This window comes from Sylvia atricapilla, chromosome 3 (assembly GCF_009819655.1).
Source record: "Sylvia atricapilla isolate bSylAtr1 chromosome 3, bSylAtr1.pri, whole genome shotgun sequence".
NCBI lineage: Eukaryota > Metazoa > Chordata > Aves > Passeriformes > Sylviidae > Sylvia > Sylvia atricapilla.
Window position 1 is genome coordinate 102,470,230 of NC_089142.1, and position 278,081 is coordinate 102,748,310.

The 278,081-nt window shown below is 42.8% G+C and overlaps 6 protein-coding genes and 2 long non-coding RNA genes across 18 annotated transcripts in view; 5 read left to right on the forward strand and 3 right to left on the reverse strand.

Moving 5' to 3' along the window:
• Positions 1-9,974, forward strand: part of EHBP1 (EH domain binding protein 1) — a 204,946-nt gene extending 194,972 nt beyond the window's left edge. For all 9 annotated transcript variants that reach the window (XM_066316442.1, XM_066316436.1, XM_066316438.1 and 6 more), the window contains 4 exons: positions 951-1,050; positions 2,152-2,225; positions 8,700-8,814; positions 8,972-9,974. In XM_066316442.1, coding sequence (XP_066172539.1) covers positions 951-1,050; positions 2,152-2,225; positions 8,700-8,814; positions 8,972-9,062 — 380 coding nt within the window. In that variant the 3' untranslated portion in view covers positions 9,063-9,974. The remainder of the gene's footprint in view (positions 1-950; positions 1,051-2,151; positions 2,226-8,699; positions 8,815-8,971) is intronic.
• A 2,593-nt stretch (positions 9,975-12,567) lies between these two features.
• On the forward strand, positions 12,568-16,450 carry OTX1 (orthodenticle homeobox 1). The gene is made up of 4 exons (XM_066314388.1): positions 12,568-12,612; positions 13,785-14,266; positions 14,800-14,951; positions 15,564-16,450. The coding sequence occupies exons 2-4, from the start codon at positions 14,170-14,172 to the stop codon at positions 16,320-16,322; spliced, it is 1,008 nt and encodes a 335-aa protein (XP_066170485.1). The 5' UTR covers positions 12,568-12,612; positions 13,785-14,169; the 3' UTR covers positions 16,323-16,450.
• A 5,857-nt stretch (positions 16,451-22,307) lies between these two features.
• WDPCP (WD repeat containing planar cell polarity effector) lies at positions 22,308-125,919 on the reverse strand. Its single transcript, XM_066316460.1, has 16 exons — positions 125,840-125,919; positions 123,969-124,013; positions 121,173-121,243; positions 120,861-120,920; positions 112,551-112,665; positions 109,139-109,272; positions 104,637-104,828; positions 94,981-95,590; positions 90,515-90,703; positions 87,890-88,013; positions 67,729-67,792; positions 61,730-61,832; positions 36,486-36,621; positions 29,894-29,988; positions 28,467-28,495; positions 22,308-22,403 (listed from the first exon to the last, which is right to left on the reverse strand). Exons 1-16 carry the CDS (start codon positions 125,898-125,900, stop codon positions 22,353-22,355), a joined length of 2,079 nt encoding a protein of 692 aa, XP_066172557.1. The 5' UTR covers positions 125,901-125,919; the 3' UTR covers positions 22,308-22,352.
• On the forward strand, positions 41,911-45,756 carry LOC136358500 (uncharacterized). Its single transcript, XR_010743126.1, has 2 exons — positions 41,911-41,967; positions 45,637-45,756. It is a non-coding gene; the product is annotated as an uncharacterized lncRNA (long non-coding RNA).
• A 44,840-nt stretch (positions 125,920-170,759) lies between the features above and the next one.
• Positions 170,760-182,008, forward strand: MDH1 (malate dehydrogenase 1). Its single transcript, XM_066316456.1, has 9 exons — positions 170,760-170,864; positions 176,214-176,312; positions 176,573-176,669; positions 177,579-177,754; positions 179,090-179,212; positions 179,350-179,526; positions 180,622-180,735; positions 180,940-181,029; positions 181,368-182,008. Exons 1-9 carry the CDS (start codon positions 170,862-170,864, stop codon positions 181,491-181,493), a joined length of 1,005 nt encoding a protein of 334 aa, XP_066172553.1. The 5' UTR covers positions 170,760-170,861; the 3' UTR covers positions 181,494-182,008.
• Positions 182,009-205,874: 23,866 nt separating this feature from the next.
• On the reverse strand, positions 205,875-210,692 carry LOC136358501 (uncharacterized). 2 transcript variants are annotated; one of them, XR_010743128.1, is made up of 3 exons: positions 210,469-210,692; positions 208,226-208,361; positions 205,875-205,934 (listed from the first exon to the last, which is right to left on the reverse strand). It is a non-coding gene; the product is annotated as an uncharacterized lncRNA (long non-coding RNA). The 2 variants fall into 2 exon arrangements; XR_010743127.1 differs by lacking the exon at positions 205,875-205,934 and having other exon boundaries at positions 208,184-208,361.
• A 141-nt stretch (positions 210,693-210,833) lies between these two features.
• Positions 210,834-231,273, forward strand: UGP2 (UDP-glucose pyrophosphorylase 2). 2 transcript variants are annotated; one of them, XM_066316459.1, is made up of 10 exons: positions 210,834-210,877; positions 216,961-217,088; positions 217,621-217,728; positions 224,614-224,799; positions 226,204-226,337; positions 226,957-227,254; positions 228,230-228,427; positions 228,613-228,855; positions 229,243-229,347; positions 230,183-231,273. In XM_066316459.1, exons 2-10 carry the CDS (start codon positions 216,975-216,977, stop codon positions 230,288-230,290), a joined length of 1,494 nt encoding a protein of 497 aa, XP_066172556.1. In that variant the 5' UTR covers positions 210,834-210,877; positions 216,961-216,974; the 3' UTR covers positions 230,291-231,273. The 2 variants fall into 2 exon arrangements, with proteins under 2 accessions (XP_066172556.1, XP_066172555.1); XM_066316458.1 differs by lacking the exon at positions 210,834-210,877 and adding an exon at positions 211,203-211,442.
• VPS54 (VPS54 subunit of GARP complex) lies at positions 231,272-275,381 on the reverse strand. The gene is made up of 24 exons (XM_066316457.1): positions 275,298-275,381; positions 274,919-275,002; positions 266,757-266,918; positions 265,133-265,374; positions 263,618-263,696; positions 261,028-261,062; positions 259,627-259,758; positions 256,830-257,215; positions 252,887-253,013; positions 251,785-251,892; positions 249,588-249,643; positions 247,979-248,075; positions 247,210-247,529; positions 245,272-245,401; positions 244,706-244,887; positions 243,875-243,987; positions 242,582-242,645; positions 241,018-241,123; positions 237,685-237,772; positions 236,707-236,828; positions 236,521-236,601; positions 234,781-234,888; positions 233,966-234,060; positions 231,272-232,385 (listed from the first exon to the last, which is right to left on the reverse strand). The coding sequence occupies exons 3-24, from the start codon at positions 266,890-266,892 to the stop codon at positions 232,280-232,282; spliced, it is 2,913 nt and encodes a 970-aa protein (XP_066172554.1). The 5' UTR covers positions 266,893-266,918; positions 274,919-275,002; positions 275,298-275,381; the 3' UTR covers positions 231,272-232,279.
• Positions 275,382-278,081: the final 2,700 nt, after the last annotated feature.

Below are 278,081 nucleotides of genomic sequence, written 5' to 3' on the forward strand. Positions count from 1 at the left end.
ATTTAACCCTATGGAATGTGTGAGTTTCATAATTCAGTGAGGACCATACAGCCTTTGCTCATCACCTCACCTTGAGGGATGAGAGGTTTCCACAGAAAAAGGACTTTCCCAGAGTCCCTGAGCTCAGAGAGGGTGGAAATTGGCTCAGCAGCCCTGTGTGTGGAAAGCACAGTCAGGAGCCTTCTGGACACTCATCTGCCTTTCATTCATGGTGCAGGGGTGGTGACAGAGTCTTAGAGAGTCTGGCAGAGCTTAGCACTGCCTGCAGGTCCTGATCCTGATCCTGATCCTGCCTGGGATGGGTGGGGGCTAGAGGGACAGTCCATGCATACACACATGGGACCCTGGGGTACCTGGATCCCAAGATTCTTTGTGTTTGTGCAGATGCTCCCTTTGGTTGCAGATTGAGGAGAGGAGCAGCTCTTTCCAGCTCATCTGGAAGAGTGGCCATGAACACAGAAGCTGAGCAGGTGCCCACACCTTAGCCAAGAGTTCAGGATTAGCATCTCCTCTGCAGCTACTTTGATCCTTGCCACATCATCCTTGCTGTGCTGGGTTTGCATGGGTGGAGTGGATCTTGCCTACAGGAATTGTTTTTGTGTTTGGTGATGACCAGACATCTTTTAGCAGTCAGGGTTTTTCACTGGAAGCATTGCAATTATATAGTTCATTTGGGAGAATTTAAAGCACACGGTCGTTTTAAAAGGTATTTATGTAGGTCAGGGCATCAGCATGATAAAGAGCACTAAAATGTATCCTGGAGGATGGCTGCTTTCAAAGATTTATTTATAAAGCAGGCAGGACCTGCAGTCATATGATATTTTTACCATTTGAGAATATGCCTTGTCATGCTCAGTGATACTGGCAACTGACAGTCCAAAACCTGAAGTGAAAATATGTAGCTCCATTTGTGAAATGCCACCTAAGTAATGAAGTTCTTTTGATTGCAGGAAGAAACACAGAAGAAGAAGAAGCTATGATGCAGGAGTGGTTCATGCTGGTTAATAAGAAGAATGCCTTAATAAGACGAATGAACCAGCTTTCTCTTCTGTAAGTACAGATGAGCACAGATATTTACAGAAGGATGATTTACTCTTCAGATAGATGCAAAACTTTTTTTTACTCTCAAAAAAAGAGAACCCTCAAAAGCGAGTGGTGTGGATGTGTTACACATTGAGTAACTTGTTTTTCTCATATTTCAGACTTGAAAATGAGAAGCCTGCAATGACACAGGATTAGCCAGAGCTGTGAAAAAAGAAATAAAAGAAATATTAAGCACTGTTACATTATTTAAAGCCCAACAGTAGAATAAAATTTTAGAAAAAGATTGGGATTGTGCCTCAGATGAGACAGGTGAAGCCTATTCAGAGAGAGAGCCAAATTTGAGTCACTACCTGCTTTGTAGAAAATCCTCAGTCCCATCTCTGCTGAGGGGATGTCAGTAAATCACTCACAGTGCAGTGACACTACTGAAACTGCAAAGGAAGGACAAATGAACCTTTTCTCACTGGCAGTGTTGGGGAAGGGAGAAGGTGCTGCTCGTTTTGAGAGGCATTCTGCCCCGAGTGCTTCTCTTCCGGCTTCTTTCAGTTTGATATTTCTTTCCATAATGCCACCTAGTGTAGATGCCTGCATACTTCCCTGGGAAGAGCCTCTGCTCACCTATCTCCTGCTGGGTCTGAACTTGACAGAGGATTTTACCTGCAAAATATTGAGCTTTCTAATCCCTTGTCTAATATTTATTGTTGATCAGGGCAGAATGCATGTAGAATAACACTTCCAGTGTCACATTATCTTGGTGAGTAGGTTGATGCTGGAATTTGCTCATTAGGTCTAGGGGAATATTTTATTATTTGGACATTCCACAACAGCCTTTCCAGAGATGAATATGAAATAATTGCATCCTGTAGTGCAGTGGAGTTAAACTGACAGAATTAAAGCCGACCTTACATGAAATTTTCATTTCAGGCCCTGGTTCCTGAATCGGCCACCTGAGCCAGATTTTAAGTTTGTGTATCATTTGTTTGGAGTAGCTTAAAGTTAAAGAGAAAAGTCAGTCGCGAGTCCTAAAATCAATGTAAGTTAAAGGTGCTTTTAAGTGTTTAATGATTTAGTAATTAACATATTGATGAACATTTGCAACTTGCCTAGGGAAAAAGAACACGACCTGGAAAGGCGCTACGAGCTGCTGAACCGGGAGCTCAGAGCAATGCTGGCCATTGAAGGTAAGAGCAGTGCTGGGGGCTCCAGGGGGGGAAAAGTGCTCACTGCAGGACAGGTTTAACACCTGGAAGTGCCAAACCTTGAGGTTTCTCTGAAGCTCCATTAGTAATGCTGATATTTACATCACTTCAAGTGATAGCACACGGCAGGCGTGCTGAGGCTGCAATCCCGTTGTTAAGTTTTCTTAAAAAAAAAAAAAAAAAAAGTAAAAAAAAAAACTAAGATACGGGACAAAGAAGTGTGGTCTCGTTGCAATAAACTTGGAAAAGAAAGTGGTGAGGAGGTAGAGGATGTGTCTGGGGTTGACAGTTTTTTGTTGCAGTGGTGCTCTCTTGATTTTCCTGTTGCGTCGTGCTGCTTTTGGTGCTGCAGAAAAAGGAAGGGGTGACCCACAGAAGAGAACTTCTTCCTTTTAATGTTTCAGGCCTGTTCTACAACAGTAACTCGCTGGTGGGGAGGGAAAAGAGGTCTTTTTGGTTTTGGTGGTAAAACTCTACGTTTGTCGAGTAAATATTTCCTCAGGAGCAGCACCAGCAGGATTAGTGCACAGAGTTTCTCCCTTCCCAGTTTAGTCACCTCACCTGAATGGATTGACACAGGATAAATGAAACAATTCCACCCTTTCCATAGGGCTTTCCAGTGAATTGTACAATAATCCTTGGGATGATTCATAATAAAAAAATAAACATCCAGATAGCTTAAACCATTGCTTGCATTATTTTCTTATTCAAATATCTTAAGTGTTTTCTAATGCTGCACCACTTATACCTCTCAGTCACAAATGCTGCCTTACAGTTCAAAGATGTTTGCTTTAAAGTTAATCCTTTGGGCTCTGTAAAATGGACCTTTTGTCTAATCAATGCAAATTGATTTTGCTATTCTGTATTGACCTCTCAACCCTTTGACTGTCCATGGTAATTTCTTTCTTCACCTGATAAGGTACCTGATCCATAATAAATCAATTCTAATTAGTTTGGAGACTTCACTGGGAGCATAAGTTTGTTGGAAAAAAGTGGCAGGTTTCAGGTAGCTTTTTCATATCTCTCCATCTATAGTTACATTTTTTGCATAGGACTGTCTTCACTATATTTTTTGATAATCTTGAGTCATAAATACATAAATTGCTTTCTGCAGAGACAAGCCAGATTAATTTGGAATCATACTGATTAAATATTTGAAACGTAAAATAATCTAAAACTAGAGAGGAGGTAGGAAATCCTGGATTTAAATCTAAACTTTGGACGTTTAATTGCCTCAGATATATATAGATATGTATATATATATATATATATATATATACACTGCCATGGAATGTCCTAGCAGCAGCCTTTGAATGTCTAGCAGCTTGTGCAATTTACACGTTGTCTGGAACAAAAATGTATTTTTCAATTTCTTTTTGTAAGTTTAGAGGGAGATGCCCATACTCAAGGAAATAATTTATTTTTTTTTTCCTTCATTTTTTGAATATGCTACTGGTGATATGGTAAACAGAGGTTTAGGAAGCAAGCATGAGTGGCTGGAGAATTTTGGTTATTTTGGGGGATTTTTTAATTTATGCAACAAAGTCCTCATTTAGCACTTTAACTCTCAATGAGGTTATTGGTCTTCTAGAACTTTTAACAGTTATCTGCTTTTACCCAACGAACATATTAAAGGAGAAACACTCCCAGGAAAACACCTGTGAAAACTCAAAATACGCCTTTGTGACATCTCGCCTCTCGGTGGGCACATCGGTGTTTTCTGTGTTCGGAAGGTGCCAAGATGCACTTTTTGGGAAGCACTGCTAAACCCACACCATTCCCAGTGGGATTTCTCTGAAGAAGCCGGGACAGCCCAGCGCTGTCGGCTCCGAGGCCATTTAGCCGGTTGTTAATGAGTGCTTGGGCTCCCTGAAAGAGTTGAAAGACAGATCTCACTTCTACCAGTTCCAAACCCGAAGTATATGGGCAGGAAAAAAAAATACACACACACACATATATATATATATGTAACAGGATGGGAGCGGTTTATTTGTCTAAAAGAAAGGCAGAACACACCAACCCAAACTTTAAAACTTTAAAAAAGTCTTTGAAAGGTGGCAATTACTGTTTTGGTAAATCGCTCTAACTCTTCCACGCGTGACTATGCCGTTTAAGGGGGGAAAAAAAAAATAATCTGTCAACCAATTTACTGGTTGATGACAGGGGGAAGAAAAAAAAAATAAAAAATAAAAAAAAGGAGATAAAAAGAGCTTTGCAGAAGGTGTGAGCTGCCTGCTGATGGCAGCTAAAGGCGGTGCTGGCCGTGCCTGCCCGGGCAGCGCTGGCGGCCCGAGGTGCTGCTGCCCCGTTCGGATGTTCAGTGATGTGGAGACAGCGGCTCCTTCCCGGCCGCTCCTCCGCGGGCAGCGGCAGCTGAATGGCCTCTTGGAGGGTTACGGCACTTCACCGGGAGCCACATGAATGACCCAGGGTGGTAAAAAAAAAAAAAAAAAAAAAAAAAAGGCACATTCCCCCCCTCCTTTCCCCCCACGGAGCCGTAGAGATAAGAAAGGGAGAGTTAACGCGCTGCCTGCTTCCAGATAGAAAGTGTTCCTCTTGGACCCTTCCGACCGAGAAAGGCCTCACTAACAGGCCAGAGAAAATGCAGGTAAACGGGCTCCGTTTTCACCTCTGCACCTCCCCGGGCATCCTGCCCGGCTCTCAGGAGCCAGCTGTACACGAGGTGCTGCGTTTCAGAGCCTGGCGTCTCCTGCAGCTGCACCCGGCTGCCGGGATGCCTCACTCTCAGCTACCTTTCCTCTCGCTCCTTTCTTTTATTTATTTTTTTTTTCAGTCGAGTTTTAATGCCTCCTTAGAAAAGATAAGTTCATTTTTGCACACCTTGGGGTGGTGTGTTCATTTTCTGCCCAAGAAATGGATCTTCTTTCGGATTTTGTACATCTTGATTTATTCTTGGCTTATAGTTTGAAGTGGGTGCTCTTCTAAAAGGATTTATGCATAGGTTCACTATTTTTGTAGTTATGGTTTATATGATAAGCTTTTTATATTTAAAATCAATATGTAATCCTGTGGAGGAGCTTATCCTCTAAAACCCCATTTGTAAATCTATTTTAGCTTTGTTACACCGCGCAGCCACAGTATTCCATAGATTGATTAGGTTCAGCAGCAGAATCCTATCAAATGGCCTGCTCTGATGATGATGCAAACTCTTTCAGGATTGCTAGTTGACTGGAACTAAAGATAAGACCTGACTGCAATCCCCCAATGTGCTCTTTACAAAACTAGTGTTAATTTTCATCAAAGTGCCAGGCTTATTTGTTATAGTGGCAAGGTTGAAGGTTTGACTACGAGAACTTTCGACCATTTCTATTAAAGTATTTCTGTGGGAGCTGGACGTCTGTTTGCTCAAAGTAATTATCAGTTTAAGCAGTGGGAGGGGGGAAAAAAGACAATATGAAGTCAATGAAGATGAATAATTGAAAACATTTCTACTTCAATGTGAATTTAGCAAACTCTGTCATTTTAAACTGCCTGTCGCGAGTGGTGGCACGGGGGCTTTAGCTTTCAACACTTTTAGCTCATATACAGCCTCAGAGCTTAATCCTATTTTTGTCCAGAGTGTAGCTTTTATAACAGTATTATTCTGAAATCTTCAAATTAATCACAGCCCATATTGTAGCTTCCCAGAGCTGCAGTCAGCCTGGGTAACTGTATGTGACAGGTGTTACAGGTAATCCTGGCTTAAAAGGCACAACAGGTAGGAATCAAACTTGAACACAGTTGCTTTTTTAAACATAGGGATGCTTCCCCGAACTGCTGCCCAGCAGTATTTTGTTGGATAAAACAAAATTGCAAGCTAGTCACCTATAAAATGTCATTTAAATAGTTAGAGTCAGTTGCCCTTTTAACCAATTGCTGCTTGACTCTTTGTTTATTTTGGGGGGAGGAAAGGCAGACTCCCTTTCTAGAGATAGAAGTAAAATTGCAAGGGAATATTTCAGGTAGCAGGTTTTCCCATGGCGTGTTTCAAAGATTAATAATAAGCAAACGCAGAAAAAAACAAACCAACAAAAACCAAAACAAATACACAGTTTCATTCCATGAAATCCTAAGAGGACATTATTTACTTCGCAGGGATAGAAGATGAAGCAACAAAACCTGTAGCACTTAGGAAGGGACTTAACAGAGAAAAACAGTGAGGGACTGGGCAAAACATATACTGAAATATTCTGACTTGTTTGCTCTTTCAAAAACTAAAGTTGCTGCTGTAACTGGAGAACAGGGGCTGAACAAACAAAAGCTTTAAAATAACAAGTGGAGACCATCGAAATTGCAAAAAAAATTATATAAAGTCCAGGTAGAGACAAGGGATTTCAAATCCCTTTTCATCCAGAGGTTCGTGTTCCCAGATGTGCTGAGTCCCCAGCACAATTCCCAGATGAAGCCGAGGGAAAAGTTCACCTGAAAGTTGGGGACCATGTCAGAGGGGAGCAAACCCCGCTGAAATCCTCTGCCGTGGCTCTCTCTCCCCTGTTCTGTCTGGCTGGCTGCCGTGGCCCTTTTCAGGGCGGTGTTGTCATGCTGAGATCTCATTGCCTGCGAGGGGCTTTATCTGTGGGGCAAAACGCTCCGGTCTGGGGCAGCTCTGGCTGGCAGAGTGGCAGGGCTGCGCGTTTGAAATGGGTTGGAGTGAAGGAGCTCTGCCCAAATCGGAGCAGAACGGGAAGCAGCAGTGAAAAATCGAGAGACTGCTCCAAGGAGCAGCACCTAAAAGGCCGCTACCCAAATCAAAGCAGCTCCGTGGCAGGAAAAAATGGCTTTGGATCACCAGTGATTTTGGCTGCTAACTCCACTTCTAATCGGGGTACACCTGAGAAATTATTTCCTTAGCAACGGTGGAGGAGAAAGGACACATTTTTTTAAAAAAAATGTGAAATGAGAAAGGAAAAGAAGGGGAAAAGAAGGAGACAAGTGAGGAAAATGGAAAGTTTGGGCAGTGCCCTGCCAGGCCGGCGCTGCGGGAAGGCTCCGGCGCCACCGCTCCGGCTCTGCCTGCGGGACGCGGCCGTGTGTGCTCTCTGCTCACACGTGTGCCGTGGGTTTTCCTGCGTGTGCCCCGGGTTTTCCTGCCTGCTGCTTTTCCTGCGGCTCGCTCGTGGGCCCGTGTGCCCGGGCAGACGGCGAGGAGGGCGCGATAAAAGCGGTTACACATTCCTGCCTTTCTGCCGCTCTTCCAAACCTTCGTTGCATGATGATGCATCTAATTTTTAATTTGTAAATACAAGGCTGAATTCCCTCTAGCACCACTTGCTTTCATAAAGCTTCTGAGCAGTTTGCTGTCTTGAATAAATTTGGCTTTGGAGGGGGGTCAGGGGGATTTGAACCACCGCATTCTTGCGGGGTTTGTGAAGATTCACATGGTAACCGGTGGGGAGCATTGTTCGGCTTATCTGAATAAGCACCAGCCATGTGAGTTTTAACATGATCGCCCAGGGCAATGGAGAGCGCGGGTGGGTGGGGGAGAAAGCCAAAAGCGCTGCACCCTCCTCTCCCCTTCGCCTTCGGGAAGCGCGGCCGGGGAGGACGGGGACACGGCCGGGCCGGTGGCGATGGCTTCTCCCGGTGCTTGGGGTTTTTTGGTTTTGTTTTAGTGGGTTTTTGGGGGGTTTGTTTTGGAGCTGGTGTCCTCTTTCCCTCCCGCTCCTCAATTGTCCTGCTATCTCCCTCATAATCTACTGCTCCTGCTTTTCATTGTTTACCTTCTTAATGAGGGAGGCGGGGAAGGCTGGGGCTTGACTGACAACGACAAGCCCTCACGGTCTGGCTGGAGAGCCCCAAGGCTGCGGGCGGCCCCGAGGGGCTCCGCCGGGCCAGGGCACAGGGACGGATCCCTTTGGGAACAGCGAGCTGCCCGCCCGCCTCTGCCTGCCAGCTCCGGGGCTGGAGAGAGGCCGCCGCGATATTCTGTAGCAAGTGTATTTTTACTTCAAAGTGGGAAATGCTAATTAAGCGCTACCTGCCTTTAAAGTTAACTGCGCGGCATATGGTCGCGCTGTGTGAGATTCCCCCGGCCGCTGAGAGGAGCCGGGCTGCGGGGAAGCGGGCATTCATTCCTCCGGGAGGGCAAACCCCGGCGGCGGCCAGACACGGGCGTGGGGGAAAACAAAACTAATTTTACACTAGAAAAGAATGAAAAAATCCACACACACCCCCCCCCCCAAAAAAAAAAAAAAAAAAAAAAAAAAAAAAAAAAAAAAAAAAAAGGGAAGGAATGAAACCCCCAGCCAAAGCACCCCAAAATCGCTGCTGAGCTCCCCCAAGCCAAAGTGGGCGAAACGACTCCGAGCTGCGCTTGTCCCCGCGGGGGAGAGGCCGGGGCCGGGCTGTGCCAGGCTGGGCCGGGCTGTACCGGGCCGAGCTGTGCCAGGCCGGGCCGGGCCGGGCCGGGTTGGCGGTGCCCCTCTCACCGCTGCTCTTGTTGTGCTTCTCCCGCAGACTGGCAGAAGACCGAAGCGCAGAAGAGGCGAGAGCAGCTCTTGCTGGACGAACTCGTTATTCTCGTTAACAAACGGGACGCGCTGGTCAGGGACCTGGACGCCCAGGAGAAGCAGTGAGTCGGGCAGAGGGAGGGCAGGAGGTCCCCGCCGAGCCGCCACGGTCCCCGCGGAAAGTTTGGCCCAAGTCCGCCGGGGCCGTGGGGGAACTCGGCGCGGCCGCGGAGGCGAGCGGGGCCGGCGCCCATCCTCTCACCGCGCCTCTTCCCGCAGGGCCGAGGAAGAGGACGAGCATTTGGAGAGGACCCTCGAGCAAAACAAAGGCAAGATGGCCAAGAAGGAAGAGAAGTGCGTTCTCCAGTGAGCGGCCTTCCCGCGGCGGCAGCGAAATCGCAGCGCGGCTTTCTTACATTCTGAAAACGCCGACATGAGACTGGGGAAAAAAAAAAAAAAGAAAAAAAAAGATGTTTTGAAAAAAAAATTAAACTCTTTTCCATTTTCTTAGGCCAGATCTAGGCTACGCCGGGCCCCACTCCGTTGTTTTTCTGTTTTCCATTCAAGCGAACTCGCGTTGTCCCATGATTTCCGTGTGGCCTCAGCTCTCCTGCCGAAAGCATTGGAAATGGAATCGCCGAGACCCCTGGCGTGCGGGCGATGCCGGAGATGGGCGGAAGGAGGAGAAGAAATAGTTTGTCCTGGTTTCTGTAGCTGGAGGAGGGCTGAGTTTTGAAATAAAAATGTTTTTGTCGTAATAGGATTAGAGAGGGTGATATAGGAAAAAAAAATCATTGGGAATGGTTTCATCTAGTCCTGCCATATGTAATACTTAATAAGCTACCTACATTTTATAGTTAGGTCAGATCCACCCCAGTTATTATTAAAAATGTGCTGTATTTACCAGTGGTTTATTACATCAGTTTTGCATTTCCCCGGGAGTAGAGCCGAGCTGCTCTGGTTTACTCGGGGGGCTTCTCCCCCAGAGCTGGCACAAAACCCTGGGAGCGGCTGCGAGCGGAGTGGGGCAGCCCGGGACAGAGCCGGGCCCGGCCCGGGACAGCCGCGTTCCCCCGCGGGCCGGACCGGACCGGACCGCGCCGCCCGCTCCGCGTTATTTATTGCGCCCGGCCGCGTTCCCCACCGCCCCCCGCCCCGTCCGTGTGCCCCCAAGCGTGTCCCGCGCTCGCATCGTCCCTTCGTGGAGCTCGTCTCTTTTATTTATTACAACACCGAGTCATATATAAAATTTTCAATAAAACCCGAATCTTTCTTACCGTAACTGCCGCTTTTCCTCCTTACCTGGGGAACTCCCTTCAGCCCTCCCGCCTTGGGCCGGCCCGGGAGGGGGCTCGGGGGGCGGGAAGGGACCGATCCCGGCGGGGGGGACACCGGAGCTCCGCGCCCCGGGCCGCCCCGGCCGCCGCCGCTTGGCCAACGCAACGAACCCCACCGGCCGGCAAAGTTTTTCGTTTGATTTTTAATAAAATGCGACTCGGGGAAGGGGAGTAGTAAAACTTTTTCCCCGCGGGGGCCGATGCCGCCCGCCAGCGGCGTGGGGGATGCGCGGCCCAAGGCGCGGAACGCTCCCGCGGGCCGAAGGAGCCCGAACGCTGCGGGGTCGCGGCTGCCGCTCCGCCCGGGCACCGCGACAGCGCCGGCGGCTCCAGGTGCGGCTGCGGCCCGCTCCGCGCTGCGCCAAAAACAGTCCCCCGTGGAGGAGGGAAAGTGCCCGGTTTGGTGCGAGCGGCCGCCGGCGCCGCGGGATGTAGGGGCCGGGGAAACTGGGAGCTGCCCCGGGGCCCGCAGGTGGATTTGGCCCCACGAGAAGTTTGGGAAGATGCGCAGAACACTCCGGCGCCGGGGGTGGGGGTGCCGGGGCAGCGGGCTCCGCCGTGCTCTTGTGCCCTCCCGTAAAACTGCAGGGGCTGGGGACGGCAGGGAACACGCTCCGGGGGCTCCGCGGCCGCGGAGGCTCGGGAGGGGAGCGGCGGCAAAGCCCGCGGCGCCGGCCGGGCACCGGGAACTGCTGAGCCCCGAAGCGAGGGGCTGCCCCTGGGGCGAGGGGGGCCGCGGGCGGGCATCGTCTCCTCCTGGGGGAGCCGGCGTTTACCTGGCTTTTAAAGCGAAAAAAGTAACTCAGTCGCTGGGCTGAGGGAAAAATAAGTGTGTGTGTCCCCCGTGTTTCGCCCCCAGGCCCGCAAACCGGCCGCGGGAGGCCCCCGCCCCGCCGGGCCGATCTGCCCCTGCCCTTCGGCGGGGCCGGGGTCGCGCAGCCCGGCCCCCCCTGCCCGCCCGCAGCTCCCGCCCTGCCGCCGACCTTACCTGGGCGCAGCGGGGAGGGCGCCGGCTCCGTCCGGCGGAGGGAACGGGGGGATCCGAGTGGCCGGGACCGTCGCCTCGGGGGGGTGGCGAGCCCCGCGCCCGCCCTGCCCGCAGCCCCCGGCCGAGCCGGCGGGGAGGCGTCCGCAGTTGAGGATTGGGTAACCGCGGGAGCCGCGGGAGGCTTGGGGGGGCATGGGTACCCCCCGGTGGGTGTGTGGGGCGGGGGGAAAAGCCTCGGGGGGGCTGCAGCCCGCAGGGACCGGAGCTGCCCCGGCGGGGAGAAGTGATGGGAGAAGGCGGCGGGGGCGGGGGAAGCGCAGCCCGAGCCAGGAACTGCCCCGGCAGGAGCGGGGCAAAACGGTGGAGAGGGGCTGGAAGGGGGGAGAACTGCCCCCGCAAACTCTTCCTCCTCCCTCCTCCTGCCTTTGCTTTTTTTTGTGAATGGGCCGCGGCGCCTTTCTTACGGGGAGAAGTGCCCGTGTCGCTGACTTCTGCGGGAGAGCGGAGGAGCTTGCTAACCTCCTTCGCTCTACTACTCATCGGCTCCCTCCCGCCCGGCTTAGACGGTTCCCTCTTCGCACAGGGAAAAGATTTGAAAAGAAGGGGGGGAAAAAAACCCCAAAAAAACTCCGACAACAACAAAATAAAATCGGGGAGAAAGTCCTCCCCCCGGGAGACCGCGCTGCGATCGGGGCCGGCGGGCAGCGCCTTTGAACATTAGCTCGCTTTCAGCTCCACTGCAATTAGAGGGAGTTGATTTGGGGAGACCAACAAAAGCCGCGCATCGGAGCCTCTTCAGAGGTCCGGGGCCGCTCCGCCGCCTGCTCGGCCGCCGCGCCCCGACCCCGCGGCCCCGAGCGAGCAGCGGAGCCCCGCGGAGCGGCGCGGAGGGCCCGGCGTCACCTCGCCCCTGTCCCCGGCGCGCCCGGGCGGGCCCCGCCCGCTCGCCCCCCGCGGCGCCCGGCAGCCCCGAAATTGAGGGCACGCGGGGAAAGGTGCGGTCGCTGTAGTTTAATTGGGATTTTAAAGCACAAAGTTTGGGAGAGCCCGCGGGCGGCGGGACGGGGGGGCCGCGACACCGCCTCCCCTCCCCAGGAGCGCCCTCCGTGCCGGCCAAGGCGGCCGCCGAAACTTTTTCCGCCGTCTCCCCGGGCGCCGGGGACGCGGAGGGCGGCGCGGAGCGGCCCGGGGGGCATCCCGAGGGAGGGGCAGAGCTGCGCGGGCGCGGAGCGGGCCCCCCCCGTCCCCCCTTCCGCACTTCTCCGACAACTCCCAGCGCCCGCCCTCTCCGCGGAGGTGGCGCGGGGCTCCGCACGCCCGTCCCCCGCACCCCCGGCTCCGCCGGCCGGCTCTCCGCGGCGCCGGGCTCGGTGCGCGGGGGAGCGCGGAGCGGCGCGGGGCGGTGCGGAGGAGCCGTCGCCCCGCGCTGCCATTGCCCGGGCGGCTGTCAGTCAGGCGGGGAGCGGCCGGGGATTGGCGCCGGGCTGGTTACGCAGTTGCTTTGCGCGCACATACAAGGGTAGGGCCGGGGGTAGGTGATCAATCCTCATCAGGGCCGCGGCTCCATCGCCCCGACAGCGCGGGCCGCCGGCAAGGTAACGCGGGGCGCCCCGACAAGTCGGGGGTGCGCGGCTCGGCTCCGGGCGGCGCCCCCCCGGCCCCCCTCCCCAGCCCGCCTCTCACCTGCCGGCCCCCCTCGCTCCCTCCCCCCGCCGCGCCCCCTCCGCGCCCCCCGCCCGCTCCGCCCCGCGCTGCCCCGCGCAGCCCCCGCCGCCGCCGTCGGGCGGGCGCTCAGTCGCTCCGCAGGTGGCCGCGCAGGTGAGGCGGGCGGGGGCGGCGGGCACCGCGCTCACCGACGGGGCGGGCGCCGGGACGGAGCGTAGCGGGCCCGCGGCGCGGCGGGCGAGGGGTGGTGAGCGCGGCCGGGCCGGGGCTGCTTCAGGATTTTCTTCTTCGCTCTCTTCTCTTTTACACTTTTATTTCCCCGTTCTCTTCCCCGTTCTCTCCTCCCGGGACGGGCCCGCTCCGCCGCGTCCCCGACAAAGTTATGCAACGCCGGGTCCCGGCGCTGCCGCCCGACCTGCGCCCGGCCCCGGCCTGCGGGGGCACCGCCGAGCCCGCCCGGCATCCCCCGCCCCGCGGGCCGGCTGCCCCGTTCCCCGGCCGGGGGGGGGGTTTGTCTCAGCCTCGGCAGCGGGGGCTGCCCCCGGGGCTGGACGGGGCCGCCGGGGGTCTCTCGGCTCCTTCCTCCCCTCCGCCTTTATCTGCGGCAGTTTGCCCCCGAGCCCGGGCGCCGCCGGGTCTCTCGGTGTCGTGTCCCCCCGCGGGCGCAGTCGGAGTCCCCCGGACGGGCCCCGCCGCCGGCCGGGCCCCGCCGCCGGCCCGGCCCGGCCGCCCCGCGCTGTCGGCTGCCGGCGCGTTCTTTCCTTTTTTTTTTTTTTTTTTTTCCTTTTCCCCTTTTTAACTCTTATCCATTTCTAATTAAAACGTCCCCGTCTGCTCGCTTTTAAATTAATTATACTTCCCTCCTCTGATACCTCCTTTTGATTCCTAATCCAATTATCTTTTTAAATAATTGCTTTATCTCTCCCGATCGCCGGGCACTGTTGCCGCTCGGCACTCGCGCGCGACTCGCCTTCGTTTAAAATAAAATAATAATAAAATTCGCGGTCGGAAGGCGCGGAGCCCCCGCGCCGGGTGGGCGCAGCCCCGCGGGAGCCTCTCGGGCGGCCGGAGCCTCACCCGCTTCTCTCCGCTCTCTCCCCAGGCGCTCCGGCCTCGCCTCCGAGCGGGGAAAGAAATCCGCCTGCTTCTCGATCCTCGTTGTTATTTTGATTTTTTAATTTTTATTATTATTCCTTCGTTTTTGTTTTTTCTCTCACTTTACCTACGATCCCTCGAGGACCTCGTGGCGGTGACGGCGGGACGGAACGAAAAAAACTCCTTTCACGCCGACTTTGTGCTCCGTTTTTTAATTGTCGTTGGCTTTCAATTTTTTTTTTTCCTCTTGTTTGGGGATTTTTTCGGGGGTTCTTTTTGTCAGGTTTTTTTTTTTCCTTATCATTTCCCCCTTCCCCGCTCCATACATTCGATTAGATTTTGATTTTTTTTTTTCCTGCGGGACTTTGGAAGAAAACTGTCCGGCTTCTAGCATGATGTCTTACCTCAAACAGCCTCCTTACGGCATGAACGGGCTGGGGCTGACGGGCCCGGCCATGGACCTGCTGCATCCCTCCGTGGGGTACCCGGGTGAGTGCCCCGCACCGCGGCCCCCCGAGCCCCCCGTGCTCCAGCAGACAGAGGGGAGACACTTCCATCCCTGCGGGTTTGGAGGAGCTGGTGGGGTCGTACGGTTTGTGGTGGGCTGTGGGCTGGTTCTCTGCCTGCACCCCTGCCTGGGGAGGACATCGGGATCTAGCTGAATTTCCCCCCCTGTTCCTGGCGTGTCTTCGTTTTCCCTGGGATTTTTAAAGATAAAGAACTTTCAGATTGAACAACCAACCACCAAAAAAAAAAAAAAATTAATTTCGATACAACGAAATCTCCCCGTAGCTCCTGCCGGAGCCAGGCCTGACCCTTCCCCAGCCCTGTTCCCCTCGTCCTGCCCGCAGCGGGACGGGCTCCAGCCGCCGGGGGTGTGCGGGGACACTGCCGCTCTTTGGGCTGCCCCCCAGGGCCCTGTCCCGGGGCCACCGGGGCTCCCCCCGTGCCGGGGCGTGCGGGAGGTGCTGGGGACCCGTGGTGACCATGGTGACCGGCGTGTGGTGCTGCTCATCCCGCAGCCACCCCGCGGAAGCAGCGGCGGGAGCGCACCACCTTCACCCGCTCGCAGCTGGACGTGCTGGAGGCGCTCTTTGCCAAGACCCGCTACCCCGACATCTTCATGCGGGAGGAGGTCGCCCTCAAGATCAACCTGCCCGAATCCCGAGTCCAGGTACCGCATCTGCGCGGGGGAATCCCGCACGGCTGTGGGATGGGGGAGGCAGGACCACCCCAGCCCAGCTGGCGCTGCTCAGACCGGCTGCTCCATCCACACTCATCCCTGCTTCCTTGGGACAGGGATGAGTGTGGGCTCCCACCTGCTCGTCTGTCACACTGTGGGGACGTGCGGCCAAAGAGGGAGCGCTTATCTTTATCTTTTAATTCTCTTGTGCTAATTTTATTTTTATTAATATTTTTCTGTCACCCTCCACCTGCTCCAGGGCATAGCAGGTGCTGTGCTCTGCTTCCCAGAGCCATTCTCTTTGGTCAGTGGATATTCAGGGCGGTGGGATATGCAGGCAGCAGATCTGTGCCCCAAATCCGTGTTTTGTCACTGTGCCAGGGGTATGCAGGAGCTGGGACAGCCCAGCCCTTGGCCCTGGCCGTCCTTGCCGGCGGCAGGCTCTGGGGTGCCGGGTTTCCAGGCGGGGGTGGGATTGGGGTGCGCAGTGTCGGTGGGAGAGCTGGCGCCAGGCTGAGGGCGCTCGCAGGGTGCGGAGCCCCTTCTGGAGCTGTCCGAGCCCCCCACGCCCCTCGCTCCCCTGCGCCTCGTCCTCTCCCCCAGGTCTGGTTCAAGAACCGCCGCGCCAAGTGCCGGCAGCAGCAGCAGAGCGGCGGCGGGGCCAAGAGCCGCCCGGCCAAGAAGAAATCGTCGCCCGCTCGGGAGAGCTCGGGATCGGAGAGCAGCGGGCAGTTCACGCCGCCGGCAGCGGCCTCCAGCTCCGCCTCGTCTTCCTCCTCCAGCTCGGCCTCCTCGGCGCCCGTGGGCGCCCCGGCCTCTCTCAGCACCCCGGCCTCGTCCATCTGGAGCCCGGCGTCCATCTCTCCCGGCGCGGCGCCCGCGGGGGTGACGGTGCCCGAGCCGCTGCCGCCCGCCGCCGCCTCCTGCATGCAGCGGGCCGGCCCCGCCGCCTCGGCCGCCTCCGCCTCCTACCCCGTGTCCTACAGCCAGGGCGGCGGCTACGGCCAGGGCTACCCCGCGCCGCCCTCCTCGTCCTACTTCGGCGGCGTGGATTGCGGCTCCTACCTGGCGCCCATGCACTCGCACCACCATCCGCACCAGCTGAGCCCCATGGGGCCCTCCTCGGTGCCGGGCCACCACCACCACCACCCGCTGAGCCAGAGCTCGGGCCACCACCACCATCACCACCACCACCACCACCACCAAGGCTACGGCGGCGCGGGGCTGCCCTTCAACTCCTCCGACTGCCTGGACTACAAGGAGCCCGCCGCTGCCGCCGCCGCCTCCTGGAAGCTCAACTTCAACTCCCCCGACTGCCTTGACTACAAGGACCAGGCGTCCTGGCGCTTCCAGGTCTTGTGAGAGACCGGTCACCGTCCCCTCGAGCTGCCGCTGACTCCCCAGCGCCTCCTGGGCAGGACTCTGGCTCTTCATCCTCCTCCTCCTCCCTCTCGGTTAGCAGTGGCGATGCCCTGGGGAGCTCCTGCCGCCCCCCGTCTCTACTGACTGATATTTATTTGCTTCCTGCACCACTCCGCCAGGTTTATTATAATTATTATTTTTTTAAACGCGACAGAAGAGGAGTTTAAAAACAAAACAAAACAAACAAAAAAGAAAATTAAAAAGCCTAGCGTGTCCCCTGCTGCCCCCCCAGCCTGGGCAGAGGTGCAGGCTGGCTCCTGCCCTGCCAGTGCCCCCCCGGCTTTGTGGGGGACCCTCAGCCCCTGCGGGTGTGGAAGTCCCGGCTCTGTGCAGCCTCTTGCCGCGGGGAGCAGCGGGAATGGTGTAAATACTCGGTCCGTTCCAGTGACCACGATTATTTTTAGTTGATGCTGTTGGGTTGGCATTTATCTTAGAGTCTAACATGGAACAGAACGTTAAAAAAAAAAAAACCAAGAAAACAAACAAACAAACAAAATCTTCTTCTTTTTTTTTTTTTTTTCCTTTTAATTTCCATTTTCTTGAACCCTGCCAAAATGATATTTTCCTGGTCTCGTCCTCCGTCCATCCTCGAGGGCTCTGTCCTGGGGCTGAGGGTGAGGGGGGAGGCAGCAGCCGTGGGAGGTGCCCAGAAAGGAGGCAAAAGGGGGAGGGAAAGGCTGCCCAGCTGATCCGCAATCTGCAGACCCAAAAAACCCAAAACTTTCGGGAAAAAAAAAAAATAAGAGGAAAGAAAAACAAAAAAAGCTTCAGAAAAAAAAAAAGTTTTGGTTAATTTTTTGGGGGGAGCGTTGCAGAGATAAGCAGCTCTGGTTTGGGGCTGGGGAGGGGGGAGCGCACGGCTTTCCGGAGTGTGTTTTTTCGGTTCGGTTTTCGTTTTGGTTGTTTGGAGCCCGTTGTGTCGGTGGGTGCGTTGTGGCGGGGTCGGGGCTGCAGCCCCGCGTTCCTGCTTCCCCCGCCCGGGGCTGGCGCTCCCCGGCGCCTTCGCCCCGCAGCGGGGACAGGGACACTTGTACGTGTGACTTTTGACGCCGTAAAACCCCTTCGACTGTAAGGCAACCCCCCCTTCCCCCTCCTTTCTTCCCGCCCGCCCCAATAAAATCTAAACTAATAAATGTAGTGGTGTCGTGTCCTCCTTCCTCCCTCCCGCCTGCTCTTCCTCATCAAACTTCCCTGGGGGGAGTGAGGAGCAGGGAAATATTTCCTTTTTGGGGGGAGGGTCCCACGAGGATGGGGATGTGTATGATAAGTTTGCGAGTGCTCTGGAGGAGCACCCACCGCCACTTCTGCAGCTGCGGGCTGGGGACCCGCTCTTGCGTTAATTGGCGCTTAATTGGTTACGGATTGATTGGTGCCCCGCGGTGCCGATGGGGCTCACGGAATTGCCCGAAAATGCGATTTTCCCCCCAGGATCGGTGGCGCAGCTCCCCAAATTCGGGACCCACGGGCGGGTTTGGGTGCCGGTGGCGGGGAGCGAGGGTCGTTCGGACATGCAGGAGGACCTCTGTCCGTCTGTCCCTCTGTCCTTCTGTCCCTCTGTGCGGGTTCAGCCCCTGCGCTTCCAGCCCCGGCTCCCGCCCGTGCCCTCCTCAGCCGCTGCCAAGGAAGACAAGGAGATGAATTTTTTTCCTCGTGACAATCTCCCCCTCTTTTTTTCCCCCGCTCCGGACCTTCCCTTCAGTTTTTGGGAGCTGCCCCTTGGTGCTGGGGCTGTTCCTGCTTGCACAGCACCGGGGATGGGCGGACCCGCGGCTCCCCTGCTTGGGCCATGGATGAGCTGCTCGGGAGCATCCCCAAATTCCCGTCCTCCTCCCTGCGGCCCTGCAGCAGTGCCCGCTGCGTCTGGGAGCTCCGGGGCTGTGTCCCCAGCCCGGGTGTCCCCAGGCGGCCTCGGGCAGTGGCGGGACCGCGGTGGGGTGAGAGGTTCCGATGCTCTCCGGGGCTGCTTTGGGGAAGGTTTCACATCCCCGTTCCCGCACCGCCTGATCTCTCTTTCCCTCTCCAGCATCCCGGCGGGCACAGAACGGGGCTGGCACGGCGATGCTGCGGTGGGAAAAGAGCGGGATCAGCCCCGGGAACCACCCGTGCAGCCTCGCAGGGTCGTGGCCACGGCAGAGCCCAGAGGCGGGGGTGGCCCCCGCACCCTTGGGTGCAACATGGAGCTGTGGGAGGGGACGAGAGACTGAGTCAGTGTTAGGGGACTTTCCTTTAAATGGTTCTTTTCCTTGTTGTCTCCTTCTGTGCATATGTAGAGAGAAAAGATATGTAAGTATTTTTTCAAAAATTTATCTATAGCTGTACTATAAAATAATTGTTCTCTTCTGCTATCACCGAAGTGTGGCTGTACAGGCAGTTGGAGTGAAGGCCACGTGTGCTGGCTCCAGGTGCATCAGTCTGTGCGTCCCCAAGCCCTTCCTTTAAAGGGGAAAAAGTTATCACAGCTCTCCTGGGGCTGGGAAAAAAATAAAAATCTGTGCTGGGCACAAAAAGAACCGGAGTTGCCCTCCCAGCTTTAGTGAGCACAAGAGAGATATGATCCAGCAGGTGTATAGCTCACAATCCTCCAGACACACACCTTTTGTCTTTGAACAAAAATGATGCACACTTCATCATCCTTATAAATTCTGTTCCACTATAACTCAGTATATAATTCACTGTAACTCCATTATAACTCAGTAAATCAGTGATGCTGAGAGACACAGCCAAGAGGGGAGCCTGAATTTTGGTTTTGGTGATGTGCTCCTAAACCTCTTCATCCAGTGCCCCACAGTGGGGCTGGCTGTGCCAGGGCTCTACTTTGGAGTGTTGGACCCCAAGGGCTGTTTGTGTTCCCCCTTTTTTCCCCTCCTGATTTAGGCACCAGAGACAGCAGGTGAAACACTGATCAGTGGTTTATCCAGCCACTCCCACACTGCACTTTGGGCATTTTCCTGTCCCACTCACACAGACCTGGAGCACGGTGCTGAAGGTGGCTGTGGGTGGCTTTGGAGGCACAGAGGAGACTTGGTCCAGATCACACCAAATCACGGCTGTGCCCTCAATGCTCGGCTCCATTTCCTTCAATTTTTTTTTCCACTCAGTGCCAGCAGAGTGGGCAAAACTTGACTTCCTGGGAAGGGCCATGGCTGGGTTTTGGGGGGCTCAGCACGCTCCCTGTTTTGCAAACTTCTCCCACTGTGGGCTTCCTCAGGGCTGGCACAGGCGCTGCCACCCTGAGCATGAGTCAGGGCAGGTAAGGTGGCACGGTGCCCGGCTCCAGGGGCAGGCACCAGCAGGATTGCCAAGCTTTTTAGGGCAACCCGGTTCTGAGAGAGCTTGGCTCGTGCCTCACCTCTCCAGCAAGAAGGCTGCTGGGTGCACGTCTAAATGTTAGTTATTTTATTTTTATTAAAATGGCACTTGCAGCTGGAGCACGAAGCTGCTGGGGCCCTGCTCCTGCCTGGGCGCTGCAGCTGCCTCTGCACAGGAGTTCCTGCTCCAAAGGCACCCGGGGCTTTCCTGCTGGGAACAGAAAGGCCAGGATTTGGAGGGACACAGGGGAGAACATTCCCCAGCTTGGGCTGCCCTGAGCTTTTTAACGCTGCTGCTTCACGGACCTGGAATAATCCATGACCCGTTTGCTGTTACTGGAGCTTTTGCTCTGTGTCCCTCCTTTGCTGTTGACCCCCCGTGTGTGGCAGGCAGCTGGGCCGGGTGGTGATGGGAACACCCTTAGTGGGCCGTGCAGAGGTGGGCAGAGGCTGGACAGGGTTGCTGCTGGCTGGGGTGACCAACTCCTCCTTTGGGTGCTTTGGGAACTCAAATCATTACATCCGAGCATGACTTAAATGATGAAAGAATCATAACTAAAAGTTCTGTTGTAAGTTTCAGAAGCTGTGCCCACTAACATGGCTTATTACAGTTCTTTTGCAGGCAGCCTCCCTGGCAGGGAGCAGAGAAAACAGGTGATTACAGCTGAATAAGGAACCACTGGTTTGTGGTTTTCCCTGTGCTGACCTCTGTGTTAGCCAGTCGCTGCTAATTCGTGCACTTTGAGCAGCAATTAATGCACATAAAATCCCGTGTTGGTTCCAAACCTGTTTTGATTTTTTGTCAGTGAAAAGTCTGCAGGTGAACCTCCCAGCTGAGGAAGCTGCTGTACTGGAGAGCTCTCCTTTCATGTCTCACTGCCAAATACAAAATGCTGTGGAGAAGGAGGAGGGTGGAAATGGTCACAGGGCTGAAGGCTAAAGGGAAATATCTGCCTGTTTCCAGTTAAATCCCTATTCAACAATTTCTTCTCTTATTTTTTTTTCTCTGGACTGACAGGACTTTTCCAAGAAAACCACGTGAAGATTTTTTTTTTCTATGAAAAACTACAATTTTAGGAAACACCACTCTGGACCTTATGTACATTTCTAGTATCACTTCCTGTATATTTTTAAGCTGAAATCCTCTTAGCATGCAAAGTAAATAGATTATGATATACTGAAGGATTAAGAATCACTGTCTGGTGTCAGATTAATCCCTCATATAGACCATCACTTGTACTGACAGAAATATGGCTGCAATTCAGCAGAATAGCTGCGTGGCACGGTGATGTGTGGCAGCCTCTTAGGCAGAACAAGCCCCCGTCACTGAAGTCCAGCACCCTGCCCTGTGTTTCCCAGAAATTCATTTTCAATCCCGGAGACGTTAAAGGCACGCTCCTCTACCAGCTCAGTGTGGGGAGGTGAGGCAGCAGCTGCTCTGTTTCAAAGCTCTCTTTATTTGTTTTTCCCTGTTGGGTGGCCAAAACCTGACAGGCTGCGACCCCTTGGCTCCCTTCAAACCCCAAACCAAAGTCTCTCTTTGGAATACACGCGTGGAAATGTGTGGATTGGGATGGAGTGCCGAAACAATGCAACCAAAATCACCCATCAGGCAGCAGGATTTTGACTCATAGGGGGAAACGGACTGTAAATATTTTATTTGGGTAAAAAGCAGAATTTTTGTTAATGAAATAATTCTAACGTCTTGTGAGTTTTGTTTTGTTTTTACACTGTGCTTTCATTTTCAGTCCGTGGTACGGATTTGTTCACAGCATAAAACCAACTTCAAGAAACTCGTTGGCTTTGGGTTTCAACCAGCCAAAACTCAAGATTAACCCACACATGTGCCTATGACAGAGCACAAACTATCCGTGTCTGCGCACTTTGTGCTCCATCAGGTGGTGGGAGGAAAGACCCACGATGATGCTCTCCCCTCTTCACTGCCAGAACAAAATCGAGAGGGCTGGCACAGGTTCCCTTCTCAGTGCATTTTCCCTTTGTGGTTAGAGGAGGCAGATTAAAATCTGGACTCCAATGGAATGATGCTTAAGAGGCTCCACATCCTTTTTTTTTTTTTTTTTTTTTTTTCCAAGGCAAAATAATGGTTATTCGACTAAGATGATATATCTAGATATGAAAATTGAGAGCATTCTTTGAAAAACGCTGCTGACTGTGAAAGGCTGCTCTTTCACAGAGGTATCCTGAGTGAAGATCTTATCCGCTGGTATCTCAATAGGAGGGTTTTCAGAGCCTTAAGTGGAAATTCAAATCTGCTTCCAAGTGAAGATTGTAAAAACATATAATGCATGGAGAATTACAGACTTTCTCCTGAAAAGCTTATAAATCCATCCAAGAAAGCCCACCAAATTTTTCACCATTGAGTTTGTACAGTAAACAGGGAACAGCAATTACTCTCTTTTTTGACATCTTTGATGAAAATGCCCCCAAGTTTCCCTCCACAAGCAAACACAGGACACTTTGTGCATGGACCTATGAGTGTGAACTCAGGAATAATTTGGAGGTCTAAGAACAGGGTATTTTCTAAGCCTGGTGTTTGTTTTGTCATCTGCCAGATCCAGGGCTGGCTGGAATTTCGCTGAAGGACTTCTCCTGAAATTCACCCCCTCGGTGAGGTTTCCTCTTCTCTGCTCTGGCAGCTCAGTCACACCAGCCCAAAGTGCACAATTTGGAGAGACCCGCTGTCTCCAGGCTCCTGTGGGGGGAAAGACAGGCAGGAAAGGATCAGGCAGGCTGCAAGGGAGAGGCACTGGGGGATGGAAACACAAAACACCACCCCAACCCAGGGAGAAGAGACAATTCCCTGCCCCACTTTGGCTTGGGAATGAAGGATGTAGCTCCAAAACGGTGAAGGCTGGCTTATCATTCAAGGAAAGGCATTTCTCATCTGGTTTTAAGCCCCTTCACACGCGCCCTGCCCCTGCTGGTCCTGGGAAAACCAGCACGGTGTTCCCTGGGATGCGAGGGGCTGGCAGCCAAGGCTCCACTTGCCTTTGAGACCCCTCACCTGGTGCTTGGAAGCTTATTGGCAAAAGAGAAACTTTGGGGAGGGATTTGTTACCTTTTAATTAGGCTGGGTTAAGGCCAGCCAGGTTTTGAAGCGGGGGATGGCACTTAGTGCTCCTTAAACGATGCGAATTGGTGATTTAAGCACAAATCCCCGTCCTGCACTCTGTGCCTGTGCAGGGTGGAAGGCTGAGCCCTCCGGTTGTGCCCAGGACACGGTGACGGGGAGAAATGTGTGCCACCAGCAGAGGTGATTTCACAACCAAGCCGGGCTAGCGTGCCTGCGAAATGCATGAAATGCTTTGCCTTGGAAAGCGATGGAGTCTAGTGAGTCATTGCTTTCTTTTGAATTACGGATGTGTAGCCAGCCCTTCGTGATGCAAAGAAAAAAGAAATCAAAAAAAATCAAACCTAGGTGTGGGGCTGGAAACAAAGGGAAATGTGTGTTTGTCCTGTCTCGGAGGGCAGGACACTCAGGCTGGCGTGGGAAGAGAGGGTGGGCTTGGCCCAAGGAGGTGGCTCTCAGGGCTGTGCCAGGCTGTGGGAGCACTGGTGAGGGTGGACACAACTCATGTGAGTGACTCCCTACCTCCTTGACTTCAGAAAAGATGGGAAAAAAAAAATCTCCTAACTCTTGGAGCTTCCCGAGGAACCTTTACCAGAGCAGCAGCTCCATCTCATGGCTTGTGCACTTCACCACAGAGATAGAGATCTCCCTCCAAAACAGCAATTCCCTCCAGGACTTCTCTACCTCAGCACAGAGGGAGCAGTAAAAATGCAAGTGCTCCAAACAAAGCTCTGTATGGACATGGAGCTTCCAGCCCTGGGCTTGGTCTCCCCTTGCAGGGAGATGGTGAGAGACAAAACACAACCTCACAAAATCCTCAGAGGGACTTTGAAGCCGATATCCAAGTGTCCCTGGTGTCCACCCGAACCAGTGTTTGCATCCCAGACCCCACCAGGTTATTCCAGTGTGGAAACATGAAGCCCAGCTTCACCACTGAGACTTCTCTCTCTTCAAGGAGCTTTTGAGGTGCTTTCCTTGGTAGCAGCCCTCATGGTGGGGCTGTGTGGATGTGCCTTGGGCTTTGGCTGGCTTCAGGCTTTCTGGGGGCTCTCCTTGCTCTCCGAATGACACTTGCTGGAGGTTTCAAAAAAGATGATTCTTTTTTCCCCAGTAGAGCCCAGAAGAGCATCAGTGGCTGAAGGTAAGGAAAGGGTGGCTCATTTGTCCCTAGAGCTGTGTCAGGGCCTTATTCAGAGGGGTTTCTGCTGGTGATTGCTCTGAGGATCAAGAGTGAATGGGCACATGAATGCAGGCTGGAAAAAGACTCCACACCATGTTTGACCACGGAAGAGTTCAAGGCTGTTTGGGCAGGTCCCTGTTGCTCAAGGTGCAGAATCTGGAGTGCATCAGGTGGGTGTCTGACCCGGGTTTGTGATTTGTGCCTCTGTCTGGGGAGACTTGAGCAAGAATCCAGCCCTGTAGACCTACCTGCTTGCTTGTTTAAAAAATACCTTTAAAAAAATCCTATTTGCAAACCTCTCTGGTCACACTAAAGCAGACTGGCGGTGTCGTGTGGGAAGCTGTGATGTGGCATGAAGCATGTGGAGGTATTTCATGTTAATCAAAGGCTGAAGAGTGGTAAGGACAGGAATCCTCCCCTGATACCTGCTGAAGAATGGCAATGGCTGGAATCCTCCTCTGATAACTGCATCTTTCCTGCTGTAGCACCCCGGCAATAAAAGGTGGCGTAATAATTTGATAAAAGTTGATTTTCACCGTGCAGGAAGAGGGCTCTCCAGGAACGGTGGCAGCCAGCACTGCAGTGCTGCTCCCCGTGGTAATGAGCTGCTAGTCCTCCAGAAAAGGAAAAACATGAATATCCTGACAGCAGAGCATCTACTCATGCCCTGGAGAGTTCAGATCGTGGGGCTTTTCATGGTAATGATGTGGTCCCGCTCGGCAGGCGAAGGGAGGAGCGGGAGGGGAAGGCACACCCTGTAATTGAAAAGCCACTAACTCATCTGGGACCTGCAGGGATAGCAGGATGGAGGCAGTGGTTTGTGCTCTGTCTCCACAGGTCTGAGGCACAACAGAGGATCCTTCTGCTCTCCTGGAGTGGGAAATGCAGGGAAACCTCTTCTCTGCGCCGCCGTGTTGCTCCTCCCAGGAGGCTACGCTTTTTCTCCTGGGATTATTCTCAAGGGCATGATGAAAGTGGGAAAGGACAAGAGTGGGAGAGAGGAGAATAAATGAAGGAGCCCCAGGAAATTATTTTAAACACTTGTTTTATTCAGATGGAGACTGCCTGGTTCCAGGCTGCAGGAACGACTGGGTGGGAGGACGTGCCTGTTGCTGGGATCCATAGGTACCACTCCTTTTCACTGGGAATGCCTTGTTTCCCCTGAACAGCAGAATACAAAACCATTCTGCTGATAGCTGAGTGTAGTAAAATCATCACCTGGTAGCCCTAAGGAGCCATTGGCCTCAGTGTCTTAAATTTTCTGGTAGAAGATCAGTCCCTGGTCCAGGAACAAGAGAGCAGCTGAGATTAACATTTCCCAAAGGGTCTTGTTTGTACCCAAGGAGGTGACCAAGGTGTTTGGAGCCTTGATTTCACTGATCCAGGACTGGGTGCTGCTACATGGAAACCCTGAACTAACCTACACAGTTGTTCAAGATCATCAAATCCCAGAATAACAGGGACCAGGAGGGAACTCTGGGACCACCCTGCTCAGAGCAGCAAGGCTGGGCTGGGTCCCACCTTAACTTCACCTCCAGGATGGAACATCAACACCAAATCCTGGCCACTCCAAAAATCCAAATAGTGTGGATGGGATTTGCTTCAGCCCTGTTGCCTGAGGAGCCATACCCAGGCAAGCCACGCACAGGGCAAGGAAAGCTGCAGCTTTTCCTTGTTCCTCCACCATCTGTCTTCATCCCCACCTTTGTGCTCAGTGGTGAGATCCTCTGGCAAAGCCCCACGGACTGTACCTGTCCTACTGCCAGCTGAGAACACCTCAGCAGCCCCTGCCCACCATCACTCACACCACAGGGCTGCAGGCAGGACACAGGTGACCTGTGCTGGTGCTGGAGGGACACAGGTGACACCCATGTGGCAGCACAGCCTTGCCTCTGAGCCACTTCTACTGCTTTCCTGCAGAAAACAAATCTTGTTGAACAGCTTGAGCACGGCTTGGCTGTGTGACAGCCAGCTGCTCTGGCAGGTCACTGGGAACAGTCTGTTGCACGATCTCTGCAGTTTCAGGGAGGAGAAGCTTCCTCATAGCTGAGAGCAGCAGCGAGTGAGGAGGTCAGGGGCTGGGATGCACCTACAGAGGACAGAGCCAGGTCAGATCCATCCCTGCTGAGGCCTCAGTGGCCATTTGGGCTGGGAATGGGCCACCTCTGGCTCCAGCCTTTCCCCAGAGAACCGGCAAAGGAGGGCAAAGCAAATCCTCCAGCTGCCAGCTGCAGGGATCTCCCTGCAGGATTGCCTGTGCAAGAAGGGCCGGGTTTTGGGTGTGCTCCCCTTGGGTGGCACCAAGCCCAGTATTGTGTGAGCTCCTGCTGAAGCAACGTGTGGGAAGTGGTGTCAGGGGGATGCCAGCCTGGGGAAGCAGGGGGGTGACGGTGGCACCTCAGGAATGGGCTGTCCATCATGCAACAGGCTGCTGGCGGTGTCCAGGGGAAGAGGTTGGATTTGGGATGGGTTGAACTAAAAGCCACACATCAGTCCAGCTGGAAGGATCTGGGAGAGAGCTGGGGTTGTTTAGCCTGGAGAAAAGGAGATTCAGGGGTGACCTTGTCACACTCTACAACTTCCTAAAAGGTGGCTGTGCTCAGGTGGGGTTGGTCTCTTTTTCTAGGCAGCACTGACAGAAGGAGAGGACACAGCCTCAAGCTGTGCCAAGGGAAATACAGGTTGGATATTAGGGAAAAGCTTTTCATGGAAAGAGTGATAAAATATTGGAATGGCCTGCCTGAGGTGGTGGAGTCACCATCCCTGGATGTGTTTAAAAAAGACTGGATGTGGCACTTGGTGTCATGGTTTAGTTAAAGTCTTGGGACATGGGTTGGACTCGATGATCTTGAAGGGCTCTTCCAATCCAGTGATTCTGTGAATTCTGTGAATCTGCTCTGATTTGCTGCGTGCTGGTTCCTGTGCTGGTACCCAGCTGCTGCAAGACTTCTGAATTTCCACATGCCATTAAAAGTCAGGACAAAACATTGATGGAAATGTTTTCTCCATAAAGTTAGTGTTACATGGATGGCTGTTCTTCTCCCAAAACCCTGGTGTGCACTACAGGCTCCCCTTACCCTGCCAGCCATCTTCCCCTGCAGCCTTCCTTCCCAGAGCAGCTCAGGTGGAAGTGCCCCATTTTCCTGGGCACAAGCAGCTCTGTGATGTGTGCTGAAATCAAACTCCCAGGTCACAGAGGTCACACTTTGACCCACCAGCTTTTAGCAACGGTGACCATTCAGTTGCAGTAACTTTTTGGAACCAGAGAATGCTTTAACCACTCCCTTGGGTAAGTCCTTAAGGACGTGATGGCAAAGCTTTCTTCTCCTCACACAGAACGCATGTTTGGTTTTGAGGATTTCATTGTTATAGCCCAGAGATTTTAAAATTACCTTCTCAGTTTATCAATCCAACTGCTCATGTGAAGGCAAGGAGATCTTCCACAGAGCTCGGGGAAGGAACAGCTGGCTAACCCAGCTGCAAACCCAGGGGTCCCACCAAGGTCTGCAGACCATCACTGCTGCTGTGCTTTACCTCACCCTGTGTCCTAAGGCCACCAAGCCACCCAAAGGCCAAAGGAGAGGTGCTGTGAGATGAGGATTTCCCTTTGGTGTGACCCTGGCGTGGTGAACTCTGGTCCCCAGCCCGTGCCCATCCTCCACCCAGTGCAAATGCACAGGGGCCTGCAGGAAGCTGCAGAGGTGGGGCTGCTGTGTGTTCTTCCTCAGTGCTTCAGGACTGGTAGAACAGCTCTTAGAGCACAATTTTACTTGGCACGGGCTGGTTTTGTAATGAAAGAAATAAATAAGTGCCATCCTGCTCCGCTGGGAGGTTGAAGTGTTTCCTTTCTTTTTTTTTTTTTTTCATGATCTGTTTGCACTGAGGCCAAACACTGAATACTTTGGCCTCAAAAACAAAAGTTTAAACAGGAATTGCAATTGGAAGGAGGCTAAAACACAGGCAATCTCATGCCTTCATCCGTGCTGCCACGGGATTTATTTTACAATTTGTTATATTTTATTTCAGTTTTTTCCTTTTAAAGTAGAACTGAGTTTGTGCTGCGTGCTGCTGACTCATCAGCTCCGGAGAGAGGCTCGCCCTATATCTGTGCTCTGTGTGCAACCCCACTGGCTCCCAACCACCTGGAATCCCAAACCACACCAGGAGGGAATGTCCCCGTGGCAGTGAAGGACATGGAGCAGGGTAGGGTAGCATCTCATTCCTTTTCCCTGCAATCTTCCTCTTGGAAGTGCCAATCCAAGCTCTGGTTAGCTCATGTGAGATAAATGTGGATGGGAGGGTGAGACTTTTACGTGCTGTGCTCAGCACAGAGCAGCAGGTGAAGCCCTACTCTAGCAGAACTGTACAGGAGCATTTCTACCAATTCCAGCAAGAGCCCTGCAGGCAGACAGCTTGCAGGGACAGGCTTGGGGAGTTTCAGGAAGCTTCGAAATAGAGTAAATAATAATAGGCAGAAATAAAATAATAAATCAGAAATGGGTTACCTGCTCTGAAGGAATGGCTCTCATATTTCCTTCAAAAAGAAAAAAATCAACAAAAATGCACCATGTTATTTACAGTCCATTTAACTCACTGAAAAACCCAAACAAACAGAGGTATTAGGAGGCAACTTCTACTTTTTTTTTTTTTTTTGATAAAACAAAGCTATTTTATATCATGTTATTCAATGGGTGAATTCAAATACTTAACATATTGCTTACACAAGTCTATACACGCAGGATAGGTATATTCCCTCAAACACCACAACAAGTTAAAGCAACCATTTATTTTTGTGGATGAGGCAGTGTGGAGATGCAAAATCAGGGATCCCATGTAGTCCCAGCTCGGTGGAGAGCTGTTGCAGGACTGGGATGGGCAGTCTGGGACAGTGGTGGCTGCAGGATCTCCTGTCTTGGGAGGGCTGGGAGCTGCCAGCTTGCTGCAGGAGCTGCTTCAGGATGAGGCTTCATGTTACAGCTTGAGCCAAACTAACAGCTGCCAACATCAAAAAGGAGTCCTGCTGCAGGCTGTGTCCTTCTGCCCCACACAGGGCAGCTTGGTCCATGGGATGGACAAAAGCCCACGGGAAAGGAAATTAGCAGCTCTTTTGGGTTGGGGAAAGGCAAATGGGGTTTTTTGGGAGGTTGGGTTAATGTGCTGTCAGCTCCCTGCATGGAGGCTGTGGGTGGAAGAAGATGGTGAAGGGGCAGCAGGGCTGTCCCATTGTGGCTGCTGGCTCAGCTTCACTGCAAGGTGGAAATGTATCGGTAAGTGGTTTGTGTGAAAGGATCCCTTTCAGCCGTGGCTGTAGGAAGCAGCCTGGAGATTGGCTCTGTTCCTACCTGCCTGTCATACAGCCACGGGACACCCGGACAGGGCAGGAGATAGAAATCCCTGTCTCGCCCCTTGTGCAAACACTCTGACCTATCCCTGCCCGGCTGTCTTCATGGGACAGCTCTTCAATCCCGCGCTGGGCAGCTCCTCTGCCGCACTGCTGCCCTCCCCGGGCTCTGCTGTGATGGGAATGATGCCTCCCAACAGAGGCAGCAGCCTTGTCTTCCTCCAGAGCCCGCAGGAACCGCGGGCGCTGCCGCTTCCCAAGGCATGGAAGCGGGGAGGTTCTCCTGCTGCTGGCTCCTGCACAGAGCCACAACAGCTGGAGTAACAAACCCTGCCTGTTCGTGTTAAATCAGGGGTACTGCTGCAAGATAAGGAGATTCAGGTGATTGGTTGACTTATTCCACTTGCCATGAGCCAGCAGCTGAGTCCTCCTGCCTTTCCCTGCTAGGAATACACAAACCAAGTTCACGCTGCAGCGCCTTGTTTGTTTTTTTTTTTTTTTTTCTCCTGGACCCAAACGAATTTTCAAGCTATGGATTACCAATATTCCTAGCTTCCCCTGGGCATGTTTGAAAGAGATTTGTTCACTTACCTTCCTGGCTGCTGGAGAAGGTCTTCTTGATCAGGGAGGCGGTGTGGCCATCCGCTCCAGGCTCAGTGTCCTCTGCCTGTCGGCGGCTGGTGGGTCTTGGAAAACAAAACAGAAGTGGTAGAAGGGGAGGGAGCAGTGACTGCAGAGCTGGGGAGACGCTGCAGAGCAGAGCAAAGCTGCTATATTTGTTTTCTATCTTTTCAAGTACCCAGCAGCCGGTGTAATTTCCTGGTTGCAGAGTGCAGCTCTTTTCTGTCAGATGCCAGTAGGCTTGTTGACTGAGCATCACTAGGATCACTCATTTGGCCATGCAGTCACTCCAGCACTGTCCTGTCATTCACAAATGAGGTCTAAAGCCACTGGTTTTTTTGAGTAATTACAGTTTTGCTAAGCAGGACAGGCTGGGGATGTGCAGTGCACATAGCAGGCACCAGGCACTGCTGGCAGCCCTGCACAGAGGAAGTTGGGCAGATTGCCCAGGAGAGGAGGATATCAGACCCAAAATGCAGCACTGATTTTCTCACAGTTTTGTCCGTACACCACTTTAATCACTGAAATCCAAGTTGTGAAGGAGGTGCAGGGAGGAAAGCATCAGCTATGTGTTACGGAAAACGCAGATGGAATTTTACTTTTTTTGTTGTTGTTGTTTTTCTAGTCTTGATTTCTTCAGTCATCATTAATCTCTGCTTACACAGGCATGTGGAAAAGGCAATCCATTCCCAGTGCTGTTGAACTGGAAACCTGGAGGCCACATTGTGCCATCTTGGCTTGCTGACTCGCCACTCGTCCTTCCATCCACAACCTGCCAAGCGCTCAGTGAAGTCCAAGGCAGCACCGCTTTCATCACGAATGAGTCAAGTAGAGAAAATAAACTAAACATCCCATGCCAGGCCAGCCGGGAACTCTTTGGGAAGGATTCTCATCATCTGGGCAGCTTTTTCTCCTCTGTGGATGTAGTTATGTTTGACTCAAGGAGTGTTTTACTCAAGGGTGGCTTTCAGGTATGACACTGGTGTAGCCGTGAGAATAAAAATGTGAAGACTTTTGTGCGGCACCCAATTTCTTCTCTGCCACAGTGCAAAAGCTCACCCAGCTTTGATAATACAAATAATACATCCCAGGGATAAAAAGCCCTTTATTACTGATGAGAACATAAATAATTATAGAAAAAGCTGAGATTTTTCCCTGTGCCATTGTCTGCCCACCACCAGCTGGAAGACAGCTATGCCAGCAGCTGGGCACATGTAAAGCAACTAAAAGCACCTCTCCTCATCAGCTTTCCTGAGACACTTTTAAGCTGCAGTAATGCAACTCCCCCATCACACTAAGCTTTATTGGTTCAGTGTAAGAAACTAAGAAACTTCATTGGAGACCAGATTATGCCGGTTGCAAAAGCAGAGGGGGGAATTCTTCTGCTCTTCAACCCCATTATCTCCTCTGCAGTGTCTTGATCAGCTTTCTTACACACAGCCTCGGATTCTGCCGAGACCCACAAATTGCTTTTTTGGCTGCCAAATTGCCATAACCCTTCTATTTTTATGTTTTAAAAGAGCTTAAAACCCTCCATCCTCTTTGGATGTGTCTTTAAAATTGACCAGTACTGGGAGGATTTCATGTATATCCGAAGGCTTAGAAGAAGATGTTACCTCTACTGAGCTTCTAGTTTTACAGTCAACAGACATGAAAAGCCCAGCGGGGATAAAAGGAACTTAACCAGTTCAGTCTAATGCATATAAATCTACCTAAGAGCTCAAGGCACTGGAAGTACTCAATGCACTACATTTATCTGAGTCTAAGATACAGAAATGGGTCTTCAGCCCACATGCCACATGTCCCATTTTGATGCCAAGTTAATATGAATTAAGAGACTGAGATGAATAAACAAGGTCAGTCTGGGCTGGGCCAAGTTGAATCAATGTAAAATAATTGTCAGTATTTTCTGTCAGCAACGCTGGTTTATCTTGGCTCAGGATTCTCGGTGCTATAGATTATAAAATGTTTTCAGTGGAACAGTTGGCAGACATTTTATTGATTTTTCTTTGTTTTGTGAATGCTGGAAAAATTTCCATTAAGTATACACGCCATTCATGTGATGAAGCCAAATTGCTTTTTCAAACTTTTCTTTCTTCAAGTGTGCTAATGCGTTAATACATTAGCAATCTAATTTGATCAAGAGGACCTTTGTCTGGAATCAAGAGCCCATGGAGCACACCTTGATGCATCTTGAGCACTTACGGGCTAAGAAGAGTTAATTCTGTATTTTCAAAGTTTAACTGACTGATTTATTTGCCCCTCTGAATTTGGCAATGTATTATCTCAGTTCTCCAGATGTAGAAATTGAGAGTGCAACTTTGCACAAAGCCATCTACATCTCTTTGTTGTTGCACTCTTGAGGGACATGAAGCTCCTGGGCTGAGCAGTGGTGAAGGATGAGAAGGAAGAGAAGGAAGAGAAGGAAGAGAAGGAAAGAGAGGGAAGGCTGCAGCAACCAGGCAGGAACAGCACTGGACCCAGCTGAGCTGCTGGATCCCACTTCTGACATGAATTTCCTCCACCACTTTGCCACATCCCTGCATCACATCCACTAATAGAGTTAATTTGGAACTGAAAACTGCTCAGGCAGATAGAAGAGCTGGCAGGATTACACCTGGACCTGGCAGATGTTATTCCTCAACCTATATTCCTGCTATTTTAAGGCTGGGTTTGTTTCCTGGTTAAAGAGGACTTTTGAAAAAGGTAGAAGCCATAATGGTGATGAATGTTTATTTTAACTGCACAGAACAGTCAAGTTGGAGTAAGAAATCTATTTAATGTCGTTTTTTATGTGACACACAAAAGGGGATGCTGTGGGACAACTCTTAATTCCTTCTCTCTATGCTGGTTTAATAACCAACACACAGATCTGAAAGATGCTGTTAGAACTTTCTAAGGTTTGGTCAGTGATGCTACAGATTCAAAATATACAGACATGCTCATGAGCTTAAATAAGAACTTCATTGAGAAGTAGGAATGTGCATATTTTTAAATACAAAATCAACAAGGAAGTTTTATGATAAAAATCACTGTGATGATAAACACTTTTGCCTTCTATCCCAATCACTTGTATTGAAATAATAGATAGCCTAATTAAAAGGGGAGTAGTTCTGGCTTGGGGAACGGGGACTAGGTAGATGGATAATGGGCTAAAAACCCCTCCAACCCAGCTTCACACACATCCTGACACTGCCAACAAATGGAAGATATTTAAGATATTGGGAGATTAAGCCCACAGAACATTATGGCAAGGAAAGAGAACGACACACTGATGGGAAGGAAACCCACAGTGCGCTTACCAAGGCCAGAGGCAGGGCAGTGAGTGCACTCACAGCTCTGTGTGACTCTGGTGCCAGACTCTGACATGGTCACAGGCACTCACTGGTTGACTCATCCAGAAATAATCAATCAGTCAATCAGCTCCTTTTGTGTGGCTGAGAGGATCAGCATTGCTACCTTGGTCCTCTGAACAACAGCACCCAAAATGTTCTCCTCAAGTACAGGCTTCTGCTGCAGGGTTATGCTGATCAAAACGTTTTCATAGGCAGATAACAAGAATAATGGGAGGACAAGAACTTCCAGGCTAAAATGGCTGACACTTGGAAGGAGAGAAGGCAATGGTCAATGCCAAATGTAAGCCAGAGGTGAGATCTTGATCTTATAAAATTGTTCCCTGGGCTGTGCATTGTTGATGATTTTTAACTGTCCTTTTTAATGTCAGAGTGAAAGAAATCAGGTAGCAAATGAAATGCTGCTTTCTGGAATGTTGGCCTGCAATCTTTACTGCCCATAACTTTGTGTGTGGCTCAGAAAGCTGACTACAGCTCTCCTCTGGCAGCAACACCACTGCTGCTTCCATAAAACACTATGGAGTTAATCCAAGAAGAAGTTCTTAAAGAAATAAACCCTTGAGATTGTTTTATGAATGATTATTTTGTTTCCAGTCTTTTCTGTCCATTTTCTGTCCCTGTCTTCATCTTCAATTCTTCACAATTCTTTGATCAAGAATTCTCTACAAATCCATTTCCCACAATCCAAGATGATGACTTTCCTGGAGATGACGACCTGAAGAGTTAGTTGAAGTGACCTTTTAATCACACAGCCTGAAAACTGGGCTTCAGTTACACAAGTTATGTGCAGATGTCAAACTCCCTAAAGGGCATCAGGAACAAGGTTTATCAGGCAAGTGAAACCTAAGTGTCTTCTGCTAGTCCTCACAGGGCCCTTGCTGGTGACTTCTGCCTGGATTTAACCCATGAGATATGCCTCAGCTGTCCCAAGAGCTGAGACACAAGGAAGAAAGAAATATGTGCTGGAGATGAGCTCCCAGAAAGCTGAGTGAAATGCAGATTTGGGACAGCACCTGGGACTGACAGGTTGTGTTAGAAATGCAGTAAGGCAGTAATTATTGTGTGACTAGCTGGTACAAAGATGTAAAGCCAAGGCAGATATCAATAGAAGAAAGAAAGAAGAAAGGACAGCCATTGGATACTCCTGCTGAAGAACTGTGAAGTCCTGGTGTGCTCTCTTACAGGAACTTAAAGAACCACTGCTATCCAGGAGAAGCCAGTTACAAACCCAGAAGTCTCTGGTAATGCTGGAGTATCTGGGACAGAGAGATGAATGCAATGACTGCAGAACAGAGAACAGCCCTATTTATGTAGGGCCCCAACGCTAAAACTTCCTTGCTTCACAGAGATTTCTTCACATGAAGAAGTCTGATGCAGACTAGGCAGCAGATGAGCAGTAGAAGAGCAACTCTGTGAAACTGGAGGCAAACCAAGCCACAGCTGGGTGCTCGTAACCATCTGCGGCTTTCTTTACACACAGGGAAGAGTCACCTGTGCCTCAGCAGGTGACCTTCCCAGCAGGCTGGTGTGTTGTCACAGGGAGTGCCTTCGAAACCTAAATTCTTGTTGGCAGGCTTCAAGCAGCTGTGGCCAGCCAGGAGAGCCGTGAGAAGTTTTTTTCCACAGCATTGTAAGTGGTCACCAAAACCTCTGGCCTCTCCCAGCGGAGGTCAGCGGCATCTCCAGGTGTCCACAGGCAGAGGAGCTGGAGCTTGGGTGGGAACTTGCTTCATGCTCTCCATTGGGAAATCCCAGCCATTTTTGCAGCTCTGGTGATTGCAAGGAATGGCTCCTGAGGCTGAGCAGTCCATGGTGACCCACCTGGGTTGGTGCAGGCAAAGGTGGGGAGCCCAGGAGTCGGGGCAGGGTTGAGCTCTCAGCCTCTCTCCCGAGACGCCTGACAAAGGCAGAGGTGGGACTGCCAGAGGTGTGTGAGTCACAGCAACCTCTGAAAGGGAAAAGGTGAGCAGCAGGGAGGGAGGATGGCGTGTTTATACCTTGGGATCAGAGGCGTGTTGGGATCAGTCTCGGCTCTGGTGCGCTGCTGAAGGAGCTCCTTTTATTGGAGCACTTGGAGAGCCCTCTGGAGACAGCGCAGCCTCCAGCATGGAGACTGTCTCTATAATTTGCCCACTACTTCATCCCAAAAGTTAAGAAGAAATAACTGTGCACTTTGTTTTTAAAGTCAGGCCCACCTCCAAACCCATTAGATAGCTCTGAAAGCTTTAGAGCATGTCCCATATCCCAAAAGTTGTAGGCAATGCATAAAAAAAATACTTCACTCGTGCTGTGCAGATTGTAAAATGAATTTAACACCAAATACTGAAAAAGCTCAATGTCCCCATGTGAAGGGAGACAGAAAACTGGTTAATTCACAGACTTCCAGAAAGAGAAGGAAATGTGTGTTTTGCCCACGTGAACTGTGTGTTCAGCACAGTTGCGTACAAATGGCTGGGATGAATGCAATGTGGAACTTCAATGCCATACACCAGATTTACTAAAACCATTCCTACAGACAGTAGGCACAGAAAATAAAAATAAGTCTATATAGTTCACATTTATAGACTCACTGGGAACAAATAACTGCTTTTTTTCTTTTCTATCAAGAATGCACAAAGAAAAATAAGAGAAACAAATGCTTTTTGAATCTTTGCAGAAGAGCTGTTTCTTTTTAATTTCCCATCCCTTGCAAGGTGGTCTGCAGGTTCACTAGCAACAAAAGCGTTGGAAAAAAATCCCAGTTATGAGAACTGTTGCTTCTCTCCTAGCTAAGTTCAAGGTTTTAATCAGCTTCAGAAGAAGGGCATTCTCAAAAGATCTTCCCAGGGATTTTGATTACAGGTGATGTGCTTATAGAAATCTGTAAAGATCATGTCAGGTTTTTTAAAGTTCTGTTCACCATCTTCAACCTTTTATTTGCTGCATTTCCATTGCTGTATTTCTCTTTCCTCCACATTCAACAAGCAAGGCTGCCTTTGCCCAGATGATTTAATTTGAAAATGGTTGTCTTAAAAGCTTGTAAACTCACTATGTTTCTGGAGATTTCTTTGTGTCTATGCCTGAATTTCCATGTTTTTCTCAGTTCTTAGTGTGTTAATATTTTATTGTACTTACAGTCATGATGCAGGCAACAACTGCAGTTGTCAGGAAGTCAACTGTTTGATATTTCAGACTATCAAATACATGTTTTGAAGCAGCTCACAACTCACCTGTGGGAGCAGCTCTGCACTGGTGGTCTGTCAGCAGGGCCAGGGACGGGCGGGTTGCATCCTCCTCCTTGCTCTGGAGATTGGTCAGGGAAAGCTTCACAAGATGGGTCATCTTCTTCTGGCTGCCCTAGAAGTTCTGTTAACATCAATCAAGACATGGTATCACCATTACTTCATCTGAAAGTCCCAACCAAGCTGCCAACCATTTGCCTTGCAGGCCCATAAGGACAAGGGTGTCCTCTCTTGCAAGGGATCAAACTGAAATGAGACCCATGTGCTTCCCCCTTGGCTTTTCCCTTGGAAAGGAGGCCAAGTACCCAATGGCCAGCCACAAGAAACAGGTCCTAGAGTTTTTGAAAGGCAGAGACTGAGTGTGTATTGGTTGAAGTCAGTAAGGAGGAAATGCCTTCTCTAAATTGTCACCTACGGAAGGTCCAGCTGGCTGCCAAAGGCTGCTGCATGAGCATTTCCCTGTTGCCATAGGGATCAAAGTCTTATCTATTGGACAAGTTCCCCAGAGGGGTATGTGTAACTCCTTCTTTTAGAAATAAAGATTTCCCTTAGCTTTGTTTTAAAATATTTTGGTTCATAATCAAGACCTGAAGTCTCCAGTAGGTGAAGCATGGACATCCAATTCACAAGTTCCACTCTGAGCCCCATGGTAAAGGAAATTGTTTAAAAATATTTGAACCACTTAAAAATATAGAGGAAGAATTGCATATTCTAGGTCTGAGACTTAAACTAAATAAAAAAAGATTAATCAAACCACAGGCTAGCAGACATTGGATTAGGGAAAAAAATATCCTGTTAGAGATAAAGACTTTAAAATATTTTTCTCAAAATCTTAAGACCCTTCTGCATTTTTTTCCTCTCCAAATCTTGTTCTTGTCTCCTTGTCCTCTGCCTTCTTGGATCCTGTATAAGCTGATCTGCATGATCCCCATGGTGGCACCATGGGCAGTGGGGAGGAGGTAACACCCTGGCGACTGCTGCCACGCTGCTGGATTTTCCATTTCACCTGGAGACCCAAAACATTCACTGGCTTAGGAGGGCAAATCTTCTTGTAAGAGTTTCTGAACCTCCAAGCCCTAAAAATCCAGTGGGATTGCTGTGAATTATTCCTACTCTTCATGCCACCTAAATATTACTGGTGGGTGAGGGAGGGTGAAGTGTGGCCAGGTCTGGCTTTCCCAGGTAGCTGATGTTGTCTGTCTGTGCTGCTGATTCCCACATACAATGTGGGAAATGTTTCAAAGTGGCCAGCTGGGTTGAAGGCACCACACCTCAAGCATGCATGCCACACTACAATAAATAAAGGTGCTAAATAAACCAGCACTGGTGCAATTTCTCCTTCCTCTCAAATAAAAAAAAAAAAAAAAGTCAAAGAAGAAATAAAAGCAGTATGGGCAATGCTTTATGTCTCAGAAACTCAAATCCAGGGCAAGGAAGGGAGGTTTCTCTGGAGGTCTCCTCTTGGAGCACTGCAGAATGAGAAGCCAAGGGAAGGAGAGGAACAGTATTAAGAACTTATAAAGGTTCATGAGAAGCTGCTTTTCATATCCATGAAGAGCTCTGGGAAAGGGCTTGAACAAAATTCCTGTTGATGGGGAAAAAAATAATTAGGTGAAATCCACCGCAGGTCCTGTGGCACAAACTTTGACAGTCTCTGCTTTGGAACACAGCTCTCACTGCTGTGCTCCCACCTGGAACTGAGTCTTTGGTCCTGGAGGGCCTCTCTCCTCACTTGGCCAGAGTTTGTTAAGAAACAGAGTGTTAAACCTTCGAATTTGCAAAATGTCAAAGCTCAGATGTACAGTGTGAGTCAAGCATCTGTAATTAATTTTTCCTTTCTCTTTTTTTTCCTTTTTCCACTTACTCAGCAACATCTAAGGCCTACATAACTTACTTTCACCAATATATGATGTCCCTGACTTCTCCTGAGCCACCACTCCTGAGGCTGACCCAGCTCCAAGGAGCAGTGACATTTCAGAACATAAAACCCTGAGAGATGCTGAAAGAGGAGTGTGGGTATTGAGAAAAGAAAAGAAACAATTTAGAATTGGGTCAACTTTTTCTTGCTCTTTTTCCATCACATTACTGATCTTGTCCCTGCTGAGAGCCAGCACTGAGTAACTCCCAGTCCTCACATCAACCACTTCAGTGTAACTCATTTCTGTGTTCCTGGGGGCACCCAGCAGCTTTTTAACGTGGAGTGGGCTAAAATTCAGATGTATAGTGTCCTTGTGTGCCACACTTCTAATATATGAATGCTATGAGCAATTAATTATAGCACAGCCAGTGACTGATATTTTGTGCTGTGGATGTAGCACAGCTACACCTTGTCAAATAATGCTACTGGATCCATGGGAACCTCAGGGAAAACAAGAGCAGTCTGTCACCTGCAAGCACAAAACCAGGGGGAGAGCAGCCTTCTTACCCACAGGAGTGCAAACAGATTTCTCTGCACTTTCATATCTAAAATAAATATCTGGAACTGACCTCAAGTTATGAACATTGAACCTATTGTGGTCTGGGGATACAGCTGCAGTGTGGAGCAGCAGATGCCAGGAGTGGTTCAAAGCCACAAAACCATCAGATAAGAGCTACAGAGTAAAGAAATAAATATTTTTGTTGTGGGACGTGGACTCTGCTCCCTGTGAGATGTGCTAAAGCAGGGAAAACAAATGCACAAGGAACACTGTTTAAACAACACTGCCCTTCCCAAACTAGAGGCAACACATCCCACTTTTAATTAGTAAGGGAAGGCTTTTGGCAACAATGCCACAGAGCTGGGAGAGGCTGGTGGTCCTCACACCTAGACAAGGGCTCTGGCTGTGGTTTGGTGCTTGACAGAGACCTGGCTTTGTGCTAGCACTGGACACACCATAAGTGTCACCTCAGATTTTGTATTTAGGCAAGATATTACTTTGCCTTATTGCATGATAAACTCTTGCTGTTTAAATTCTAAGCTACTATTTGCTTAACAGGTCAAGATCTGGGGATTTCAACCTGAGTTTGAATTTCCAAACCTTTGAGAGTTGCTGTTGTGCTAATGTTGTGGTTTCATCATTAAAGTAATTTATCAGATGCAATAATACGAATATTTTGTGCTAAAAATGAATGAATGATTCAATAATATGAATAGTATTTAGAGGCGATAATATGAATCTTTTGTGCTAAAAATATTTTTAAAAATCCCAGTTGTCATGATCAATATTGGGTTAGTGCTGTGTACACCCAACCACACAATGACACAATGCATATCCTACATTCCCAAAATTCGGTGGTAATTGCTGTTGCTCCATCTCATACCTGTCTGAAAGAGCCAAATATCTTTCTTTACAAGTCCGCTGAAAGTTCTCCTATGCTGTAATGAGCAGGATGCTCTCTAGGTAATGCATGCAGGTGATGAGATATCACACCTTGCCTGCTCACCCATCTGTCATTATTTAACAGTATCTATTCTCCTTTGAATCTGTGTCTGCAAATCAGAAGCTGTTTCCATTCTCCAGGATCCTGCCCAGGACTTGCAGGGATAAAAATGCATTTCCAAACGTGCAAATCCGTGGTAAAATGAAAATCTCCTTTTAATATTGTTTGCGAAATTGACAGCTCTACTTAACAGCAGCCATTAAATTATTTACAAAGTAGCAGCTGCTCTTGTGGCAGCCTTTTTTTTAGGGGCGTGAAAAATAAACTAGTTGATAAGTGAGAGATAAGGCATTTGACTTCCTCTTTGTGTGCCTGGCATGGTGCTCAGAGCCAATTCTGCACAATCTGATGTTTACAGAGCAATCCTCGTGTACCACCTCCTTAGGCAACAGGGACACAAGGAGCCTTTAAAACGCTGAAGCAAGCATTTAATCAGAACTCTTCATGCTGATCTCTGAAAAAAAATTCAATAAGTTCAAAAAATGTAACTCCTTCTAAAGATAAAATTTTTTTTTCTTCTTCTATTTTTTTTTTTTTTTCGTTCAGGAATTGCAAATGTATCCCAATGGAGTCCCGGTGAACCACACAGACTTCAGCCACATTGCTGTTTTACTAAAAAACAAAAGAGGTAAAATAGCTTTTTTTCCAAGAGAAACAAATTAAGGGCCTCAAGAACTACAAATAGTTAAATCAAGTGAGTGCTGTAAAACACTAGTTTACTAACAATTACACTTTTTTTTTTTCGTTTAGGCATTTAAACAAATGCTTTTATTTTTTTTTTAGTTGAATAGCTAATTCTATGTAAATAAGGTCATATCTCCTCTTATTATGCAATAACTTAATTTTTAAAATCAAAGTGGTTATTTTTACCTGTTGAATTTGTGCTCTCATTATTTTATAAGGTTTTGGGGATTTTTATTTTAAAGGCAATGAACTGCTGCAGAAGGCATGAGATTGAGCGTGATTTCACACATTATCAAGTTGTGGTAACTTAATTCTATCCCAGGTTTTCTCAAACTACATGAAGCTATTTTTAAAGCCACTGCATCAAATTCTTCTGGTATCAAAATCAGTGGGAACTTCCCTTGCTGATTTGAGCGTGGTCAGCTCTTTTTTCTGTCTACAATTTTTCTCCCAAAAACATCTTTCTAAATAAACATATTCTAATAAAATAATTTAGTTTCAACAAATTCCTGCGGGGAAACCACAGAGCTTTGTTTGTGAGTGTGGAAAAAATGTAATTCTAAACTTCTTTGCTTCTTCTGGGTTCGTTTTCCATGGATTTTTATTTTTAGATTATTTTTGTGTTGCTTTGTTAATTCCCAAGGCTGACATGTTTGCATTTGACAAATACAAATTGGTCAAAATATTGGTCTTGTAGTACTTCTAAAACTCATGAAGAACAGCTGTTACCACTTAGAGAGCTGAATAAGATTATTCCTGAAATTAAATCTGAATATCTCCCAGCTCTGTTGTTGAACAATGTGATGCCTGAGAAGATAAAGCACTTCAATCACTTCCTAGTAGAATCAATCCTTAAAAGCAGCATAACATGCCATTATTTCACTACTTGGGCAGTTGGGGTATTAGCAGCAGCAAAACTGTTTTAGTGGGTGTGCCAGGGAATTTAAGAATTAATAGAAAAGTTGTGCGATAAAAGTAAAGAAGTAGCTAACATTTACAAACAACGGGTTTGGTTTTGTGTTTTTTTTTGTAGTGTAGACAGTTTTACTTAGCAGTTTTCTGCAGCTTGCTGTGAAACCTGGCTTCAAAACCTTCTGCAAATGGAAATGCCGAGTCTTTACCACCATTGGCTGAGATTTCCAGCTCCATTACTCATTTGCTCTGCTAAATTCACACGCAAAATTAAGCTAACCACTATACAGCCTGAATAGTTAATTTTATATCTCCCCGGAGCCTAAGGGATCAGGTTCCTTAGGAACTACCCCAGCAGTGCCAATATTAATTAATTAAAGGAAGAAGAAGCAGAAGAAAGAAGAAGAAGAAGAAGAAGAAGAAGAAGAAGAAGAAGAGGAAGAAGAAGAAGGAGGTGTGTGTCTTACAGGGTGATCCAGATGTGGTAGCACCAAGCTGTGGTGAGTCTCCAGCTGGAAGAGACTGAACGACCAAGGATTTGCTTCAATTGCAGCTTGTCTCACTTCAAAGGCTTGACAATAGAGATGCTGCACCTCTAGATGTTATCAACTTTCCCAGCCCGTGTGAAGTTTGCCAGGCAATGCTGGCAGTGGGAGAGCACTTCTCCTCTCCCCGAGGATCCCCATGAAGCAGCTGTAGTGCCAGGATGAGCAACTAGGGCTGCTACTGCTCAGCAACTCCAGCAGGCACTGGGGGGAGGATGGTCCTGGTGACCAGACAATGTTTTTGTTTGGTGAGTGATGCTTTAGGCACAGTCTTTATTTTTCTTTTTTGGTGTTTTTTTGAATTATTATTATTATTATTTTGGGATTTTTTTTCTTTTTTCCCCCTCTTTTAGGTGATTCTAGAAAGAGCTGCTCCAAAACAAATCTGTGAAGAAGCTGCTGGCCAGCAGAAGACATTCCCATTGTTTGGCGTGAAGGCTGCAGCAGTGGAAACATGGGCGCGCGTGCTCCCGAGCATCCCAGCAAAAGAAAAAAAATAAAAATAAAAAAAGCATTCAGGGGAAGATCTCATTATTCATAAGTGATGCTCCAGAGACTCCAGAGAGGCAAAAAGTGCCTCTGGCATTGCAAGCCCCAACCCACAACGGGCAGAGCCGGCGCTGCCGAACCTGCGTGTTCCTTCAGCTGCTCTCCGTGCATGGGGCACACCCTCAGCTTGGCACTTCCAGCTCAGGGACCCAGCTCCTCCACTCCTGCCTCCTGCCCTTCAGGCAATCCAGAGCAGGGAGAAGTGCTGGCCAGACCGGAGGCAGGTAGGCTCCAGGGAGGAGAAAACCCCATTCCAAGGGGTTAATTGAAAAGAGACAAATCTGCAAACACGAGATGCGGAACGGGAGCCTTGAACGAAGGAACGCGCTGCCAGCTGGAGGCTGGCCAAACTGATAAAAGCAGAAAAGAAATTGAGGGTTAAATGTTTTGGATGCTGAAGGCTTGGAGTTCAAAGAGGAGCTCAAGGAAACTCCCAGCCACTAAGTCCATACAAAGAGGCTCTAGGCAAACACAAGCCTTCTGCCGGACAGCTTTATCCTAAACAATTTCCAGAAGGCAGTGGTTCAAATGAATGCTGAAGGGATCTCTTCCAGCATCTGGCAGCTCTTTTACAAGGAAAGATGATGCCCACAGGTGAGCTATGGCTGAGGGGCAAAAGGAGTTGCTTTCCACAGAGAAATGAGAAGTGCACCTGCCCACATTGCATTGGAAGAACAATGTGTAATTGTGGAGGTATTTTCATTGCTTGGTGGAAAAGGCAGAAGGGAGCCGGTCCTGCAGGCCATGAGGTGAGGGCAAGGCTGGAGGTCACTCTGCCCTCCCAGGAGCACCAGCTCCTGTCCACATCAGGAGTGGAGTGCTGATGGCAACCCATTTTCCACCAGTTACATAAAGACTGAAGGATTGAAATAGAAATTTTTTCCTAAATCCCAGGGCTGAAACATCTCGGATTTTTTTTTTTTTAAATTTTCAAAAAACATCTGGTTTAGGTCTGAATGTGCTACTCTTTTCTCTGTGGTGGATTTGGAGCAGGAAAGCCACTTTCTTCCACTGGATCAGGAAGCTGGACTCAAAACAGAGGATGGGACAACTGGAGATGTGTTTCTCTGATAGAACACTCTCTGTGCCCCTTTGCTCATGGTTTGGTGACAAGGGCCCTGCGTTTCCCATATTGTCCCTCCTCTCTGCAACCAGCCCCCTTTGCACCTCAGAAAGCCTTTTTAAAAAAAAAATCAGATTGTATTTATGGATGGGAAAGTAGTATCCACACTTTTTGAGCAGGTGCATAACTACGCCACAGCATTGGAGCAAGGCTAGAGTTCAAGAGTTAGGTAATTGTATCTCTCTCAAAAAGGAATTGCCTCAGACCAGTTAATTTGTCAAGATAACGAATTGCAGCAATTCCCCTCATTTGGAGCTGGGCCACTAACACTGATCTGAACTGTATTTAAACTCTTGATGACAGAGACTGAAAAAGATATTGCAATACTGGAGGTACAGGTTCCTAAAGCAAAACTGCATGTACAGCTGGGGCTGAGAGGCAGCAAGGGCATGCGAGTACACATCCTGCATATCCCTTAGATATGAAGAAATTCCCTGGGGCACCAACTCTGGTGCCTGGGCAGGCAGAGTTCATCTTGAATCTCTGGGAGTGATTGAGGTCCTAAAAGGATACTGTAGTAGCCACCAAGTCTCAGTTTCTGCAGTAGGTGAAAACAAAAGGAGAATTTTTAGCTCCCCCATTTCAAATAAAGAAAAGTAGCCCCAAAAATACTCCCTTGAAGTTATTTTATTGCTGGTAGGAGCAATAAGATGGCCTTTGAAGGCCTGATACTGATTCCCATGGCATTGCTTTCTGTCATCTATATCAAGTATGGTTGCTGCCATATCTTTCTTTTCTGTGCCACAGCAGGCATGAACAAGTTTGGAGGAGAAGAAAAGCAGAAGGGAGCTCCAGTGAAAATGCAGGCTTAGGCCAGTGACTGTCCTATTCCTGATGAAAGTGAAGCAGACAGCATCAGGTAAAATAAAATGATGTGTGTTCTCGTGCCAGATCTTCTCCTCTGGCTGCCAGGCATTCCTTCCTCCACAGGAGAGACAAGGACCAGAATAAATCCTGTACGTTGACTCAGGGGAACTGAAAGGAATCTCTGACTCCTGCCTCGCACTGGCATGCCCTCTCCAAGAAAACAATGGATTGAAAACAAAATTGGCTGTTAACTCTGGGACTTTTTCTGTGCCTTAAAAAGCATCAACATGAGAAATTAGACAGACAGATTATTTCAGAATATTTCTGCTCAATGGCCTACTTGGGAATGAATTTACTTTCTTTTTTTAATGTTATTCAGCATAACCATTCTCTACCTGTAAGTGCACTTAATTTAGAAAAGCAAAGTGGCTTTTATTTTGGAATAAGTGCATCCACAGGCAGAGTTCTTTCCAAACAGCTAATCTGGTCATTGCCACATGTAAACAATTTATGTAAACATAAATTGATGAGGATGGTAAAGAACTCAGGCAGGTATGGCCTGGGACTCCTTACTCAATTTGCAAGCACTTACTTAGACCTATCATCCTCAGGGCTATTATGGTGATCAACAGACCTTACAGAGAGCTGGGCTCAATTTAAACAACACAGTCAAATGTTTGAAAAAGAAATGAGCTTTCGAAAACCGCTGCCCCCCCTCCCCAAGTTCCAAGTCTATTTTACTTCGGTTGATCCTCACTTTTAAATATCTGTCAAGTGGTAATCTAGGATTTCATAGATCTCAGAATTGCTGATTGCCCATAGGGTTGGGTCTAAGGCTGGTGGAGGTGAAGTGTGTGCAGCCTCTTCCAGAGCAGTGAGTGGCTGGTGAAGGTTGACTTTACATGGCCTGCAGCTGCTCTCTTGGCTTTGGCTAAAGCCAAAGAAAGAAAATGTGCAGGACTGCAAAGAGAGGCTTAAATGCTAAGGTAGAAAATCGTGGGAAGATCTTTGTGAGGAACATCTTTTCATCTTTGTGCATCGTGTTGGGTGCTCATCTCTCTTTCATCCCAAGAAGAAGAAAAAGAAGAATAAGAATAAGAATAAGAATAAGAATAAGAAGAAGAAGAAGAAGAAGAAGAAGAAGAAGAAGAAGAAGAAGAAGAAGAAGAAGAAGAAGAAGAAGAAGAAGAAAAATAAGAAGAACAAGGAGGAGGAGGAGGAGGAGGAGGAGGAGGAGGAGAAGGAGGAGAAGGAGAATTATTCTTCTCTTACTGCTGCTCAAGTGCTCCTGGGAGGGAAAGGGCCACCTCAGACTGGAAAACTGGGCTAAGGCTGCTCTGTGTTTGCCATGGCTTAGTGCATGTGTCCACACGGCGTGGCAGCAGCCAGAGCTATGTGGGAGATGCAAAGTGACCTAGATCAGCATTCCAAATTCCTGCAGCCGTGCTACCTGTCCTGTGCAAGTGATGTGAAATAAATATCAGTCACGTTAGGGACTGACCTTGTTTTCTTGGAGAAACCCGTGTAAAAATGGATATAACAACACTCTTGACACTTACCTCACAGGATGTTGTGAAGCTTAATTAAATGTGTGCAAAAGCATTTGGAGATCCTTAGATGAAAGAAGTTTTTATAAATGCAAATTATAATAATTACGGCTAGTAACCACCATCAACTACTGAAACAATTAATTCAGGTTGCCACAGGCCATCACAACAACGTGTGCAAAGAGGAATCAGCCATTTAATGACATATAACTTGCGTGAGAACTCAAAGCCTTAAAAATACTGGCAACAAAGAGGAAAAAACCTGGACACTCAGGGCTGGCCTCTGAGGGTGCCATCGGTGGAAGTTTCCTCGATTGTTTCCATCACCTCCGTGTTTGCATTTGTGATTTGTCCCCAAAAAGAGCCCACTTCAGAGATTGCACTGCTGGGATCATTTTATGTCCCTACAATTTTGACATTTAGCATCACAAGGAAACTGAGAATGACTGCAAACACCTCGGCTCGCAAAAATTTGGAAATACATGAATATAACTTTGGTTTTGGTTAAATTCCCTTTACCCGGTTCTCCCCTCCCCACACACACACTCCCCCTACCCCGAATCCCCAGCCCAGCCCACTTGCAGCATCACAGAATGGACTTTGGCTACAGGGCATTATCCAGCTGACTTTCCAAGGGTGAAAACAAAAGCCAAGCAATCAAGATGTGTCTGGCCAAATACTTAAAGGCCCAGTGCACACATTTAGTTGACAACTGAAATCTGAACCATTTTGCTCAGCCTTTCTTGCTGCTTCAAAACTGTTTTGGGCTTAAACCAGCTAACACCTACAGGTGTTTAAATGCTCTCCCTTGTCATCAGAACATTCTCATCAGATATGGTCTGAGGATGCAGTCAGACTGGAAGAGATATCCAAAGACCCCACAGGTGAATCCCAAAGAGCAGTCTAGCCCACCTGTGGCCCTCAGGCTTATTTTGCTGGCCTTTAAAGATGAAAATTCAGAGAAGTAGGAGTTACTAAGCACCCAACTTACCAAAGCAATTAGGCTAAATGCACTGCAGCTAGAAATTTAAGCAATGCACCAAATTTAATTTGAGAATTCATGGATGTAAAACTGAAACCTTTAACATTTTAACCTCGCAGCAAATTAAATCAGCTTTCTGACCAAGTGAAAAATTCTATGCTATTGAAGTTTGAAAAGTGTGAAGCATATTTAAAGGAGCTTTTTTTTTTCTTTTTCTTTTTCTTTTCTTTTTCTTTTTCTTTTTCTTTTTCTTTTTCTTTTTCTTTTTCTTTTTCTTTTTCTTTTTCTTTTAATAAAGAAAAACTTGGGACCAGTTTGTTGCCTAATCCAAATAAAGAAAAAATGGGAATACTACCTGTTAATAAAACCCAAATTTAAAACAGCATTGCTTTCTAACTTCTGCCAGACTAATGTAGGAAGTTTCACAGAAAAAAAAAAAAAGTTACTCATGCTGGAAGGTTGTATGGATTAAACTTACTCTGATATGAACAAGCTTGATATGTACCAAAACTGAAAATTCTTACACTGTTTTTTTCTTCCATCACTTTAAAAGTACTGACTTTAGGATCCTAAGTTGGTAATGTCTCAGGTAAGGTTTCTCATTAAATGAGAGCCAAGTTTTTATGGGGTCTGCGTGTGTCTCTGCAAAGAAAATCAGCCACACTGATGCAATGCTGCTGAAAACAGGCTGCACAGCTGGTACCAACACGTTGTTTTAAACCTGCAAACCCTCAGACTTTATTGGGATGTGTGTACATGCAAACTCTGTGCTCACACACACACACACACACATATATATACACACATAGAGGATATGCATTAGAGTTTCCTGGAATCACAGAATATCCTGCTGTTCAACTCTCTTAATGACACTTTTACATTGCTCTGCTCAATGTCTCTTGGCTAAATCCTCTAATCTAAAGCAAAACTTGGATGCATTTGCTGAATGCACCTCAAGGCACTGGGACATAAAAGGAGTTGGAGCTCGAGCACGCCTTGTTTTACCCATCTCCAGGGCGCCCTGACCGACATTTTACAATTTACCAGGAAGGTGTGGCTGAAAAAGGCACCGAAGCAGATACAGGGCCAGGTCCTCCCTGATATTTGCATCCTGTCACTCACTTGCTGCAGTGCTTTGCTGCACAGACTTGCTGATAACCACCAGGGCATTCTGTGGTTGGGGTGCCCAAAGGCTTTAGGAGCTGATGTGACCTGTCAGCACCAAAAACCCCTGACTGATGGGTTGATACTTTTCTTTCCATCCCTTCCCACTAGAAGAGATTGATTTAGAGGAAAACAGCTTTGGAAAGGGGACACACTACACACCATGAAATTTTGTAGGAACAGTGGGTTTTTCATTCCCAAGCTGCTTCTTCCACTCTCTGGGAAGATCTTCACCTGATTGATATCCCCCAATTACAGAGTGGCAGGAATACCAGAGTGGTTTTTTTTCCTTTTAAAAGCCTCACAGAGGTAGTTTACACTATACACTGCCTCCTGCAAACACCAGTGCTTTTTCCTTGCCTATTTAAATAAACTGTGTCAGCAGGAGCAGGAGCTGTGGACACCACTTGGGAAGCTCAAAGCCCTGGAGGGAGCTGTGGGCAGTTCTTGGCATTGCTTGAGCTTCTGAAGGCAACCAAAGAGGAAAGTCCATGGGAAGGAATGTAAAAAACTTTCCCCTCGATGTCAGGGGAAAAAAAAGTTATCCTGTCTCCTGCTGGTATCTCCTCACCACCCCATTTCAACCCTTTCTGGCTCCTCTTTTCATTGAAGCAAACAGGAGTTTGGAGATTAGCTTCTGTCTCAAAACAGATGCTCACCTCTTTGGAAAAATAGAAATCTTTTTAAGGGAAGGTAATTAACCTACAATGCATTCTCTGATATCTGTTAAATGCAGCATTGCTTCTCAGCCACTCCTTTTATCACTTAATGTGCATTTTGTATCTGTGGAAAGCAATTAATGTTCAATGGGGGAAATTTGCCCTTACAAAGGAATCTTTCCACTTTCCTGCCCGGCAGCAGTGATCTTTTTCCTTCCTTCCATGTCACCAGCAGTCCTTCTCACAAAGATGATGTTTACTTCCACCTGGCCATTCCTGTGCCCTTGTAGTCCTTCCTTACAGCCTGACTCTGCTCCCTGTGCCTCTTCTCTGACTTCAGGTGGAAACCCTTCCTCATGGTTTCTGGCACGTTTTTGGACTGGTTTAGGCTGCAGCTGGAAACTCAGCCCATTGCAGGGAGGATCCTGCCACCAGGATATTTTCTGATCTGTGAAGAGTTGCTTGAAGCAACACCCTCTCTATAGGAACAGTGCTCAGAAGTCTTACAGCTCTTTCAGCTCTATTTGAGTCATGATTTTTCTTCAAAACCAGCAAAATTACCTTTGGGCTCACCTAAACCAGCCTGAGGCAGAGTGCCATGTGAGCAGCTTGTTCCTGGCCTTTGAGGTTCTTCTGCCTCCCCTGGGACCCCAATGGAGCAGGGGTACAAGCAGCCAGGGGTACAAGTGGCCAGTGCTGGGTTTTTTTAAACTGCCTGCCTAGCTGGCTTTTCATCTGCTCCCTTTGTACCACAAACAAGAAGAAGAACCTGATCTGAAAGCACATGTGAAAAGAAGGACGTCTTCAATTTATATTACTGAAATCAAAAGGGATGTGTTACACAGGAGGGGCTTTCAAGCCCCCCCAGCAGCTCTGATATAAAGATTTAATCACTGCTACTTAAAATAATACAAAGCAAAAGGATGGCAGGGAACTAGAGCAGAGGAGACAGCTTTCTAGGCAAGCTGAGTGGCATAAGCAGTGGGAGAACATCATCGTGGCAACTCTTAATATGAAAATGGTCAAGGATTACTTCACAGTCTTGCAATAGCAGATGGCTGGAGCCATTTAATCAGGCATCTTTTCTGTTCCTAAAGCCTATAATTATCTGTTATAAGGATAACATCAAACTGGCACAGAGACGTTTTCATTTCCCATCCCCAAACTGAACAGGGGCATGGCTACCAAATTTTGGAAGGCTTTGCTGTCATGAAGAGACCTGCAAGTGCCCAACTTGGGGAATTGTAGCAGAGATGGTACCTGAGGATTCTTGTCCTGGCTAGGATTACCCTGGGCTGTGCAGTGCCTGCTCAGGACTAACCACTCCTGTGTCACGGAGTTACTAGAAATCTAGAAGGAGGTAATAAAAGAAAAGCCAGCTTGCTCAGATGCTTATCACAGCAGCATGGTGCTACTCGAGATTTAATCTATCAGTATAAAGGAAAACAACACCAAATTTAAGCCGTGCTCGAGACCTGCTCCCTTTCAAAGCAGGAAAAGTGAAGGCAAAGCTGAATCTCAACAATCTTCTGGCACAACAGATTCCCTGATCCTGGTGAAGGCCAAGCTGGTTTAACCATCGTGTTGACCTGATCAAAATCTGATTAAAGGTGAAAACATTTGCATTTCCAAATGTAAGGCAAAAACCCGAGTATCCTACTAGTATTTCATGTGTTCTGAACACTGCTACTGGAGACTGTTTCATTAACTCATCTTCTTCTAAAAATACTTTCCTCTGCCAAACCCTAATTTTTTATTTTAAAAGGTTTAAAACTCCCATGCCACCAAAAACAGTTTGCTACATTTTGGGAAGTGCCTGAAGCTTTGTTTTAAAAAAAAATTCAACTTCTTAATATACGTCATGTATTTTGCTATTTCTACATCATTCCCACCAAAGAACAGGCACAATTTCTGACAAAAAAAAAAAAAAAAAAAAAAAGAAAGTCCTTTAAAACTAGTTTTTAAAAAAAATTCCTTTAAAACTACTTTTTAAGCTTTTTGTTCTTCTCTTTGGAATGAGTGGGCTTCAAGTTGTAATTTCTGATACAGCCTTTTAAACAACTTGTGAAGGACTGGTATATAAGCACCAATATCGTCAGGCTTCAACTCACACAAGTAATTTAACATTTGCACTGGGCAAAGCAGTTTACCTCCTGCTGACTGCAAATTACTGATAATATTGACTGTTTCTTTTTACCCCAAAATAGGGTGAGACCAGTGTGTGTGTGCAGAAACTCTTCTCCTGGTTTTGTAAATATTAACCTTCTTTGACAACCGCAGCGCCGGGAACCTGAGGCACACTGAATGAAATGCAAACAGGCTGATGTGTTAGTAAATAATTTCGATTAGATGACGGAAAAACACCCGGAAATAAAATGTTTATTGCCTTCTTGGGCCTCTCCTTGGTTTCACACTGTGTTTTCCCCGAGTGGGCGAGGAGAAGTTTAGGATGGGAGTGGGATCCCCGCACACCCCAGCGTGGCTTTTGTGTACAATGGTTGTTGTCACACTGACACCTAATGGCAAACACGAACCGGAGGATTACAGCTGATTTCCCAGGGGTGTGCTTTCACCCTGTGGGGCAAAAATTACAGGAAAACGAGCGAGTCTAGGAAAGGGAATTCACCTAGCTGGGTGGTGACAGCCAGGGGTCCTGCCATGGGATGGTGCTGAAAGGATGGGCAGCTTGCCACAGAGAGGTCACACAGTCCCCAAAAGGACAACCAAACCATCCAAAGCTAAAATGAGGAGGCCAGAGTCACCCAGTGGGTTGTAAAAGTCCAATGACATCCAGTTCTTTACCTGCTGTCTTGTTTCTACTCCCAACGAGTGGACAGCCAAAGTCTCAAACACACACAGGAATAGGTTGGGGCAGTACATCTGATAATAACACATGAAAATAAGGCGCTGACTAAAGCCTGAAGCTTCCTGCATGACTGTTTGAGGAAACCAGGAATTTTTCCAGGATGCTTTGCTGTTAAAATTCTGTTTATTACAGTGATCAGTGTGGTGCTAACTGTTCCCTGACATATCTGAGGCAATGGCAGCAGTGAACAGAGTGATCTGGGCTCACAGAGGGTGCCCACACAGGCTCCACATTTGCCTTCATGAACTAAACATTTTGACTTTTGGTGGCAAAAAGCAAGGGTCTAAGGGAAGCACTTAGTAGCTCTTTTCTTTAGCTATTGCAATAAAAGAAATAATTAGTTGTAGGCATCATCTTGCATCTGGTTGATAAGAGTTTGGATTATTTCAGCAGAGGTGTGATGAAATTTAGCTGGGAACTTCAAAGATGGTTTAGGTTTGGGTTCCAAACGCTTCAGTCGGAGGGTGAGCTTATGTAAGGCTCCTGATGGTTCAGCAGCACCTACCAAATAATGTAAAAACACATCCTGGGATTGTTCTGCAAGGTTGGCCCCAGAACCTCCTCTTCATCTGGTGTACTTTAGGTGTATTTGGAGATCTCCAGGGGAGATAGCAGCAGTAAGGATATTAGCAAGAGAAAGGACTAAATTCAGCAGAGGTTAATGAGCAGCAAGATGTAGCAGAGGCTTCATTGAGCAAAAAAATACGACCTAGTTGTTGTGAAACAATGATGAATTTTTGAAAAAAAAAAAAAAAAAAAAAAAGCCAAAGAAGACATGCTTAGGTTTTTAACACAAGGCTACAGGAAAGAATATTGACTTCCACGTTCCTTTACAGGGAAAATTTTCAAACTATGAGTTAAGTGGTTAATCCATGGAATCTAATTTATGTGAGAGCCCTACCCTGACTTTTTTACTGATGTTGTGGTGTCCCTGGGCTGGGAGGGCAGGAGGCAGGAATCAAGTGGCTGTTGCAGCTTTGATTATCATGAAGATGAAAAGGTGGGACACTGGCACCGTGACTGCAGTAAGTGACTAATTAAAGTGAACACCATACATGCTTATAAGCTGTCATTAATGATATCTTCCCATCGTATTAAAATATTTTGCCATTTCATAATATCAACCTTGCAGAGATAACCAACTGCCTCACAATCTGTTTTTAAGACTGAATTTCTAGTTTGAAATCTACTATGATTCAGGACTTTTGGTGTCATGAATGCTGTGAAAAGTGTTATTGAATGGCAGGTATTATCCATGCATGAGTTGGGGAGCTGCAGAAGTTTAATGGCACTGAGATTTAAAGTAAAAAGAAATGGCAGTGCAGACTGACAGGAAGGATATTTAGAGAAAAATAATTCAAATAGCTGAAATTAAACACACAGTGTATGTTGAGGAAAGAAAAAAGTCATTAATTCTGGATGTTCTTAATCACTTTCTCACCAGTGGTTTTTCTTAAACAACTCCCTTCATTTCATCTTCTGGCCAAGTCTGACACTTTGGAAAGTGCTTGACTGAGGAGAGCAGTGGATGCAAGGATGCAAAGCTCACCCTTGGGCCTCACTGAGCTCTTCCCTATGGCCTTTACCAGCCATGTCCTGGTCAGAATATCCCAGTCCTGAGATGGGATTTGAACAGGGAATGCAGTTTTGTTAGGCTGGAAGCACTCAACAAGAACCACCATCAGGTTATCACACTCTCACACCCGTGGTGGGAATTTTTCAGGGGTGAACTGTCAAGCAGCCTCTTGTGTAGGAGTCTTTGGAGGAAAACAGCCTCAACCTCTGTTTTTGCCGTGGGCAATTCCACAGTATTCCCACATAAGGACCTGTGGTGTGCCTGGGGAGAGCAGTGAAAGAGGAGGAAATAAATAAATAGCCCTTCAGTGTTCTTGTTTGTTTGACCTAACACCACGTGTGCAAGGGTTCTCATCTTTACAAGTCATTCCTTCTGAGCACAGGGATCTTCAGCTTTCTCCTGACTCCGCCTGATCACTGCTTCTCAAACTCACCTGCACTTGGAGATAATTCTTCGGTAGCTCATTCTAAAAACGAGAACACTGAGAGACTCCAACCCAACATTAAGCTGCCAGCTCTCATCAGCCCACCACTGCTGCTCTCCTCCAGCCCCTGCCGCTGTCATGCAGCTGATGTGATGAATTACAGCCTGTCACATCACGTTACGTTACGCAGGGCAAACAGGACACAACACATACCAAACTGCCATGCAAATATGTGTTTGCCAACGCTTTTCAGGGTGCAGAAATGCAGCCAGGGAGCTCCGCCGGAGGAAAGTGAGAGGTTGAGGGACGGCTCCAGGGTGTGGGAGACAAACATGCCCCTGACACACTGTGAGCACACAGATCCACAGCTCCCAGCCAGCTGCAGCACTTATGAAAGCACCTCCTGCTCGTGATTATCTTTTTTTTTTTTTGCTGTTTTATTAAAAAAAAAAAAAACCAAACCCCCCCCCACAAAAAAACCCACACCAAAAAAAACCTCCCAAAAAACCCAACCAAAAAACCCCCACAAAACCAAACCAAAACCAAACCAAACAAAAAAATCCCCCACAACCCCTCCCAAAAAAAACAAAACCAAACCCAACAAATAAGCAAAAAAACCCCCACAAAACAAAACAAAACCCCAAAAAATCCCAAACAAAAACCCAAACAAAAAAAACCCAAACAAACCCAAAAAACCCAAAACAAAACAAAAAACCAAACCAACAAACAAAAAAAGAAACACCGCAGCAACAGCTTCTGTGATGTCATGAAGCAAAACAACAAATACGTAAGAATTCCTCTGGCTTGTGTTCAGATTTGGAGCTGTTTTCATGACTGGCCAGATTTTGGCTGTGTATGTGTAAATACAACACCCACTTACGTACACACACACACATGCACACGTGCACACTGTGAGATGTGTGAATACATATTACATATATATTATGTGGCTTTTAACTGCAGTCTTTTAGACCACATGTGGGCCTTTTGAAGCTAATGGGAGATTTACCAGGGGCTTTTTCACAGAGCTGTAGGCAAGAGTGGAATCCAGAGCATATGAATATTATACTATTATGATAGAGTGTAAATCATCTAGTTTGACCTACAGTGAATTAGAGGCTATTAAATTTCATCCAGATATCCTACACCGAGCCAGAAAAACATGTGTTTGATTAATGCATAAATTGTATTTGGCTAAGACCTATTTCCCAGAGAGGCATTCATTCGGTCCTCATGCAAAGACACTTTCCATGCATCAATTTCTTTGATAGTTTGTTTCAACAGTTATTTTAACTATGTATGCTTTCTATTTAAATTTACTGCAGTCTGTGGACTGAAGTCAGTGATGAGAAGCCAAATTCCTGCTTAAATTCCTAGCTACAATGTCAACAGCTTGAGTAGTGTCTTGCTTCTCTTCACTTCAATGCCATGCCATGGGCATCCCTCCGAGATCTTTTATTCTTTATCATGGTACATCCTCCCCCAAGGTGTAGCTCTGTGAATTCCTTTCACTTTTAAAACTTCCTTCTTGATCTGTTGCCACCAAAAATATGTTGTTTATTTGGTAATTAGTGTCATCCATTCCCTGTTGTCTGTGTGCATCAGCTTGGCTGGGGGGTTTCAAGGATGAGATGGAATTATACCGAAGAGATTTGGGATGAGTGACTTCACATGCCTTGCAACATCCTAATTGTTAGTAGAATAACACCATATCAGATATGGACAAGTCCTTTCAATTTTCACAACTTGGAAATACTGTATTTTTTTTTTTTTTTTTTTTTTTTTTTTCAAAACCCGTCACAGTATGTGACTCTAGGTAAAAAAAAAAAAAAAAAAAAAAAAAAAGGGAGTCCCTAAAACTGGCAAAACCCAATTAATCTATGACTTCTGGTAAGATTTTTTCATAATCAATAGGATAGAATTTTACTGCTGAAGATATGAGGATTATTAAAATTAAAATATGAAGGAGAAGGTGTCTTCATTTTGGGCATGTCTTTGTGCTTTTAAAATCAGTTCTGTAGTGGCAAGAATATGTCACTGTAAAGATGGGGGTAAAAAATGAAAGGCCATGATAATTCCAAAGGCTGACACAAAACTATAAATCTCTTTCAAGTGAAGATACACAGATCTTTGTGGAGACCTCTGCAGCTAAGCAAACCAAACTAGCCTTTGATGTACTCATAATTATTAGGGGCTGAGGATTATGTCTTTAGGCAAAGCTGTCTAGCAGTGGGCAGGTATAGATCAAAACTGACATCATGACACAGGCAAGAGGAGAGGTGTGATGAGGTGCAGCCAAAACCAGCTTGGCATTGCTGTCAACTTCAAGTAAAACAAACAACCCCACTCCTTGAAAAGAACACAGGGAGGGGAGCAGCAAGTGCCTGTGACCCTCAAGAGAGTCAAATCCCCGGTACCAGGTGGAAATTTAAAATAGGATGCAATGCCATGAGGGTTTGAAGCCACTCCACACCAAGCAGAGTCCTACCAAACCAGGAGAAGAAGTCCTTGCCATACCAGGCCTACCCATGAGCCCCTTGCTTGCTAAAATCCCCATCCAAAGTCCCCTGGAGATGGCAGAAATCCTTTCTGTGTTTAGTGGGCTCTGTGTCAAGTGCTGTGTGTGGCTTGATATGTTCAAGAGAGTGTTTATAGGAGCACAGTTAAATAATTTCAAATTACTATGGATCTTCAAAGACACTCGTCTTGGGTGGCACAAAATTAAAAAGGTGCTTGTGGAAACTAATTTCTTGCCATAGGTGAACTGCCAATCATACTTAGAAAGCATTTTTCATTAAAAATGTTTTTCTGGCTCTCGGGGGAAAATGTCACATTATTAGAAAAATAAAAGCAAAGGGTTTTGATTCCAGAGGTTTTGATTGACTTAAACTGAAAATAGAAATAAATAAACAGGAGATCTAACACTGAATGGGGTAGGCTCCAAAAAACTGTAGCACGAATAGGTGTCCCCTGAGCCTTCCCAGATCACAGTTCACCTGTGTCTGGGACAATACCTTTGAAATACATTATACAGTAAAACAAAAGTCATTAGATAAAGGCCAAGATTCTCAGTTAACTTGAAACTTGATAGATGATAAGAGAAAGCTGCACGTGCCAAGGAAGAGCAGGAAATGAAGAAGGTTTTGCCATCAGTGTCAGAGAGGGTGTGTGAGGGTGAGGAAGAATTTGGCTTGAGAGATGAAAGGAGTCATTATGGATCAGAGGAGAAGAAAATGTGACCAGCTAGGCTAATGCAAGGACAGAGAAGGTTACAGACACACGGGGACAATTCTAAACATGGTCTGGAAATGCAAGCAGGCTCCTCAGGACTGTCAGGAAGAGGGGGAAGATCTCAGTAAATGATAAGTGATTAGGAGGGAGCAGACTGTAATGCAAGACCAGACTGGCATCTCAGACAAAACACCGTAGGATGTGTCATTATTAATTATCACAAAGAACGTGTAAGCCACTCAATATAAAACACTACCACAGAACTAAGATAAAATGAATTAATTCTCCACTTAGGGTTCAAACTGGTGTGATGTTCCTTGCCAGCAAGGTGAAACATCTGGGGTCTCTACATTTTAAATGTCATTTTACAAACACTGTGGGAAATTAGACTTCAGTCTCTGTGAGAACTGATAAGATTCCCTATCTTGAAAACAGTATGGAATGCTTCCAGAAATATTTTTAAATTCCATTTTAAATGGAAAAACCTCAAGCACTATCATGAGACATTAGTGAACCACCAAAATGTTAGTCAGCCCCATCTAGCATTTCGGAACAATGCAATTATCTGAACATCAGTGTTTTTGTTAAGATACCTCTGTCAGAAATGTTGCCTAAACATATTAGTTCCTAATATTCGGAAACTCTAAGTAGAAATACGAGGTTTCCCAATTTGCCTTTCAACTATGCAGCAGGTATCTGCCTTGTCACAACATGAATTCCCTTTTGGGTGAAAGCTGTTGGTTTGAAGGCTAAAATCACCTTGCTAGGCCCTAATGTAATTTGTTGGAAGTTGGCCTTGGGAAACTTTCTGACATTGCCTACATGTGCTCTTCGTTGGATATTCATTGAGCAATGATGTCTGAAGGGCTGAGTTCTTCACCTCCATGATCATTATTAGCTATGGCATTCCTTAACAGGCTCTGCCATGTCGGTTCTTTGCAGCTCAGGTTTTACATTAGCAGCCCACACTTTGCAGCACCAAACAGACTCACTCTCCCACCACAGACAATGCTGTTCCAGGAGAGTATGTGCCAGGTTACACTCATAAACAGGGTTTATTAGTAACCTACACCTATGCCAATATTGAATAAATTATTTATTCTCTCTTTTCATCAAGTGAAATGAGGTGCACAGCATACATTTTAGGCACGGCTAAATGAGGACTCCCTGACCTCATTAAGGAACTTGTGGATCTACTAGAGAAATAATTCAACAGAAAAACCTTTGGAAGGAGGAACCACAGGATCCCCAGCCAGTGGTCTGCTGATAAAAGAAGAGTGGGGAAAGACGAGACAGCTAATGTCATTTCTGAGATGTGCAGCACCATCACTTCAATCTTCTCATCCCTCAAGGTGCATTTTCACAGGCCATCAAACATAAAACCATATGAGAATGCTTCTTCTCAGAAGGTTTTTATCAGATGAACAAAACACATGATTCTGCCAAAACCATAGTTCACCTGACACTTCACCTTGCTCAGCAATATTCTCACCAAACTAATGTGCTCTGGAGGTCTACAGGTGGTTTTTTAGCAGATGCCCAGAGACATCCTTCGCTTTGAAGGTGGCTTCTTCAAAACAGTGTCCAGCAAACTGAGAAGAAGCCAAAATTAAAAAAAAATCTTTAAAATAATCTTAAAATGATCAACCTATTTTTAGTTTTCTCTTCACACAAATATTGGTATAATATATGTGAGGAATCTACCCATACAGAACTCTGGATGACGTCTATAAATCTTAGATGAAATTATATTGTCATTCTACATTATTTCTAGGAGCTTGAAACTTTTCCTGGAAGTCTGAGTTTGAAATACATTATGCTTGAAGTGCGCCATGTACACAGAAATATCTTGACAAATTAAATATATCTGGGGCAAGATGGAGCACTCTCAAAGGCTTGGGAATCAGCCAGAAGCACTGACTCATTTTCAGTGCTGAACTGAGGTTTGGGGATGGGCTAGCTCAGGAAATTTCAGCAGATGTTGACATATTACAGTCGTTCCTTTTACATATATATATATATATATATACATATACATATATACATGCACACACACATATATATATTACATTTTACACACATACACACACACCCCCACACCCACATATATATATATATATATATTTTTTTTTTTTTAATAAGAAATAGGCTCCAGAGATGTCCAGTATAAGCTCAGCAGCACTGGTTGCACCTTGCTGCCTCTCTTTGCTTTAGGTTTCTGTCTTCTTGCAAAAGCCTGAAGTGGATGTTCAAGAAGTTTGGGGAGAAATGTGACCATTGGTGAACTGAGAGGCTGCAAGCTCCAGAGACCAGGGACCAGATAAGGAGGACTGGGTTTGGGAAGGGGTCAGGGGACACAGATTTGTTTGAAACTGCATTTTAAAATTTTTGTCTCTGGCATGATTTTTTTTTTCTCCCCCTCTCAAAGTATTAGAAAAATACAGCAATTTACACATAAAGCACTAATCATTTGTTTTAATTTGGTCCACAAAGTTCCTGCCTCATGTCAACTTTTTTACCAACAACAGTTTATGAAATAGAAACATCATTAGAAGGGACGTTGGAATAAAGTAAAACAAAACCAAACCTGTGGCTGAGATTTCACATGTTTAAGGTGAGATCGAATCTGCAGTGAAACAAACTCATGGGAGATTTCTGTTTATTTTCATACAAAATGAATTGGATGCAAATTCATTACTGTTTAGAGAATGAATCTCAGTGACAGTTTGTCCCCGGGGGCATTGAAAAGTATTTTAAATCATCCTGATAGTTAATTATTCAGCAGAAGTCTTTATCATATAAAATGACTTTAATAATTTATGCTAATGAGGCATTGCAGACGTAACTGTAGGACTGGTCTGGAGGAGGGGAAGACTGTGTTCCTGCACATTTGTAACTGAATTGAAGTGTAACTATTACACCTCTATGGCATTTGATATGCAAGGAAGGCATCTATGATCACTTCAGTTCTTTTCCCTACCCCTCTCCCTACAATACTACAAAAAGCTCTCCCTAAATTTATAAATAGCCCTACTTCAAAAATCTAGTAATGGTGGTAGTTTGCAAGGAATTAAATGAAGATACAGATTAGAGTTTAAAATTCTCTGAATTAAGTGTCAGAGAATATAGAAAGACCAGATGCAAGCCCTGGGTATCTCAGTTGTATTTGGTGCAGCATGTAAATACCAAAAGAGGAGAGGAGAGGAGAGGAGAGGAGAGGAGAGGAGAGGAGAGGAGAGGAGAGGAGAGGAGAGGAGAGGAGAGGAGAGGAGAGGAGAGGAGAGGAGAGGAGAGGAGAGGAGAGGAGAGGAGAGGAGAGGAGAGGAGAGGAGGAGGAGAGGAGAGGAGAGGAGAGGAGAGGAGAGGAGAGGAGAGGAGAGGAGAGGAGAGGAGAGGAGAGGAGAGGAGAGGAGAGGAGAGGAGAGGAGAGGTAGCTGCACACTTTAAAGTGCCCATTAAGAGACCACCTAAACAGGTGTCCTTTTTATTTTGAACTCTAGTGGTGAAAGGACTTCCCAAAAGCCCAGTTATGGTGGAAAAAATAGCTTTAAGCATTTGAGCATGAAAATGAAAGATCCTGAAGAGAAGAGTTCAGGAGAGGAACTGCTTGATCCCTACTCTGCTGGAGAGGGAAGGAGGTGCTACTGTACTGCAGTAGCCCTGAAAGTCATGGATTTATACGATCTATAGATACAGCCACATAAATGCATACTTGGCCTCTCTGCATTTCTAGGGACTGGAGTGGCATTCTCTTGTATGCTCTGGGTAAACAGGGAGATGTACAGTTCTAAAAGAATCCCATCTTACCCAAGATCTCAAAGGTTTTGTGACTCTGACTCACAAAAAAACCTTCCTAGTTTTAATCCTCTTCTACTTCTTGGCATGGGATAAAGATTCACTCAGTGATTTCCTCTAATATTCAATGATGCAGTAGAGTAAGGAAAAACAGAACTGTGCAAATTTTATGCAAACATTTTTAGGCTTTCTGGGTTTTCTTCTCTTTGTCTCCAGTGGAGGTCAGGTCCCCAGACAGGGACACCTTCTGCTTGGTTCATGCTATAAGGCATGAAAAAATAATACAATCAGAATAATGGTCTCGTGTGCTTGCATACATCCCTTCATGGCAATTCAGAAGAAACACAAGGAGAGAGTGAATGAGTTGTGAGTTCCCCTGCATGAAAAGTCATCTGTGCTTTAGCTGTTAGCCTCACACTGCAACTTTAGCATGGATATTCCCTATGGAATGGCAAGGATCCCACTGCAGGCAAAGCTGCTGCTTTAAAGCCAGAACGTGAAGCTGTGCTCACACTAGTAAATGTTCCATCCCAGTGCTGCCAAAGTATGCATGCTGCATGTGTCTCCAGTGTGCACCAGCAAATATTTAGAGGTGAGTGAAATTTCTATGCCTGGCCTTTAATGTTGATATGAACAATGACTTCCAAATTCAGTCCTTTACCTCTTGCACTCAGTTCAGTTTGTTCAGCCTGAACTTTTCTATATAGCCACAGCATAAATCTTTTTGCTTCATAGCTGTCCTCACACGGCTACTCTGTGATTTTTATAAGCCCCCTTGCATAGTTGCAAAGAAAAACACTGTTCTTTAGTCACAAATAAAATTCCAGTCTCACTTTCAAAGAAAACAATACAATCAAAACAATAACCCCTCTACAAATGTAACAACATGTTCTACAGGACAAGTATTGATTAAAACAAAAGGGATTTTTAAACACCATTAATTCTTACCAATTCCAGTGGTTATTGATTCTGCATCAATGTCATTAGCCTTTCTCTTTGCCACTTCAGCTAGTGCCAATTCACCCTTATCTAGAGCAAGGTAATGGATGTCCTTTGGAAATAAAGAAGAAAAAAGATTAATCTAAAATGAATCTCAAAGGAGCAACAAAAGGGATTTTGAAAGAAAGAGGTTCTTTTATTATTTAGATCACAAACACAGATGGAACTGATGAACCTACCACTACATTTTAATTCCCTCCAACGCAAATATATTTCCTTACTTGTGCTGCTGAATGCAGCAATGAATAAAACACTGACCAATCATGCCCTGATAAAAGCAAAGCTATTGACTCAGTGTATGAAAGAAACCAATCTGCCTACTTTTAACATAACTTCTGCTGAATTTCAAGAATGCTGATTGGAGGTGGCTCTGTGTAAACCAGATCTGAAGTGCTGGACCTCTCCTGGCAATGCAGATGTGCTGCTTAGAGACATGGTCTAGTGGTAGACCTGTCAGTAATGGGACTCAATGACCTTAGAGGCCTTTTCCAGCCTTAATGATTTCATGATTTGAAGGTTTCCATCTTTCAGGCACTCATTTTTGTTTGAGTGTTTTCATACGCTCACTGTTGAAGGCTGTTACCCTCACTGTCCTGTGGGTAAGAACACTGGTGATGATGCTCCTCCCTGTGCTGATATTGGAGGTAATAGGAGCAACAGTGGCCTCTCAGTGATTTTTAACATCCACAGGGTTGGCACAACTCCTGAGTCACTCCTGAACAACAAGGGGTTTTCCAAAAATGTTGTCCAGCACAAATAGTTGCTAATACTCTGGATCTAGTCTTTTATCCAGAGTCAAAAATCAGAGGGCTGTAGCAAGGGTGTATTGTTAGAGAGAATTATAGAATGGCTTGGGTTGGAAGGGACCTTAGAGAGCAACTTGTTCCAATTCCCTGCCCTGGGCAGGGACAACCTGCCCTTCCACTAGTCCAGGGTGCTCCAAGACTCACTCAACCTGGCCTTGAGCACTTCCAGGGATGGGGCAGCCACACCTTCTCTGGGTGACTTCTGTCCCGGGGCCTCACCACCCTCACAGGAAGGAATTTCTTCCAAATATCCAACCTAAACCTACCCTCTGCCAGTTTAGAGCCGTTCCCCCTTGTCTCTTATCAAAAGTCAAGTCTTTTTATTGCATATTAATATTTGATGTGAAAACCACTTGTACTGCATACACAACTCTTTGTGGGAAAATATGTTCCTGCAGACAATCTCACTGCTCCTAGTTTTGGTCCTCAAAAAGTTAAAATTCATTCTTGGCCATTAATCAAGAGACAATTAGTCTCCTTCTCATCTGGCATCACAGGCACATGCTTCTCTGTGCATGTACTGTGACATAGAAAATTAGGGGAATCCAAGGAGAATTGGCAACATTTTTCCCCCTCTACTTTGTTGAAGATGCCATTTGACATCTGAAGATTTGAGTCATTCTTTAGTTTTGCAAGCCACCTGCTTGCAGGAATTTAATGGGAAAAAGGAGTGTTTGCTGGAAATATTGATCTCTGCATTCCATAAAAGCAACTATATTCTCCCTAATGTGGAAGATTTCAGGTGAAACCATCCTTCCCGAAATGAGTTTACTGCCACCTGCATCAATATGACAAAAACTCTTACAGGAAAAGTCACTTTGCTCCAGAAAAAGACATTTAGATGAAAAAAGTGAGAGCAACAGTGTTAGGAGAAAGACATGCTGCTTTCAGTAACCCCTCATTAAACAACAACAATAACACCAACTTGAAAACAAAACTGAAAATCTTAGAGAAATTGAGATGATGATGCACGATGGCCTGGAACTGACTTGCAGGATCTGCAGAGAGAGACAGCAGTGTCTTCTCATCACAAACACAGGTGTGACTTAAAAATATGTGCAAACGTCTTGGAGCAGAGTAATGGGTTATGAACTCGTGGCGACCTCTCTATTTCCTCTCTTTGTAGGTCTGACTTGGTTGTCAGGAGCAAAGGGCCTGAGCAGCAAGGTATGATTTCTATGAAGATTAAACAGCAGATACTGTCGCCTTATTTAGACAACAATAGAAAACCCAAGGGCTCTTGGACAAGTCTGAACTTACAGAGATTTGGATACACAGGTAGACTTATTTAAAATGCATCCTGACAATGTTTAATGATTGTCTGTTTGCAGCTTAAACTATGAGAAGTATTGTGTACCCCCCATGCAATTTCAAATAGTGAGCTTGAGGATAGGGTGGAAACAAGTGCAGAAAACGATGAAGTTTTGTCAGTTTTGTGCACTCTGTGTATCAAAGCAGCTGTTATTTCAGGTCTTGGGTTTGCTCATTCTCTGGTTTGAGTGAAAAACATGTAAAGGTGTTACATACCCATCATTAACTAACAGGGGCCTTGTAATAAATAAGGGTTAGCAGTAGGTTGGTAAGCAGCTCTCTTTGCTGTTCCTCAAGTTGCTGGTCATGAAGAACAATAAAAAAAGTAGTGTTTGCCTCATCTCTAAATCAGCTTTAGAAAGAAAAGATTACAGCTATGAAATCTCTTAATTAGACCATTTCAGATCAAGTCTGGTGTTTCTCATTCAAATAAACCAGCAAAAGTGGACTTTTCTAAGAATTTGTAACTCTCTGAGTAGAATTAAATTGGAAAATTAAAAAACAGAAGGAAGAAGCCCCAGATTACAGGGTGCTTTTGAAGAACGACACACAAAAAAGAATTAAATCATCTGAATATTCATGACGGATTTTTTTTTTCCCAGGCAGTTACCTCAGAATTTATAAGTCCAAAGATCATCTCTCTCTCAACCACAATGGTGACAACAAAAACAATTTCCAGCTGCTTATCAGGACCCTGCTGAAAGAGCTCTGTGTTATCATTTAGCAGTTTGCTTACTTTTTGGACTTCTTCCCTTTCCCCCTCACCTTTGTGACTCACAGAGCTGGCCGTTGGCGAGCAGAAGTCATTTGAAACATTTGTCTATAGGATATTTCTGGGCAGCACTCCAACATTTCTTCGAAGCATGCACTTTCCTCATCAGTGTATCACCCAAGATCTGACAGTTTTATTAAAGTGTCTTTTCCTTGCTTTTCTTTCTTTTTTTTTTTTTTTTTTTTTTTTTTTTTTTTTTTTTTTTTTTGTATGTACCTTTGCTACACGGGATGGCCTTTTGAATTCTCAGCAGCTGAGAGCTGGAACGTGCTATAAAAGCATTTCAAGCTAACAACCTTTCCACTGCTTGATCTTTTCTGTCACAGATTGGATCAGTCACTGTCCAATAAATGGAGCTGTTATTCCTGATATTATGTCCTTTTCCAGTTTTATTTTTTTTAATTGAACTTTGTAGGAGATGATATTAATTGATGGACTTGGAGGTGACGTGAGGGTAAAGCTCAGGGAGAGACCCAACAGTGTGTATCTTGCTATGGCATCATCTATGATGCTTAGCTTTAAGCCTTGGTTTTTTCTTTTTCATTTCTTTGAAAGAAATTAGCCCTCAGATAGCATCCTCTCAAATTTCTTTGCAGTCTCAAAACAAATAATGGGAATGGTATAGAGTCCTCTTTGGTGAAACTGCTGCTCAGGGTAAATTCTCTAAGAGAGAGGACATTTTCTTACCCAGGAGATGGGTACTCAATGTCTGCATCCTCAACCTCTGTTATATCTATTCCTCTCTATCCTTTCCTTTTTCTGCCCTTTAAGAAACAGATCTTTTTCTGTCTCATTTTGCTTATGTCATCAGGTATCTTAATTTAGAATACTATTTCTTCGTGAAATCCCATTAAATTAATTGGGAATGAGGTGATGCAACTCCTAGAGCTATCTGAGGTTTCAAAAATGGACAAAACTGCTTTAAATACACATGCAAAATCAAATTGTATATTAGTAGTTGTGTTTTGCCCTACATAAACAACATATAGGAATCACTGAGTATTAAGCAGAAGTGAGGAATGCACATCCCTAGCTTAGAAGTAGCATTGCTATACTAATACCCATAAGGACTGTAAGGTTTCGGGGAACAGGTTATCTAATTTTCACACAGTATTAAGCACAATGAAGCCAAATTCCCTAGAAATTACCATGGCACAAGTAAATACTCTTAATGACCTATGCATGTTCAAACTTCTTGAGTCCTGTACTTAGTGGACTTGCTGCAGCACCACTGTTAGCTTATTGTAAAATTTGTTCATTAGTGACTGGCTTAGATGATGAATTAGCAAAAGGACATTTACCCAGAGGAGGCAGGGATGTGTGCTGCTTGTAGCATAATTTAAGGGAAATTATGAGGAATTTCAAAGGTAATGCAAGCAGAAGGAGGACATTAAAGAACTGGTTTTGATCTCACAATGGCATAAGCCAGGAGGAACTCCTCGGAAATACACGTGTTTAAGGGCATTGGTAGGATGGGAAATGAAGAGTAGGTGTTGAGGGAGGAAAGGAAAAGCAAAGAGCAGGAAAGGATGGAGTTAATTACTTTGTGAACATTGAAACTCCTCCTGGAGAAAGTTGGAGAGACTTTTTGGTGAGAGCAGAAGGTGCCAGGTACTGACAGTCCCTCCCTCTTGCTAGCAGCAGCTGTGCACCCATCTCAACACCCAACACTGGTGCTCCACCCCTGGCACAGAGGTGCTCCCTCAGTCCTGCTGTCAGCAGTGGGACGTTTATTCTGTCAGAATGGCTAAAATTAGGGAGTATTTATTATCTGTACACTGAGAGAGCCCTTGACAAAAAGCTTTAATCTGCTCCAGACATACTATAGTCTGAATCTTGTATGTGGCTGCAGCAGTGCTTAGCATGATTAGGTAAAAAAATTGTATTGGAGAGGTTACACTCAGTAAAAAGAGAAAAGGAAAGAGATGATCTAAAAAGACAGAAAACTGAGGGGAGTAAACATAGAACATGTAATGAATTTCCTAAAAGTCTGACATTTCCATCACATTCTTTTGATGCATACTTAGGAAAGTTTATCGCAGTATTCACATCTTTCTAATTAGATGGAACAAGCCAGATGATTAGAGCCGTGAAAAAAACATCAAAAGGTTCACACAACTTTTTATATAATTAGAAGGGAATTTTCATAACCCCTAAAAGCAGGATTTAATTGTGTAATTTAACATACAATTTAAATATCAAGATCAAACTAGCAGGGCAAGTGACTTAATGGGATAAATGATATTAACATCTAGTGTCAAAGCTTAATTTAAACAACAGAATGTCTTCATTATGCAAAAGAGTCAAGCAAACGAATCGTTCAAAGGGCCTTTTTTTCAATGAGCCCTTTCCTATTGTTTCTTTGAAAACAATGAAATCAGCTGTGGAGCAGCAACATGCTGAGAGACTGGGAGAGCACGACTGGCTTTGTCCATCTGACCTCACTGTGACATTGTGGTGCAAGATCTTATAAAACAAGAACCTCCTGCAGTGCTCACACAGAAGACCTTTTAAGAGCTGGTTAATTTTACTTTTGTAGCTAATTAAATGGGAGGGGGCAGAGAGTGCATGAAATGTTAAAACCCTTGTGTTGATGCTGCTGAGCTTTGTTGTTTTAAAAGCACCAGCAGAAGCGTTCATAATTTGTCACTTTTCACAAAACCCCAAGAGACAAACTAAGAACATTCAGGATCCCCAGGACATGGACAGCTCTTGTGTCCAGGACTTAGCAGTTGGACTTAAAGGAACAGATTAGAAATGTATAAGCTCATTAGAGTGACAGATGACATTCACCCACATCAGGGCAGATGAAGAAAGGGAAAGTTTAAAAACATATTCAATAACTCCTGGAAAATTAAGAATAGCCTGCAGGCCATGCTGGGGAAAATGTCAGTGACTCTGAAGACACTCAGTTCCTACTGATGAGTTTCATGATGGCAATGGTAGAACAGTTCTGTCTTCAGTGTGTGTCCAAGACTGTCCACTTGGAACTGTTTTAATGTGTGCAAAAGCTGACAAATAATGTCCTCCAACAGCATCTGCCTCCAGAAACAACTCACCATAAACAGGTCCCGAGCACCGATGTCAACAGCAAGCAGAAATGCCTTTTCAAACCTCTGATACCTGAAAGAAAAAGGAAACACGTGGTTTGCTGAGGGTAATTTAAGAGCTGCATCGAATTTTGCTCATGTACAATATCCTTCAATGTCACCAAAAGTGATGCCAAAGCTTTACTGGGGAAACTTGACAGGCTCATCCTCAGATTGCAGGACTGTGAGGTAGGACAGTGACTACCCTTAACTTTCTTCATTGCTCAAAATCTTCACCAAGAGGTTCAGAGTTGAGTCCCATCAGACCTGGTGGAACCTGAAGGGAGCTGAAGATCCTAACAAATCCATCCTTTACAAAGATAGCAACCACATCACAGATAAACAGTACTCCCAGCAATGCTGGTAGGAACCTCAAAATCCTCTACAGAAAATACTAATACCAAAATTCACATTACTTCAGAGGTCCCTGCAGAAGTTTGCACTGAGTTTTGTCCTTGCAGACCCCTTGATAGAGCTCTCTGAAGAGGCTAATCCAGTTGAGTCATGAATCCTCAGGGACTAAAAGAGGTAGGGGGTGATACTGTTGCGTCTCATAACTACCTTTAGCCCAGTATTATCACAGATTCCTGAGAGTTTTCTGAGGTCCCACAGTGAAAAAGATTGCATCTGTGATGTAAAATAAGGGGAGAAAGAGCAAAATCACAAGCAAACATCACCTCTAGATGTGCTCTGAAGGCACAACCTGAGCATCACCCAGAGATGCAGCAGAGCAGGAAGCGGGGAGCTCTGAATGTGAACGTGGAACTTCACCCTTAAGGACCATTCCTCTGGTGAGCTGAGACCTTGCTGAGCAGCAGCTCCTTCCATTTGTGGTGACCCCTTCATCCCACCCATCTCCTGGAAGGTGAGTTGATCCCTGGACTGATGGATCAACCCTGGACTGATGGATTGATTCCTGGACTGGCTTTGCCAAGCCAGGCTTATCAGAGAAACTTGAGGACTGGCTTCCCTGGATTGGCGACACGCCACTTAAACCTCTTCAGAAAATTGATACACTTAGGACTTACATCATCCAGAGACTGGTATACCTGGCTGACCACACCGAGGTAAAGTCTGGGCTCCTTGAATCCCTTGATTATTGATCAGAAATTCAGTCATGGGGTGGCTTCACCTTCCACCACGTACAAGTGATGCCATCTTGCATTCAAGTTGTAAAGATGGTGGGTTAGGTCTCATTAAATCAGCAGTGCTTATTCAGAGTATACAAGCATTAGCTCAATCTTCAGATGAGGCTCTGGTAAATTTACTAAGAGGAGAACATCTGGAGGTGTTATATGACAAATTATGGGTGGTGAGAAAGAGTCCATCCTGACAATTTGGGAGCCCATTCCAGTGGTTGAAGGTTCTGATGGTGGGGATGAAGGTGTATCAGAATGGGAGGCCTCTGTTCCAAAAATCTGAGACCTTGTTACTGGTGGAAAGTTGAGTTTAATAGATGGAAACACCTGCATGCCCAGTGCCATGGTATTGGGAATTTTGAGAATGGTAACATCAGAAATGGATGGTTAATACCGCACTGGAAGCTGAACAGCACACACCAGCTCCTGGGAGTTACAGCAAATACCCACATGGGATGGACAGACTGGGCAAGGGTGAGTTTATCCTCCTGTGTGCAATCCTTGGGAATTCCACAGATGCAGGAGGACACGAGCCATCCATCAGATGCTTTGTGAGGATGTATACAACATTGCACTGGCAAAGGCCAATCCCAATGGAAAATTCTGCACTGGGCTAATGTCTCTCTTATACTAGGCACGGATAACCATCATGCCACATTGTATTATGAGAGAGTGATTCCAGCTGTACACATTTTCATCTATTGCCCATATTTAACTGCTTAAAATTAGCTACAAAAATATATTTGGTGATTGTTTTCAGAAATACAAATACCTCAATTTTATTTCAGTTGGGAGGTAAAAGATTGATTCCATATAGAATGATTTGTATCTGTCCCATTACAAAACTACGAAATTTTCCACCAGTTTAACAATTTCAACAATGGATCAGTTGTAGACACTCGAGGTTTGGAAGGAGATAACATCTTAGCCTCAGTGGGGAAAAAACAGCACTGTGATTTCTCGGGGTCAGAAAGGTGTAGGCTGTGCTTGTCAAATGAATATTGTCAGACAGCACCACATGGATGCCAGAATTTGCACAGCTCTGTACCTCGGTGATGTCATAGGAAACAGAGGGGAGGTGCTGCAGTTCCTCAGGTGTGAACGAGAGGAAAGGTGGGAATCCTCCTGTGCCTGGGTGGGTAAAGTAATCCCACAGGATGCACCACACCGGGATTCCTGTTCACGGCCAAAGCCTCAGCGGTTTCCTGGCTCCCTCCTGTCACAGCCTTATCGCCCTCCTCTCTTCCACCACACACTTGGAATGATTCATCAGATTGCAAGATAGAAGCAGGGAGGACTTTTCCTCAAGGAATAACATTCGTGACAAGAAGGCATAATGTGTTAGCTTAAGTAGAAAAGGAAATGCACTCTCCAGGTGAGGTTCCTAAGAGGTGGAGTGGGGAGCCCTTCCCTCCCTAAAGCTAATCTCCTTGCTGTGCCTTCCAAGTACTAATTTGCAGCCCTCCTCACAGAACCAGTTTAAGGGAGGGGAAGAGATAAATTAAAGTTAACCTCTTGATCACCAGGGAACAGGCAGTGCACCCCCACTTTTTCATGCCTCTCTGTGTATCTGAGCTTTTTAACACGATTCCTGTGATGGATTTTCCAGCAAAATACATTGTTTTGCAATGATGCTTTTGAAGCTGTGCTTTGATGAAGAAAAATAAGTACGTGTTAAAATATGTGTGTCTTGAACAGCTATCATGTTTATATTTTTTTCCTGGCATATTTTTCTTTTCCATTATGGATTAAATGTATTAAATGTACACATTCTTAGTAGTTAGAGGGGAAATTGGAAATTGAACAGAAACCAGCTATGTGACTGGCTAAAAAGAATGTCTGTATCATTATTTTGTATTTCCAAAGTTATCACTAGATAGACTATTTGAATGACATTTGCTTGAGCCAAGGAAAAAATGCCTGCAACCAAAAAATATAAAATAACTTTCTCATTTGATTGACTTGCAGAATGGAATCATGGCCTTAAGCTGTAATTTCTTTGCAGTTTCACAAAGATTTCAATTATTCTTCCTTTAATCAACATACATACTTCAGTCTCATTATGGCCCCTATTCATAAAAATATGACATTAACCCATTATTTTCCGACCTGTACTAAGGAAAAAAAAAAGGGGGGGGAAACCAGCTATCTAAGAAATGCTCTTCACAAGCCAAGTGTTGCAAATAACAATCACAGATACTTCATAATTTATTATAAATTGAATTGCTCTAAAAGAGGGCAGATGTTACAAAGAAGAGTGACAAGTTTGATTTACTTAGGCCAACAGTATTAAATCAGTCAGGAATATCCAGCATTTTTTAACCTAACTTTACTGTTATTCTGAAACCTTTTGTTATGGAAGTTTTGTTGGTTTTAATGTACAGAAACCATTAGAGAGAGGTTTATATAGCATGAGACCAACCTCAAGCTAATAATATCTGTTTTATAAGCATGTTTTATCCTAGAAAGACCTCTTACTGTTGTCAGCACACTCACTTAAGAGTTTATCAGCTCCTCAAACAAAAACACCCTCCAAATAAAACACTCCCCCTTTTGTTCTGGTGCTACAGTCACCAGGCACAGTATTTTTGCTCTCTAAAATGGAATGTCCAAGGCCCTGGAGTTGAACAGAGTCCTCCCACCCCTTCCTCCACCCTGGCCCTCATTGCTTGTTCACAATAACTCCAGCAATCAAGACTTGCACACCTCTTGAAAAAGAGAGATAAGGAAATCCACCTGCAAACCATGAAGTTCAGCCACTTGTTTGGTCAAAGTGACAGGCAACAGAAATATGACCTTCAAGATCAGAACTCTGAAACTGCAATTAACTCTGTGGGACACACAGGAAAACATTTCCCTGCTAGCCAATCAGTAAATACAACATTAACTTCAAATTCTTATATAACAAAAGAATACTGTTATTATTTGCACTTATGTGTGCATTCTAAAACAGTGTAAAAAAAAAATTTCTGTTAGTATGGGCAAGGAAATCAAGGGAAAATGTGAATAATGTAACAACAGGTGTGTAGGTCAAAAATAGTCAAGGCAGAGAGGAATCCAGACTTGTCTTCCACGGTGAAGTGACAAATGTGCTGTCTGCCTGTACTTTGGGAATTTGACTTCACTAAAAAGATGCCAGGAAATAATTTTATTTTAAAATAAAATATATAAGTAATAAAAAATTATAATGTTATCTGCAACTTCAGAAAGGCTATTCTGTTCAGTGGCACAAATAATAAGAGAATCAAATGCCTGGGATTTCCTTCTGTTGGACGTTCAGAAATAAAGTAATTTGAAATACTGATCAAAAAAATGTGTATGGATTGCAGCCTGCAGTGAGTGAAGGGAAAAGAGGTATCTTTGGTTTTTAGAAAATGTTCCACAAATATATAAAAAAGGCAAATTTTTTTTCATCTGTATTCCATAACTCCTAAATCGAACAAGGTCACTTATAGGCAGAGATACATTTTTCACACTGAAAATGGTCAGCTTGAAAACACTTGTAATATTTAGCCATAATATTAAAGTGTCTCGTAAGACCTCCAAGAACCAGGGAAATAAAATAAAAAAAAATCATGTGGAGGGAGGAGGAAGGGAAGGGAGAAGGAGCTCATGCAGGCAAGCAGTACAGTGCAGAAAAGGTGGAAACATTTCTTTAGGGACTAGTTACAACCAACAAGCCTTCTTAGACATGCTCATCGACCATGTAAGCATATTCCTTGTGCTGGGCTGATAAAGGAGGGCTGCAGCAGTTTTTTTCCTTGTCTTCAATAAGAGTACACAACATTTAGAAAATAATCTGCAGGGGGAAGAGCCGTGGCACAAATAATATTTATAAGGCAATCCTTTTTTAATGGAAGAAATTTCAGAGTCCTGCTCATCTCACAGTCCAATCAAGAGTGATATGCATTCAAAAAGTGGATATTAAATATGCACTGAGCAAACAGAACAGGAAAAAAATGAATATTGAAATAATTTACATGTAATCAAACTACACTGAAATTAAGTTTTAATTGTTCAGTATTCCATGATGCATATGCAGATTTTAAAGTATTCAGAATATCAATCAAGTGTTTACTTACATCAAGCAATTGTATTTAAGCATACAAAACAGATGATGAAAATATGTTCAATCAGCTACAGCTCCCAACATTTACTGCTGGGTTTACATGATCACTTTTAATTCAGTTATTTCATTTAATATTTCAATTTAATAGCTCATTCTTTGATTCAATTTCTAGGCATCTTGCCCATTTCTTAAACACAATAATAATAATTATTCATAAAAGGAGCTGTTTCCTCATAAATTCTCATATCAGCAATTTTTGGAACAGAAATGGTTTTCATGCTTTTTTTCCCCCTCAAAATATGTTGTTATTATCTGAAATATTTTCCTTTTAAATTAGACAATATTCAAATAGAGAATAACATCTGCAAAACGACTCTGAACCCAGTTCTGCTGGAATTCTGAGCCAGAATAATTAGAGATTATTAGGTTAAAGAACCTAAAAAAGTGTGTGGCTAGGTTGCTAAGTGGTTGATTTAAATGGGGACAGATTAGTTTTTCACCAGCTGTTGAACACAACACCACTGATTTAAGGATGTAGCTGATTTTAGCTTCAGAGCCCATTTACAAAACCAGGGCTAAAAGGACTTATACATTTCACAGGAAAAATTCTCATGTGTGATGGTCCCTAAAATGACAACCCTGAAATTCTATTGAACTCCAATGAAACACTTCAATGTGAAATTTCAGTAAATTCTGAAGACTTAGATTGCTGTGTATAAAGTATAGTATTAGTCAAAGATTTATATCCTGCATTTTATACTGAGTCCTGAAAAAGTGGCACTCAAGAATTCCTGGAGAGGAATAAATACATTAAGATCTCAAATTTCTTCAAAAAAACACAGATGAACAACCAAAAAACCCCACTTCAAGCAAAAGTCAACCAAAACATGGATTGATTTTACCCTAATGAGCTCAGTAGGATGCCTTGTTTTAAATAAGGTGGTTGTAGAGCACTGAATGCAGCCTGAAGACCAGGAACTCTCCATAGAACCTATTTTATGCTTCCTCCTACACAGGCTCTGCACAGTAACTCCTCCTGTTCCCAAAGCATCCTGCCAAAACGTGCTCCAGACAACTCTGTCCTTCTCCCAGCAGGGTATCCACGGCCCCCTCCCAGCAAAGGTTTGGACAAGAGGCCATGTGGACCACGCTTGGGGTGCAGCAGCACAGGTCGTGCTATCTGCTGAACCTTCACTGGAGCTTTTTTTGGGACACAGATAACCTCCTGCATTCTATTTAACCCCAGCTGGTTGCTGCTTTTCACAAAACTGGCAGGCATTTGCTTATTTCTGAGACTTCTACCCTCTGTTAAATTGGTTGAGATCCCCCAATGATTCGGAACGTTAGTGGGAGAAGGGGCAGAAGGATGAATGGATGCATTGGGAAGCTCCACCCTCTGAGATGCCAGCAGCTAATAATTATTTTGCCAACCTTCTGCTATTATGCCGCTCTGTTTTTAGATTATGAGCTCCTTTGAACAGGACACACAAACCTCTGAGGAGAGTTCACAGCCTTGTTACCTTCTAAGACACCGAGGAGGAGAAAGTGCTGCAGAGCACACCAAAGGCTAATGGAGAAACAGCCACTGGGTCTGTGTGTGTGTGAGTCAAGGGGATAATCTCCTAAATTGTATCCTAAATTGTATTTTAGATGCAGGAGCTCAAAAGGTTGTCCAGGTATAATCTATACATCCCTTCAGGCCCAGATTTAGCAAAGCATTAACGTATGGGTTTATGACCTATAATTTTCCATGGGCCCTAAATATGGGCATGTTAAGTGAAATGATGGATTTGTGGTCTGAGTGGCTTGTTTAAAAAGAAATCCCTCATGGAACCTTTCAAAGGTCACATACACAAATAGGTCTCAGGTAAAGCCAGTGAATAAACCATGAGAAAATACAGTACAAAAATACAAGTATCTGAAGGCACCCGAAATTTCTGTCACTTGAAAGATACTCTCAAGTTACGTATTTCTGACATAAAGGAAGTCCAGCCATAACTTTATGGATTGTTGGGCGTAGAATCGAATGCCCTTCACATCAAAGGGTACCCTCTGGTTTGAAGCAAGAAAGCAAACAAGCAAACCAAATTAAAAAAATAGGAAGAGAGACAAAGTTAATAAGGGGAGCCAGACAGTATGACTCTCTGGCCAGAGAAAGCCCTTGAGGGCTCTAACTGGCTGTGAATCTTGAGGTCATTCCCAAACCAACCATAAAAAAAGTTAATAATCTTACCATGTGATTCCTATCTTCTGGGGTGAAATTCTGCTCTAGGAAACCAATATGAAATAGTTCAGGTGACAGTGCCTTTACACACTCCTTTTAGGACAGAATTTGGGGCCAGATTTTCAAGTGAACCAAGTTAATTTTTGAATCAAGTACTTTGATAATAAGGGATCATCAAAACCTTTAAAATACATACTTAGCAAGAAACAGTTTAGATGTATGAAATATTCTAGAAAAAGCAGTGGGTCTAGGTATAAAGCAAGATATGTAATTTATTTGTTGAACTTTGCTCAAATCAATTATAAACCAGCACTACTGTAACGTTCTGGAACTGCCTCATACCTACACTGAAGAAATATTTGTTTAAAGATCCTGATTCTATGAACATTTATGTCACACACTTCCCATGTGATGCTGGGCATTCAGGTTGTCTTGTGTTCCTGTAGGATGAGCCACTGGAGATTATGACTGCATCCCCTTCCTACTGTCAATGAGAATTATTTCATATCTGAAATTTTCCAGAGCAGATGCCATGAAAGTCCGGATAACAGAAATTTATTACTATCGTAAAATATTATTACATAAACTGAAACGATTCTAATTTGTATCTTTTTAAACTAGATCCTGTCTTTTTGTGGAATCTGTACTTCCTTTCAACTTCCTACACTCCGTATTTCCTTTATCATACTCATTTTCCTTCAGGAGAACACATTTTGTTGCCATAGCAGTATTTCCCTACCTTGCAATTTTATCACTGTGGCTTTCCTTCTGGTTTTTCTAAGCTGCAACCAACACCCACCCAGCAAACAGAGGCTTCCCCCACCCCCAAACCTCTTCATTCCTCCAACCTCTCACTACTTAGGAACTTCTCAACGGCGTATCTTTATCTTTAAATACAGACACACTCCAACATACTCTTCCAAAGTACTCTGGGCTAAAAACAGGTGTTAATTAAAAATGCTGATAAGAGTCAGTGACACCTGTTGTTTCACATTTATTTTACTCAACCCTGTCTGTTAAATCCTAGCCTTTATTGCATTAATTCGCTTCTGCTTTTCTTCTTTTCCAGCTTTATCCCTCTCACTCTGGTGATCATGTAAACTTAACAGTATGTCTTGAAAGCTGGATTTTATTGAGCAAACATATCAGCATGTCTACACACTAAAGACAGCTATATAACAGAGGCCCAGTATCATTGCTGTGGTTAAGGATGAGTTGCTGCCTCTATAATAAATCCCCATTGTATACGTGTGATATCTCTGCAATTTCCAGCCACAGCAGATGGAAATTTGGTATTAAAGTTAAGATGAACAGGCCCTTTTCCTTCTTGGCTTTCTCTGAGGTACAGGGCCAATTCTCCCTCATGCCTGACGTTGGATAAGATGTGCTTTTTTAGTGCAAAGACTTCTCAGAGAAAACACATTAGCTCCGTATTTTCTAAAGCTGGCTGCCTAAAGATAAATATCTACTCACAGAATCATGGTGCAGGACCAAATTTTGAATCACTTGCTGAGTTATGGGTCCATTAGAGTACATTTACCTTTTCCACCTATGTTTGTCAAAAGCCAAATTATTTCTTTATAATAAAGTAATGCAGGGGTAATGCTCCTAAAACTCCCACACGTAACAGCTCCATTGCAGCAAACACAGCCACAGAAGAGACTGACAATATACTGCCTGGAAGTTTGTATGAATTTTGGCACATTTTTGAGGGAGCAAATGGAAAACTGTTTGGAATCTGATGTGCTTTTTCTGCACAGCATCATGTCCAGAACATAAAACATAGAAACAGCTTTTTGCTGGGGCTGAAGGCACTCCTGACCTAATCCCTCACCATTAGCTAGGAGAGAATGTTAGAAGAGGACAAGCAGATGCTGATACTTCCCTGAACTGTCTCCTAGTCTCCAACAATTTCTGCTTCAGGGATTTGCTGTGCCAGAGGTGGTTTCCAGGCTGGTGTTCCTCAGTGAATTCCTCTTCTCTGAACCTCGCCTTTGAACTCACATACAGTTTTATCATCCACAACTTCCTGTGGTAAGGAGGTTCATATTTTAATTATACATAATGTGAAGAATCGCTATATTTTGAAATGGCCACATGTTAGCTTTGCTTGATGACCTCTATTTTTTGTATTAGAAGAAGCAGTGAGCAGTCATTTACTGTGCTCTTTCTCCCTAGCACTCACAATTTAATAGATCTCTATCTCTGCTGCCTCCTCTTTAGGTCGAGGAGTTCTAGTCTATTTAGCCTTTCCTTTCACTAAAGCTGTTTCATGCCTTTAATCATCCTGGCTACCCTTCCTAAACCTTTTTGAGTTCTACTATATCCTTTTACAGATTATGGGACTTCAAAACTACACACAAAATTCAGGTGAACTGAAGTTCATTGTTTTCTTGTCTAGTCCTTTTCTAAGAATTCCTAGTTTGCAATGTGCTTTTTGTACTTCTGCTGGGCACTGAACTGAGTATTTTATAACTGTAGATTTACAAGACCAAATTCTTCTTCCAGAATAATGTTGAGCTCAGATTGCGTCAGGTTACACATGAAGACTGGAGTCACACACCACTGTGTTCAAAGTGCTTCGCTTTGAATTTATTTACATTTAATTTTATCTCCAATTTTGACATAGTGTCACTGCATCCTATGAAGCCCTTTTGCTGTTCTTCACAGCAGGCCCTATCTTTACTAGTGTTAATAATTTAGTGTCACCAGCAAATGCTGGCAGCTCACTATCTGCTCCTTGGCCAGGTTACCTGTAAGTATAGATCTGCTATAATTTCCGTTGGTGACTTCCATGACTACTGACCATTTACTCTGTTTCTTACCCTTTAATTAATTACTTACCTATGAAATGAAAGCTTTCCTCTAATCCTGTGTTTCTTTAAGACATATTGGAGGAAGACCTTCAGTGGTCAAACTTTCATCAGTAGCAGCTGGATAGCCATTACTCACATGATTGCTGACATCAAAGAATTTGGAGTTTTGAGACATGACTTGGCTTTGCAGAAATCCTGCTGATTCTCCTCCAGTATGTTAGTTGTCTGTATGTTCACATATTTTAAAATATAGTTTCTACTAATTTCACTGGTACAGAGGCTGGACTTACAGGACATAGTTCTCCAAGGTCTCTCCAGCCTGCTTTGAAAACTGACTTCATATTTTCCATGTTTCTGTCCTCAGGTGCTAAGGTCATTCTAAATGCAAGGTTACACACCACAGTGTGTATTTCAGATGTTTTATCCTTTACTACCTTTAGAAATTCTGAATTAATTTTACCTAGTGCTGGTCATATATTACTATTTATCTATCTCTAGTTTATACTTCAGAACTTACCAGTGTAAACCAAGAAACATCCCCACTCTCTCCTACCTTGGCCAACTGTTCAAAAGGAGATTTTTAAAGAGATCTGCATGCCTGTTTGCTTTTTGTACCTTTTTGTAAACCTTTCTCGACATATACATTTTTTAGTACATTTGTCTCGCTCATTCTATTACAGAAAATATCTGAGCATCTCAGATCTTTCTGTTAACTGGCCAGTAATAATGTGATACAGGAGCTAGACATTTACGGTGCAAATCATTCCATTTATCTTCAAACAGCTTACCTTTACATGGCTAATTTAAGCTAATTAGGTAGGCTCCTTTTGTAGTTAATTGATAGGGATAGGCCCTGACGTTTGACTCTTCACGCTTATCTGAGATATCTCCCTTCAATGGGATTACTCATCCTTTGGGTGCCCATGTCTTTATCCTAACTACAGAGGAAGCCCAGATGAGCATGTGGGACACATAAATTCCACATTATTAAGCCATCCAAGTGCACCTCCAAGACACGACATCCAGTTATTGGACAAATGAGTATTGCTGCCTTTTTTTTCTGTATCTTCCTTTTGGTGTTCTTCCCTTCGCACACTCTCGTGCTCTGAAGAACCATTAAAGGCAGATCTGCATTTGAGGAATGCCTAGGGCTGCCTGTTCAGTTAGCTCTTCCTGCAGGGCACTGGATGGAAATGGGAGAAAAGTCAGCAAAAAGGCTGAGGGAGTGAGAGGAAACTCTGATCTGATGAGCTGAGAATGAGCTATTCACAACAGAATATTGCCAGATGGTCTACATACAGTAAAGGGAAGTGTAATGGCGGGGCTCAGGAAGACTTTGAAGACGAATGGAGAAAAAGTGTCTTGGTAAAGAGATGAGGCATGAATTGATCTGGAAAGACTTCAAAGAAAAAAAAAAAAGAAATCTTAAATTCGGTTCTTGGTCAGGACCTCAAATTAGAGATTTTTGAGTGTCACTCCAAAAGAAGATGCTATTAGTGACTGACTGGGTGGAGTTGACGGAGAGGGAGAAACTGATGACCTGGGAAGGCTAAGGCTGACTAACAACAGCTGCTCAAAGATGGAGATATGTTGCTAAGAACCGATTTTTGAAAGTTTTGTCCATGAATATGATATATTGGCGTTGTTTCTGCACTCAGTGTATGCCCAAAGCTCTTAAGATTTCAGGGAAATTGCACAGCTCGTGGAGCAGGAAAAAGCCACCTTACGAGGGCAGATAATCAGTTGCACAACACAACAGTGGTCTCTGTGTGGGCTCAGCTTCTGAAAGTAGCAATATCAAAGTCAGATTAAGCAGCAAGTGGGAATAGATTTGGCACAAACAACATCAGTCCAGTGCAGCAATTTCGTGTTCCTTTTTTCTCGTGCAGTCTCATGGGTGGGGACATAGTAGAGAACTGGATGACTTCTGGCACTTTGGGCCACCAAACTGCATCTGTTTTTGGCTGTGCAAAGTGGCTCCAGATTTTAGCAGCTCTGGGACTGCTCAGAGTGTGTGTAAGGAGCCATTCTTCCCATCCTCCAAGCAATGTCTCTCCTGTTAGGTTGAGCAACAAATCTTGCCCAAATCTCTGACAGATTTATCTTCGTGGCATTTTGTTCTCAAGCAATTATGTCATGCAATTCGTTGTCCCCCCCAACTCCAATTTTTTTCTCAGTATTTCTTATATCGTAATCACTGCTAGAGAATTAAATCCTAGAGTCATTCCTGTAGCATCAAAGTATCTGACTGAAATTAAAAACTGTGTTGGAGCTGGTTTAAGAAAAGAAATCATTAACAACACAGGACTGAAGCAAAGACAGTCTAAACTTTTTATGAGATCTTTAGCCTCTTTAACTGCAAAAATAACCTAGTTCCATTAAATAGGTGCCTTTATTTCTTGTTCCTAAAACAGGTCAAGAAGCATGACCGGGGGAATCTTTTCATGTGTAGTTCCATCACAGCAATATAAATTCTCATTTATCAGTGCTGTGGTAATACGAAAACCTTTGGTTTTGATCGTTTTTCAAAAGATGACAAAAAAAATGACTCTTCAAAGTCCTCTCCAGAAGGTGCTACTTTAGTGAAAATGCTACTACTGAACTTACTCCCATAGAGATGAATTCTGTTCATGTGGCCACCATAGAGAACCTGACTGCCATCAATGATCATTTTATCTGAAGGCATAATTTAATGCCTAATAGGTTACCTTATGAATATAAAAGACATTCTTAGTTCTCAGCCATGTAATCATTAATGTTTATACATATTTTGTGACACACTATGTACCAATATAATTATAGATTCTACTTCTAGGGTGCTCTTAAAAAGGATCATAAAAGCTCTTTGCTCACTCTGTCTCTCAGTTCCACACGGTTTGCAGCAGATGGGATTGGGAACTACTCCTATGGAGCTGAGGCTTTTTTTTCACCTTTGATTTAGGGTCCTATTTAGGATGGAAATACTCACAGTGAATATCTACTTTGGAGATTGCAGTGTAGTGATAGGGGAACCTGCTTACCAAGGGGGTAGTTAGTACTGCATTAGTGATGCACCTGCAGGGCAAAAGAGCTTTATTTTAGTTTTTCAAAGGCTGACTTAGACTTAAGTGATAACTGTCTGTGTCCAGGCATCATGTCTTGTAGTATAGCAGTGCATTTCAGAACTCCTGAATAGTGAAGTGGTTCATAAAGATCAGTGGTGGCTGGAAGCAAGTCTCCCCTGATGCTAATGACCACTTCTCATCTTCTTTAAGAGCATTTATTTACTCTAGGAGTAAATAAAGGAGCCCTATCAAGTGCTGTGTGCAAAGTCATATCACTTGATGAACGTTCTGCCCAATATGAAGATAATTTTTTTGCATTTACTCAGTAGCATCTTACATGGAACACTGCGAAGAGTAAAACGCTTCTGAAATTTCTGAAGGAGTGAAAAAAAGCAAAAGCAAAAAAACACGGTGGAGGTTCTCATTTTTGGATTCATACAAAGGAGAATCTTTCATCAATCCATCCAAAATTCTACCACTGAATGTGATCAGAGTTACACTTTTCTCTTGAGAGACGAAAAAGCACTGTGTTGTTATTTAGAACAAAGCTTTACTTTGTAGGTAAACACATTTGTTGTATGGGAAAAAAACCCCAAATTACATTCTCTTAAGAAATTATCAGATTGAAAGGTTCAACTGGCTTTGAATCTTAGTATTTTTCCATGTAGGAAAAAAAAAAAGAAAGAAAAACTGAGTATTCAGAATCACAAAACCAGCATCACAAAGGAGGAAAGGGCACAGCAGAACTGCGGCTGCATCCTGATTCTACAACTCTTGCCCTGGATTTCAGACTTTACTTTCTGGCCCTGCTTCCTCACTCAGAAAAATGGATCACAACAGAGCAGGCGTGTGTTTGTGCCTGCGTGTCCGTGCCAAACAAACAAGATAATTCCATGCATCAGAAAATATGACAAGTGCAATTTACCAAGGCTTGACTGAAGTGAGGCAAAGCCGTGAGTCAGCGATGCTGCAGCCAAGGGGTGGAAATCTGCTCCATCCCATCCTTTGCTCAGAAGGTGCTGCAGCCACTCCCCCACCACACAAACACGCACGGCAAAAAAAGGGTGGGAGCAGGGAGGTTACAGCTGCCCAAGGCTCCCCAATAAACCCACCTCTGCTCAACATTTTACATAATGATATAATGCGTTACATTATTACAAGCAGTGACATCATAATAAAATACCAGAGTGCTACTGAAGTGGCAAGGAACACCTAAGATATGTTTCTGCGCTTGTTATTCAGTTTCCTGTATTTTTTAATTATAGATAAGGATTTAGAGTGAAAATAATTATTCGTTCCATAAATACTGTTGTAATGGATCCCTGGCATATAATTAAGAGGCCTTTAATTTTAATTTTGTATACTGAATGCTTGGGTTTGGAGGTATTCCATATTTTATACCAGGGCCTATGCCTGCAAAGCTCTAAGCTTCTATTTTAGTGGGAGCTGAAGGTGATGTGTGGTTTGCAAATTGAAGAACTTAGCTTTTTTAATGATGGATACAAATAATATGCCTGAGTCCAATACACGGCAAAGAATTTTCTTTTCCTTCTAATCGTGATCTATTTCAATTTTGCTGTCAGTGTTCCTTTGCCCATCTCAGCTTGGCTGGAGCATCTTCTTCCTAAAGTACCCTCATGCCTAAAGAGGGAATCTGCCATCACAGCATTCAGCATTTCCTAGAAACTGACTTCACTGATGATAGAAAAATAGATAACCTATAATCTCCCTGATAATGTGAAAATAGATGTCCCCAGTTATTTGTAACTGAACACACAAGCTTTTGGCCTACAGCAAAGAGTAAAATCCTTGGCACATGATTTTTACTAGGTGAGGATAGCCCTTCTGAAAAGGTAACTGTATTTCTCAGTTCTAGTAAATACACACACTCACATCTTTAAAAGTACAGCAATAAATGGCACTTTTTTGGCAGACTCAGCAGGCAGGTCAAAGACTGTCTCAGCATGTAGAATGAATTAATATTTCTCTCCTGTGAGTTGGTCCTTCTGAAAAGGCTTAAGGCAGATTGGTGGGGTACTCAAAGGAAAGTTGGAGAGGGGGGTGAAAACTTTTGTTTATATAAACATTTTTCAGATTTAGATCTCGAAATATTTAAGGGTTTTAATGTTTTAATCTTGCATGGAAGGCTCTGCCCTTCCCTGTCCATCCCTGAGGTGTCTGGTCTCCTCTACAGCCCACCACACACTCCCTAAGCTTTGTGGGTGTTTCTTTTCCCATTTGGCTCTGTGCTGCCACCCTGCCCTTCTTGCAGTACAGGGAACATTCCCACAACTGCCTTCAGACCTTTGTCCCCAACACCTTGTCTTCCCCACTTCCCTGACTCTTCCTACCAAACTTCTGAGTTCTTCTCCTTACCTCCTTATCTTCTAGGTTTAACTGCAGTGAACCTGCTGCTTGCCCTTTCTGAAGGCCAAATGAATTGCAGAAGGCCCCACTCTATGCCAAGAAATTCTTTTTGAATATCAGCCACAATTTTACTGCACGTAATTTAGAAAGCACTATGCTTCCTCCACATCTTGCTGCAGTAGGGTGCAAAATGACCACTTTGCTTTTGTCTCCTCAGGCTCACAAGAGAGTAACAAATGCCTCCTAATGCTGCATCAACTTTACAATATCAGTTTACAGGAATTCTGCATCCAAGGCTTCTGGTTTGATCATGCAGACACAGCTGTTGTGATGAAAAAAATCACTCTGAAGAGATACATTAGCTATTTGTAACTAGCCTGCAAGTATTCAGTGCTAAATGAAAAAGGGTTTAAAAGCGAATAAATGAAGTAATAGAATCATAGAAACACCAAATATCCTGCATTGGAAGGGACCCACAAGGATTATGGGCCTGCACAGGTCAGTTCCAAAAATCATCCCCTGTGCCTGCAAGCACTGTTCAAACACTGCTTGAGCTCTGTCAGGCTTGGTGCTGTGACCACTGCCCTGGGGAGTTGTTCCAGGGCTCAGCCACCCTCTGGATGAAAATCCTCTTCCTAATACCCAACTTAACCCTCTCCCAGCACAGCTTCAGACCTTTCCCTCAGGTCCTGTCACTGTCACCAGAGTGAAGAGATCAGTGTCTGCCCCTCTGCTTTCCTCATGAGGATGCTGACCACAACGAGGTCTTCCCTCAGTTTCCTCTTCTCCAGGCTGAACAAACCAAGTGACTCTTCTGTCGGCCAAGGTACTGCTTCCCATCAACCCAGGTCCCTTTCCACGGCACTGCTCTCCAGGCTCTCATTCCCCAGGCTGTGCACCCAGGGTTGCCCATCCCAGGTGCAGGATTTGGCCCTTGCCCTGGTTACACTCCCTATGGCTGCTGATTGCCCAGTCTTCTCATTTGTTGAGGTCTCTCTGCAGCATCTCCCCGCCCTGGAAGGAGTCAGCAGCTCCTCCCAGTCGTGTATTGTCTGTGAACTTGCTCAGTGTCCCTCCCAGTCCTGCATCCAAGTCCTTTATGGAGATGTTGAAGGGCACAGGGCCGAGGATGGAGCCCTGCAGAGCCCCAGCAGTGACAGGTCCCCAGTCTGATGTCACCCCGTTCACTGAAACCCTTTGTGCCCCAGCCCTGAGCTCAGCCCTCACAGGATGTGTTTTTCCAGCTGGGGGATGGACATTTTATCCAGAAGGATGCCATGAGTATCAAAAGCTTTACTGAAATCCAAAAGTGTAACATTTAACTGGCTTCCCTCGATCAGCTGGGTGGAAATCAGGTTTGCTAAGCAGGACTTGAAGCTGTGCTGGCTGTGACCAGTGGCTGTCTTGTCCTTCAGGTGCTTTTCAATACCTCCCTCAATAAACTTCTCCATAATTTACCAGTCACTGAAGTGAATGTGACAGGCCTGCAGTTTCCAGGGTCATCCTTCTTGCCCTTCCTGAAAACTGGGACAATGTTTGCTACCTTCTATGACCTCTCCAGATTCCCAAGACAATTCAAAAATCATGGAGACAGGCCTGACAATGACATCAGCCAGCTCTTGGAGTGTTCTCAGATGAATTCCATCAGGCCCCATGGACTCATGGGGGCCCAGCTGGAGCCCTGGAATGGTCCTCAGGGCTCAGTCAGCACATTGGGACTCCCTTACCCATCACTGGTGCTGAAGACAAACAAAGCATTAAACGTCTTTGCTTTATGACCCTGTTTGTGAAGTGACCTTCCTCATCCTGTAACAGGCTGATGTTATTTCTGCACTGGTTTTTGATATTAATGTATTTTAACCCCCCCTGTTTTTATGGTCTCCTGCAGTTCTGGGCAGCTTCAGCTCCAGTTGAGCTTTGGCCCCACAAATTTTCTCCCCGCAGCAGCGAACAGCATCTCTGTATTCCTTCCATGTCACCTCACCTTGTTTTCCCTGACAAACAGGTACTGGGAGGAACTCCTCATTTTCAGTGTCCTCATGGGCATAACATGGTGACCTGAGAAGGCAGGAGCAAAATTCCCTTCTCACTTTTCCTCCTGTTCTGAACCCACAGGAGTGCCTTGCCTTGCTAGTCTATCACAGACAGACCTAAGAGCAGCAGCTGCAATTTTCATGTGCCTGAATTAGTGGGTATTGTGCCTCCCTATGATCCTGCTAGACACTGCATCATGCCTGGATGGCATTCACTCACCCAGAACCATGGTTTACCATTCCCCACCAAATCTCTAGTTCTCTCTGCTTAGCCTACATTTAAATCATTCCAGTCACTTAAGGAAACATCTAAAAGGAAATAAACACCAATTAAGGCACAGCCACTTTAATGCAATAATGATAAGCTCTGAACATCATATTCTTGCTTTCTATCAGATAAATCTCCCCATAGTTGAACATTTAATTTTGTACTTAGATTATGTCTTCTGAGATAAGCTTTAAGCATAACCATCTGTTCTGCAGCAATCACATGATCCTATCACTTTGATTCGGTTGAATACAAATCCCTTTGAAAACAGAAAAACAGCAAAATAACACATTTGCTCCAAAAATCCATCACAACTGTAGATTGTTCAAGGGCTGCTTTACAGTGGGAGGTACAAGGCATGAGGAGACTCTTGTGCACACCTCTCTCTGTGCCCCACGCTGTCCAGGCAGCATTCTGACACTGAAGGTTCTTGTTTTAGGAGGACTGAGTCAGTGTTTTAGCTGCAGCCTCAAGGGCTGGCAGCTTAGCCAGGGCTCCATGTCTCTGCATGCCTGCTAGCACTTGGAAGCAAATCCTGAGTCAGAGGGAATACACCTTTCTCTGGCAGATATAAGAGTAACTAGAGTTACACCTCTCAGCAATCTCCGAGGCATTTTTCCTGCATCTGTCCTCTGCAGGCAAATGGCTCACAGCCACATCAAGTTGGCCACAACAGCATCTTCCCTGCTGGTTTCTAGGAGAAAGGCAATAACAGAGTTTGTACCCTGTTGAAGCCATGTGTGTTAAGAAAACTCCAGTGAAATACTGGAAAAGGGTAAAAAAGCATTTTTAAATGCTTAAAAAGGGTAAAAAGCATTTGCATTATGCAAATATTGGACCTTTTTTCGACAAGGAATGATTTCCCCACTGGAATGGACCTGTTCAGCAGAAAGATGATCCTCTTCAGACTCAAAATGTAGAAGGCAATATGGAATACTTTTCTTCTAGATTTGAAAAAAAAGCACATTCTATGTGCTATCAAAGTCACTTGCTTTGTCCATGCAGACGGTGTACATACAATCTAGATAAATCACTCAAAAGGGTGCATTGTAAGTCTTCTCACTCTGTCCATCCACACTCCTTCTCAACAAGGTGTAACAAACATTGTATCATTCAGAAGGTAATTTCTCCTTGTTTTCATCCACTGGATAATTCTCAAAGGGAATATCTCAGCTATATTTGTGAACAAGTTAAACTGCTGCATGTCAGTAATTATAATGGATTGAAAAAAAACTACAACAATAAACCAATGTAGTATAAATTCCTGCAATATTTGTCATTATTTCTCTTGCAATATCAGAGCAGTTTCCCTGTGAAGACAAGGTGAGGAATTTGGGGGCCTACAGGGAAGCCAGAGAGGGACTCTGTCAGGAACTGTGGTGGAAGGACAAGGAGTAATGGCTGCAAACTGAAAGAGAGGAAATTTGGGTTGGATATATGGAAGAAATTCTTTTCTGTGAGGGTGGTGAGGCACTGGCACAGGTTGCCCAGAGAAGCTGTGAATGCCCTGTCTCTGGAAATGTTCAAAGCCAGGTTGGATGGGGCTTGGAACAACCGGTCTAGGGGAAGGTGTCCCTGCCCATGGTGGTTGTAACGAGATGATTTTTATGGTCCCTTCCAATCCAAACCATTCTGTATAATTCACAGACAAATTGAACATTGCATTTTCTCCTCTTACTTCATATGAAAATTACTGGAATGTGAACTTATATATGAGAATTTTAAAAGTGAAAATAACAAAATGTTCAGATTTCAGCGGTGCAAAGACAAAAATGTCCTGGACCATGCAGCATTCTTTTGTGTTCTAGCATCTTTTTAACCTCAGTGTTTTCTCCAAGTTTGTAAGTTCTTTCTATAACTAATCTGCAAGCAGTTGGTGAATATCAATCTCTCAGAATCATGTTCTGGTTTTTTTTTTTTTTTTTTTTCTATCAAGCTAAATGGGAAAGGGTGATTCATTTTAAGTGTATTGATGACAGAAGAGCTCTGAATAGCACTTTATCTGCATTACTCTGTTTGAAAGGAACAAAGTGCAAGTTAAACAAACATTAACAATGAATGCATTTCTTTCAGGGGTGGTCCTTTTGGAAAACGCTAACCAAATTAAAGTAGTTAGTTATTGAAATACGCAATTAATTTTGAGTTGATAAAAAGTTGAAACTGTCACTCACCTGAGCAGGTGGTGGAAAAACCTTCTTGCATATCTGCTGATGGGGTCCCTGTACTCCAGCACAGTCCTATCCAAGAGAGGCCTTGTTGGAGCATAAAAGGTTCCAAGGCTTGCCTCAAGCTGTGCTGTGGAATTCAAACACAGCAGCAATGAAACAAGTGAATTAGCTTCAATTACAACAGGTTGCTCGTGTTTGCAGTCAGTCAAATTCCTCAAACGGTGACGAAATGTGATGTTGTTGTAGGACAGATGAAATTAAAATATGACAGACTGTACAAACACAAACGTGCATGTAAACTTTGGCTTGGAGGCGCAGCTGACAATGACTTTGAGCAACAAAAGCTATCAAAAGGATAAGGAAGTCTATAACACATCAAGTTCTCACCAGCAGCCTACAACTAAAAGTGACTCATGAGACTAATGCAGTGTGAACAAGATTGTCCAGTAGAGATCAACTCTCAATTAGCTCAAATCGTCTTTGTCCTCTTAGGCAAACAACAAGGGAGTTCAGTATTTCAGGGATTATTGTGTTAGGTCAGCAGGTAACAGAACCCTCTTTGTGATGGCCTTGAGGTCTAAGGAACCTCCTTCGGCCCACAGCTCTTTAAAAATTTTAAATAAAAGGGTCTAGAAACCCTTAGGGTTTGACAGCATGTAGTGGTGGGAAACAGGATAACCTCCCTTGTAATCAATAAAATAAAGCCCTTTTGTTACACAAGTTGTCTCTTCCTGAAATACTTTCTGACAGCTATACTCCACAGCTCAAGCTTTTTGTCATTTTTTCTACACATTTTTAATACAAAATTATAAACAATACAAGTAAACATACAGTATACTTATGTGTCCCAAAAGCTTAGCTGAAAGGAAATTAAATGATCAATAGTATTCGTGCTCTTTGATTTTGGCTTGAGAGTTAACAATGTAGTACAAGGCCTTATAGGCAGAAAAGGGAGAATTTGCTACATATATGTATTTGCTGTATATTTATGTTGCTCCACAAGCAAAATATAACCTATTGTCTCATTAGGCAGACAGAATCTCATTGATTTGCCATTATTAACATTTGTTTGAACTGGACATTTCTGTATTTAGTCATAATGGTTCTTTACTTCCAAGCATAGTTACATTTGATTTTATTAGGCTTGATAGCACTAAAAGTGCTAATAACACTGTGTTAGTTACACAGGCAAACTGCTAGTAAATTAGTTTTGTGTTATCTCCAATCTAGATAGCAAGATAAGTCGAACTTTAAAGGTATTTTCTTCCAAAGCAGCAGTCAATTTAGATTAAAATAGAAAAAGAAGCCATACTCTCTTGCCATTGCTGTTTTCTTGACAGCATGTTTTGTACTTCTGAAATATTTCAACTGACATGCAATACAAGTAACTACCAGCACAGTTATACATCCATTAAATAGCCCAGCTTGATGTTGAAGGCAGGATAAAGATCTCAAAGATAACTGCTTACCATCACTATAAATAAAAGGTCCCACTGGGTTTTGTTAATAAAAAAGAAAACAAATTACCATGCCAAATTTGTTAGATTTAGATAGAATAACTCCTGGATGGAATAAAATTCCTTCTGCTGTAACCAGTGTTAGGGAGCTGCATGGGGGAAACACACAGACAGCTGTTTATAATGTACATATTTTTAGAAGAGTATCATAGCCAGCCCTTTTCACAGGTACTTTTCAAAGCGTGTTTTATTTAGAGTCTATATGTTGTGTTTGCAACACGGAGGTTTTTTTTTTAATCAGATCCCACAAAATGGGATAGCTGATGGCTTGGCAGCAATGTAGGACACCTTGGAGTTTTTCTATCATCAAACACACCAGAATCCTAAGTATTCTCTCTTCCCACAAAAGATGCCTGGTCTCCAGCTGTCTGCCTGCTAGACTGGAGGATAACACCTTCACTAAATCAAGGCACTTCAAATCTGGAAGTCTATTGAGTTTCAAGATAGACAGCAAATCAAGAGGAAGGCACCACACCAGGCTTCAGCAGAGACGGGGCTAAACCTAAAATTCATAATTTCTGCTGAGGGACCCCAGCCACTACTGCAGGGGGCTAGATTACAGTGAGGACAAATGCTATAATCCTAAAGGAGGCAGCAGAGGATAGTGTATTCAAGGCCTTTGCATCTTGTAATGAAAGAATGACCCTTTTGAAAGCACCTTTAAAACCAGACTAAAATCCCTTGTCCCCATTGCAGGAAAACATCCCTCCTTCAGTTGGTGCTGTCTCAGCATGAATATAGCACAAATATTTCAATCCTCTATTAACTAACCTTTGTCTGTAACATAAGCTAAATTTATAGAATGTAATGAAGTTATGGAATATAAAGCTAGCACTATATATATTAAGTAATGCCTATAGCATATATATATTACAATGCGTATAATTTTAGTGTCACTATTGATACAAATTGTAATGTAGTCAATGCACTGGTCCAGGTTTTATTGAAATTATTTGTGTGCAACGACTTGTGATTATGTGGCACCACAATCTGGCTGACTGTCTGGATTCTCACTACTGTCTTGTTTATACAGTCAATAAATACACTGTCATAATCCACACATGAATTACCAAGACACCACCAAAAATCCATTAGAAATACAGACTCTTACCTTCTCTGGCTGGTGTAAGCTTTTGTTTAAGGAGGTGGTTGCAAATGGCACTGAGGCAGATAAAGCACTGCTGACCCATCGTGTTCCAGTTCATGGTGCTCAGGACATTAATTGCCTCCTGTATCTCATCATAACGAATATACTGGTGGATGATTTCCACAAGGCCCAGCTGTCCTCTTGTGAGCACACCTTTAACAAGAAGTATTACCACCAGAGATAATGGGTTTATGCTTTGATACAGTAGCTGACTCCTTTTCAGCACAGTTAAAAACAATTGCTATAATTTAAAATTAAGTTGATGGGTTTCAGTATTAAATTTTTTATAAGAGATAGCACCTTGCTATCTTGGTATACTTAGACTGAGAGTGATGACAGCAGACAAAAATTATCAATGAACTTCACACATGGACATTGAATGAATGCAGCCAAAAGTCACTGGTGATCACATAGTGAATCTTGGCTTAGACAAGGCAGAACAGGTTAAATTGCAGTTTATCACTGCTGTAAGGCAGGTAATAAATTCCCTTTCACAGCCTTCTCCTTCCTGTAGGGAAATACTGCTGGACAACCCTTGTCTCACACAGAAATATCTTTGCATACAAGCATAGAGCAGCTCCAACCTCAAAGCAACTCTTACTCAATTACTCTCCACATTGCAGCTGCTTTGGAACTTCCTTCCAGACTGGCAATATTCTCTAAGTGGAGCATTTTTTCTGAGGGGCTACCATGGAAATTATCAACATCTTCATAGTACAGATGTTTGAGTTACAGTTGCACATGAAACCAAGAAGGAGCTCCCCATACAAATGTTTCCTGACTTGTAGATCTCAGCTTCCAAAGAGAAAAGGTGAGTAAAAAGCTGCAGGAAGTAATGTTATTTATTTTCTCTGAGTAATCAAATGATCATAGCCACATATTGCATTTTAGCAACTCCTGCTCACTTTGGGTTGCTCTGAGAGAGTACTCTTTATCAGTACTCCTCCAAATATTAGAAAGAGACCAGAATAAATTTACTGTTTCTCTCTCTTTAAATAAAACCATGGGTTTTAGTGGTTTTATCATTATTTCTAATTTTTAAATTTTTATTTTTTCAATTTATATTCTGATGTTTGTTGAAACGAAAAGTACGGGAAAAGTTCTGATGAGAAAGGGAACAAGCTGAATTTCAATATTAGTATTAAAACCATAGGACTGGCTGGGGAAAATAATAAGTTTTATATGTTATAAGTTTTATATGTTATATATATATAAATATAAATATATAAATATATGTTTTATATAGAACAGGTTATATATGTAACATATTTAAATATATGTTTTATATGTAACAACTTTTTCTCTGGTAACAGAGAAAAGCAAACCTTTTATATATAAAACATACCTCACAAAACTTTCATAACTGTTGTGAATATTGTTTGTGACATGAAAAAAAAAGTGAGGGAAAAAAAGTGGAGGAGAACATTTGAATATGACTTGAGGAAAAATAAACAGCTGAGAACTTGCATATACAGAACTGATGTTTTTTGGGGAAAAACCTTACTAAATTTACATTTAGTAACAGAGAAGTACTTAGTTTTTTTAGCATCATTAAAGAAATGTTTTCTATTGTATTTCACCTTATATTAGCATGTATTAAAGCCTATGGACATTATGCTGGGTAACAGCCATCTTTAACTTGTTAATATTTAATAGCTATGGCAGACTTTATTCTTCCTAAATGTTTAATGTTTTTAAAGCATTACAGCAGCTGGGCAATCTCCACATTAACCTCTCAGCGAAGATGAAATACTTCTTTTCATGTTAATTAAATACAATACTACATTTAAAATGCCTTTAGAGGCCAGCAATGCTGAACCACTGGCACCAGCATCACGTTTGGCATTATCCAAGAGCTGGTCTGACATCAATGACAAGAAGTCACTTTTGGAAATGAGTCTGGCATTAAACAACAAAAAATATTTGCCATTAGTGTTTGAGGGTATGTTTAATATGACTTTTTCCTGAAATTAATCAGGATAGACAGCATAATGGAGATTGACAGAACTTGTCCAAAACCATAATGTAGCTGGAAGTTAGAAGCATATTTGCCTATTCTCGCTGACATAGTTTCTTAACAGATTTCTGTGGGAAACAATTCCAACCCATGTGTTCCTCAAGGATTTTATTTCAGTCCTGAGTGCCTGTCTGGCTGTCACGAGCCCCTAAATTTTTGCTATAATTTCTTATTGCGTTTAATGAATTTATTTATTCGTTCTGCATTATTTCTTGAATAGCAGAAACCTAAAAACTGCTGAGACTGTGAAGAGGGACTCGCTGATCAACACAGAGTTGTTCCCTTGGCAAACAGTGTGGAAAAGTGAGGAGATGAGGGTGCAAAGCTGAACACCAGGATGAAACAGAGAGCAGCATATTTTTGCACGCTGGACTACAAAGAGGGAGAGAAGGGAAGAAGGGAGAGAGCTTTGCCTCCTTCCTGGAAGAGATTTGACAGTAATTATACAGAATGAATTTTAAAATGTGATAACTTTCAGCTGTAGAGGTCAACATCTTCCCATTTGGATGCTTGACTTCTCCTGGGTGGTGAGCTTCCAGGCAACCTGCTTGGGAAAAAGAGGTGACAGCCAACTCACTGCCTAATTGATTTAGGAACGGTGCCCAGGGAGACAGTCCAATTAAGTTTACAAGCTGGCAATTAGCAGGAAAGGCCTCTAAATCCCTGTACTGAGAGCCTGCTTGCCTTGGTAGGAACATAAATGTGCTAAAGATAGCAAGGGGAAATCTGTGCCTTCTGGAAAGCTGCTGTGAGAAAACCTCACCAGGGAGGACTGAAGAAAAGCAAGGTAGAAGTGGGCAGAGTGCCTCCTGCTCAACTCCATCCCACCAAATCAGGACTGAGATAATTTAGGGGTTTGTTTTGTTTTGTTTTGTTTTGTTTTTTTAATGGCCAACGTGCACAAAACCATCAAATAGTTGTTATAATTAGTGTTCTGGGGTACTCTGTAACTATTAGACCTGTCATTGAACTTAATGCAGCTAATTACTGCAAAATAAATTATAACCTGTATACATTTTTAATAGTTTTTTTGGATAACAGCAATAATCTGGATCAGCTCTTTTAAAACTACACAATGATAAGTCATTCCAGCATTTTTTTTACTAACATCCTATTATATTAATTTTCCTTTCTGCAGTGGCACACTTGGTTAATTTTTTTTAATTTAGTCTTTCAATTTTATAGGTCTCTGGTAATGTTAGACAGGTTTTTCCCTGCTAAAGTACGTGTGTGTCTCATTCAGTAAAGAAGTGAAGTAGATTTTCAAATCTTACTATCACCTAGGTTATTATTTTGAGTATTTTGGTGTATTGTTTGCCTTTTTTTTAATTTAATTATTAAAAGGGCTTCCTCCTAATCTCAAGAGCATTATACAAAAGAATCATTAAAAACTCCCATAAAGATCTACAGAAGTAATCCTGTTTTCTTGGACAGACAATGGGCAAAATGCTGAAATTTTCCAGGATGGCTGTCTGCCCTGCTGAAACACTGGCTTAGGAGTCAGAGGGTTTAAGCATGATTGTTTTTTTAGGTCTCACAATGGGCTTGCACCACTGTAACTTGCCTGACTTGAATGAAATGAATACACTCCTCACTGATGAGCCACTGCAGGGGTTTTATTCTTAGTTCAGCCACTGTGTAACTCTTGGAAAGCCCTTCAGCTTTTCTTTACTGCTTCTTGTTTTTCTGCTTGTAAAAGGAAGTTGGTTGTGGTTTTACTCTTTTAAAGTCTCTTCATACCTTAAATGAGAAGTGCTATATAAATCCTAAAATTAGCATTATTACTACTTTTATTCACAACTCCTTGCAAATTAATTGAGAGGCCAACTTCTCTGAAGGTTAAGAAAATCATACTTCTTCTGTGGAAAGTCTTCAAAGGAAAAAAAAAAAAAAAAAAAGGTGCAACTTCATGTACTGAAGCCAGGAAGAACAGGATACTGGACAAATACACATCATACATGCAAAAAAAATTGGTAAAGAAAATAGCATTACTATTCTATTATGAAATATAGCTTATTTTAACTTGTTAGGGTTATTTCTACAGAATGAATACAAGTCTTAAGATGATATACTATATAGTAGTATATAATCATTAGTATTTAATCAGTAGTATATATTATATACTACTGATCAAACGAATTTTCCAGAGGAACAATTATTATGCTTTAATAAAGTAGTGAGGAACATTATGGGATGGTGATCAGACAGCAGATTAGGGTCCTATTCTGTGAACACAAAAAGGGATAAAGTTATTGTGAAACATAAAGAACTCCTTTGTATATTCAGATACATTTGGAACAATTTGCTTTTAAGGGTATGGTCTCATAGACCTAAAATCAGGGTGTTAAAACCTTGTGGGATACAGATGTTTCTTTGACAGCTCAAGGTTCAACAGATCTGCTTAGTAACTTACCAAGTTTAAAGTGAAGCACTCCCAAGGGTCCTTTATCAAATCTAACCAACAAAAGATCGTGAATGTCCACGCTGTCAGGACTGGGAAATGCAGCTGCAGGAGCAGCCCACTGGATCTGGATGAGGCTGGTGGGCACCTCGCAGTGTTTACTGAATTGCAGAGTTGCCTCAGGTGAATAGTCCTGTGCCAAGAGCTGGATTTTAACTGGGGACAGCGCCGTGTCAAAAAGCTGCAGCTCCCCTTGAGAGCTGCCCACCACCAGCACGGCTCCGGAGGGGTGGTAGGTTATCACAGCAGGGAGCAGCTCTGCTTGGGCCAACAGAGTCACCTGGCCATAGGCTTCATACAGAACCACTGAGGAGTCCTCACAGCCCAGCACCAGCTTGTCCTCTGTCACATCCCTGCAGCAGCTGGTGGCCCTGGCTGGCAGGGGAATCCTGGTGACGGCGGAGCACTGGATCCTGTTCCTGACGCACTTGTAGACGCAGCTGTCGGCCATGGGCTCCTTGGCTGGGGACACCGAGTGCTCCACCGTCAGCACCTGCTGGGGCTGCAGGGAGCTGAACCGCGCATCCAGGGGGTCCCACTCCGTGCGGATGTAACTCAGCACCTGGCAAAAATCCAAGGAACTTTGGTACTCGTTTGTAGCAATTTACCCGCTAAAAACAGACAGCCGCCAATGCGCCTTCCTGCGGGTCATTGACAAATAGTCACGTTCTGAACTGAGTGACAGCACTGGGATTGTGGGTGTGGGGTTTGGATAGAAGTGTGGGATATCACAGGGTGGGAAACTCAGAGTTTAAAGGTTTAGAATATAGTCATACACATAAAGCAACATGGACAATTTTGGTATAGGCCAGTCCTTCTTTTTCACCTCCTTCTCCATGGCTCTGGGTGGTGTTTTGTAATTTGGTAGAAAAATCCACATTGTGGGCCACAGGTGGTTGGTTATTGGATAAAAAGTAAAAATAATTTAGGTGCCATTTCTTAATTAGACAGTTTATCCTTAAAAGGCCCTATAAAGAAAGAGATATGGCTCCATTTTTAGTTTGTTAGCTAGAAGTGCTGTAAAACTCACATTTTGTGAGACTGTAACATAGATAAGAATTAATAATGTGTGTCAGTCGCATTCTCGAAATGAGAGCTCTGAAATCTACTCTTTCAATATTTAAAAGGTTAATTCATCTGATTAAAAAGCTCTGCAATAGAGTTTGAGCCATATTTGTTTGTCTGGACCTATGGAGCAGGTTAGTAGAACAGAAGATAAAAGAGGGGATGGTCCTAGCAGTGATGGTAAGAGGAAAAAGGATTGATGTAAAAGAACAACTAACTGTTCACAAGTGGGCTGGGGTAAAAATCCCAAATTCCCAGAAAAATCTGTAGTAAGTGACTCTGAGCATCAAGCATAGAGCATTTTTGATTATTTGCTTTGGGCCATGGTAACAGAAAATATTACATTGTAGTGGTAGAAGCAATGGCATGTTTAAACAGCACCCACTGTACACTGCCAAATGAGTAGGTGGTAGATGTTCTTCAGTGCCATACAGTTTTAGATGCAGAAAAAATGAATCTGTGATAGCAGAAAAGTGGGGACTCTTAGAGGATACTCGAAAGTTAAATGAATGGGAAGAAGAACACAAAGGCAGGCAGAATGTGATAAAAAGCAGTTGGCAAAGAGCAAGAATCTGTAGTGTGGAAACACGGGAAGGACCCTGAAGAGGTGGAAGCAGCAGTGGAGACCAGTGAAGGTTCATGTTCTATGATGAATTGGTTTGAACAAGAGGTATTGTACAGAATTTGAGCAGGGAAACCATGGGAGAAAAAAACAGCTGTAAATAAGTCACAGATGAGCTTATGAAAAGCTATTTCATGAAAAATAGAGAGAAAACTCTCTCTAGAAGAATGAGAGTAGTGGAAGTCAGTCAGAAACTTGCTGGTGTTTGTTCATGCAGAAATAAAGAGTGAAAGGAAAATGTGAACCTGGGCCAAACCCTGCCCTCAGGTATACCCACAGCAATCTCCAAATTGTAAATTAAAGCTGCTGACCTGCCACAACTTTTGGAACCCCTTGAGTACAGCTGGAATGAAAGCACAGAAAGGGGTAAGAAATGTGATTAAAAGGTAGAGAGATGATGAGGAAGGGAATCTAGAAATTTCAGGGTGAAAACAGAAAGGCACACATAATATTAGAGAAATTTAAATTTGATTTCCACAGATCACAAGACCAACTGAATATGCAATTTAGCCTTTCATCCTGTAAAGGAGAATAAGAAATTCAGATTTTTTTTTTGGCATGCCACCCATTACTTCTAAAATAACTGATAAATTTCTAAACAAGATTTTTGGGATGTTGATAGGACTGATTAGGAGGTTTTGTTCTGTCAGTTTACTTATTTTGTCAGCAAAAGGGTTTCTCATTCAAAAGAAAGAAAAAAAGGATTGTTGCAATTCTCTGGCTGGAAACCAAATGACAATTAATACAAAAATCTTTGTCACTTCTAGCAAAGATGTGCAAAGAGCCACTTAATGCAAAAGCACCTGATGCAGGAGCCAATGTATCCAACCTGTGAAAACCACATTAACCAATCTCAACAGAGATCCATGAAAATATGTATCAAAGGGGAAATAAAAGATTACATTACTTTTACAGTCTGAAAAATGTTTTCTCACCTCAACCATTCCCTCACCAATGGCTTAGCCTTTGCAAGTAGTCATTTTATGCCCACAAAACCTTACAGTGGCTGCTGTGCAGATGTTACAACTGCTGAAGTGTGTTTATTAGGGTGTTAAATTGCATGGCAAGGAAACTCCTAAAAGAGGTTATTGTGGACAAAGGATTACTGTGACCACAGAGTTCTCTAACCCCAAATAAAGACAAAGTGAAGTGCAACTGTTTGTTCTGCAGTTTTCCCTAGGAGTATGTATAGAGACCCAGGTAGCTCCCTTTCAAATGTGTGAAACAGAAATCTTGCCCAAGCAAGTCTTCAAAGCTTCCATAACTTCAGGGAAATGAGCCTTGAGGCTCTCAGGGACTCACATTTCTGTCTTCCTGTGGCAAGTTTCAATGTACTGCATTATTCTGTACTACATATTTTGACCCCAAACCAGTATTTTTCTCTGGACAACTCCTCAAAAGCTCCAAGGAAGTCATGAAAAACCACACAGTGATCAGGCCTGAAAGCACTATTAAATTCTGAAGAGAGACTGGCCTTGAAGGTGAAGGCAATAGAGAAGAAAATATGTGAAACATGGATTATACAACTCCACAGGAGCGACTGGAGGAAAACAGCAACGGAAACAGCCACAGAAAAATAAATGTTGCCATATCATTGTCTGAGAGTCAGCAAGTAAACTGCACCCAATTCATCATTTTTTTCTGCCTTCTTACAAAGTAGGAGAAAATGATGATCACTACCTTGAATTCCAAAGGAAGTGAAATCTTGCATTTTGGAAGACTAATCTAATGAGCCCTGAGATAAGAAGCTTCCTAGCCTCACACAGTTTTGAGAGCAAATCCTTGAAATGAAGTCCAGGGTGGCTCTGGTTGCTGTATTTAACACATCCTAAACTATCCCGAATTAGGAAAAAAGTTCCTGCAAGGAGAGTTTCTCTCCTTTCTTGCCTTTCAAAACATAAGGCCTGGCATACTGTTTAAACACACCAGGCTTAAAGGAAAGCTTTCTAGACACTGCTGCTCACATTCTGGCTGCAAACAAGAGAAACATTTCTCCTCAGATTGGAACAGATAAGCTGCTTCTCATGCATCAGTGGCCTCATGTGCCTCTTGCAGGAAGAGAACCAAGCCGAGAGACCTCTTTGTTCTGCCTTCCAGTTCTGCTGAATGGATCTGGTATTCAGCATTCTGAAGGGGGGAAAGAAAAATGAATATTCCCTTTCATCTGAGAGGGAAGATTTGGGTTTCTCTGTCAGAAATTAGGTTTATTATTCATTCTTCATGCCACTAACTGGAAAACTAAAGCAGAGAGACACACAACTGCAGAAATGTGAATAATGTTAAGATACTGCTTTTTAAAGATGAGAAGTCTAATAATCAGAATGTTTTCTTTTTCCAAGAAGGTGGTATTCTGCCAATTGTTTTTCTCTCTGGTAAGTAGACACATGGTAGTAAATGTAGTGCATCTCGTGCTTTAGCTTTCCATTTAAAGGAATCCACTGAGATTCCTTCCTGATGAGCAGCAGTTATCTGGAGCCCTAAAAGGTGACATTAAAACATTCAGCAAAACATTTGCCTGAGGAATGGGAAAGCAAAAGCTGGAAGAGTTTCCTCAGAAGTGGGTAGAAGAGATTTGTGGAGAAGGGGACAGGGCAGTGGATCTGAAAAGACAGAGCCGTAATGTCACAAGGCAGGGTGTATAGCTATTCAGTGTTAAACACTTCCCATAAATCTTGGACTAAGCACTCAGCCTTGGATTTCAAGAAAAGATTCCTGGAAGAATTTCGCATGAAGCAAAACCAATTACTTTCTTTAAAATAAATACATTTAAAAATTCAAAACTTTTATGACATGAATGCTGCAAAAATGCAGTACATGCATTTAAATACTGTCCACATAATTTATACATATTTCCTTTATTAATGTAGCAGTCTTGCACCACTACTGCACATTTATATTGTTTTCCTCTTGCAGTACTGCCTTGGACTCTGCCTCAGTCCATCAGCAGGATGAGGGATGCTACAGATGCCACGTTCTCAAATCCTAGAGCCAGGAATCATAACAATCCAAGTCAAGGAATCTGTTAATCTTTGTAAATAAGAGGCCTGCTATGCTATTTAAAACACTCTCTTTCATTTTATGTTTGAGAGAAATAATACTGCTGGATTGTGTGGGCAGTATCACTCTTCTCAGTGAAAATCGTTGAACACTTAAAATTGAAGTATTTTGCATAGAGTGCTGGGAAAGGATAAAGTCCACACAACAAAACAAGTAAGAGTTTTAACCAGTAGTTCTTAAGCAGAAAATTGGCTTACCAGGCAGATGAAAAAAAGAAAACAAAAGAAACAGAGAAATCAGCTTGCTGTGACTGAATTGTGTGTCTTTCAGATGAGAAAAAAAATGTTTGATTTATTTTATGGATGTTAAAAAAGTGCTCATTTAATTTCACACAATGAGGTTCCAAATAGCATCAAACATTTTAATTAGAAATGTAAAGTGGGAAGTGTGGTCCACACCAGAGTAATTTTAAATATGGCCCAGAGAAGCTGAAAGGAAAAAAAAAAAACCTGTTTTAAAACATTTCTAAATAAAAATGAAAGGCTCCTACTCTAGGTTACTTATTTGGCTTCATTTTATCTACAGACCTACATGCAATCTTATTATTTAGATCTCCAGCCAACACTTACTCTTATTTTCTTTCAAAATTTATCATCATCATCTTTATCCTGTATTATTCATTGAACTTCTAACCCAATGTGACACTGAGGATTTCACATTCTTCGCCGTGTGTGTGTGAGAGGTATTTCAGCCCTTCAGACACAGGGTAGGTGTTTTTCTGAGCACTCCAGTAACTGCAGGACAGCTCACACAGAAAAGATCTGCTGTGCTTATTTCACAAATCCGAGACACAATGTGAAAGCAATAACTATTAAATATTATCTCTTGGGAGAAAGAAAAAATAATACTCTCTCTCAGGGAAATTATTTTTTCCACAAGATTGAAGTATAATTTCAGTCGTTCCCACCAGCACTAAATGGAGTGAAAATAAGAATGGTGAAGACAAATGCAAAGTGCTACAGTAACTGAGCCCTGGCATCAGCACCTCCTGTTAATTTGTGTTTGCAGAATAAAGTTCATGTTGATTTTACCATTACTTTCTCCCAAAGCATTTAATCCAAAGATGATTTCACATCAGATCCTATTCATTCATAGCAAATTGTCTGAAATAATTTCTGGAAGATTCCTCTTCTGGTTTCGAAATCGAAACGCCAGCATTATCTCCACGGGGAGACAATTTAAATAACATTCTTTGATCGTTGGCACTTCAAGGTTAAAAAAACCCAACAAACCCCAAACAAAATGAATCAAACAAACCCCCAACAATTAAATAAATAAATTAGGGAATGGATGAGTTTACTGGAGGAAACCCACACAGACAAGAAAGCAGACAAAAGTCAGACAGACAAATACATCTGCAGCAACATGCACTGCACACCAAAGCAAGGTCATATATTACTGAGAAAAGAAAATATTACTTTTATTTCTTCAAGGGACAATTCTTCACCAAATCTTACAGCATTCAACGCAGTAAACACTGATCTCAAAAAAAAAAAAAAAAATCCAGTAAAACAAGTCAAGATATGTGAGGAAAAAGTTAGTTCTGTTTGTAGAGGAACAGTGGTTACCTGTAGCTTTAATAGCAGCAAATGCTAAAAACATAAAGCCACGTGGCAAAATTCAAATCGAATTTTCTAGTGTCTTTAAAAAGGAAAGTGTATTTCCTTCCCTAAAGTGAAGAGCTGCTGAAGTGCACAATGCCCCGAACACCCCACGTGCAGGGTGAATCATCCCAACACTGAACGTGTAGTTACAGGTGATGATCGTGATGAGGGCTTGAGTTGTCTCATCCCAGAGCTATTCCTGTCCTCATCCTAATAAGTATTCCTCTGGTGGGCAGCCAGGATCACTCAGAAAATTCTTCCAGGCAGGAAGCAGTACCACATGAATGCCCATTTGCCTTTGCTCTGCCTCAGCAGCAGCTTGTGTTGTGGTTTCTGTAGGTCAGCACTGAGGTGATGGCTGTGGGCAGCACCCATTCATTCCCTTGGGCTCGGTTTCATAAACTCAACATGCCCAACAGCTCTTTGTGGTCTTGTTATTCAGCAATTTCTGTTTTTCTCCTAGTTCTAGATAATAATGCTATTTTATCCAGCTGATACTACTACCTTCAAGTAAAATGTTGGTGGTATTACTTTACTACACTTCTTTTTGATAAATGCTCTAAACTGAGTAAGTTCACAGTTCACACTTCTCATTCTTCTTGCACTGATGATAATTTTTCACTGGCAGCAAATTAATATTACTGGAAAAATATGATAAATATGGATTTACTTCCATGAATAACAATGGCATGTCCAGTTTTTATTTCAAATCTATACCTGAGGAATAGTACAAATGGCAAGGGATTAGAGCAAAGAGAGGCAAATAAGCATGATTACAGAACCACTGTATTTTTGTGGTACCTGATCTAGACACTAACTGCTTACAAGCTGTCTAGAAATGCTAACTATGCTTTTTTTTCCCCTCATATAAGCTATTAAATATCCTTCAGAAGTTAAAGGTGTTAAATTAAAGCTCCCCTCCAAGAGAGTAGGGGGAAAATGTCCCTCAGCTAAATGCAGACTGGGGATGGATGCTAATTCTAGATCTGCTGTGTTATGACGTTCTCCCATCCATGCACAGGAATTTAATCCCTGCCCATGAGGCACTTCAGAGAAATCCAACAAAAAACCCTCAAGCAAACAGCACCATGAGTGACTCATCATGGACATAGAGGCTAAAAGTGTATAGGCAGAGTGACCTGAGCCTTCCTGAGCATCCAAGAACATGGAACAGCCTAATTGACAACCAGCAACACACCTTGTTACTCATATATGACTTAGTTTTCCATAGCTGTGGGTTGGTATTTTATTGATAAATACAGGAAAAGAAATTTCATCTGAAGATCTAAGAATTAAAACAGAAAAGCACAGGCAAAGAATCAGAAAGGAGAAAGTGACTGAACAGTCAAATTTGGCAGTGCTGCTTTTAAAAAGAAGTTTCTTCTATTTCTGTTGCTATATGGGCCAAATTAAAATTATTATGACTTTAATCCTAAAGCCTCAAAGAATGTTTATTATCACTTACATGATAATATGTAATACATTTACATTATCATTATGTTTATTATTATTTACACTATGGTGTAAAGCACCAGTGATGTGCTTGGGACTAGACTAGAGTTTAAACCAGAAAAGGATAAAACAAGGTGTAAAGATGATGAAAGATGGGGGAATGCTGTGATTTTATAAATCTCCCTAAAACATATAAAAGGAAACACAGAGAGCTTTAAACTCATAGGGTGGGTTCTATTAATTCCTTAAAAGAGTCTCTAAAAGCCATCCCAGGAAACTTAGACTGCAAAGGGCTATGCTGGCACTAGGGAAATTTCTGGAAGACATGGGAAGGAATAAAATAGGCACGGGAATGTTGCTCTCAGAACCTGGACATACAGAAGCTATGGTAAAAAAAGAAGGTCTGAAATGTTAGTAGGATGAAGTTTCAGAATAACTGGCACAAGGCTGGAAAAGCTTACAAAGAACAGCCTCACATTTCAGCTCCCAGAGTCATTTTTTCTATGTGATTTGGCATAGCTGCAGGGGGAATGGAGAACTGCAGGTGTAGATCAGGCAAAGGAGAGAGATGAGTCAAAGATGACCGCAAGTGGAGAGAGGTCAATTGAAAAGAAGTAAAGAAGGCAGAGCTGGAAGTAATTTAAACTTCAATTCTACAGTGACTAATGACAGAAATAAGAAAAGAAAAGCTGTCTCAGCTACCTTTTCTCTTCACTTTCAATAGGTAGAGAAATCCCAAGGGAAAAGAATCTCACTTAAATGAATATTAGTTATCAAAGTCATAGTTTCAAGACATTAAAACATTTACATCTTCCCTAATTAAAGAGAGGAGGATGCTGTCTGTAAGAGTAGCTTATTGCTAAGTGTTACTTAGGGGTTTTCCCTACAGGGAAATAGGCTGCAATAACTAATCCAGAACAGCTATTCCACAGCTGATCCTGGAGTTTGTGCTCTTCTCACACAGTCAGTGCCTTTTTAGTCCATATTAGAAGTGGGTAAAGATAAACCAAAAATAAAATTCCAAATACAGAAGCATCTGTACAAGATATTAGTTCAGAAAAGCTTTTACATTTCTAAATTCAGGCTCTGGATCTTTCAGAGTATGCCCAGATAGCTTCATTTTTATATTTCTACCTAACAAAACAAATTGGATTCAAATATCCTTAAACAGATGAAACAAAAATTAAATAAATGAAAACATCTGCCTATAAATGTAAGCTAAGCAGGTGTCAGGAGCAGGATCAGCTTGTGGCTTTGTCCTCACTCACAGCTTACATTCCCACCTGTAGATGGGGAGTTTTCCTCTGAGAAACATATCAGTCCCTGGTTTGACCAACACTCATAACAAAAAGTTAATCACCATCTGGGCATAGCCAGTATTTTATGAAAAACACTTGAATGAGATACAAATTGCCCATCAGCTAATGTTGCAGACAATGTAAAATAATTGCATCAGACATACATGCAACAGTTACAATTGCTAATTCATATTAGAGTTTTCTAGTGGAACTCTGACACTTCTATTTTCAGTTTCAGCAGCAGCAAAGCTATTTCATGATAAAGACCTCATTTCCTGGCTACATTTCTCAGGTTGACAGTTTTGATGTGAAAATAGTAAACACAGTAAATAAGGTGCTTTTCTGTTAAATAACAAACCTTTGTTTTTCACTATTAGAATGGCTGATCTTCTGTCTTACATTTTAATCATATCTGTTCTTTACATCTACCAAAATATGCATTTAAGTTGAAAAGCTCTTTCGTTAGCAAACTCGAAAAAAATTATGTAACAAGACAGCTCAACACTTTACCTCCAATTTGCCATGTGCACAGCCTAATAGCAATAGGTTGGCTCTGTCCCTCTGACAGGAAATAGGAGACCAAGGCCATGCTCCATCACTAGTTGCTGACCACCAGCAAATGACCAGATCTTGCACACAGTTTATTGCCAGGTGACGTTTCATCCTTCTACCTTCTGGTCCAAGTATATCAATATAAGAAATCTGATGGAAGAAGAGAAAAAAAAAATAAATAAAATGCAGGAAATATTGGGGGTGATCAAACAGCATGGTAGGAGCAAATGGGAGCATTTACTTTGGATGTGTGAGAAATAATGTGTATATATACATGGAGTGCTGCGTACATATATCTTCATAGGGGCTGTCTGCAAACGTGAAAAATATCTCCTCAGACAGAAAGACATGCTCACTCTTTTATCTGTGGGGAGGGGATTGGGATGGAAAGGAATATGAGTTAAGAAGGAATTTACTGCAATGACTCCAATCAATACCAAAATGTACAGTCATGGTTGCTTGACAGCATCGACCTCCACACAGGATTTAAGCTTAGCCATATTAAATGACAAGTTCTGCAAAGCTGACCACGGAGCTAAGGCTAGTGTTTAAGACATAATCAAATATTAAATATATTCTCCAGCATTTAAGCAAACATATATCTTCCTCCTTCCTTCCCCAAATTAAGGAAAGGCAAGGCAAACATCCTCTTTGCAAAAGAACATATACTTCTCTGCATAATGTGGATGAGCTACAGCATCATGCGTAAAGTTTATGCAGCTCTGGAGAATTGTGCCTCTTTCTCCAGGAAGGATTTGTGGAATTTATTATTCAAACTCTGTTATTTGGAGCATGGTTATTTGAAAACATGAGCAGCACACCATCTGGGTGACACATGCCAAGGAAATATAGATTGCACCGCATTTCTGCTTAAGGAATTAATGGAAGGTTGATAGCTAGGGGAAAAAAAAAAACCAAACTATCTTGCCATTGCTGGTCAGCAATAATCGAACCACTTTCTGGGGATTAAGCGCATGGCTAAGCCTACTGGACCAGACACTAGCAAAGGGCAGGGGGTCTTCTTATCAGGGAAATGCTTCTGGAGCCAGTCTCACTACATGACAGATTGCTTTCATATTCCTGTCTGCAAGGCAACAAAGGCTGGCAGTAATGCGATAATGCCAGAGTGCAATGGGTGTTAAGAACCCGTTGCATTTATGTATTGTATTTAGTAAATAATCAGGCTCATCCAAATTGTGATCTCAGCTCTCAACCAAGGCCATTAAAATCAAGGTTAATGCTTTAATAATCCTTTGCTGTTTTTTTATATGGTCAAAAAGAACCCTTTTCTATTTGCATGGTCATAATATTATTGACCTCTTCATCCTGTGAATACACATAAAAAGGAACTGAAATCAAAGTAATTACCAATGTTGTTCTCTCACGGTAAACATTTAACTCCTTGTTCTGTCTCCTTCAGTAAATTGAAATGGATTTAAAAAACAGAGACAGGAAAAACTTGAAAAAAGTCAATATTTTTAGAATATCCTGCATTTTACTTGTCAAAATATTTTAACAGGTAAAGATTACACAATAGTTAGGAGGCAGCTGCTACTTGAATTAGAATAGCTAATTTGGTGCCAACACATTGATTAGGCTGGAAAGGCACAAATACTTCCACAAGTATTAATTAGTCCTGTATTGTAGTGTTAACTGTTCATAACAATCACACATATCATAACAGCCACAAATCTTTGTCAACCTTTATGTCTTACATTAGACATGTCACTCTCAAGCATGGACTCATGTCTCTGAGAAAAGGCAAATAATAATACTTGATTTTCTGTTTTGCTGGTCATCAAGACTGTAGTGATTCATATAATAAGTCTTCCTTTATTGTTTCAAAGTGCAAATAAAATTCAAAGTGGTATCAATTAGAAAGGAAGAGCATAGAGAGATTAATTAATTCATTTAGGCAAGCATTGCATAAACCCCTCAACTTTTGGATAAATATCAAGCTGTGAGGAGGAAAGCATGGTTGACTTGTTCTTATTATTGACAGAACTCTGGCAGTCCAGCACTGCTGCCAATTTTGCCCACCATGAGCCTGGACATTGAACAATGTGAGGTTGCTTATCATGACAATGATAATACGACAGAAATTTGATTATATCATTACAAACACCTTCCTCATTTTAGAAAGGGGACTTTAAACCCAAATATTACATTTCTCAAGACCACGCCAAAAAGTTCAGAGGCAGAAATGAAGGTTACAATCAAATTTCCTGAATCTTGGCTCCAGGTTTTAATCCCATGTTAGTTCTATACCAGTGCACGCTACCTTTTGCATTCAATTTCTCTTGAACAAAACCCCAACTCTAAAGGACCTTTTTTTTTCCCCCTAAACCCACAACATTTGTTATTGTTACATACAAGTTTGCACAGTTGCAATGGAGGAGCATCTTATTTTTCTACTGAGAGTGACACTGGTGCTATGTCTGTGGTCTTTCAGCTTTTGAAGTTTGACCAAAATCAGCCATGAAGAACCCTAAATCAATGCAGAGAGCTGACACAATATTATTGCAGAAGTGAATAATATTTTCTGCAGTGTCACACTGGTGCAATTCTGAAGATAATAAAAATTATATTTAGCTGCCTAACTAGCAAGCCTCACACAAAAGAACATTCAATTAAAAAATGCAAATGTCTTTTTTTTTTTTTAGCTGGTGGAGAAATATTCCATAGTGATTCCCACCAATTTCAAGAGAAAGCGAAGTTAATGTTGAGCATGAAGGTGTTTTGAGAAGCTCAGCTGCGTCAGCAAAGAACTGAATTTAACAACCCTATTAAGGAGTGCAGCAGACACTTCTGGTTTTTCCTAAACATTAAGTCAGGAGCTGTGGCCCTCACACTTCAATGACAAAGGCAGTTCACCACAGCTCCTTCGTTAAACTTTAGTGCTATTAAGCAAAAAGCCCCAGCACAGAGCTCCCAAAGCACAGCCTCGATGAATGCCACAGGCCAGGCACGAGGCACAGCATTTTAAAGTAAAGTATGTATCAGCTCAGTTCCCAGTGAACAGTGAACTGTCTCAAATCCACGTTATAGAGGTTGGATCAATCTTGCAAACACAAGCCATTGCTGAAAAGAGGCCCTGAACTGAAACAGCCTGGAAAATGTATTAGATATTAATCCTAGCAGAAAGTGTCGCTACCAAGGAAGTTAAAACACATTACGGCAAAACTTAAATTAAACATATCCTTAAAAAGCTTGCCTTGAAGATGCAGGTTTCCTTATGTGAAGAAGTAAATTACTGAGGGGCTGTCAAGGGGAAAATATTTGCTAGCACAAGATTGTTTTCTTTAATGTTTACCCAGTCTGAAATAAATACAAACTCTCTCTTTTGCTCACAACATCTTTCTACATTTCTTGAGAAAAGGCTTGACCCTTCTTCATTCTTGCAGTGAATTGAATGCAGCCCCTTCCCTACTTCCACTGTTCAAAATTAATTGCCTTGGCTCATTATTTTTTCAAATTGTTGTAGCACCAAGCATTTCCAGCTACAGAAGTGGTGTCCTGATGCCAAAGTGCTTATGGTTGAAATAAGTTATGTCTACCCAGCCCAACCCATTCACGACACATGAAATTCATCTTGAGATGGGCTGGTTTCCACCGACCTCCAGACTGGGTGTGGTTTAAAGCTCAGCTCAGCTCTCTCTCGGCCACCTTTCAGCTGCTGCTGTCACTGTAGTGAAGGCACAGCCCCACTAAAAGGGGCATTTCAATCTTCACTGTGTAACTCATGGATTGAGACACCCAGGCACCAAGTCACTTGCCCAAGGTCACACACACAGGTGGCCAGTGGTGAGAAACTCAAGCTTCTATATCTCAATTCCTCACTCAGCGGCTTAATTCTAAAAGCAGCTCTCCCAACATCACCATTATTGTAACTAGTGGGGAAATTAAGATTTCTGCAAAGAATTACAACAGTCTTGGACCTCAGGCAGATGACTGAATTATCAGAGCTTTGTGTGTTTGTGTTTATCAGCTGAGCCACAGCAACTGACCATGTGTGTGTGTTTTCAGCCCACAGCACACAAGAGGTAAAACACATTAACTTAAATCTTTTACACTGAGTTTTTACCATCACAGGCTTGGCTTCATGCTTGTTAGATGCCAAGAATGTGCCATGGGTCACTTACTGCTGCTCAATGGACACAAGGTAATCCATCGAGCAGGGGTAACTCAAATGTGTGTCTGAAAATAAACACAGTAGAAATCTGGATCCCTTGGCACAGTATTTTGACTCTAAATCAGAATGCCATTCTAATTTTTTTTTTTTTTTTTTTTTTACTCTTCAGTAACTGCCATTTTTAGAGTTTGGGTTTCTCTGGTCAAGTATATAAAGGTTTGCAGTTTATGTGCTATACAATATCAGTGAACATCAGTGATTCATGTATAGTTCCTGCAATATTTGATGTATGGTTCCTGCAATGTTTGCAGTCCACTGGCAGCTGTACCTTAGAGTCCAAACAGGAGAGTTTTTCCAGCCTTTTGTTTACATCAGGAGAATCCATTGTCTTTGTAAACTGAATAAAGCAGAGTTGGTTGTGGTCCTCAAATGACAAGATGATGAAATTGTCTGTAAGAACAGCTGAAAATCAAAATAAAAATAGTCAGCACTGTAATACCTGTATCTAGGAACAAAAGAAAGTAGTGAACACTGCACTGAGACACTGCAAAATGCCATTTTTTTCAAGAGAGTGTCTTAAATATTACACTTGAAAGCCCTGCAATGTCCTAAAACATATCAGTGTGTCATCCTGTCAAGACCCTCTTGGAAATGAGAAATACAGCCTAGGGAATACTCTGATTACACACACCTGAATAAATTATCTCATATCAAAATGCCACTACATCCAAATATACATTTTATGCCCTTCCACATTAATTTTCATCTCAGTATTCAGGGTTCAGTATTTTTTTTTTTTTCTGATGGCTGCATCCACCAGTACTTTGCAAATGGACCTCATGTAACTTAGCTTGTGTTAAGGGTGATAAATACAAATTAGTACTCAAGGTGTATTTTGGTATTTTGACCCTGTAAGGTTCCTAGTGCTGCTGCAGTCATCAGGGTGGTTTTACACCCAGGATAAGGCTTTAGAGGGGTTATGAATTCACTGAAAGCTTCACAGGGGGGCACCCAAACAATACAAGTAATGAAGATGGAACAGACTCTCTTGGGGTCTGGAAAAGGTTAGTGGAATCCCCACTGTTATCATAAGGGGGTGCTAGACCAAATTAGTTCAATATAAACATGATTAAGTAACCTGTCAATGAGAATTCCTTAGAAAATTGTATCTAGGACTTTTCCCAAGTGTTACTCAGTTATTCAAGCAGCACCCACAATTGAAGAGAGATTTGAGTATGAAGTGAGTCACCAGATCACTGATGGTTTAAAATAAAGCCAAAAAGCTCAGACTGTAAACTCCGGCTCCTCTACTAAGAGGAAAATGCCAATTAAAGTGGAATCAGATTTAGAAACAAACAAAACTCTGTGGAACAACCTCTGAAAAAGAAACTTTAAAAAAATATATTTTATTATTAATATCCCAGAATCTTATATCTAAGTTTTGCATATCCTTAAGTAGATTGACAGTTTAGTCTTACATATAAGCATAAAACTGGCTACTCAGCTTCGCTTTTCTTCAGTCTGATTTATAACCACTTGCATTTTCCAGCAGTCATGTCCTGGCACAACTCTGAAGTATCTGGTACGCAAATGCTAAAGGGGAGAGTTTAGAGCCAAAAAACTGCCTTTGAAATGTAACATGAACACAAACTTTTTTGGAAAAAAAAAGGTGATAAAGCATCTGATAAGGTGATTCAGAAGCTATAAGTGAGATCCTACACACACAGGAAAATTGAAAACCACTGAATACGGTATCCTCAATGTATTATATGCAGTTAAAATATTTTGATGTCCTCACAGACATAGTTTGCATTAAAAATGAGCTGCAGCATACCTCTGATGCTGCTGAAATTTTGCCTATAAATATTAATAATCAGGAGCACTTTCTTAAATGTAGGAGGGTTATAAAAGCAGTAGTAATTCTGTATTTTGTGCACACAATCTGACCTTTATTCCAAATGTTGAGAGGACTTGCTACTGTGAATGAGAATTACAACATTTCATAAGTAATTCTGGCAGATTGTAACCCTTATCCATTTCTACATATACACAATTGCTGAAGTAAGAACTATTATTTTTATACAGGCTTCTTGTGCTAAATGTAGAATTTCTCTCGGCCAACTTTATAATCACAACCATAATTTGAAGTCAGATTTGGAAAGACGTGCTGTTTCATTGAATTAAAATTAATTTCCTCTAGGACAACATTATCTCATTTTTCTCATGTTAAGATAGTTCCATATAAAAACTTGTATTTTGAGCACTATTTGTGTGGGTAACAAAAGCACCTTCTTTTATTGTTCATGAAAATAAAAACAGCGTTGCAATGAAAGTTATTGAGTGGTTTGCTTTTACTCAACGGAGGCAGTTTTATTTCACCTACAGACTTGGGTATTAGCAAACATGGAGGTTTAAGAAAATCTTGAATAAGTGAAATCAAGCACAAAACATTATATCATGTTATTTATATAATAAATACAATTGTCCAAACATAGCAAAATATATTTGTTGCTTTATTCTTGTTTTAGTTGTAATCTCATTTAGTTAGCAATATTTTCTGAACAAAAAATTTCTATGACATATTAAGCCAAAGTAAGGCATGCTTCAACATACTTTATTTTTTATCATTTTTTTAAAGATAAAGTATTCAAAATAATTTCCACAAACTACTTCAATTTGGGAATAACCTCAGATTCCATGCTTTCCTACTTTTTGTCACCTGAAAGTAGGAATTCCTTCCCCCAGAAAGAGAGTGCAAAAATCATAGATGGAATTAGTAGCCCAGTAATTAAGGTGAAGAGTGAAAAAAAAGAGGATAATAAATGTGCTTTATGCTCTCTGTGTAATTAATTCATTAAAAATGAGGTCAGGGTTTATTTTTTTATAAATAAAGATTTTACTAATGTAGTTGTATTAATGTTAATTTTCAAGACTAGCCTACAATATATTGATAAGTAAAGATCAGAGAGATACAGTATTGCAGTTTCTTAAAACCTAGGCTAATATTCAATAGATGCCTGGGTAGAGAGAGAATTAAATCACTAAAGATTAAACCTGAACTAAGCACATATCCTTACTAGAAGGATGTCATGTGGGTCTACTTTTACAGAGTTTGGAAGGTAGTGCACATGTAATATGGCTCACACCAAAATTCCATATTCCTGCTTCTGCAGAAGCCAAGATACCAGTTGATTTCTCAATGACATGAGTCATATCCTAAAGCTGTGGAAAACAGGGACCTTTTTCTAAGCTTTCTTCCACATTAAATGAAAACTTAATTTTTAGCAGTCACTAGTTAACAACAATAGTGAGATTCTGGGTATCAGGACACTAAATCAGAACACCTCCACATAACTAAATGTTCTCCAGCCTTTTTTAATAACAACTTTAATAATAACTATCCCGTGCAATTATTCCATTGGCTGATGTTTGGTTCTAGCCCATTTTCCTGCTGAGGAAATAAACATGACAAGCTCAAATGTCACGTTCACAACAATTACAGTGCATAAAAAACTGGAATTTTAGAAACCCCATGCAACATTTGACAAGCCTGAAAACTTTGATGGTTAAATATCATTCTTAAAGCCCTCTCAGTCCTGAGGGTTGTAACTATAGCATTACATGCAATTACTTGTTGTGTTTGCAAGTCCCCAGTGGCAATAATTAGTCTACCTGTTGACATACTGTTTCTCCACTCTATTGTTAATGCAGGCAATTGATTTGCACATGGGTGTAATTACCATCACTGATGGTGTTGGAGATGAGCTTCCCCACCAGGGTCCTGTCAATCACCACCTTCTCCAGCTGTGGCCCAGAAAGGCTTAGGGACACCAAAATACCTGAGTGAAAGAGGAGCTGGATCCAAAGAGGGAGAAAACAAGCCATCAAAAGTCATTAATAAAGCGAAACGTTCCAAGGTGTGTATTAGCAGCTGCCCATTACAGGGTAATCTAATTTTCAAAATTGCAAAAATGAATTATCATTGATGGGAAGATGTCTCATGATGACTTGGAAAGGTTTTTCAACGAAAAGAGAGAGATGTAACTCAACACTGAATTATAAGGGTACAAGAACTACAATTGCTGAACACTTGAAGAAGTAGCTAAGCCCCCAAATGTAACTTAAAATGTACTGAATTAAATGTAAGCTAAGAAGTAGCTAAGTCCCCAAATTTTACTTGAAATGTACTGTCTGTAAAAAATGAAGATCAAAAATCTGTTCTGAAGGAGGGAAGGAATTACACTGATCACTCGGTCATCCACAGACCTGATATTTTCTGTATAAAATAACTGCACAGCCTGCATATAAAAAATATATATATAAAGCAGGGTTTAATATAATTCTATATGATTATCACAGATTAAAGCCAGCACCTTTGTGCTGTTCTTGTTATTTCTGATCATTCATACATTGTTTAAATAAATAATTACGCCCTACCACAGAGATAGCTGTGAGCTCCCAATAAATCCATTCACTTGTTGACATAATGTTTTAGATGTCTCTCTTAGAAAGAAAGAATTTAAACCATTGGACAGGGGTATTTCAGAGTTAATTGAATATTCATGCCTAATTAGTTTAAATTAAATGATACATATAATCATGAAGACTAACTGACAGTATTTATCAGCTCCCTCTTATGCAATATCTTCCATGAGAGAGAGAATGCTCAGTGGGAGGAGTTATGAAAAACATTTATTTTTGCATAATTAAACCATTAGTCATTTTCTGAATGCAACTGCTACAGCAAAGGAAACCAGAAAATAAAGCCCATAAAAGGAATTCTCAGCGAAAAGACCTCTGCAGACAAGTCCACAGGGTCCACCAAAGGCCAGGAATCTGTGATTCCAGCTCTTATTCTATCTAACAGTAGATTTTTAAAAGAAACTCCTGTGCTTTTAAAAAACTTAACTACTAAACAAACACTTGTTTTTGAAAGAGAATTTGGCAAAAGAAAAAAAAAACCCTGTTTGTTCTGTGCTGGAGCTGTGAGACAAACATGGTTGCAATATAATCTTTAGAATTTTCTTGCAGTGAAATCTACTGGATTGTATAATAAATAAAAAGTATGGGGGACAGGAATGGAATGATCTAACTGGGCCCATCCCTTGTGCAATGCTGTGCTCCCAATAATTTAGTTATGGAAACTCTCATTTATCCATATTTTGCTATATTACTATACCTCTGTGCTCTCCAAAGAAGAGAACAAGTGTTATTTAACCAAATTATTTTCCTGCCCTAACACCTCTAACCAACATGTTTAAAATATAAATTCTAGTCATGTGTGAAGCAGAAACTAATAAAAAACCCTGTGATGTGAAATTAATTTCTAAGAACAAATGATCAGCTCCCATCCTGCCAAAGTCTAATCATAAATTCATTTGAGATATATATATATATATAGTCAATGTTTCAATATTCGCTGTCATGACAAATGTCCTTTAAGGTTTTGTCCTAGTAAAAATGTTAGACACGCTTACACTCGTGCAGCTTTTATTACAATCTTTCAAAACTTCAATTTGTCCTTATGTTGAAGTTAGATTAGATAAAATCACAATTTATTTCCGACTTGGTAACATGAAGCCCAGCAAGGTTTGAGTATAGTTGGCTATAATTCTCTGAAAAAGTGAGGGTTGAAACCCAGGAGCTACCAAACTGTGATGTAAGCAACAATGAAGGGAACGTCACATAAATACTCCAGAAAGCTCAGTTCTAAATAACTGATTGGATATCAGCCTGATAGAGGCGAGTGAAACACCCCCTGATCTTTCAGTCCTATGTGCCAAGAAGAGAGATGGTGTAAATTCATTTTATGTCCATGTATTAATTTCCTGGTAATGGCATAAATGGCACCTGTTACAGAGCTAGAATGGAAATCAATGAAAACCTCTCCAGTGTTTCATGACAAGACATTTATAGAAATAGAAAAAGTGCTAATGGGTGTGCTTTGCTTTACATCTATGAAACTAGTCATTAAAGCAGTGTTATGGATTTTCAGTATTGTGTATATCTCTGTGCTATCACTGTGTCATGACAGAATCACTGAGTAGGTAAATGGAGCATCATTTCCACTACCTTTACTGTTTCACCCATTATGCTGCCTCCTTCCTTCATTTTACAGCAAAACATTCTTTTTCATCATTCTCCACAGAACTTTGAGATATTTGAGAGATCTTAAATTGTATTTTAACAAATTTTTGTTATAATAACTTGGTGTGGTTTATCCATAGGTTTAAGTTCATTCTTCCAGGAACTTTTAGAATCTAAATTTAAAAAGTTAATCAGAGACTTTACACACTATGTTGCCATGCAAGGTTAGTATTTCATCCCTCTCCCTTTAGAAATGCTTTGGATTAGAACTGAGATTTTTAAAAAAAATTAGTTCTTAGAGTTTACCATACAGTACAAGCAGGCACTTAAAGAAAACAGGGCAGTGGTGGAGTCACCACCCCTGGAGGTATTAAAGATGTGTCGATGTAGAACTCAAGGGCAGGCTTTAGTCATGAATTTTGGAGCATCAGGTTAACAGCTGGACTCACTACTAAAGGTCTTCTCAACCCTAAATGATTCTACGATTCTGTGCTATCTTTCATTAAAAATATTCTGTAAAAAAGAAAATATTTATGTGCTCAAATTGAAACCACTATTTCAATTTGCTACACTGTGCAGGCTTGCAAAGACTGCTCCATGATAATAAGATTTAGGTGCTGTTACACATAAGTTTGCATAGTTAAGCTCATATTTTGGTGGATGGGAGCAGTCCAGCCACAAGCATGAATGAATATAAAGCAAATAGAGAAGATTGCAAACTTGGCTTGAACAGGAATACACAGTGATCCCACCCCAAAGGAAAAGCCCATCAATGCTAAGGAATAAAAGCCAATGTAAGAGGCATTATTTACACAAGGCACTACATCATTCCACCTAACAGATATTAAATTTGGGAAAGAAATTCGCTATGACGAAACACATCATAAATTTTTCAGACTGAAGCACTGTGATGGGAGAAATAAAATCAGAAGAGCTATCTCCAGAGCTTAAAAAGTCACAAGGTGTTCCTAACCAAAATATGAAAGCATGACTTCATACCTGTTGGAAGAATAAGGCAGAGTGCTTGAATGCAAATGAGCGAAATGTTTGGGCACCTGGTTATTTTACACGCTGGGAAGGAAGGGCCACTTAATTTCTCTGTTACCAAGGAGTTGAATGTGAAGACTTCGACAGAAAGGATTATGTATTTTATATGCCAAAAATTGTTCTCCACTGAGCAAGAAAGGCATAAGCAGCAGAGGATACCATGGGAAGACTTAGCCCTTCCCTTCCCCGAAAGCAAAGGGCTCCAATATATATTTGAGATAGTTCTTATTAAGCAAAGGACTTAAGTACAGGTTCATGACTTATGGACTTTAGTACAACTTAAGCATCTACTTAAGTGGATCCCTTTATCCTCAGAAGCCTGAGCCCTTGACTTCTCATTCATGCAGCTCAGCTGCTTATCAGCCCTTCTACCTAAAAAGATACCTGTGGAGCAAAGCCAGGATTTGCTTCTATCTGATTAAAATTGGAAGAGAAGGAAAATATGCCTGTTAAAAAATATTGCTGCAAACTGTTTTCCCTTAGAGAGCCCAACTGACAAAGGAATATGCAAAAGGAGAAGAGAATTGCAAAGCACTTCTTGTCCGAGCAGGTTCCCAGGGTTTTTCCCCACCTCTTCATTCCAGATTGCTTTCTTAGCCACCCCACCATAATTACTGTGTTGCATGCCTTATTACAGATGAAGTTATTGTTGTTACATGTTACTGTTTCACAATAATCAATGCATTTGTACTTCTAGCTCCAAATATCTCAAACCACACGGCACATTAATGGCTGTGATCAAAAACAACCAAAAGAATTTAATATGAGGGCAGTGCTCCTCTCAGTAACTGGGGATGAGTGCTGGCTTCTCATGTGTTCTAGACAGAAATGTCTTGGATTTCATATCAAATATGCTCTGTCACCACGTGCCTTGCTACATCAGTTTGCTAATGGGCATTGTAGCTGATGGAACAAGCAAGAAAATGTTGCTGTGGATCTCAATTCAGAATCCAGTTCTAAGTATGTCCACGATGGCAACAGAAAAGCTATTTATACACATACGTCAATTGCAACACAAATACAACTAAATGAAATCAAAACAATTTAGCAAAATGTACATAAATCTTTTTCATTAGCAGGTAACAGATATGATTCATAGCTAGTGCTTGGCTTTTATACAATCAACTGTATAACAATGTTGGTATGTGCTTAATTCAACATCACAATGCAAATGTAGCACTGAAAAAAATTTGGAAGTCAAATGTCTCAGCTAGATCTCATTTATTTTTACTGCTTTATATTGTAAAACCAAAGCTTAACCAATGGCATCATTTCATAGGGAAATTTCATGATTTTGTGGCAAAACTTAAAAGCATTCCAAAGAATTACAGAAGGAGACCAAGACAAGAAGCAGCCAGAGCTGAGCTCAGTAAACTCAACAATACTGATAAAATAATTTCCTTAGGTTATTACTCCTTGGCAGGAAAAGCTGAGGAGTACAGTGGCAACTTATTGTAAAGACTTCTTGTCTTTTTTCCTGTCATCCTTCTTTTATGGTCTATTTCTTTTCCTTTGACATCAGCTAACTGAAGATTACAGGATTATTTCAGCAACTCAACACAGGTCATCAGAGTTGGGGGTCAGAAGAACCACACAGAAATGGTGTGGGTTCAGATCCTATTGGAACAGAGCTAAAGAGAAGATCTCAGGACTCAACTAAGCTCTTTTAAATAGGAGAGCAAGCTTCTTGACAAAAATCCCTGTAGTGCCGAGGTTATATTTCCATGAACTGGCACATCATCTATTTCAGAAGCTCTAAGCAGTGCTGGAATGTCCACTTAGGACTGCAAAAATAAAGCCCATTGGGGTTTTTTGGCAATGGACAAGGAGGTCAATATGGAACTTCTAATGCACTGATTGCTCACCAAAACAAACAAACAAACAAAAGCAATAGGATAAATTTTGATGCATAAAATCAAATACCAGCAAAGGTAGAAAACCAGGCCAGCATCATGGTCATTCTAGGTAAAACTCATACAGAAAAGCCAACTTTGAGAAATTCACTCATGCAATGGACAAGATATCCGCAGGCAAAACAACTGGATTTCTCCTTGGGGCATATGCATGAAGTCTAATTGGCCATTTGCACATAAACAGTTAATATGATAGCACACTTATTTTTTAGCTGATGCACATTTAAAATTCCAGCCCTCAAATTTCTGCCTGTGGGCCACTTCTAAGATGGAAGTGTTAGAGGAAGAGTGATCCCACTCTTTAGGCATTAGGAATAGTGGTATATTAAGAATATATTATATTTAGGTATATTTATACTTACAAAAGGCACTCTGGCAGCAGCCCTATGTTTGTTTAACACAAAATCTGAGGGAAATCACAGTACTCTTTTAAAGAATAGTCTTGTTTTCATTGCATCACCTTCAGTTCTCTTTCCATTTGTCCCACTCAAGGTTTTTGGATGAGTTTTTGGATGGATGGCACATTGTTATTACAATAGAGAGGGAAACAGCTCCTGGTTCAGCTACAGATATGGCAGATTCAAATATAAATAACGCTTAATGAGAAATGGGAGAATGTGGCTGTTGAGTTAAATATTTTAATTTCTACTAAGAAGTTTATTTGACATTGTATTGCTAGAAAAACAAACGAAAAATAAAGACTATAATTAAAACCATATGCTCAAATTTAGCCATAAACATTGAAATTATGAAAACCAGAGTAATTTCCTACATGTTCTTCATGCTGTTTGTCTGACACATTGCTTTAACTCTCCAAAGTTAATGCAAATATGGACTCTTCCCACTAGCTCTGGTATTCATCCAAAAAAGGCTGTGAATACAGCAGTGTTATGCCACAGATGACACCATTGCATGATAAGCACTGTCTGCTGAAACAGTTAATTAGTATTCCACTTCGAATTAAAAAATAAAACTACAACATCTTCTCCAGAAGCTTCAGAACTTTTGCATCAAAGAGGGACAGTCCAATTATTGCTGCCAAATGCTCAAAGACAGATGAGCAGCAGAAAAACAAACCATCTGACATCAAAATTGATAGAAGCCAGCTTTTCTGTTCTAGACTCTTCCAAGTGATTAATTTTTCTCTATTTTATTTTCATTTGTTGGAGGTCTTTTATTTTCAGGAAGACAGAAAATGGAATAACACAATTGTTTTGGCAAAACATTCTAACCCTTGTTGGAGATTTCAATAATCAGTCACTATTAAACAAAAGACATTTTGGTTTGTGATTGAGAAACAGAAAGCAGAATTTGAGGACAGAGAAACGACTATGATTTTTATCTATAACTTCCACTCTGGTTATGTTATAAACTATCCCATCATTTATATTCTGGCCTTAGAAGCCATCTGAAAAAACACCCCAAATACTCAATTTATTAAACCACCCCCTTACATGGTTCAATACTGAATATACTAAGATGAAAACACCCATCTCTTTTCTTTCCCATCCTGTAGAAGAAATAAGTTAAATTGTATTTGTCTCATTCATGCTGCTGCAAGCCTGAAATAACTTGGAGGATGTGAAGTCAAAAAATAAAGAAGAGTTTAACAGAACTGATAGTCAGCCAGAGGTGTTGTATTGCAAAGGCAGGACAACACATCATGGCAAGAAATTAACTTTTCCAAAGTATGCATTGTACACACACTGCAGGTGGATGCTGATGAATGGGAGGGGAGGGAAAATGGTAAAGGAAGAATGGACAAGGCAAGCAAATGAAGAGACAGCAAACTGGGATGCAAATGAATGCACTCACAGCTAATTGACTTGGTATTTCTTAACCAAATTCCTTTCCTAATCAGAGCAATAATAACAGGAAAAAATGATTCCCCCAAATTAGCAATTAATATTTAAATCAGCTCTAGAAGATTACCATTCACAGATGTATACTACGTAATTTGTATGTGAATGATATACATTTACTAGCAGTAAGATCTGATAGGCAAATGTAGCTTAGACAATCATATTTTTATTATTGATATGAAAAGACTACATACCATTTGGCATGTCAAGCATTTAAAAGTTTTGCTATTCTTAAAGGCATTTCTGGAATTTTAGCTGTACAGTGTCTGGATATTTGACAACCATTCTGCTGACACGCATTTGGAACTACTTGAATAAGAAGAAAAAAATTATGAGTCTGAAAAAGCATAAAAATTAGAAGACAAAGTTCCTTTTTTGAGACAGTAATATTGACAAGTATTCCCTGTGCCAAAGCAGTTTCAAATATGATACATTTCCTCATGAAGGTTGTATAAACATCTGAAATTCACTACATATGTTTTTCAGAAGAAATACATGATTATAGAGCACTTCATGTTCCTGCCCTACAGTTCTGTCTTAGTGGGAATGTGAAAAAGGGTTTCTTGTACAGGAAATGTGGAACTCATATAGCCAGAGAACATAACTATATGTGTGCTATGTCACAATATCTTTTATTCCATAACTTGATTCATGATCTACTCAGTTTCAAGTTATAACTTCCCTTCCATATTACACAAGCGTTAAGTAAAAAGATTTGTGGCAGATACATAGAAAATCAAGACATTAAAATAATATAACACAGATTCCAGACCTCTCTATGTATTTTAATACATAGCTGCTCCCTCAGTCTGCTATTTTGAGGTGCAGGATGTTTTCAGTTTCCCCAAACAATAATAGTAATAAAAACAATAACAGTAATTAACAATAATAATAGCAATCATCATCAACCTCATCTCACAGAATCAGGCCTTTTAATGTAATTTCTTTGTGTTGATAGACACCAGTTTTTTTATTTGAAGCATGTCTTCATGTAGAAATTTAAGTAAACCCAACTTACTTAACAAGAGCACACATATTAAAAAGAAAAAATCCAGTGATTTTCTGAGTGAACATTTTAACACTCCTGCTCCCACCACTGTTAAGCACCAGAACACTGCAAGACCTTTTGATGACACTGTACCTGACAGGTATGTTTGTTCTTCCATTTGCTCAGCACACATGGACTGTTCTGCAGTAAGTCCTGGAGGACAACGAAAAACAAGAGAGTGGAGTTGGCAGCACACATTGTCACTATCAGTTAACAGACTTCTGATTTTCCAGTTTACAGATGAAAAAATGCCACACAAAGATGCAGCTGTTTCAGAAGAGCCCACCAGACAAAAGCACATTTATCATCACTGGGAGAGCTGGATCTTTATGAAAATTAAAGCTGCTGAAAGAGGCTTGAAAAGCAGATTAGATGTTGCTGTGCTTGAAGCTTTCTGAACCATACCTCCACCTCCTTGAGTGCATCTCGCAGCTTGTCTGGTCTCTTGGTTTTCAGGATCCAAGGATAATCTCGAGCTGTCAAACAAAAGTGAGAGAAAAAATACAAAGCTGATAGAGAAATGTGTACATACAGGTGACTGAATGCATGTACATGTGTGTGTGTGTGTGCATACATAGGTTTATAGCTGTCATTTTTAAAAGTTCCATGAGTTGAACTTCCTTTTCTGTGGAAACACAAACCCAAGATTTCTAGGAGTTACCTCACATGTAAGAACTCACTTACAGCTGGAAGGAAATGGCCATGGTTTCTAGTGTCAAAGGATCTGTTTTTGGAAGGCTCAACCATAGGAACAGTTGGCATGTTCTACCCACAATGATCATAATTTCCCCATGGCAATTATGTGCAAAGCTTACCCAGCTGCTAGGTACTTAGAGTGAAAAAGTATCTGCTGCTCAGTATATTAACTTAGTTTCAAGTTTCAAGCATCCTAAACAGATTCTGTTCTTCTGAACTAACATTTCATTGCCTAATTTCAAAAAGCAGGCACTAACATGTCTGCAAAACATATATGCATGAATATATATGCATATACAAAGGTATTAACAATAGGCAAATGTGAATGCCATAACTTATGGAGTCTAGTTATTTATAGGATGTTCTTGAAAATTTGGCCTGAAGAATCTGCCAAGTCAAGCACAGAAGAAACTGCATGACTGCTGAAGTCCTTTAACAAATTTATTAGTGTTCAGCACACTATTGTGAAAATTTTGGGGTAATACATTAATTCTAGCAATCAGGAGGCAAAGCTTCCTCTGAAGTTGCCAGTAATTGGCTTGTTTCATGGCTGAGAATCAGGCTCTAATAACTTGTGAAATTTCTTCATTTAAAAGTGAGCAGTTTTCTGTTCATAAGTGTACAAAAAACCCATGAAAAACTAGAACACATTGTTTATAATCTGTTCCTATTTAAAGGAAACCTGATGAAAAGTTTTGCGCTCCAAGCTGTCAGTTTGTATGCCAGCTTCCAGACTGAATGACTTAGCAGTTATGCCCAAACCTCCCTGCAAAAAGGAGCTTACAATAGAAGTGCTATACAGTGAAAAAATGAAGGATTTAATATATCAACAAAAGAGGACACCAGCATACAACTTCTCTTTGTGTTTCATTGGACTGAAGCCAGCGTTGGTGGAACTGTTATGATAATATTAATTAGGCATGTAAGATCACATTTTCAATGGGTGCCTTCATAAATACTGGAATATTTATCCACATATGCAAAATGGGAAATTGCCTGTACAGATACCAAACTATCTGAGCAAATCAACAGCTGGGAATAAAGTTCTGCCCAGTGCTCCTCTTTCCAAAATGTGCTGTGCAGGCTCTGTGCTGGAGGCACCCCTGCATTCCCAGGGAAAAGGTGCAGCAGTTTGAGCTCCTTTTGCCTGTCACACGTGTAAAAGGCACCACTCTGGGGCTGCTCCTCCTTTCACACATGCAGCCCTGTGGGATAACGCCATCTTTACAAGTAATGCAAACCTGGGAGGCTCCTCCTTCCCTGCTCCTCCTTCCCACCTTCCTTAATCCCACCTGACACAGCATCCTCTGCACTGGGGGTGGATTTGCACCTTCACATCCATTCCCAGTGGAGCTTCAACCTGCTCCAAACACTCCTTGCAGTGATGGGAAGAACTAATCCTTCCTCAACACATTTTGGGTTCCTATGCATGCATAGTTCCATGGGAATTTTCACTTGGATAAGCTAACAGCATAGGCAGAGCTTGGTGAAGTTGTCTAAAAAATCAATTGGTTTTTCAGAGATGCCCATGTAATAATTTTTGAACACTAGTGAATGCTCTGAGCAATGCAGGAGTTGGAAAACTTGAGCTAAAGAAAAGTTGTACTAATATAAAAATCTTTCACTGTCTGTGTGATAGCATGAACTGAAATTGCTTTTAACCAGGTAATGCAGGGATGGTGTAAATGTTTCAAAGCTAAAATCACTCTATGAAGGCAGCTCATTATTAGTCTGGGATTTGATTTTGGCTGAAAGTATTTTAGTTATAGTTTCCAGTTTGAAGCCAGTTGGTGTTGCAAGTCAAGAGATGATTGGGAAAACATTTATTGCTCATCTGCTCAATAAATTTCATAAGGAAAACTCTGGATTATTTTTGTGATTCCTTTTGACAACAGACTTGAAAATCAATACACGCCACCATGCTTAGTGACAGGAAAAAAAACCTCCAAAAAACAGATTGCAAATAACCAGGAAGAAATAATTATAAATTTTCAATTGTTTTGTGCTGTGTTGTTCTGTGATCATCAGTCTTAAATGACATGTGCAGAAAGCTACATTGGAAGAAGTCTGAGGTTATTTTAATGCTCTTCCAGAGGCATAACCAATCCAAATTTGCCATTTGATCTCACTGTGAGAAGAAACTCAGAAAATATCCTTACATTCTGCTAGCTTTTGCTTCTCTTCTAAGTAACTGTACTTCATCTGTGATGCTAAAGGAAAGAGGATGAAAAGATGAAAAATACATAACGGTGGGCTTTATGTGAACACTTTTCCTTCCTGTTTGTTTTTTGGGGTTTTTTTTTCCTTCTGTGGTTTAAAAAGATTTTTAATATTCCTACATAAGTCTGGGGAGAGAAACTTCCTGTGTTTCCTTACTCCATGGAAATACAGAGGTATATACTAATAAGAAATCTGAAGCTGCATTTTTAAGAGCAAGCAGCTGGTGTCAAACATTGAGCATCTGGAAGTTTTGTCTAGTTTCAGTTATGGTTATTTATATTTTACCTGGTTCTTTCTTGTCACAGTACTGGTGGACCCCAATGTCTTCATCTGTACAATTAAATGCAAATACATTAAATTATGGATATGGCACTAGAAACAGAAGACAACTTAGAAAGCAAGGTTCAGCACCTCAATTTTTGCCTGCTAAAGCAGTGCTCAGTGTTAAAATACAAGCACAGTCATCATATATATATCATTGGGACTTTCAAGAAACAGCAGAGAAGGCATGAAGAAGGATGTGACAAGTCCTTCCATCTATTTGGAGCTGTCATTTCCCTGATATACACTTGGATTCCCTTCCGGCTGCACACATGCAAAAGTATTTTTACCACCTTCCTCATCAGAATATATTGATATCAATTGATGAGTCAAAGTAATATTTCAATAAAATTATCATTCTTTCACAAGGAAAGGTAAGGATCATGGTGAATAGTGTATCTGGGAATAACTTTAAAAATGTTTTGTGATGACTTACACAGCTGAGCTAAAGACAGCGGGTTGGAGGTTTTTCAAAGATTAATGAACTCAAAAACTTGTTCTTTCAAAGGATCCAATATTCAGTTATTATCATCAAGCTGGTTCCTGTGGCAAAGAAATTTGGATATTTCAGCTGCATAGGGACTGCAGCCCCACCAGACAGGTAAACACTTAGGGGTGCCATGACAAGCTCCACTGGGCAGGCCCAAGTACAGCACCATGTTGCATTGGTTTAAAACAATTAGTTTGTCACTGCATCTGTGTCCTCCTAAAGTCAGACAGGAGTATTCCATGTGGAGAAACTTCTTACACAGAAAAAAAAAAAAAAAAAAAAAAAAAAAAAAAAAAAAAAAAAAAAAAAAAAAAAAAGTAGGAAGGCATTGAAAAGGCAGGCAGGTTTTCAACCAGGACATTATCCTCCCTTCTGCCTCAGAATTTTTGAATGAAGCATTTAGGCAATGCATAAATGGAAGCAAGAAGGTCAGAAGTGGAAAATAGGCACCGTGGTCCACAGCAGAGCTTCAATTACAATAAATCACAACGGTGTTCTTACTTAAACCATCAGATTTTTGCTATGAAATACAGCTTTTGAGGTTTTACTGTTATTGTTGTCATGTAACAGTTCTTACACAAAGATGAGATGTCAAGACACACTGAGTCAATATTTGAGTAATAACATTCAGTTGAATATCAATTGATTATTCAAAATAATATTTCAATAAAATTATTGTATGGTATAATTGACACGATAAGTCATAAATAATTTTTATATGGTCTACTTAAAAACCAGAGGGGTTTTTAGAATTATATTTTAGGAATAGCAAGGCAAGATGAATTAAGGTCATTTATACATGGCTAGGAATTAATCACCTGTCTTTTGGAACAATCAATTAGTAAGACAAATGTATCCTTGTAAGGATGAAATTTCAAGTAATCATGCAAAATACCCAGAACATGCAGTAACCTTTTATTTTCACATTGAGGACAAATCACAATTCCTCTGCAGTTCATTTGGCTGTGGATCATTCACCCAAACCAGTCATTAGACTGAAGCTCACAGTCACGCAGGCCACAGCTTCCGGAGAAGGAAAATGCATCCAATTAAATATAATCTTAACATTTTTTACTTAAAAGGATGCTCCAGTGCCATGACCAAAAAAAAAACCAAACCAAACCAAACCAAACCAAACCAAACCAAATCAAACAACAAAATAAACAAAACAAAACAAAACAAAAAAAAAAAGCAAAGAAGCTGACCAAATTCAAACACTGTATTACTGCTAATTTTCTTTCTCCAACTATAAAACCCACTTTATTTATGTATTCAGAATTTGATACTATTTCAATATCCATCAACAAGCTTTGATGATTTGCTTTAGTAACAGGTAACAGCTCACCTCTAATATGTAAGTTGGTCTTCAAAGACCACAGAAACATCTCAGTCAGGCAGAAGGACATCTGGTGATATTTGGAGCCTCAGCCCTAGCAAAAGAAGGAAAGGAACTGCATGAGCCAATTTCTTACCCTCCACTCCAGTATTTTGGAATCTAAGTGCTAGAAGAACCTAGAACCGATGATATTTTGTTATATGTAAGCCGTGGGGTTTGATCAAAACTAAAATGAATACTGCATGGGAAAGAATAGGATAAATAATGTTATATAAATAAATACACATCAAACACAGAGAGAAAGCAACAATCCTTTAAATGTACAACTGCTCTCACTAAAGAAAACAACTTTGTGCTTGATGCTTCTAATGCACACATTATCTAATATCACCTATAGTTACTGTATGGTTATCACCTTGACATATACAGAACTCTTTCCACTGCTTAAATATGTGGTTTAGATATGAGAATTTGACCTCCAGGTCAATTTTTTAAACTCTGTACATTGGGAAGTGTCAATATAATCAAGGAACAGTTTTGAACAGAGTATTTGCAGGCATTAGTTATAGTATCAAAACAAATGATGCCTTTCTAAATTAAAAACAATACTAACCACCTAGACTATATAAATTAGAATTGATAAAACAACAGATGTGAAGCATACAGAATATGAGTTGAATACTATGTTATTAAATGCTGGCTAAGTTTTTTTGAGCAATCTTTCTGAATATTCCCAGTGCAGGACATGTTGTGTTTCCAAGGAGCATTGGGAATTTTCCTAGACACAGCAACCAGCAGACTCCCCTGAATGATTTCCTGCAGTGCTGTGGTCATAAATGGGCCACCATTTCCCATTGCTTCACCAATTATTTTTACCATTTCCCATTATTTCACCAATTACTTTCATTTCTGCCAAACCTGGGGACCCACTGACAGCTGGACTGAGCAGAGGTGTTCACACAATGCAGCCCTTTAGAACCACTGCTAGTATGGTACTATATTTAAACTTTTTTTTTAAGCAGTATCTTCATTTGGTTCCCATGAGTGCCATTTAAATAATGAATCAATTTAAATAATGATTGTAGAGTTTTTATCACACAGAGTATCAGACCTTTATGTCAAGAGTGCTAGGATGAAAACTACGTGCAAGAATCTCAGGTAGCACCAAGGAAGCTGGGAGACCTGAGGTATTACCACTCAAGCTAATATTTATGTTTGAAGAACTGCCTAATCCACTGAAATAGCACCAAGTGGAAATAGCATTTTCTTTCCACTGATCCCTAAATGTACAAAAAGTCTTGCTGACTTAGTAAATCCCACAGTTCTGTCCAAAAAAACCTACAAAAATAAAACAGCAAAACCAAAATCAATTCACAAAAGAAAGCACAAGACAGCACACACCTAGTTAAAGGAATACACCTTCATCTTAGGTAAGAATGAGGTTTGGAAAAAAAAATGCAGGATTAGGAGCATGCTGATCTCTGGAGCATGAGAACAATTTATGGTATAAATATAAATGAGGGTAGCCCCTCTTTTACCATGTGGACTAAAATAAAAGGAGATTGTATGATATAATTTTATCTGTTTCCTCATTTTTTACTATTTACTCACTTTCATTAGCAAGTGAAACAAAACTTGCATTCCCCAGGGCCCACAGATCTTAGATTAGAATCTCTCACTAAGAGGAAATCATCAAATTGAGTGAGTTTCTCAAAATCCTATCATGGCTTGCCTAAAACAAAGCCCACACACCCTCAAGTGGCAGATGATCTGTTCAGCAGGAGAGAAGAAACATCTACCCCAAAACAAGGTGACCCTGGCTGGACACCAGGTGCCCACCAAAGCTGCTCTTTCTCCTCTGATCAGCAGGAGAGGAGAGAGAAAATAGAATCAAAAGCTGTGAGATAAGGGCAGGGAGAGATCACTGACGTCATGGGCAAAACAGACTTGATTAGAGGAAAATCAGTTTAATTTAATACCAGACAAGATAATGAGAAATAAAATTAAATCTTCCCCCCTCCACTACCAAAATCTTGCTGCACAAACCCAAAACACGAGGTAAGACTCGAAGACTTAGGCATGACAGATAATCTACCTAAAATATCTACCATAAAATACCTAAATTATTCCAAAGCTCTTGTGTGTAGGCTCCATGGACACTTCTAGTTGTGCCCTCCTATTGAATATAAAGCCATCCCATAATGCTTTAATGCTGAGTGCCTTCCCAGCTGAAAGGTCAGAAAAGAATTTCAAGTTCTTTTTGTTGTTGTTGTTGTTATCAGACACATAGAGGGAACTTGCCAAAAAGCAGAAGCAAGTTTTCAAATGAGCACTAAATACTCAGAGTCCAAGATGCACACTTTGAAGAAATCTGTCCTTGAAAAATGTGAAAAAAAGAAATTTTGTAAGGAAATGTCAAAAACCCAGACTTCTAAAAAACACCCTTTCAGTTCTGCACTGAATAATGAAGAGGAAGCAGAATTCTCCTTGCACCTAAAAAGGGAGAAGGGATATGTCAATTACCAGAATCTTGAGAGTTTAGATTTTTTTTCTTCTCCCTTTCCTTGGACTCTGAGCACTCACTAACCAGCTCATTATTGGAATGCTTGTTACTGCTGTGCCAGTGAAAATGGACAACTGCCCAAAAATACTGTTCCAGTCTAACAAACTCTAATCTGAAATACCTTCTGATTAGTTGCAGTCTACAGTAAAAAAAAAAAAAAAAAAAAAGAGGGAGAAAATCTGTCTCTGTAACAAAATATGGAATTGTCAAGTCTGAGTACTTTTAAGAGGAATTATTCTCCCTTGTTCTCTTTGAAGGAATATGTGCCAACTTTCAGAGTTATGCAACTACATCTCACCATTTCCCACATCATTATATTCCAGCACAATGGGCATGAGGATGATGACGACAAAGTGATCTTTTTTGTATTTGAAAAGTGCCTTTCAGGATTTACAATATTCCTTTTACTCCACGAGCTGGGCCCTGCTATTGCAAATAGTATAGGTGTGAAAACACAGAAAAATTCCTCCCACTGAGCTTTAAGTACCTCCCTAAAATTGATTAGAATTAGGAAAAAAAAGGGGTTGAAATAACTCTCCTGTTAAGGTAAAAGTGGAATTCAGATTAAACAGCTGGTTTATTTTCTGGCTCACACAACATTTGCTGTCTGCTTTCACAATGTCACCACAAACAACAGGGGTATTTTAGTGGTTGCAAAAGCTTACTGACAAATGGAGATGTTTTGCAATGGTCAGCCTGTGCCAGTATCTGTGTGAGGATTGTTTTGTTTAAAAAGAATCTTTAGTTTGGTAACTATTCATACAGAAAAAAACTGCCCTGCCACTTTATAACATCAACAAATGCTGAAGTTGATAGCAAGAATCCTCTCTGATGCCTCCAATAAAGGTTCTGTCATGACAAATAATCAGGAATTATGCATTGACTGAGTGATTTGGGCCACTAGTGTGCTGCATTTCTTCTCTTTCCATGGTCACCTGGGAGAGTGGGGCTCTTGTGAGAGGCAGTGCTCAGCTCCCAAGGTGAGTGCATCCCAAAAACACCTCTGGAAACATACTGGGAGCAACCTAGAGAAGGGGACGTGCTGACTACACCAGAGCATCTGATCTTGGAAGTTTGCGTGCCAGAAGCATAGCTCAGTGTGACAACACTATCCAAAGTGTCCCAAAACAGTAAATCCTGTAGCTGCCATGAGACAGGGCAGCCTGGGATGACCATCTGCCTTTTCCGTTGAAGGTGGGGCCAGGAATGTGGTCCCAGAAAAACAGCATCCCCAGTGAAAGAGCACTAAGCAAAGGGGAGTATGGTTGGGATGGTCGTGACACAAAGAGTGACACCATAAAAGTTCAGAAGGCTTCTCTTAATCATGGCTGCATGCTGTCTTTGATACAGTTTTTACAAACTTTGACGACAACTAATTAGTTGTCTCAGCTTTCTTGTTAATAATTCTTTTGATTAGTAAAAACCATTTTACTTGTCCATTAAACCTCTCTATTCTCGGATTGTTTATATATTTTCTTTACTGATTCTGATGGGACAAATCCCTTGTTGTTTACAGGTGCACTTATTTTTCACCCTCAGAATAGATTGTTGTGCTAAAGGAACTTCTCATTCTTAAAATAGCTTCATGTAAGAACTTACAAATTACTTGTTAGCTGCACTTAGAAGAAATGACAAGCTAGCTTTTTACTCTATTCCTACAGGGGAGTTCAAAACATTGATGTTGTTTGGGACACACTCCCAGGAGTGGAAGCAAGGTGAAATACAAAGTGAGTCAAGAGGAGGTCCCTCTGTGCCACAGCAAAGCCACAAAATTGCTGCAATGACATCCGTACATGCAGCAGATGAGGTGCTTTGGATATGGGCTTGGGCAGAGGTTATAGGACAAAATGCCTCCAAGAAAGAAAACACTGCAGATTCCACTTTCCCTACTTACATGTCATCAGGTTTTCTTGGCAAATATGACATATCAGGAATTATTTTACAAAAATTGCCACAGGCCACCCTTTTGTGTTCTCCTCCTCCATGGAAATACACAATCATGGAGTATCCTGAGTTGGGAGGGATCCACAAGGATCATCGAAGCCCAACTCCTGGCCCTGCGTGATTCTTGACCTCTGGCAGGCTGGTGAGCCTGCTCCAGTGACCAACCATCCTCTGGGTGAAAAACCTTCCCCTAATATCCAACAAAAACCTCCCCTGACACAGCTTCAGGCCATTCCCTCATGTCCTGTCACCACAGAGAAGAGATCAGTGCCTGCCCCTCTTCTTCCCCTCATGAGGATGTTGAAGATCCCACTGAGGTGTCCCCTCAGTCTCCTCCAGGCTGAACAGACCAAGTGACCTCAGTCACTCCTAATCTGCCTTCCCCTCCAGACCTTTCACCTTCCTGTGGCCTCCTTTGGACACTCTTTAATAGGTTAATGCTTTTTTTATGTTTTTGGTGTCCAAAACTGCCCCCAGCACTGGAGTGAGGCTGCCCCAGTGCAGAGCAGAGTGGGACAATCCCCTCCCTTGCCCAGTTGTGCCTGATGCCCCCCAGGACAGGGATGTCCCTCCTGGCTGCCAGGGCACTGCTGGCTCATAGCCAACCTGCCATCAACCAGGATCCCCAGGTCCCTTTCCACGGCACTGCTCTCCAGCCTCTCATTCCCCAGGTCCCTTTCCACGGCACTGCTCTCCAGGTTCTCATTCCCCAGGCTGTGCACCCAGGGTTGCCCATCCCAGGTGCAGAACCCAGACTGCTCCATCTTCCACTGGTCTAATTTTTTTCAGAGAAATGAAAAATGCAATAGCTGCAATGAACTCTAATTTACAAAATATACATTTTTTTTTCATTTGGTTTTGGATTGATTACACAATAGTGCTGCTGTAGATGCCAGAGCAGATTACCTCAATCTTACTTCTGTCTCCTTTTCTCCACCTCACAAAGGTTAACATCCAACCTCTGGCACTGCTACAGCTCACACACGATGGCTAATTTTTAACTTAGATACCTAATGTTCAACAAGGTAAGTTATCAAGTCATCCTACAAAACTTCTCTATTTCTGTGAAATAATATTTGGAGTAGAAATCACTGGCTGTTTTTTCTTCCTCTTCGTGACCAATTTGTCCTTCACCAAGGAGAGAAACTCCCTGCAGCACAAGTATGATTCAAAAATTTAGTATTTGACTCTGGAAGTTAAAGTTTAGATTGAACTACCTGTATTAGATCAGTAGCTGATTAGATCTAGCATGCTTTGTGTTGATACATACATGTAAAACACACAAAATAAAATTTTAGACGTACTATCTTTTACATTTTTAGCTATATCAACTTAAAATTGCGTAATTATTCATTTAAAAATAGACCAGTTAAATTTCTTCTCTATCATGTTCTCACAGATAAAAAATGCAAAATATTCTCCCAATCTTACGAGACAGGCTTCATCCTTTTATAGCTGTATATGAAGCCACAGGCTGTTTGATATTTAATTAAACACATACTGAAATAAAGTCAGTAAAATCATGAGAATTTGTAAAACTTCATTTTGTAGTCTGGCATTAAACAGAAACAATGCAGATTCTTCCTTCACAGCTGCAGGTTTTTACACCAAGTGCCAGCAGTGCAGCAATTACAACAAAATGCTTAATTTATGCACATGCATTGATAGTTTTAATTTGGTTTCTTAAGAAAGATGCTTAAGAAGGATGCTTATGTCTGTGTGTCTGTCTAAGTTTTTAATTCATTGATCTAAATCAGCTAGAAGTAACCTGATTTGTTTTCTCACAAAAAAAATTGTCAAAAATATATAATTCCTGGAAATGCTGACCCAGCCTGCAGGTGAGCACAAGGAACTGAGGAACATGCAGGGATAGCTCAGGCCCTGATGGCTTTTCTGCAGATTTATCCCAGCCAAGTTCTCATCTCTGACACTGGCCCAAGTGCTGAGAGTAGAGCATGAGATGAGCACACGTGAACAGTTTCCTGGGTGGAAATTCACTGACTACAGGAATAATAAATACAGGAGTCCAATCAGGCTGTAAGGCCTTGGCTCAACAGTCCCATTGGTGAGATCAGCTCTGAAGTTTTAGTCACACCACTTTTAAATTTCACAAATGTTTGGATGTGAAAATAGCAGAGTGACACAATTTTTGTTAGGTTAGAAGTTGAATGGGTGCTAAGATGGCATCCTGATCTACTCTCCCTTCTTTGGATTTCAGGGACAGTAATTGTCACCTATGCACGAAATAGGTGTTGGGAAATAAGGAATAAAAATGGGAAATAAGCTGTTGGGACTGCGTTCTTAAACGTTTCATTTATTTAATTGCAGGAGCTTGGGTTTATTTTCTGGTAAGCAGAGGTTCCAGTCTCCATCTTTCACATGGCAGTGGCAAAGCCTGAGATGCCTTTACATCACTGTAACTGATGCACCTTTACATCACTGGAACTCTGCAGTGCCTCACAAACTGCACCTGGGCTGGAGTTTCATTTCCAGTGAGACTGTGCTTAAAGGCACAGCAGGGAATGTTGGCCTGTCACTCGTGATCAGATGAAGAACACTATGGCTACACAAAGCACAAACCTGACCTGATCAACAACAACAAAAAATTGAATCAAATGGGCTATTAATCAATTCCAGAATGACAACTGCAGGCTGGCTTTGTAGTCCCCACTCTGACACTGTGTTTGCTCCCTGATACCTGCACTTAATTGCACAAGCCTCTCTTCTTTTCCTCCCTTTCCCTGAGATGCTTTTTGAGCTTCAACCCCTCACCTTCACTATTTCTTTCTGAGCCTAGGCCAGTCCCTTCTCACAGTTACTGAAACCCCCTGTCCAAGATCCTGGCTATCTTCAGCAGCACAGTGGGCTTCATTCTCATGTTCATTCACTTCTCCTTTAAATCCCTTTTCCATGGAGAAAAGAACTGCAGATTTTGTAGTATAAATGAAAATCCCTTGTCATTAAGACCAACCTCTGATTTCAAGAAGTACGCTTCTATAAATCTATTCAGTGCATAATAATTCTTATTACAATAATGTTTTAAGAATATTTTCAACAAACACAAATAAAAAGTTGATCAATTATCATACAATCTGAATCTCTAGGCAAATATTTACTGATGATACTCTTTTTCTTTTCAGACTCTAATGAACCAGAATATTTTTGCCAAACACATGAATGAAGTAAATTCTTTTAATTGCTCTAACTTCCCCAATCTAAATAGGAAAACTATTTTGTAGATGGGTGAACAACACACAGGAGGCACTTTGTATCAAAATACACACTGGAACTTCTATTGTAGGAAGGGCCTAAATATGGCTTGCAGAATAATCATGGAAAGGAAATACATGATCTGATAACTCAAGAATTCTGGCATGAAAATTATACACAGTAAATTTATTCCCATATGCTGTAGAGTTGTATCACATTTCATTAAATGATTTTTTGTGAGGTTTGTCTTATTGTTTTGTGAATCTGGAAAATAATCCTCTTTTTTTGTGATGATAGTGCAATTTACTGAGTTTTCATACTTCAATATATTTGCATATTTAACTATAAAATATACATAGAGCTCCTTAAGAACATTATTTGCCACAGAGTTACTGAAAATCTGTGAATGTGCTACAAAATGTTCTGTAAAACAGAATATTTAACCTCCAGCTGATATCAATTATTTCTTGCACAATTAATTGGGCAAAAAGGCACATGGGCCATTATTCAGAATGGGAATTGTTTGCTTAGACAGCTCATCCTCTGAGCTCTGAACTAAAAACTCTGTCTACTGGCTAGAGGGTGCTGAAGTTCAAGGACACGTGCAAAAATACTACAGAAAATCTATAGGGGGAACCTTGTTGCCACCAAATTGATTGTTCACATGTCAAAACCCAGGCCTGGGTTTTGCTGAGTTATCACTCAGGATCAGAAGCTGAATTCTGCCACACCGCTCCTGCCTTCAGAAACACACTTCCAATGTGAATTATTGGCCTGCTCCTTCCAAAGACAGCTATTGATTAACTGAACAGATAATGAGATTAACGACGGTGAAGCAGAATTAATTTGAGGGAGGTAATGCTGTTTGTCAAGAAGACACTTAAGTTTATGTATCAGCCACACCTCTGACAACCTTAATGAAGCTAAGAACAGTTCTCCAATTGATACTGCAGGCGAGTATTACAATCCATAACAACTCCAGACAGAGTGGGTGTGAAAAGTTAAGAAGGTCACAGAAAATAGATATAATTGACCTGGGTTTTTACTTCACAGAGGGAAAAGTTCATATACACATTTTGATAAAGACCCCGAAGGCCTTTATATAAACCAGATAGTAGATAAGTGATCCAAACTACAGATATCCAGTGCTGACACAACATAAGGCAATTACAGAAGTACTAAATGTCAAGCTGTTTGACGACATTCTTTTAGATAGTGATTGCTTGGTGTAAATAACCCAATTTTTCAATACTAAGGGTCAGTAGGTCATAAAATTTTGTAGCAGCGTTTTCTTATCACCAGCCAAAGGAGAAGAAAACAAAATCTCTCTCTCTTTTTTTTTAAACTAAGCAGAAAGAAGGTGGAAGGGCCTGCAAATAATCCAAGCACAGGGAAAGTCCTTGCTCCACTGCCCTGCCATTGTTGCAATTACTGTTTGCAAGGAAGTTTATACTGGCAGCTCTTTAAACTTAGAACACTAGTTCTCATTGAAAATGAAGGATGTAAACGTGTGGGTTTACAGCAGTGCTGCAGACAGCAGATTGAAAGTGTTCTTTCCATCTGTGTGTCTATGCATTGGCATCCCAGTTCATCAGCTGCTGTTTATTTCATATCAGCATGGGCTGCTATGAAATAAACAGTCACCAGAACAACAATTAAGGCCAAAGCAATGGGTTAAACCAGAGTTCAGTCTGAATTTGAACTATATTTGCACCTAAACAAGTAAGATTCCTCTACATTTTTATGCAGTATTTCAGATTTAGCTATCACACAACTAACCAGATCTGTACAGGTGTCAGGTAAAGAGCAGTACTTGAAAATGCAGCATGAACAACTATTTAGTTTTCCATTTATGAGCTGTACCAACTAATTTCTTGCTGAACTGTACAGCTCTAGCCTTTAACCTTTTATACTCTGCATGTTTCACTGAGTATGCATTTAAAGAATTTTCTGAAGAACATTGGTAAACACATCGATTTCACTCATAAATCTTGCAAATTTGCCAGATGCCTTTAAAAAATAGAAATGTATTTCTGAGTATATTGTATGAGTTGAATAAATTTACTAGAACAAACAGATTATTTTTAGATCTACAACATTTTTAAATGTTATTTTCTGCATTCCTTTTTAGAATGTTTTTACATTTCAATATTTTCCAGTAGCTATTTTATGTTGACCTATTTTGTTTAGATGCAGGCAATAAATTAGGCAAGCAATAAATTAAGCTTTACTAATATTTGAAAATCACCTTTGAATAGCCTTTTGCAAGGCTCATTGAGATTCTTGTTTGTGAGCATTTATTTTTAAATGGTTTTTTTCTGCTGTACTTGAATTCTAGTTAATCCAGTGAGACTTGTATCTTGGTTTCTTCAATGTAATATTTAAAAAAACTACAATGCCTGTGTGTCAGACTTCCTTTTAAGAAAGATTTGATTGCAAACACAAACAAAAAGCTTTTCTTCTTTTGTACTCCTTTATGATCTTCAAACAAGTTTCTATGAAAAGGACCACTATTTTTTCAATTTTAAGCCATACTCACCTTTGCAGTTGAAAAAAAAAAAAAAAGAAAATTTCACATTCCAATAATTAATTCCTGATTGTAATGTTACAGTACAGTTTATGTTGTCTCCTAATTATGCAGATATGCAAAAGGGAAAATAACTTTGAAGAACAAAATGCATTTGTCTAAGCATTTTCATAATTACAATGAAACTGTTGAGCAGTGAGGTTGTACACAAACTAAAATATACAGATTTTAACACTGAATTACAAACTCTTCTACCACCCTTGAGAAAACCACGACAGTAAAATAATCAGCCTGCAACTGCCACAAATTTCAGAAAACTACCTCCTTAAAAATACAAACAAGAGAGGTCCAAAATGGTCAAAAGCTCAATCAGCTTCATTCTACCTCTTGTGGGAGCAGAGTAAGATCAGCTGTCAGTCAGATCCCTGCAGTCGCCTTTGCCCAGATTTAAAACAGTTCTGCTCTCAAAGTTGTCCTACAACATAATGGCAATAGATTAACGAACTTCCAGCACCATTCCTATACATTTGAGAACCTACAGCAAAGAGAAATCATGTCTGAGGATCTGCAAAGAGATCACAAAAATAATAATAGATAGCATCCAAAACCTTTAAGGAAAACTTTCCTCTTGCTCATAATACTGTCACCATTGGATAAACACTATTAAGTGCCACTTTATAATTAACTTCATCTGCCTGAAAAAGCAGAACATTACAGTAGCTTTATTTGATATACTAAATACTGATACTGATGGAGAGGCAATTTCAACCACCAGCCCCAGTTTCATGTATGCAATAGCTCTAAATTCTGGCTGATATGAACCAGTAGCTCACCTCAGCTTCTGTAAAATAATGTAGTGGTGGAAGTCATAGGTATTATGTATTAAAAGAAAACATAAAATGGATTTTTAGGCAACTCTTAATACTTCAGAAAGAACCAGCTAGACTGCAGCATCCTCCCAACACACAGACAAATAATGGAGGGAAATGTGAATTGGCTCCCTCTATATTTTCATATAATATTGGTGATGGCTTCAGGCTGATTGTCTTACTATAGTTCAGCTGTATATTGAAGATGCTTTTCTAGTAGACAGATTTGAAGGAGACAAGACACACAGAAATAAAATACGTGTCTCCTTGCTATCTTTAGTCACAAGTTAGGAGTATCCAGTATATTTGTTCATCTATCCTTTCTTTTCATTACAGGACTTATTTGCTCTGCTCCTATCATTAACTAATGGATTTCTGGTACTTAATGGAAAAAAAGTCACATGAAGCAGTTCTTGTTAATACAAGAAATATTTACTGAAGGAATCAATCCTGTTAAAATTATAAGGCATAATACCAGAAGGTGTAATTAACTTACAGAAGTATAAGATTAGGTAGACTCCCTTTTCAATTAATCAGTCATTGTTACCTGGTTCTAATTTTAAAACACCAATTGTGAACTCAACCAGTGATTTAAAACAGCTACTCAAAGATGCTACCAGCAGAAAAATCCCTGTAGCTCATTTTCAAAGAGTTTCCAACTTAAAATTGGATCCTGTTATCATTCAGCTCGGAAGAAAAACAACTGCTGGGTTGATTGGTCCAAGCTCCTGGTGGGAGGAGTGTGCACACCAATATTTTGTTCCAAGGTACAAAACTATTCTGATTTGCACGAGGAGAGTGCCAAACACATCAGGTTGCTGGGCAAACATTATAAACTGCTGCACTACAGATTTCCTTTGTATCTTCTTATATTGTTTTCATAGGTCTCATCTAAAAATGTTTTTGAAAATCTATGAACAACTACCTTTAAAATGACACAACATAACTTTCAATGCCAAATACCTTCAAAGCACTCACATGCTTCCAGCTACCTGTGTGTTTATTCAGAAGGTCCAAATTTTATTTGGATAGATATCCAATATCCAGTAATTCACTGTGTCCAATAATTCAGTTCATACTAAAGAAAGATGTTTTACTTTTGCCTAGGTTTCACTCTCAAATTGAAAAAAATTTACTTGAGTAAGAACTAGACAGTGCAGGCACTAAAGCAAAAATGTACACCTTTTAACAGATAAAAGAAACATAAATGAGTATCAAACAATCTCTTGGAAGAATTAGAATTAAATTAGTCATACAACAATGCATGTCAGCTTCACAAAGCACACCCATTGATGCTGAAATTCACATTACTCAAATGTATATGCAAATACTAAATTCCCAAGTTGTTAGTGAAGGTGACGTCAGGAAGATTCACCCATTTTAATTCCATGTGTTCCTGCAATGTAAACATTGCCTTTTGAGAAGCAAGGTGCTCACAATCTCAGAAAAGATATTGCACATGTAAAACTGGAGACAGCAGTACCAGCAGCTCCTCATGTAAATATGCTACTCTGAGCATATCAGCACAGATTGGTGCAAAATAAAGATGTGGGCATACACCTGAAGGGACTTTTGGGTACCCTTTCAAGGCTTAGGAGGCTTTATGGCTCCTAAAGAAGCCCCTGAAGAAGGCTTTGATCCCTTTCCTTTCCAAGCTCTGCGCCAGTTCCTCCAGCTGTCAACAAACATTTTAGCTGAGATGGGCTTTGGAAGTTTGGGCAGCTTTCAAAAGCAGTTGGAGATCAGAAATCCTTACCTTGAATCTGAAAATTAGTGCAAAGATGTATCAACTTCTCCAGGAGGAGTATTTTCAGAACCACCATCTCCACGGGCTGGCTTTAACAAAGGCTTGCAGGTGGCAGATTTCTTTGCTGAGGGGTTGTGACCATTCTTGGGCACAGAACTGAGATGTGCTGCCTTGTGCCATGTTCCACTTTGGAATTTTAATGGCTTTTATTCAATCAGTCTTAGGAACTGATGCCATAGCAGCAGAAATTTTCTCTCAGAAATTTTTTTATCTTTTTATTTCCATTCTCCTTCACTCACCTTGCACCAACGTCCTGGGGCAGAAGTGCAGGCTTTAAATTTGTATTCCTAGGACAAACAGCTAGAAATCCTGTTCCCTACCCTGCTGCCTGCACATTCTTACAGCAGAGACACAGCATTTTTAAGTTTGCTACTGAATGAGGAATCAGGATGATTCTAGAGGAAAAAAACCTCCAGCTGTATTGCACTGAGAGTTTTATTTTTAAATCTCTACAAGCAATGGCAGAAATTTGCAAACTGCATCTATTTTACTATTCTTGCTGCAAATATATGCAGTGGAGTTATAATGAATGAATCTATTTCTAAACAAGGCAGTAATAATGTGGCAAGTGCTATAATGTACAGATGCTCATCTCTGTCATTAATTAGGTAAGAGACCAGCCCATTTTTCACTTGCATGGGGGCCATGTACATTTTCTTTTGTTTTAACAGTAACAATTATGAAATTTAATAATTTTGCTGTTTTGAATCATTCCACCTTCTCTCAATCACCTTTAGTTATCTGCATCTTAATCCTCTGAATTCCAAGAACAGTAGTTCGGGAAGGAATGCAAATTAAGAAGAAAATGGATAATTCTAGGAAACATAAAATGATTCCTTGTTCAACCTACAAATACTTAAAGTTAAGTAAATTGGGTTTCAAGAAAAGAGAGCTCCTTGGTGCAGAAGCACCCTCTAATGGCTGGTTCCTGACAGCTCTGAATCACAACTGGAAGAGCAATGCAATACCTCCCCTAAAAAGCAAGGGAAATTTCTAAGATATTAAAAAATATAAAAAGGAAATGCTAATATATGTATGCACACACACATACTCACATTTCCATGCAGTCTCTGTTGCAGATCCTTAACACAGAAAAAGAGCATAATGAATCTGACAATTTTTTTTCATTGGAGCCTGTATTTCCTTTTAAAACAATATTCTCCACTTAGTATATAAAATAGCTTTTTTTATGTTTTCCCAGGTTCCAACCATTCTTCAAAATTTAGAGGCAAATAGAAACTGAATTTTCTCCCTTACCTCAAATAACTTCTACAAAAGAAAAAGCTAATTGGCTGAAGAAAAATGCTACACTAAGTCAAATCTTAAAATAATTTATGCTAGAAGGAATGTGGAAGTCAGTGGGTCCAACCCCCTGCACAAGTTGGCCAGCTCTGAAGTTGCATCCCAATAGTAAAATAAGAAAATAAAAAATCCTTTCAGTGCTAAAGCTGTACTAGAAATGTAAACCATTTCTGCTGTCTAAAAATATGCATTAATAGATATTTTCCCTTTTGAGTCTGTGTTTTTTCAGATTTTTTTTTTTTTTGCAATGAAAATATCCAAAATTTGCTCATATAACTGCATCATTTTACCTCCACACTAGAATGTGTACTTAGAATACAGCCCCTCATTATTAACTGTTAAGTATAATATCTCAGTGCTCATACAAAGCCAGTGGCAGATAGAGCAGTTAATAACATGAGAGTAATGAGACTAACCGACCAACTTGCTTCTCAACATCACTCTTCAAATCTCTTTGGGCTAAATTTTCAGTGTGGGGAATTAGCCATAGAAATCCCATTAACATTAATGAATGTTCCATGGTTAACTCCCCATGCTCTGTGCTGAAGATTTACCCCTATATCTCTAAAATAAATATGTACAGATGCCAAAATTCTTTTTATAGAGCCTGAAGAAATTAAGGACTCTATTCTCAAATAATTGACTTATGCACGTGGATCTTTTCCCCCCATGGATCATCTTCTGCGTATCAGGATGGGTGTAATGTCTGCATTATTCCCATTGAACAGATTATCCAAAGTGCATGTTTACTGCATGAAGGCTGAGTTTAGTTAATTGCACATTTTACAGAAATAATATATAGATGGAGTTGGATTTTTTCCCATCATTAAACAAACAGTGGTTGAACAGTATTCACTGTCATTGAGAACAGCATGTATTTATACTTATATTTCTGAAGATAAAAGCATTAAGGAAAGCCAATAGTCTGAAAGGATTAGAAATTGTCCTATACACCTACCAAAAAGCCAAACCACAACTGGGTCAACAGAAATCTCTGCAAGCAGTGACTGAGGCACTGTGTAAAGATGGGGAACAATGTTTGTTATCTTGACTATGAAAATACTAAGGTGGGAAGGGCTTCTAGGACCAACATCAGCAGCTGCCCCCTGTTTTTGAGAAGCAGGGATGGAGGATATATTGCCATCATTTTTTCCCTCCCATTTGCAAGAATATACCCTTATTAATTTTAAAATATTAATTTAGAAGCTTGCTTTCCCAGTTAAGCTCATAATTTCAAGCTCAAATACAGCTAAAAAAAAAGTGCCAAAACAACTTCTTCAAATCATATTCATTTGCTAAAATTCGGAAGAAATCTTCAGTAGCACTCTTTTCAGACATAAAGATTTACCTTGCCTTCCTTAAAATGACCCTTCTTGGAGATCAGACTGGAATACATCAGGTATAATACCCAAATTTATGCATCTGTCCTGGAAACAGTGTGTTGGTGTTACCACTATAATCTTGAAGAGGAGAATCTACTTTCTTCCCTGAATACAGAACCAGAAAAAAAAAATCATTTACATGGAGCCTGTATAAATTGCTTTATCTGAAATTAACACACCAGCTAAATGAAGATAGAGGAAAACCCCCTGAAATTATCCAGTGAAATCATATTTGGGAAAACTCACTCAGAAAAATGTACAATTCTTCTGGTTATACCTGGAGCTGAAGATGGCACATTTAGATAGAAATTCTTTTAGCTTATGAGCAGACTCTTGAAATCATTTCTAGATCAAAGATTAAATGTATAGTCCTCCTAAGAATATCAAACCATGAGACCATAAACCAATCCTCTTTCAATTGCAACACATTTAGACAGATTCCCCCTTTCCATTGAAAGGTCTTTCATACAAGTCTTTCATAGCCAAGATAAAAAAGGGAATTTTCCTGGTAGCATTCTTCACAAAAATGCTTTCAGCTAGAACTGGGAAATCTGGAATGAGGTAAGGTCAGACTGGTGGGGGTGGGGAGGAGAATCAGTCATGTAAACAGGTTTTATATTGCATTTATTACAAACTCCCCTTATTTTCAGTTGCTTCTTTGGAAATTAGCACAACCATGACTGGATTAATTCTCTGTGGGTTTCCCTCTGTACTGTTATTGAGCAGTCATGGGAAAACTCAGCCAAATGAGTATGGCTCTAGTGAAGCCATACATCTATGAGGAAGGGCAATCACCAGAACACAGGGCTTGTCTAAAAAAAGACATTCAAACAGATAGGCCACTTAAGCTGACCTCCCTGAAGTGATGTCCTCATACTTTAATTGAGCTAAATTTTTGATGTTTTATGTCACTGTAAACGAAAAGGTATAATTTTATAGAGCATGTTTGGTGGTTTTCTGGTTTTACAGACACAACCCTACCTACCCTTCAGGCAGCCTGTCACTCACTGCACTGCTTCACATCTGAGCGGCTCCTGCATCCATCCCCCTGCACCCGCCAAGACTATGTAGAAAGCTGCTGAAAGCTCTCTTTAAAGACAACCAGGAATGTGTCTTTTCAGTACCACGAGAAACATAGACATTACAGCAGCCACATCTTTTTCACGCCTTCAGCTCCTGAGAAAACAAGAGGCAAAGATTTTGGCATGCCTACTGCTCCGTCCAGTGTTTCCTTCACACAGTCAGTGTTCCCCAGAGAAGGGTGGTAAACAGCAGCAGTGTTATCTCAACTGCTTTGCCCAGTGATTTTTGGAACACAAGTCTTTACCATCTCCTGGAAGCTGCCTCAAGACATCCTGCAGTGTCAAGACACCTTGCAAAGGTTTATCCATAGTGACTGAATTGCTGACATCTCTTCTCCTCTGACCTACTCCCATGGGCAGTATTAGCTGGAGGACTTTACTATATTTGGCCATACCTGATATTGTCTGCTTATGGCATCCTATAAAATATTTCTTCCTCATCAAGATTTTTGTTTGCATGGCATAATGGGAGAAGGGGAGAGAGGACAGGAATTTTTGCTTACCCAATATCACATAAATGTGTTGAGCACTCCATTTATAAAACATTCTCCACTGCTGTTGCATTTCACAGCAGCCTCCTCCCTAAAAGCATCAGAAATTTCCACAACAGTCCCAACAGCTGTTTCCCAATATTCAACTAGTTTGCAACTGAGGGAGCCTGCAGATGGGAATGGCAAAATGCCTGTTGGCACTGCCAGGAACTCCCCTGCCTACCAACCCACTGAAGTGAGTTCAGAGATGGTCAGTGGCCTGTGTTACACTGAATTTTTCTTCCACCACTGGTCATATCCCAGTTGTGCATCATTACACTGCTTCCTCATGTACATCAGCAATGTACATGCTGATCTATCCCTAATGGAGCACTCCACCAAACAAAGAGCTTCTAATAAATGTCCTGGGGAAGGAGCTGCTCTCTTCATCTACCTGCTCCTCTTTCTTCAGTAGCTCTGTGGCCATAACTTCAAACATTTCATGAAGTCACAGACCCAAAAAGCATCTCTCTACAAGACTAAACACGTGCAATCTAATTTCCATTAATGATTATCATGATCTATGACATATGCTCTGCGCTGCCTTACAGCAGTTCAAAACAGAATGGCAAAATTAATGGACAGGGGGAGACAAACCATAAATCTTCCAGCTTCATTCCCAATTCCCAAAATTTCTGCAAGTATTACAGGCATTGACATATGAAGAATTGCACAAACAGGTAAAAAAAAAAAAAATAAAGCAACTGATCCACAGCATGGAACTGAGTAACACAACATTGCACGATAGGCTCTACCTCCAGGATACCCCGTGGTTAAATTACAAAAGCTGGGAACACAAAAATACATCACTGCAGCAGGCTGGAGTTATAGAGAGGCATTTCACTTTGACAGAGTCAAGTTGCTCCACATGGAGTAAACAAACTATTCCGGTTCCCCCAAGTGCTCTTCATCTCTGACAACACCTTTCTATAAAGATCCTTTAAGGATCAGGAAGAGCCTGGGATACTGCAATTCCAGCAGCAACACATGTTGGAGGATTTTTAAAGGTAAAAGTCTCCCAGCTGTCCAGGCCTTTGTCCTTTCCAAGGATTCCTTCACGAGATGTGTGATATTCAGTGACTACATTCCACATTTGTCAGCCTTCATTCAGCATTGCAAAACACACACCTGAAAAATCTTCCATTGCTCGATCACGCTAACACAAGTCATATTAATTAAGAATATGTTTGTGTAATTACATGGGAGAGGTGCTTTGCACAGCAGTTAAAGTGCATGCAACATCTATAATAAGCAACTCTGTGTGTAAGACATTATTACAGTACAGGATTCTTGGTCTGAAAGAAAGAAGTCATTTGAAAATTGATGCCAACTCTTTGGTGTTTTCTAGGTCACATAAATTGTTATTAGGACCCGATATATTTAAGTAACAAAGCACACTAAATAATATTTTATCTGACTCAATAGGAACAATCATTCTATAGCATTTGCTGAATAAACTCAAACATTTCTTCCAACAAGTCAATTAAAAACATAACATTTACATACAGCAACCAGATCTGAATGGCTATTGCAAAACTTTCATTTTCTTCAGACCACTTTACCTAAAAGAATAAACATTGATGCAATCAGATTTTCACATCTTGAAGTTATAATGATTACTTTGGTTTGAACTAACTCTTGTCACAGATGCAATAAGCAGAGTTGCACACCCTTTGTGATAAAGATTTGGAGGCTAAAAAAACTGTTAGCAGGACAGCCCAAATGTCCTTAGGCAAGCCAGCTCCCCAGTTACTGCCCAAACCAGGGAGCAATATATAGGAATAATGTGCACAAGCTCAGCAAATCCATTCTTATGTTTTCTTTTTAATTTTAATATCAAAGTATTCCAAAGCTCAATTATGCTTAATTAGTGAAAACTGTGACTATCCCACTTAATTATTTTAATATCTCAGGATTAGACAAGGAATGCAGAATTTTGGTAAAGCAGACAATGAAGGAAACACACTGACTGTTCCAAGAAAAAAAAGCTGTATTTCATGTTTTGAGCCAATCAACGATGAGCCACAGATATTGTATTACAGATGATTGCTTTAATCCTAAGGCATTTTAGGGTGTATTTGAAGTAACACAAGGGAAGCTTGTTTTGATATATTCACAATATAAAGCTGCTAGGAGATGGTTCCTAGATTCACACTGTGAGTTAAGTTCTCTCTCCCCCTTTGAAACCAAAAAAGGAAAATACTTGCAAGCAGACTTAAAGTCAAAATAAACCATCAATTTATCACACAGCTCTTTCCTGAGAGATCCCTTTTCCTTCTGCATATCACAAAAGCAGAACTCCAGGAACACTCTCCTCCATCCTGTGCTACAAATCTTTCATTTAAAACTGCTAACTTCTCTGCACACATTTCTCACAAGTTTTTAAACGCCGTTTTCACCTTCAGTGCCTTCAGAAACTCCACAGAAGCACAACTTTACACAATGGCACCACCTTGTGTTCCAAACGCCAACTTCCAATCCTTGTGCTGACCTCAACTTTGTGCCTTTCCCTCACACTGGATGAAAATTAAACTTTTTTCAATACAAACACATCAAATATGGTGATTAAAAATGTAATATATTATTTTGTGATACATAAATATTTTTGAAATAGAACTATTTCTTTCGAATGAGACTCATCCCATTCTCTGCCAGTTTAAACTTGTGTCTTTCATACCCCAAATTACCTATTTACCAATAGAATCTATGACAGCATATTCTTAATTTAGTCTCTGGTTGTTTTTCATATAAAATAAATGCTTAGATCCTGATGGATGACCTGTTCGGGGGTCAAAGCCAATTAAATTGTCCCTAAAGCAGGATTTACCTGCTTGGTTAAATGGAAATCAAGCTACACATGTATGTATCTTCAACCATTATCCAAGAAATGGATAATTCAAAAATAAAAGTCTTGGAAAATGTTTACTTAAAAGACTAAAGACAGACATTACAGTATTAGAAAAATGTGTCATCCAGTGCCCAACCTTTTACTGTTAAGGGCAGGGTGGCAGCCTTCTCAATTAGAAGTGGCAAACCACCTTACTAATCTTACAACTTCCTTAAAGCTGGGAATAACTTTGCAAATCTTCATCTGCGTGAGCTGAAACACAAGTAAAGCCTCACCAGGCTGACTTTTCTTTTTTGGAAGTAGAAAGTGAAATAATTTTGCACCAAAAAAATGGTTCAGTTGCTTACAGTTTACAGCATTTATCTTTGAAACTCACTCACTTCTATACCTAGGCTGAACCTTAAACCAAAAATAATCTGTGATCTTTTCTTGGGGAAAACAACCATGTTGTTCACAACTGCTCAGTAAAATAAAGCAGTTTTAGTAAGTAACATCCACAAAAGTTCCATTTCTACTTAAAATGCTCCAGTCTCCCTGTTCTCCATGCTGATTTGGCAGTACCTCATCCTTTGACCCTCCTCTTAAAGGCATTGTGGGTCGTGTTCTTCAGGCTCCTCATTTCCAATAAAACTATTCTCTTATTCCCAGGCCTAGTCCAATGTACACTGGATTCTGGGATTCAGAATCACCAACTTTTCACAATCTAAACTGTTAATGGTGCTCCTGTGTCTCATATGCTCCTCCTCAAAAACCTGGCCCTTGCTTCAGATGCAGTCCTTCTCCTTATTCTGCTCTTCCACCAGCTGTTTTCTTCTTCATCTTAATGTAATTAATTTTAAAAAACCAACCACCACTAGCAAAAAAAAAAAAAAAGCAGCTGTATCTTTTATATTACTGGCTATACTCAAGTCACTTTCGTTCAATATACATAAAGGCAGAATTTATAAAGATAAATTTTGTCAAAGAACACCTACATATTTCCCCAAATATTTACAAGGGATTCCACTGCACAGTATTTGAGACTGCTGATACAAGGTCACAATATCATGGAAACACCAGTTTTCTAGGGCCTTCTTGTGCAGGCTTCTGCACATCTTTTGCTGAAATTTTTTAGCATTATACCTTCAAAGGAGCTTCAGGAGTGTGAAGGTCCTGACAACAGACCTCTTTAAAAAAAGCCAAAGCTGCTGGTCTACCTTTGGCTATGCTGGTACAACTGCTTATAAGGAAAATGTTGATTTTAAAACCAGCTCAATTCCAAGAACCAGCCCCTACAAAGAGTTTGCCAGTGCAATTATGCTGGTGATGCAAGGACAGAACGCGAGCTGTGTCAGCTGGCAGGGCTGCCAAAAAGATGCCTCTTAAAACTGCATTCCCAGCAGAGAGATAATGAGAACCTCTGATATGGGCAAGGCTTTTTCAGCTGGAGTCAGCTGGGCACAACAGCTCCACAAGGAGAGGATACCTCAGAATGTGCCTGGAACAGTCCTGTTTTTCCCCAGCACAGCAGCAGAAGTTGAGTGGACAGTGTGACCTAGCAGGTCTATCTTCTAACAATTATTTATTTACCCTGAGACATCTGTGAAACCTTCCTTTTCCCCACTGCTCAGCCCCCTGCACTCCAACACCACAGATGTTGCACAAGAGTTGCTGCACAAACACAAACCTGGCGTATTAAAATAACCCCAACCAGTCATGGTTTGCATTAATATGCCAGACTATGATCTGGGATGACAACTTGTTGAAGAGGCTGGAACAACCAGAGGCATCTCACAGTGCTGTGTTCCTCAGAGACTGAGCCACGCTTGCAGGCTTTGCTCTTCTGTCCTCCACATGGTCAGGAGGGGGAACAACCTTCCCTCTGCCAACTCCTCCGGGAGGCCAAATCAGCAGCAGCACCTGGGTATGCTCCAAAACTGGGTCACAGGCAGGTAAACAGCAGCTTTTTCTAGTCTTTTTTTTCTCTCTGAAGAAGAGGCTGAGGACAGAGCAATAGTTATCAGTGATCATGGTTATAGTCACCCGTTCAGCCACTGAAGGAAAAGGAGTGAACAAACTGAAGACCCTGACAAGCATCTTTCTCCTTCCTGATTAAAATGGGATTGTAGGGAACCTGAAGATCTAAATTCACTGCATTGCTTGGTCACAGCCCTGAAAAATGAGGCAATACTGTGTCAGATGAAAATCAGAAGGCAGATTTAGGCACAAATGAACACAAGGCCACGTGATAACTCCGTCTCTGTGGACTGAAAGGCAATAAGGGTGACAAATTCCTAACCAAGCTGATGATGATGACAAAGATGATGAAGAAAAAGGAGAAGAATGGTATTTTGACAAGCAGATACACTAAAAGCTGTTAAAGGCTGGGCTTCCACAATGAAACCCAGAAGCATGGCAGCCACTACACACCCCATCCCCGCCAGGATGGAGGCCTCTCTCATCAGATCAGACTACCATTACCCAATTCCTAAAGTAAATATGGAACAGCAGAAAAACTGAATACATACTCTTGATCAAATTATCGTAATCAGAGAGAACTATCATTGACTGCATGCAAAATGCAATGGCATCTGTGTGCATGTTAGAGCCATGGCTCTGTTCAACACAAACAAACTTATTAGATCTGAAGAAGTTTAAAAGTTTTTGAGAACTCTTTGTTTGGGTCATTTAAAGCTGGAAAAATCCGGGTTGCAAACACCCTGATTTCTGTGCAGGTAGAGAAATCCTGTAGAGAAATTCCTTTAAAAATACCTTTGTTTTTGGAGAATGTATCTAGAACATGAACCAGACTTATCTGTACAGCCAAGCACTGCAGTACTTAAGGCCTTAAATTGTTTATTCCTTGTCTACATTGCTTTTGAGTGGGAATGCTGAGAGATTGAGAGAAAGGCTAAAGGGTACAATTGTTCTAGTTCAGTGTGCCAGTTCTTGAGCAGGGCAGATTATCACCAGACAAATGCAAGAGCTCATACCAGCTGTACCCCTAATTCTCTTTTCCTAGGCAATAAAGGGGTTCTCACCCTGTTGCAGAATGGCTAAGCTCCTTGTGAAATTGGGATTTCAGTCCTACACTGATGCAAGGTACAGCTCAGTGCCAATGGTGCACTTGCACCAATTTCAGTTTTCCTTTATTTGCCAACTGTACCCTGTGGACCTGCTACATAAATAACTGAATTGTCCCCAAAGCAGAGGCAGTGCAAGAACCATAACAACAATCCCAAGATAAATTGTTCCAGATTGTGCATCAGATCCCTGAGGCACCTCATGCTCCTGTGAACCCAGTTTAGAAGAAGCAGCATTTGGCTGATTAACACACACAATCCACCTTAAGGAGAGGCTGAAAATATTGCTGAGAGTCTGATGAATCCATCATGCTAATTGCTTAATGCAGATGGTCACACATAATCCTTCCTTCTTATGTAGACTTACATAGCAAACGTGAAAGAAATAGTCAAAATTCCCTTGCATCCAGAAAGGGGATTTAAGAAAATGAGTTCCTTCTTAAAAAACAAAAAAAAGCCCGTTCAACTGTTGTGTTGCCTTGCAGTAACAATTTGTACCCATGCCACTCAATATCCTATAAAAAGCAAACACTATTGCTGTGCTCAAAACCCACTTCCACTCAGAGTGCACTGAGATTTCTCTTTGCCAAGGCATGACACAGATGGGAGTTCCAAAAACATAAGGCCCTGTCTAATTCAAGGGATCCAAAATGATAAAAAGTTTGTGATAGGAGAAACAAACAGCAGCACTGATATTATCTGCAAAAATCTTCCATGTACTCACGAAAGGAAAGAATGTTTGACTTTGTTTTCAGGCTTTATATGCTGACCAGTCAATGTAGTATGACTCAATGTAAGAAGAGGTTTTGCTGTTAGGCAGAAACAGAGCAAAAATTAAGGGAAAGGAGACAGTTTTCTATGTAAGCTGTGGCAAAGACCTCTTTTTTCATGCTGGGAAAAAGTCCAGAATCAGAGAGGCTCTTGCTGTGCACTGCAACAACCCATCAAGTTCTGTTCAAGACATTTTTCTTTTCTTCATTTTCAGACTTCACTTTCTTCTCTTTGTAGCTCTCATCCCACCTGACAGGACAAGGCAGACTTCCTGCTCTCCCTTACAGCCTTCTGCCATTTCAGCGCAGCTTTTGATAGGATCAGTCAGGATCAGCCTTGGTGAAGAAAGTCCAGCTCTGTCTGTTGTGCCAGGAGTCAATTTCTGCTCATTCACGTGCAGGTGGGTCCAGTGGCCCAAAAGTGAGATGCAAGCTTCAGAAAGCTAAGTGGTGAAGGTCTCACAAGCCATAGGCAAAGTCCAATTTTTCAAAACCTATTTAAAATGCCTGCTCCAAGGAGCAGAGATATCAGTGTCTTCAGGAAGGGGGAGAACCTTTAAAAATGTTAAGAGAAATAAAGTCCTCAGCAATTTTTTCTAGCTTCATCCTTAAACAGACTGGCAAAATCTTTTTACTTCTTCCCAAAAACCAACAGCTGTAGAAGCAACATACCTCAGTTATAGCAATTAAGCTTAACTGAAAATAAGTTCCTGCAAAATGAATCAGGCAACCTTTCTGATCTCACCTACAGCAAATCATTCAGCCAACTAAACAGTTTCATGGTCAGTTACATACTTGGAAATGTCATTTGTTCTTTTTAAGCCACTTTATCTGGGCTTGGATATAGATGTTATGCTGTACACAATCAGTAAGCAAAGTATACAATTGGCAGCAGGTAAAATCCTTCCTAAAACAATATTTATATTGTAGGGATTACATCAGTCTTTATCAAAAGTGGAATTTTAGTACTCCATAAAATTGTGGTTAGTCTCTATCTTTAAAAACTTTAAGTTTTGATATCTTCTCATAAAGAGGATGCTAACCAAAATGTAAAAATTTATGTTTAGGTTACCTCTCCTGAAACAAACCAGCAATTAAAATTCCTTATCCAAGCCTATTTCTTATATTTAACATTACTGATATTAATACCAAAATAATATTTAAATGAATTACCTGAGCTAGAAGAGGATCTGAATTCTGATTTAACTTGGGATAAAGTTATTCTTTGCTCCACAGAGAGAAAACGCTCATCATAAAATTAGTGCCTCAAATCTTCCTCCCCGCCAAAACCAAACCTGATATTTACAATTCCTCCTTCTTCTGCAATTTGAGGAATGTGAACCATGCTTGTGTTCACTGGGACAAATACAGATGACAACCAAGGAAGCAATTACAATAAACGTCTGATCTGCTTCCACTAAAACATACACTTCAGCTTCTAAACAATATGCCACTCAAATGGAATAAACCCTACCTGACACTAAAATTACCAATATCTGTCATGTTTGAGCACATTTTTGAGCTCAATTAAACAAGCAAGTCTTGCCTTTATCGAGAAAAAGAACATTTAGTGGCTTAAAAAGCAAGTCCATGTCATGTGTTTCTGCCTCTTCTTCTTAAAGAGAGAGTTCTGGCCACTTGTAAAGGGTGAATTTTATATTTTTTTTTTATTATTATTTTAAAAGGCATCTTGATTCTTGGTGGGTTTCACTGGCAGTTGTGTTTGCAGCTTTGAAGTCTCCTCCAGGTCTGTCATTTGGTAAGGCTGTTGATGGGTGCCTGGGGTGCTTTGTCCTCCGGGAGCCTATTTTCCTTTAATTCATCTCTGATTAGAAGCAATTTATGCATTTTCATCTGTTTTATGTAAAGATCAAAGGGATCATGGTTCCCAATGTCGACCCTATTATAGACAAAAGGGGAAGGCTGCACATTTTTGCTTGGTTGCAGTTTAAGCTGTTCATACTACACACTTCTTGATATATCTCTCATAAACCAGTGTTTTATATGGAGACCCATTTGCTTCCCTGTCAACACCTGCATGCTTTTATATTTATATAAAACAAAATCGTGGGGCTGAAATTCCCATTCTCAAATGTGCTCCAATCATTTCTTGCCCAACGAGAACAAAGAGATAAAAGTTTAAATTCAATATTGCCATAACAATAGTCCTCTTACCAGCCCCATGAATAAATCTAAGGCACTTCCTGTAATCACAAACTGACATAGCTGGCCCTGCATCAGAAAGTCTGTTCAAAGCTTTCTCAATATATTTTCTTCTGTCTCAATATACAGAATTTTTTCTGTCTCAAGTTACAATAAAGACTGACTTCTATGCAAGTTAAATAGAAATTATTCCCAACACAAAGAGAACTTTAAAATTTATTCCAATATCATCAATATCCAGTAACCCTTGATATGAATGGCATTGATATTAAGATGTCACCAAAACAAGAGCAAAAATATACGTCACCCAAACTCACCTGAAGTGAAAAGACCTGCATAAGGAAGTTTTCTTTTATTACTATTTTTTAAGCAAACTCAGTACATCTGCCAGCAAACATGTTGAGATGGGAAACTTCCAGGATGTTGTCCCAAGCCACTAAACACACACTGTAAATGCAAATGCCGCTTCTCACTTCCAGCCAACCTGACTCCCCCTCCATAAGGCTCAAATCTTCCTTTGTCTTGCTAATCATGCATAGAAAGAGGGAGAAAAATGTTGTGAAAGCAGATAGAAAGTGGGGAAAGCCCTCCAAAAATCCACTTTGTTGGAAGAGGACCGTTTGGGAAGCAAGCAACATTGGGAGAATATTGGTGGGTCATGATATCAAAGGCAAAGAATTAGGATTGTACATCATTAGTAACGTCCTGAAGAGAATGTTCCAAATGAGGGACTTATAATAAATGGTGGCTTTTACCTTGAGCATAGTGGAGTTTACCCTTATTAACAGGTTTAGGAACTTTGCTAAAATAATCACGGTCATTCTCTCACAGGAGTGACAGAAGGGCTGCACAAAGCAAGTGAGATACAAGAAAAGAACATTGAACAAAAGATGCCCAAGAACTGCACAGCTTATTTGTTATCAAGATAATTCTAAGCAGACAAGAGTATTTAAAATTTACATCTTGAAAAATAGAAAGAAAAAGTCTATCACTTTGTAAAGGACTTTGCAATTTTCTCCTCCACACCCAGGTTTTGCTCAACCTGAGTTACTGCACGCCACTTAACAAAAAACAACTCAGCATCACTTCAGGGAAGTGGTGAAACGTATGAAACTTGTGACATTTGCTCTGGATTGAAAGGAAATAAATCTTAAATGCATGACAATGTTCCCAGGAACTTGTGCTCTTCCATAGCAGGCATTGCTGGGATTCTGCTGGTAATTCCCAGCCTCTCAGAGCCATGCATGTGGTAACTCACGTTCAGTGCAAACAGGGAGGAGAGATCCCAGTGGTCATTACAAGGTAATTACTATTTTCTCTTCTTTGCAACACAGAATTATCCTTAAAAACACTTAAAAGCCTTGAAAGCCACAGTGACAAAACAGGACAGGCTGAATTCTCAGCTTGCATCATTAACACAATAAACTCTGGTCTTGGATGGTTTCTTACACATCAAACCCAAAGAACAGGTAGAAGAGGTATTAACACACATCCCTGCCCTGCCAAAACACTCCAACTTATCAGACAATTTGAGCAATAATTATGGTGAAGAACCTCAGGCCGTCAATCTCACCAACAGTAAAAAAAAAACCAATAACTGAGCTCTTGGAAAATGTGTCTGAATTCATTATAAATTCTAAGCAAAAATAGCTGTAGGGAAAGAAACAGCACAGACAAAGAAAGCACAGTGAGCAGAGTTCTTGAAATTTCAACCTGCAAGGAAGCTTAGGAGATATTTAGGAATGAACGTCCCAGAAGAAATGGAAAGACTACGAAAAGTTAGGTGCTGCTTTGAAAAGACAAAAATTACCTGGAGAAAAGAGGTCAACGTTCCAATTCATTTCTAGGGAGCTAGAAATGCTTTCCTTTTTCAGGTCTGACTTGTCCCTTGCCCAGGGAGTCCTTAAACTGCACTCAGAGACATGTAATCAAGTTCATGTGGTAAAGGGATGGGAAAAAACTGCCCAAGGGCAAAAGGGGAAGGCAGAGGGGCAGGAGGAGACCAGGCGAAGAACCCTCACCTTTCCACTCAAAAAGTTATTAAAAGGCCTTGTTTGATTTTTGGTAGAATGCAGGGTCTTTTATTGCTCAACAGAATTCAAGGAGAAAGATTACTTGGGGATCTATTCAAACCTGAAATTCTACATGTAACAAACTGACACAGGAAAGGAAAGGAATTAGGAATTAAATGCCTGTTGCTCATTTGGGTGGGTTTTTTTTTAATCACTTTATGATCCCTTGAAACCATGAAAGAAATTTCCATGGGTTTTCCTCTGAGACCTCAGATATTTGGGGAAAAAAAAAAGGAGAAGCAGGTGACTTGACTGGAAACAGCATATTCTTCATTAAAAACAAAAGTTCATCTGCTAAAAGTAGTTAGCCCAGTTCTCTTCTTGGGAAATTCAAGAATTCACTCCAAACAACCCATGGAAAAAAGGCTTATTTTGGGTAATATTTCCAGCTCAAAACACTGTTGTGTTCCAAGTGTTAATTCTGGTTAGAAGGCCAAAATGGAATAGAGAGGGGAGAACTAAACTGTTTCTATATATTGCAACTGGAAAACAAAATACACTGCCCACAAGTGGATGAGCCATTCTTCAAACTACCAAAAAAGTAAAATTTACAAATTTCTCCCACTCATTCAGTAATTTCAGATAAAAAACTAATGAAGAATTACATTGTGACTAGAGTGAAGTTTTTCAAGTCTATGTTAAAATACAGTAAGAAGACAAATTCCCTTAAAAGCAAACTGAAGAACACAACATGATCAAAAACTGTAGTTTTTACTCTAATGAACACTCTATTTTCAAATTCCCTGTTTCTCTGACTTAGGCAAATAAGGACAACAATAGGATTACAATGATATACTTTCAGTTTTGCAGTCAGCTGTCTAATAAATCACTCGAAAACCCCTTTAGCAATTAAAATTTAAAAGCTTGTTCTAGATAGAGACATGCAACTTTATGTAGCAGGCTTTTGGAAATAAAATCCAGTTTAGGAAAAAAAAAACCCTTTTGTTCTCAAGCGTTTACATCTCGGATTAATTTTTAAAGTTTTCTATAAATCTTCAACATTGTTCAGATATATAACATAAACACGAAATGTGGCAAAAGTCGACAACTTAATTTATTGCACCCTGTAATCAACAATCTATGCTGATCCCCAGAAAAGATAAATGAGAAAACAGTTGCTCATTCTGTAAAGGAGATAAAAGCAAATGGGGAAACTCTGAAAGTGTTCCAGAAATGCAAATGCACACATCATTTGTGCTAAAGGCAACACCAACATTCTCCCTCAAACGAGGCCATAGATCAACATGTAAGAACAAGGAGGAATTCTTCTGTCAGCAGAAAACAAAGGAAACATTGCCCACGATGAATAAGCCATCAAATGGAAAACAAAACGGCAACAAGAATTACCCACTGCTTAAAGATTGATTTTCAGCGTTCTTGTAATCCAAAGGACAGATAAAACAGTGAAGGGAACTGCAACTTGTCTGATTTTCTGTGCATTGGCGATGAGCAAGCCCATCCTCAGATTCCCAAACATCCATGTCAGGTTCCTCAGTTTTCCCCTCGAGTTTCCCAAATTCCTTCTACATTACATCCAGCTCATTCTCTTCTTTGTAGCCATGTCCTTCAGTTCCCTTTTCCTTCCTCTCCTCTGCCACTGCAACTCTGGTGCCAGCCAAGCACAAAGCAGCACACCCTGCCTGCTCTGGAGCCATCTCAGCCATCAGGACCTGCCTAGTTAATGCAATCGTTGAGCTCAGGTCTTTTCTTGAGCAGTCTGGGGAAGGGAACACCAGTTTGCATTTCCCTGAATTTAAAAAAAACCCCACACATTCACATTTCAAGCTTTTAAGATCTCTACCTTACCCACCGAATCCATCAAGTCAGCCAACAGGCTCCAGAAATGAATGTGGGAACTGGAAGGTAGACTGTGTGAACTTGTCCCTTCAGGTAATCAAAAAAAACCCCAAAAAACAAAACAGCTGTGTCCTTAATCAGCAGATTTTATTTAGATTAGTCAGGTGAGGGGAAAAAAAAAAAAAAAAAAAAAAAAAAAAAAAAAAAAAAAAAAAAACACCACAAAAACAAGAAGGGAAATAACAGTGTTCTGAATATAGATGCATCTGTTGTCTATCTGCAAATCAGGGCTGCTACTTTCAGCTGAGTGTTTAGTTCATCATTTGAAGACAGGAAAACTCTCAGGCCACTCCTTGTTAAATACCTAAAGTTGCAAAGCCAAATTAATTCCAGTATATATATGTATGTGTTTATATATATATATATATAAAATTTTAGTACTCCATATTTACTGGTTTAAACCATAATCTCAGTAGAGACAAAGACACAGTTTTCATGACCAACAGAATTAGTATTTGCTCCCTCCAGAGGAGGCAACTTTTACAAACCCTAGCTTGAAATCTATTGTTGGCACAGTCCAAATCTGTTTGGCTTTAACACTGACTAGCAAAAGTGTGTCACTTTTTGAAGTTATCCATTAAATGACACTACACAGTCATTAAAAACACCAAGATCTATTCCAGGGTAGTCATGTAGAGTGAGCAGCATACTGCTTGCTCCCTGCTCCTCCCAAAGCGTGTTATCCCATTTCGGCTGCCACTACTGAAACAAGGACATAAATCCACAGTCACATGTCACTTTGGAAAACTTGGAGCACTTATAAATTGGCATTAGAACTCTGAATTTAGACCCTTGGTGATTATGACAAGACAGCACTGTACACAAGGCATGCTGCTGGGCAATAAATGCCATTCCTTGATTCGTTTTCCAACAATGCAACATCTTAATCATCAAAAGGAATGTTATCCAAGCTCTGAGGAAAGATGCATGGATGAGTGATAAGATAAAGCATCTTCAGATAAAAAGAAGGAAGGGTAACTCATTGTTCCCAGAAAGAAAAGGTGCAAATAGCAATGCACCTCTACCTGCTGGAAGTCATATGTATTTCAGCACTTTTTCCTGCACCTTTTCTAAAACACGGGCAAAAATGAGAACAAAATTTGATTCTTAATACAAAGCAGCTGTAATAAGTGTCACAAAACCGATTTTTTGGTATGCATGGATATGCCTTTCCCTACAGAGATAAAGCTCCTTATACCCCATTTCTGCCATATCCACCCACAAACCTGGGCAGATCCACTTTTTCATCACTTACACTTCACAGCAAAAGTGTGCCCTGGAGCAACAATCCTAAAAGGCAAACAAGAACTCACTTCATAGCTCTTGCTTAAGTGCAGAAAGTGAATTCTTGTGCATTTCTCAGAATCAGAAAGAAGTACACACAAAAATGTTTGTCAAGTAAAACCTGGGAGAGGTCCCAGAACACTTGAAGGTGTCAACAGGACTTGGAGGAGCAAAAACCCACTCCACTTTTTCTGCACAGAGAACAGGACAAGAGTTGTCATGCTGAGGAAACAGCCCCACTTCTTGCTGAGCTCATTCCTGCTCTCACATTCCCAGGCACCAACTGCAGTTAAAGGAAAAAAAAAAAAAAAAAGAAAAAAAAAAAAGAAAAAAAAAAGAAAAAAAAAAAAACCCACAGCTTTTTTTTTTTTTTTTTAAATACTGATTCATCAAGATAGTTGTATCTTTTTGCAGCATGATGAGTGCCTAATTACAATGATTCAAATCTCTTGTCACCTTCAGGCTAGACTACAGACAGCAATGGGTTTTAGCCAGAGCAGATAGGGAAAATGAACTTGACACAGCATGCAGTGGTTTGTTAAGCACCATATACTATTAAAAACATTACTCCTCTTTTTCAATCTAGCCAGGAGGAGGAAGAAAAATCACATGATTTTGAGTTCAAAGTTGCTAAATCCCTTCTTCAGCAAGGGAACATGCTTGTCTGGTTACATTTTCAGCTTGAATGCATTTGTCACTCTATCACCTTTCTCCACAACCAGTCCTGTTTGGAGCCCTGTTGGCTTCAGACAGCTCCTGCTCCTCCAAATATCGCTGTCATTTCTCAGAAGCTCCTGCAGCCTACTCCCATTTTCCTTCCTGGGAAATGGTTATATGTAGGTTGGGCCCTCTAGTGCAGGCTGATGTTCCCAGTGCTCTTGGCTTCGTTCTCCTCTACCAAACAACTCTTGTCAAGGCATCTACTCTGTTCAGGTCCTTTTTCAAGGGGACCCTATTGATGCTTTCATAATCCAAAAGAAGGAGGAATTGTGTGAGTGACACCCACTCTGCTTCTCCTAGGGCTTATTGCCAAGGCTTGAACTCAACCTCTCTGCCCCATGAATGGCAACTTCTGCTAAACCCCTGCAAACACAGCATCAAAAGCCCAGCAGGAAACCTGGGAGATGAGGACAGAGAAGCAGCTTCTTCACCAGGGACAGAAGTTTGGCAATTGAATCTGCTCAAGACTTCCAATATAGATCTTTTCTGAGGCCAATGACCTGCAGTACCTTGGAGATCAGAGGACCCTCCTTGCTCTACTTTCAGCTTTGGCTTAAGACAGAGAGCAAAGCCCTGAGGCTGTGATTCCCTCAGTCACTGCTGCATGTCCTGTCCAAACACTTCAGCATTCACAAAACCATCTTGGTGCTCTTCTGCCACATTTCTTGATTCCTCAGGTTCTATTTCACCACCATTAACTTAATTATCCATATAATCTCAAACCATTTGCTTGTCTTTCACTTTTATTTTCTTAGGATAAAAAGGACCTTGCTAACGGGCAAAACTGGAGATGATTAAAATGCTTTAAATAAAACCCCTGCAATTATACTTAGAAAACCCAGATATTTTTACATCACTTCAAAATGTTAGGCTTTTAAAGTAATGAGTGAAATGTCTTTAAAATAGGCAGTATTATCTATGTAACCAACATTTACACTGACAAAGCCTGCAACAGTTCAGGGGGAAAACAATTAAAAAAAGGAAGAAAAAAGAAACTGGCAATGGTACAATTAGTGTGAATGGCAACAGCATAATCTGCATTAATTCTCAACACAGCATGTAACTTCACTGTGTCTGTGTCTTCACACTCTTTGGTAATTAAAACAGCTACAATATATCAGGGGCAAGATTGCCTTCAGCAGTCTCTCTATCTGTCCACACTTTTTAAAACAGTTTCTGCCAGCAAAGCCCTTGCCATTTTTGGAGGAGAAAAACTAATTTGAGGAATCTTGTAAATGTTGCAGAACATGAGGGAATAGCATACAAGTGACCAAATTTGCTAATGGGCTTGGAGTTACCTGATGAAGAAAATTGCAAGGTGGAAGCATTTTGAAACTTGCTTTTCTTTTATCTCACCATTAATTTAAAGTCCTCATTTAAAACCTTCAAAAAGCGTTCGTTCCCATTCAAGCTGTGCATATGATTTGTGTCCAACAGATATGAAAAAATAGTTTTTGAAAACCACGAATGGGCTTAGGTTTAACTGCTATGGATCCATTTAACATAAAGATCATAACCTGTCCTCACGCATTTTTAAATAAAACAGAGAGAAATTTATACCCCTGACATTTAGCATAATGGAATAACAACTATTTATGGTTTCCCTGTCAATTCTGGTAGTAAAACTCTGGATGTGGTCACAGAAATTACAAATCTGCATTGTTATCTGGAAAACAAAATGATTATAATAATTTTCTGCTATTACAAGCAATTGTCTTTAATTGCCTCAATATATATTACTTAATTGTCTGAAAAGACAGGATGACAGCGTGAATAGCATTGGTTTGGCAGCCCCCAATTATGAACAGCCCTTGAGATGGTGCATGTTCTCTCTACTCCTTTTCTTGAAAATATGAGAGCTCACAGTAGACTGACTACCTTGGTATGTAATAAAATAAAAAACCTGAAATAATAAGGAATCAGACAAAGCCAAAAATTTCAAGTGGTGTGCTCGGATCTTTTCATTATTAATCAATTCACAGTTTGATTCCCTCTTTCTACCAACCCTTTTCTCATGTGGCTCCAATTTACACCACAGGTAAATGGCAATGTAATGGGTACTGAGCACACAACCCAGGACTTGACAATTATTCTGGGCATGGATGTACAATACAAAAAACATGGATGCCTTTACAGCATCAGTCAGTCACTGGTAAACAACCTGCTTTCATGAGGTTTCAAAAAAAATATTAGCAGAATTTTTTTAAAGCTCATAGCAGTTATCCATTAATATTATTATTTCAGTGACTACATTATAGATCAGCTTTTGCAATCCTATAACCCCACGTATTCCAAAGAAATTTTACAATTTAAAAATTTTGGACTAAAATACCCAGCACAAAGATCGTATTTCCCCCACATACCCACTTTTTTTTTTTTTTTTTTTTTTTTTTTTTTTTTTTTTTTTTTTAATTTTAAACTCTTCTGTTTTGGGTTTGTATGGCAAGGGTTTGGTAGCAGGGCCTTTCAGGGAAGGAAGCTTTCCCTATACCCAGCAGAGCCAATGCCAGATGGCTCCAGGAGGGATCCCCTGATGGACAAGGCTGAGCCCATCAGTGATGATGGTATTGCCTCAGGAATAACAGTTATTTCCTCATTATCCTACTCTGAGTTGATTGATAATAAATCAAACTGATTTTCCTGAGTCCTGAGGCTGTTTTGCCCATGACAGGAACTCATCTCTCCCTGTCCTTACCTTGATCCACGAGGGTTTTGTTGTATTTTTTCTCCCCTGTCCCACTGAGCAGGGGGATGAGATGGGCTTTGCTGAGCACCTGGTGTCCAGCCAGGGTCAGCCCACCACAGCTTCAACCAGAATCTCTCACTTAGAATAAACACTGTTTAAAAATGCATTCATTCTGGGCAGTGTGGAGATATCTTCTCTCCAAGGAGAGCTGTGGCTGACCATTCCAGCTAGCTGCAACTTTTGGCTCTTTCCATTTTCAAAGGTGTAAAAGATAGGATTAAATTAACTTCCCCACACAAGTGGCAGAGCAAAATAAAACCATTAAATGGCTGCAGCTGGAGGAAGCAGAGTTAAGTAATTTCTGTATTTTACACAAGACTTTATTTCTTGTAAGTCTTTTTAGGACTGACACAGTATTAGAGTCTGTCTCACTTTTATCTCTGGGTTTCAAAATCTTTGTCTGAGTTGGGTTTGTTCAAATTAAAGTTGCTGCTGCTACAATTCTGTGTGATGCTTCCTTTTAATCTCTGTTCATCTTAAGGGAAGCAGTAATATTTTCACTGTTATTTTTATTCCTCTACTTTTAAACAGAACATCAACAACATAATCTTCCCACTAATCCATGCACCAGATGACAATTATAAATATATGTTATAAAAGACGCAGATTTTTAATTCTTCTGTTTCCCTTCCCTATTCAGTGAATATTGCAGTATTTCCATTCATGATGATAACAATTCTTTGGTCACAAGCCAAGAGATTTTTGAAACTTCATTGTTAGATACACATGTAAAATAACTAACTTGCACGCCCTCAATTACAAAATGACATCTGCTGCAGTTCATCCACCAGGAGGGAGTGTTAAAATTCACAGTGTGCCATCTTCTGAAAATCAAGCAGCAGCACTTCACAGGTAAGCCACTCCTGGAGCTTTATGCCAAGTCTGCACTCACATGTCCTTGAATTGAGAGTGACTAACAACCTCGGCAAGGGGCACATTTTAATAGAACATTCCTGCTGAAGTTGGCATTTATTCACTGGCATGATGGGTGGCATATTTTACAGGCTGCTCCTTGAGGAACATTCAACCACCTGCACACTGTGTGTCATTGCACTGGAGTTCAGCCACTGAAGCTGAATGCGCTGCATTTTGGCAATCACACTCAAGAAAACAAGGATGACAGAGTGAAAATAATTTATTCAGTCATTTACTAAATAGGGATACAACTCGATCTACTGCAAAGGAGACAGACACTCCAGGGGTTCCCCAACATCACATCCAAACCCGAATCTTAGCCTGTACACACAAATCACCTTCTGACCAGAAAATGAAGTAGGAATAAAACTCCCAGCCAATGGGTGCTGGCACACGAGGTGTGCGAAATAGAAATGATATAAGAAGTGATGAGAATAAAGAATTGGCTTTTCCCGCTTGGAGATAAAGGAGTCTCGGCTGACTTATTACAGCATCTGAATGAGCCGAGGCGATGGCGGGAGGAGGCGGCCGAGCCTGGCGGGGAAAAGGAGGCGAGACCCGAGAGACGGAATCCACAAAGAGCCGGGGAAAAGGAGGCGGGACCGAACCGAGACCGACAGACGGAATCCACGAAGCCGCGAACGACCAGCCCGCAGCGAAATGAAATTGAAGCGACGAATCCACAAAGCAGCGAAAGGCTCCGGCTGCAGCTCCAGCCCAAACCACACCGAGACAAGAACCGGGCGGGGAGCGGGACCCGAGCGGGGAGAGCACGGGGATAGAAACAGAGAAACAACCACACAAACAGGCGCAGACACCGCCGCAGCTCCCGGAAGGCGCCGTGCGGAGGGGAGGGAGCACGGACCGGAACACGCATCGCGGCCGAGCCGGGAGACACACAGCGGAAATGCCGCGCCGGATGCGCGCCGGATCATTCCAGCGCCGATCCCTCCCGGAGCGGACAGTCTCCATCCCGATCCCTCCCGGAGGGGACAGTCCCCATCCCGATCCCTCCCGGAGCGGACGGTCCCCATCCCGATCCCTCCCGGAGCGGACGGTCCCCATCCCGATCCCTCCCGGAGGGGACGGTCCCCATCCCGATCCCTCCCGGAGGGGACGGTCCCCATCCCGATCCCTCCCGGAGCGGACGGTCCCCATCCCGATCCCTCCCGGAGCGGACGGTTCCCATCCCGATCCCTCCCGGAGCGGACAGTCCCCATCCCGATCCCTCCCGGAGCTGACAGTCCCCATCCCGATCCCTCCCGGAGCGGACAGTTCCCATCCCGATCCCTCCCGGAGCGGACAGTCCCCATCCCGATCCCTCCCGGAGCTGACAGTTCCCATCCCCATCCCTCCCGGAGGGGACAGTCCCCATCCCTCCCGGAGCGGACAGTTCCCATCCCGATCCCTCCCGGAGCTGACAGTTCCCATCCCCATCCCTCCCGGAGGGGACAGTCCCCATCCCTCCCGGAGCGGACAGTCCCCATCCCGATCCCTCCCGGAGCTGAAGGTTCCAGTGCCGTTCCCTCCATCGGCGGCTCCTCTTCGCTGAGCTCCGTGGGGTTGGTGGGAGCCACAAGCGCTTTGTGCCTTTTGAACCTTTTCTGTCTGTGTTTTCTCCCCCTTCTTGCTACGTGCGGCTTTTACAGTGGGGTGGGTTTGTGTTGTGAGGTTTTTGTTTTGTTTTGTTGTGTCGCTTTTCCCCGTCCCCGTTTCCCCCGCGGGTGTTCGGGGCTGCCCGGGCAGTTCAGGATCTCATCCATCCCTGCGGATGCCAGCACAGCACGGCGGGGTTTGTTCTCCCTTTCCCCGCAGCAGCGCCCGGAATTGTCTTTCTCTTTCCCCTCCCTTTCCCTTCTCCCCACGGGCGGCACAGCGCGGAGCGGGTTCTGACCGCCTCTGTTTAATAAAGCTTTATTAAACGTTGTGTTTGAATGCCTTGGAAACGTGTTGATATAGGGATTTTTTTTAAGTTAATTTTGTTTTCTGACTGAACTCTAATTTTTTTACAGTTTCACGGTTGCTGGAGATGGAAAGCAGAAAAAGCAGTGCCTTATTACCTGTCCAAGATTTCAACACAGTCTGATTTCTCTAACAAGAACGTTAACAAATTTGCCTGATAAAATTACACAAAATACAGCCGTTCAGCAGTCTGCCAAATTACACGTTATTATATTTTTCTTTCAGTAATCCTGCACTCAAAAAGGTCTTACTAAATCTCTGTTTCCATGAAATTTGCAGTTGCCGCGGGTTTCCTCATAACTAAATTACTTTCAAGTTTAATATGTTTGTTGAGACTTTTATCCCTGCAGTAACCATCATGCTGTTATTTCTCTTACAGATTGTTCCCTTTTTTATTTTCTTTTTGTGTTAATAACAGTAGAATCAGCTACATCTTGTGGTATCTATAACTTTTCAAGCTACTCATTTGCAGTTATGTTTAGTTAAGGTCTGAAAAGAGAATTAAAAGTGTATGCAAGTAAAGACGGGAGCTAGAAGACTACCAGAGGATTTATGTTCCTGACAAAACGGATAGGGTGAGTTTTCAGGAATTTAGAGAAATTTGCCAGAGTTGCTAAAAATCAAAAATCTGTCTCCAAAACCCATGACTGTTGGAGAAGAGCCTCATTCTATTTCTCTAAAGACCACAGATCTTATTTTTCCAAAGGAAACAAGGCACTTGTCCTTGCTCTGGCAACACTGAAATACTTAGATGGTAAGAAAGATGGTCAAGCTCCTGCTTTTATAATACATACACACATTTTAGATACATTTTTATTCTTTCCCCCAAGTCTTGTTAGCTGAGGATTCACTTCCAAAATAGCTTTCCTATCAAATCCAGCATATATAGGTTATAAAACCCCAAAGGTTTATAACCTTTATATAGCATAGGTTTCAGCATTTTTTGACATGAATTCACTAATGGCTTTGCCAAATTACCCAGCCCAGAATTGTGTGTATATATTATTAAATCCCATTTTCAGTTCCCATATTACCTGTTCCTTAAGAGTGTGTTAGTTCTTCTATTTGGCAATTTATATATTTACAAAGAGACTCAAAAGTTTTTGTCTTATTAAAAGAGAAAAATTGCATGAATGAGAAAAACTTCTTAGGTCACTTTGGAATAGTTTAACTTGTAAATTAGCAAAGAAAGCACTGAGATAAGTCTTTGGGAATATATTTGAAGTCTTAATGAAAGCATCCGATTACAAAAAACCATAGTGGGAGCAGTATATGAGGAAGCTTTAAATTAGTTGCAGTGTATTAAAAAAACAACGCTCCAATAAATTATTTTTCACTGCAGTATGCCAAGTTTTTGGAGATAGAATTAAAATTGGGCTTTCATTTTAGACCAAGTAAAGTATAATACTGGACTATAATACTGCAGATACTACTGAGATCCAAATGCCCACAGTGTTGCAAGAGAACATTTTTCCCTCAGGCATTTGAAATTTAATGCTGCTTTAATATTCTCTGTTGGATATTGTTAGAATGGAATTTCAAATATTTCCTGCAATTTGAGTTAAAGATTACTGAATAATGCTGAGCAGCAAAAAATTTCTGAAGCGTACATCTAAAGTGGGCTTGGTAGCTTAATGTCCTGTTGTTTCTTGCTTTAGCAAAATGAATTTCTTCAGTCTTCAAGCAGGAATTCATGCACCACCTGGAGATACAAACCCATCATTTAACTGTGGTTTATTTCTAGCTCCCTTGCCTAACACATGCTGAGGCCAGACCTTGGATGTCAGGCAGCTCGAAAAGGAAAAGGCCATTTTAGACTTTATATTCTCCAATACTTTGTATTCTCCCAAACCAGACAGTAAGCAACCTGAAAAAACAGGATCTGGCCCATTATTGTAAATAAACGGGATTGCAGGCCGTGAAAAAAATGCACATCATCTATTAAAAGGATGTATTCTACTATTTGGACAAGAGTAACACCTTTCCAATAGGACTCAAAACTTTCAAAAGGTTTTTGTCCAATGAAGGTCCCATTTTTTCACCACACCTGTGTTAGTGCTTTACCATGGCTGCTCTTTACAGGTAAGAGTAAGACAAGTTGAGCAAAAAGGCATAGTTGTATCATTCTAAAAGGAAACTGGAAAGAAACTGTAATCATGATTCCTGTTGCTTGATTACTTCATGGAGAAGCCTCCTTCACCCAAAGATGCAGCACTTTTCCATCCGCTGTGTAATGATATAAACAGTCAATTTCCCAATTTTTTTTCCTGTGGCCACTGTTCCCTTCTCCTTCACACTGGGCACGTGACTACCCTGAGTCCAAGTTAACTAACTCCTCAACACCACCCCAGCCTGACAGGACAACTCTGAGTGACTTCATAATTCAAAATTTCCAACATTTTATTCAAGCATGAGCCTTACGACCTTTTTCATGGGTTCCAACACAACCTTCACCAACAGTGAACTAAAAAAAAAAAAAAAAAAAAAAAACCCAACAAAAAATACATCTATGCATGCCTGTTTTTGAGCAACAGGAAAGTCCAAGTTATGCAGCACTGGTATGGACAATAGAGTCCACAGAACTGGAATCAGGGGCCTCCAGTTTTACTCAGAGATGGGGTAGTTTAGCCCTACATTGTGCAATTGAATGAATACAGGCATGTGCAGAGAGTGCTTGTGTTTATGTGAGCAGAATGAATAAAGACAATTCCTTCTTTCTTTACTCAAGTATCAGTAGACACTGAATATGGTCAGTATTAGAAGCATATATGCTACTAAAGCCACCCATAGACTCTGCTGCTGCCTAAAAATAGGTTTGGATAAGGGTTCCAAAAGCAGGCCAGATACCAAAATGAATCTGTTTAACGGCAGAAAAAACCTCCATACAGGAAACAAAATGTTTAGTTGCCTCTTAAAGTTTATCAGCCTTAAAGCTGATAAATTCAAGTCTGAAAGGTACATTTCACATATGAATAATGCCATTGAGATAAAAATGAATCGGTATTTTCCTTCCATAAAGAATTATATTTTATACAATCAACTTCGAGAAATCAATGCTGTAAAACATCATTCTCCTTCCACTGGTATTTCTAGGGATATTTTCTTTGAAACACTATTCAACTCTTGGGGGGAAAATGGAGAAAATTTAGTCTGTATAGAGGCAGCTATTAAGAATTTAGTTCCACAGAAATACAGAAATAAATTCACACAGACATTGTAAAACAAGCTGAAATATTTTAAGCAAACTGTGTGACCACAATTCATAGAAATAAGCCTAATGAGAAAAAACCCTTGAAATTATGCAAGAGATTTGGCATGGAAGAGCATTCATCAGTCATCCTGACATGGAAAGGATGGATAAAGGAAGCCTAGAAAATGCAAAGTCTTCATAATGGTTGCTAACTTCTTGTTCAAAATGTATTACTTGATTATCAGGTCATAATGAACAAGTGGAAAAGAAAGTCATAAGAGAGAAAAAGCAAAGATTTATTTTCAGTAGGGCCTGTTTCCCTTGACTGAACTGACAGCATTTAGTCACTTGACTAAATGCTGACCTCATTTCAAAAACTCACCAAGCAGATCAGCTTAATGTTCGCATCTAGTGGAAGGAAGGAGTGCTGGTGTTCAGGCTGGGGCTTTTTAATGTTGCACTGAATTAACTTCAAGAGTACAAGGTTTGCTTTGGTAGAACTTGAACTGTTACACAACTGTTAACTTGAATGGTTAAAGAGGAGAGGTCATCTCCTCTTTAGAACACCAACCTGCCTCTTCTGCCCCACACAGTGACATCAGTGAGTGGAAAGCCCACACACTGCTGTCACAAAAAGTCTCTGTTCAACCAAGAGAAAGGCAGGTTTGTGTTAAGGCAGAAGAATCCAGTAATGCTACTTCTCCTGCACCAGGAACACCACTGCTCTGTTCACTTGGCAATAATCCAGAGATCAGCTTTGCTGGATTTACAGCCAATGTGCCAAAGTCTTTGTGCCCTGTGATGGTGAGTTGGTTTGTGGGTTGGTTTTGTGTAGCTTTGTTTTGAAACAGGGATTCTCTGTGACAACTGTGAGAAGAAAAACCCTCCAAAAGTGGTGCTCAGGTGGTGGCTGAGGACAGATCTTCCAGTGTCCCTCAGCTCTGGGGGTGTCACCACCTCCTCTGGTCAGGGATGGAGCCCTGAACTCCTCTGGGCACCACAGCACCCACCTCAGATCTTCCCTACTTAGGGAAAACGAATAAACAAGAACTCTCTATTCACACTTTTTAGTAATGTTTGACTCATTAATAGTTCATCAAGTCTCCTAATACACATTACATGCAAGCTATAGATCATTTGTGTCTCTTCATAGGCAGGATGTGTTGTTGCATCCTAGCTACCTATCAAAGACATGCTGAAGGCTGTAGAAATCAATTCATGATTAATTACCCAACTTTAATTAAAAAAAAAAAAAACTAAGCTGTTAAGAAATTAAAAATGAGCAATAAACAACTAAACCACTTCCACAGAAGGTAAAATTTCTCCTTTAGAAAGAAAGTTTTCACCACAGCAAAAAGAAAATTTGGATTATAAGTGGAATTTATAGATTAGTTTCTTAATGACATCTAATGTCCATGGAGTATTACAGAACTGAAGTTTAGAAATGAACAGTGAAAAATTATGTTTGGGACATTAGCACTAGGAATAAAAAAACCCCTTCAACCCTGTATTAATTTCTTAAACTACAATTTTAATAGTTCTTGCTCATATCTATATCTTTAAAAAAATCTATCGCAGATTTCTCACATACTTTACAAAATAACTTTTGATCCTCTTCATCCTATTTCAGTATTTTTTGGCAATGTTTTACCTTATTTCTGAAAAAATCTCTTACTGTTATTCCCTTGGCCCAGAATGCAGAAGAGATTTACAATCCATTTCAATTCTAGCATTTCTAGGTTTGAACCTGGCCATTGCATAGTTAATTTTTCTTACATAGCCTTGTGCATTTTAAATGTGAACTATATCACACATACTTATTTACAAGAGACATGACTTGGTAATAACAACTCTAAGTAAATGCATAAGATTAAAAACCTGTATTAGACATAGAGAGGATGCTAAAAACAAAACTTCACAAATTATTGAAAATTAAGTGTAAAAACTTACCTCAAAATATTCCTCAGTTTCTATAGATGGCAATGAAGTAAAAGAAAATCCCATCCAAAGCACAGTTAAAGAACGCAGCCAGCTGTTAACAGAGAATAATTAATTTTAAAATAAAATTTTAAAAAAGTGTAATTCAGGCAGACTACCCTTCAAATCTACTAGTTGCCTAGAAAAATAATACCTAATCCTTAAGAATTGGAGATTAAAACATCTTAATACTTCAGTGTGTAGTTTAATTACCGATTTCCATGTGACTCTCTATCTTTTGAGTGCAAAAATTGTAAAGTGTATTTGAAGAGTTAGCCAAGAGCCCAGTTCACACGCACATCAAATTCCCATTACTTCATTTGCACGTAATGTTTCCATTTATGCAGCTTTTTGGCTTGCAGTGCTATGCAAAAGACTCATATTAATGAAACACTGGGGAGCATTAAAGGATATTTTTAAAAATTACATTTAAATTTTGCTCAGAAAACATTAAGGCTTAATAAGTAGAAACAAACTTTAAGAAGGAAATACAAGAACTGTTAAGTTTTGCTGACTTTAAAAATTACACCGCATTCATAAAAGGCAACATTTTACAGCATCTTTAGTTAAATCAGCACAGACAACTGAGTCCATCTTGGACTAATGCTATTGAGATTGGAAATAAACCAACACACTCTTGACAAACAAAAGCATTTACACGTGGTTTGGCATCCAAACAAATCACTTTCAACACAAAGCAACAAGATGTGTTATCTCCAACAGCAAATAATTCCAGGAGCCTGGGCTAGAAAAAAAATATTCAAGAATAAGAGTCTTACCTAGAGAAGAGAGTTTGAAAGTTTCAAGTTAAGCTCTTAACTGAAATACATTAAATCAATACAATCTACGCTGACACAGACAAATCAGTTTACAGCCTGCTGATATTGATTTAGCTGGAAACTGACAAAAAATCAATTTACACTGAACCAATTACGGCCGGTGGAAATTACCTGATGTGGGTCCACATCCGGGGTTTGTGTACATTTAAATCTTAAACAATCTGAAATAGTGTTAATTAAATCTGTGCAACGTCCGGATGGAGAAAAGGGGAAGAGTCGCCAGGGTAAAGCATCTTAGGACACACTGAAAAACTCTGTGTTTTTACCTACTATAAGGACTAGAATAAGATTGAAAACTAATCCTGCAGAAAAAAACCCAGAGGGACCAGTGAGATTTTCACTAAAAACTTGAGTAACAGGAAATCCTGTCAGGATCTGAGGGAAAGGAAAAATATAATGCGCTATCCAAGATCTTCTTTTACACCCTAAAAACACAGCTTTTGAAGCTCTATCCTGCTGATAGAGCACCAGCCTCCCCTACAACCAAGCCAAAAGAAATTTACTTCAGTCAACAATTAGAAACACAATGAAACGAGCAGCTTTATTTTGGTACAAGCGATCGCTACTTTAGCCACGCGGTTCTACCCAGCGAACAGCACAGGCAGGCTCTCAGCTCCCCCTGAAAGTAAAAAGGAAAGGAGCAAGCAACAGGACGGCAGGATTTCATCAAGTGCGGAGCACCTCGGGGTAAGGGGCTCCTCAGAGGAGGCCGGGCACGAGGGAAGTGAGGGGAGTGCTCTGCCCGGCCCGGGCTCGCGGCTCCGGGATGCCCCTGAGGGCTGTCCCGCCGGGCAGAGCAGGGCAGGGCAGGGCAGGGCAGGGCAGGGCAGGGCAGGGCAGGGCAGGGCAGGGCAGGGCAGGGCAGGGCAGGACAGAGGGCACTCGCACCCACCGAGCGCTCCGAGATGGCGGGGCGGCAGCGGCGCCGCCGGCACCGGGGCTTGTCCCGCGCCTCACCGCAGCAACCGCGCGCGCCGCCCCTTCCCGCGCATGCGCCGCCACAGCCGCCCCCTCCCCGTCCTCCGCGGCCTCACCGCCGACTGCGCATGCGCTGTAAGGGAAGCCCGCGCCTGCCGCAGCCCTCCGCCCCTCCCAACCGCGCGTCGCCCCCTAACGGCCCAACCCCTCCCGCGCCGCGCTGCGCTTCAACGAATGGGGCGAGGGGAGCAGAGGCAACAGCCAATTGCGCGCGGGGGTGTGGCGCGCCGCTCCCGAGGCATGCTGGGAGTTGAAGTTCTCTCCGGCAGCGGAGCGGCGTGGGCTGGCGGCGACCACGACTACAGCCCCCAGGCTGCCGCGCGCGGCCGCGCCCCCCGCCTCTCCACGGTACCTCGGCGCAGCGCTGCCACGGCCGCAGTCGCGCCGCAGAGGTGACCTCGAGCGTTTGGCGGACTCGCTGCTCCCGCAGACATGGTCGGTACCGGGCCCGCGGCGGTGCCGCGCCCCTCGGGTTCCTTCGGCTCCGGGCAGGGGGATCCGACAGGCGGGCGGAGGTGACCCCGAAATGGCGTCGCCCTCCCCGCCTGGCCGCGCTGCTCCCGGCAGGGCCCGCGGAGTGAGGGGCAGGGGTGACCTGGAGGTGGCCGCGGCACCCAGAGGAGCCGGGCCCGGCGGCGCCCCAGGGCTCCCCGCAGCCCCCCGGAGCCGCGCCGGGGTCACCTTCCAGGCGAGGACGTGGGGTCGGTGCCGGCCTGGCGGCGGCTCTGCCTGTCCCTGTCCCCGTGGCCGTGCGGGGGAGGGCGGGATGTGCCCCCGTGGGGACACGGCGAACCTCCGTGTCCCGGGGCTGGCACTCCGCAGGGGTCATCCTCATGGCCCGCGGCTGCCGACATCGCCTGCGGGAGCTGGAGGCTGTCGCCGCCTTCGTTCAGGCGGCGCGAAAGGTTTTGGTGCGGTTCTGTGTTAGCTCAAGGGAAAGTGCTTGTGAAATGCCTTCACTGGTTCATCCCTGCTTGCTGTCGGAAATCCAGCTGTTTGTTCAGACTCTCTAGATTGTCAAGGAGTCCTTCTGGTTCTGCCCTGAGGTTACAGAGGTGAACTGAGGCGCTTTGCTTTTTGCAGCATGTGTCCATAGGTATACAAACCTGCACAGAGACCTTGCTTTCCTTTCTAGGCATGAAAACATCTCTCTGTTTTTCTAGACTCAATACCCTGTTTTTCAAGCCTTCACTTTGTGTTTTGCTATAGAAAGGATGCTTGCATGCTGTGAAACGTGGCTTATTTCAGCTGTACTCTAAAAAAATACCAAAATCTGTAAATTTATCCTACTTTTCCACTCCTGTTTAAAATGTGGGTTTGCAGGAGTGACAGCATGAGAGCAAGTTCTGTTTGTATTTGAACTCTCGAAGTATTGGATGACATGCATGGGCTGATTTCACAGAGGACTTTGATGTCCAGAATGTTACTGTTTTTACCTTGCCTTTGCTGTTCAGATTATGCATGTTGGGCAAGTGGCTTTAAATTTCTGAAATAAAAATCATCTCTCAGTGCAACCACCATTAGCGCAGTGAAATGGAGAAAGTTTTACAGGGCACCTGTGTCAAGGTTGTTTCTTTAGGAAAGAATGCCTTTGGAATTGCTATGCTCTCTGAACCACAGTGCTGGTGGTGTTCTTCGAGTGCACAGCTGCTTTGCTGACACATTTCCAAACATGTTTATTGTCACCACATCTCTGCTTTAAAGAAAGGAGAGTGATGGGAAAGTTGCTTAGGCAGACTGTAGACCTTGGAAGAGATAAGAATGCATTTTAGTGATTAAATATTTCCTGTAAAGCAAAGTGGGGTAGCTTAGTTGGCTGTAATATTCAGGAATAATGTTAAGCTGATGGCGTTTTATAGACAAGCTTATCAGCAATAACCTTTATAGAGATCCCTCAGAGCTGCAATTAGCAGTGCAAAGTCTATTAATTGTGCAGTCAGGATGTTCCTGTCACAACATTTGATAAGTTGTGAGTTATCTTTCCCCTACCTTTGTAACCTCCTGAATGAGTTTTGCAGTGCAGTGCTGTTTGCAGGTATGGCACCAGCGTTTTGGGTCTGCTGATGTACTGGAATCACAGGCACAACTGAGGCACCCAGTGTCTCAAAGTGTGTGGGGAGGATGATAAAGCCTCAACTTCCTCACTTGACACTGGAGCCTTTGATTTTGTCTGTGATGGTTCAGGAGGGGAAAACCTCTTATATTTTCTGGATTAGATGATGAAGGGTAGCTGGAGATGCAGTGCTCAGTTGCTAGGTTTTTTTGGTTTTTTTTCTCATCCTTTTTATCATTACTTTTGCTACTCTTTTATTTCCCTGAAGCTTTTTGACGGTACATCGATTGAATGTGGAGTGAGAAGGCTTTGGAACCAAATATTTCAGCTAGTTGTTGTTGCTTAATTTGTCCTCTAATTCCTGTATACCTGAGAGTGAGTAAAGGTCACCCCTGCAGCTACCACAGCATGAAAGTCCTGAAGGAGCCAAGTCACGGGTTAAAGCGCCTGGACATGAATGTCTGGAGCCTACACCTTCTATGGGGGAGCTTCTTATTTCTCTAAAAGTGGCCCCAGACACTCAGTGAGACCAATTCTAATATGGGATGTAAGGGGTTTTTTTTGTTTATCCACATTTTGTAAGGAGCCACGACGTTTTTGGTTTGTTAATCCAGCTTCTGGATTTAGGAGGAATCCAGAAGCTCTAAATGCTCACGACTGGTGCAGGGGTAAAAAGGGTCTGGGGAATTCACTGAATCCAATGTACTGAAGGTTTGGAAAGGAAAAACAAGTAGGCAGCACTCCTCACCTTATTTTAGCTTATGTGTTTTCCTCCTCCAGCCCCAAAAGGGGGACAAGAGGAAGGATGGTAGTAAGCAGACATAATTATGTTGCGAAGGTGGAGCTGAGTCATGACTGAAGGCTTTTTTTAGAGGCTAAATGCTAAGTTTGTCTCAGTTAAGAAATAGGACTATTTAATTTTTTTTTTTTTACCTTTTTATCTTCTGCTCCTTCCATCTCCTGTTGTTATGCTGAATACTCACCATAATGCTGGTGGATAGGTTGGCATTTTTTATGTTTCAATCAGACTGGCCTATAAAGTTCATAGAATGGAAAAAAAAACCTCTTTCCCTTTTTCCCTTTTGTGACACTACTTTAGAAGAAAGAGCCTTAAAATCTTTCTTCTAGTCACTGAAAATTCAGAAATCAATTCACAATTGATTTCAGATACCCTATAATATAAAGAAAACATGTTTTGCTGTTACCTGTGTGAGTTCTGGAATAATTAAGCACAAGATGTGATTTTTATGATGGGATTTTGCCAGGCCAAGGTTTTGCAGCACTATAACTCTCCAGTAGTTACCTTATTAACTAGTGTGGTTAGCTGCCTTAAAAAAGTGTTCTTTGTTCTATTTATATTAATAAAATGTAGAATTTTCTTAGAAATGTGCTGAGAAGTTTGCTTTAAAATTTGATATGCATCTTGATCCATGCTGCCCATCATCACTCAGATATTATGGTACATTTCCCTGCTCAAGAATAGAGTACCAGAACTAGTTTTGAGATTTAAACCAGCAAGAGTTGATTGTCTGCTCTTCTTCCCCTCATAGTGGAGTTTTGTTGAAGTTAGAGGGATGTGACTCATAATAGGGCAAGCTCAAAAGAGAATAATGCCCTTCAACAACATGTAAGGGGTAATTGGGTAATGAGATATTTAAAGAATCATTTCCATAATGAAGGCCAGATTTAAACCTGCAAGTTCAGTAGTTTAACTTCATCAATTTATCATTCTCTGATTTTATCTAGTATGTGATAAAATGGGGTAGGTGGCTTTTTTTTTATTATTATTATTATCTAACACTAGTGTCTGGTCACTTCTGCAGAGAGAATACACTGGAAGCCCCATATGGCTTTCCTATAAATATCAGTAACAGGAATGCTGCTTGGGAAGGATCTGTAGAGGTCACAGAGTCCACCCTCTTTCTTGCTCCATGCCTGGAAGTTGTCCAGTCCAGCCTGGTGGCGAGACTTTTGTCACAGATGGATCATGTCATAGGTGGTTCCACCAGGGCCTTGAAAACTGCCAGGGGTGAAGGTTATACAGACCCTGTTCTGCTGAAGCAATACCATGTAGTCAAGAGTTTTTCCTTTTAATTTGTAGCTGTTGCACCCTGTTCTGCCACTGCTGAGAGGTTTTGGGGGCACTGTTATTTTCCTAATCCTCTGTGGAGATGTGGTGGTTTGCTGTTAGATCCCCCTTACCCTCTGCCTTTCCAGACTAGGTCCAGCACCTTCAGCCTCATCTTACAGACCGTGAAACTCAGGTTTCCAGAACTGGACTCAGTATTCCATCTGCAGTATCACCAGCACTGAGTGCAAGGCTTGTCTTTGCTCTGCAGCTTTCACTTTTCCTAATGTAGCCCAGAATGCAGTTAAATCACTTTTTTCACATTCAGTGATCTGTATCTCAAATTATCATCTTTTAATTTTTGGGAAAAGTAGCCTTGCCATTCCAGCAGGATGATCAGTCTGCTTGTTCCTGTCTTGGCACAATCTACCCCAGCCCTATTGCCTCTGGAGAGGAAAAGGGAGATACAAATAACAGGTTTACAAAATCCTGGGTTATGAACGTCCTTTGCCACGTGGCCCATTGATGGAATCATAGAATGCTTTGGGTTTGAGCAAACTTTTAAAGGTCATTGATCCACCCCCTGCATTTGGCAGGGACATCTTCAACAAGACCAAGTTTTTTAGAGACCTGTCCAATTTGACCTCGAATGTTTCCAGGGGTGGGGCAGCCACCACTTATCTGGACAATCTGTGCCAGCGTTTCACCATTCTTCTTGTGAAGTATTTATTTCTTATCTATGTCTGTGCTCTTTTAGTTTAAAACTATTGCCCCTTGTCATTTCATAACGGGCCCTACTGAAAAGTTTCTCCTGATCAGTTTTGTAAGTCCCCTTTGAGAATTGAAAAGCCACCTTGGTATCTTCTCTTCTCAGGGCTGAACAACCCAAACTCTCAGACCCTTTAATTTTCAATATTGAAACTTGAACCTCTGGATTTCTCCCAGTCCTGGTTCTGCTTAACAAAGTGGTGTTTTACTCTAGGGCAAGCCATTTTCCCCCCTCTTATTTGCAATAGAGTAACATTTTGGCAGCCTTCTCCCAGTCTTTTGGAGTTTTGGGTCAGTTTGACAATAGACAGTTGTATTATGGATAGTAGTGTCTGTATTTGTTCATAATGTGGCTTTTGTCTGTGGATTAGTTAAATTTGCTGCCTAACAGTTTAGTGGGGCAGTAGTTTTAAGTCCACTAGATTCTTTGCTTTCTGGCATTCAATAAGTCTTTGGCTGGGAATAAGCATTCAAAATGCTTAATGGGAGCAGCCCTCAAAATTGAAAGAATCTGAAAACCAGTCTAGTAAAACTTGAGTAGTAAATTTCAAGCGTGAATGGGTGGGGTTTGTGTTGTATCGACTTATGTTAACGAGGCAGTGTTAAAGGGAACACAAATTTTTTTCAAATACATCGTTATTCCTGGCATTTTGCAAGTTTTTGAGGAGCAGTTCTTAAGGATCTTTTTGCAATTGTAGTCTGGTCCTGTAAAAAGCCACCAGAGAAATCGCTGGTGGTTCAAAGCAGAGCCAGAAGTAAGATTCCAGGAGCTGGGGCTAATCTGCTTTTCATCCAGGCTAAACAACCCTAATGTTCTTGCTGCAGTCACTTAATTTTTAACTGGTGTGAGGCTGAGGTGAGGAGCTGTGGATGAGGCTGTGTCATTCCCTTGCAGGGTGAACCTGTCAGAGTGCTGGTGACTGGAGCTGCTGGGCAGATTGCTTACTCCCTCCTCTACAGCATTGCCAAGGGCGATGTCTTCGGCAAAGACCAGGTAACTCTCACACTAAATTAACTGAACAGCAATGAAAGAATGGCAAAACTGCAGTGCTTGACACTGGTTTCCTCGTAAAAATTCACACTGGTTTACCAACATTCAAGTAATTTTCTTCCTTAAGTGGGGAAAATGGGAGTTCTGCTCTGTCAGGCAGGTTGTTTTGTTTTCTGCACATGGGTTTTGGACGAATACAAGACAAATTCATTTTCAAAACAGATTGTGCTCAGCTTGTACTAAACCTTTTCTTTTCCTTCCAGCCTCTTATTCTTGTGCTGCTGGACATCACTCCTATGATGACTGTCCTGGAAGGTGTGGTGATGGAGCTGCAGGACTGTGCTCTGCCGCTGCTCAGAGGTGGCCAAAACAATTTTTTCTTTATACCTACAAGATGCTGCAATACAGTTCTTGCATTTAGGAGTCCCTGTAGCTGGCAGGATGTTAGGCAGAAGAAAATTTTAGATAATCCTTCCTTGGGTTTGGATTTTGTGGAATATAATCAATTTAACTTAGCCTGTAAGCTGGGAAGAATGACATCAAATGGGTTTTGTGAACAGAATTGGCAATGCAGATATGTGGGTTTCTATCATCTAATCCTGGGCTTTCAGCTGGACAAGAAATTGTCAGATATTTGTGCATATGTGCATTGTATTCTGGCCCAGCACTGAAATATATATAATATATCATTGCCATAGTATGTATATAATATTTATTGCTGAATTTAAAAACCTCCTCATTTAGTCTTAAAAATATCTTCTGTAAGAGACAAAAAATAAAAAAATCACTCCTCAAGCCATGTAAAGAAGCTGAGTTCTGATAGTTTAAACAAGCAGAAGAAAGGGAGCAAGTAGGTGTTAGTGTGATTACTATAACATGTGACAAAAAAAAGTAGGTACCAGCTTCTCTGCTTTGAATTGTTAAAGGGGCAGAAAAAGTTCACTTGTGTTGGTACTTGGCACTGAAATTTTATTGTAAAAGTGAAGAAAAGCTTATGCACATATTTTTGGAGGCAAATGAAATGTATCTTCTTACATAGATTTTTCCTGTGTTTTCCACTTTAGATAAATATTTGTGTATAATACTTGCCCGTTTACTGGCAAGTATTAAATCTGTGGAGGTAGGGCTATACCTGTGTTTTTGGAAGGGGAAGGTGGTGGTGTTCTCAGATTAGATTATATATTATTTATGCACAAAAGAATATTCCCATTAGCACCATGCCATGAGTATTTATCTTGCTGAATTCTTTTCCCCCTTTCCTTTTTTCAGAGGTCATTCCAACAGACAAGGAGGAAGTTGCATTCAAAGACCTTGACATAGCAATTCTGGTTGGCTCCATGCCAAGGAGAGAGGGCATGGAGAGGAAGGATTTACTCAAGGCAAATGTGAAGATTTTCAAGTCTCAGGGTGCAGCCTTGGACAAGTATGCCAAAAAGACTGTCAAGGTGAATATAGGAACTGAATTTAAAACATGAATTCTCAGTTCTGTAGAGGTCTGGATGCTTTGTAGAAGAATATTGCACAAGCAGGGGCCTGTTCAGTGGGGGCATTCCTTTTCTTGTGCCCTGGAAAACAGACCACAGTCCAGGGTGGATAAGAAACAGAATGTTAAATAGCTAGATGATTTAGTCATAATTTAGTCACTAATTTTATTAATTAATGTGTGTTGAAAAAGGTAAGTCTTACATTGTGTTGCTGTATTCCACACAGACTCTGAACTGGTTACCACCAGTTTGAAAAGCAACCCCATAAAACTGTATTTTTAGAAAACTAAGCAGTCTTTTGGCTGTTATCACTCTTCTCTGGGAGAACTGAATTAACTACATGCAGCTGCCTACTTCATATCCATCTGTGTCCTTTAACATAATGACCCTTAACTTCAGCATCAGTATGGAATTACAGTTGCACAAAAATCGGCTTTATATAGGTTGTTTGCATCTCTTTCTTTGGAGCGTTAGAAGATTTTAATTGTTCTCTGTCAGATTTCCTTCAGCACAGTTAATGGGATCGTGTGGCTGCTCTCCCACTGCTGTTAATCTCAGCCCCAGACTCTGACTGTGCTTTGTAACTGACTTTTTCATGTCTGCTGATGAACTTCCTGCTGCTTCTAAAGATGTGTTTGCTTCTTTATCCAGTATAAAAACTATCAATGTAACTATTGCAGAGGAGTGGGAAATTTACTGAACTAACTTTCAAAAGAAGAAATACAAAGGGAGGTTTGCAGATCTGCTTGTGTGATTTAGAGTATGTGGAGTTTGACATAAGGCACAAATGAAGGATGAATAAAAATCAGTTTTTGCATAGTAATAAATCGATAAAAGTTGAGGCTGTATTTTACTCCTAACTGCCTGTGAACATTGAGATAAGTAACTGTTCTGGCTTTTTAAATTATAAAGCAATTATATAAAGCAGTGGCAGCCAGTCCAGAAAGTTGTTAAAAGTGGTTGGCTAAAAGTGTGCATGTGTCTGTCTTTCCCTGTATCTGCTGGCATGAGGTTTGCAGCCAGGCTGTAAGGTCAGTGCACAGATCTCCCCAGAAGTCTTGTTCCCTTTCACAAGGGATGTCAAGTTAAAGAAAATACCTGGAAAATGTTTTTATGTGCAATTATGGAAGATTGGGTGACTACAAACCCTTGAAAAACAATCTTGTTGAAGACAACCAAGAGATTAGAAAACTTCAACTTTTAGACAGCTTCTTTGAAGGCCAAGCAATGTGTTTCACTGGAGGGGGGTGTTTTACAGAAATACCTACTTCATCTTTCCTTTTATTCCCTTTTTAGGTTGTGGTTGTTGGGAATCCAGCCAATACCAACTGCCTGATTGCATCAAAGTCAGCCCCATCCATACCAAAGGAAAACTTCAGCTGCTTGACTCGTTTGGATCACAACAGAGCCAAATCTCAGGTAAAAAGGGAGATCTCTTACTGTCTTAAGGGAGATTCTGTTGTCTCTGCTAAATACAAACAGAGCAATGCTTTCAGAAAAGCCTGTGGATTGAGGAGCTGAAGTCAATGCAATGGACACTTTTAATTTCCAATTAGATTGCTCTGAAACTTGGTGTGACTGCCAATGATGTGAAGAATGTCATCATCTGGGGCAACCACTCCTCCACTCAATATCCTGATGTGAACCATGCCAAGGTGAATGTGAAAGGAAAGGAAGTTGGAGTCTATGAAGCTATAAAAGATGACAGCTGGCTGAAGGGAGACTTTATCCTGGTAAGATACCTTTTTTCTCTTTTTTAATGATCATTCTGTGCTTGTGCTTTCTCCTAACCTCATCTGAAATTGTTAACAATGCAACTGATGTAGTGAAGCTCTTTTCTCTCACTAGAATAAGCCATCAGTTATTTCCTCATGGACAGTTCAAGGCAGGAAAGTCCATGTAACTTCCACCAGAAAAATCCAACTAGAATGCTAAAATGATTCAGCAAAGAGTTTGGATCACAGCTCAGGTGAAACTTGTGTGACACAGAAGCCCCAGTGCCATTTCGCTACTGTGATTTTTTGAGGCAGATTTGTAGATGAAGTGGAATGATCCATTTGCTGCTCCACACCCACCAGAAAAGGCCAACAACTCTTTCCTTGCTCATGCATGTGCACAGACATACACACTTTGAAATTCTAAATATATGGCATCATCAGCACCATTTCTGAAAAGGAATCTGAAAAATCTAGAAAATGTCTTAATGTAGGGTAGTAATAAATAATAATGTAGGTTAGTAAAACAAAATAATGGTATTAATTGAGCAAGAGCACAGGCTACCTAAGTGGAATATGAAGATAAATGGGTTACTAAAGTCCTAGATGAATAAAGCTTTACCAAAACTATAAAATTTAAAAAACTATTAACTTGAGTATGGCGAGGTAGATTCAGCTATCTTCAGGAATTAAATTAATTGTATGCATTAAGGATTGTAGGATTGAGACCAGTAAGTGTTTCACATTGGTGTTCAGCAAAGACCTTAACTGACAGTTGTTGCTTGAGACATCTGTTCCTGTTGACAGGCACAAAATCTCCTGGTGGGAAAAGCCTGAGACATCTGGTTGCTGTAAGAGAAATCAGCTAGCTGTAAAGCTGAGGAATGAACCTCTGAAACATTCTGTTACATTTGTGTTGTCAGAACACTCCTGGATTGTATTTCTGGATTGTGTGCCATGTTTGTTTAGTGAAACAACTGTGTCTTCACTGTTAAAAAATTTAAATAATTGCACAGGACAGTCTTTCTTGATGGCGTTTACTAACAGCATGATTTTGCTGCTTTACAATTTAGTTATGGTTGGGTTGTTTTGGTTTTTTTTCCTTAATTGCAGACTGTTCAGCAACGTGGAGCAGCTGTTATTAAGGCCAGGAAGCTGTCCAGTGCGATGTCAGCTGCCAAAGCTATCTGTGACCATGTGAGGGACATCTGGTTTGGCACTCCAGCGGTAAGATATGGTTATTGAGTGTTTGTTTGCTTTGATTCCCTGCCCATGCCACTGACCTCGAGTGTTTGCGTGTTCAGAGGAAGGAATCTCTCCTTTTCTGGAGTAAGTTGTGTCACAGGAGATAAAGGATATCAAGAACAGTGAAAATTTTGCTTGCTTATAGCAGTGAAAAATGTATTTTATCCCTGGCTTTCCTTGTTTCAGGGGGAGTTCGTTTCGATGGGAGTCATTTCTGATGGCAATTCCTATGGTGTTCCTGAAGACCTGCTGTATTCATTCCCTGTTGTGATCAAGGTAACCAGGCTGTATTTAAATCCATGTATCTTCTGCAAGACCTATTAAAGTGTCATGTGAGCTGTTAACAGCAGTGTGGGACTGCAGTTGCTGGGATGTGGGGGTTTAGCAGCCTTGCACAGAGAGGGCTCCTATTAACCAAATTAACTTGATCATCATCTGACTGCTGGTAAATAAGTGCAATCTGACATGACTAACTGGTTGCATTCTTTATCTGAAATAAAATTTACTGCTGCTTGATGTGGGCTTTGCTCTTAGGCTGCAAAGTTTCTTTCATGCAGACTGAATGGAGCCTGTTCTTACATGGGAGGACTTTGCATTTGTTTGTTTTCAATCAGGACAAGACCTGGAAGTTCGTCGAGGGTCTTCCTATTAACGATTTCTCTCGTGAGAAGATGGATCTGACTGCTAAGGAGCTAGCTGAAGAGAAGGAGACTGCTGTGGAATTCCTCTCCAGTGCATGACTAGGTCAGGAGGAAATACAGAACCATGTAAGAGTGGAAGAATCGAGAAGCCGTCTGTAGGTCTGCTACCAAACACCACTACTGTATCCAAGTCCAATGTCTGTGGCCATTGTGCATTTTAAAGTTCATATGCTTACTGGTACTGTCGTGCCTCTTTGAGTTCTTATTAGCAGAATATTATTAAAGAAGTCAAACTAGTTTGTTGACCAAACTTTTTTGTCTGTTCAATCCTAGTTGCTTTCTGTGTGTGGTACAGGATAATTGTTTGCCTTGGCTACTAACGCACAATCTGAGTTTTGATTAGAATTTGGCACTGCTAGAACACGTCCTAGTGATCACTTCAGCATCTTCCCTCTGTCTCAACTGAAAACGAAATCAGAATGCCAGTAATTCTCCTTGAACCAGTAGTTCAGTGGCCCAAGTCTATCACTGGACAGACTTCACGTAAACACACTTCACTCTGGTTATGCTTTACGATGTTTGTCAATAGAAATATTAAAAGTTGTTCAATCAGATATTGGCTAAGAGTAGTCTGTTGCACTTTATTTGCATGTTTTAGTTATGCAACTAACACAGTTTGATAGTACAAGGTAAAAAAAGCCCTGAAAGCCTATTTTAGGAAGCTGAGGGAAACTAGTTTAAACTTTAAGCATTACTAGCTTTTGTAATGACTAACAATTTCCCTTTGCCTGAGTTGGTGTCTGTCCTGTTCTAACAGAAGTTTCTGCCTTGTACTAAAGTAAATCTTGGTCTGTCATATCTGGAGTCATCTCATTTTTCTTTCTTGGTTTGTTTCCATTTAATGAGGATTTGAAAACCAGAAAAGGAGAGGTTAAGCTGAATTCTAAGCTTTATTCAGTTTCTAAACTCAATTCTAAACTTAATGAACAGTTTCTTGGAGGATTTACCAGCCAGAATATAAAATAAATCAGCAAACATGAGTAAGTTTATCTATAAAAATGGGTCTGCTCTCTGAATAATACTGTATCTATTGAGTACAGTGACAATGATGCAGCAGAGACATTATACACAGAGGGGAGAGAAACATTTCAGAAAATGGGAATATGCTGCAGCAACAGGGAGTGATCACCATGAATGCTTATGAAGCAGCTGTTGCAAGCATTTAGACATTTCTGCAGTCTTAAAAATGGACAGGAACTATTCACAGTTGTATTTTTTCACTGTTCTTCTCCTTCCTCTGAGCCCCTTAGAGTTCAGTTTTCAGGAGAAAATTTCATATACCTGTCTTTTCATGACAGTTCAGGCACTTCCACAGAAGTTAGGGAGGAAAGAGAAGCTGCCACTGTGTTGACTTCCTTCTGGCAGTTCCATGCAAAGTCCACAAAATCTCATTTCAACATGAGCTCAGGGATCAAAGGAATTCATTGCAATGATTACCATGCTACAATTTATTTTAAATTAAGGTGTTTCTGCAGTGAATGTTACAAGAGATGGCTCCAGCCCACACTGTTACTCAGTATAAGAAGGCTAAATAAAGGAAAAAGTGCACATCCATGCCCGATAAATACAAATAAGAATTTTAAATGCTGCTGGTGTGCTTTGTAGCATCACCATGTAGGGAATTAGCTTGAAGAAAGAAAATCTGGAAGATGTGGCTCTTCAAGAGGTTTTTGAGGTATTTTAAAGCAACCTTCTGCAGAGGCCCACTCCTTGTTTAGGAATGCTTCTAACAATGTATCAGAGCACTTGAATAGTTAACCTCAGTACTTGACAGAGTATCTCTCTCTTGATACACCCAACTCAACAGTTGCACTGTTGTAACTCCTCAGGCTGAGTTTTGAGCACTGCTCTGTTCCCTCCACTTCAATGAGCCAGTTCACCAGGAAATATCTCACCTGCTCCTTGTCCAAAGGCTTTGCTATCCTGCTACTTACAAACCCCCACGTGGTGGATATTCTTTGTACTGGAAGTTACTCTCCAGTTACTGATGAGGTATTTCCAGGACATAAAGACCTTCTGTGCAGGAAAGGATTTCACATCCATTCTTTACTTGCTGATGACTTCTCCAAGAGAACAAAAAGCTAGGACTTCGAGCAGCAACTCCTGAGTGAGTACATACAAACATTCTATGAGAAAATAGCCTGGAGGGGAAATTAGGGCTGGGATTGTCAGATCCACTTCTGGAAGGTTTCTAGATGGAGCAGCTGAGAACATTGAGACTCCTGACTGAGTCTGTGTGTCAGCAGAAAAAAGACTCCCAGAGAAGGTTGGAAATTGTACAGCCTTCTCATGGAGCACCAAATCCCTGATTCCAAATCCTCCTTTCGTGCTCCTGAAAGCTGCACAAGGCAGGCTGCTACTCTGATCTCTCTGTGCTTTCTGGACAGCATTGCATTCCCAGCAAGAATTCTTTTGAGAAGCAGAAGAAATAAAGCTTTTTCCACAAATAAACAGCTGATTTCAAGTTTGTCTCTCATCATCATTCTTCTCCCAGTGCAGCTGTTCCTGCTATTTCTTACAGTAACTCAGGTGAAGTTGGAAACTCCAGATCTAACAAATCTAAATCAATGTTATACTCACCACAGAGCTTCTTCATCCCTGGGCAGAGTTATAAGACATCACATCACATCACATCCAATTAACAGCTTTGAGTCTCACTTTCCTCAAAGGAAGGCAGGAGAACTTCTCTGGCAAGTGCTTTCAGAGCACAGGATTTACAAAACAGAAATTATGTCCTAAATGAGTATTAGAATTATTTCATTTATTTCTTCCCCCTCCCAACCCCAGTTTGGTGTAGTTTGGGGTCTTTTTTACATCTATAGACACATTTTGAATTGCAAGTAGCAAGTCCTAGGGGGTAGCTACACCTCAGTAGTAACAAAAGCAGAAGTCACATAAATGGAACTATTTGCAACTTAAGCAGCAGATACTTTAGGTACAGTTTTTTGGTGTTTTGTTTTTTAACCCCATTCCAACAGCTCTTTAAATGGCAGCTTTGCACAGCAGCATGATAAATGAATTACTACTGAATTATAACAGGGGCTGAGCAGCCAACTGCTTAAAATAAAACGCTGTAACTGCAGGTGGATAGAGAAGTGAACAGATAAAGATGCAGACATCAGCTTAGCCAGAAATAAGCCCATTGTTTTGATTTTAATTAATTTATAACTAAAAACCTGATTGCACAGATGCTTTCTTTTTTCAAGTCTGCTAAGCATAATCATCAATGCCAAGACCGCCCTAAATCCTAAATAAATTGTGAAATGAATAAACACAAATAGAAGTAGTTTTACATTGCAAGTTTCCTTGGAGCCTCCAGATGGAGCTAGTAGAGAGGGAGTCAGACTCGGGAATCATTTTTTTTCTCCTCAACCTGTAAGCCTGGAGAATAAATACCTGGCCATGAGAAAGCAAACAAATCCCATTCTGTGAGTGCAGGAAACTCCTGGACAGGAGAGTGAAGGTTTTGACGAAATACCCACATTCCCAGCAGTGTGGACACCTGTCTCCATGCCACTGAGGTGTCTACACAAGAAGTGGCTTCTTCAAGACAAGGAGAATAACCTCAGGATGCACTTGGCACTATCTTTGCTTGAGAGGTGCCTCTCTCTTCCATTCCCCAGTAAAAACAGCACTGGACATTCTGAGTTGTAAATTCAGGTAACAGGATCTGCTGTTGGCTCTGCAGGAGCCCACAGCAGCCAGATGTCTTTGCCCCTCAGCTTCTTGTAGCAGATACTTGCAAAAGGAGTTGCAAGGCCTGGCTGGAGGATGCTTTTAGGGCATGGGCAGTTTCCTTTGCACTTTCCAGAGGGTGGGATGGCTGTACACAGCTGACACTGGCCTGAGAGGCAAGTGGAGCAGGAAAAAGCCATCTCCTCATCAGCAAGCAGACCTCAATCCAACTAATCCTGACCCATTAAATTCTCTTGATTGGAGAAGCTAAATCCAGATGAAGATGGCTGTGCATCTGTGGGGTTTCAAGAGAAAAAGCATAAATCCTCATGGTTACGAAATACCACCGTGAGAAAACTGAAAACTGTTTGGTAACTTCTCTTTGGTGTGGGCTGGTGCTGGTGCATGATAAACATCTGCCTCTTCTGAGAACCAGGAGCTCTGCCTTCCTGAGGAGAGGGGAAGGAGAAGAGCCAGAGGCTACCTCTGTATGTTTAGGGCTTGTTGATACCACGGAGTGGAAATACCTGGAGCAGGGAGGAGCCAGACAGGGTTACCAGGCATTCATATTTCTCTCTGGCAAAGCCACAGGAGATGAGATTGGCTTTTCTTGGCAGGTGCCACGCATTTCTCTGCATGTTGCACAAACAGAAACAATGAATACAAACCACATATGTGCTATACTCCTGTCTGGCTGCATCATCATGAAACTAGACGTGGGGTAAATTAAGTTTCTTGTTAGTGCCCAGGCTGGTTAACAGTGAAATCTGGTGAACTGTTTGATGTCAGCCATCACAAACCAGATCCCCACGAGTGAACTCCTGGCAGCACCTCCCCAGTGCCTCCATTCCCTGCCCTCTGTGGGATTATGGATTCACCTGCACCAGCAGGAGAACACAGCAGCCAAACACTGCTGGTCAAGGGCATCTGAAAGGGTGGGGGGTTCAAACTCAGTCACTTATAATTTCACTGGATGGTAAAGAAATCATTAGAAGAATTGGTCTAGACTTGTCCCCTGTACTTCCTACCTCCAAAACTGACTCGATGTTTCTGGCAGCTAAAATACTTTGCACAGGTTGTGGGGCAATGAAGAGGTGATCCCTTGAGGCAAACCAAAGGTTCCACTTGAACCACGAGGTGTCCCCACAAGGCAGCTGCAGGGCCTTGGAAGGAAGGACTTGGAGGAGAGCCACGGGAGAAAGACACAATGCTGCAGTGCTGGGCATGGAGTTCTGACTATTTGGTTTTTTGTTTGTTGTTGTTGTTGTTTTTTAAGTGGTGAACATCTATTTTTCTCCCCCTTCCATTTGGGGAGAGAAAGCTCCAATCTTTCCCAGTCTCCTTAGGAACACTGGCTGCAGTAGGTGCAGTGTAGGTACAGAGGAAAGCAGATATTCTATTTTCCATGTCCTTCTCTGCTCTGCTGTTCTCTGTATGCCTGTCAGACAGAGGGACAGAAGTGATCTAGGGAAATGATTCCTCTTGGCCACACAGTAACTTCCCCAAAAGTGATCATTTTGGCACGGAAAGTGTCCATCCTAGTTCCTGGTCTGTTCATCCAGAGAACAAAAGGGCTAATTAGGGTTAATTAGGGCTAACTAACTCCTTAAGGAGATGATAGCAAATGGGTCTTAAGGGTGCCATTTCTTGCTGCTGTATGGTTATTTCTACAAGGTGAGATTAGGAAGAGTTCCTTAATGTCCCAAAATATATAGAACTTGTGCTTTTTCTGAGCAGCTCAAAACCTGGGCAGAGAAAAGAGCAAAAGCAGGAGCCCTTTGTGAGGCTCTGACCTGTTTGGTAGACAAAACCAAAAGCACCACCTCGATGTGAAACCAGCCATTCCCCTCTTTTACTTTTCACCCAAGCACAGAAACCTTTTGGTGCACAGAGAAACCTTTTATGAGGGAATAAAACCCCAGAGATTTAATTTCTTTTTTGGTGGGTGGTGGGGAAAAGAAGGTGTTTCTCAGAGTTTCTGTATTTGCACTGGACTATCAGGCCTCCCACCCTTCCTGCTATTAATTGAATGAGGCTTTTATGCTAAAATATAACACAAGGTTTGGCTGATGGTGGTGCTCTTCAGCACTGGTTGCTTTCCCCTCCAGTCTAGAGAAGTCAACGGAAGGAAAGTCTGTCAAACAGACAAAAAAGTACCTGTTGGAGGGTCTCCCCAAACCTACAAGTTGCCTGCATTGAGATAGGGCTCAGAGCAACCTCTGCTCAAAGTCCATAGTCCTTCAACCTGGGTAATGACCTTGGCCACAGGATAAGTGGGTTTATCTTGGCTCCTGGCATGGAAATTGCTGACAGGGAATCCAGGGAGCTGAAGAGAGCACACACAAGTTTGCTACTGCCCTGTGTCTGCTGTGGGGAGGTATCCCACAGCTGAGGGGTAACTGCAGCTCCTCTTCCAAACCCCAGGACACAAGTGACACTGCTCAACCTCTGGGAGTTGACACTTGTCCCTCTCGAAGCACCCCAGTAATGTGCTTCATCAACACAATCATAGAAAAACTGCTTAATTCTTCAGGGGAAAAAACTTGTCAGAAGTATTGCCCGCAAAGTTTTCCTTACTTTTCCTTACAGGAGAAATACCTGTCATAAAATCCCCAAACAATTCACCCATGAGAGAGGAACCGCCACATTCCCAACTCCTACTGCAAACATTTCCTTTCATGTCGTGAGTCACCTGCTTCCTGGTGTGCTCACAGAGCAGGTGACGGAGCCCACACCTACCCAAGGGTAAAATATCTCTTGGTAAAGAGAGTGATACCTGAGCAAATAATCTGTCCCCTGATTCACGTGGCTCCTACGTGGTGCTCTTCCGCCTTGAGATCCTGGCAGCGCTGCTGGGAAGCAGGAGGGGAAGGTCAGGGAAGTGAGGACAAAACCCCAGATCACGTAGATCCTCAGGCAAACAGCTAAACAAAAAAGGAGCTGTAAAAATATATATAGTAAAAGATTACTCAATGTTTATCTTTCTGCTTTTTTTTTTTTTTTTTTTTTAATCTAACTCGCAAGGCAAACATTGGGGTATCACGGCACAAAGGGACTCCTCAATATATATGTTGAAGAATTTCAGACTGAAAAAAAGGTCAAGAAATGCTGTTTGAGTGACTTCAACCTGAAAATCAAAGCCACAGAGATGCAACCTGATCAAAGCTGCCCTGTGGTTTCCCAGCCACTTTTGCTATTGATTTTGACTGGGTTTGGTTACGGACCTTGATAAAAGCGGGGCCAGACACAAAATCAATGCTGCTTTTCACCATGTATTTTTCAGTCCATTATATGCTATTGATAGCACCTGGTATTTTTCATTATGACAAGTTTTTATTTTCCCCTGGTTAGTTCAGGAGACTTGTCTTAAGACACTTTTTGCCTTTCCAGTAAGTAACTGGAACTCTCCAAGTAACTAACCTGTGATGACATCTCTCATTTTCATTTTTGCATCCATCATTTTCCATTTACTCCATGTAAAATGTCTGTTCCTCATTTTAGAACGTGTTGAGAATGATTTTGTGCATCTGAGCTTATGAATTCCCTTGGGTTTGTCTTTACAGAAAGTATGTTTTTGGCTCTAGCTCTGGTTAACAAACCCTTTGAAAGCAAAGGGAAAGAAGCTGCTCAGAGACAACAATTAACAGTGGGGATTTCAAGAGATGGAAGGAAACAGGCAGATGTATTCAAAGAAATTGGTGAGTGAAGTTCACAGAAACACTGGCTGAACTCCAAAGAGAGGTGACACAAAAAAGGAATGTGTGGCACTTTTAGAAAGCAAACCTGGCCAGGAGGATGAGGACATCACTTCAACTTAGGAGGAACTGATTAAGTGGAAATGAGAGGTGCAGGAAGAGAGCCAGGCTGGTTTGAAGGATAATCCCAAAAGCCACCAAATCTGGGAGAAAGGGAATATGGGCAGAAACAGAGAATTTAGGGGGATGGAGGAGGAGGATGAATTAGCCCCGTGGTAAGAAGAAAGCAGATGATGAGACAGGACAGAAGGTGCTGGTGGGAGGTGGAAATAGGACAGGCAAGAGGTCAGAACGTGGAGACGTCAGGTGGATGATGCCCCTCTCATGACCCAGGCTGAGAGAGAGAGGTGTGAGCCGAGCAGCAGCAGCAATGTCACACCCAGCATGTCCCTGAGGGAGGCTGGCGGTGCCCAAGCCCCAGCAGAGGCCAGCGGGAAGTGCCCTGCTGTGTTTGCTTTGGCGTTGGCACGGCAAACGGGACCAGCCAGGAAAGAGGCAGGGTGCAGATGGCAGCCAGCAGGGCTTGAGGGGTGGGTTGTGGTGTCACTGGAGTGACAGCATGAGAGCAGGGACAGAGGGAGAAGTGTTGCTCGGACAACTCCTGTCGACACTCCCAGGGAGAAGTCTGGGTTAAAGCCAACAACAGAGGAGGAAAATGTGCAGGTTAAAAAGCAAAACCTGAGGCAGTGACAGCAGGAGAGCCTGCACTTATGGAAATTTCCCAAAATTCTATGAAAGAGCATGCTCCTCTCATCTCCACCCAGCCAGCTCTTTTGGTTCAGGAAGGAGCACGTGGAGTCTGTAGGGACTCTCTGTGCTGGAGAAAGCTCTTGTCCTTATTCCCACCCAGCCCTTTCTGCAGCAGAATCCTCTTCTGGACATAGCAGGGGTCCAGCAGAGCTCAAGGTGAGAGTCTGGAGGGGCAGCGGGTGGGCATCTCTTCTGTTTTTGGGCACAGTTTCAGCAGCCAGCTGCCCAGTCTAATGGCCAGTTCCACCCAGGTGTGCAGAGGCGCTGGAGGCCAGCAGACACCAGGTGGCTCCTCCAAAATGTGAGTGCCTGGAGTATCCTGCAGCAACCCTGGGGCTGTGGCTTGCTTCGAAATCCAGCCCAAACCCCCATCTTCAGCAAAAAGACAATGCAAGGAGAGACAAGAGTCTGAGCTGGAGAAAGCAGCATCAAGCCGTCCAATATCTCATGTGATATCCTACCCTTGAGCACCTCACTAACATGGAGCAACCAGGACGTGCCTCACCTTTTGTCCTGACTCATATCCTGCTGTGGTGCACTGGGTACACACACAAGCAAAAGGCTGAGATACCTTTCAGGCCCAGCATCCTTTAGTCAGGTCCTTGAGCTGAGCTGTAGAAGACTGGGAAGGACGAGGCTCCCAGAGTACCACAGTTCCAGAAAACATGTGCTCATTACATCAGATGGAGGCTGCACTTTGGTACTCAGACTTGAAGGCTTCTCTTCCATTTATGCTGCTTTGACAGAATCAATATCATAAAGACAAACTGCTTGGCCAAAGCGCTGTTTCCCTTCCAGACTCCCTGGAGTGAACACATTTGTGTTAGATTTTATACATGGTTCTTCAGGCATTTGTTATATTTACATGAGGGAGAGAAGGAAAAAGCCAATTATTAATCCATGCCATTCCCACCTCCCTCTTATCATGTCATGGAAGATCTGATGGGGCTGTGAGGGGAATTCCCACAATCCTGCTCTGTTTGTTCTCCCTCAATAACTCTTTTAATGTCCTCTCTCTTCACAGCTGTATAAACGCCACTACATTGGAGCAAGCTACTGAAGTGGCCATCAATCCTCATCAGAGCAGAGGAATAGGAGGAAGATCATAAGACAGAAAGGCCTTACCTATAATTTCATCCAGTAATTACCAGCCTTTCTCTTTATGTGGTTTTCTCCTGGTTTTTATTATTTGATCCCAAATTTGCATCATTTTAGAAAGTGACCATTTCACAGCTGAACCCAGATTTTATTTGCTAGACATAAAACTGGAAGTGATGGTCCAGTGAGGCATTTTGTAAGAGTTGTAAGGGAAATCAGGCCAGCTCAGGAGAAAGGAATGGTTTGGATCTCTCTCCCTGGAGAGTTTCATCCGAACAACTTTACCCAAGCAGTCGTAGAGCAGACAGAAAGGAGCCATAATTAAAAAGAGCTTGCAAATCAATCTCAAGGTTAAATCAGAGCTGGAAGGGTAGACTAGATGTTGTTATGTTATTTGTGTAGCTTATTCACCCTATCCGAAATGGCAGGATGGGTTCAGCTCTGCTGAAGCCTTTATTCACCATCAGTACTGTGGATAATAACTGAGCTCCCACATCACTCAGCTCACAATAACCACCACGTTTTTGGGAGAAAGAGCTGGTCCCCCCAACATAGAGCAAAGTGGAGGCACTGCAATAACTGTTAATATTTAATCACCAGAAGTTTTCCAGCCCTCTGGTATGAGCCAGAGCTGGGCAGCACATGTCCTCTGTTCAGAGTGAACATACACTGCCCTGCTGGCACTGAGGACAAAACCTTAAACTTCTCAAAGTCCCTTTGATAAGAGAAACTCAGTCAACCTGGGAGCTGTTGTTCCTAGAAAAAACCCTTAATAAAAGTGAGTCCTATTTTCTTTGCAGTTGTCTCACTTGAAAACAAGCTGGCTTTGAAAAACAGCCAAGGATTTCCCCAGTTACAAAGAGCAAACAACTCACTCTTCCTTATCACCTAACGAATTTCTAAAGCAATATTTAAGCTGATCTGCGATTTTATCACATGAGATTTACTGCACTCTGCAGGGCTGTGATGGGCAGACCTGGTCATCCATGGCCATCTGGGAGAGGAGGATCAGCTGGGGCTGAGCCAACCTTGGTTCCCAGCCCTGGCATTTGCCCAGCCCACGTCAGCTCTCACCTTCAGAAGAGACAGAGTCACGGGTCCTGTCTGCTGCCACCTCAGCCAAAAATGCTGGTCCTGACTCCTGAGGATTTAGGGAAGGAGTGGGTGACAGGTGGAAGACATAATCTTAGAAAGGAAGTGGTGTTTTTATAGCTTGCTCTCCAAGGAAGCTGTTGACACCACGGGAGATAAAAGAAAAGATAACAAGATAAAAAAAGAGATTTGAGACACTTGGACAGCTTCAGGCTGATGAGGTCTGGACAATGGTAAATGTCACATCCCACATCCCTGACATCACCCTGACCAACATCAGAGTAAGATTTGGTGAAAAAGCATCTGTGGAGAAGAGTGGCAATGAAGTCTGACTTTTAAGTTTACAGCCCAGGAACAACCCACTCTACAGTGTAGGACACATCCTGGATTGCTGCTTTTAGGGAATTTATGTTGTTTTTCCATCTCTAATTCAGCAAACAGCTGGAGTTTCTTACAGAGCTTTTTCAAGAAGACGATAAGAGTCACTAAATCATTTTGTCTCATTTTCCTCTGCAAAACTCTTGTATTCCCTGCCTTGCTTTTGCCAGCATGTGAGCATCTTCAAGGTCTCAAATGCTACAGCTGCTCTGCCTCACCCCTCCCTTTCCATTTGAAAAAAGTGACTTTGGGAGATGGTTTTTCTTCCAGCATTAACTCTGGGAACCCACTCTGGCAGAGCAGCTCCACATGCCTGCCCTGCCCCGGGGCCAGTGATTAGCAGGTGTTGCATTAAAGCTGCTTAAAGTGGGCTCAGCCTCAGAGGCTCAGCTCTGTTTATTTATAGCTGAGTTCACCCCCAGGGCTGTGCCAAGTCATGGACACGCTGTGGGACGTCATCCTCTGAGGTTCCTTACAAACCCTTGCAGTCCCCCAAAAGACATTGAAGTGCGTAAGCACAAAGAAATGCACCCTCAGGACATCAAATTGCTGCTCCTGGTGCCCCCACAAAACCACTTGGCCTTGGGTGGTGTATGTTGGCTCTTTATTTCATCAGTTGTGTATTTTGTGTATTAAGCCAGGCAACATATATATTAGTCCATATAATGTAACTGAAAGGGGTTGTAAAACTGTCATTTACCTTAATTAATTTCACTGGAAAACATCTGAAAGTGAGCGTCAAGTTGTTTTTTATGTGAAGTTGTATGTATTTAGTGGTCAGATTTTGACATGGTGCATTTTTAATCCATGACAATGAACAGATGTTGTGATTTAATCGTGGCTAATTCAGATCCTTTAGGTTCTAATTCAGGTACCTTTAGGTTTGCCCCTGTGGTTGGAAGGGTAGTGCCAGCCCGTTGAGGATTCCTTGGGAAGGCTGAGCTGAAACTGAGACTGGACAGAGCTGGAGAACAAAGTAGGGATTTATTGAAAGGCCTCCAGGAACCACCTTGGGCAGGACAGGGCCTGACCAGAGCCACTTGTCCACCAGGGTGGACACAAAATGGTCACAAAATGGCTGAATGGTCATAAAGTCTTACATTGTTATAAGTTTTGGTCCATTTGCATCTTGGGGTTGAATTGTCCAATTCCAGTTTCAGGCTGTGAGGTCCCATCCTTCTTGTTCCTCCCTCCAGCCCACCCTTGTTTGTGCTTTTGGGGCTGAAAGTTGTCCTTGGTGTGCAGCAGGAGAAGGATTTGTTTTGTGTCCCTGCTCTGTGGAGAGAGCTGAGTGACACTGCCTGTGAGCTCAGAGCTGCACCCCTGGGCACCACAGAACCTGAAAAACACAAAAGCTAAAACTTGAGGGATCATCAGAGGCTCCTGCCTGCTGCCTGTGGGATGAAAAGGTGGGAAGGTGGCTGGGCAAGAGTTGGTCAGCCCAAACACTGAGTTCAATCCAGGGCAGGTTGGAAGAGAACATCTAGCAGGGTGTTTCGTGTGCCTCCATCTGGGTCATCTCTCATTTTGGGAGAGGTGGCAGGGCTCACTGCCACATCTCCCGGGAGCTGAGGGAAAGTCACGCCAACAAACAAGGATCTATTTTTAATCCCAGCCCTGACAACTGTCCCTCCTCCACGGGGGTTTGAAATGTCACCTCAAAGACAGGGGGCTTGGTACATGCTGTACAGCTTAATGAAAAAAGTCATGTGGGGCCTCGTGGGTAGAAGTTTGCTGAGTTGCACTGGGAAAATTAAACACAAGTCATCCTCTGTCTGGGTTTGGCATGGACACATTTATCATACTAAAGTCGTTTTCCACGTGATGGTAGGGAAAGGCCAAATTCTGTCTCTGCGTAGTCAAAGCACATGTGCTGTCATTGAATTGGGACCCAGGACACTACAGATGGATTGATTTAGTTCATCAGGAATTGCTGACACTTGATAGCAGCACACAGCTGGATGTGAGCCCCTGTGGAGCACATTTTGGTTAGTGTCCCTTGCAGTTTTCTGTGGGTGCTTTAAAGCCCAGATATGCTTAGCCCCATTATTTCCCACAAAAATGGTGAATGTCTTAGTGGGTCTCATTATAGTCCAAATTTACAAGTCTTGAAAAAAAACATTGTATTTAACAGGAAAGATTCCTGTTAAAATTATTGGAAGGAAGCATTGGACTCTGTAATCCTTGTGGGCTCCTTCCAACACAGGATATTCTATGATTGTGCAATTCAGAGAGGCAATGTAGAGTTTTAACCATCGCAGCATTTTAAAAGCTAAATTCCCCTTGGTGTTCAATTTTTTTTTCCTTGCATTTTGCCAGTTAACACTTAGGCAAAGAATTAATTATGAAACTTTTACAGGTTCACTCCAAGTGTTGCTGTGAGGGTACAGTTGCCTCCTTATATACCCTTCTTCAGAGGATTAGGAAATGAAATCTCTTTAACTGAATAGCACTGGCTATCTAATTTCCACCTCTCATTTCATTGACAGCAACTGCAGAATATCAGAAGAACAATATATGGTAAGAATTAATGACACATTTTTGGCATCTGCTCCCAATAAAACATTTGGGGAACAGACAATTGGTTAAAAAAGGAGGCCAGGGACTGCAAATAAGAATAGCATGTTTTAAGGACTGATGACAACAGATGCACTGTCTCCTCCACTAGGAAAATTTACTGGTGTTTTTTACTGCTGGTTGTTATTTGACCACAGGACAACCCACAGCCACTGAAAATATTCCACTGAAGTCCTAGCATACTGCTAGAGTCCAACAAGGGCGTTTTTTAAGCAGGAAAAAAAAGCAGAATTGTCTTTTCCTCCCCACCTGAAAGGGCTACAAGAAGACCAGCGCCACGGGAGCCGGTGGGATCGGGATGTGGAATGGCTCAGGAACCTTTCCCTGCCTCCCCTGGCAGCAGCCAGCGATGAAAGGAGCACTCAGCAGGAGGGGCCCTCAAAGCCAGGATTGTAATGCAGCTTTTCCCTCCCTTCCCGAGGTCCGTCTGCAGTCTTCCCGGCACAGAGCCGCCTTTTCAGCAGCCCCGGTTATTTTCTGCTGCTTTTTAACCATCTCCTCATGGGACCAGCCTGGCTTCAGAACATCACAGGGGATACAGCCAGAGCTGCTCCAGGAGAGCAAAATGGGAGTGTTGGATTGAACCTGGAAGACGTGGAGAGCTGTGCATGAGGAATTACAAGCCATTACCTTATTACGTGCTTGAAAAAAGGTACAGAGAATCCCAGCTAGCTACAGCTCCACCCAAAACACATGTGGGAAAGATTTAATGCACTGCCAAACTCCTCCCGTGCCAGCACCCCTCCTTCCCAGCCTGGTTTTTCTAACAAAAAGCATTGCTGCCATGTCTGGTGTTCAGCTCTGGAGCATCCAATGCTCCCACAAAGGCTGCTATGAGCCTAATTTATATTTGCTGTTTATGCTGGGGACATTAATTTGCCTGGCAACCACGAGGATTTTTCCCATGCTGGTTTACTATTATTTATGTGCATCCACAGTGGCAACCCTTGCTATGTACAGGGGAATATTTATTTATTTATTCTATTTGTTGGAGAAGACATTTGCTTGGTTTTCCTCCACACTGGCTCCTCCATGGCAGCTCAGCTGGGTGCTGGTGAGCTTGTTGGAGCAAATGCAAAGATACAATTGAGCCAGAGAGAAAAAAAAATGCCTCTGTTCTCACTTTGCTTCTGCTCCTCCTTGGCACTTGCAGATGACTCTTTTCAGAGCACGTTTTTCTCTGTGGCAGCTCCAGCTGTGTCTGCCTTTCTCTCTAGATGCCCCCACCAAAGGAATCTCTTAGACAACCCTTTTCCCATCACAGGGCTAGAAGAGGTGCTAAGAATGGTTTTGGGTTGCTGTGGCTGAAACTGTTGTGGCTGTGGTACAATATAACTACGGAGGAGATAATTTGGGAATATCCCTGGCCACCTCTGCTGGTGGGAAAACAGCCCATGGGTCCAGGGTAGAGGTTTTGGACTTTTTCCTCTTGGGATTTTTGGCCAAGACTGGGTTGACAGAATGGTTCACCCCGCAAAGACATTTTCTTGTCAAGGGGAGCTGGCAGCTTGCATCCCCTTGCCTTAGGAAACATGACGCTGTAGAATATTTCTGCAGCTCCTTTTCTTTGTGCTTTTGTTAGAAAGAGCCCCATAATTTAAATTCTCTTTCTGTGTTCTCTGCTTGCTAATTCACATGTTACTGGATGTCTCTAGGTTTGGTTTGAGTCTCCACCTAAGCCCTCCTGAGCTTCAGAAAAGCTGGATCAGAAAAAAACAGCTGGGTCCTTATTTTAGAAGAAACCTCAGATCAGGCTCTGAGCAGTTCATATATGGGAAAAACCATGGATTTAGATTTAGTCACACTGCTCTTCATAAGGCAGAGAGGCAGACAGCTGAGCTGAGGTCCAGCTTGCTAGGGACAGACTTCCTGCCAAGGTACATCACACCTGGAAGTGCCCCCTGAGCTGCTCATGGTCCAAAATGATCCTCTTGCATCTGGGACAAGAAAGAGATTCAGGACTTTTGTCCTTCTAGCTGGTCCAGAGGAAATTGCAGCTGGAAAAGATGAAGCTACCTAGGGGAAACAGAAAGAAAAACAAGGGGAAATATCATGGCAGAAGGCAGTGGTAAGGGAAAAATAAGGTTCAGAGTGGGAAATATCTGCAAGTAGAAGTCCTAGGAAGAAAAGTGAGGGATGAATGTGAGAAAATAGGAAACCACAGGTCACCAAAAGTGATTGTAGGAAGGTCTGTAAATTCTGTGCTTCTTTTGTATTGGCTGTGATCAGGACATGATCCAAAAATGTTCCAAGATCCATCTGTGCCTGTCCTTTGGCCTACTCTGCCTCTCTCTCCTGGAAGAGCATTTCTTCTAGATCAAATGTTTGGGCAGCTGAGGGTAACAGGAAGGTTTCAGGACATGAAGAAATCTTTGCATCTTTTTATCTGTTTTAATTTGAGATTGTTAAGCCATGTAAACATGTATTTTTATTTCAATTGGAAAATGTAATAAATGCATTTGTTTACATACAAACATCTCTTCCTCCCATGCAGAAACAGGTTGCTTTTAAGTTCTTCATCCTACTTAATCATAATTTTTTCTTTTGAGAGCCCTGGCAGCAATAAAGTTCTGTGGAGAGAGTGAGGCTGATCTAATCCCTCCAGTAACCCACTGGGTGTGGGGCTGGCACTGGGTTATCCCACAGCTCATCCCTGCTCCCCAGCAGAACCTCCCACTGCAGGAGGAAAGTCCTTCCTAGGATCTCTAAGATCTTTCTAAGATCTCTGCTGTCGAGCAAAGGCGACCACAGAGTTTTCCCTGGAAAGCTGGAAAGGGCAGGACGACCTTTCCAGCTGGAAAGGGCAGGTGTGAAGGAGATGGAGTCCTAGTTTCCACCAGCCATTCCACCAGGGTCGAGGTCCCTGATACTTCCAGCTGGGCATTCTGGTTTAGCTGGATTTTCACGTTCCTCCACATATCAGGGGTTACTTCTGAACAGCAGCACTGCCTCTGCTCAGGACAGGGCTGTGCCCTGGGAAGTGAGTGGGAGGGAATTCAGGGTTTTGGCTCCTCTGTCTAAGCTCCTCTGCCACCCCAGTGCTGGTATCCAGTGCCTGGAGGTGCCTGAGGTGAGTGTGATGCCTTGGGAAGGCTGAGCTGAAACTGAGACTGGACAGAGCTGGAGAATAAAGTAGGGATTTACTCAAAGGTCTTTAGGGCACACCTTGAGCAGGACAGGGCCTGACCAGGGCTACACCCAAGGTGGACCTAGAATGGTCACAAGATACCTGACTGGTCACGAGGTCTCACATTTTTATAAGTTTTGGTCCGTTTGCACATTGGGGTTTAATTGTCCAGTTCCAGCTCCAGGCTGTGACACTGAATATGAGGCTCAGAACTGCACCCCTGGGCAGCACAGAGTCTGAAATACATGAAAGCTAAAATTTAAGGCATCAAGTGGAAGTGTCACTCCCACCTGGTGTTCAGAGACCCCAACTCCCTCCCTGCCCCACTTGCTCAGGGAGGCTGGGGTGGGAACAGTGCTCCCTTGCCAGCAAAACGCTTCTCCTGCACTGTTTTACTGGCAGGGAAATGTAAACCATTGGCTGCACTTATTTGCTGACTCAGAGCTGTGATAGATGATCCAGAGCTGTGATCCAAATGTCACCGGGGCTGTAACCTGACATCAGGTGACTGGGGTCGCAGGTCTCATGACCGCTGTCATATTTTTGGAGCTGTGCTTAGCCCAGAGATAAGGCTTCCCTTGCAACACCCTCTCTCTGCAAAGATCATGGCCATGTGTGTGCAGCCCTCTGCCCTGGGACACACCACTGGCAGCTTCTTCTGGGAGATCCCGAGGCATGTTCAGGGCAGATTTTGTGCTGCTGGGGCTGGTAGGATCCTCTCTGTTGTGGAGAGGAGGGCTCCTCCCTCTTAAAAGGCCAAGCACTGGCACCTTGTACCCCAGATGGTCACTTCCAGGCCACAAGAGGCACTTTGGCTTCAAAAGACTAGTTCTGTGGACAATCTATTGCTTTGAGTTATTTGAAGACAGCACAGGAAGATCCTTTCCTTTCTCAGTGCTACTAATACAGAAAAGTTGAGCTCTTCTTTTCAGGTTTGTATCCAGTTCAAAATACATCTGAAGTTTAGGGGGTGCTCAGTGGTGGAAATGTGTCTGAGTAGACACTGAAGGGAGATTTACTGGCTTGTTAAGGTTTAGACACCCCTGGAGGCACCTGCCAATAGACTCAGCAACATTTTTATTCTGCTTTTATTGAACTGGTATCAGTCAGCCCCTCAGGTAGTTGCCTGAGTATATCTTGTTTTGTTTTATTTGTGCTGAAAGACCTGACTCTCTTTGACCAGAAAGATGCTCTCATTTCACCTGGGGGGGGATGGGGCCTTTGAGAGCCCCATCAGCCTGGTCTGCTGGAGGTCTGTGATGTGTGCTAGTCCCTCCAAATGCATATGGAGATCCCATTTGCTTTAAGGGCATTTTACATCCTCCCAGGGTATTTTAAGGCTGGGTCAGTGTAAAGTGGCTTTTGTATTAGGAAGTATGAGGCCCAGGGATTTTGTAGCTCCACTTACTTCGACTCTCATAATCAGCTTGAAGTCTCTAATTAGCTGCATTAATGACTCAGCCCTGCAGACAGATCTTGAAGGTGAAGGGTGCCATGTTGGAGTTGCTCTCTTATCTGGGAAAGGCTGAGATGTATTGTGCCTTTTTTTAAAAGGAGAGTAGAGCAGCTAAGAAATCTACCCTCTCCCCAGGTTCCACTAAAGGCATTAAAAGCCATTTGATATGTTCAAAAGCCACGTCTACCTCTCTTCTGCTCAGTTATGGACTCTCTCCAAATTAGCTTTAAAAGATAAAATTGCCCTTAATTTGGGCTTCTTAGAGGCCACCTGTTAACATCACCATTTCAGATCCATCAGGTAAGGCCTGCGTTTGTTCAGGACCGTGGTTTTCCCCAGGGAATTGTGGCACCTGGAGTTCAGTGGGTGATCTGCCTGGCTGGATCCAGCTCCAGGCTGCTCCACGGCTTTGGGAGGAGAAATGTGTCCATTCTGCACAGATTTAATTAAAGCCTGACAAGAGAATGGAGGAAGTCCTTGACAAAAGGGACTATGAAATTTGAAAGGAAAGCTGCTTTGATGGCTTTTGTTGAGTGAATAGCTTCTGGAGTTTCTTGGGTCCCCATAAATGGCTATAATTTGCTTTTCAACGGCTTCCACTAATGGTTTTGCAGAAGTATCTCATTAAAGTTTATGGGAGCCTCTAATCTTCCAGGACTCTAAAAAATGCAGAAGTTGCTCTGTGCCTTCGCATGAATCCGTGAGCTGATCTCATCAAACTTCCATCTTCAGAAAAAAAAGCTCTGTGCTTATTTCCTGACAAGCTGTCGTGTTTCCAGCTCGGTGGCTTTATGTCCCCACTTCCCAGACAGTCAGATGAAATCTGCTGTCCCACGGGGTTCCAACCAACCCAGGGGAGACCCAAGAAGCCACAGCCCCATCCTGGAGGTGTCATTCATTTGAGAATTCAGGATTTTAATCCCTGTTGCAAGGTTCTCTGCTGCTGAGCAGGTAAAAAAAACCTGTCTGTAGCAGTGATGGTGCTGCTGTGCCCAGCCCTGCAGTGCAGACACTGCAGCTTTGGGGCTGTGTGGGGCTGCATCCCCCTTCTGCCCATAAATGCTGGCTGTGATAACTGCACTCCTCATGGGAAGCCCCTAAAAATGGGCAGGCAGGGCCAGGGGGTGTTGCTCCCACAGCCCTGCAGGATGGCTTCACCAGCTCCTGCTTTGCCATGCCAGCTTTTGGGATGTCTCTTCCACAGGGATGGGTTCTGGCAGGTGGATTCCTGCATGCTGGGGGACCTCAGCACCCCACAGCATTCCCAGGAGGTTGGAGCCACCTGTGGGCAGGGAGAGGTGGCTGTGATGAGGAAGGGTGGTGGCTCTGCAGCTGTACAGCCACCTCAGCACTGACACTGGGACAGAGGGCAAGGGGGACAGCTGGCACCTGGGCTGGGCAGAGCTGCCTCAAGCTGAGGAGCGGCCCCTTGAGCTCCAGCCTCAGCAGGAACAGCACCAGGCAAAAAATGCCACCTTTCCTGGAGATGTAGCCCCTGCCAGCTTAACCTCTTGCACAGCCATTTGACTTTTTGCTCCTGATGTTTTTTTCAGCCTGTTTTCCTTTGGGTGAAAAAAAGCTTTCTTTTGGTTTTTTTTTAAGCTTTCTTCTCAATCCCAAACTTCCCAAAAGGAAGGAATGACACAGCCTGTCTCAAAGCCCAGTGTGGTGGAGCATGAATGGGAGATGCCAAAGCTCGGGTAGCTCGGCCATATTATACATATAGCTGTGTATACATATACATGCAGAGCAATTTCAGCTGCTGCCTGGTCAAATCTTTGTGGTTGACTGTCCTGATTTAGGGCAAATTTGGGAGAAAACCTCTGAATGGGGGCCCTTGGGGCAGCAAACCCAAATGGCCCCTCCCCTAGTTGGTCCAGGAAAAAAAAAAACTCCTTAGAGAAAAGTGGAAAAAACCTGTTTCTTTAACAAACAAAGTGCCCACAAGCATAAAAAATTAATAACGTGAAACAATAAAACTTCTTGCTGCTCTGAAGAGAGATGGCAAAATTCAGAAAGTCCTTGCTATGGGTTAGCTCAGCTCTCCCAGTCTCTTATCAGTCCCTCCTGTGCTGGAAAATGCCGTCCTGGGCCCCAGCGGGCTGCAGGTGTGGGCTGCAGGTGTCTCTCTGAGTTTTTCAGTCCAGGACAGATTTAAACAGTCCCCAGAAAAAGAGAAAAAACCCAAAAAAACAGTCCAGGGAACTTCTGTGCCTCAGCTAGTTAAAGTAACTAAAAGCACAGGAGATCCCTGTCCTGCTGTCTGTCCGTGCTGCAGACAGCACAGTCCAGGAGCAGAGTGTGGAGGAATCAGAGCAGTTTCTGCAAACAAACCCCACACTTCTTCCCCCCTTAGCTCTCAGAACCAGTCTGAAAGGTGCAGAATTTAATATACAGCATAAACAGAACAGACAACTGGGGATACAAGAATCATAAAGTGACTTCCAGGACAGGGACCATGCATGTATTGTGGAGACAGTTCCCCATCAGTACAGCCAAACTCCTGTGAAAACCTCTTCACTCAAGCACAGAAGCCTTTGATTGCTTGTAAAACATTTCTGGCTGTTTCTGGATTTCTCCAGCAAAGACATGTAGCCGAAGAAGATTAGACTTGCTTGTGTTTTACCCCAGAGCGTAACAAAACTAGAGCAAAAAATAAAGAGGGAAAGTGCTCTTGAACAGGTCAGGTGTGGTTTGGCTGTGGAGAAAAGCCTGACTTTGAAGCAGCCACCTTCATACAGAATCACAGATTGGAAAAGATCATTGAGCCCAAACATTAAATTTTTTTGGAGGAATTTGAATCAGTCCCCATTTTCAGAATGGGAAATCCTGTTGGTTTTCAGGAGTTGTTGATGGGACGCAATGCAGCTCTTGGAGCACATGGCACTATATGCTCTTGGCAATAAGGATAGCCCAAGGCAGTGGAGGCACCCCAGGTCTCCTCAGTAGCTGTGGCTTTGTCTGCTGCTGGAATGAGGCTGTTTGCTCAGGCTCCTCACTGGCCTCATCTTGTCATTCTAAGACTTGGTTTCCTATCCTGACCTCTATTTTGGAGGTGTTGAGCAATGATCCTTAGGAATCACTAACTGGGCAAGGGTTTTTTGGGCAAGGATATTCAGGGCTCACTCTATGCCAACCCCAGTAGAAACTTGATCAGGATTAAAAATTTTAGGACATCTCCTCTGTGAAAGTGTACCCAGGACAGAAGGGTCTGGCTTTGTATTTGTGATGTTTCCCCCTTCATGGCTGCTCTCAAAACACAATTTCACTGCACGGGTTGCACTTGGGTAAGCGCGTCCTTGGAAATGGATAAAACATTAAACATGTTTCACAATTAACAGATAGATTTATCATCCAACATTCAAAGAGCAGTATTGGGGGCAAACTTCAACCCCTTCTACCCCAAGCTTGGCTGGAAAGGATGATAGTGCTCTGAGAGGGTTTGTGCTGCCACCAGCAAAGCCTGAACAGCTGTGAGGTCATCCCAAAGCATCTGAGATTCTGATTTTGCCATCAAAAAGAGGATTATGGTGGCAATATCATGGAACCCTAGAATGGTTGGCATTGGAAGGGACCTTAAAGTTCCAAACCACCCCCTCACTGGGAAGGGGACACTGAGGTGCAGTGGTGTGGGCACCTGAAATAAATTGTTTTCTGATGTTTCATCTGGCTTCTCCATGACTATTTAGTAGCATGAAGAAAATATTTTAGCAGGGGTCCCCATTGAAGTCTTTTGTCTTCTCTCGAATTAAGGAAGGGAAGCAAACATGGCCTTAAAAAGATTTCCTATGTGGGAGAAACTGTGAAAAAGGTTGTTCCACTGGGATGGGGCTGGGAAGTCCAGTGTGGAGCAGGCAAGAACTAAAGGGATGAAATCCACCCATTTTCATTGGAGAAGGGGTAAAAAACGCAGGGCAGGCCTTGTTGGGAGTCACTGTCCTACCACTAAAGTCCTTGAGATCATTTCCAGGGGGCTCCAGGGAGCTTGTCTGGCAGTGGATGGCTTGGCTAGAACATGGAAGAGGTTAAAACCATGTCCATTTGTAGCAATAAATACATAATCTCTTCCTTTCTATTATAATCTATATTTTCAGAGAATGCTCCCCAAATGAGCAGGCCTAAAATTAAACCAAAATTAAGGCAACAACTTGATAACAACTCTATAATCTGAGATATGTTATCAACTGGGACTCCCTGCCTTCCTCATTAATCTCCCTAAATATGAGCACCTAAATATGAAGAGACATAGGGTGGGGGAGGCTCAACAGGACCACAAGTTCTTTGCAGTTTTCTCCCAGGGGCAGGACATCCCCATGGAGCCACCGCTCCAGGCTTGAGGCCATCCTGAATTTGGCCCAGAAAAGATCTGGTGGCCTTGAGAGGGTTTTTATATGCCTGAAAACAGGTGATATTTCATTCCTTACTCCAGCAGTGGTGCATAGAACCCTGCACGTGTCAGAGGAGGCTGGTGGCCCGCCAGTAAAAGGGGCACAACCATTGCAAGAAATAAAACAGAAATTGATCTATTTTATGCATTTCAGGGGTGAAAAAGATCACATGGACACAATAGGGCTGGTGTTCTGCTTGGTTTTGCAGCATTGCAGGACTAGGAGTTGGCTGAAGAACACCATTCCCTCTCTGGGGCAAGCTCTGTTGTGCTGTTGCACGTGGGCTTGTGAGCACAGGTTTCATCTTCCCTCAGAAACCAACGGGTTGGGTAACTGTGCAAGAAAAAAAATTCAAAAATGTGGTGAATGGGGGAGGAAAAAAGTCATCTTTCTGGAGAGGACATTGATTGGGAAGAGAGTTATGCAAATCTGGGGCTGCTGCAGAAGCCTGGGCATGGTCCCAGCACATGGGAGGGAAGGGCTGCTGGACAAACAGAGCACTGAATGATGCCAGTAGGTCTTTCCTGTACATTTCTGCTCTTTGTTTGCCTCGGGGATTAACACGTGTGTGTGTGTGATAATAAACTCAGTAGCAGTTAGGAGGTAGCTTAGATTTTGTTTTGTTCTTGTTTTTTCCTCTTCGGATTTGACAGCACGTGGTTCATACAGAATCGCAGGTGGAAGAAATAGATGTAGAGGTGGTTGTTAAGTAAGTATGTAGTAATATAAATTATTTTTTGTGACAGGTGGAGATAGGAGATGGACATTTTTAAGACAGATAAATTTACTGTTCTAATTTGTGGTTAATTCACCCTATAATTAAAGGTTTAACCTTATTTTCCACCTTAAGCCTCTGCTGCTGTTCAGTTCCACGAAATATTACATATTTCTCTTCTCATCCAGATTCTAATGCTACCTTAAATTAACCTTGCTTTAAAACTTACTATTAAATTTCAAAATAAAAACTAAAATCCTATGCATCTTGTTGGATGAAGCATAAACTAGTGCATTTAGGCATGTGTCTCTTAACTGCTTGAAGATATTTCCCTGTTTTCATAACCCAAGATTTTGTACTAAGACATGTCAGCAGATTAAATTTCTCCCACGTGACTAAGAACAGGAGCCATCCAGAGAGAATAACCAGACAATTTCAGCCCTAGAAAGGGTCCATCAGGAACCTCACCAAGAGCAGAGACAGAGTTGGAGCCAGGCTCCTCTCAGAGGTTACACAAGGGAGAGTGGGCACAAGTTGGAAGAAGAGAAATTTCAGTTGGATATCAGGAAAAAAAACTTGTTTTCCATGAGAGAGAACCCAACATGGCTGTGGAATATCTGTCTTGGCATAGGAAAACCTTGGCCCTGAGCAACCTGATCTAGCAGGAGTTGGAAGAAGGGCCTCCAGAGGTCCCAGCTCCAGAGCTCCTTTTCCTGGCCTCTGTTTTTCTGCATGATCTCTGACTCATTAGGAAAACCCCATGGCCTATTGGAAGAGAAACCTGAAAAATTACAGTAACTCCTTTAGTCTTGTTCTTAACTCACCTGTTTGGTGCTTTTTATAGCCAGGTTCACCATGCCCCAGTGCACGTCCTTTCTTTCTGCATGTCCAACCTTTAAGACCCAGTCACTGGCTGGTCAAACACCTCTTCATGCTCTGCTTGGCCAGGTGGAGTGACCTGGGAACCATCTCTCTCCCCTTGCCTCCAGCTGCCAGGCAGGCACCAAAATCCTACTGAGATGTTTCACCAAACCCACAGGAGGAGTCACCAGCAGTGTCAGTCCCAGTCCTCTGGGCTAAGGAAGCTTTGATGTCACCAAGCCAGATCAGTGGGACAGCGAGGGAGGCTTATCACCCAGTGGCTGAGCAGACTCTTAGAGTCCTAGAAACTTCCAAGCCCTAGAAACTTAGGTTTTAGAGTATAGTAGTGCATATGAGTCAAGATGGAAGATTTGGGTGTTGCCTAACCCAGAAGAAAAGCCAAAACTGTCACAGCAGACCTCCAGGCCCTCAGCACCAGCATTCCAAGGTTCACCACTACGCTCCTGGCTGCAGGAAACCTGCTTGATCACGGCTGCAAACCTTGGGAGGTGGATGGTACTGCACGACTGTCCCCTCCTGGGATTGCTGGTGGGCACACAGATGTCCAGTCACGGCCACTGGGTCTGAACCAGGTCCTGGATGCAGTCCTGGGGAGGAAGGGGAAGGCTCTCACCCCGCTGCAGGCGTATTGAGCCGTTTTTCTCTCCCTTGTCCCCAGCACTTGGCTTCCAGCCCCGAAAGGAAGAGCACCGTGCCAAGAATTTCCACGGCTGTGTCCAACAGAGCAAGCTGACACCTGATTTGCCGTTAATTATAGCGGTGGGAACAGGGCCAGGGGCAAATGTGAAGGGGTGACAAGCGGGTGGCGATAAGGACACGACTCATCTGTCGTTTGTCGGGAGGGCTTGTCGGGAGGGTTTTGTTTTCTGTGAAAAACCAGCAGAAAGATTTGCAGCATGCAGAGAGGCAGCTGGCAGGACAGGAGCTATAGGAACCCTGCCTTGCCCTCGGGCTGCTTTCCCCCCAGCACTTCCAGGCCAGAGAGGGCTGCGTTGTTAGTTCCCAACGCCCCCATCCCAGCCCTATGGTGGGAGTTTTTTGGTTTGCGTGCCACCAGGCGCCAGCCACCACAAAATTCCTGCAAGAAGGGAGGTTAAAAATAGACCCTGAATTCTTACAGACCTTTTGCCCAGCCCGTGTGGGGGTGAAATAATCCCCATTCACTTGTGAGGCCTGAGCAGCTCCAGCATCACCAAACCCCACCAAACCTGCCCTTGCAGCCTCTGTTCTGTTCCTCTTTGGATAAGTTACTGCTCAAGAATGCTGCTGCTCCAACAGGGAGCACCCAAAACCTGTACATGGTCCCTGCTGATGTTGGTAACAGGAGGTTTTTAGGTGCAACCAGGCTTATTTCTGATTCAGTGGCTTTTCAGCTGTTGTCCCAAAGGTGTGCAGTGTGTCCTTGCTTTAAACAAGGAAAAGAGATAGAGGGAAAGGCATAGAATTAAAAATATTCTCTTGTTTTAATTTAATATTTTTCGTTCCAGCATTGAACCAGGTGGAGTTGAACATCAGCTGTGTGAGCACAGCATGGGCAGGGAGAACCCTGTTTCTTAAACTAAACTAGACTAAAATGAAACGAAATGTGGACTTTTACACCTTTTTAAACACTTGGGAAGGATTTCAGAAGGCAGCAGTCACAGGTTTCTGCACCCCGTGTTGAAGCCCTGGGATATCACTGTCCGGTGGCACAGTGATATTTTTTAATGATGCACTTTGAAACCTTTGGTCTGATCGGTGCTATTAAACTCGCTCCCCGGCTGATGCCCGAGCACGGATTGCTTGAACCCAACCCTCAGGGACAGCTGGAAGGGGAAGAAGAGGGAGTGGGAACGATGGTGCTGGCTGATGAGCCTCCGTTTGTTTGGGAAATACTGCAAATGGGTGTGTTGGTCGGGAAACAGAGCTCCGGAGCAACCGGGAATGTGTCAGGAGGCTGCCGCACTCACCGGGCAAACAGGAGCTGGCAGAGCTCAGGTGCAGCCCGTGTGCCCCACCCAGACGGGGCCTTTTACTGCTGCCAGTCACCTACTGTCCTCTTGGACCAAAATTCAGATTTAAAAGAGAAAAAAACAAAAAGAAAAATCACAATAGATAGCTATATATATTAGACAGGTTTTGTAGATGGTGTAAATGCATCTGTCCGTGATATAAATGCATATAGATTAAATATACAAAAATACTTGAGTAATAAATGTTTATAATAATATAATAGCAAATATAAATTATATTTATAATATACAACTATAACAAATATTTATTTTTTATACACACACACACATCCTTGGGGATCCGTTGTGTGTATCATCTACTCTGCTGGATGCACCCAGAATTACATGTATATAATATAAACTCCTGCATTTATACTGTAGATAAAGTTGTAAATATATATTAATTTAATACAGAAAAATATATCTTATGTGTATAATACACATAAGATATATGTGTGTATATATATATGTATATACAATTATATATATGTATCTACATATATATATGGATATAAAATTATATGTATGTATCTCTTATGTGTATAATATACATAAGATATGGAAATCATATATTACTACATGTATGCATATCATTACACATACATTTATTACATATATACATGTTACAATATTATATATTATGTATCTGTATTATGTATTGATATAATTGTATGTATATATAATTATATAAATGTATATACAATCGTATACATACAATTGTATGTATATTATACATACACCTCTATTTATAGTATATATTACTATAAAATATATATAATTAACAAAGAAATGGCCATAAAGCAGCTGTGTTGCCATTTATATTATTTGGACAACAACAACAAAGATTTTTCTATCCTTCTGTAGCCAGTAAATTAAAATGCTCACACCTTGCCTTTCCAGCTGCCTCCCAGCCATATTTCCTTGGCATTTGCACTGTCTTTTCCCCATAAACACAGAGACTTCCATCATCTGCTGACCCTTCTTAGCTCCAACAAGTCAGTTCATTGGCAATAAATGGAGTGGCTGAAAAACAGAGGAGAGAGGGAAAATAAACATCCTCAGTGGGAAACTTCATAAGGAGAGCAAAGGAATAAATAAATGAGTGAAATGCAAGGGTGATGCTGGGTCTTCAGAAGGGCTCTTCCACCTCCCCTTGTACAAGCCGGGAATGAGCCCACTCACAAGACAACTCTCCTAGCCAAAAATTGAGCCAAAACTGGGATGGGGAGAATGGTTGGAGTAAGAGGGGGACAGTACCAGTACTTTTGGCAGCATCTTTCATTGGTGTAAACTTCTCAGTTGATGAAACCAAAGGAAATCACCACTACTGCATTTATTTACTTTATTTATGAGGCAGTTTATTTCTGAGGCATAAACCCAGGCAAAACCTCTGTCCTGCTGTTCCTTTGTGACACAGCCCCAGGCTCCTGGAAGATGCTGAGCCCCCTGGCTGAGATGGAGACATCAGGCACTGGGGGAGCAAAAACTTCTTTTCATCTGGGGCATTTAGATCTCTTTTTGGTCTTCCTGTGTCTCCTTAACCCCAAGTGTTGGTGCAGGAGGATGGGCTGCATGAGCAGCTTTGCCTGCATACTGCCAGATAAACCTCCCCCTGAGTTTAATCCAGCTCAAGAGCTTTACCAAACTTTGCTGGTTTGGGATGGATTGGTTCTGTAACACCACCAGTGCTCAGTGCTGACTGCTCCCCTCCTTCCATAAAATGCACTGAAGGAGGGAGTGTTTTCCTCTGGTTTCACCACAGTGAGACAGGTTACTGGAATTAGTTTTATTGCTGGCAGATAAAAAGTTATCTCTGCTTATTACCCTCTAAGTCATGCCTGTAATTATCCTTTAAAAGGACAGCTGTATGAAAGTTGCCCCTGTCCTATCCAGAGATTACCCAGGTTGTGTTTGGCTTGCAGGTGTTGGATGTGGGATCACAGCAGAGCTGTAGAAAAGACAGCAACAGGTTTAAATCAAAGCATTTTAATTAAGAGTGGAAGGACAGGAGTGGGGCTGATCTTGCATTTAACAGTCTTGCACAACAGCAAGCTCTCATCAATGTCTAGAGAACCGGATGAGGATTTTGCTGAAGTTCTGGAGCGAAACCAGGACTTTTTTTTTCCTGGTGCATCCAGGGCATAAAGAGGAGCATCTTCCCTGATGTCAAGAAGGCAGCATGCAGTGAGCCTTGTACTGTCAGGGGGTTCGAAATGAAAAGGGATGCTCCCAGGTCCAGTGAGCTGGGATGTAAAATTCACAGGGTCTTTGCATTTTTGGTTTTCTTAAAAGCCAAGGAACAGGCAAAGGCAGAGGTGAGCCATCCTACCCCGAAATGGACTGGCTCATCCTGGTTTATCCCAGAGAACTTACAGGGAGCTTCAGCCAGGAGGGAGGACGACCACCCTGCCCATCCCAGGCAAGGCTGAAGCTGGAATTTAGCAGCATCCACCTCCTGAAACTGGAATTTAGCAACACCCTGCCCATTCCCAGTATACCTCTCCTCATGGTAACAGGGCACTGGGCTGGTCTGCAGTGTGACTCTGTGTGGATGTAAGGCTTCAGCGATGTATTACATATAATTTTATATACAAGTGTATATTGCAAGGCCATACAGAGCTGATTTAAAGAAAAAAAAGAGAAAGTGAGAACCAGGGTGATGGTTTACCTGCAGGGTGCTGGGGGGTATTTATGGCAGGCAGGGTCATGGGGGTTTCTACCATAACCACAGTGCACAGGGAAGCCCAAGCACCGCTGGGAAGCGTCTGCAGGCAAAAATAGGGAAAATATTGGACAAAGAGGGAAACCACAGCCTAGCTCAGGAGCAACTCCTGGCCTCTGGCACCTGTGTGCTGCCCAGCACAGAATGTGGGCATGAACCCGGTATGGAAAGCCACGGGTGGAGGTGCTTTAACTCACGGTGCACTCCATGAATCAGAAATATTTATCAGAACCACAGGATCAATCAGGTTGGGCAAGATCTCTGAGCTCACCGAGTCCAACCTGTGACAGGACACCAGGGTGTCAGTCAGACCGCGGTGCTGAACGCCACATGCAGCCTTTCCTTAAACACCTCCAAGGACGGTGACGCCACCAGCTCCCTGGGCAGCCCATTCCAATGTTTAATCACCTTTTCCGTGAAAAAAAATCCTTCTTACTGTCCAACCTAAACCTCCTCCGGCGCAGCTCGAGGCTGTGTCCTCTCATCCTGGCCGCTGGCAGAAGAGGCCGAGTCCCCCCCGGCTACAGCCTCCTGCCACGGAGCTGTGAGGGGAGCACGTCCCCGCCGAGCCCCGCTGCCAGCGGGAGCGGCCGCGGCTCACCGGACCCACACCGAGGGCGCCCCGCTCGGGGCTGAGGGGGCTGAGGGAAGGGGGGGGGCGGCTCCGGGGCCCCGCCCACTTCCGGCGGCGCTCGCGCGAGGGGCCCGCCGGGATGGGCGCGGGCCCCGCCCCCGCCGCGGGGGGGGGAAGGGGGGTGGGCGGGGGCGCGCGCGGCACGCGGGTCCCCGCCCCCCGCCCGCGGTGCCGCAGGACGAGGTGGGTTCGGCGCGGCCGCCGCCGGCACCGCCCGGCCCGGGCTGAGCCGGGGGGGACCCCGCGGTGCCGCCCGGCCCGGGGCCGCGCTGGGGCGGGGCGGGGGCCGCCCCTCGGCCCGGCGGAGCGCGGGGCGGCCGCCGGCGGCCCGGCCCGGCCTGTCCCGTCCCATCGCGTCCCGGAGCGGGGAGGAGCCGCGCCCGGGAGCTCCCCGGAGAGGCGGGCGGCCCGGCCCGGCGGGGAGGGGAGGGGAGGGTCGGGGGGTGGTGAAACCCGGGGCGCGGCGGGTCCGCCTCTTCCATTGATGAAATTTAAATTGCTCGGGGTTCGCCGCCCGCCCGCCGGCCCGGGAGGGACTGCTCGGCGGAGGGGCAGCGCGGCGGGCGGGCGGGAGCTCCCAGCGAGGCCGGGGTCGCCGCCTCTCCCGCCGCAGCCTCCTCAGGGGCGTCAGCCTCTCTCCGGCCCTCCGCCGCCCGCCGCGGGGCGGAACCCCCCGAGCGAGGCACTCCGCGTTTACCCAAGTGTTTGTTTATTTATTAAAGCGCGAAAATGTCGGCTCTCCTGAAAGGTAAGCTGACGCGCTCTGTTTTTCTCCGCTCCTCCGGCCGTGCCTGCGCGGGGCTGCGCTGTGTTGTGGGTCCGCGCTCCCGGGGGCTGCGCTGTGCCCGGGCTGCCCCGGAGCCCTGGCCGGGATCCGCTGGCGGGGCGGCCGGGCCCGGCCCGGCTCGGCTCGGTTCGGTTCGGCTCTGTGGGCGCACGGCGGGGCTGTGCCCGGGGCTGTGCGCGGCCAGGGGCTGGGGGATCCTGCGGGACCTCGCCGGCACGAATCTCCCCTCTCCGCTAACCTAAAGTTGCGGGAGGATGGATGCCGAGCTTCAACGTCTTCGCTTTTTAAATATTTTTTCTTTCTTTTCCTTTTTTTTTAAAAATTATTTTTCCCCCCTTTGACGCTTGAGTGTGTTTTGGCATTTTTCGATCCCGGTAGGCTCCGGCACTCTCCTTTACTCCTCTCCGCATGTGTGAGCGTTTCTGTGTACGTGGTCTGAGTTTCGGATTCCCCGTGGAAACAGAGAACCAGCCCACAAGAGGTCATTTCGGCAAGAAAAATTACTTTGCTGCATTGCCGTTGCAGTTTTCTTTCCCTGTTTTCCTGTATTCCTCGTGGTGCGGGTGTGATTTTTTTTTTTTTTTTTTTTGGTAACGAAATACGTGCCTATAGGGTTCCTTAATATAAATCCACGTGGGCCTAGCAACAAATGTAATGCTGCCTGCAGAAGGAACACGAGCAGGTCGTTTGCTATGCAAACTTGGGTGTTGCAGGCACCCGAGGGCCTTGGCAGGCTCTGGGAAATCACTGTCCCTCACACAGGGGATGTCCAGGGCTGGCTGTGTGAAGGCATCACCTGGCTGCAATGTCCTGTGACACCTGGGCAAGAAAGCATGCAGTTGGGAGGAGGAAAGTGTTTCCAGCACTGTTGCTCAACCGACCGCCCTGAAAAGTTATCAAGATTAGCCCTTGTGAAGTTGGTTAGGAAAATATGTCGCTAATTGTTCTTTTCAAATGGAATTGGCTTTATCTGAGACCACTGCTGAAGGTAGCCATCTTGCAGAGAAGTGCTGTTATTTCTGAAACGGAAAGCTGTAGAAACCTGGGTAAAGATCGTAATTGGTTTGTAAAATATTACCAGAGATTTGAAAATCCTGAAAGCCTTAAAAAAAAAAACCCAACCAAAAACCATCCGCTGTTTAGATACTCTTTTGGCAGGCCGATGGTACTAAAACATATTGTCATGTCAAGTTGTATTTTTAGCATAGGGATCAGCTGCTAAAGTGGGAAATTCAGCTGTGTCTGACTGGAACACCTAAACTCTTGATGTGTGCAGCTGGCAAGAACAGCTTCCTAGGTTGCAAATTTCTGAGTTAGCTCAGGCTGATGTGCTCATCTGTCAAGAAGAGTCAGAGCATAAAGGCTTCACTTCACGTATGCTTCAGTCCAGCATGTGCTGGCAAATTTTGCCTCTAGTAGTAAGGAAATGTTTGTAGAGGCTGAGTGGGTATGTTCAGTTCTGAAATTCGAAGTAGTGTTTGTTAGCATTGCACGTTATAGTGTGGGTATTTAAAGAGACTTTTATCCCTGCCAGAGATAAAAATTGCCTTGAACTTTAAGCGGAATTGTTGGAAGTTAAGGCATTCACTCTACCCTGAGCGCAGAGTTCAAGGATAGAGCATTTAAAGTTTAGCTGAGTGTTGTAACTTACTGGCCACCCTTCTTGGTTTTTATGTGCTAGTCTGGCTCCAGGGAGACCTAAACAATTTTCTGCTGTAGGTCTCTGTGTATGCTTACTTGGATTGCAAAAGTAATCACAATTCATAACCCTCAGCCCAAGAGATTCTCTGCTTTTTCAAGAGAAAAGTTCTTGTCTGACTTGTCCCACAACTCCCTCCTGTGCTGCCTCCTTGAACACATAGTACCAAGGCAGTGAAGCTCTCTTCTGAGCAAATTAATGAGTGAAATTAATCAATATTAACATTTTCTCTGCCTTCAGTGTAGATTAAGAGGAAGGACAGCAGAGAGGAAATATGTGCAAGCCCCTGGGTAAGAGGTGACCACTGTTGTGTGTTTTATGCAGTTTTCCTGAGGAGATCTGCCCCATAATATTGTTTCTGGTAGTGTACAAAGTCCTCCTTTCTATTTGCTCGCCCTGATATACCACGATTTGTTTTTTTTTCATACGTCACTTATAAAATTAGGCGTCATAAACCTGCCAGTACTCTTCTGTGTGCTGTAGCTCGTGCTGTGAGGGCAGGGGCCAGGTTAGCAGGCAGAGCAGAGCACAAAAGCCTGCTAGAAATAACAGTGGGTGGGGGCAGGAGGGGTTGGAGTGAAATTCTCCATGCATCAAACACCACCGTGAACTTGACTGAAGTGCCATCCTGTCTCTGCTGCTTGGAGGAGTGCTGCCTACCAAAAGGCGTCCAAGTCCGATATCCTGCATGGTCATTTTTGCAAAGCCCAGTGTTCTCCCAAGTCCCAGCTATTTAGTCATGCTCTTCTGGTCTGTGCTCATTTCCTGTGTGGGCAGGTCCCCCAAGAGTCTTCCTCTACCTTATCCCACCCTTTTCTTACCTCCTGATGAGTGTTCAGGAACACTGGTTTCATAAAAGTGGGCTTAGGCTGAAATATGAGGCATTGGTTGCGAAATAGTTTGGAAAAGGCGTTTCTTTTTAAACGTAATTTGGGATTTTATGGTCATGTGTATCCTTGGAAATCTCTTCCCACGATTAGCCAGCAACCCCAGCCTCCCATCTGATTTTTCAAGGCACGATAACTACTTTTCATGATGGCCTTAGGAAATTTTGGTTGCCTGCAGGAAAGAACTGCTTTCAGATATGCAGTTGCCCTGGCCTTTTAACTTCCTTGTTGCTGCTGAGTAAAAAGGGAAATCAATCTTCACCCAGGCTGTTAAATTCAGCTGTAGTTTGTGTTAAAGGACTGCAGTTGTCTTTCTGCCAGCCATAGGCTGAGATATGTGAATACCAGCTCCTTCCCAAAAATTCTGTGGGGCTGCAGGAACAACTAGAGCCAAGTTCACTCATCTCGTGCACCAGTACTGCTTTGAGGAGCCTTTAGAGAGTGCAGCCCAAGTCCTGATGGTCATTTCCAAGATAAATTCTCAAAGCCTCTCTGAGTGGCGTGTGAAGAGCAGAAGAGCTGTGGCTTGCTGTTCCTCTCCGCTCTTAGTTACAGTATTCACATTCTTACCTCTGCAGAATAGATACTGTTTTTGCACCAGGCAAGCACGTGTTTTTATGGACTCCAGCCATATCCTTCCTCTTGCCTTCCCTACAATAATAATATTAATAATAATAATTGGACTAACAGCAGTAGCAGTGCTCTGCCCGAGCCACCGTGTCCTGACACATTGGGTCTTGATGGGGCCGTGGGGTGGCAGTAATTAATAAATGTTAAATGGAAAGCCTAAATACCCTCCCGTGCTGATGGTTCAGTAAGAGCTGTCCCAACCAGCTGCTGCTCTGCTTGCCTGATGCCTGGCGTTGGGAAAAGCAACAGGTCTGCTTTGCTTTCCTGCCAGGATGTTGGCGAGCAAACGCGTTCAGTCGTTCAGTTTGTGAAGAACTTGGAATATTACAGAAAAAAGCAAAAGACCTCCTAAATTAGGACATTGCCATATATTTACTGTTATGATGCCACTTTATCTTGATTTGTTTGTGATGTTGCTTAGCCTCTAAGTGCTGGTTTTTGTTTTTTTTTTTTTTTTTTTTTTTTTTTTTTCTGGTAGAGACACAACTCTTTTGGCTTATATGAGCAGAACAAACTTTTCCTACTTACATTCCCACTCCCTCAGCCCCAGTGTGTTCCACACACGACCGAAGGTCTCTGCTGAGACTTGGGATTTGCTGAGTTCCTTAGGAGATGTGTTGCCTCACACTGGGAGGTTCAGATGTTTTACAGGCCTGCCAGCGGTGAGAAATGGCCACTGTTGTTGCTGTAGCAGGAGTATTATTTTAACAGGGTGTATTATAACATGTTGCAGGATTAGAAACATAAGAAAGCGTCTCCTGGCAGTTGTTTTGGTGTGCATCACCCCAAAGGGCAGGAATGGAGGGAGTACTAGGAGCAGTTTAGTACTAAGCATGGAGCTGGTACAGACCTCCTTGTTTTTCTGTAGGAAAAAGTGCTTCCTGGTGGAGAGCTGTCTGTGTTTTTACACATTTGACCCGGAAAGATAACGCCTGACAGGCTTTCAGCTCTTACCTGCTTTCACTACTAAATGAAGCATTTGATTAGAAAAAAAGGGGACCTATTGTTCAGTGTACTGTTCATCTTGAGCTGGTGTTTTCCCGTGTTGCACCACACATATACTATGTGCATTGCAGCACTTGTCTGTCTTTTTTTTTTTTCTCTCTCCCTCCCCTACCTGCAAAACAGTGCAGTCAGGAAAATGGCTTCTGTGGGCTTCAAAGCAAGGATTAGATACTGTCACTGAGGCTGAGGCTGTGGAATACTTTGCTTAGAAAAAGAAAATAAAATCAAAATTGCATTAAAAATGAACCGTCTCTGGCTTTTCTTAGACATTCTCAGTAGAAGAGCCTTTTAATGCCTGTTCTCAATAAGTAGACTTTAAATGCAGGTTCCTCTTGTAACAATGTTTTCTGTCAGCGTGGCTCTGTTCACTTGTAAAGTTCCCTCCTGTCCCTTTTTTTTTTTTTTTTTGCACTAGTATTCAGGGTTTCTAAAATCCAGCTATATTTGGCAATACATCACTCTCTGTGTTACAGGGAAGTAATCACTCAAGGGATTTGGCAGAAATTAAATTAACTGAGGTCTTTAGAGAACATACTCAGAATGTCTTTTGAGAATACACTCACTTCCAACGCTTTCTGTTGGAAAATAAAGTCGTGTTCTCTCCCAGTTCTTTCTGCAGGGTGGACTCTATAGAATATTTGTGTGTGTTTACTCTTTTTCACGTTTGTGGAGTTTATCACTTTCAAAAACAAAACAAATGCTGAAGTGATAGACAGCCCAATTTTCTAGGTTGCTTAGTAACTGAAGTGCATGCTGTAGTGTGAAAATACTCATGACAAAGTAAGGGAATGTTTACAGGAACAAAGAGAAGATCCTGTGAAAGTGCACTGTATAAATAATTAAAGCCTGTGGTTTTATTTGCTTGTGGAACAGAGGGATACCTTCAGTCACAATGTTCTACATAACTTTTCACCAAGAAAACTCTTCTTTTTCACACTTCAGCTTGCTGAAGTGTGTTGATGCACTAGTAGCAAAAAAGTGCAGTGCTGCAGATTTTTGGATGCTTCTTGAGATGGACCACTGGTCCTTTGGGATGGTTTTGAAGGAAGGGTCGTTATTCTTTGGGCCCAGTTTAAGATCTGTCCCCCAAGTAACCAGGAACAAAAACTTCAGATTCCTGGAATGCTAGCACAGTGATAAAACAAGACTGGATTTTATGAGTTTATCGATCTTTTACGAGAAAATTGAAGGCTATTTGTAGTCTAAATAAGCTCTTTTTAGAATTTTTTTTAATAATTCTCTTTTGTTTTTATTGAAGATTTCAGCAAAGCAATGTCTCAAGCTGGCTCCTCACAGTTTCAGGAAGTCATTCGGCAGGAGCTGGAGTATTCCATGAAAGTAGAACTCGACAAGATCCTTGCGACCGCACACTCAAATGAGATAGAGGTAAGGAGCACGGGGTGGGTGCTGCTCAGGCCATGAGAAATGGGCTGCAGGGCACTGAGGCAAACCTCAGAAAGGAGAGGAATCACAGATTTCCATATTTTTAGGATGTGCTCTGCTGCTGTGGGGAAGAGTAGCCAGGATACAATGTCAGGAGGAGACTTTCAGTTCCCTCTAGACCGGGTGTCAGAGGTATTAAGTGTTTAATCATCTTTAGTTATTAAAGGTTCTGTGTAATCTTCAGTGGATTACAGAAAGGGAGGGTAAAGGTGTTATCTTAAATGTTGGGCCAAATTGTAGTGGTTGTGATTTTGACAACAGTCTTGTCGTGTAGGTATCCAAGTAGGTTTTGTAGTCTGAGTGAAAATGAGCTTTTGCTAACTTCTGGAATTCTACCTAAAGTTTAGCATGTCTGCTTCAGTGCTGATGAAATTACTCTCGTGGATAGAGTGTACATCAATTTGTAGAAATGCTTCTGTGATTGAGTAGGTGTGCATTGAATAGCAGCATTAACTAATGCATTTCTTCTTTGTAGCACACTAAAAAGGACCTGGAAGGATTTAAGAAGCTATTTCATAGATTCCTACAAGAAAAGGGACCATCTGTGGACTGGGGGAAGATTCAGAGACCTCCAGAAGATTCTGTAAGTTGTGATTAAGTGACAGCTTGTAAGGAAAACAAAACTGGTAATTGCTACTTAAGGCAAATGATGTATTCACCCATGGAATGGGTCTCTGCCATGGTTCCATAAAACCATGTAGGACAACACTTTGGGTTCTAACTAAGAAATAATTATTTGTTGACATATGCTGTATGTCTTCCTGAACATCAGGTTCTGCTTAGCATATGTGTCAAGTTCTTTGGTATTATTTTGTTAGCTGCTCTGGGAGCAGGGGAACAAAATGGGACAGATGCCACCTCACCATTTGGTACCTTTTCTAGAGTAAACTTGTGTTAGAGGGGAAGCCCTTGTTGTTCCCATTTCCCTCCTGCCCTTAGAAGAAGGCTCAGATGAGACTGTTTCCAGCAATCCTTTATGTTTAATAATTTGAAAGGGACATATGGCAAGTGGGCTGGGTAATAGAGCTCATTTAGCAACTTCTGTAACCTGCACTGGCTCAGCAGAAGTGGAGGATCTGAAACAAGGAGTTGGCTGTGGGGGCTTTTGGAGCCTGATTTTCCTAATGTTGTCTGTGTTGTTGTAACTTCTAACCTGTAATCTGAGCTGCTGAAAAAGCACTATGTATTTTTTTCAGCACTGTTTAGTACTGAAATAAATACTTCCCATTAAACCTAACCTCATTTTATTGATTCATCAGCGGCCTCGGGCTGTCCTTTGACTCTTGGTGTAACGAATGGTGTAGCTGTGCTACAAATTCTTGCTTTTCCCAGCGTGGTGATCTTGGCATATTGCAGGAGCTCTGTGTGCTCCCAGGCCTGTGGTTTCTCTGAGGCTCTCTGTGTGCCTCAATTGGGGCTCTGTTTCCCATGAAAGGCAGGCTGTCCAGTTACTTCCAGAACAGATGCAGGGCTGCTCTATAAAGCACTGAAGAATGATGCTGTTTTAGAGCAAGTCTAGGGTTTTTCCAAGGTTGAGTGTTTTCTTTTAACTTCAAAAACATGTGATGTCTCTCTTTTCTGTCCTGTAACACTGAATGGAGTGTTGCTTTTGGGGAGAGAAGTCTGCCCTCAATGAAGAGGACAGGGTGGGAAATTGGAGTTCTAGATAAGATGACTTATAAGGAAGGCTGAAGAAAAGGGGATTTCTTTCAGGCTTAGGGGGCTGAGACTCTGGGTCTTTTAAGTATGTAAGAAAGTAGTTAGGACAATCAAAGGAATAAACTGTTCCCTGTGCCAAGATAAGGCCTGGGATTAAATTACAGAAATTTGATGCGAGTGAATGGCTGCTTTGTGGAGAGGAAGAGCTGGTGTCTGTTTTTCAAGTTCTGCACACCTTCAGTAGAAAACCAGACAAGTTCTGTAATGGTCTGAAAGTGCCCAGGTTGGACATCTGGAGCAGATGTTAAACTAGAGGTTGTGGTAAGGCTCTGAAATAGACTGGGGGCATATTTCCAGGCATGGGGTATTCCCAGGCATGGCAAGCTGCTAAAAAAGAACTAAGAGAAAGGTCTAACTAAAGGTCACAGAGGGCTGAGTGGAGAAGGGCAGAATTAGAAAGAGCATCTCTCTTTTTCCTTATGGCCTCTACTGCTCATTCTCAAATGTGTCCCTGTGCTATGTAGCAGCTTTTGATGAGCAGGAAAGGTTAAGAATTGTGCCAAAGCAGGTCTCTTCTGCTCTGATGAGATGCATGCCTGATGGGTAACGAAATTTTGCTTCCTAGCATGAACTCTAAATCAAGTAATCATGTGTGGTAAGTGCCACAGAAAAGAGCTAGGGCAAAATATCTGCAGACAAACTTCCTTCTATGCCTTCTTCACTTCATAGTAAACACCCCTTTCTTTAGGGATACTTGAACTTCCTGGTCTGACAGGAGGTGGGTTTGAGTGCTTGTGAAAACTGAGAGCCAAGTTAAATTTCTTTTTTTTCCTTTTCTCCTTTTTGCTGACCATAAGATTTCTATTTCTCTCCCTTCTGTAACCACTCCCTCCTTCTTAACATGTCAGTCGTGTCAGGGACATACTGTGGAAAATGGAAAGGATTCCTCATTCCAAGGGATCTCCTCCCAGGTTGTTCTTTGCTGAGGAGTATGACTTGTGGATTATTAAATAAAAGTTTATCTCCTAAAGACCAGAATTTCAGAATTACTAGTCTAGCTAGTATGGGTGAGAACAGCTTCTAGAAGGGGTTAAAGAAGGATAACTTTTGAAGGGCTGCAGTACAGAGTTCTTTGGGACAGGTATCCATTTGTGAACACATATTTTTTTAGAGTGCATCTGTTCAGTTCCCACTGAGTTTTCTTTTCCTAGCTATAAAACCTCAGAGCATATTCTCCTCCTGCTCTTGTTAGGAACAGCACAGGGGTTGGTGTATAGAAGAAGTGTTTGCTGGTAATCTTGCAAGTGATTTATAATTGCCTGTAGGGATGACCTTGTTTTATGAGGTGGTGGGATGCTTGGCTGCTTGGAGAATCTCACACTGCAAGGATCATGGCCTAGAAAGCACCAAATTCTCTGCAGTGTGAATTTATTTGCCTGTGATTGTTTTGGAGAGTTGCTTTGCTGCTGGGAATTCTGGCAAATACAATCTTCAGCTGATCCATAGTAAAGCAAAAAGCATATGTTGAGTTATCTGTGTGCCTCTGTGGGTATAAACACACAGACATACGTGTGTACCTGTAAACAGAGGCACACAAGAAATCTGCCAAAATGTGGATTTGTTGCTTTTTTATTTATTTAGCAGCTTAAAGAAGTTCATGAATAGTTTATTGGATTTATGGGCTTTGTCTTTTAGGTGGGGAACAGTGTTTCAGGCTTTTGCCCAGTGCCAAGGGACAGTGTTGTGCAGAAGCAGAATTTCTGATTAAACTTCTGTAGGTCATGCAGTGTGTTATCTGTTGTATTTTTCTCTAAGTGTAGCTTCTGTTTCTTCCTGAAGACAAGTAAAGGCTCCTGTCAATAAATTGAAACAGAAATTATTGTTTTGTGGTATTCCTGGTTTTCTCTGCAATGGGAGATTTCAGCCCTGACCTCCACGTTTTCAGTGTAACAACTTATACTGCTGACAGTAAGAGAAGATTGAACCCATTTCACACTATATTGGTAAACCTCTGACTTGTTTTTTCCTTCCAGATGCTTTGCTTTCCTATGTCCCAAGGCTTACAGTGATAGCTCCATAGTTAGGACCCATTACTGTTACAGTCTCCAGAGAAGAAAGTACACTGAGAGTGCCAGTTAACAGGGAGAGGAGGTAAAGAATGTGGACATGGCAAGTGTAACTTAATCCCCTCCATGTAGATTACAGCAATCTGTTTGTTTGAATTGGAAGCAATAGCAAAAGTCCTGCTGGGAGGCCTCTGAGAGAACTGCAGTGATCGAGTTAACCTCAGAACAGCAAGGCAGAACCTCAGCTGGGATGTAAAGAGAGCATCTGAAGCCATGTGAGTGTGAAAGGAGCTTGTCTATTAGAACTTTTGTTGTTTTTTTTTTCTTCCCCGGTGGTTGGAATCTTGTCTGCAGCTCAGGTTGTCACCTCAGTGAGGTGAAGGAAAGGAGGAAAAGAGTGACTGTTATGCCCTGACTCTAAAGCTAAATATCATCTTAATCTTTAGCTTTGGAAACAGGTTTTAAGAGTTCATAGAATTATGGAATGGTTGGGAAGGGACCTTAAAAATAGTCTTGTTCCACCCCTTGCTGTGGGCAGGGAGACCTTCCAGATTGCTCCAAGCCCCATCCAACCAGGCCTTGAACACCTCCAGGGATGGGGCAGCCACAGTTTCTCTGGCTGACCTGTTCCTCTGCTTTACCACCCTCAGAGTAAAGCACATTTTCCTAAGATCTGATATAAATCTCTTCTCTTTGAGTTGGAAATTATCTGTATCAGCCTATCTTATCTGTATCAACCTGTTTAAGAAGTCTCTCCTCACCTGTGAGCCCCCCACAGTAGGTGCTGTAAGGTCTCCCAAAATCGCCTCTTCTCCTGGCTGAGCACCCCCAGCTCTCAGCCTGACCTCACAGCAGGGCTGTTCTCTCTCCAGTCCCCTTTGTGGTGCTGCTCTAACAGCTCCTCACATTTCCTGTGCTGAGGACTCCAGACCTGGGTACAGCACTGCAGCTGGGGTCTCCCCAGGGCTGCTCCCATCCCTCTCTTCATTTGGTGCCATTTCTAGTGCTGTCCCTTGGTGCTGAGTCAACGTTTCCTCCAACTGTGAGTTCGTATTAACTAATAGGGGCGTCCTCCTTTCCGCTCTGCCCACGAAATGAGCCCTGATGCTCATTTTGTTTGTCTGTCTCTGACAAACTCTTGCAAGCCTCCTTGAAGGAGGAGTAGGCTGCTGGAATCTGTTAGTCAAACTCCCAACGTTGCCTCATCCAGGCTGTTCCAAGAAATCACAAAGGAAGCTGCGTGTGTCATCTTAGAGCAGCCCCAGAGCGGGGCTGCCAGACGTGTCTCAAGCGAGTAGCGCTGCAGCCATGATCTGCAAGACGTGTCATCCCTGCCCCTGGTTTTTTCCTGAAGGATTTCCCCACCAGCACTCGCTTGTCAGGCATGCTGTTCCAAACCCTCAGAGCAAGAATGGGTTTTTATTGCTGTGGAGAGCTTCTCCAGTTGTGTACATCGTGTATTTGGTGAGGTAGTTGTGGATATTAGTGCCTGCACGTGGCTGGAAATGTTGGAGTGATAGCTCTGGCATCCAGCAGTCCTGGTGCTGCAATGTGACCTTTTGACATTTGTTATTCTCTGAATTAAAGACCCTTCAGGATCCAGGCCTTTGTTGCCAAGTTGATGTTTCCAATGCTAGTGCCAGAAGAAACTGAAACGTTTAGTGAGGCTGAGTCATAAATTTTGTGTTGTAACTGGTGCAAGTTCCAGTGAAGTTGAGTCCTTCATGGAACTGTTACCTTCTTCAGGACTTTTACTCTGAATGTTCTGCAAAAGCTGGTTTGAGGCATGATAGCAAAAGCATTGAAAGGTAGTTGGCACTTCAGCAAAAGGCAAATGATTTCTCAGGCAGTCTGGCCTTGAACTGAGTGTCAGACTTCCTGATTTTGTGAGTGATGCAAGAACATAGTGAGACTTGAAAGTTGAGATAATTTTTTTGGATGTTCAGACAGTGTCAGAACATCATGGATGTGACTCACATCCCACCCAGCTCAGGATTTTTAATCCATGTACAAGTCTAATGCAGGGTGTTGCTGACCTTGGAGTGGATGGGAAGCAGTAAATCTGAGTGTCGAAATCTGTAGGTCCTGCTGGTAGCAAAATATTCATTGAGCTTCCTGATGTACCTCCAAGACCCTGAACCCAGGATTTATCATCTCATTGTTAATGAGAAAAGCAGTTGTTTTTCAGGGTGTTTCAGCCTGAACAGAATCTCTGTTGTTGACAAAGCAGGTGTCCACTTTTTGTGCACTTCTGTTCCTGAAAAGTTCTTGGCAGTTCAGAAGGAAGCTGCTGCCTGTGTGCTCATGAAATGGCAATGATTGTGGTGCTGCCATGAGACCTCCACGTGGAGTTACCTTGCAATACATCCTCTAGGAGTTACCTTGCAATAAATATGGCCTCTAGGCTTTCCAGACCCCATGAAATCCCAGAATTTCCCTGATGTGAGGGATCTCCCTTGATCTGCTGCCTGTGGTGTCCCGGAATGCTGGGATTGCACAAGCTGCCCTCTCCTACCCCTGCATATCCCAGTGAGAAATATGAGTCTTGTTCCAGGGCACTGTGAATTTCCATTTGAACCCCAGCCCTTGCCCAAAGCAAACACAGCTCTGAAATCTCTCTATGTATGTTTTTGGAAACCAGCTGTGGATCTTATACACCCCTTTATCAGAATTAAAATAATTTTTTTAGCAGCTAGAATCCTACAGCACTGGGACACCAGGGCTTTTCTTCAAAAGAAAATCTCTAGAAGGGCAGGCTAAAGGATAATTGTATTGATTCTGCTCTAACAGTTTTGGCATGATTCTTCTTGTGGCATTGCTATTTCTTTGACTTAGGTGCTTTCAATTAGGGGACAACAGTACCTAATGTAAGGCATTATGAGCCTGATTTTGCTCTCCATCATGAGCCCCAAATGTAGCCCAGACTCTGTTCTTAAACCTGTGGGAAGCAGCTGTCTGAGGTAGAAGACTCCCTGTAGGGTTTATTATGAGCTGGATGAACACATTCTGAGAACAGCAGAATAAGAACGAGGAACTCTCTTCCACTCTGCATCGTGCTGTCGGGAGAAATGGATTGCATCAGAGTAGTGTCTGGAATCAGAATCAGTATAGACTGAGCTAAAGAACCAACATTTTCGCAAGAATGTTGCCTTTGACAACCTCAGTGCAAACAAAAAACAAAAAACCAAAAAAAACAAACAAAAAAAAACCAAACCAACAAACAGAAAAACAACAACAAAGAAAACAACCAAAACCAACCAACAAACCTGAGTTTAAGCTGCTCAGGGAAAGAAAGTTCTATGCCTTGCATGTAGAGCCTTGTCCTTAAATTGTGTGACTAAGAGGAAGAGGGCCCATCCTGTGGGGCAGGGAGTTAGATGGTTCCCAAGGAAACCCCCTCCCCTCTGCAGGGCAGGAACGGGGTTTTGACAAGTGGCATAACTGGCCTGACTTCTTCTCATCTGAATGAAGCTGATGGTGCCTGGTGTCACAAAGTCTATAGAACTTCTTGAGAAAGGAGGTTATTGTAGTGACAAACCAGGTTATTTGTATCATAACAAATCAGTGATTGTTGACTCTTTGCAGATGTTCTTTAGTGTCATAAGGCATGTGAATAAATGTGGCACATTGTAAGTTTTGAAAGTTTTTCGGAGAAAGTGATTTCTTTCCAAATATCTGACTGTTGTTTTTTTTTGTGTTTTTTTTGTGTGTGTGTGTGTGTTTTTGTTCATTTGTTTTCTCAGATCCAGCCCTATGAGAAGATCAAGGCCAGAGGCCTGCCTGACAACATTGCTTCTGTCTTGAACAAGCTGGTGGTGGTGAAGCTCAATGGTGGCCTGGGCACGAGCATGGGCTGCAAAGGCCCCAAGAGCCTCATCGGGGTGAGGAACGAGAACACCTTCCTGGACCTGACAGTGCAGCAGATCGAGGTAATGCCTGAGGAGCTGCTCCTGCAGGGCTTGTCCAGAGGGATTACCTGGAGGCTTGGCAAAAGAAAGAGGACAGGGAGATGATCACGGTGCTGGGGTAAAGCAGAGAACTCCTTTGGGAAGAATTGATGGCGTGGTTGAACTCTGTGCCCGCCACGTGTGTTAGCACAAGTGTCATCCAGCCTGGGCAGGGGGATCCAGGAACACAAGTCTGGCCTGAGGAACTCCTGGCCTTGTTTCTGACTCTTCCAGCTGCAAGTTCATCTCTTCAAAAAAGGGTTTCTTTTAATGTTAGAACAAAGCTTTTCACAGCAGCTCTGAGTTCCTTGAGGTGTTGAAACTCATGCTGGAAGAGATTGCTGCATTTTCCTCTTCATCTGACCCACTGCCCCATAGGATGGCCTCTCTCCCCCTTTAATCAGGCCACAATTTAAGAAGAAAGAAGAGCAAAAGAAAAGGAACAGCTGCTGGTGTTGGGAGAGAACATTTCAGCTTATGTTTTTAATGCTGAATATTCCTCTTAGAGCAGATGATGAAGACTGGTATTAGAGTAGGAGGGGAGCTGTGCCTGCTCCATGGTTTCTGAAGTGCCAGCAGTTTTTGCCTCAGTGTGATGTTGTTTGGAGTGGCTCTCCCATGTGTGTAAGATGGTTCTATGGCAAACTCAAATTTACATCCAAGTGATGCAGCCCTTTCTCCACAGCATCACTGTGGAAGTCTCTGACTCCACCAAAGTGTGATGATCCCAAACGCTCCAGCAGAGGAGGGTACAGAGCTGATACACAAAGCTTAAAACTCACTCAAGGGTCTTTTTCTTTTCCCCCTGCACCTTCTATTTGCAGTAGAACCACTGTGATCTCTAATTTTTTACCTTTGTTGTGCATGTGGAAATGCTCTTATGTGTTTCCTCTCCATGCTATAGATTTCCAAATAATTAACATGGTGGCATTTCATTTATTATGTGCTCTTGATACAACTGTCCATCTCTCAGTCTACCAGGAAAACTTGGAAGTGCCTCCTGTGCAGAGACAGTGTGGAAATGTCACCTTGACAGACTGCAACAATTTGATGGAAAAGATGCCTTGTGTAATCAACAGTAGCTAAAACTTGAAATGATCGTTTTGTGGCATTGTGGTTTCAAATTTTAGGCCTCAATGCAGGTTTAAAAACAAAGATTCACTAATTAAAGATACATTATTAGTGTGGGTCTTACCTTTACAACTAAGAAGGATTTATTTTTCTTTACCTGATTTATTATCCTTTCTGTACAATAAATGCATTTTTTTTCCTCATGCATTCATTATTTCCAGTCTGTTTCACCTAATTTCTTTCTCCCAAAACCTCAGGTGTCAGGAGTTAAAGCTAATAACACATGCTGAATTTACCATTTGTTTTCCATCTCAGCATTTAAACAAATCCTACAACACTGATGTTCCTCTGGTTCTCATGAATTCCTTCAACACGGACGACGACACAAAGAAAATCCTGCAGAAATACAGTCACAGCCGTGTGAAGATCTACACTTTTAATCAAAGCAGGTATCAAAAGACTTCTCCACTTGGGGTAGAAGGGAAAACCAGCTTGTTTCTCCATATTCCAAATGGGGTGGGTTTGAGTTTGAGGTGCTGGGGTAGCAGTGGTGTCTTCTGCACTTCAGTCTCTTTTGGGCCTCGTGGAGGGACTGAAACATCAGGGGGTTGGGCAGAGTCTAGGAATGTGGGTTAAAATTGTGGGGAGAGGGAGGTGTGGGGGCCCCAGTTTCTAAGAACTGCACAAACAGTGCTGTACTGGATACTGGCCATTTGATTCCTGGATTTGCTGTTAGTCTCCTTGGGCTCTGGAGGGAGGCAGACCATGGCTCTCCATGAAGAACAAACTCGAATCCAGGTGGCTGCTGGGGTCAGAGGTGTGTTTGACGTGCTCTGAACCTGCCTGGCAGAGCAAAGGTGGTTTGCAGCATGGCCTGAGAACTGAAATCTTGAAGTAGATAAACTGCATTCTGTAGCTTCTCAGTGACAGCTTGGAATTTGGGTGGGTCAGGATGCTCAGGAAAAGCACACCTCCAGGAGCCCATGGAGCTGCACTTTAACAGCAGTATTTTTATTTTATGCTAGTCTGACACTGGTGAGAATGTAACAAGACCCATATTCCTCACAGGTATCCCAGAATTAACAAGGAAACTCTGCTGCCAATAGCCAAGGATGTCTCTTACTCAGGAGAGAACACGGAGTGCTGGTACCCCCCAGGCCACGGAGACATCTACGCCAGCTTCTACAACTCTGGGCTGCTGGACAACCTCATTGCCGAGGGGAAGGAATATATTTTTGTGTCCAATATAGATAATTTGGGTGCCACTGTGGACCTTTACATTCTTAACCACCTCATGAACCCACCCAATGGAAAACGCTGCGAGTTTGTCATGGAAGTCACGAACAAAACCCGGGCGGACGTGAAGGTAAAGGGAGAAGGGTGAGAGTCTGAGGGTGTTGGTGGCCATCCCCAGCCTCCTCTGAATCCATGGATTCAGGCATACACCCAGTCTCCTCATAGCTATTTTAGGCACCATTTAACACATCAGCTTGGATCTAATTTGAGATGCACAAAATCAGCAAGTTTAAGGAAGTTCTAATTCGTGGAACAGATTTGATCTGTGTTGTGGGCAGCAGCAGACCAGGACAGGCTGGGCTGGCCAGGAAGCTCCAGTGATTTGTGCAGGGTGCAAGTCACAGCCTCTGCACCTTCTCCAAACTGTCACGTCCACAGGGGCAGAAACTTGAAGGTGGAAGCTTGAAAACAGCACTGAGGGCTGGGATGCAGCAGTTTTGTCTCACAGGAAACTGCATTCCCAACCCTGCATTGCACAGCTGCCCATCTGTTCCTGCTGTAACCCCTGGCTTTGTAGAAAGTCCAGGAGTGACATTTCTCAGAGGTTTGTGATGATACAAATACTTGTAGCCTGCAGTAATTTGTCCTGCAGCTGTGCTCTGCCTCTCTTCTTTTGTATGTGAGAATGAGGATTTGGATTTTCTCCATATTCATTAGGGAAGCTCTGACTTAGCCCTATAAAAGCACTGCAGTGCACTGTAAGGATACATAGATTTAATTTAATTGACAAAGTACTGCTGAGGGTGATTTTTGACAACAACAATATTTGCAAAATATTCCCAACAACCTTCACTAAAGGAATTAACTGTCTTGGAGTGCTGAAATATGATTGTTGGATGTACTTTAATGAAATATGATTGTTGGATGTACTTTAAACATGCTCTATAATTAGTAACCTGGTAGCTGGTTACTAAAAACAAGAAATGTGTTTTCTCTGGAGTTCAACTTCAAATGCCAACAGACCAGTGCATCTGCCTGTGTTGAGGGGAGGATTTCTCTGGCTTCTTATGAACAGGATTTAAACCCTCTCACTTGCCCCTTGCAGGGTGGCACACTGACACAGTATGAGAACAAGCTGAGGCTGGTGGAGATAGCTCAGGTCCCTAAAGCACACGTGGATGAATTCAAGTCTGTGTCCAAATTCAAAATATTCAACACCAACAACTTGTGGATTGCCCTGTCTGCAATTAAAAGGCTGCAAGAGAAGAACGCCATTGACATGGAGATCATCGTTAACCCAAAGGTAATCAATCAGCTGGCAAGGGTTTAGAGGACACTGACCCAAAGAGACTTTTAGTTTCTGGGTGGGTAACAGGCACCAAAGCCTCACAGAGCCAAACTGGGGTGAGGGTGGAGCTCTGGCTGATGTCTCCAGTTCTGGGTGCCAGGACCTGCTCCACGTGCTCATCCTGAGCTTTTCTCTTCCAGACTCTGGATGGAGGCTTGAACGTTATCCAGCTGGAGACTGCAGTTGGTGCTGCTATCAAGAGTTTTGAGAACTCTCTGGGGATAAATGTCCCTCGTAGTCGTTTCCTGCCTGTGAAGACCACCTCGGATCTCCTGCTCGTGATGTCCAACCTGTACAGCCTTAACGCCGGCTCTCTGACCATGAGCGAGAAGCGCGAATTCCCCACAGTGCCTCTTGTCAAACTGGGAAGCTCCTTCACAAAGGTAAACAGACACCTGGTGTTCACCTCTCTGTGTTAAAGGTACAGCTCACAGCAGTAACTGAGGGAAAGTGAGGTTTGCTTTATTTACTTCTGCACTTGGGCCTTCCCTTTTTGCTCTTTGTTAAGGCTGTGGGAATGCAGACATTTAGGTTGTGTTTTGGGTGCTCCTGCCGGCCTCAGCTGAGCCATGGCTGTGTGTCCTCCCCAGAGCAGCCCCCCTACTGTTCTCACACTTGTTTCTGACAGAAATCACAAAGTAGCAACTTGTATATTGCTTCAGATGTGGGTTATGGGAAGATTTCTGAAGGGTGTTCAAGAGGCTCCTCCCAGGCTTGTCTTAATCCACAGATGGCTTTAAAACTGTCTCATTATTTCCTCTTTCTAAAAGGTTCAAGATTACCTGCGGAGGTTTGAAAGTATTCCAGATATGCTGGAGCTGGATCATCTCACGGTTTCAGGTGATGTTACATTTGGGAAGAATGTTTCATTAAAGGTGAGTGTTCAGTGGGGAGGCTGCTGCAGTAAACCTGACTGATCTCTGCTCCTTGGCAATTGATTCTGAGGCAGTGCCTGTACACAGAGTCCACAGGAGCACTCCTGGGAATTGGGGAACTGGCCCAAAGATGGCAGTGGCTGTGGCTGGACAGTGACCCTTATGATGGAGTGCAGGATGTTGCTGCCAGAGCTGCTGCTCAGGCTGAGAGGAGGTTTATTTATGAGCCTTGGAAGCACCACAGAGCTCACATCTCTGTCCTTTGGCTCAGTCACACCTCCCTTCCCAGGCTGGCCTTTGCCCACCCCTTTTTGGGCCCTTTTGCATCACTTTGGGGTTCTGGATTTATTAGGAAATGCTGGAGCTGAGCAAGTCAGTTTCTCTCTCCAATTCTTCTTTAGGATCTTGCCAGTCCTGGCAGCACCTGCAGTTCTCTAGGGCAGTTTGGCAGGTGACAGGGGCCATCACCTGGCTCAGCTGTCCCTCTGTCCCCACATTTGCTGTCCAGCTGGAACAGGAGCCCTCCTGGGACACACCTGGGGGTGGGGGTAATCTTTTTCCACTTCAAAGCGAGCAGACATGATGAGCCCTTAGAGGAACCATGTCTTCAACTCTGTAGGCAGATAGGATCTCGTGTGGTAATTACAGAGCTTTCAGTGATGCTTGTTTCAAACCTTTGTTCTGGGAGGAAAAGACCCCCAACTGTGTACAGAGAAAACAATACAACTGAATGCATTCAGGCTCTGGCTGTGGTACTGCTGACTGCTCCTCCAGACATCCTATTCCAACAGGTGCCAGGTTTCTGAACCCCTCTTTTCTTTTCCTGTAACTCCAGGGAACAGTCATCATCATTGCAAACCACGGAGACAGGATTGACATCCCAGCTGGAGCTCTACTAGAGAACAAAATCGTGTCTGGCAACCTGCGGATCCTGGACCACTGAGTCCAGCAGAGGGCACAGGGCTGGGGCTGCCGTGCCAAGCCAGCCCTGTCCTGGAAAGAACCTTTTAAAGCATTAGAAATCTAAGTACACAGAGGGCCTATGCTTTGTCATCTTCACAGTACCCTGCAGTATTAATTTGAAATTAATTTCTCTTGCTTATCTTTAAGCAGCCACATGAGCGCCATGGATGTGCGTAAGTAATGCTTCAGTCCTTCAAGAGATTCTGTAACTCAGTTAATATAACCTTGAAGTGCAATACTGTTTGTCTTGCGGGAAGATGGACAGATCTTCTTTGAGAAGAAGTTCAAGAGGCTCGCCTCGACCATTCAGTAGTTTTGAATTGCTTGTAACTGCAGAAATAAAAGCTGTGAAGCAATACAAGTGGGACAACATGGTTGGCAACTCCTGTGACGTTTTAGGAAGGCACAGTTGAAAACCAAAAGTTTCACTACTGCTAAACAGGCTCTTAAAAACCCTGTATTTCATGTGCTCACAAGCTGTAAGCCCTCTTCAACCCCCCCAAAGTACAAAGTGGGATGGCCTATCCCAGTTGTACGTCGAGGTACTGGGGTAAGGCTGTCAATACCTCCATTTCCGTATCGTGAGAGTGGGAATCATCCGTGTTCCAAACTTGCCCAAAGAATCCAATACTTGAGAAAAATGCCTCAGTAGCCACGTGTGGTGTTTGCTTTTTCACATCCCATTTAAGACTGGATCTCCTGTTAATATCTTAATCTTTGATCTGCCCTCTTTTTTTTTCAATAAATGGATCACGTTGACCACACCTATGTTCATATTGTCACAGCCATATATGTTAATTTATCTTCTCTTGAGTTTCTAAATTTGTACAGGAATCGAAATCCCTGTCCTGATCACTATTGATTTCTTAATGTTTCTCTTGTATTTACATGCAGACAACTTTATTTTATAAGCTTAGTATAACACTGGTATGTATCATTAAAGAAGTTGGTCTTTAAAAACAACTGTGATTTTAGAGCTTTATTTTGACTGACAGTGAATGACAGGTCAGCATGCCTGGCTGAGGGCACCACAGGCGCACACACACTGCAGCAGAGACCATTCCATCAGACATGATCAGCTCAGGGTTAGGCACTCGACCAGGGACAGGTACAGAGGGGTGAGGTGAGAAATGCAGGCACTTGGACTGAGTACTGGCAGCCTCCAGTATTAAAAACTCTGAAATACATCATTTTCAGCTGCACTCTCCTTAATGGTGCAACCTTTTTTATAAGCAGCTTAAAAACTTTCAAGTTTTTCCTGCCCTGTTCTTCGAGTCCCTGTCCCTCCCTGCTGGAAGGGGCCATCCTTAGAGCAGCCTTGTTCCCCCAGGAGCCCCACTGCTACCAGGTCACTCCTCTTTCCCACAGGGAATTGCTTTGAGGGAACTGGCCCTTGCTTAGCAAATCTTCAGATTTTATGTCCTGAGAAATCCCCTGGAACAGGACTGCTCCTAACAAAGCTGAATCCTAGATGTGAGCAATCAAAAGACATTTATTTATATAAAGTTCTGTAAAAAAATAAATTTTAGAACAGCATAGTTTCATAGAGAAAAAACATTTTCTACAGAGTTCCAACTGCCAAGATTTTTATATTGTACCATCATTAAATAAGGTGGGACACCATGTGAATTTCATTGCACTAGAAGAAATGCAAAGCATCTTTTTAATATAAAGATATACAGAGCATTCTAGACAACTACAGCTGTGTTACAGCTATGTGTTCTTTTGGATTTGGTCCAAAGAAACCTGAGTCTGTTTCCAGAGAGAATGAAAAAACATTGCACAGACAGCTGATCACTTGTTTCTTGCTGAAGGACACTGGGAGGATTCTCTCCCTGCAGCTCCCTCTAAGCTCCCCAGACTCTCAATACTGCCCTTTCTGGGCTCCAGGATTCACCTCACTCTTGTCACGCTGCTGAGAAGAAAGTCAGTCTGTTGTCAGAGCCAAGTGACTGCTCCCAATGGATTATCACCTCTTCTGCTCCCAGATTTCAGCCATGTTTAGATCTAAGTTGTTAAGGCCTTTCAGAGCTTGAAGGTTTCCAGTGTAAAAAGCCACATCTGAAGTAACCAGCCTGCAGTGAAACACACAGGATTAGAATGTGACTCCATCACACCCACCTGGAGTGCCTGGACAAGCAGACAGGGTTTGTCCAGGACTTTGGCACACAATTGCTACAATACATGTTCAAATCCTATGCCTGGATTAGGTATTTTAAGTATCAGTTCAAAACTCAATGCTATGGCTGTGGTTTATTTTACAGCAGTGATCATCTATAACAGGATTACTGCTGGCTGTAAAACTAGTTCTAGGGAAGGGAGATCAAACCATGAGTTCAGAAAACTCAGCAGGAATTAGGCATTTAAAACTTCTATTCTCTTGCTGCAATCCCAGGCTTATCTAGACTTAAACCCCCAATTCCATTCCAAATAAGAATATTAATTATTGCAACATTGACTTCTGTATTCTAGATGGTAATGATTTGTGATTCTAAGATTAATGTAAAAAGCACCTGAAGAGCACCACAGCTGTATTGTTTGTGACAGTTTATACAGAATTAAAAACCCTCAAGTACTGCTGAAACCTGTCAGGGATCATGAAGCTTCTTGCTGGCAAGATGTAGAAACAGAAGCTGCATTTACACAGTAAAAAAGTTAACCAAATAAAGCTCTCCCTTCAGCTGGGGCTGCAGTGGATACTCTGAGCTTGGTTACTAACACCTTTATAAGCACCAAAAGCAATGGAATGTCACCTTGTGAACACAAAGGCAAACTCTTCACCAAGCACAGATAAACTCTTCAGATAAACTTTATCTTATGAAGTTTATCTTCAGATAAACTCTTACACCATGCACAAGGAGGAATGCACAGAAGCAGGAGAAACAACAATGAACTAGAAAGGAACAAAACTTTCATTCCAGTGACATTTGAAACATCATCAACTTTCTTCTCTGACTTCTGCCACCTAAGACAATCTTCTTGCACGTGGCTAGGCCCAGGAGGAGTTTCATTCACCTTTGTTACACTGCAAACACCTCACTGCCCCCAGGTCAGCAGGAGCAACTCAAAACTCCACCGTTTCAGGGGACAATCCAAGTGACAACAGAATTCGTTCCTGGGAGGTGGGGAGAGCAGGCACAGCCACGCCCCCTCTCTCAGGACAGGTACTGACCTGCTTGGGGATGGAGTGCGCTGTGGCAGGGAAGGGGAAAAGCTCTGTGAGCATCATCTGCTTCAAATCTAGTTCTGCTCTAAAAACCATCCCTGCAGAGCTGCCCACTGCACAGATGAAAGGCTGCTTTCTCCTATTTTTACTCTGCCAGCACCATGAGTCACCATCCACGTTTCAAAACTGCTTCAGGAATCACACAATTCCTGCTAATTAAACTGTGGCTGCTGCTGTCACTCAGCGGGAGAGAAAGCAATCCACGAGCTGAGGACACCTACGAGCAGGTTTCCAGTCAGATAATGTCCAGCTCCCAAGTGGATTGCACTCCCAGTTACTGTGGAATGGCACAAGTCGTGTCCTTCACTGCAAGAAAGCTCCAAATGGGACATGCTAAAACATGGAGCTGTGATTCTGCATCACAACTCGCTTGCAGAAGACAATGCCTGCTTATTTGACCAGTGCAAGGAGAGAGGAGCCCCAGCTCACCCATTCAGAGGTCCTCCATCATTGACCACGTTGAGGTGGGCCAGCTGCCTCTTCAGGTGCAGTTTGTAGCTTGCATTAATTCGTAGGAACAACATCTGGAAAAAAGCCACAAGCAGCAGAGTAAGGAGCTGTGCCCATGTTCACATCACTGCCTCCAGAGGGGAAGCACAACACCCTCAATCACTGACTTCTGGTTTGGTTTTTGCAGCTCATGGGATTCTTCCTTCTGCCAGTGCTTTGGAACATGAACTTCTCTCCTAACAAATCCCTTTCCTGTGCCAGAAGGGACCATTTAATCTAATGTGAAAGAGAAATGACAACTTGTATTCAGTGACTGGATTGGTCCTTCCTGTCTTTAAGATTTGCAATTCTGCAGTAGCAATGACTGCAGCAGAATCCTGCAAAAGCACAGCTGGTATAATTTGGGTGTGTAATACATTTAGGGATTTTTGGAAGCCACTGATTCTGAGCAGTGTTACAGAATAATCCTCTCAGAGGGCTGCTCTCAAGGCCCAAAATGTTGCCATTTGCATAGCATTTCAGCACTAATTCCTGGATTGCCATCTCTAGACATTGAAAGGCAGCTCAAAATCCTGAAATCCATTCTTTTTGTGTGCCTCATGGTTCTCCCTACACAGTGGAATACTTCCTTCTGCTCAGCCCAAGCTGTCCGTGTGACTGCTGCCAAGCCCTTTAATGTGTGGGTTTCACCAGGACTCAAAAAAGAATTCCCCTCTCCCCAGATAAAGCCTCTCTTGGTTCCCAAAAGTCCATGTGCATTTTCAAGTGAGATGAAGCTCAAAAATAACACTCACCTGAGTTTGCTCCTCGGGGAGGAGATCATATATAGCTTCATGCATCTTTGCCATTTGCTTGCAGATATTCCTGAAGCATGCTGAAGGAACAGGGGCTTTCACTTCGTACTGGAAATAAACACACAGCCAGTTAATTCCTTTCTGCCACTGTAAAATGGTTTATGTAGAGCCCACCTGGGGCTCTGATTTGCTAATAAGGTCAGGAATCAAGATGCATTTAGCACACCACAAATTAAAAGGGTGGCTGGGCATGATCTGATGCAGCCAGGAATTGCAGATGCAGGTCCTGTGGCTGTGAGCTGGCCCTCTCCTTCAGGCTGGTACTAGCCCATGACAGAAAACCACTTCTGCCTCTGAGAAATGTGCCCCTTGAGTATCTCCCAAGAGAAACCTGCTTGTCTAGGATCATGCACATCCAAATTTCTGAAGAATCAAGGAAAGGAAACCATAAAGAAATAGAAACTCCTGATATCTCACCTATCTGCCATTAAAAAAAAACAACAACCCAACCACATCACAATACAAAAAAAGGCCTCACAAGAACATTGCAGAAATACCTTGGAAAGCAAAGAAAAAAAAAAGTCCCTTCTCCCAGTGCCTGAAAGCCAACAAGCAAAGGCACTGGAAAACACCAGATGGCAACAGATTTGCTACAAAAGGAACAAAATTCTTCTGTCCCCACTGTGCATAGGGGAGATCTGAACAGGATTTCAGAAACACAGAAAACCTGTCCCAGGCAGAGTGAAGCCAGCTCTGCAGTCCCAGGAGGAGAGGCTGTGCCATCACTGGCCTGGGTGACACGCTGGCAGGTCACCTTTGGGAGGGTGACACTTCCCCACGGAAGAGCACAATTCAGGAAGGAACTGAATCACTGTAACTACATCATTTACAAACAGACTGCAGGAGATGCCTGCTTTTATGTGAGCCTGAATTGTGAAAGAGAACAAAGCTTGTCTGAGCACAAGAGAAAAAAAAGAAATGGGGCATTTTGAGAAAGTCTTTACAGAAAATCCAAACCAATGACCTAATTCTGACAGGAGAAGTGGCAGAAAAATAACACTTTCTGTTCCAGGGAACAGCCACGCAGCCTGAGGGATCAAGAGTGCCTCAAGGAAGTTAAGCAAGAAATTGTTTCCTATTTCCCAGCACGTTGTTAAGGCAGAGGGAACTGGGAGGCTGCAGCAGTGGCCCTTGCATGATCACAGCCAACCCAACACACCCCATCATAAGGGAGAAAAGCAACAGCCCCAGGAAGAACTCCAAGATCTCCTGGTCATTTTTATCTGCAGCTGAGGTCAACAGCTGTAATATCAAAATAACCAAGCAGACCATTTTGGTCTTAAAACACATTTTTAAAAAAAGTAAGCACAATAGGAGTGGAGAATCCCAATTTAAATGCTTTTTCACCTTAAGTTTAGTCAGCACTACTTGACAGACTAAAGAAACAGATGAAATTAAAAAAGCACAACATAAAGTAACAATAAAAAACCAGAAACAGCAAGGAAGACAGAAATGCTGCCTGTTGCAACTGCCCCACTACAGCTCTCAGTACCCCGTCCCCAGTTTGTGTTCCCATGCTCCTAGAGAACAGCACAGAGCTTTCCATCTATACAGTTAAAAGAAGTTCAAACAAGTTCTGCTTAGGAAAGTTTAAGATTCCATTTGAAACATCTAGACTGTATACAATGAGACCTCCAGCTGCAATTTAGAGAGTGTATAATTAGTTCCATAAATCATTACCTTGGATAATAGTTTGTCAAATAAGCTATCCATTATGGCAACGAGCTTGGCTGAAATTTCAGCTATGTGGTCGTGATAATCCTGCAAGGGGAGAAAGCAGGTTTCATTTTTTCAGTGGCACTCAAGTTCCTCAGAACACAGTTGAAAAGCAGAACTTTGTGTTTCAGGAAATGCTGGAAGAATTACCTTTGTGATGTGGTCAAAATGCCTGAGCATGCTGAACTGCTTCGGCTGCAGCCGAGCTTCAAAATGAGCCCTGATAATGGGAATGTAGTGTACGATGAGCTGGAGGCAACGTGAAGAAAGGGCTGTGAACCCAGGGAGAGAAATAAGGTGGTTATTACTCAGGAAGAGTCGTTTCTGTGTGGATTTACGTCTCCTTTGACATAAGGAACACAATAACCTGACACAATTTCACAGTTTCACTTTTGTCTGTTCTCAAAGCAGGGAGGTAACAGGTTTGTTTCCCTGGGAACCCCCACCCAGTGAAGATGCCAGACTGGAACCTGGCTGCTCACACCCAGCTTTGGTGACTGATTTTACAGGAGGCTTTGGGTGTTTACTCGATATTTTGAGCCCTGAGAACACACAGACATCGGAGGGATCTCTAAAGACCTGACTCATCAGCTACTTAACCTCAGCAACCACATTCTCAAGGCAGCAGTGTTTCTGCTGCAGTGGTGTTCAAAACACCCTGCCCTGCCAGCACTGACCTGCTCTGAACCTGCTCCTGCAGTGCCAACAGGATCCCAAAAAACCAGGCTTCTCCCAGCTCCAACAGGGCCTGAGCCAGCAGCAGGACACACTGGTGCCAGTGTGGTCACCACACTGGGCCAAACATCCTGACCCAGCTGTGGGTCCCATTCTCACCAGGCTGTTCCCTTTCCAGGAAGGGTAATGCAGACTGGTAATCTCACCAGTTTCTCACCCTGAAATGTGGGAACTCTAAGTTTAAACATCTTCTCCAACCCACCAATCAAAGGCTCTTAATTTCAGGAGAAAGTTTTGAAACTACACTCCAGGCAGGTCTTACCACCCTCTGTGTCCACACACTGCCCCACATCTCAAACACAGCTTATCACAGACATTTAGGGATTTTCTGCCCTTGGGTTTTTTAACAGCCAGGGGAACAAGCTTTGACATTTTAAATACAGAAATCCATACCTAGGTTTTTTGTAGTGATTGTTTTCAAGCCAACAACTTGTAATGCACCGGCTCCAAGCACTAATTGGCAACTTCTGGAGTTGAAATACTGTGAGAAAAAGGAGGACAGTGAAAATGCATGTTGACTCTTTATCTACTACACAAACTCACGGTTTAGAACCACCACCAACAGAATTTTGCAAGATTAAGTTGTTATGAAGGCCAGTTCCACATGTCACTAGTTTTCCTCAGTAGCCACATAATATCAAAGCAAAAAACATCAAGACAAAAGGTTTCTCCTCAGGCTCTTGACCTTCTCCACTGCTGATGTTAAAGGAAACTTCAAAGCACTGAAACTCCCTCTTGCTGAGGTGACTGAACCTATGTTTGCAGCATTATGGAACACTGGATTTAAGAAATGATGCACAGAAGATGAAAAGCCAATCCTGTAAGAATTCCAGGTGTAGTGGACAACTCACGCTTAGACTTTCCTAAGAGAGAAAAGAAGTTACAACTAAAAGTACACAGCCCAGCAAAGCCTCTGGACTGTAAGACAGTTGCTATCAGCACATTCTTACACTGGAGTTCTTCCTCTCAGCCAGCTTGAGACACCAGGTATTCCAGACTGGGCCTGGGTGATGGCAGAAGAGCCACTGCTCATGTCCCCAACTGCTGCACTGAATGCAGAGCAGAAGTCCCAGGGCTCATATCTGAACTGAACTGACCATTTACATTTGAGAGGCAAAACTTTTCTCATACACCTGAAGATGCAGAAGAAATTGTGACAAGGCTGCCCTGCAGCTTGTATCTGCAACACAGAGGACTGCCCTCACAAAGACCTCCTTTTTAAGGGCAGGGGCATAATTCTGCTTCACAGGTTTTTTTCTTCATGATAATGCAAGAACAAACCCAAAATTTCAACTCTCCTTGTGTAAAAAGGGGCAATAATTTCCTGGCTGTTGCCTGGTGTCAGTTATGAAATATGTTAGGCCCATAGAGCCACCATGAACCACTGCCCCCATCTCTGGGCTGCCAGAATGGTGCATCCAGGGCCAAAAAACCAACCCAGACCTCACACCACAACTGAACCAGAGCTGTGTCCGGCCCCTGGGCTGAGAGGCATAACCTGCACTGCTCTCAAGACAGAGGGCATGGGCTGAAACTGCCTCACATTCACTTCATTTTCTCCAGAAATACAAGAACTTTTTCTTAAACCGCTGTGTGGAATTTAGAGCAGACTCACTGAGTCAAAGGCTCAGGATCTCACACAGCCTGAGCTCCTTTGAGGTATTTAGCCTAGGTTAGTGTTAACTGTGATGCAAACCATCAAAAACTTGGTGTGTAAAGAGTGCTGGCCACATGTACTGTCCCCTGCCTTTTGTGGGAATGACTGTTCCCAGATGGTCTGAGAGCAGTGAGGGAGCAGAATGCTGGAAGAGAGCAACACCTCCTCCTTGTGCCTGCTGGGAGGAAAACATTCCTGCACCCAGCAGGAAGGCCAGCAGCCCTCTCTTGTCTGCAGCACCTGAACAAGCCCAGTAATTGCAGCCTGGTGTGCTCAGTGTGGCCCCTCACAACACTGAGGTGCTGGAATGTGCCCAGAAAAGGGTCTGGAGCACAAGTTTGATGAGGAGCAGCTAAGAGAGCCAGGGGTGCTCAGCCTCAGAGGGACCTTTTTGCTCCCTACAACTCCATGACAGGAGGGTGCAGCCAGGCAGGGCTCAGTCTCTTCTTCTGCAAGCAACAGGACAAGAGGAATCAGCCTCGAGTTGCACCAGGTTTGGATGTTAGGGATCATCTCCTCACTGAAAGGGTGGTCAAACATTGGAACAGGCTGCCCAGGAGAGTGGTGGAGTCACCATTCCTGGAAGTATTTAGAAAATGTGTAGATGTGGCCCTGGACATGTGGGTTTAGTGGTGGTCTTGGCAGTGTTGGGTGAAAGACTGGACTTGATTGATCTTTGAGGTCTTTTCCAGTCTAAAGGATTCCATGATTTCCATCAGGCTGCAGCCATAGCTCAGAACTGCCTGGAAATTCATTACCTGGGAATGCTTTCCATTTTCCATCACAATCAAGCCCAGCTCTTGCTGCTCTCAAAGTGTGCTGGCTCTGACAGCTGTCAAACAAAACCTACAGTGCCAGAACACCTGGAGGGCCTCTGCTTTGTCCAAGGTGTAATAAATGAGCTTTTGTTTTTTCTAGCTGTTCTTGACACCTGCCCAATTGATGGCACCTTGCTGACAGATAAAAAATACAGTAATTAAACTGCACATGATGTTTGAGTACCAAGAAATAAACCACAAATGACAGAGCTAGAATGAGATAAGGTAAGGAGAGGGAAGTAACACAGAAATGCAAATCTGGCCAAGTTTGATGCATCCACTGCTATTTTACCTGTGAAAAGGTGCTGCAATTCCTGAGGGAAGCAGCAGCTGGAAAAGAGACTTGAATAGGGGCAGGCTCAGACAGACTGATTTGCTTTAGATAGTGCTTTTAAAAGGGGAAATCTGTGGATGAATCTGAATGAGAACTGCAGGGAGAAGTGTTCCTGTGTCTGGTTATTCAAATACAAACTACCAATAGGACAAATATTTAAAGTTCCATCTCCCAGACTTTGTTTCTCCTCCCCTGCCTCCCATCCTATGTAAAAATATCCTTTTGGAGACTGAATCTGTTTATCTTTCATTGATTATGCTCCTGTTCAGAACTCAAATACCTGATATGACCTTTGTGGGCAAGATACAAGTGAAAACCTTGAGATAAATTAACTGCTAGGCTTTGGAGCCTATATAGATATGTATAAATATAAATATAAATGACAGTTTTAAGGTGCATTAATGTGCTCCTTTTATTACTGATTACTTATTTTACCTGCAGTGACTGGGCTTTACCAGCTTTCCTCTTCTCTAGTGAGAAACAAATGACAAAGAGGTCCTGGTGTTTCATCACCCTTACATTTTACAACAGACCCTTCATCCCACACTATTTTTATGCTTCTAATGACTGTACTGATTTGTAAAAAAACCAAGAGTCTTGTTTCCTTCCTCAATATAGATATGTATTTCTGTGGCATCAGGGATCAAATTGCTTTTTCTTCAGCAGCATTAATTCTACATCCAAGCCTGAAGGACAGGCAGCTGTGTTAACTGCTATTAGATGGGATTTCCAATATTTCAGGTGAACAACCAGATTAATTCCCACAAAAACTGCATCTTTAATGCCTCTGGCTTGAAAGGCTTCCTTATGGCACAGCAGCAAACACAATGATTCCTGGTTATTTTGATGATTTAGATGAAATCAGAGAAACACATGAGCATTACTGAGGGTAAGACATGTTCTCTGCTTGGCCATACCTTGAGTAAATCCGACAGGCGGGTCAGCATGTCAGTGGTGATGGAAGGAATGTTATCCACACACTGGCAGTACTCCAGGATTATTCTTATTAGCAGCAATACTGTCCTGGAAGAGAGGTAACAGCCAAATGTGTCATCTCAGTGCACAAAAGATGCTGAAAAATCAAACACCAGTCAGGCCAGTCATGTTGATAGAAAGCAACCCAATGCTAGAGATTATAGCATTGAATACATCCACTAATTGATGTGGAGAAGAAGTGAAACATAAAAGGAGATTTACATAGAGATAGTTGCAGCCAATCCCACAGGGTGGTGTGTGGAAGAAGTATTTTATATGAAAGAAAATAGCTGAAAAATATGTAATAAATGCTAAGGAGTCACAAACAGAGAAGGCAGCTGTGAAGAAACAGCACCAAATATTCAAAGAGATGCTCAACACCTGTAATTTCTCCTCAAGTCAGCAGGCATAGGAGAATTTGGGAGCTATTGGATGGAATTAAGAAGGCTCCCCATAGTGCAAGCATGCTACTTTGAATTCAAATACACAGAAAGTAGGAAAATTGATGCAAGATCTAATGTTCAGAGTAGGTATTTTAACATTTCAAAAAGTTAAATCTTTCTTCCTTTAGGCAGCGGAGTGCAGAAAGATGGTGCCAAGTCAACAGAAAATCAACACCTGGAGAATGTTTTGTGAACACGAGGCATTTGTGATGAATGCATTTTATTTGATTAGATGCAGTGAAACTGGATGTAGAAGTGTGTAGGAATGAAACAAATATTTGCACTGTGAAGCTCTCAATTGCCTCACAGAGCTAAATATACCAAGTTTCAAGTGAGCAGAGGTATGTTATCAAACACATCATATATTAAGCAAATTTTATCCTTTAGAGCAATGCTCCTACTCGACCTGAAATGCTCCTCAGCAGTGATATCATCTGCCTGGCACAGAATTTCTCAGCCCTCAGATGCTGTTTCCAATTGAACACATCATCATGAAGCAACCCATAAAATGACAGCTGGCCCAAGACATCCTGTACATCACACCTTTTATAAGTTTGGTGCAAATTGATGTTAGAGCTCTGGGGAGTGAGATCTTCCAGGCTTTACTCCCTCTCCAAAAACAGTCTCATGCATAATTAATGCTTAAGCCTCACAGTCTCTGGAAACACAGCATGCTTTTAAATGAAAGAAATAAGGCAGCAGCATACATTTTAAAATGTCTCTGATACAACCAGCTTTAAGAAATCACTTTCCAATTCAAATCTGCCAGGATACCAAGAAATAGCACATGCAGCTTCTGAGATGGCCCTTATCTTATTTATGAATAAGATAAGCAACCATACAGGAGTGGACTCAGGTATTTTGGTGCTGTCCAGCCTGGAGAGATATTATTTAAGCTTTTAAACTGTCTTTCCTATAAGCCCCTTTAAATAGAGAAAGGCTGCAATAAGACAGTTCAACAGCAGTCTTAAGTAAGATTGCTAAAGCTGTTAGCATTCATCACGGTTCTACTCAAAAGTTTTTGCCAACTAACCCACTGCTAAGAGAAAAGAGTGCATCTTACCCAACTGTTGCATATTTTTGTCCTTCAACAATAAGGAATTCAGCTGGCTTTCTTTCTTCAGTAGCTAGATATTTTAGCAAGACAGGAAAAGGAGAGAGTTGAACCAAAAATGAGTAAAATGCTGTTTATAAAAACACAGTGTTCACTTGCTAAGGTTTGAAAAAACCCAGAAATTTTGTAGCAAGCACTTCTCTCTTTTACAGTAATTATTAAGAAGCTGATCACCCATCAAAATTTTTACAACCCATACAGTTACTTCATTATCTGCTCTGATTTTAGATCAAAGAGCTCATAGCCTCAGTCATTATGGACTTAAAAACTCAAATACAACAGGTCACCAACAGAAGAAAGGCAGAAAAAGCCACTAGGTTTTCTACTACACATTCTCAAATGATTTGCTGTGTATATTAATATTTTAGCTTCAAATCACTTTTTCCTCAGGCTTCATAACAGAAGCTCTTACTGCAGTTTTTCATGCTAAATTGTCTGCTTGAAGGAGGCTGCAGGAGGTTATTTTACAAGCAATGGTTGATGAACATATTTTGGTGTCATGTTCCATAACTGGAGTGATTACTGCTTTAATACACTCCCTGTTATCTGCTGTGTTCCTTCTGGGAGGTCAGGGTTTCTCCACCATGACATCACTGTATTTTCTCCCTTCTAATCTCTTTTCTCCCCCTCTCTGCATGTTTTCCTCCTCTTCTGGATATTCACTTCCCCTCCAATCACTGCAACATTGGATGAGTATCCCCACGAGGTAAGAACACATTAAGCATTCTCACTGTGCACACGGGGAAGTGGGGCAGGAAAAAGTGACTTCTCTGAGGTCAAATGAGGTTTCTGTGGCAAGGTAAATAATTGAATGAACATGAGTTTTCCCTTCCATGAGCAGCCACATGGCATGTTGCCTTTCATTTGTACTGGCAGATGAAACAGGGGGAAGGAACAGGCTTTGTTTCATACAAGGAGGGCTGAGCACATGTGGGAAAAGACTTAATTTGTGCAGAGATTGCAAGCCTCTACACTGAGAATAAAAAGTCAGCTAACACTTCTGGGTGTTTTCAAACAATAAACAGATAATCTTTCAGCACAAGGCATTTCAACACCAGCAACAGAAAAAAAATAAAAAAGAAAAGAGAACAGCTATCAACTTTCTTCTCATCTCCCCAAAGGACAGCAAGCAAACACATATTCAGCATGTCATCAGCATATGTCCATCAACGTTCAACAGCAGAATTATAAATTCAGCAGATAATAAATTCATTTCACAGCAGGACTGCAAGGAACACACACCTGTTGGTTTTTTTTCAGGGAGAGAAATTCTCCCATCTGACACTGAATCAACGAGGTCCTGGAACTCAGCAGGAACTTCAGCTTGCTTCCAGCGCTCGTTGTCCAAAAGTAGGCTGGTTATAAACACAAAAGAGAGGAGGCTGAGAAAGAAATACCTTGCTTTGACACTTCTCTTGCTTGTAATGATGAAAAATCATTAAAAAAAAAACCCACTGCCCCAAAATGTTATGTCAGTCATCCTCATGAGAAGAAGGTGCCCAACAATTGTCAGCAGCAAAACAGAACAAAACTGTGCTGGTCTGGAGATCTCACAACTTGTTCATTCAATCTGTCACAGGAGATCAAAAACTATTCCAGGCAATAAAGGTCTTCATGAGATCACTGCCAATGAAGTAGTGTGTAAATACTGGAATTTTAACAGCTTTTGATGGATGAGGACAAACAGACTTGATAGATGTTACTGGCCAGGCTGTTCCTCCAAGGGCTTTGAGTGTTTTTAAGAAAACAGCTGAAAGTGAATTATTCTTAAACCCCTGAAACAGAGCAATCCTGCCCTTCAATGTTTATTTTGTGTATTGTCTGTAGGCATTACTTATTTAGCTAAGTGTAGAACAATCCAGTTTGAAGAAATCAAGTTACGAAAACAGCAAAAGGTCTTTTTCAACTAAACCAACTGGAAATAACTGAGGTTTAATACAGCTTTTTTTCACCCCCTGCTTTTAAGTACAACAAGCTTTCTGATGTTCTAGGCCATAAAAGCTTGTGTTCAGCTGGCACAGGATACATAAAATTATTCATGGAAGAACACAAAGATTGTCTACCCAGAAGTACCTTAGTTTTGTCTTCCTCTCCTCATGAAACCTATTCACAAATTTATTGGCTTGACTCTGAAGAGCTCCTCTCAAGGACATGCTTTTCCTGCCACAGATCTGCTCAGTATCCAAGATAAAGCTTTCCATCAGGCGAGACAGAGTAACGAACTCGTTGGAATTCAGCTTCTCTAGGAAGCCATCCTGGAAAAAAAACCCAACACATTGTAAGGAGACATATCACCACAAAAATTCAGAGAGATACAGAAATAACTAGTCAGCATGTCTGAGGGCTACTACAGTTTGAAGAGGCACGTTATTTAACCCTAAGTGTGACAGACAGTGTAGAATGCAGTGCAAACAGACATGCATGAAAGCATCAAAGACAGCAAATCAGAATATTAAAAAGAGAAAGGAATAAGTAGAAGAAACCAACACTGCCTTGCAATGATTTGTATTAACACTGGTGTGCTCTGAGCATTACCATGCAGAGCCTGTGGCAGCAGGAACAGTTCCTGTACTCCCATCATGGACGCAAACGCTCACCAAGCATGAGGTACCAGCAGCAGCCTGGCCCAAGATCCTCACCTTTGCTCTTGCCATGAGGAACTTGACAGAACGATCGTGGCAGATATCAGAAGCGTTATAAAGTAACTCTTGGATGTTGTTTGCCAGCCTGACCAGCTCCAGGTCAGTCAGTTTCATGTCATCCCCGATCCTATAAATGACAGAAGCAGTTGGCTCAGCATCAGTTTATGGAGCAAATAGTATTTTTGCACACAGGAGGACAGAGCCTTGCAGCAAACCGTCAAATGCAGTCAGTTAATCACCAAAGTCACTTTATACAGATGGGATCTTCTAAGCTGCTGTCAAGTTCCTGTCAGCCTCTTGTAGGAAGGAAGTGTCTAACGGTACATCCTTTTCCTTTTGATTCTGCAGTCTAACTGCTACTAATGGTCTAAGAGTAAACATGACATAACCATTACTGATACAATAAATGCAATTAACAATTTACTGAGTTAAAATTTACCCAGCTCCTGTGAGACTTCAGCATCACAAGCATAAGACAGATAAAGCATGGCACTTTTCTTCCAATGCAAGCATAAGACCTAAAATAGACCCTCTGCTCTGCCCACAGCCTGAATCTACAGGCTGTCATTCTATTAGCTCTTTAGGCTTCAGGGTCTTAAGCTAGTGCTTCCTAAAAAACTCCGTATGACTTGTCCACTGCTCAGCACAGCTCTGCTGTCCATGGTCATGCCATTAGTGAGGATCACAATCTTCTGGGCCAGCCCAAGGACTGACAGCAGGACAGAAGAGAACTCAGGACACTACAGAGCAGCAACTGGGGATAACATTGCTCTGTGGATTTTTATTAGCCTGCTCCAAACACAGAGCAAAGGTGCAAACAAAACCAGAAGAGTGATGAAATAAGTTCATTTTAGAACAAAGTTATGCAACTAGCCTCAGAAACAACTTTCCTTCTCAGAAGCTGTAGCTGGATGGTGTATTTTTAGCAAACTTGGCAAAGTGCTCCAGACTAGTTTGGATCCAACCCCTTTCCCTTTCCCTGCTCTTCCATGTAACCCTGGACTCCTCTTCCCATTTCATTTCCCTTCCAGCACACGACAGATGTTCAGACATACAAAGGCCTGTGTTTTATGCACAGCAGATTTATTTTAAATCCATCTCCTTCAGCCAGCACTGTCATTTGGTGGGGAAGGTCTCTAACAAAACTAAAAGCTGCTTCAACACATTAAGTACAGACACTCAAGGACCAAGCAGCAAGAGCAGGCCACTTGCTGCCTTCCATCTCTCAGCAGGGTAACAAGTGGTATTTCAGTTTTGCTTCACATAACTCTATCCAGACATGCTGGCTTTTGAAGTGGTTCATGCCCAAGTCCCACACACATTATGCCTGGTTCTTTTCAAAAGATAGCTCTGACTGGCAGCCACAAGTAAAGGAGAGTATAAAAGGATGCCAGAAGGTTGGAACTCTGGAGGCTGGAGCACCTCAGGGCAGCACTGCCTATGTGACCAAGCACTGAGATGGATTTGTATATTTATTTGTGCAAGTCAAATAGTTGGTGACAAGCAGCAGAATTTTCCTCTAGAATTTATCAAGGTGTATTCCATCAAGCCATCTTTAAAAAACAAACAAACAAAACAGGAAAAATAACAATAGAGAACATGGACAGAAATGCTTCTGCCTGCTAAAGGCATGACAATCTGTGTTTCAGGGACTCACACCTCTCTTGCTCTCTACACAAGTGGCCTCCCCAGAAAAACTAATAGAGAAGGGGCTCTTTTCTGGAAGAAGTGACATAAATCAGTCCCTGTACCACTCCACACGGGAGGTGAAAAAAAGGCAAATACAACAGCGCACTCTGATGGCAGTCTCTAAGGAGAGAACCACCACACTTCACCCACCTAAAAACCACATTCCTCCAAAGTCAGTTTTTGTACCGCGTGACCACAAACTTGACCTCACCCCTCCAGCTGGAGACAGGCTGGGTGCTCACTCACATCATCTCCACTCCTCCTGCAGTGACAGAAGAGGAGGTGTGCTCCTTGCTGGACGAGGAATCAGTGGTGCACTCAGGCTCTGAGACAGAGTCACTGCTGCAGGGCTCGCTGTTGGGGGATGTGTTCCTCTGGGAGGCGGGGAGCTCGCCGTCGCCGAAGGCGTCGCTGATGAACATCCCCTCGTGGGTCAGGTAGGCCACCTCGCTGTCCACCACGCTCTCCTTAGCTGAGTTCTTCTGCAAAGTGTCCTCCAGCTCTCTGGTTTTTTGGTTCTTGTCTAGAACCAAGAAAACCACGCTACGGATAGTATTTAAGGTTGCCTAGAACGAAATATATCTTTTATTACAAAAGCCGGCACCACCAGCTCGTGCTAGAAAGAGGCTTTTTTTCACCCACAAAATTAAAATGAATCCTGGCTTTATTTTCTGTTCTCTAATTAGTATTTAGAGGCAGACCCATTTGTCTGATGTTTCTGAGACAGGTGAAAGAAACCTCATTTGGAGCAATCTAACACATACAAAAGTCCTGTCCTAATCCCTAGCAGCTTAGAATAAAAGTAATCGAGCAAAAGAGGTCTTATCTCTTTGCCACTGCTCTCTTTGTTAGCACTTATCATTTTTGCCCTGGATACTGATATTCACATTTCCTTTCAATCAGAAGTTTGAACTCTACAAGCAAAACCAACATCTTAAGGACTTCAAATGGAAAAGCAACTTTACTCCCTTTCATGCCTGAACTGTATGAAGTTCTTTGTAAATAAATGTCTTACCTTTACTCGCTTGAGGAAGATGGTGAATTTAGAAAAAATATTCTTCAGTAAATCAAACCACTGAGGAAAATTCATCATCCTCATCTGGTCTGCAAGCCTAAAAAAAGAGCAGTATTCAGCAAACAGCAATTGTTTGCTGGCCATGATGCCTACTGGCACATAAAGGAAAAGAAAACATGCTTTAAATGGAATTGCAAATATAAAGAAAACTGTGTAGACTTTTACCCAGCAAGCAACAGACACCACCTAAACAACAAAAAACCTACATGAAAGTACTTTTCAAGCATTAAAAAGTTGTGTTATGAAGCCCATTTATAAAGGCTGAATTTAAAAGGCATATAAGTGGAGTGGGGAAGGAGGGATATAGAATTAGATCATACTATAAGAAAATGAAAGCTTCACATTTACCCTTTAGTTCTTTCCTGGGAATAATGTTCTCTTCCCTGGGATAACTATATGTTACCAACAAGGAATGGGGTTAACAACATTCTCACAAACCATGTGGGAGGAAAAAAAAATTACGAAAAACCCTACATGAAAATACTTTTCAAGTGTTAAAAAGCTGTGTTATGAAGCCCATTTAAAGGCTTGATTTGCAAGGCATTGCAATGAAACCACTTCTGCTATTAAAGTACAAAACAGTTGTTTGTGGCAAAAGGGCAGAAAAATCACAGACATAACTAAAATTAAGTAGTTTTTAATACAGAGAAGAAGACTAAACACTGGAGAATGGTGACCAAATATCCAGTGTGTAAATATAACCCCTGTGCCCAGTCATTTCCCAATCTGGGTATGAAACCCATGCAGGTTTTGCAACTCACTTTGCTTTATCAGCTGGACTATTTTTATTATCTTGGGGTAACACTTTGCTGAGTCAAGTGAATCATAAAGCCATAGAAAAAACAGAAGCTGGCAGGGGCCCCTGGAGCTGGGGCCTCTGGAGCTGCCTTGGGTAGCTCTGGGTCAGCCCAAGCCTGACCACGTCCTAAAACAGATTCCACAGATTCTCTGGGCTTGTGTTTGACCAGCCTGATGAGGAACAGATTCTCCCTACGATTCAACTGGCAGTTCTCATCTTCCACATTGTGCCCACTGCCCTCTGAGCAAACACAGAGAGGAGCCTGGCTCCATCTCTGCTCTGGCATTTGCCTTCGCTGGGCTTGGTGAGGTTCCTGATGTACTACTTCTAGAACTAAAGTTGTCTGGTTATCCTCTCTGGATAGCTCTGTTCTTGATTATGTCTGCATTATTATTTATGTCATTAAACTAATGAGATGTTTTAATACAAAGTCCCAGATTATGGCAACAGGGAATGCTTTCGAGTGAAGATATATTCAAGAGATATATGCTTCACGTAGTAAGATTCACAGAATTATTTTAGTATTTATTTCAAAGGTAAATCTAAGGTAATATTAGAATCTGAATGAGCAGTAAAACAATATCCACCCAGACAGAGGTGGACAAAAGCAGAGTCTTAAGATGCAAGAGAAGCATAATCTTTAATTATAGGGAAATTTAAGCAAAAATTAGAACAATAAATTTATCTATGCTAAAAAACATATTATCCCCACCCACCACCACCACCAAAAAAATGTGGCTGCATACTTACTTAACAACCACTTCTGTATCTATTTCTTCTATCTGCGATACCGTATTAACCACACACTGTCAAATTTTAAGGGGGGGGAAAAAAAAAACAAAAGATGATGTTAGCTTCTCTCTAACCACTGCTGAGTATAACAACAAAGACATTAATCCTCAAGTTAAAATAAGGAAAAGTAAAATAAGAAAAGAAAGACATACTTGGTTCACTTAACAACTTGTTTCTCTAAAAACAAACAAAGAAAAAACCCCCAAAAGAAACCCCCAAAGCAATTGGTGTGTACAAAACTGACCAGCTTCTTTAGGTCTCCAGTACAATCAATTTTCATTCCGAACACATCTACAGTTTTACAGCCATTTCATTGATCTCATTTCCCATTACTTGTAAGCCCAAGGTACAAATCAACTCCACTCAGACTGGAAAAGGGCTTTTCTCCCAAATGCCAGTCAATAAACTGAACAAATGAGTACTAGAGCGTGAACTTGTCTTTAAGCAAGTCTGTACAATCCCAATGGTAAAATTATAAAATTCACTGACCAGCACAGCCCACCAGCAATGCATTTGAAGAGGAAGCACATTTGAGGTGTGGCAAGCAAACAGTTTCCTCTGTTAAGGAAAAGTACCCCTAAGAGCTGAGACAATGGGCCACAATACAAAAGCATTGCACAAACCACACAGGAATACTCAAATCCCGCCTATTTTCCTTATTCAACAGAAACTTACACTGCAATTTGATTAAATGTTGTCTACTATTAGAGCAGAGGGGACACCTGAAAAAACCCAACTTAAAACTTTCCCAGCAGAATGGGAAAAGCATTTTGAGATGGAAAATGAGCAGAAAAATAGGGAGTGCTACCTGTCTATTACATGATCAAAGGAAAAGGAAAAAAAAGTCTCCTTATGACTGCTGATACCGGCAAGTGAAAAGCCAGGAGAGACTGCCAGGCAGATAAACAGCTTTATCTTGGTGTTATTCATTAATTCTTTTTTTAAAAATTATTTATTTACTAGCAATATGGGCCTGTCCACCTTGTACAACCAGACCAATAGAACCATGGTGAAATGTGCAATGTGAAAGGGATTGGAACAGCAAAGTCTAGCTTAAAACAAAAACGTTCAAATAACAGTATTAAAAAGCCACGTCCAAACTTTGAAAAAATAAAGTTCCCAACCCAGTTCAATGCAGCTGTGAATTGAAGACTATGCTATGAGGACAGGAGAAGCCCAACTCAGCACCTATCTCTGTGTTGGAGATACAAATCACATAGACTTGATAGCACATCAGAGCATAACTCTTTAAATAATCACCCATCTCTAGGGAAAAAAAATCCCCATTCTTACATAGTATTCTCACATATGTGGGCAAACAAACAAGATGAGTAAAACTGAAAGTATCAAACACACACCATAAGATTTGTTTGGAAAGAAAAGTCATCATGTCACTATCCAAATTAGCCAATGTATTCCTCCCAAAGAAATAATCTGAATTTTGTTCAGTTATTGGTTTTAGCTGGTTTTATCAATCAGGTTTTTTGGCTTGAAAGATACTCTGCCCTAAATGGCAAATCACCACACCAATGCATAAAAGGATTTAGGGCTTAATTTAAGGCTTTTTTTTTTAAAGGTAAGCACTTCTACCTGCTCCATTATTTCCCCTTGCTCTCTCAGAAAAAGGCAAGGATATTTTCCAACCTTTTATCATGTGCCAGGTCTGTGCTAACATTAAGGCAAGAAATATTTTCTGTCTCATTTGCAGGGAATTCATTTGTTTAAACTGGCGAGTTCTTTGATTCTCCTTTATGTGTTTACACCAAGAACTCGAGGGTTTTGTTTTACAGTGTGTTGGGAGGGAGAGGTTTTTAGTGTGGTTTTAGAGTATCTGTTTTGTTGTGGGTTTTTAAAGAAATGTAGTGTTATGACATAACTACTATTTAGAGAGCCATGTGTTTAAGAGAAAGGAAAGCAAATGAACAATGTTAATTTTACAGAGAAGAAAACGGAGTTTATGTCACCTAGACCTTCCAAAAGTTTTTCTGTAAAGACCTCTGTGCTTCAAGGAGCCCTGAAGTGTCTGCAAACTCAGCTGCTCTGAGAAACCATCAGCCACTAAAAAACTTCATCAGAGCTGCTCTTAATGACTTAAAAATTTATTTGCAAGGGGTACAGGAAAGCTTGTCACATACATTAGAAATGTTTGTCTTACCTGTTTAATTATATTCTTTGCGGTATTAATCATTTCATCGCCATATATTTCATAAAAATTTAGCTTCCTTTGTTTTAGAAGTCCAAATACTAGAGATACAAGTCTCTCCTGTGAAGAAAAGAGAAAATAAAAAAAAAAATAACCACACATGAAGAAGATTAAGGTGAAGACAAGAAGCAATTTTAAGAAATTGCACAGCAGTAAGAAAGTTCATGTATCAAGCACACAGTGAACAGCATTTAGGTCAATCCCATTCCTCCAGACTAAAGCCAAGCTTTGCTTATACAAAAAAAAAAGTTCCCTGTGGCAATACCAGCTGAGTCTCTCTCCCGCTCCTCTTCCTGCCAATTCCTCAACTGGGCTCATTCACAAGTGCTTAAACCTGTGGATATTTCTAACCATGAGTGAGTTTCCTGATCCTGAGCAAGGCTGACAATCACAGCCCGAGTGAGAGGCTGGCACAGAGGGCAAGACACCACAGAAATGGGAGCACTGCAGTGCTACTGCCAACCACTGCAGCCCATGGAATGGATTAAAAACAAGGCTGAACAGGTCATAGGCTCCAGCAATTATAAAGAGCCCTACAGGCAAAAATCCAGAAATTTTTTTTCTGGGCTAGAAAGCAACCACAATAGCTTAATCTTCATATATTCATGATCTTAGGAGGAATGAGGAATATATATCTCTATATATACTATGAATGAAGCATGCTTGGTATAAGCATCCATAAAAGCATGGGGAGACAGAATGAGAACAACATGCAAATATCAGCTTTCATTGCAAAAACTGAAATTTTACAACCAAGTCGACAAGAGTCCACGTTCTTTTCCACTTTACATGCTTAGGTTCATGAAGAGAACTCAGTATACATTTAATCAGAGAAAAGAGAAGTGATTATTTTGACAAAATAAAGTGGGCCTGGATTGCAGTTCAGAGTTTAATTAGAATTATTTAATCTTATCAAGCACAAAAATAAATGGGAGGGGAGAGGCATGAATTACAGTGTTGCTACTAGGGACCTGAGTGAATTAGTTAGTGCTAATTAAGTATGTTAAAGATGCAAACATATTCATGAAATAGTTTATTTCAATAACAGACATACCTCTTCTAGAATTTGGCAATCATCTTCTAGAGGTCTATTTAAATCATTGCGAGCGTAAGTTGAAAACTCTGCAATCATCATTTTATCTATCAGCTTTTCCAGTTCACAAAGCTGTGAGCCAAGATGCCTGAGAAAAACAGCCATTGAGAGATGAGCTAAATAATCAACCTGAAAACGAATCATTAATTCACAGCTGAAGAAAATAACCACCCAACAGGAAATTTCCATGCAATCAACGCTGCCTTAATGGGAGGCTCCAATCTTTCACTCCTCAGAGCAGCTGAAATCATGCATTTTTCAGAGGCACTGTCACCTTACACCAAAACATATGGACTTGAATATTGATGGAGGATAAAAATTTAGAAATGGGGCTTTTGGGGGTTTTTTTTGGAAGGTGCCAAGTACCTCTCTGCCCAATGAGGTGAACCAGACTAAGAATACTCAGTGCTTGTCTGCATCAAGGTGTTAAAAAAAAAGGAATATTTCTTTTGCTTGTTGAGTTCCTCAGATCATCAGTCCACAAGTTCACCTAATTCAAACATGTGAGCTTTTGATGTGGTCACAGATTAAATTCACAGGACAGGATGTCTTTCACAGAACACACAGGAGTTTTTAAATTTGCCATTTTTTATCCTGTTCTAAATGAAAAATGTTTTTTCCCCACGTATGGGAGATTTTAAACCATATTTTGCAGACTGTTGTCATACAGAACCACGAGGGAATTTCTCGCATCAGAAATGTCAACCACCCTTTAAAAGTGGGAACTTCAGAGATGTCAAACACTCCAGGCTTTTCAACTTCCACTAACAGCTGGGAATAAGACTGCCTTTTCTTTGACAAAAAACAAACAGATATTTTGCAAATAAGAATTAAGAGGAGCTGAGATATTTAAGACAAGCCTAGACAAAAAACGGGGGGGGATGAACATGGCTTTCATTCAGTGCTGGTGTAGCTGGATCCTTTGCTGAAGTCCATGAATCTTGCTGGATCTGAGCAGATTAATTTCCTTATTTTAATTTCAAGAAGACTGGGGATGTTCCTCTTTTGGAATCATTGTTCAGTCATTCATTGGAATGGACAAAGCAGACATATTTCAAATATCTAATTTAAGCAAAAACAGCCTGTAGAAAATCCGAGCCAGTTGCATCATTTCAGAACAACCACAACAGGAAAACATCCCAAAGATTATTCTAACTGGAGTTGCAAAACTGACTGCAGGACTAGGAGCCCTTACTGAGGTAAGCATGAAGATGCTCCTTGGTACATTATTTCTGTACCTGTGCTGAACTGCACTGAAACACACCAAAAGCTGTTTTCTCAAACTCCAGCTATGGAAATACCTAAAACCAGCTCCCAAAACCTGCCCTCACAACTTTATCAAATTGGTTCTAGCAGCCACAAAAATCCCTCCAAGCTGAAACATTCAGGAACAAGTCAAACCTTCCTTCATATGCCAACAAAACCTCTTGGTAGTTATCTCTTAACAGGTACCACTCACCCACCAGATCCCTTCCATGAATACTGACTATGACAACTCTACCATGTAAAATGATGACTGCAGGGTGAAACTTCTTTTAAAATACACAAATGAGAACTGTTTTTCCATGTGTTTGTGTTTTATTGCATAAAATACTATAAAAGTGTGGTTTGCCAGCATACCTGTGAAAAAAAAAAATCACCAAAAAACCCCCAAACCAACAAAAAAACCCCTAAACAAAAAACCAAACCAACCTCCCAAACAAACAAATGAACAAAATCACTGTATCTCCATCACCCCAACACGGACTGTGAAAACGATGCAGAAAGTGTTTTCACAGGTTTTTAAGTTAGTTAACACATTAGCTTTCTTTTGTAAAATTAAAAGGGTGAACTTGGAAAGGTCAGAGCTCTAAAACTTTAATTCTATCCTAGAGTAGTAGCAAACAGTTACAACTGACACAAATCATTAGTGACATTAATCCAGATTAAAGACACCAATGTATTACTTAACACAATCTTTACAGTTTTTACATTTTTTGCTACAACTAGAAACAAACTTACATTTTTCTCTGCATACAGGATGACAAGGGAAAATTAATTGATGATTTGAGTAGTTTTCTTACTGTTTTATATTGAATGATTCTGACACGACTCAGTTGAAAAGACCAAATTCTACAAGCTGCCATGGCAACACTAAAACAAGATGCTGAGGGGTTTTTATCAGATATTTCGTTTAAAAATAGTAATTGTTTAGAAAATGTGTTATTGCTTTAGAAGCTTCTTATTAAAATAAACCAGGTATTTAACTCACTTGACAACTGCATCATTCTTGCTCAGAATAAAGCAAGAAGATCCTTTTGGCATTTTGGGGGGAGATCTGAAGAATGTGTGCTTGCCACCAATATGGATTTTTTAAGTTTTATCTATTTTTTGAAACACAAAATTATACTGAGAAGTTTTATGAAGCCTTCCATCTTTCCACTGCATATTATTTCTTCACACAAGCTACATACACAGGTAACTGTGAGATTTGGGAACTGCCCTTGCATTTCTGGTGTGGTGCATGACTTAGGCAGGTCTTAACTCACCCTTGTGAGCCTTTACTGTCCAAAGCAGAGAGAACATTTCTCATTCACATCACTGTCTGTAACTACCAAAACAACCAACTGAGCTTTACTCATAGAAATTATTCTTTACAGACAAGATGATTATCTACCTGCAAAGATGTTCCATACCTGAGGGTAATTTGAGGGTAATTTTGAAACAATGGCACATTCTTGGGACATCATGTCAATCCAATGACAAGAGCACACAGGTTAAAACACAAAAACAGCTGCACAACACAGCTGGTCCTGAGTGATGCTGTCACAGGGCTGTAGAACTGCACTGACTTGTCACCGAGGTCAATCCAAAGGTGACTCAGTCAAGGGCTGTGCATCAGAATCAAGTGGTTGATAGCAGGAACACTAAAGAGGGCAAACTGCACTGAGGTGTCTGAAGAGAGACAAGTTACACTCTTTAGACGGTATGCCTCTAGGCTTTTTAACAAAAATGCTTACAGCAACTTTATCCCAATAATTTATTAGCTCTTTTAATTTTTTTTTTTCATTTTTAATACTTTCTCTAGCACCTTTTCTACATAAAAATTGAGTTTTTCTCCAAACTAGCTAGAAGGGGTGCTAGGAACTCGACAGAAGAACAAGAACACTAACCATATAAAGTTCTGAACACTCATGTTGCAGTTACTGAGCAGCAACCATGTTTCCATTATGCAAGCTGTGAACCACTGGGCTGCAGGAACCACAATACCTCTAAACAAACCACCCCTCACCCAACATCAACTCAGAAAACTCAGCACACAGCTCCTCAGCTGGCTGATGCAAGCCTTGGAGCTGATTTAACCAGACACTGCTTCTGCCAGCATCATGCCACACTGGCAGCTCTGCATGCACCACTTTGAAACTATTCATATCTTATGATAATTTATTTCATATCAGCATCAGCTAGAAGGACTGTACTGTTTTAATACTCCTGCATGTTCCTTCAACAAGGGTCAATCACTAAAGACATGGGCACAAGGAGCCATCCCTGGGGTGCTGCCTGGAGGAGGATTGCAGATCCTCCATGAGGACAACACCTCTCAGCTACAAGCCATGCAGGATCAAAGTCCAGCCACAGCTTTGCTCTCATCTCTGCATCCCTAAAACATCTGTAAACCACAACAGAACACGAAGCTTATAGATGTCAAAAGTTCATCCCACTCCAAAAAAACCACCAAAACCCATCTCTGGCAAAGGCATTAGCCACACTGCTTATGCCACACTTACATTTTACACCTTCTGCATTAGCTCCTCTAAGAAAAAATGAATGAACAAAGGTGGAACAAATCCCTTCACCCAATGTAATGTGCTCAACACATTCCAGCTCTGCGTGCATTTTATGTATTTCCTACATGGTTACCTACCGGAAACTGTGAATACCTTGAAGCTCTTGCTGTAACACCTCTTGTGTTGTTGCTATTAAGTCCAAAGCTCCAACATACTCTGAAGTGGAGAGCAGCAACTGTACTGTGGGCTGTGTTTGGTGTACAGTGGCCATTAACTTCAGTTTGTTGTATGCTTTTATACAGTTATTTCTGGTCAGCGACAGTCTTAAAACTCGAAGCGATCCTTCACACATTACTTTATCAATTTTAGAGATTTTCTCTCTAAGCAATTTTACAGCCTGGGAGGTTTTCCTGAGGTAGTCCTGCAACTCATGCTGAGAGGTCATTGCATGAAAAAATGCTTCTGAGCGGAGAGAAATCTGATGAGCAATATTGACTTCCACAATGTCCAGATAATGGCTCAGCTGGGAAGAGGAAAAAAACAACATTATTGTTATGACCTGGAAGCTTTATCACCATGCAAATACACTTGCAGAGTATTTGTCTCATTGTACCACAAGGGAATTTTGCTAATAAAAAATTAAATCCTTTTGTCGTTGTGGTTTAATAATTTCTTTTTAAATTAACTCAAAAGCACTGTGGGAAGGCTGGTTTGATGCCTTTCCTGCTTGAAAATAAAAAGTTAGAAAAGCAAATAAATCTAACACACCCAAAGCTTTGTAGCACATGGTTGCAGCACTGGCCACAGAAAATGCACAATAATAACCAGGAGACAGCTCTGGCTTGTAAGCAACAGAATATACATGCAGATATGCTATGAAATTTGGGTCAGTGAAGCTGCTAAAGGTGCAGCCACTATACCTGATGACACACCACTGGAATGGCTCTGCTTATTTAAAAAGCTGTAGTACTTTCTTTGTAGAAAAATCTCCAGGGTAGCTCTGGCTGCAGTTGTACTTTTGCCAACCAGCTGGAATTAGTACTAAGCCTATTTCCTGTGTGCTGGCACTGTGGGATTCCCAGAGTACACCGATATGTTCAGAACCTGAAACTCAAATTCTCCATGTCCACGAGTTAGCAGACCACTGTGTTGGCCTGATTCTTGAACTGTAAAAGCTGTGTGTTCTGGCTTATGCTGAATATGCAAACTCAAAGGAGTGAGGCTTTAGGATGCTCATCTGAATGTTAATACTCAGATGACCTGGTTTCTCCAAGCAATCAAACCTCCTGCAGAATTCCAAAAGGGCAACCAGAGGTGGAAAGGAAATCAGCTGGAGAATGCTTCCTCCTTGGAGTTATTTTCATACTGCTTCCTATGGATACACTAGGGATTCACACAATATGCAAAGCCACCTCTTTTGTTCACACCTAATTTAATCAGAAGCATCCTCCACCAACCAGCTGTGACACAACAAGCCACAGGGAAAGCCAAGACAGACTCTGGCACAGGGATCAGAGCAAGGGTTTTACAAACAATTACTGATGTGATTGTACCAACCAAATGCCTCAGGTCCCTTCACTACGCTAAACAAAGCAGAGCAAACAGAGCAAACAGCACCTGCCTCAAAGAGCTTAGTCTCAATGCAGGACAACATATGGGAGCAGGTAAAGAAGAAAAGATCATGAGGAAATTTTTGAAGCAGATCAACAGCGGCTCAAAAGGCTGTAAACAGATCTACCTAAGGCAAGGTTTTCAAAATCCTGTTGGAAAATGGTGCCTGGAGGTAGGGACAATTATGGCAGCAGAGTGCATATTTACACCTGGTAAGTGTAAACCTCGTGCAGTTCAGAGGCTTTAAAAAGTAAAACAAAAAAATCTGGGCTCATTTCAGTCATATGAAGCAGTGTTTTCACTCCTCTGCATCAGTGAGGGCTCAGGGTCTGCTTCAACACCAGTTCTTTCTGAGTGTCTATCCTGCTGCTGTCAGGCACATTTTGGGAAGTTCACAGCATATGCCAGACTTCGTTTTTCCATCTTCAGACAGCAACTGCCCCAAAAAGCTCCAAAGAAGCTTTTCTCCAACTTTAGGTGTGGAGGACAACCTAAGGAACCTTTGAGCTAGCTTCCAGCAGAGCCTGTCTCTTCTTCCCCAGTTGGGAGGAGAGCAGGAAGACTAATTCCCAGAAATTTGGAAACACCTTCCAGACAATCTCATGTTATTTTTTCCTAATGTATCTCACAGTTTCCAAAATTACTCAGATTTTCTAGAAGCATTTTATGGGTATTTGTACTGTAAAGATGACTCATTTTGAGATTTTCTATAGTATGACTACATAACTTGCAAAAAAATAGATAAAAACGACCAAGAAGAGACTTCTGTTTTCAATATGAAAGAAACAGCTCTGCTTTCATGTTCTCCTTTGTGAAATGCAAAAACAGATCAGCGCACACAACAACAAAAGAAAGAGAAATCTCCTAAAACACAAACACCATAGGATTTAGTATTGCCATCAGCACACAGAAACCACAGTGCCTTGAATCAGAAATTTTCCTGAGATGTTGGAAAATAACAGTCTGACACAGTGTACAACCTGTGCAATCCAGCTTTCCCTTCTCAGGGAACTGCTCCTCCTCCCTAAGAAAACTACTCCACACCTCTGAAGTTGCATACAGCTGTTTCAGTAAGTTCCAGCTGTTGTGAAGAGCCAACTGTTACATCATATAAAGATTCTTTCTTTTCCAGATTTGACAGATTTACTGAGCAGGGGAAAAAAGTTCTCTTCCTGCAGGATTTATTAACAATCTTGAAGTAAAATGAGAGACAGCAAAGCCCACAAGGATGTCTCAAGAAACACCACACAGCAGCAGCCATGGAGCTCCTTTGCAGTATCCATCAGCAGTGATGGATAACCACAGCTTTTGTCAAAGTTGTACCTTTTCTTGAAGTAATCTGGAGGAAGCTGCATCACGATTTCCTTTCCCACCAGCAGTACTAAAATGAGACCATGGTAAAACGGCATTAAACGTTAAGGAATCTTCCAAGGCAAAATCTGGTTTCATAAAAATCTGAAACAGAAAAACAAAAGAAATAAATGTGCCTCATTCCCCCTGTATTTTTTGCCCAGTTAAACACATCTTCTGTCTCATTAAGCTAACAGAGACCTTATTTGTTGATTTCAAAATCCAAATTTTCATTTATCCAGGCAGACAAATTCGTTCCAGACAGTACAACCAATGGACTTTAAAAGCTTATGTGATCTGGCCAAGTCTCATTTTCTGAAAGTGGAAGTCAAAGCTCCAAAACTACATATGTATTCAACCCAAACACCCTGAGTGTGCAAACATATGCAGCTTTGAAGTGCAGGTGGGCCCTCTCAAGGATCTGAGGAAAGCTTTTCCCCTAACAAGGGCATCCTGCTGCTGATCTGCTCATTCCTGAGGTCACAGTTCCTAGAAGATTGATGATCCAGGGTGCAGCAAGTGCTCCCTGGGAAGGAACAGAGCTGACATTCTTAAGGCAGGATGTAGCAACAGAGCTCTGCACAGGAAGAGTCAGTAACATGTAACATTAACCACACCTCCTGGAGAATTATTCATCTAAAATTCTCTCTGATAACCTTATTTATACTTGACAAAACCTTGAGCTTGCAGTAGAACCCTCTTCTTTTTATTTATGAAGTGTAATTTGAAAAGGTTCAACACAGACTGCAGCATCACACCCCACTCAGGCATTCTTGTTTTTTGGACTTTAAACACTGCAGTGACAGCTACTTAAGCTGCAGCCCACATGACTGGCACAGAGATGCTGACCCACATTAAAACTCTGACTTCTTACTGTACCTATAAAAAAATTATTCAGACTAAAATGGAATCTGGAGCTGTGCCTTTTGTCAATCTGATTCAAAACCCCGTATCATGTGTGCTCCATGTTTATATGCAGGAGAGCTCTGATCAAGGGTTCAAGTAGTTAAACCTAATGCTGAGTTGTACACTAGGCAATATTCAAGCTATTCTCAAACTCTTCAGTTTTCCCTTTCTCCTAGACTGGCTCACCTCTGAGGTCTTAACTTCATTTATTTCAAGATGAAAAAAATAATGGTATTTGCATTATACTTTAAGAGAAAAACGGAGACCATGAAAACAAGAAGAAGGAAAAAAACCAAAAGACAAAGCAAATCATCCTAAGTCTTTAAATTCTGAGTGCTACAAATCCTCTTGAGAATCAACCCAAGTCATCAGCGAGGATAAAATTTCTACAAAGAACAGAATACATGCATATATCCAACAATATGTGAGAAAGTCTTAACAACAGCTCAGAGTGCACGGAAGCCATACCTTAGGTACTTGTTCCAGATCTGTCCTGGATTTATCTAAAATTAAACAAAACACAGGCAGTCATTCATGAGCAAACAAAGGGAAACAATTCCATTGAACAAATGAATCCCACGAGGAAGTGTTCAAGACAACAATGCCATGTTCCTCACAGAGGGGGAACAGGCTTACAAACTGAAATGAAACTTTCTGACTGAACATGAGGAGAACCTTGACGGTATGAGGACAATCAACATTGGAACAGGCTGCCCAGAAGGGCTGGGTACTTCGGAGATTTTCTGGATATATATTTGCAGATATTTTCTGGATTATTTCTATTTTTCTTGGTAAAGCTTTGAATGGCCTGGCCTGACCTCACAGCTGAACTGGCTTTGAGATGGCAGCTGCAGTAAAGGCCTTCTGAAGTCCCTGCCAACCTGAAATATTCTGATTCCTTGAAGTGCTCTTTTGTCCTTTGCAGTTCAGGTCTCATGCTCAGACTACTCAAAGGAGCTTGCACTTGGCTGCTTTGGCAGAGTCAATCATACAAAGCAATCCACTTAGCACTCCACATTCATTAGTGCACTGGCAAGGGCCAGTGAAAGGTCCTTCTAACATCACCCCAGTTTTAAGGCTTTGGACTGAAGCTGCCCATACAGTCACTCCTGCACAGCACTTGGATTGGACTGGATGCACAAAGGCTGGCAAGAAGGATGAACAAGGGCTCGGGCCAGAGTCCCAAGCACTGAGCAGGCAGCACAGCAGCACTAATTCCTACGAAGTATGCTGACCTAACAATTGAAGAGGGTGAGAGAGTTGAGCTGGGAAAAAGAGTTAATTCATTATATCCCAGCAGAACTTGAAGAAAAGGCAAATTCAGACTTTAGAGGTTCAGCCAAAATGCCCTGTTCCCACCTTTACTCGTTACTTTAGTGGGCATTATGAAGAGGGGGCAAAAAAGTTGAGGAATTTTCAAGCAACAAGCCCAAATCTCGGGACAGTCTGCTCAACCCTGACAAACATGGCAAGTGCTACCTCAGCATCAGCTCCCACACTGCTCTCTGTGGTTTTCACTTCATTTGTTTCTTACTTTATTTGTATCAAAGTACAAAAGGAATCATCCTGCTGTCCTCAGCCTTTGGACAGACCAATTCTTACTGGAGAGAAAGGGCCAAGTCTTGAGGGATAGAGTTAGAGGAAGACAGGAAACAGTAACAGCAGAATTTACAGAAAATCACAAGCTCCAGTTTACCAAATGATGTTTCTCCTAGGAGCTGTCCAAGGAGCTCCCAGTTACTGTAGTGACAATAATTTTCTCTTTTTAAAAATACTCAGACTCTTTTAAAAAGGATTAAGCTAAGACTGAAGAAGGCACTTTGATATTGCAGTAAGAAGCACAGACTCATTCTGGAACAGCTATTCCAAAGTAACACCAATACAGAGAAACCCTGCAGAAGGGATTCCTTTTGCACAGAAGAAGAGGAAGAAAGTCAACTGAAACAACTTGATCAGAAAGAGCAAACTACTGAATCCTTCTTGCAATCTGAAGACTGATGAACAAAATCATTTATGCTGATGTTTCTGAGAAAGTAAAATAAATAATAAAAACTTTCTCCAAGTTATGAGTGGTTTTCTTCCTTTTACTTGTCTTTTTTTTTCCTCTATATTTTGCCTCTTGCCTTCCTTCTTGTCTAGATTCCCATTAGTTGAACTACTTCCTTAAAGTCCTGAAATTCAGCCTTCACACACAGGTTTGAACTCCTCAGTGCAAGGCAGCCCTAGACAGACTGGAGTCAATTGTGTCAAAAGCCACAAAGATTATTAAGAAACAAGGAGGAGAGACAGTTTAGACTGGAAAAGCCCAAGGGAGATCAATGTGCTTAAAGATCTGATGAGGGGATGCAAAGAACACAAAGCTGATCTTTCTCAGTGCCAGGACAGGAGGCAATGGGCAGAAACTGACCCATGAAAGATTCCATTTGAACACAAGGAATTATTTTTACTGTGAGAGTGGTAAAACTGAAACAGGTTGCCCAGACGTATTGTGTAATTTCCATCTGTGAAATTCTCAACCCAACTGGACATTGTCCTCCCACAGGTGGCCCTGGCTTGAGCAGATGGTCTAGACTAGATCATCTTGAGATGTCATTTCCCACCCCAGCCCTGAGTGACTCTCATGGCAGGGATACAGGAATGGCACTGCAGTTCTTCAGTGAGAAGACAACAGGTGATACAAACTTGATGCAACAGTTTCAATGGATCTCAAAATAGCAGTTAAAGAAAACACTGCCAGGGCCACAACGACCCACCAGTAATCCAAACATGCCAAGAAAAGGTTTAAAAGCAGGTATCACTAATGTTTAATTACGAAATGTCAGCTGTGGTCATGAATATTTCTAAGTCTACTACGTCTGAGTTTTCAATTATTGCTTCAAAGAAATCATCAGCTATTGTTGCACACGAAGATCCCAAGCAAGGAACAGAAACAATTAGTACATTATAGAATAAATAATGAGTAACATTCATAACACTTGTTACATAACACTGATGTTACAACATACTGATACAAACAGACACCACTTTTTAATTAGACTGAAGGAGGCTTTGACTGTACCGTGGGTGTGTAATAGTGTCCTGTCAAAGGTATCTTTAGGAGTACAAATATTCTTGCACCTTTCATGAACCTTCTCTCTCTGCAGAAGAGAAAATATATTAAAGAATTATTCTGATGCTTTAAACCCAGAATTTTTTCATTTGAAGAAAAACATTCAGTGAAACATAACAAAATTATGCAAAATAATTCTGGCAAGTTCACAGTATTTTCTTCCTCTTACAAGTTCAGACAAAGTTTGTCCAGGTGAAAGGCACCAAAAACTTCAACCTATAATGGATGTGTTGTTTCTTTCCTGTATCTTTACATCTCAAAAGAAAATAAACAGGGAAGTTATTGAAGAGGTGCAATAACTTCTCTACATAATGATACCCAATCACAGATCAATTATAATTACATCTACAAACACTTATTTGCTGACTAATCCAGAAATCACACTAACACACAAAAGAATCCTTTTTCATTGCTAAATCAAACTGGATGAAAGTAGAAATTACTTGCCCATATTACTAATGAGTACCTTGAGATATGAGTAAACATATCTTGTTTCATCATGCTGAGCTTCGAATTTTTACCACCACCAGAGATTGCAGTGGTGAGAAATTATGTTTCTAAAGAACACCAATGTTAACCAGATTTCTGCTAGAAGCTACATCACAGCTCAGTTCCAAAATCTTCTTTTATTTAGCAGTCACTGCATGAAGCACTAATTTTAAAGGACAAAATTTTAAATAATTTTAAATGTTGCATATGTGAGTTAAAGGCAATAGTTCAGTTGTAGTTCAATTATAGACAATTCCTTTCTACAATCCTTAACTATAATTGAACAAATAACACTTCCTGCAGCTAATTCTGAACCAGAAAAAAAAAAAAAGGAAATTACAAACCAAGGAAGCAGAAAACAGCAGGAGACTTCTACAAGTTCTTTCAGTTAAAAAATAAAAAAGAATACTACATACTTACTGACACTTGTATTTTTAAGAGATTGTAGAAGTCTCCTACTGGTCCTGATGTCCTTAGATGTAGCTTAGTAGCTTACACTTCCCTGTTACAAAACAAATCATCAAGATAATAGGCCTCTTTATAGTTTAAGTTAATGCATAAATGTTTCAATGTTTAGATTGAAGACTCCTAAAAAATATCTCCAACCCTTGCAGCATTTGATCCAAAAGTCTGAGAATGCTATGTTGCATTGCAGAGCCCAATCCTTACAGGAAAAAAGGATTAACAACCAGAAAGAATAAATATGAACTGCAAGCCCTGGTGCAGAGCTCAGTACTCAGAAACAGAGGTTAAAAATAACATGAAATTGCCTCAGGACAATTCAGAGAGCATTTTCCACATGATGAGTTCTGAGATTATAAAACCAGAAATGTCTAATGAAGATCCAACTAACACTGGAAAAGCAAATTAATTATCAGCTAACTGTACAGTGGGCTACTAGCCAGGATAAGCTAATTAGAAGAGGGATCTCTTTCTGGTCCCTAGGACTATGTGCACCTAACTGGAGCTTCTTACCGGAGTGATTTCCTGTTGGTATAATGCAAAATGTTCCTTGGTGATCTGTGGGAGGTAGAATGAAGGCGTGACTTCAGTGTCCACAAAGTCCACTCCCCATGTTTTTGTAAAGAAATCAGATTCCCTTTTTGCTAACCTAGGATCATTTAGTGCTGCTGGGAGATTGACTTTGGAATGATAAATAGTCCATCTTGGCTGATCCACAACTAGAGATGGGCTGTCACGTAAGTCATTGGGATTGCCTGCAGCACAAAAGACAAGACAGTTTGTTAGGGTGAGAAACCAAGCTGTAGCTTTTGCTAAAATGTGGTTCTTAAGCAAACCATTTTTTACCAATGACATACTAGATTACAATTATCCATGCAAATGACAGATGATATTCTCCTTCTGCAACACTTCACGTTGCATTTATTCTATGAGATTAACCAACTCAAGTTTTGAACACAGAACTGATGTACTGACAATCATTTAACAGATTTAGCTCAACATTAGCTTCTACTGAAGAGAGAAAGATTCCAACCACAAACATACATATTTCTAATAATCTGATCTTGATCAGAATGACAGCAGCAATTTGTTAGTATTACATGTTGTAATTCTCAACATCCCATCCCACTATTCCTTTCGTTTTAGTGCAACACAACAGCTGGAGCTGTGACCAAAATCTGGTTTAACAACAGCACCAGAGACCTAGTACTACAGACAGGGCACTTGATTGCTCCTGCAGAAAGGCTGGGATGTCTCCCAGAAGGAATGCAGCCAGGCTCCAAGCACACTGGACACATCTGCTACAGGCTCTGTCAGATTACATGATCTTCTCATGTGGAGTATGGATCACAGCTGTAATGTGGAATCACGCAAGCAAAGTCCCACCTAGAAGGAGGACATCTTAAAACAAGCTGACAATAGTCTCTCCAATGGCTCCAAAGGGACACTGGGTGGTATAAAAAAGAACCACAGCTGTTGGAGCCCTGGGCCCTGAGAATTCCAGCCTTTCTGTGCTCACAGGCACTGACCACCAGGCAAACACTGCATTGACCTGAGCCCGTGGAAAAGGCTCCAAAATTGAGTGACAGCACTGGAATTGTGGGTGTGGAGTTTGGATAGAAGTGTGGGATATCACAGGGTGCAAATATCGGAGTTGAAGGGTTTAGAATATAGTAATATACATAAAGCAAGGTGGAGGTTTTAGGACAGAGGTTGAGTCCTCCTTTTTCACCTTCTTTTTCATGAGTCTGGGTGGTGTTTTGTAATTGGATAGAAAAATCCACATTGTGGGCCAGGGGTGGTTGGTTATTCGGTTAAAAGAAAAAATAATTTAGGTGTCATTTCTTAATTGGACAGTTTATCCTTAAAAGGCCCTATAAAGAAAGAGATAGGGGCCATTTTTAACTTTGTTAGCTAGAACCCACTTGTGAGACTGTAACATAGATAAGAATTAATAAATATCTGAGTCCAAACACAAACACCGTCTTGAACATTTAACCCCGACTCTGGCAAAACGAAGATAAAACACAACACACAGAATGCTTGGAAATAAGACTATGGCTCAGTACACTACACCCGGTATACATGAAATATTGACTGTGTAGCTGGCAATGGTTGCGTTTTCCCCCAGCATTACCTGTGGGCTCCTTGGGACACACGTCCGGCAGGGACTGCACGGGGCGAAAGCGTTTCGTGGAATCCACTTCTTTTTTAAAGAAAGCATCACTGCTGTTTGACTGAGGCACTGGTGAAGAACTGTGGCTTGATGCCATTGCATAAAATCACCACTTGATAAAAGCTAAATAGGAAACAATAGATATGGAGGTTTTAATAAAGCTCTGGGGACACATTGCATCAAAACAATGACACTCCAGTATTGTTTTGAACTACTGACACAAATCAACAACAGGAGAAAAAGTTTCTTTTAAACATGAAAATAAAAGGCAGAATGTAACTTCATGGTTTGTTCCTCACACAACTCTAGGTTTGGAGGATAGCCTGTTCTTGTGCACAGCACACCAATAAAATGCTACATTAGGGAAAAAAAGCAAGTCTTTCAGGCATTCCTTCCTTTCTTGCCATAACTACTTCAGCCACAGTGCACACATTCACAATGGAATTTCCTCTCAAATATCAGGAAACCTTGTACTGGAATCAGGAAAACTGACAATTCAACTTTTATGGCTGCCTAGTAAAGTACAGTTTTTTCCAGCATAATGTATTTGCACAAAGACAATTAAATCATAGATCAAAAAGCTCCAGGGTGAGCAAAGTCTCACTAATTTTCAGTTCAATTTTAAGATCCCTATTTGAAAATAAGAAAACCTTTAAAATTTTTACACTAGGGCTGAACTTAATGAGTTCTTTCCATCTGTAAACACAACTGCATTTCCATCAAAGTATCAGACAGTAGTGCACTGCACAACTATTAGAGGTTTGAGAGTTTATTAAAACTGCACAGCTCAAGGAGTGCCTGTTCAAAGGGCTTCCAGCAGCATCACATATATTACAAATCTCATTTGGAAAAGAAAAAAAAAGGTTCTACTTTCTAATCAGGGTTGAAAGTGTCCTACAAAACAATTCTAAGAGAGATGTTCAGCTCTAACAGAGCATCTCAATGAAGAGGCCCTGAGTAAGAAAAACTTACTGGCAGACAGAGAATGGGAAGTCAGAAGCAGTCAGAGAAAAAACCTTTCCACACATCTGACACATCTCCCTTAAGTACCATAAAGCATTAATCTCTCTCCCCCAAAAGCCCCACAAAACCCTTTTTCTCTACTACTTTTATTGCATTTTCATATTCTACTGTTCTTCCCTTGACATTTCCAAAGTAACTTCTTCATCAAGCTCCTCCCAAATGTTTTGGGGTTGTTTTATGAAAAACCTAGTATGTGATAACAAAACACTTATCATTTTAGCATTCTTAAAAAACACATCCAGTGCTATGCTGCCATGACCAAGTCTCCTAAAGGCATACAGTAAATTTATCTGCTGTATTTGCAGTTTTCCTCCTGAAAAAGCCTCTGTAATATGAACCACAGACTGCTCTAGTCAGATGTATGAGCAACTAGGGTAATTTGTAGAGAGCAGTAAAATCCTGTAACTCTTGCAAGCCTTTAATCCAGCCTTTTCCCTTTCCCCACAACGAAGTACCATCGGAAAGAATTGTCTAGGATACGGATGGTCTCAACTACATAAATCGGAGTGGAGAAAACACTATCTGTGTGATGCTAGTCAAAGATTTAAAACAAATTCAGAAGGCAATTTAAGACTGAAGAGTAGCTACACACCTCAGCATCTCAAAAACAAGCTCTACCTACTCTTGCACAGATATTTTCATTACTTATCACCATAAAATATTCACTGACAAATCTTAAAATAGAATGAGAAGAGTACAATAAAATACCACTGCAAGCAGTAACCTTCACATAGTTGAGTGGATTTTAACAAGATATAAGGCTTCATAGGCAGAGGCCTTCTTAAGTGGCAGGCAATCTGATGCTGTACTAAATTATTCATGGCTAGCAGCTATTCTAGTACCCTCATAAGTCAGGACCTTCTGGATAATTAACCCAAATGAAAAACCGCATTTGCACAGGAAAAAAACTCATCTCTGTACTGCCCAAAACCAGGCATTCCTCAAAATGCAGACTTTAAATTGGCCAACCAAGTGCAACTTCAGAAAGATAAAGAAAACTGGACAATAGTACCTGAATTAAATCCATGTTATAAAAGAATACCTGCCAAGCCCATATAAAGGCAAAAATCCTGGCCTACACTCATCTCTGTACTCTAAACTTACCCACCACTGAAAAACTTTAATTTGTTCACCAACTAATTAATTCTGCTCCTTGTCCTCCACTACTAAATATTTTATAGACAAATTAATCTATAACTAGCCCCTAAATCAACATTTAAAAATATGCAATAATACACAAATTTGCTGATTTAAACATACCAAAAATACAAACCCCAGTGTTAACACAGAACAAAACTTCTGCAAAGTGTTTTAACTCATTCAATTTTCCATGCAAGTGAAAGGCAGGTAAATGCAGCTAACTGCACTAACTGTGCAGAATGACAGGCAGGTAAATGCAGTTAGCTGCATTAACTGTGCAGAGTGAATTATGAAATTGTGAGTCCCCTGAGTCTCTTACTTAGAAGAACACATGGCTGTAGTAAGAATATGCAACTGTGTCACTTCATTACATCAGTGTTGAAATTATACACAATTAAAATGGGTTAGATCAACTGTGCTCTTTCCAGTGATCACATTTTGTCTAGCAACATGTATTAAACTAATGCAATAAAAAAAAACATTTAGAGGTTAGACACAAGAGTAGTGATGAAACATGGAACCCAGGATTATGGGTTTGCAACTTGCTTTCAATATATTACATTTATTTTGTACGCACTGTATTAATTTCCTTATTTAAAAAGATTATATCAAATTGCACTGCTACTGTAATGACCTAATACCGCTGAAGTTAAACCAAATCAGCCATGGCAACAATGAACACAAACAGCCTTAAAAAAATTCAAAAACAAGCTTTGATGATCTGAATTGAGAATATTCCTAGAGTCTGAGTGCGTGAAGAGTTGCATTTCAACTTAGAGCCTCCTCCTTAAAAACATTCTTACTCAGCAACGCGCTCAGCAAGTACAATATGACACAGCTGTACAACACAGCACAGAACAAAATACTGAGGTGAGGGGAGCAAGAGCCACACATTTGGATACTGCACAGTCAGCAGAGCAGCAGATCTGTGAGCCAGCAGGGCATTAATCACACGAGGTTATTTCTGAGATGACTGTGCTGTGACTCTTGAGTTTCACAGCCGAGGTTTCAGCTGCTGGAAGAGAGCACAACAAACACCAAAGTGTATTACTCAGAAGTAATTGCACTTAAGGGTGGTGGCGGCTCTGGAGAACGTGTTGGTTTTTCTAAGCATCAGGAGTTGCACAGAAGTTCTTCAGAAACTGCCTTCCCATATTCTGAGTGTAATTATTCACGTGCTTTGTTTTTCCAGTATCATTCGTAGAATCTGCTCTCTAAATTTTATCTCAGTTTCAAAAGTAGTGACACCTAAGAAGAGACACTCAGCAGGAAGAGCCCTCAGGGTTCCAACTGAACATGCAACGCTGAGCAAGTTTTCCTTCAACTATTCCCCCCTGTCCACAATGAGCCACACTCGGACACCAGCAAGTTTTCAAGGGGTATGCTCTGCATCCCAAAGGTAAGGCAGGAGAAGTTTCCCTGTGAACACAAATGGCATGCTCAAGTCCCTGCTGCCTGTCATGGCTTTGGCAACAACAGAGTGAAATGAAAATATTTCAAGCACTCCTCTGACTACCCAACACGCTTTGGAACAGAAATCTACCAGAAGCCACCCACAAGTTCAAGTTAAAGCAAGACACTGCACCACTTCTAGAAGATATGATAAATACCAAAGATACTTATGAAAGAAAAGCATACCTGAAACATAACTGAAAGATAAAAATGCTCAAGGGACTCCCTCCAGAACCTAATTATTATTGTTATTGGCCTAATATATTTACTCTGCCCTCAAAAGTTGAGCTTGCCCTATGTATTATTACAGACCTCTTTTTGCTCAATCAGGATTTCACCCTGTGACAGCGAAACGAGCAAAGTACACAGCACCTTTGTGAGACAGTGTGAGCCAGACTGCACCACCTCAAGCTTTTATTTTTTTAAACCAGCTAATTCCTCAGGCTGTAATTTCCATGCTTGTCCCTGATGCCCTGAGACAGACATCCCTGCGGCAGTGGGGGAGCCAAGGTTAGCTTGGAGGAGAAACATTTAAAGCAGTTTCAGAGACTGAGGTTAAAGCCGTGGGAGCTGTTCTGCTAAACCAAGCTCTTTCCGAACACCGACTTCCACCCTGGGGTTTCAGAGGAGGAGAATGATGATTGTCAGGGGAATGATGAGGCCAGAGTCAGAGGAGAGCTGTGACCTGTCCCCATGGCAAGCCACCTACATTTGGAGCACACTCCAACATGAAACCTCTTCACACAACTTGGAGAGGAAGCCACATGAGCCTGGCCTTTCTGAGAGCTCAATAAATACAACTGTACTTGTATTCACAAACAGACACGTATCTGAGTGCATTCTGCACACCCCAACAGCATCCCCAATCTCACACTGAGGTGTACCTTCTCTGATGACCATCCAGGTGAGCCTTGCTGGGCTGAAATCAACCCCAGAAGGAAGCAATGGATGAGTTATCTGCATTTCCCATCAGCCCTGCTCTGCCACAGATTCTGTAATTCCTCAGACTATGCTACTTTCCCAGCAAACTGCAGAATGGGGACTGTGGAAAAGCAAGAGCACTTGAATAGCCCAAAGAGTAATGCCATCACCCTCACCTTAAATTGTCCCTTTCATAAGGCCATCTCAAAACACTGTCCTCAAACAGGGAAACAGGCAAGAAAAAACAGTAGTGACTCCAAAGAAGGAACAGAACAGCTGCATCCCCACTGCAAAGCACCACGGGTAGCCTACAAGGCCAGGATAAAACAACATCTGACTCTCACATTATTACATTTTGTACTGGTTTCTTTTGCCCTTCCCAGCTGTAGCCACATGAACCAGCAGATTAAAAAAAAAAAAAAAAAAAAAAAAAAAAAAAAGACAAAAGCTTTAGCTGAGCTTCACTTCTTTAAACACAAGAATAAGATCCTCTGAAAAGTACTACCCCAAAATGTCCCATCACTGAATAATGTCCTGTTACTTAAAATAATAATCCACAAGTGTAAGCACTTTATCAAAAACTTGAAAACATTGAAAACAATTTATCTCCTTTGAGACAAACTGTCTGCAAAGTAATATTTCACTTTCATTCAGGTACCAAATAAACAATTATATGAAGCACTTGTGATGTACCCCCTGTAGCAAATTTCCTCTCATCTGGAAACTCAACCTCCCAAGGCTGAACATTTAATTTGAAATCAGAAGGCAGATTTTGTGCTGGAAAAATGGACCCACCTACAGCTATTTAGGTCATTATGCACCCAGTTCTTCCACACCAGAGACACCAGAATCATTCAGAAACAACGATGAAAGCAGAAAAAATATATGTCAGAAAAGGCCTTGGGATTAGTTGCCCACACTATCACACAAGGTGAGAGTGAAGTCTCTTTGTACCCTTTTTCTCAGTCATCAGCACTACAGTGCGCATTACCCCCTTGGAAAACAGTGAAATACGAGCATCTTGCAGTGCTCCAGAGAGGTCCCCACAGCAGAACAAAGATCAAGGAGCCCCAGCAGGCATTCCTGCTACCAGCCTGTCAGAGGCACACACTGCAGAGCAGTGACATGTGGAAAAAAAGGCAGAACTGCACCAGCCCCAGCAAAAATCCCAACACTGAGGTCCTGACGTGACAAAAGGAGATGCTCACAGCAATTTGCGTCAGCAGCACGACTCCCTGCACAGCCCTTCCACTTGCCATCTTCAGCAGGGCCAGGCTCCACTTGTTCCTCCACTTGTTTCCTTGTTATAGAAAATAACTTCCTAAAAATACGGGTTTTCATGGGAATGCTTTCTTTCTGAAGCCTTACCCCAGTCCTGAACTGCAAGTGGCTGTGAAGGAGCCAAATAAAAATATTCCACAGTCTGGTGTTGTGTATAAAGACTATCAAAAAGCAGGCCCAGTGTACCTCACAGCAAGTCCTGACACAGGATGCCAGTCCACTGTCCCTCTACAGGGCAGGTTCTCAGCAAACAAGACCATCCAAACTTTCACTTGGACAGCAGTGCCACCCATGTTTGCTGACAGTCCTTGTGGACTTATTAATACCTGCCCAAGAGAAGATCAAACAAAACTCATCATCTCTTTTCACACCACTTCCTTCTTGTCCCTCAAACAGATTTCTTTGACAAAAAAATAATAAATAACTCTGTGGCATGAAACGCAGTATGGTCATGTTACACCTAGAATGCCAAAAAACCAAAAGGAAGGTCTCACACTGCTGCTTAGAGAGTGCATAAAAATGATGGAAACTCTCTAACATACTGCAAAGTGCCAGATATGCTACTCCAATCCTAATAACCTAGCCCTAACACACACCCACACACATCCAAAAAGGCCCATTTTTTTAAATTTAAGAATCAGATTGACAGAGAAAAAGCTGGGATATTTAAGCTCTTAGGTATGAGTACTTTGGAACATCTGATCAGTAAATGGACCTGTCAGTTTTGACTACAAGAAAAACACATTAACAATTCTTTACCTTCTGCAGAGAATATTCAGGTGGGTTATTTAAAAATCTAGCATCTAGGTGAGGTGGGTGCAAAAACCTAAAAAGAAAACCAAGACAAATCCTAGATTTGCTGGTAAATACGACTTGGAATTACTTGTATGAGGCCCCAGAAATATGTGCATAGATCATCCACACTTATCCTGTTCACTCTTTCTGCTCCATTCATAAAACAAGACAAGGAATAAACAAAGTGTGAAGGGAAAAAAAAAAAAAAAAAAAAAAAAAAAAAAAAAAAAAGAAAGAAAACCAGAAGAAAACTGTGGGCCTCTCAACTGGAAGGATAATATGATGCTCGTGGGCCTTCTCTCTTCTTCAGACTCACAGCTCCTCCTTTTCCCCAAACGCTGGAGAAGGAAAGCAGAAGTGCCTTCCTCACAGAGTTGCTGCCCCAAAAGAAGAAGCAGTACCTACACGATCATGATTCCATTTCCCAACCTCATCCTGCTCAAACTGCCAAAGAGAAGCCTGCAGTCTGCTTTCTACGCTCGTTTCTAGTGGCTCCTGACATTTTCCAGGCAAACAATATCTCCATTCAACGTTGGAAATGTGCATCTCCTCCTCCTCCTCCCATGAAGTCTGTGCTTGTCAACAAGGCAAGATTCCTGCACACATGCCAGACTCCCACTACACAGAAAGATGGTGCTGAAGACAGAGGGAAACTTGGGACAGATCCTGCTACTGGCAAATGGGATGGTAGAGATGCTTCTCCTTGTGCAACCTTCTGGCCTCACTGGTGAGGCTGCCCAGTGACTTCTGTGTGGATCTCCTGTCAATCAGTGCACTTTAGGCACTGTTTCTCCCACCCAACAGACACCAACCTAATGCCCAAAGGATTTCCAGACCTTTTGTCTGCGCTACACTTTGTCAAAGAGTCACAACAGTAATTACAGCAGCCCCTACAACAATTAACATACTGCAGCTGAGAGCAATTTCTCACTGGGTTGCACGGCAACAGATCCACGAGTCCATAGGACTTCTCATTCAGGACTTCATCAGTACAGGCAAGACAGTAAAGTCAACACACCACCCATGCCACGAACTCAAAAAAACCCCAAATACATGCAAATCTGTAGCCCAGTGATTACTTTGATGCACTTTAAAATGGGCATTCTATACTTTTTCACACCAGGTTGTGATAACTCTATGTCCTGTAACAGAAATCGTAAATATTTAGAGAATATAAGAAAAAAGGACTCAGCAGCATACTAAGGCCCAAACTGGACAGTCAGAAGGGGGAAAGTTTCTCCTGGGATTGCAGAAGGTTGGCATTTTACAACCCCATATGTGTATTTCTCTCAACACTGTACACCGCCTTTGAAAAACTCCAGTAAAGACATGCAAGAAATTGATCAGCCCATCACAGAATTTCAGGATCATCTACAAACCGAGGAACCACCGCATTCCCACACGGTTTATGGAACCTTCGGCGCTCCACATCCCAGCCCATCCCGGCTGCCATGCGCCAGAGGAAAACACCAAACACTTGCTCCGAACGTCGGCTCCCGAGCCGGCCGTACCTTACGGAGAAGACGCCAGGAGGATCTCCCGGAGGCCGTCGTCATATCTCTCCCCGTGGCATGGTCGGGAACGCTGCCGGGGACCTGCGGGACGAGCGACCGCATGAGGGAGGCCCGGCCTCACGGCGACACCTCGGCGCCGCGCCCGCGCCTCCCGCCGGGCGCCGCCCGCAGCCCCCCGCGGGTCGCCACGGCAATTCACACCGGCGATTCGCCGCCAGCACGGCAAACGGGCCGCGGGCAGCCCGCCGCCCGCCTCCCCTCCGCCGCCCGGCCCGGCCCGCCCGCGCCGCCCACACAAAAGGCGCCCGGAGGAAATTCAACTTTCCCGGCCCCGTCCCCGGGGAGCCCCGGCGGCGGGCGGGCCCCGGCGCTGTACCTGCGGCGCCGGGCGCGACGCGCGGCCTAGCGCGGCTCCTCCGCCGCGACACGTCGGTGCCCCCGCGCAGGGCGGCGCAGGAAGGGCCGCGGCGGCGGGACGGACCGGCCCCGCCTCTGCCGCCGCCCGGGGGAGGAGCCGCGGCCGGCGCCGGCGGAGCGGAAGGGGCCGCGCTGCCCGCGGGGGCTGGCCGCGCTCTGCCCGTGCCTCGGCGCCCGGCCCTCCGCACCGGGCCCTCCTCGCGGCGTCCGCGGCCGGCCTGACTTGGTTATATTTTAGGGTGGTTTAGTTTAGTTATATTTTTAGTTATTTTATTTGTATGTTTATATATTTTTATATTTTATAGATACATTATATATAATATATATAAATATATAATGTATATTTATATATGTATATTTATATAAAATATATTTGATATATTATATATAATATATAAACAAATATGTAGCTATATATATTTTTTGTTTGTGGGGTTTTTTTGTATATTTTATTCTCTGTCAGGCCGCAGAAGCCGCTGGAATAGAGGGATGCATTAGGTCCCACTGAAACTGTAGCAGCCTCATGCCTTAAACACACCTAAATTCTCGGCCGTAGCCCTGTGGCAGTCACCAAAATGCAGGGAGACTCTGATTAATTAACAGCAGCGATTCCGGCTGTATTAAATAACACAAGCCTGTGGCTATGAGCTGTGTGAACACAGGGGTGTGGAAATCCAGGGGTTACACGGGTTCATGCCTGGGCTCGCAGCTCACTGACTCGTGTCTTGGCTGGTGCTGGCCCCAGACTGACGGGGCTGAAGATGTGGTTCTGCTCCTTGGTGGTCAAGGCTGGCAGAGGTTTGTTCGGTACAATTTGTTTTGCAGACTCAGATGAGTATCACCGACATCAGGTGACTTCCTTGAGAGACGTGTCTGACCTGACCAGGAGTTGCCCTTTAAAAATTAAGAGTTTAAAAAGCAGAAAACATGACACTACCAGAAAGAAAGACTAGTTTAGGATTACTATTACTTTATAACTGTGGGCTTCAGTGTTAGTGGCCATCCATTATACCTTTCACAGACATGCTTTAGAAAATAAAGATGTATCTTCTCATGCTTCTGAATTCTATCCTTGACTTTCTAGAGTTAATATTAGCACAGGTCAAACAGACTTCATTGAAGTTACAACAGCAAAAAACACAGCTATGTTAAATATTAAATGCTTGTTAGGAAGCCAGTGGGGATTTCCCTCCAGCAACCTGCAAATGTCACTCACAATATTTTCGTAGCATATTTTCCCCTACCTGGCAGGAATCTCTTTGTGCCTTACAGCTTCCGCTGTGCTCAGACACACTCCTCATGGGCAAAACATGGTGGCTTGGGGTTTTTCTGGGTTTTTTTCCCCTTGGGTATCACATTAGTTGGAGTCTGTCTGTCTCCTAATCCCTAAAACATGAAGCAGCAGCAATAAAGTGAGCAAAGAGATCACAAACGTAACGTAAAACTGATTGCTGTGTATTGATCCAGGCTGCAGAAAGCACTGGGTTTGCAGAATTTATGGATATCCTGTGGATAAAGGTAAGGAAATTGGAGAGCCTGTAGAGGGAGGTGGTGTCCTCCCCAGGGGTTCTGCTTTATGTTTCTTGCTGTTGACCCAAACAAAAGTCCTCGGCTGTGTGGGTTCAGGATGGCTTTGGTTCATTCCTGCCTGAGCACTGCTGCCTGCTGGCTGGTGGCGTCTCCATGGCTCCTGCAACCACTCATAAGTGAGTTGGAAAGTTTGGATTTGCCCAAACGGAGTTCACAGTTTGCTTTCAGTAGTCTGACCTTCTGGAATTGGACCTGAGAGTTTCTACATAACCACTTTCCACTAGCAAAGAGACAGAAGGGAGGGGATGGGAAGAGAGTGGAAGGCTAAAGGAAAGGGAATCCCCAGCAGAGAAGCAGCTGTACGTGAATACTAACTACAGACACTGGTTTTGAGGGGAAAGCCCTTCCTACAGGCTTAGTGGTAAACCAGTTTTCCCCTTTCCAGCCCCATGGGTCAGCCTGAGGCTAAAGGTGAGTCCTGCAGCATGGATACAGTTTTCCAGCTTCCCTTGTATGAATCATGGGTTGATCTACTCATTGCTGAAATGGGTCCAGTCCTGGTCAGCAAACTGAGCCAGAGCCAAGTCTGGCTGTGCAGGACTGACCTCAGTGCACAGCTGCTGAGGTTCACAACGCTGCTCTTGCAGCATCTCCACTGAGTCAGGGAGCTATCCTGTTCAATTCATCTCACTCAGAGCAGCCTTGAGAAGAAATTTTGCATCAGTTGCTTAGCATGAAATGACCTTTACGTAGAGCTGGCTTACCCCTCAGTTGACATTTGCCCAGAAAGCCCTGATCTAGCTGAAAACCTCGGGTCTGTGTTCCTCTTGCAGCAGAGAGGTACTTTCAAAGCCAGTGATTAATTGTGTCAGAGATGCAGGGGAAAGCCATACTCTCAAAGTGACATTTGAGCCATGCGCCCTCCTGTGACCTTTAATGTTTTCCCATTGCAAAGAAAAGAGTCTTGTTATCTGCTCAGGCAGGGAAAGTTACAAACTGTTTGATTTTCTACCTTATGCTTCACTGACATTATCTCCGAGCTAAATGTTGTTACTGTTCTGCTGCATTTTGTATTCACAGCAAAGTCCTCTGTTCCCCTTGGTGAAAAATAAAGCAGAGCTGCATCATCTTTGTGGATCAGAAGGGAAGGATGACAGCCATGGGGTTGCCTCCTGCTGCTTGCTTTTCTGAGTGTCACCTTTCTGCTAAACCC

Excerpts from the sequence above, each read along its gene's own strand:
- OTX1 (XM_066314388.1), top strand. The coding sequence starts at position 14,170 with ATGATGTCTTACCTCAAACAGCCTCCTTACGGCATGAACGGGCTGGGG. Across the intron at positions 14,267-14,799 it reads TCCCTCCGTGGGGTACCCGG|CCACCCCGCGGAAGCAGCGG; the intron begins GTGAGTGCCCCG and ends CTCATCCCGCAG. Across the intron at positions 14,952-15,563 it reads TGCCCGAATCCCGAGTCCAG|GTCTGGTTCAAGAACCGCCG; the intron begins GTACCGCATCTG and ends CCTCTCCCCCAG.
- WDPCP (XM_066316460.1), bottom strand. The coding sequence starts at position 125,900 with ATGTCCTTCTGCCTGACTGAGATGTTTCTGTGGTCTTTGAAGACCAAC. Across the intron at positions 120,921-121,172 it reads ATGCACTCAAGGAGGTGGAG|GACTTACTGCAGAACAGTCC; the intron begins GTATGGTTCAGA and ends GTTGTCCTCCAG. Across the intron at positions 28,496-29,893 it reads CTTCTCCAGCAGCCAGGAAG|GAAATATGAGAGCCATTCCT; the intron begins GTAAGTGAACAA and ends TTCTTTTTGAAG.
- MDH1 (XM_066316456.1), top strand. Across the intron at positions 179,527-180,621 it reads TGAAGGGAGACTTTATCCTG|ACTGTTCAGCAACGTGGAGC; the intron begins GTAAGATACCTT and ends CCTTAATTGCAG. Across the intron at positions 181,030-181,367 it reads CATTCCCTGTTGTGATCAAG|GACAAGACCTGGAAGTTCGT; the intron begins GTAACCAGGCTG and ends GTTTTCAATCAG.
- UGP2 (XM_066316458.1), top strand. Across the intron at positions 217,089-217,620 it reads CACACTCAAATGAGATAGAG|CACACTAAAAAGGACCTGGA; the intron begins GTAAGGAGCACG and ends TCTTCTTTGTAG. Across the intron at positions 227,255-228,229 it reads AAACCCGGGCGGACGTGAAG|GGTGGCACACTGACACAGTA; the intron begins GTAAAGGGAGAA and ends TGCCCCTTGCAG.
- VPS54 (XM_066316457.1), bottom strand. The coding sequence starts at position 266,892 with ATGGCATCAAGCCACAGTTCTTCACCAGTGCCTCAGTCAAACAGCAGT. Across the intron at positions 251,893-252,886 it reads ATTGCCAAATTCTAGAAGAG|GAGAGACTTGTATCTCTAGT; the intron begins GTATGTCTGTTA and ends TTTTCTTCACAG. Across the intron at positions 236,829-237,684 it reads AATCACTACAAAAAACCTAG|CCCTTTCTTCACGTTGCCTC; the intron begins GTATGGATTTCT and ends CTGGGTTCACAG.